This window comes from Rhineura floridana, chromosome 7 (genome assembly GCF_030035675.1).
Source record: "Rhineura floridana isolate rRhiFlo1 chromosome 7, rRhiFlo1.hap2, whole genome shotgun sequence".
In the NCBI taxonomy this organism is placed as follows: Eukaryota; Metazoa; Chordata; class Lepidosauria; order Squamata; family Rhineuridae; genus Rhineura; species Rhineura floridana.
This window is the reverse complement of record NC_084486.1, coordinates 104,391,344-104,679,701: the sequence shown is the minus strand read 5'-3', so window position 1 is coordinate 104,679,701 and position 288,358 is coordinate 104,391,344. Positions and strand designations below refer to the sequence as shown.

Here is a 288,358-nt window from a genome sequence, read left to right as displayed (position 1 = left end):
ATAAAAATTATTGAAAAAAAAAAAAAAAAAAAGGATTATCAATACCTTGACACAGTCATTAACCAAAATGGAGACAACAGTTAAGAAATCAGAAGAAGGCTAGGACTGGGGAGGGCAGCTATGAGAGAACTAGAAAAGGTCCTCAAATGCAAAGATGTATCACTAAACACTAAAGTCAGGATCATTCAGACCATGATATTTCCGATCTCTATGTATGGAAGTGAAAGCTGGACAGTGAAAAAAGTGGGTAAGACAAAAATCAACTTATTTGAAATGTGGCGTTGGAGGAGAACTTTGCAGATACCATGGACTGCGAAAAAGATAAAAATTTGGGTGTTCGAACATATTAAACCAGATCTATCAGTAGAAGCTAAAATGATGAAACTGAGGTTATCATACTTTGGACACATATGAGAAGACATGATTCACTAGAAAAAATAATAGTGCTGGGGAAATAATGTTGGGAAGGGAGTAGAAAAAGAGGAAGGCCAAACAAGAGATGGATTGATTTCATAAAGGAAGCCACAGATCTGAACTTACAAGATCTGAACAGGGTGGTTCATGACAGATGCTATTTGAGGTCGCTGATTCATAGGGTCGCCATAAGTCATGATCGACTTGAAGGCACATTACAACAACAAGGCAAACACATACATAAGGTTAAATAATAAAGTTTCTTTCCAACTTTCTTTTTTAAAAAATGAGTTCTACCTCAGAGAAGAACAATAGACATAGATCCATAGATCATTAAATTTATCATTCCAGTAGTGAAGAGAGAGATGTTTCAACAGATAGTACCAAGTTAGCAAATTTTAATTATTGTGATATAATGGGAAACTGTTTTAATGTTCTAATGGAGGGGTGGGGTACCCCAGCCCCAGAGGCCAAATATGGCCCTCCAGACATCTCTGCCTGGCCCTCAGGCCTCTCCCCAGAGCATGTCTCCTTCCCAGCCCACTCTCCCACTAGTCCTGCTCTGTGTTCTCCTCAATGGCTTTGTCTGGCTGGAATGTGCTCTTGACTTTGGTAATGCTTCTTGCTTGCCTGATGGAATATGAAGAGATGGGGGAGGAGTGTGTATAGAAATGTCTGGCTTTGGCATGGCTAGAAAGTCACCTACTATGCAAAGACAAGAGTCACATTTGTTGCTCTACCCATTTTTACCCTCTGGCCCTGCCCATCACTGGTATATGGCCTGAGAAATGGAATGTGGTCCTTGGGCTGAAAAAGTAGCACCACTCCTGCTCTAAAAACACTACAAAAATACTAAATATTAATAATTTGCTACAACAATTATATATGCTATTTAAAGAAAAAAGAAAAATGTTAACATGTAATGATAGAAAAGCGATAAAACCAATTGTCCATGTCATGACCGGAATCCTAGATGACAAATAGGAGACGCTCTAGAGCAGCCTTTCCCAACCTTTGGCTCCCACATGTTGCTGGAATACAGTTCCCATAATTCCTGACCATTGGCCAGACTGGCTGGGGCTGATGGGACTTGTAGTTCAGCAACATCTGGGGACCCAAAGGCTGCTCTAGAGCGTCTCCTATTTGTCATCTAGGATTCCGGTCATGACATGGACAATTAGTTTTATCTGTGGATTCTGTGACCACTGGTTTACAGTGAATGCATGAGGGAGGGGAGTTGATGAATAGTGGCAGACCCTGCCTTTCACCTATGCACATCCAGCTGAGTGCATGAAACATACTATGCATGTACAAACAAATGTTATGAGCATGCGTCTGAGCCATGCGGGACCACCAACAGAGACTCCCCCAGAGATTTCAGTGATCAGGCCAGGATATAAGGGATCACACTGTCCTTAAGATATCCTGGACCCAAATAGTTAAGGACCTTGTAAATTAATACAAGAACCTTGAACCTGGCCTGGTAACAGCTTTTATGCACCAGAGTTATGAGTTGGTGGTAGTCATCCCTTCCCCATCAGCAGTCTAGCTGCAGGATTTTGCACCAGCTGCATTGGACACCTTGACTGGACTTGCAAAAATGGCTGAGCTAATTTCTCCTCAAAGTGTCATGCAAACTGCTGGACAGCACATCAAGGATGTATATGTATACGCTCTGGCCAACTGGATAGATGGGTGGTACCAGAAGATCAGTGTTCTAAATCATGCAATAAGTTTACATGGAAAGGCTGCCTGTTTTGGAAGTTATCTCTAAACACAGAAGGGGGCTAGGAGAAATGGTGCATCCTCAGGGACGAGACTCAACGTGCAACTCTGTAGCTAGGGATGGGTGAATATGTCTATTTGGGTATCTCTCAGTTTTTCATGTCTCCAATTTTAAATTCAGTTCTCCACATTTCCACATCAGTGTGTGTGTGTGTGTGTGTGTGTGTTTTAAGTCCTCATGAAAAATCCATCAGCATTTTTAGTGCAAATTTCTCCTAAAATAAACATTTTTGTATGCAATTTCCCCTAATATAAACATATTTGCAAGTACGTTTCTCTAATTTAATGCATGCTTGTACATTATTTTTACTAATATTTGTATTTTATGCACACTTTACCCCAGTATATGTATTTTGGACACATTGCTTGGCTGGAGTATTGCACTGCAAAATTTGGAGAAGTGCAATTTTGAAGGATGACTGTGTTCCAGTTCGCATATTGTTTTGATCAAGTAAGATCACATTTAAATCCCCCCCATCTCTACCTGCAACTCCTTTCTGTGTTGTCCCTTCATGTGAGTAACACATGAAGAGAATTGTGAAATTAGCAAAAAAAAAAGGGGGAGTAGGATTTCTGAAAGCTGTTTCTCTGCATAATTTGCAGTCAGGTTCCTTTTTAAAAAATTCCTATTGTTGAATGAGTGACAGTAGTATACCACTGTATAATGTACAGTTTGTTCAGTGAAGAGAGGAGTTTTATCTTATGATGGAGAGAAATGCTTAGAGAAACAAAACTGACAGGCCTTCTTCATTAAACTGCATTCTATGGAAGGATAACGCCTCCCCCCCAAGTTCAGGGAGTTGATCCTTTTCTCAATGTGCATTAACGTTTCATAAATATTCATTCATGAGCTTTGCATGCTCAGGGATAGCCGCCTTATACCAGGACAAAACACTGGAAACAATTTGACACTTTCCCCCCATTTTCCCATTTGGTGATTGCCTGTAGACCAATTCCAGTGTTTTTACTAATTAGCTAATGTTTAGAAAGCAGGGAATTAGTAAATATATATATAAGCTCCTCGGGATTTAATTGTTTTCAATCCATATACTTTGTACTCCAACCATGAAACTGGTCACTTTAAACTGCCATTCCTTTCTTTTCATGCTAATGGGGCAACCCTGAAGTGCCCAAATAGTCCTTTTGTACATCACCACAGAAGGACCCAGATGAACATATATTTGCAATACTTTGCTTTCTGCTTACAGCAGAAGCAGACAGCCAACAGTATTTCTGTCTCTTTTTGTCGAAAACCAACCACTGTGTTGTACGTCTGTGTAACCCTCTGTGCAATAACATTTACAAAGATAAACTATATGCAGGTCCAGCTACAGAAAAGGCTTGGGGGGAAACTGCTGGGTTGGATATTTCCCCTAGAAGTGGTCAAGAAACTCTAGGTCTCTTCTAGGTTGGCCAAGTGTTCTCTTTTACGCCAGACAGGCATCTGTTGTTATGTGCCTTCAGGTCGACTACGACTTATGGCGACCCTATGAATCAGAGACCTCCAAGAGCATCTGTCATGAACCAGCCTGTTCAGATCTTGTAGGTTCAGGTCTGTGGCTTCCTTTATGGAATCAATCCATCTCTTGTCTGGTATTCCTCTTTTTCTACTCCCTTCTGTTTTCCCCAGCATTATTGTCTTTTCTAGTGAATCATGTCTTCTCATTATGTGTCCAAAATATGATAACCTCAGTTTCATCATTTTAGATTCTAGTGACAGTTCTGGCTTTATTTGTTCTAACACCCAATTATTTGTCTTTTTCGCAGTCCATGGTATCCGCAAAGCTCTCCTCCAACACCACATTTCAAATGAGTTGATTTTTCTCTTATTCGCTTTTTTCAGTGTCCAACTTTCACATCCATACATAGAAATTAGAAATACTATGGTCTGAATGATCCTGAGTTTAGTGTTCAGTGATACATCTTGGCATTTGAACATTCTAGTTCTCTCACAGATGCCCTCCCCAGTCCTAGCCCTCTTCTGATTTCTTGACTATTCTCTTCATTTCAGTTAATGACTGTGTCAAGGTATTGATAATCCTTGACAAGTTCAATGTCCTCATTGTGAACTGTAAAGTTACATAAATCTTCTGTTGTCATTACTTTAGTCTTTTTGACGTTCAGCTGTAGTCCTGCTTTTGTGCTTTCCTCTTTAACTTTCATCAGCATTCATTTCAAATCATTACTGGTTTCTGCTAGTAGTATGGTATTGTCTGCACATGTTAAATTATTGATATTTCTCCCTCCAATTTTCACACTTCCTTCATCTTGGTCCAATTCCACTTTTTGTATGATATGTTCTACGTATAGATTAAACAAATAGGGTGATAAAATGCATCCCTGTCTCACACCCTTTCCAATTGAGAACCACACAGTTTCTCCATATTCTGTCCTTAGCCTTTTGTCCAGAGTATAGGCTGTACATCAGGACAATCAGATGCTGTGGCACCCCCATTTCTTTTAAAGCATTCCATAGTTTTTCGTGATCTACACAGTCAAAGGCTTTGCTGTCATCTATAAAGCACAGGGTGATTTTCTTCTGAAATTCCTTGGTCCGTTCCATTATCCAACGTATATTTGCAATATGATCTCTGGTGCCTCTTCCCTTTCTAAATCCAGCTTGGACGTCTGGCATTTCTTGCTCCATATATGGTAACAGCCTTTGTTGTAGAATCTTGAGCATTACTTTACTTGCATGGGATATTAAGGCAATACTCCGATAATTACAGGCATCTACTTTATCTATTTATTTTATTTATTTAGAAAGATGTATAACCCACATAAACACAAAGCTATTTAAACATGGTACATAATAAAACTGTGAACAAGACAACACTATAATTCACAAAACAAACAACAAATATGGTAGTAAAACACAAATAAAATCAGTACAGCTTTTGAAAGAAATTAAACGTTTAACTTCTTTCCAATGTTCAATCCCGTTTCTGCAACTCACTTGATTCAATCCAGTTCATTCATGAACCAGATGAAATCCAGAGTCCCCTTCAGAATCCACAGCTTTAAGCACCTTGCACAGCTTCTTGACCGTTTGGACTAAAACCAGGAGCGGATTCACTGCCCTACTGACATCAGAGCCACCAGTCTCCACTGGACTTATTCCTCTCCCAGAGCAGAAAGGGACAGACCACACATTAATGGCTACATCTATCCCTCAGCATAACTGACTGCAGTTTCCTCCTGGAGCTGAAGCGCAGGAAGCAAAGCGGAGGGGGCAAAGCAGGCAGACATAGCTTGGCCAGGAGTCTTCTTTGAAACTGGATGGTCCTTTTTAAAAAAAATTGTGTCCACTTTAACATCTGGTGTCATAATTGTCCATTAAAAACCTGGGATTCCAGAAGTTGTGAATTGCAAGGCTGTGAAGTTATGTTTTTGTTTTTACTCTCTGCCAAGCTACTGCAGTGGCTTACAACTAGCTTTCTTATTAGCTATAGGTAGGGCCATAGTTGGGCTCATTGTGAAGGACGGGCAGTATATAAGTTGAATAAATAATGATAATAATAGCTCAGTGGTAGAGCATCTACTTTGCAGGTAGCAGGTCCCAGATTCAATCCCTGGCATCTCCAGGTAAGACAATGTCCATTGTAAGAAACCCTGGATAGTCACTGCTAGTCAGTGCAGAGAATACTGAGCTAGATACACCAATGGTTGGCTCAGTATAAGGCAGCTTCCTATGTTTTTTACCTAGCAGCAGAAGCTATGCACACCATCAGGACTGAAGGGGTAGAGTGGACAGAGGAGGAATGGAAAAAGAGTAAGGAAGCACCTCGCTCAGCATGGCCAGTCAGCAGCAAAGGAGTATAAGTTAGTGCTGCTGGTTAGCCAGTCTTTCTTCTGTCTGGCCTGCACAGTCCAGAAGTCTTCCTTGCATTCCTATTTGTGTGTGTGTGTGTGTTTAAAACAACACCAATAACTCAGATGGTGATGTGATTGGTCATCTCTGGGTGAAAGAAAAAAGTGTGTTCTTTGCTCTGTGGGAAATCCTCCTTTGGTGTTAATGGAGGATTTCAACCCAATGTAAATGCTGGCTTCAGAAAAGGAATTTTCTCAGGACCACAGCAGGGGAGGAAAGAATTAAATTACCCTGCTACACTTGCCATTAAATATCATGGCACACACACCCTCCGGCTGATGCAATTTGCATTTTCAAAGACCTGCGTGTTAGATGCAAAGATGCATTTGTGTTTAGTTTGGCTCTATGTTTTCTGCCTTTTCCATTCCCGTGTGCATAGTTAGTTGTTTGTAGTTTAGTCTTTAGTTCTATTTATTATTAATTTAGAAATTAGGCTCTTTTATGGCTAAACGTTTTGGCAGATCGAATCCCTTTGAGGCCTAGGAGAAGGCTTGAAATCTCATGCCAACTAGATAGAAAACACAGAATTTATAGGCAGCAGACCACCTAGGTCTCCTATTGAAGACAAAGAACAATGTGAAAGAAATGAGATAATATTTTAAATGAACGAGATGTTAATGAATGAATAACTAAATGAATGAGATATTAAATAACAAAAAATGAATGGATTATCCTCCCCCACAAAATATTGCACATTCCTATCAACCATATATGACCATGCACTGAGTATTAAAAAAGTACCAATTAAGTTCTCTCTGACCACATTTCCTTTACACATATTGTCCATTCTAGATTCCATTATGCAGGTAGGTGTGGCTTCAAGTATCTTCAACAATGTCTGTTTTAAGATAAAGACTGCGTGATTGCCCATTTGTGCCAGATTTTAGAGTCTGAAAGGCTCAGTGCTTGGATTTAAGCCCCTTCCCTTTCCTCCTCAGTTAGAGTAGTGACTGTTCGCCAGTGTTGATGTGGCCCTCTTCATGTGTGACAACAGGGACAATTTATTCCATAACCGGCACCTCAAAAGGGCCTCATCAGTGGTCATTAAGAAAACAGTCAACTAGCAGGCTAGACAAGAACCTAAAAAAAGAGAGGACTATTTTTTTTACTTGGCATAACAGAATAGCATGGTACATGACAATCAAGTTTACAAAATCCTCAGTAGGCCAATGAATATCATACAGTATATCACCTTTTTTAAAAGACTGATTTTTCCCACTCCAATCGGTATATTGTTTAAACTTTAATTTGATACACTTTTTAAAGAAAATCAAAGCCAGAAGTATAATATTGCCAGTCATCTGTAAAACAATATTTTTATAAGGAACATTTTTAGAACAATTGCAAGGCAAACTGGATCACAAAGATATCAGTGGCTAATTAAATAAAATGAAAATTTTACTTTAACTTAATTGAATGCCATTTAGCATTTCAGAAGCATTTTCTTTTATACCAACCTCCACAACCTGTTTTTTATTTATTTAATTGGTCATGAACCATCAAAACATGACCAAGAGATTTTTCACTTGGCATCTCCATGCCATCATTACAGACTCACTGTTCTTTATTGACCTTGGCATGAACAAAGCTGCATAGAAGGGAAGGAAGCCTTTATATTTTATTACTTCCACCCAAGTACATTATCCTAAATTATAGCAAGCTACTCTCAGTAAAAGATGAACAGCAGAAGACAGAAATATCAGTTGACACTTTAGTCCATTTAATACACCTTTCTCCCAAATTAAATTATTTCCACTGAGAATGTTACTGGCTTATTTCAAGGGGCTTTAATATCTGTCCTGGGCATGATATTACTCAGAGCATTCTGTTAAGTCACTAACATTTACACATTCATCTTCTGTTATGCTAGTTCCCCAATGGTGGACTGCACTATTTATAACAGGAAGAGAAAGGTGTCGTGGACATGCTGAGATGAGGCAGCCAGTATGGCAAATAATTGTGTTTTTTTTTAACTATTTTAAAGCATTGGAACCAATTTTAAAGAGAGAGAATTTCAGTGCGATGCTACACTCCATTATTTTCTTGTTATGTCTACGTCCACAAAATCAGTAAAAGGTATTTGCAGAGTTCAGGCATGTGGCATCACATTGCATGTGAGAATGCCCATCACTGCCTTCAAACCACCACTCCTTCTCCTCTTAAGATGCGGTGCCAGTTCTGCCTCTTCTATCTGTAGCTCAGTGGAAAGCATCTGCTTTGCGTGCAGAAGGTCCCAGGTTTGATTCCTGGCATATCCAGGTCAGGCTTGGAGAGAGACGTCTGCCTGAAACCCTAGAGAGCCTCTGCTAGAAAACGTAGACGAGGGCTGTTGAACCTCAGGCCCAGGGATGAAATGCAGCCCTTCAGTGTTCTCTGTCTGGTCCTTGGGACTCACCCCAGGCCACACATCCCTCCCCAGACACATCCGCCTTGAGTATTTTGGCCTGGCTGGAATGTGTCCTTGATAGGGTTGTCAGGTCTCCGGTTTTTGCCCAGAGGCTCTGGATTTTTGGGATTCTCTCCCAGTGTCCAGGTGAGTCACCCCAATCTCCGGTCTCTCAGCTTTCATATTTAAAATTCTAGATGGTCTGCTTCAGGAGATATCAGAGCTTGGAGAAGTTACTTTTTTTGAACTACAACTCCCATCAGCCCCAGCCAGCATGGCCACTGGATTGGGCTGATGGGAGTTGTAGTTCAAAAAAGTAACTTTTCCAAGCTCTGGGAGATATACACCAAAATGTCAGCTGCCCCACCACAACGTCTGTTAAATGAGCTCGTAGCTGGCTGCTCTAACTCCACCCTTTCAGGTTTGTAGCCAATAAGTGAAGTCAGGGTTGTGATTGATAAGGGGTATGTTGACCTCTAGGCAATAGGTAGAAACAAAAGGGAACAAGTACCAAACTGAAGACAGGAAGGAGAGACAGGCTCTGGTGCTGGGTAAAATTTATGGTAAGCTCGACGCGTTTCGGAAATTATCCTTCTTCAGGAGCTAAAAACATTAAAACAAACTCAAATCCAGAGCTTGGAAGTAACTCGTTATTTTTAACGAGTTACTTTTAATTCGTTACAATTTTAAATAACGAGTGGGTAATTCCATTACATTTGGCAAGTAATGGAACGAATAGTAATTTCCCTACTTTTCAGCTTCAACTTTAACGTTTCCACGTTAGGTTGGACGTTACTTGGGGGCAGGAACAAGGGGAAGTCAGCTCCTGGCTGTGATTGGTTAACACAAGACATGTGCCTCACACTGATTGGACCTCTGCGCAGACTGTCTCTTCCCTCGTGATCTGTGTTAGGAGGCACAAGGGAAGAGATGAATAGGCAGGGGGAGCCTGCTAGCGTCTGACTCTGAGAGGAAAAAATGGACGCTGGAGGAAAAAGCCAGGGCAAGGACAACAACGGAGGAGAAGGCTGCAGCAGAATGGCGAAGAGCTGTGGAGGTGAGTGACGATGATTTGTGTGTGTGTGTGCCCCGGTGTGTGTGTTTTTGGCTGGAGTCTCTGGTTTTTTGGGGCGGCTCTGGCTCTCTCGCTACCACCCCTTACTCTCTGGACTCTCCGCTTCAATTTAAAAAAAAAATTAAGTTTCTAGGTGGTCTAATTCCCGAGATATACACCAAAACGTAAACGCCCCCTGCACAACTTTTTTTTAAACAGATCATGCTCTAGCTACAACTCCCATCAGCCCAATCCAGTGGCCATGCTGGCTGGGGCTGATGGGAGTTGTAGTTTAAAGTAACTTTTCAAAGCTCTGGCTGCAACCCCGCCCTTTCATGATTGTGAGTAAAGTGCAGACTTGTGTTTGTGTTGTAAATCTCTCTCCCTCCAACCCTATTTTTAAAGAAATTAGGCAGGGTTTATCACAGTTTTTATTATGTAGGAAACTAATACTCATTTTTTTAAAAAATGAATGAAGTTTATTTATTTATTTTTATTATTTTATTTATATCCCACCCTTCCTCCCAGTAGGAGCCCAGGGCAGCAAACAAAAGCACTAAAAACACTTTAAAAATCATAAAAACAGACTTTAAAATATATTAAAACAAAACATCTTTAAAAACATTTTTAAAAGCTTTAAAAACATTTTTTTAAGAAAAAGTTTAAAAACATATTAAAAAGCAATTTCAACACAGACGCAGACTGGGATAAGCTCTCAACTTAAAGGACTTGTTAAAAGAACAAGTTCCTTATCACTTGAGGCTGCAGTTTTCCCTGGTTGAGTAAGCCCCATTGAATACATTGGGACTTGCTTCTGAGTAAACAAACATAGAATTGCACTATAAATATCTTTACAGGTTATATAAATAAACATATTTGATAGTCATGCTTATATAAATATTTTCATAGAATCATAGAATAGTAGAGTTGGAAGGGGCCTATAAGGCCATCAAGTCCAACCCCCTGCTCAATGCAGGAATCCAAATCAAAGCATTCCCGACAGATGGCTGTCCAGCTGCCTCTTGAATGCCTCCAGTGTCGGAGATCCCACTACCTCTCTAGTAATTAGTTCCATTGTTGTATGGCTCTAACAGTTAGGAAGCTTTTCCTGATGTCCAGTTGAAATCTGGCTTCTTGCAACTTGAGCCCATTATTCTGTGTCCTGCACTCTGGGATCATTGAGAAGAGATCCCGGCCCTCCTCTGTGTGGCAACCTTTCAAGTACTTGAAGAGTGCTATCATATCTCCCCTCAGTCTTCTCTTCTCCAGGTTAAATATGCCCAGTTCCTTCAGTCTGTCCTCATAGGGCGTTGTTTCCAGTCCCCTGATCATCCTTGTTGCCCTCTTTTGAACCTGTTCCAGTTTGTCTGCATCCTTCTTGAAGTGCAGAGACCAGAACTGGACACAGCACTCAAGATGAGGCCTAACCAGTGCTGAATAGAGGGGAACTAATACTTCACATGATTTGGAAACTATACTTCTATTAATGCAGCCTGATATAGCATTTGCCTTTTTTGCAGCCACATCACACTGTTGGCTCATATTCAGCTTGTGATCAACAACAATTCCAAGATCCTTCTTGCATGTCGTACTGCTGAGCCAAGTATCCCCCATCTTATAACTGTGCATTTGGTTTCTTTTTCCTAAGGGTAGAACTTTTACTTATTTATTTATTTATTTTATTTATTTATTATTTATTAAATTTATATACCGCCCGACTAGCAATAGCTCTCTTCCAAAACTTCCACCCAGTTTTGTCATGCTGTGTCCCTATAAGTATCCAATTGCATACTATGGTTGTACAATACTTCCTTTACATTTTAAGTATGCCTTGGGGTAGTCATGGTTCTCCATTGTTTTCATCCTGAGGGGCAGATAGGCTGAGAAATGTTGAGTAGCCCATGGTCACCCACTACACTTTATAGCTTATTTTCATTTTGAAAAATTAATTAGAACAATTTACATGCAGGCAAAATTTATTAAGCGGATTCACACAATATGTGTAAAGCACATCCAACTCGCATTTAAAGCGCATGACTTCCCCTAAAGAATTCTGGGAAGTGTCATTTCCCCCTCACAGTTATAGTTCTCACCACTCTTAACAAACTGCAGTTCCCATGATTCTGTGGTGGGATTCATGTGCTTCAAATGGGTGTTGAATGTGCTTTAAAGGAATGGTGTGGATCCGCCCTAGGTATGATGTTCATTCAAGAGTGAATTGAAAAGAACAATTTTAAAAGATACTTCTTACTCTTACTCATTTTTCAGACCTCTTTCTGAAGTAAAGGGTCAAATCTGTAAAAACATTTGGAGCAGCCACATTAAAAGATAAGGGCAGGGTATTCCAGGCAGGGGGTTGCCAACCCTGCTTGGATATGGATGTCTTTGCAGAAGAACCCTAGTCAAGGTTTACCAACAGCACAGTCCAAACTATATCTACTTAGAAGTCAGTCCTGTTGAGTTCTATGGGGCTTAATCCCTTAGTAAGTGTGTTTAGAATTGCAGCCTTCAGGAGCCTCCATCTTTACTCCCCAAAGCTCCCATCTAACATCTCCACAACACTAGGCTCCTTTGTCTCTGCTGTGGCCTTCTGGTGACTGCCCTAGCCTGAAGGCACTTAACCCTTCTTGCTGAAAGCAAGTAGGCTAGATTAAATGTTCCCTACCCAGGCTCATATATATAAAATATAAACGGCATTTTGTCAAAAGTATTTTTGTCTACATTTTATACCTCATCCTTGGTTTTCCAAGCTTGGCATGGAATGCTTCTCATACAGAATTAATTTGAAATGCTGCATATTTATTATCATAATCATCATATTCAAAATAAAAAATATATGTACCGCCTTCAAGTTGATTCCAACTTATGGTGACCCTATGAATAGGGTTTTCATGAGGCTGAGAGGCAGTGACTGGCCCAAGGTCACTCAGTGAGCTTCATGGCTATGTGGGGATTTGAACCCTAGTCTCATTTTGTTCTCACAACAACCCTGTGAGATAGTAGGTTAGACTGGCCCAGGCAGGGTTATTTAGTGAGCAAAAATGATGCAAATAGGATCTCTTTTAATTGTGCTATCGACCTGCTTACTTCCACTCTGACTGGGGCATCTTGCAGCATGGGGAAGAGATGGGGGCACATCACAGCTGAAGTTCACCCATATAGGAGCATTATCTCTTGTTTATTACAGAGATGCCTGTTGCAGGTTTTGCTGCTGAGAGCAGCAGTCAGTTAGTGCGGCCACTTGCGTCACAGCTTGTTGATCCTGAGGAGGCAAAACTAGAAAGTGAGGTTCAGAAAGGAGGCCCTGTGCACGAGGAGGAGGAGGGCATGAAGCAGTGCCAGTTGCCGACAACCACATCTGTAGAACAGCAAGTACCATGGTTTGGCTTTGAGAAAGCTTGTACATTTGTGAGCCAGAGTGGGAAAAATGTTGTTGTACGATGCAATTACTGCCTTCCAAGGATCAAAAATCTGAGATCAGCTGTTTCCTCCTCATCCAATGTGAAGAAACATTTTGAGGTAAGCCTTTGTCATGCTGGTCCTCCAAGAGTGTCCATTGTCTATTGATGTTTAAATTGTGAAGTTCCTCTTCCATTTTTTCTTGGATTCATGCTTTGTTCTTCTTCCTCAGAGGGCACACCCTGAGAAGCTGAGAGCAATTGAAGAAGCAATAAAGGCAAGGAGACGTGGCCTTCCTGAACCAATGCATGACACCCCTCCTCCCAAAATGCTGAAGCAGCAGCAGACAACCCTTGAGAGGTGGGGATCTGGCAGGGATCTGCTTCTTCTGGCAGCCTGCGTACACCCTCACTTCAAACTAGATCGGCTGGAATCGTGTCAGGCCACCACCCATACCAACAAGTAAGAACATTAGGGAAGCCCTTTGGGTGGATTACTCCAAGGGAAATGTTGTCTCAAGGGAGGCATCAGAGGGCTTACGGTGGTAGGCAGGGGCTGGCCCTTTTCTTCCTGGGGCTCCTCATCACAACCTTGGGTTGCTGCAGGTAATCCTTAAGGGTCTGCTGTGCTGCCCCATGAGTGTGGTGACTTGGTCACCTTCCTACCTTCCATGTCATCATCCACAGGCTCAGGCTGGACCCTGAACCAGGGGACATGACAAGCATCAGGAAATGAAGAGCAGATGATGGTTTCCTAACATATATGTGTTAACATATCCTCTCTCTTTCTTAGATACACAATGGAAGCCTTGTTGAAAGCTGAAATAAAGATGGGTGTACTTAATGAGGACAGTGATCAGTCTTCAGATAAAGACCAGAAAGGAGATGACTTAGAAGATGACTTCTTTAACTTTCTGCCCCAGGGCAAGAAGTCAGCAGTGGACACTGCTGAGGAGGAACTGGTGAGGTACCTGAGGTCTCCCAGCAGGGAAGTGTCATCACTCCATGGCTTTCCACATGTGCTGCGGTGTTTTTTGCAGCACAACACAGGCATGCCTTCAAGCGCCGCAGTAGAACACCTGTTTAGTACTGGTGGCAACGTAATGACTGTAAAAAGACATTCCTTGTCTGACATGCTCTTTGAGCATCTTGTTCTTTTGAGACATAACAGAAACATATTATAAAAGCATTTCAAGTGTAAAATCTGATTTCAAGAGTTGGGGTATCTTCATTGCTTGGGGGGATGTGAGATTCTGCTATGCCATTATGTTAATCTTAAGGATAATTTTTTTTATTCTACTACCCCCTGTGTGTGTGTGTTTATTTTTAATATTGTTTTAGGCTTCTTAGATGTGCAGCAGCCAAGGCCAGCACCTTGTAGGAGTTTTTTTGAAAAAAGTAACTGAAATGTAATTGTAGTGATTACTCTTGAGAAAAAGTAAAGTAATCAGTTACTTTCAGAGCAATTGTAATTGTAACGGTAATTACTACTTTTTTGGGCCAAGTAATTGTAACTGTAATTTATTACTTTTTAAAAGTAATCTTCCAAGCTCTGCTCAAATCAGTGTCATGGAGACAACACCATGGTCTTAAACATTAACAAAATACTTTTAAAGACCACACTCCATATAACTCACTTTTCACACATTTTAAAATGTTGTCATTATGTTGTATCCCTGTACATTAACACTGAACTAACATCTTATAAAACTATACTGTGTGGCTCAAATTAGACAGAATCTTGTACTGGCTATGACAAAACAGCTTCAACATAAAACTCTGTCACCCTCCCCAGAAAAACACAAAGACCCTGAACTGACCAGTGGAGATGTTTCATTTACTCTGTCCAGGCAATGCACATTCTTTGTCCAGCCCCACACTAAACACAAACCAAACTCAAATGCTGCTGGTATCCATGGTGAGTATATAAATCAGCTCAGCTGTACAATCACTGCATTTGCAAATTTTACTGATCCAGCCGGTACATACAGTGACTGACTAACATGTACCGTAGTTACAGAAAGTAAGCCAAGTTTCATTTAGAACCCTTGTTTTTTATTTTATTTAAACTCAGAAAAATTCAAATCCTCATTTAACCCTAGAGGTCTCAGACTTTTCAAAGACATAATCCAGAATAACTCTCTCCTGCTGAGTAGTCTGTCATTACCCACAACTTTTTCGATGGCCCAAAATGTTATAACATTTGCCTTGTGTTGTTTCTCAACAAAATGTCTAACCAATGGAGCACCCATTCTTTGATGTCTTAAATTGCAAAGATGTTCCCCAATTCTAAGTTTTAATGGTTTTGATGTCTTCCCAACATAAATCCGATTGCAGGGACAGGAAATGAGGTAAATGACTCCTGCAGAATTACAGGTAAAAAAATCTTGGATTTGAATATGCTTTCCAGTGTTGGGATTGACAAAAAAAATTTCTTTTGAGTAAATTTGCAGTATGAACAGTGGCCACATGGATGGTGTCCTGTTGGATTAGATCTGTGAAAGATCGTTGACTGACACTTGTTATCACCGCTCCATGCATACTCTGTATGGATCAACCAGTCCTTGAGATTTCTTGTTCTTTTAAATGCTACCATGGGCCGTGTTGTCAGGCCTGGCAGATCCTGGACCAAATGCCAATTGGAGTGAATGTATGTTTGAAGTCTCTTAGTGATCAGATTGAACAGAAGGATGCATGCTGTGCGGTTCTGCACTGTTCTTTTTTGAGGACATAACAAAATGTCACGTTTACAGGCATTAGCTCTGTTCGTAGCTGTTTTCAGCACCTTTACAGGATATCCTCTATCATAGAAACGTTGTGCTAAAGATTGGGATTCCTGGAGGTAATCTAGGTTTCTTGAACAGTTACGCTTTATTCTTAGGAATTGGCTGTATGGTAGATTATTTTTAAGATGAGCAGGATAATAACTATCATACTTGAGAAAAGTGTTTCTATCAGTAGGTTTGTGATAAATGGTGGTAATTAGACTGTTTATGGATTTTTTGACTATAATGTCCAAACATTTGACCTGTTCATTGCTGCAAGTTGTCTCAAAACTGAGATTGGGATCTTGAACATCAATCCATTGAAAAAAATCCCTTGAACAATTGTTGTTCAAAATGTTGCATATATAGATTGGCAACCTCTGGAGCTATGGGGCATCCCATGGCCACCCCCTTGGTCTGCCAAAAAACTTTTTGTTGAATGAAAAATATTTTTTCCGTAAAGCTATGTCGGCTAAGGAGGTAAAAAAATGAGTTGGTGGATTCTGTACTTCACGTTTCTGTAAAACATCAAAAATTATATCCAGTGCCTGATCTTGTGGAATACTTGTATATAAAGATTTGACATCCATGGTGACCAGGATGTCTTCTGACTGGATCTTAATTGGGCCTACTTTTTGTAGAAAATGTGTGGAATCCCACACATATGATCTCATGGAAGGAATGAAAGGTTTTAAAAACTGATCAACGAACTGAGACAATGGTTCCAGTATAGAATCATTGCCTGAAACTATGGGACGACCAGGGGGAGGATTGACGCCCTTATGGATCTTTGGCAGCACATAAAATAAGGGGACCCTTGGATTTTTCTTGGCCAAAAATTCAAACTCAGAAGTGCTGATCCACCCCATGATAAGGCCCTCCTCCAGAATATCTTTAATGTGTGCACTTATTTCTTTAGTAGGGTCAAATGGAATTGGTGCATATGAGATCTGGTCTTGTAGTTGATGAAGGACCTCAGCCGCATAGTCCTTACAGTTTTGGATTACAATTGCACCCCCCTTGTCTGCTTCCTTGATGACTATATCAGCATTCTTTGACAGATTTTGCAATGCATCCATTTCTATTTTGGTCATGTTATACTATGGTGTATGTTCAGTTGCTTCCAGGGTCTCAAGTTGTTGCAGAATTCGTCATTCATATATCTGGATGGCTGGATCTGTTGGTCCAGGTGGCATGAATGTGGAGGGAGTTCTAATTTCGATTGTGCATCCTGGCATGCAGTACCTTGTTTTTGAAAATAATATTTCAATTTCATGTTTTGAAAAAATCTGAATAGATCAAAGTGTGTCTGTACTAAATCATGTTTTGGCGTGGGAACGAATGACAAACCTTTTTCCAGAACTCTCATTTCTGTTTCTGATCATTCTTTGTCCGATAAATTGATCACTATGGTTTCCTTCTCCTTAGCTGTCTGGGAGAATGTATCTCCAAGTATCTTTTTTGATCCCTTCGTCGTGTATCTGTACGTTCTGTTCTCCTGGGGGGATCCTGAAAAGAATGGTGCCGTACCGAACTAGTAGAGATGTCACTATTTTCTCCCATTGATGACTCCCAATCTGAGAATGAGTCATGTTGCCGTGCGAGGGTAACTCTCATTTTAGACCTCTGTAGCCACAAATATACATGATCATTGTCATAGTCCTCTTTGTAGGGAGATGTAGAACAAAAAATCACAGCAGGATCTTGGTAGGCAATTGTTTCAGTTATGATTATAATAAAGTGTACATGCAGGGCTTTTTGAATTACTTGCAAAAATAACATACTATACATTTTACCTTTCAAATAATTTTTAAACAGAAATTTAAAAGAAGTGTACATGGAGTATATGATGCCATTACAATGTCTTATATGTTTCTCATTAGGAGGAGTCAAAGAAGTTTACATTTTCCCGGGCTATTGAAGAGGGCAGTTTATTTGTCTAATTCATAGCCTGTTTTGAAAAACTTCTCAATATGAAGCTCTAATCCTATACTCGCTTTTCTGGAAGTAAAGCTGCAATGCTAATCCCACACACAAGGAGTAAACCCCACTGAATTCAATAGGACTTACTTTTGAGTAGACATGGTTAAGATTGTGCTGTAAATCAATGGGACTTTTGAGTGAACATAGCAAAGGATTGTATTTGTGTTGTAAATTTTTCTCTCCTCCTCCAATCCTATTTTTAAAGCAATTAGACAGGACTTATTTAGGTGTAAAAGGTAAAGGTAAAGGTGTCCCCGCACTTGTAGTGTGAGTCGTTTCCGACTCTTAGGGTGATGTCTTGCAACGTTTACTAGGCAGACCATATATATGGAGTGGGATTGCCAGTTCCTTCCCCGGCCTTTCTTTAACCCCCAGCATATGCCGGGTACTCATTTTACCAACCACAGATGGATGAAAGGCTGAGTGGACCTCGGCCCCTTTTACCGGAGATTCGACTTCCTCCTTCCGTTTAGGTGTAAATGCTTTTATTTGGAAGGCAATTAATGCTGATTTTATTTTTAAAAAACAATGTTCTGCAATGACCAACTGGTTTTGACAATAAACTAAACTATTATATGGGGTGTATGTATTTTTACATCTCCAGTGTGTGTATATATGGAGTCTTTCCAACAACTCTGTGAGGTAGAGTTGCCAGTTGGAAAGCAAGGCAGCTCACAACAAGAAATAAATCACTTTAAAATCCAATAACCATAAAACAAGTATAAAACAGTTGCAAAACAGCTTAAAGTAGCATGACCCTGAATTTTGGTTTGAGTGAGTGAAGTTCCTTATCACTTGAGGTTGCAATCCTGTGCACGCTTCCCTGTTTGAGTAAGCCCAACTGAATACATTGGGAGTTGCTTCTGAGTAAACATGCATAGGATTGCACTATAAATATATTTACATGTTGTGTAAATAATAAACATCATTGACAGTCATGCTTATATAAATATTTCTTCGTACCATATCTGATAAGTATCTGATTTCACACTATGGTTGTACATTATTTGTATGTTATTGTTTCCTCTGCTGTTCTTCCTTCAGGTGGTCAGGGTCCCTCTCTGTTATTTTCACTCTGAGGGGCAGATTAGGCTAGAGATTGTGAGTAGCCCATGGTCACCCAGTAAACTTTGTAGCTGATTTCCATTTTAAAAAATTAATTAAAACGGTTTACATGCAGGCAACATTTATGAAGTAGATCCACCCAGTACATTTAAATCACATCCAACTCACATTTAAAGTGAGTTCACCCAAAGAATCCTGGGTAGTTTCCTCCTCATAGTTATAGTTCCCACCACCCTTAACAAACTACAGTTCCCATGATTCTGTGATGGGATTCATGTGCGTCAAATATGTGTGGAGTCTTTTTTAAACTAATGCTGTGGATCTCCCTTAGGTATGCTGTGCATTCATTAGGGAATTGAAAAAAAATGTTAGAAGATACATTTTTAAACAGGGGAAGGTCTGTAGCTCAGTGGTGCATGCAAAGGTCCAAACTTCAATATCTGGAAAACACTATTGCCTGGAATCCTGGAGAGCCAATGCTAGTCCATGTCATCAGTACTGAGCTAGATAGTACTAAATGGCAGGTGCCAAAAAGAATGCAATGAAGGCACTTGTATAATGTCAATAGGCAGGGAGTTCCAAAGCATAGGTGCTGCCACACTAAAGGATCGACCTCTTACAAGAGCAGAACAAGTACTATGTGGCACCCATAACATGGAAAGCACACCTTGAATTTGGCCTGGTAGCAGATCGGCAACCACTATAGATTTCAGAGCAAAGGTATTATGTGATGATAGGGGCTCACTCATGTCAGCAATTGTGCCACAGCATTCTGCACTAACTGCGGCACCAAGGTGAGGTTGTGCTGCATAGGGATTTCTGTGACCTTGGCTGACTGGCTGCCAGGATTTTTTAAGTTTTGGTTAAGAACCCTGAGTGGTTGTGGGATGCTGAGTTTTCTGTCTTACTCATAGGAATCGTGTTGTGGTTGGTATGGTATTGCATTTAGGAAATTATCACTGTCTTTTGTTTTTCTTTTTCTATTTTCATTTCATTTACCTCTGACACTCCCTTACATCCATAGAAGCAACAACAGTGGTTCCATGTGCTCAACTCAACCCCCTTAAACCCACTGATGATGCACCTTGTTGCTTGCATAACAGTTTGTTTCTTGCCCAGTAATGGTAAAAGAGAATTCACATACTGGGAAGTGTGCCCAAGCTACTGCCTGTGAAGGTAGACCAAACCCTGTGTGTTTTCTCCCTGTCAGTTATTACTTACTGGAATTGGGTTGGCTGTCAAAGTGAGTTTATAGCAGCCCAAAGGGTAGGCAGGAAATGGTAGAGAATCTTCTGAACTCTTACTCATTTTTCAAACCTCTCTCTGCAGTGAAGAGTCAAATCTGTAAAGAAGTTTGGAGCAGCCACGTTAAAGGGCAGATGGGGTTGCCAATCTTGCTTTGATGCCGATATCTTTGAAGAGGATCCTTAGTTAAGCCTTATCAACAAGACAATCCTAGCCATATCTCATCAGAAGTAAGTCCAGTTGAGTTCTATGGGGCTTAGTCCCTTAGTATGTTCAGAATTGCAGTCTTCAGGGTTATCCATCTTTAGTCCTGAGTGCTCCCACCTAGCATCTCCACAGCACTAAGCTCCCTTCTTCCTACAATGGCCTCCTGGTGACTGGCCTGGCCTGAAGGCACTTAAACCTTTCTTTGCAGAAGCCAGTAGGCTAGATTAAATGTTCCCTACCCAGGCTTCCTGAGCACGTGAGAAGGAATGATCCTGTCACTTCAGCTTGGCCTGGAAACACCCTCATTTAGCTAAGATTTCTGTCTTAATTTCCAATCAGAGACATTTTTTGTTTGTATGGTATGTTCCAAGCAACTTTGGTTGATGCTTAATTTACCATGTTTAATGACATCACTAGGGGCCCGCCCCATTGCATCACCAGGTCCCACACCTGTTACATCGCCAGATCCCACCCTGTGACATCACCGGGCCTGACCCTGAAGTCTCAGGGTTTGGGATGCTTCTGACCTGGCAACCCTAGTCCTTGAACTCTTGCTTGCCTGGAGGGAGGATGGAGAGGGGTGCAGGAGTGTGTGTAGAAACTAGCCTACTGTATAAACATAAAATGTATATTCATTGCTCCCTCTGCTTTTCCCTCTGGCCATGCTTGCCACTGGCATGTGGCCTCCAGAAGGTTGCTCAGAAGGGAACTGAGCACTTGAGATGAAAAAAGGTTTCTCACCCCTGGTGTAATGATCTTGATGGTTTATCTTAGTTAGGGGTGTGCTAGAATTCCACCCAATTCAGATTTGCTACAGAATTTTCCATTAATCCATATTTATCATTGCAGATTAGATTTTTATGTAGCAATTTTCCGTGGCTATCATTTATTGATATTTCCCTTCAAAATATTATAGGCTAGACAGCTATCTGCGGGAGATGCTCTAGCTGTGGATTTCCTGCTGTGAGCAGGGGGTTGGACTCAATGGCCTACAAGGTCCCTTCCAACTCTATGATTCTATGATTATTTCCAAAATATCAATATTTCCTTTAAAAATATCAATATTAGTATCAATATTTTTTGTGAAGGGAAAAAACAGATTGATAAGAGCAGCAGCTAGTGGACAAAGAATGAACCTGAATCAATACCAGCCTGTTAGGTTGATGGAATGCTTTCGAACTGGCAATGACCAACAGATCCCGTGCTTAACCTCAGTATAAGGCAGGTTCTTATGCTCTAATCTGTGGCCAGGGCTGGTTCCAAAGGGTGGCCAGGTGGGGCACTGGCCGAGGGCCCCTGGGGCTAAAGGGGCCCCTGAGAAGGCCTTCTGCTCCCCTTCCATGTGTGTGGCAGGATTGCTGTTGCGGATTGCACAGCAAGAGCTTTGGAGCTCCGCCATTCCCTTGCTTAGCCTACCTTGTTCTACGGTTACATATGCAGCGCTGCCCTTCACAAAGATGGCGGCTGAGATTTCCCTAAGGGGCTGAAGCCTCTGCTGCCATCTTGGCTGATGGCACGCATGCGTGCTGCATGCGTGCATCCCTGCCATGAGCCAAGATGGCAGCAGAGGCTTCAGCCCCTTAGGGAAACCTCGGCCACCATCTTTGTTAAGGGCAGCACTATGTGTGCAACTGCAGAACAGCTGAGAAGGGTAGGTTAAGCAAGAGAATGGTGGGGCATGTGATCCACGGCAGCGATCCTGCCACAAATCATGGAAGGGGAGCACCAGGACCTGTCTGTGGCATTGTCATGGCTGCCACTTCCTCTCCCCATTCCTTCTTGTCTGTTGTGTGTAAGAGGGCGCCTCAACTGTCTGTCTGCTGATAGCAGATTTATGGAGGAGGGAAGGAAGGATAAAGGGAACTGGAGCTACCTACCACCATTTCATGGCTGAAAGGGACCCTTTTAGTCAGAGCTTCTGCTATGATAAAAGTCTATGTTTTGCATGCAGAAGGTTCCCAGGTTCATCCCATGGCACCTCCAGTTAAACAGATCTGGTAGCAAGTGATGTGAAAGCCCTCTTCCTGAGATCTAGAGAGTCACTGTCAATCAAAGTAGTGAACACTAGGTTAGATGAACAGCTCACCTATCCTGGTATCCCACAACTTCCTCTGTCTTTTAGCAGGAGAGATGCCTGTATCCCTTTCTAAAATTGTAGGCTTCTGGATTTCCTTGAGTAAATGTCTTTGTCAATTTAGATCTTACAAAAATCTCTAAAGATATATGCAAGAGGCCATCTAGGCTTCCAATTCAAGACCAGGATAATGGTGTTTCTTCTTGGTTATTTTATTGGGAACAGTTGCTAAAGGGCAAATATATAATCTAAAATCCCCTTTGTCCATAATTACTCGTGATCCTATCCTTCAATAGGCAGCCTGAGCTGGGCCAATAAGATAGTACCTATGCAAGTGGCCCAGTGGTGCTGATAGAAGGCTGCCACAACCCCCACTCTTATTAAAGTAAGTGCCTCAGGGTTGATGGTGAGGTTGTATCTCCATGTGTTAGATTGTTACTGAATCTTCTACTGGAGCTGTTCATGACCACCAGGCAGAGCCAGCCCTACTGTTGAGCAAGGTGAACTGGCCAGGCTATGGCTTATTTGGGGGTGGGGGTACCAATAAATATAATAAGGTGGCAACTTTAACCCCACTAATGTGGGAGTAAGATCCACTGGATTCAACAGGACATACTTCTGAGTAAACATGGTTAGACCTGCACTGTAAGAGGCAATTTTTGCATATTCTTCCTCCAACTAAAAAATGTCTTGGTAGCCTCTGGCACCAGAGTGGCTTCTACTGCCTGTGCAGATCCTTCAGCAGTTTATTTATTATTTACTTCTTTATTACATTTATACCCCATCCTTCTTTTCATGATAGAAACCTACGGCAGCTTACATATGGTTCCAAGGTGGTCTTCCATCCAGGCACTGACCAGACCTGACCAGGTGCTAGCCTCATGTGCCTTCAGACCATAGCCTGGGACTGGTTTGTTCATCCCTTGTTTAAAAGTCTTGGCTTTTCTGCTTCTCCAGGACATATTGCCCATCAATATGTAGCATCAGGCAAAGGCATATAGCTTGGTGGATAGCTTTGCATTTTGTATTTTGCATTTTGTATGCAAAAAGTCCCAGGTTCAGTCCCCAGTATCTTCAGGTAGCGCTAGGAGAGAACCCTGTCTGAAATCCTAGAAAGTCACTGCCACTCAGTGTAGACAATAGTGGTGTAGTCATCCAGGGTCTCAGGGGGTCTTAGACCCTTTGCTTTTGTGGGAGCAGGATCCCTATGTCTCCAGCATCCAATGAGCTAATCAATATGAAAGGCAAGTGTGTTAGCCACTGAGAAGAGTTTTCTAACATGTTTCCTTGTCCTTTCCTGCTGATTAGAGCCAATCAGAATGAAAGGAGGCGAGTCAGCCAATGAGAAAACCCTTTTCAGTAGCTAACACTCTCCTCCTTCATGCTTATGGGCTCCTAGGGATGCCTGTTGTTGTGGGAGAAGGCATTAACAAGGATCTCATTCTCAACCCAGCAGCCAAAAAAGAGTGAGGGGAGTGGCTGTGACTAACATGAAGGGACCCTCCACTTCTGAATTTGCCACTGCACTGCTGGTAGACAATACTGAGCCAGATGGACCAATGGTATGACTTGGCATAAGGCAGCTTCCTATGATTTTATATTTTGTTAGACACTTGTCTTCTAACTTTCCCAGCATCCTTTTTGTTGACCACAAATGCAGTGCTTATCCCTTTTCCAGGTACCCTCTATCCACGACTCTCTCATCTGATTGCTGCTTCTGTGCTTTCTCATCCTCTCACTTCCTCTTCCAGTGTGGCAGTCAGGGAAGAAAAATATATATTCGAAAGTGTCAGGTCTCAGCACAGTTCAGGCCTCAAGCAGTCAGTTTTTAAAACCTGGAGGAGCTAGTTGCCAATCCAAATGGGCCAGAAATCAGGTGCATTGTCCAAAGCAGACATGGGTCCAGCTCCAGAGCAACAAGCAAGAATCAGAGGCAGGTACTGAGCCCGAACCAGGCAATAGTTAAGATTCAAGGCAGTAATCAGGCACCAACACAAGCAGAGTCCTCACGTGAGAGACGAGTTTGTTATGGAGACAAGCAAGCTCTGAGGCTAAGGCTTCACACACCATGCATTTACAGCATATTACTTCCCTCACAGAATCCTGGGAATTGTAGTTTGTAAAGGGTGCTAGGATTTGCTTTAATTGTATGGTGTGTTCTAGACCAATTGACCAATGGTCTGACTCAGTATAAAGCAGCTTCCTATGTTCCTATGTCTGCGAGATACGGTATTTATATGTGGCTGCCACCTATTGGCCAAAAGGTAAAAGTGTTTCTTTAAAAAAGTTGGAAGTGATCATGCTCTCAGCCTGTGTTTTTGGGAGTGATTCCAAGATGGATGCCAGACAGAGTACTGTGTAAAAAAGGAAAGTATGAAATAAAACCAGTTATTGTTTCATCTTACTGGTGTCATTTGCGATCACTCGTGGCCGAGTAAGATTGTCTTCCAAAATAAGGCCTTTAACAGTGGGACCATAAGTGACTGTGGAGGCCAATTCTGGATCCACACAGACTCCCACAGTGAGGATATAGGTTTCCAGATGGAAGATGGTCGTGGTGAGGATTTGTTTGACATGCCTCCCGCTTAGTTCGTTTGTCCCGTTCACCCTGTATTCATGCTCCTTCAAAGTCCATAGCACCTTTGATAATAGCCATCCTCCATTTGGGACGTTCATATGCCAAGACTTCCCAGTTCTCGATGCTCATGTTACATTTTTTTAGATTTGCTTTAAGAACATCTTTAAACCTCTTTTGCTATCCATCAATAGTTTGAAGATCTTTCCCTGAATGTGCAGAGACTACATTATCATCAGCATATGGAAGTTCTACAACAGAGGTTGACATTACCTTACTTTTTGCTTTCAGCCTACTGAGATTAAAAAGATTTCCATCTGTTCGATAGATGATTTCCCCACCAGTAGGAAGTTTCCCCTCAATAAGGTGTAGAATCATAGCAATCAAGATAGAAAATAAGGTAGGAGTAATGACACATCCCTGTTTTACGCCTGATCCAACTCTGAATGGATCTCTCTGAAAACCATTGTTATCCAAAATTGTCGCTGTCATGTTGTCATGAAGGAGTCACAAAATATTCACACATTTATCAGGGCATCCAGTTTTCAGAAGGATGATCCAGAGAGTGGTTCGATTCACAGTATCAAAGGCTTTTAGATCAATAAAAGCCATATATAAAGGTCGATTCTGCTCCTGGCATTTTTCTTGAAGTTGTCGTGCAGTGAAGATCATGTCCACTGTCCCCTGGCAGGGCAGAAACCATTTTGAGATTCCGGGAGGACATCCTCTGAGATCAGTAGGAGGTGATTTGCACAGACCCTTGCAAGGATTTTACCTGTGGTAGCAAGAAGAGAAATACCTCGGTAGTTCCCACAATCTGTTCTATCACCCTTCTTAAAAAGAGTGATAATTATGGCGTCCCTAAAGTCTTCCAGGATCTCCTCCTTCATCCAATTTTTTTCGATGAGCTTATGAAGTTGTTGTGTAAATTCAGGCCCACCTTCTTTAAAGACTTTAAAGAATCCCATCAGGTCCACTAGCTTTGTTGTTCTTCATTTGATTGATGGCTTTACTGTGTTTTGGGGAGTGATTCCAAGATGAATGCCAGACAGCACTGTGTAAAAAAGGAAAGTATGAAATAAAACCAGTTATTGTTTCATCCTACTGGCGTAGCTTACATACAATACAGTGAGATCACTGGGGCAACTCCCAACATTCCCATCACAAATAGAAGCAGTATCCTCTGTGTGCTCATTCGTTTCTTTTGTGACTGCCTGGCCTGAGCTCCAAACCACTGCATCTTCAGGGGTGCCAATAGCCTTCTTTTCTACACCAGATTTATGTCTCTAACTTATTAGAATGAGAACTATAGTAAGTAGGTGTTGGGCATGTGCTCAGGAAATTTGCCACTTTTGTTACGCTTTGGTCCCCAAAGTCTTAAGAAATAACTTCTATTTTCACAATTCTTTTGGCGGCGCCACAGCACTGTAAATTAATGTGGCTCCTCTGAGAAGTCTGTAACAGGTTTCAACTGGCTAAGACATTGGCCCTTTATCTAGCTCTCCTCAGCAGAACCATATTTGTGTTTCCCTTTAATCTGGCAGCAATGATGCCAAAATGCTAATGAGATGAGAGGTGAGTCATTCCCACCGAATCATTTTCTCTCCCTCCTCCAAGTAATTAGCTGGAATATCAAAGCCTCACTCCACAGGCATCTTCAGATTGGGCTACCTGCGGATTTTTCCAGGTCCTGATATGAAATTTTCAGCTCTTGCCCAGCTGTAATTATTTCCTTAAGTTTTCATACTGTTTTGAAGAATCACAACAGCTCCTTTAAAAAAAAAACGGTACTGTGAAAAACTGAGTTGTTATTTTTCCAGGTAATTATTTCATCATATTTATTACCTAAACTGACTCGAGAGAACAAGGACTAAAAAGCTTCATTTCACCAGTTACTTGCCTGACAGTTTGAAGAAAGCTATTGTGAGGGGACTTTTTTTCTTTTAATATCACAGCTCTGACAACCACAAAGGCTGCTTGACAATCTTGATAGCTCTATTTATGATGCTACGTTATCCTGCAACAGTCAAGAATGCAACTTCTGCTAAGCAGAAGTATGAAATGAACAAAGCAATGAGAGAGGCTCTTGGTCTCTTTCTTGTTCCCCTCCGCCTATAAAGAACAGACTAGGGCCAGGTCCATCTAGCTCAGTATTGTCTACACTACATTGACGGGCAGCAGAACTCCAAGGTTTCAGAGCGGGGGTATTCTTAGTCCTGCCTGAAGATGCCACGGATTGAACCTAGGACCTGCATACAAAGCAGATGCTTACCACTGAGCTAAACGCTTTTGAGGTAACAAAATGGAAGACCTTGAATGAATATGGTTTCACAACTATAGGAGTCATCATGATGCATTATCAGGCCTTGTTTTATAAATCAATGAGAAGACATTGCTTAAACTTGAATGAAATCTGAGGGTTCAGTTCAATTATAAACTGAGGCTGCATTATTGCCATTTAGTTACTATATATAAATTCCACACAGTGAATAAGTGGCAACTTCTATAATTCAGGAGCAAACATTCTGATGAAACTATGCTGGGGATCAGTCTCTGCCCTGCTCTTGTTCAGCTCACCCACTGTGCTAAATCTGCTGATATGGCTGTATACAGAAGTCATGATGAGCTCAATCCAACCCACTGACTGAAAGTATTATCTGTTGTTGTTTTTATAAAATGATTAACTGGAGTATAAAGTTCATCAAAATTGTCCCACATCATGCTTCACTATTGCCTTTCTCTCTCAGTGTTGCTCATTTCACTGGTTTCAGAAAGCTGTGCTGATTAGTTCTGGATTCTGCCCTTGAGCCACTACACCCTCACCCAAGCTATCACTTAGTGGGAACAATAAGCCATATTTCAGGATAGGGACACATTCAAGTTTCTTAAAGAACAGTCAGGTTTATGCAGCCAATCTCTGATCCGCCCCAATGCTTTGCAAAACATTGGCAGCAGGCTAGAAGGAACCAAAGATATTGCATGTCCTTCATGGGCATCTGCAGGGGGCAGTCTCCCTAGATTAACCATAATTCCCAGATTCCCAGCTTTTCATTTAAAGAAAGATTAGGTTTCTAGCATTTGTAGAACCTAAGAGATGAGGCAAAATATACAAACACTATTCCTCTTGTGGCTTTTTGTGTATAGGAAACTAGCCTACTTCCCCTTTCAGTGTATGAACTTTGCCCTCCCCTGGAAAAATTCCTGTAGGCATCCATTATACCCTTCAAGGAGGGAAAGAGGGTTACCATTAATTGCCACCAAACAATCATCACCAAATCTCAATGAGCTTGAGCAGTGGCGAGCATGGACAGAAAGTAGATGGGGATCTACTGTTAGATCTCTGGGTGATTTGCAGAAAATCAACATGGATTTCCCATGCCTGCATGATTGCCAGTAGTAATAACAAAAGACTTCTCCCCACCAAAAAAAATAGGCTAGTCTAAAAAAAAAAGCTTGGAAAGAAATCAGGAGTGAATTTATGCATGGAATGACTGTCACTGAAAATAAATTTCTGGGCTGATCATGTGCTCAGAAGCATCCTGTCTCTTAATTCAAAGGGTATGGCTGCCCACTTGAGACATTACTGTGCACCTGGCTCAAAGTGGTGGATTTTGGAGTTCTAGTAGAGAGAAAAGGCACAAGAAAATAGATCCTGGAAGCCTGAAGATTGCCTACTCTCAGAGCTTGCCAATGGGTTGGAGGTCATGCATTCTGAGGGAGTTTGGGGCAAAAGGAAAAGAGGAGTGAGACCTCCACATGAAAATATATAGGAGATTCATGAAAGTTATACATATTATCCTGGTCTTGTGTTAGACTGGCAGGAGAGGTCCACCCCTGAGTGAAGTATGGGATGTGGCGGTGTGGAATATTGTGGCACCCATCTCTAGAATGACCTCTCTGAGGTGCATCTGACACTAAAGCTGTTCACCTTTCAGTGATGACTGAAGACATACTTCTTTGCCTAGGCCTTTAGTAGAGTTAATATGCCAGTCACTTCATTTTCTATCACTTGCTGTTTATTTGCATTTTGTTAAGTTTTAGCTGCTCTTTCATATCCTTTACATAATACTAAAGTTGTATGTGCTGTCTGCACCTCTTCAAGTTAAGCTGTTGTTTTTATACTCAGAACTGAACATTTTTATTGTGGTGTGCATAACCCACCCTGGGGCCATTTGGAGAAGCGAGGAATTATAAATTAATTACATTAATTAATTAATCAGATGTCCATTAATTGGTCTTGTCAAGACCTAATTACACATTACATTAAAACATTATTAACAATCATGTCATGCAATGTTTAAAACCAGATACTGCACAAGGGGGTGGTGGGAATTGCCAATGAGAGGGGTTCCCCTCCCCATGCCACACAGGGGAGGGTGATTTTTACCAAGATTGTGGCTGGAGAGGGAAGTCTTTAACCTCCCCTCCACATGCCCTGTGGTGCTAATGCCTATTGCCCCCATGACTGGCATTTATTTTTCAAAAAAACCCTCTGACATGTTTGCAGATTGCAGTTTTAATGTAACATATAGTTAGGTCCTAAGAAGATCTTTCGGTATCAGTGGTCTTGAATTTCTTATGTTTTGATGTGACTTAGGCAATCATTAACAAAACATGTAGTTAGGCTCTTAGGCTGCAATCATAACCCCATTGAGCTGGGAGAAAGCCCCTTGGATTCAATAGGATTCACTTCTGAGTTGACATGGTTAGGATTGAGCTGCAAATGCTCTATTTTATTTATTAATTTCAACATTTAGATACTGCACTTTCATAAGAAATATAACAAGGCAGTGTACAGCACAAAAGCGTGATACATCAATAACAATGTCAGTAAAAATGTCAATAGCATGTCAATAAAAAACTGGTTGATAATAATCCTTTATTAAAGATGACACAGAACTAAATGTAGGCGACTGGTGGCCTTTCCTAATGCCTAGTTTTTCTAATTATCTTGCTCCCTCAACTCCCACTGAATTCATTAAAAAGTATGACTCAGCACCTGGCAGAATGAGTTCAGCAATCTGTACATGTGAGAGAAAATATAATTATTAGCTTTGGAAGATGAACATTTTTTCCAAGTGGTTGAGATTTGCCTAGACTTCCCCTCCCCAGCCTTGTTGAATATATTTCCTTTCAGGTTCTCTGTACAGTGTCTAAGGTCTTAGTCTGGGATGAATCCAAAACAAATAATGACTGAATCACAGAAAAAATAGCTATTTAAATGCAAATGTATGTTGCATCCTCCTTTTGCCCATGTAAATTGTGTAGCGGTGTTAAGAGTATTAATGAAAAAGAATATGAGAGAACATTATTCCACAATTACGTTATAAAAAGAGCTAATTTAGAAACTATTAATTCATTCCCCTTTGGTTTCTGTATTGTTCACTGACAAACTAATCAATCCAAAACTATAAAAACACTGCACTTTAATATTCCAAGGAGATTGTAGTGGCTTGTGCCAAACCATCACACTGGAGCACAGGCAGCTGCCTTACACTGAGTCATACCACTGGTCCATCCAGCTTGGTATTGTCTATACCGAATAGGGTTGCCAAGTTCAGGGCCTGAGACCGATCCTATATCTTTAGGAGAAGAGAAAGTCAGCCAAGTGCAGGTGTTCTTGCAACACTGAAATGAGAAAAACCACAAGGTGGAATTCTCCCATCCCCCGGCACAACTTTTAAAAATACAGAAGACCTCTTGGAGGCCAGGCCTGGCAACCCTAATACCAAGTGGCTTTCAAGGATTACAGTCAGGGGTCTCTCTCCCAGCCCCATCTGGAGATGGAGAGGAGTGAACCTGGGATCTTCTGCAGACAAAGCAGATACTGTACGACTGAGCCACAGCCCTTTCCCAATGGTCAGAGATGAACTCATTCCCAAGTTGAACTGGTGTGCCCAGGCCTTCAGCATTAATTCAGTTCAAATATCAAGAGCTGGAACTGGAGTTGCCCAACCATACTGCAGGCTGAAGTAGGGTTGATTAGATTGCAGCTGGGCATGTCACATGATTGTCTCACCTCATATGCACAGATTGCTAGTCAGTTAAAGAAATGAGTGATTTTGCTTAAACTCAGCGTTTGATTATATATTCAGCTATCCTGCTACCTGCCTGACTTCCCCTTCATTTTTTGTCCAAGCTGTGTTGGGAGTACAGGAACAGTGGTATTGGAATATCTATGGCAGATAAGGTGAGTAGGGTAAGATAGGGATTGGTTTAAATCCAGAGCTTGGAAAAGTAACTTTTTTGAACTACAACTCCCATCAGCCCAATCCAGTGGCCATGATGGCTGGGGCTAATGGGAGTTGTAATTTAAAAAAGTAACTTTTCCAAGCTCTGTTTAAATCAGTACTGGGACCTAAAGCCTAGTCCATTAAAGCTGCTTTGCCAAGACGGGGTCTCCTTAAGTTGAGCCACTGCTAGTGATTGTAAGTTATTAATCAGGGAATATAGCAGGTGCTAATTTTTTACTTTAAGAAGGCAGAATCCCACTGTAACATCTATGCATGCACTTTGATTAAATTTAGTCTGCACTCCTATACACACTTAAGTGGATGTCAGTGGGATTTACTTCTGAGTAGAAATGCATAGGATTGCACTATGAAGCCAGTGCAACAGTCAACTTCGGCCAGGGATGTCTGGGTTCAAATCCATTGAGCCAATTATTATAGGAGCATAGGAAGCTGCCTTATACTAAGCCAGATCATTGTTCCTCCTAATTTAGCACTGTCTGACTAGCCATGGCTCTCCAGGGTTTCAGTCAGACAGGAGTCTTTCCCACTCCAACATGGAGATAGTGGCAGTTATACCTGGGACCTTCTGAACATGAGACATGTGGTCTACCAATGAGTCTTCCCCTTCCCTCTTTCACCCCAATGTCAGAGAGTTAATGGGGGTAGGGGTAGGCTTTCACAAAGGCTTTAAGGCAGCCCTTGATCTCCCATTTGAGCAAACAGGAGGACAGGAGGTGTATTAAAGACTTAGCAAAAGTGTCTTTGAAGTAGCTGTTGTGCCTGAGCTGCTTCAAAGGATGCTTTTGAACAGGGCATTCATCTCCACTTAGTTGATGAGTGGCAATTAAATCCTGCTGCTTTTGCTGTGCAATCTTGTTCCCTGTTGGGAACAGGATCATGCAGCCAAGGCAGGATTAAACCCTGTCCTCCCATCCATCAGCTAACATCACTAGTGACATCAACTGGTGGACAGATGGGCATGATTTGGGGAAAATGGAGGCCAAATGGAACCTCTCTGAAGGGCTATGATTGGCCCGGAGGCTGGAGGTTCCCCACTCTGGTCTATAGAGACATTCTTAGGATAACTCTGTCTATGCCACTCTGATCTGCTTGTGGAAAAGGAAGGGTTAGGATTAGACTATAGAAAGATGATAGATGATATTAAAACCCTTAATACTTGATGCACCTATACCATTTTAATGAGTTCAAATTTAAAAATTGCTGCCATGGGCTCCTGCTGGGAGAAAGGGCAGGATATAAATCAGATAATAAAAATAAATAAATAAATAAAAATAGAAAATTATTTATTTAACTTTCCATTGAGAGTTTGGGTCAAATGTACCTCAGTGATGTTGGGAAAAAATCACAAAACCTTTATCTTAGTCATCCACAGCTCCATATACCAAGTAGTTCTCAACCATGATGAGGATTGAATTGCCATGTGTATTCCAATATCCCCCCCTTCCAAATCTAGTGAAAACTGATGTGTCTACCTAGCAGCATTTAGGGTTATTAAAATGACTGAGTGAGAAAACTGAAAACACACACATAAGGTGTTATGGGTCAAAATGACATTGCAGAATACAATTTAATTCAAGACATGATCTTGGATGAGTGTGCAGACCTGGCATGTATTACGGAGACTTGGCTGGATGAGGCCTCTGCACCCATTCTCGAGGCCATGTGTCCGCTGGGTTTCCGCTGCGCACAGCAGCCGAGGGTGGGTAGGCGGGGAGGGGGTGTGGCAGTTATTTACCGGGAGTCCTTAGTTTTTGCCAGATCTCCTCTACATAGGACCAAGTTTGTTGACTGCATGTACTGGAGGTTGGGCCCGAAGGGCAGTTTAGGGATCCTGCTGGTGTACCGCCCACCCCGCTGCACAGCAGACTCCCTGGCCGAGGTGCTGGATGTGGTCTCGGCTGTACGGGCGTTGTCCCCAGAATTGTTAGTGCTGGGTGACTTCAACGTGCATGCCGGGACCACTCTCACTGGAGCCCCTCGGGATTTCCTGGAAACCATGGCTTCCTGGGAACTGCACCTCAGTACTACTGGGCCCACCCATGTAGCCGGTCATGCTCTCGACCTTGTGTTTGTCCTGGGAGAGGAGAAAAGTGCTCTGAAGTTGGGAGTGGTTCTTTCCACTCCTGTGTCATGGTCAGATCACCATCTGGTAAACATGGACTTCACGTTGCCACACCCTCTCCGCAGGGGTGATGGACCTATTAGAATGGTCCGCCCCAGGCGCCTGATGGATCCTGATGGATTCCTGACTGCACTAGGGGAACTGGAACCTGCTGAAGGTTGCCCGGTTGAAACCCTGGTGATGGAGTGGAATGGAAGGATCCCCGGGGCGTTAGACCGGGTGGCTCCGAAACGTCCTCTCCCCCTGAATAGAACTCAGTTAGCACCGTGGTATACACCACGGTTGCGTACTCTGAGACAGGAGGTGAGACGACTAGAACGCCGGTGGCGGAAATCCCGCTCCGAAGGCAGAGCTTGGAAAAGTTACTTTTTTGAACTACAACTCCCAACAGCCCCAGCCAGCATGGCCACTGGATTGGGCTGATGGGAGTTGTAGTTCAAAAAAGTAACTTTTCCAAGCTCTGTCCGAAGGTGTCCGGACACAAGTTAGAGCAGCAGTAACTGCCTACCAAGTGGCAATAAAGACAGAAAAGAAGGCCTTCTTTACTGCCTCTATTGCGTCTGCAGAGTGCTATCCCAGGAGGTTGTTCCAAGTGGTCCGAAGCCTGGTCGGTCCAGTTGCTCAGGAACCCTTGGAGCAGTCAAAAGCCTCCTGTAACACTTTGGCTAAGCACTTTGCTGATAAAATCGAACACATTCGGAGTTCGATCCCGTGTGCCGTGGATACAGTGAATGAATCGGAGTTGACCGGTTGCACGCCGGTATGCTGGGATCGTTTTCAGCCTCTCTCTTCTGAGGATGTGGACAAGGTGCTCTCGACTGTAAGGTCTACCACCTGTCTAACTGACCCTTGCCCATCGTGGCTCATTATGAGTTGAAGAGAGAAGCTGGGTGAGTGGATCAAGGCGGTGGTAAACGCATCCTTGAAAGAGGGTGTGATGCCATCAGCCCTCAAGTAGGCAATTGTAAAGCCCATCTTAAAGAAGCCCTCCTTGGATCCCCAAGTTTTTAATAATTTCGAATTTACCATTCTTGGGCAAGGTCATTGAGTGAGTGGTAGCCAATCAGTTGTCGACACACTTGGATGAAACGGATTACTTAGATCCATACCAATCGGGCTTCAGGACTGGTCACGGAACTGAAACAGCCTTGGTCGCTCTGGTAGATGATATGAGGAGGGCATTAGATAGGGGAGAATTTACCTTCCTTGTCCTCCTCGATCTCTCAGCGGCTTTTGATACTGTCGACCACAGTATCCTTTTATATCGCCTAAAGGGATTGGGAATAGGAGGAACTGTATTACGGTGGTTCCGCTCCTTTCTCTCTGATAGGTACCAACAGGTGGCATTGGGGGAGGAGGTTTCAGACCCTTGGCCTCTCAATTGTGGTGTGCCACAGGGTTCTATCCTCTCTCCCATGCTATTTAACATCTATATGAAGCCGCTGGGGGCAATCATCAGGAGATTTGGGCTGCAGTGTCACCAATATGCAGATGACACTCAGCTCTATCTCTCGTTTAAATCTTCACCAGAGTTGGCTGTGGAGACCTTGTCCAAGTGCCTGGAGTCCGTGAGTGGATGGATGGGAAGGAATAGGCTGAAACTGAACCCCGACAAGACCGAGGTACTGCTCGTGGGGGACAAGAGAAGGTTGGGAACCGTTGACCTGAAGTTCAATGGGGTGAGTTTACCCCTAAAGGACCAGGTCCGCAGCCTCGGGGTTGTACTTGATTCCAAGCTGTCCATGGAGGCTCAGATTTCGGCTGTGAGCCGGGCAGCTTGGTACCAACTACACCTTATACGTAGGCTGCAACCCTACCTTCCTGTTCATCAGCTCCCGCTAGTAGTACATACTCTGGTCACCTCTCAATTGGATTACTGTAATGCGCTCTACGTGGGGTTACCCTTGAAAACGGTCCGGAAACTACAACTTATTCAAAATGCGGCAGCTCAATTACTCACAAACAGTCGTCGCCGGGACCACATCACGCCAGTGTTGTTCGATCTGCACTGGCTTCCAGTTGTTTTCCGGGCCCAATTCAAGGCGTTGGTATTAACCTTTAAATCCCTATACGGTTTCGGCCCAGTTTATCTAAAGGAGCGCCTACAACGCCACCAATCATGCCGCCTGACAAGATCGGCCACACAAGGCCTTCTCTCAGTCCCACCAACCAAAGCAGCTAGGTTGGCGGGCACTAGAGGGAGGGCCTTTTCAGTGGCGGCCCCCACCCTCTGGAACTCCCTCCCACAAGATCTTCAGCACATCTCTTCCCTGAATATGTTCCGCAAGGCCTTAAAGACCTGGCTTTTTCAGCAGGCTTTTGGGACTTCTGGGGAGGCTTAATATTCTCCTGTTTTAAATGCCTCCTATTAAGTATGTTATGTATTATATTATTTCATTGTATTTTGTATTCTATTCTGCCATATTTATTGTATGTACGTCGCCTAGAGTGGCCATCGGCCAGATAGGCGACACATAAATTAAATTTATTATTATTTATTTATTATTACTCTTCATGACAACAGATGCTTACCCCAGAACGTGTTCTTTCCATTTCTTGTGAAAAAGGAATATAGAAGGTGAGAGTTGCAGCTTATGTAACTGCTATATTTATGGCATGTGCACAGTCATGGCACAATATGTTGGTTTATGTTTAACAAACTGTGGGGTCAACTAGATCCCACATGACATTTTTACAGGTTAGGATGATTTACATGTGGGATAATGACTTCTTTGCAACAGTGTTGTTTTACTGGGAAAACAAAAGTTCTCAATAAAGTTTTTTTAAAAATGGGAATAGTGTCATGCTTAATACCTTCCGCTAAGGATTTTATTTGTATGGCTTCCATTTGATCCGAACATCAAATTGATAAAGTAGGGGTTTTTTCCTATTGGCAGAGGTTTAATTTTGGAAAGAAAAATGTCACAATGGAACCTCAAACTTTCTAATACTTAGGGAATGGAGGGTAAACTCTAATATTTGTAAGCCTAGACTTTCCTCTTCTGAATTCTTTGTCTCCCTTTTCCATCTACTTCCCATGTAATTGCAGTAAACTAACCCCAAACTCCTGTCAACTCTCATCCCCCTGAATTTCCTCCCACTAGCCTATAATCTCCTGGCCACTCATCCATTGGTCCTCTTCTGCAAACATCCAAGAATGACCAGCTGAACCCCAAATAGCAGCTCATTAAAAGACAAAGGGAAGGGGATGATCAGCTGACAAGCCAGATCATAGCCTGAGTTTTGATATTCTACCACAGATATGTTTAAATGGTGAATGATACAGCTCTTGTCTTCCCCTTCAGTGAATGTTTTATAGTGTGGATGTTGTGATATTTTCCCTCAAGGCAAATCGAACAGAAACCTTTTCTAAGAGGATTGAAAAGTCATATTAGCCTGCACCAAAATAACAATTTATTAATTATTTATTTATTGTACTTATATACCGCCCCATAGCCGAAGCTCTCTGGGCAGTTTACAGTAACTAAGATATCATACAGGAAACAATTTTGCATTTTCCAATGCCTTGAAATAGAGATCAGTTTCACAATGCGATAGATTCCACAATGCTTGTCTTCAATAAGATGAGATATGATCATAACAACAGTGTAATCTGCAATTACTTCCCTCACCCTCTTTGCTTCATCTTAATGCTACAAATGTACTGAACTATTAGAATTTCAGATAATTTCAAAGGGAAAGGTTCTTATGAAACTTTGGCAACAACCTAAGAAAATGACAAGTGAGTTGGGGCACAGGAGGTATGAGATATTTGAGTTCTGCCTAGAGAAAGGGCCCATTTTTGCTTCACTGTAGTCTCTATCAATTGCTTTTTATCCTTTTCCTGTTAATGATATGGTAGCTTCAGGGTCCAGATTTGTAAATGCATCTAAATGCATTTGAAGGGAGGGTAAGGGAGGAAACACTTCAGCGTACAGTTTTTCACCTTCTACTCTTTTTTCAGACTAATAAGGTTAATTCCAGAGAAGTCTGTGGTTCTTTTCTTTTTTCACAGGAATGCACATTTCTCAGCTCTGTTCTTGGCTCAGATGATGATCTCATTCTGCCATCTACTGTTCTGCAAAAGAACACAATTCTTAAATTAATGTCCAAATTGATTGTAACAATAACCAATGATAAAGCTAGTCTTAAGCACGCCTGCCTGCTAAAGTGCTACTGAAATAAGCTGCACTTCTGAAGAAATATGCACAGATCAGAGTGCATTTATTAATATATATATAATGTATTTATTTATTAAGTCTACAAATAAAGGGCCATGTTTAGTATGCTCTTTTCTCCTCTATATACCTGTCACTGTAAGTTGTCTTGTGCATTTCTTAGTCATATCAAAGCACCCTCATTCAGCAAAAAAACAGTCAAACAGACTTTCATCATGAAATAGCAGGTGTTGATTACATTGCTCTTATGCAGAGGCAAAAGAAAAGAAAACCTGAGGCCCAGTCAAACTTGGAAAGGAGAACTAAATCAGGCCCAGTACTAAGATCAGGATCCATTGAAGCCAACAATCTTGGAGGAGCTAATGGATAGGACCATTCTACACATACTGTTGAGCTTTATCAACACGCTATTGAAAAAGCAAGTTATCATTCCTCATGAGACGCTCCACAGCCATGGCTGTCATTGCTTCATCCCTATCACATTTGATTTGTGTACCTTGCTGAAGCAACCGTTCTCTGCCCATGGGCTTGACCTGGATTCAGTGTGATCCTGTCTCATCTGTTCCCAAGCCACCATGCTAAGAGATACATAACACTTTCCTAGGAGCAGGATATTCTTCAATGGCTGTGGCCTCAACAGGCAGTTCAGGTGCTCCCAACTAGGGTTGCCAGGCTAAGGGCCTGAGACTGATCCTGTATCTTTAGGAGAAGAGAAAGTCAGCCAACTCCAGGTGTTCTTGCAACACTGTAATGGGAAAAACCACAAGGTGGAATTGTCCCTCCCCCCTCCCCAACTTTTAAAGATACAGAAGACTTCTTGGTTGCCAGGCCCGGCCTCCAAGAGGCCTGTATCTTTAAAAGTTGTGCCACCTTGTGGTTTTTCCCATTATAGAGTTGCAGGAACACCTGCACTTGGCTGACTTTCTCTTCTCCTAAAGATACAGGATCAGACTCAGGCCCTGAACCTGGCAACCCTACTCCTAACTGCTCCTTGACAACAGGACTTGCTGTTGAAATTCAGTGCCAAATGTAAGCCCTGTTGCTTTCGGCAGGAATTGGATCCACTCAGAAGCTCCAATTGGGAGCTGGAACTCATCCCTGCCAAAAGCAGCAGCTTTAAGCAACATCAAATACAAGCTCGCTTGTGAAAGGACAATTTGGAGTCCACAGCGTCGAATGCATTCTCATTCTTTCCTTTGCAGTAAGGCTTGTATCCACCGCTGTTTAAATTTGGTGCAAAATGCAAGCCTCACTGCAAAGAAAAGATTGGGGCTGTTCCTTGGCAGCCACAGGTTTACCTGTACCACTTAGGATATCAGGTGAGTAACAGGTAGGTGTGGCCAAACAAAAATAGTTGTACAGGCCAAACAGGTAGGCCAGGCAGGCCTAAGGTAGCCTGTGGGCTAGAGATTCTTCACGCTTGGCCTAAACTATACATAATTATCGTGTTTTGTAACACAGATTCAAGTCAACCTGATAGGTCTTAGTTATCCACCTTGATTGCGCTGCAAGATTCCAATATAAAAACAAGATTTATTTATTTATTTATTATTTGATTTATATCCCACGCTTCCTCCCAGTAGGAGCCCAGGGCGGCAAACAAAAGCACTAAAAACATTTTAAAACATCATAAAAACAGACTCTAAAATATATTAAAACAAAACATCTTTAAAAAAATTTTTTTTTAAGCTTAAAAAAATCTTTTAAAAAAAGGTTTAATAACAAATATTTCTTTAAAAAGAAGGTTTATAAATGTAAATGTACTTCCTTCAAGTCGATTCCGACTTATGGCGACCCTATGAATAGGGTTTTCATGAGGCTGAGAGGCAATGACTGGCCCAAGGTAACCCAGTGAGCTTCATGGCTATGTGGGGATTCAAACCCTGGTCTTCCAGGTTGTAGTCCAACACCTTAACCATTACACCACACTGGCTCTCAAAGAAGGTTTAAAAACATATTAAAAAGCAATTCTAACAGACACAGACTGGGATAAGGTTTCTATTTAAAAGGCTTGTTGAAAGAGGACAGGCTTCAGTAGGCACTGAAAAGATAACAGATGGTGCCTGTCTAATATTCAAGGGGAGGAAGTTCCAAAGGGTAGGTGCCACTACACTAAAAGTCTACATCCAGTCTTGTGCAGATAGACCTCCTGATAAGATGGCATCTGCAGGAGGCCCTCACCTGCAGAGCACAGTGATCGACTGGGTATATAAGGTCTTTCAGGTATCCTGGTCCCAATCTGTATAGAGCTTTGCATACCAAAACTAGAACCTTGAACTTAGTCTGGTAGCTAATAGGTAGCTTGTGCAATTCTTTCAGCAGCAGGGTGACATGTTGAACATACCCTGCCCCAGTGAACAGTCTCGCCGCCACATTTTGCGCCAGCTGCAGCTTCTGGACCAAACTCAAGGGTAACCCCACATAGAACGCATTACAGTAATCCAGCCTGGAGATTTTCTGTGCATGGACAATAATGGTCAGGCTATCCCGGTCCAGAAATGGCCACAGCTGTCTTACCAGCCAAAGCTCGTAAAAGGTACTCCTAGCCACAGAGGTCACCTGGGCCTCTGGCAACAAAGATGGATCCAGGAGCATCCCCCAGACTACAGACCTGCTCTTTCAGAGGGAGTACGACCCCATCCAAAGCAGGCAACTGACCAATTATCTGAACTCTGGAACCACCAACCCACAGTGTCTCCATCTTGCTAGGATTCAGACTCAGTTTATTGGTCGTCCAGCCCACCAGTGAGTCCAGGCAGTGGTCAAGGCTTGCACAGCCTCTCCTGATTCAGATGTTACAGAGAAATAGACCTGGCTATCGTCAGTGTACTGCTGATACCTCATCCCAAATCTCCTGATGACTACTTCCAAGGGCTTCATATAGATGTTAAACAGCATGGGGGACAATATGGTACCCTGCAGCACGCCACAGCACAACTGCCAGGGGGCCGAAAGACAATCACCCAATGCTATTCTCTGAAAACGACCCTGGAGAAAGGATAGGAACCACTCTAAAACAGTTCCTCCAATACCCATCTCACCAAGTCAGCCCAGAAAGATACCATGGTGAATGGTATCAAAAGTCACTGAGAGATCAAGTAAGAGTAACAAGATCGCACTCCCCCTGTTCTTCTCCCGATAAAGGTAATCCATCAGGGCAACCAAGGCTGATTCAGTCCCATAACCAGGTCTGAACCCAGACTGGAATGGGTCAAGGTAATCTCTTTCATCCAGGGGTACTTGCAATTGCTGCGCCACAACTCTTTCAATCACCTTCCCTAAGAAGGGGGTATTTGTGACTGGTCGGAAATTGTCACAAACCAATGGGTGGGCTTTTTCAGGAGCGGTCGGATCACTGCCTCTTTCAGGGCGGCTGGAACTACTCCCTCTGGCAATGACATATTGACCCTCTGCACACTTTAATAAGTCAAGAAGGGCAAGGGATGAGAGGACATGTTGCTGGCCACATCATCTCAAGCACCTTGTCCACGTTGTCAGGCTGCATCAATTGAAACCATTCCCAAGAAGTTGCAGCAGACATTGCACTAGACACCTCACTGGGGACCAGAGCTTGGAAAAGTTACTTTTTTGAACTACAACTCCCATCAGCCCCAGCCAGCATGGCCACTGGATAGGGCTGATGGGAGTTGTAGTTCAAAAAAGTAACTTTTCCAAGCTCTGCTGGGGACTACAGTAGATGTGGATGGGACATCAAGATTGCTGTGGAGGTGAAGAACTTTACCCTCAAAGTGCCTTGCAAACAATTCACAGTGGGCCTCTGAAGGGTCTAAAAATCAATTTCCTGGAGTTGATGTCAACAGACACTTGACAATATGGGAAAGCTCCACTGGACGGTTACTTGAGGATGCGATGGTGGCAGAGAAGTGGGCCTTCTTTGCCACCCTTACCACCACACAGTAGGCATGATTATGATGTTTTACTCAGGCCCATCAGCCTCACAGCACATCTTTTGCCACTTGTGCTCTAGCCACCGTACAACCTGTTTCACTGTCGTTAGCTCATTGGTGTACCTAGGTGCAAACCGGGTTCCACAGTGCCAGAGAGGGCGCTCAGAGGCAACCGTGTCAAGAGCCTGATGTGCCTTGCTGTTCCACAGCGTGACAATGGATTCAACAGGATCACCTGCTGTATCTCCTGGGAACTCCCCCAGGGCATTCAGAAATCCTGTGGATTCCATTAGTCTCCGGGGGCAAACCATCTTTATGCCCCCTGATCCAGCCAGGAGTTGATGCAAGAGGCTGCAAGATTAACTGCAACCTCTCTCTGGAGCCAGGGCCAGGCAGGGGGTCCCAATCCTTTCAGCACTTACCAGGGACCAAGACACAGCAACCCAGAGGAGCAAGCAAGCAAGCACGCACCCAGATACTCAGGTACTCACTCCCAGGGCAGGTCTTCTCCAGTCCCCCAGTGTGTCTACCTTCAGCAGGAATAAAGAAGGGATAATTTGCCTGTTTTCTCCTTTCCCAAGACACACACCTATGCCCGGTATTCCTGCTTATTAACCCTCATGTGGCCCCTGCTCAAGGTTAAGTTTCTAACCCATGCCTTCTCTCTCCTAATTGGCTATCTACATGAGTGTCTTCAGTCTGCTGGCTTTAAAGATGAACCACCATAAATGTAGTGTTGATTTTGATGGGTTTTTTTGGTATATATCATTGTTCCTGTTGATGGTCATATAGCTGCAGCTTCCAGTCTGCTACAGTATAGGACAAAACCCTGTGAATCATAATCCAGCACAAAGTTAGGCATAAACCAAGTCCCTGAAATCAATGGTTTTCAGTGCCTCTAGCTCTGCATTAGATTGTGTGGTTTAGATTAGAGGGTGGGGCTGGTAGTGTGTGTGTGTGTTAGTGAAAGGAGATGCAGTTGGGACCCTGACTGAAGGCTGTGTTTTTTCCTTCTCTCCAGGTACCTTTTTAAGCTTGTGCCTGGCAAGGGCACAAGCTGAAGAGCGAGAGCAAAAGGGTTGTGGCTCTCAGCTGGAGGTGAGCAGCCGAGCACAGGATTCTAGCCTATAAGGCATTAATGGAGTGTGCCAGCTTACTGGTAAGGAAAAATGGTATAGTTGCTAGATGGTTTCAACATGATGCATCTTCAAATCCCCGTCCATGGATATACGACTTGTGCTACTGCAGATCACTTTGTGCATTATCCCCAAGAATGGTGCTACCCTCTGTTGTTATGAGTGTTGTGTGGGGGTGGAATGATTGAGGGTGCTCCCTGGTGAGAGGAGGGAGCTCCAGGGGTGGAGAGTGTGTAGTGCAGCCTTTCCCAACTAGTGGGCCACCAGATATTGTTGGACCGCAATTCCCATCTTTCCTGACCATTGGCAATGCTGGCTAAGGCTGATGGGAGTTGTGGCCCAACAACATCTGGTGGCCCACTAGTTGGGAAAGGCTGGAGTGTTACCCCACCTTTTGGTGAGAGTGTAAGTTGGGGTGGTAGCAGCAGAAGTGGGAGTGATGCTGCTACCTGTACACATACACGTGTGTTTGGTGGGTGGGGTTGTTTTGTCTTCCTGGTATAATTTGCGTTTTAATCTGTTGGTAGGGATTATGATTTGTTATAACTAACAAACTTTTAGGTTATATTAATGTTTAAGAATTTTTTGTTCCCAGGAGGATCCCTATGCCTGTGCAGCCTCTGAGACGAGCTCCGACTTGGATGAAACTTATCCAGTTTTAAATTCAGTCAGAAGGGTCTTTTCTGACTGGGGATAATTTCTTCCGGATAAGGAAGAAACGTGAGATCTACCACATAGTTTTGTTTTGATTGTTGGAGTCTGGAATTCGTCAGAATTGTCTGTCTTCCAGCAGTTCAGACAGAGCGAGGATTTTTATGCTAGCTCAGCTGGATAAGTGACCCGTTTTTTTTAACGGACTAACAGGCAAACATCCATCCTCCTGTCTACATTTATCATTTTCTTATCTATACAGCTAAAGAGATTTGTCAAAGTAACAGCAATTAAGATAACCTAGGTGAGGTAAGACTTTCCTTTTTTATTTACGGAACTAAGGGGGAAGAAAATATAAATAGCTTATCTTTTTTTATTGCAAAAAGCTGACATGGAAAATTGCATTTTAAAGATTACAACGGATGAGAGATTTCTGATTGGAAGAGATAAGAAATCTTTTTGATTTATAAGACTTTTGTGTAATATATGTAAGGGACTATTTTTCCTGATCTACTTTTTTTTTGACGAATCTGCTCATTCTCTCTGCTACTAGTTGTTTGGACGCTGTGAACTAGAGCTGTTTTTGCACTTCTGGGCATTTAAGAGATAAGGCTGTCTAGCGCGTGACGTTAGTTGGTTGGAAAGATTAACTCCTTTGTAACTGGATAAAGAAATAAACTGCTCTTTGCTTGGGACATTGAAAATTGAAGGAGTTTTGTTCTTTTGGCTTTAAGAATGACAATTAAGAAGATCATGGATGTACAAGAAGGGACTTTATTTCTAGACATGTTTCAGAAAATAATGAATGGGATTAACTCGATAAAACAAGAACTGAGAAATAATAGACAAGCGTGGAGAATTGAATTTCACGAAATGAGACAGGAGCTGAAAGAAACTCAGGATTCTATGAGAAAGGAGAATAAAAATAGATCTGGAAAACAAAAAAAGGATGAAAGAGAAATTAAAGGCAAGGTTCAATCTATGGAGATTGGCTTAAATATGGACATGAAAAAAGATTTGGATTTCCTGGCTGTGACGGATCCTGGAGATAAATATTACAGTTTGGAATGCAGCGCTGTCCCTGAAGGAATTGAAGAGATTGGAGATAAAGATATTATCGGTTCAAAAAAATTCCTGGACTGGAAGGATTTGATGGAACTCGAAATGGAGAAAGTTAACAGAATTAATCCCTGTTTTGTGTCAATGGAAAAACCTTCAAGAGATGTACTAGTGTATCATGTGGAAAAGAGGAGCAGAGATGCGGCTTTGCAACAATACTTCAGTGTTACGTTTGGATTTGATGGTAAGAAAATATCTGTGATGGAGGAAATTCCTATCAGACTTTTATTATATGACTATGACAGCAAGATTTTTGGGTGCGTAAAGATGGAAGATGGACCCAATATGGATAATGACAGAAGAGCGATTTGAAATTACTGGACTTAGTAGATTTAATGAGTTGGATTAATTGACATGTTTATTTAGAAAAAAAAATTGATTGACATATATCTCAAGGATTGGAAACTTCTCTTTGACTTTTTGTGGAAGATTAAAATGATATGATGTTAATGAGATTTGAAACCAACTAAGATAACTGCTGGAGGAAGGTGATTTTATAATCTATTAAGAGATAGGTCTGTTATATATTATAGATTTATAGTTGAATTATAGTGTTTTGAAATTACTGGATTTAGTAGATTTGATGAGTTGGATTAATTGGCATGTTTATTTAGAAAAAAAATTGATTGACATATATCTCAAGGATTGGAAACTTCTCTTTGACTTTTTGTGGAATATTAAAATGATATGATGTTAATGAGATTTGAAACCAACTAAGATAACCGCTGGAGGAAGGTGATTTTATAATCTATTAAGAGATAGGTTTGTTATATATTATAGATTTATAGCTGAACTATGACAAATCGGAAGTCAATATTTTTATATATATGTATTTTTTTTGTATTGTATTAGTTATTGATTTCTGTTGTTTTCTTTTTGTATTATTTTGGTTTTGAAAATTAGAATAAAAATTAATTGGAAAAAAAAAGAATTTAAAAAAAAAATATTTTGTACTGTCTTAAATGTGTAATTTAGTTCTTATGTTTATTGTTAATGTTAAGATGTTAATGTTTAAGATGGTTTATTTTAAACATTTTGTGTTGTTTCAAATGTGTGATTTGGTTTGATTCTTTTTCCAACTCTGTAAGCCGCTTAGAGGCTTTTTTCAAGTATTCAATAAATAATAAATAAATAATAAATTGTGACCCATGTCCATCCCTGATACCCTTTTAATGAATCAAGTATCATTTTATTATGTGGACAGGCATGATTAATCCTCAAATGGAACTCAACTAATTAAAGGCACAACAGACTAGTCATGCGTTGACCCAGTGCTTTGAAAATGTGGCTCACGTAACTACAGAGGCATCTGCACGTTGTCTCCAGCCAAGAAAACAACCAGGGAGGCTGACTGGTTCACTAGATAATACATGTGTAAATGGTTTAATAACTGAAGGAGGATATAGAGAAAAGCTATTTTTTTGTCAGTTGTAGGCAGAGCTTGGAATAGTTCCTTTTTTGAACTACAACTTCCATCAGCCCAATCCAGTGGCCATGCTGGCTGGGGCTGATGGGAGTTGTAGTTCAAAAAAGGAACTTTTCCAAGCTCTGGTTGTAGGATGGAGTAATATAGCCCTACCTTTGGGCTGCAACCCCCCCCCAACCACCACCTTGGCTGCTACATTTTGAACCAGCTAAAATGTCTGGTCCGACTAAACAACCCGGTGCAGGGAACACTGCAATTATCCAGCCTGGAAATAGTTAAAAGATGGATAGTGGAAGCCAGCCCCACCTTCTACAGAAAAGATTGCTGTTGGTGAACTAGCTGAAGCTTATAATGGACACTCCATACCATTGGTGACATTTGGAAATTGTAATCTGCCTTGTGACAAAGTTTTCTAAAGATGAGGTATACATCAATGGCTCTTATCTATGATAGCTAATTGGAACCTCCATTTTCAGATGAAGACTGTCTTTGAGTACCAGTTGCTGGTGAACAAACTATGGGCTGTTGCCTACATGTCTTGCTTGGAATATCTTCCTGGAAGCATCTGTCTCTGACCTCTGTTAAAAACAGGACGCCAAACTAGATTAACCCTTGTTCTGGTTCTGCACGGCTCTTCTGATATCCTAATCATGTTTTCATTGATTCTGCCCACCATTTCCTTCACAAGAAAAATTGAGAGAGTCAAGATAAAGAAAATATATTCTTTATTATTACAGCTATCATTTGTGGTGATTTGTAAAGCCACAGCCTCCTCTGGGGGGTACATGCGTTATATAAGCATGATGTATTTCCTTCTAGGTAAAGATATTGGGTAAGGTGGCAAAATATTTTCCCAAGTCAGAGAGTTGCCTGAAGATACAGCAGAGTGATCTTGTGTCCTTATAGTGCTACAAATATGCAAGGCCTTTACATTTTGAGGAGGTTTAGGTTGGTGCACTTTTAAAGATACAGAAGTCCTCTTGGAGGCTGGGCTTGGCAACCAAGAGGTCTTCTGTATCTTTAAAAGTTGTGCAGGGGGAAGGGAGAATTCCACCTTGTGGTTTTTCCCATTACAGTGTTGCAAGCAGGGCTGGCTCCAGGAATGCCGGGGGCCTTGGGCATCAGCTTGCCCAGGCCCCCGGCGTGTGTGTGTGTGTGCGCGCGCACGCGGCACCCCCCCAACCCCCACCTACCTGTCTCCTGTCTTTTACCATTGCCCTTCACGAAGATGGCGGCCACGGTTTCCCTAAGGGTATGACGCCTCTGCCGCCATCTTTCTTGATGGCACGTGTGTGTGCTATGCGTGTGCATTTCTGCCATCAACTAAGATGGTGGCAGGGGCTTCAGTACCTTAGGGAAACTGCGGCCGCCATCTTCGTTAAGGGCAATGGTAAAAGAAAGCAGACAGGTAGGTGGGGGGGCATGGGGGCCCCGCAGATCACAGAAGGGCAGCTGAGGACCCCCCCTGTAGCTTCGGGGCTGTCGGGCCAATGCCCAACCTGGCCGCCCTTTAGAACCTGCCCTGGTTGCAAGAACACCTGCACTTGGCTGACTTTCTCTTCTCCTAAAGATACAGGATCAGTCTCAGGCCCTGAACCTGGCAACCCTAGGTGTAGTGATGCTAAAGCTCAATAGCAATAGCTAGAACTGGAACTGGGGTGGAAGCTGGAGCCAAATAAAGGTTCACAGGAGCGGGAAATAAGACTGCCCAAAGAAGATCTATACTGAACATAGGCCCAGTAGAAGCTAAGAGATTTGTACCTTATACCTTTACAGCCATCATCTCCTCTTCCTGGTTACCTGACCTGATCTATCTCTGGCTTCTCCCTCCTCTGGAGTAGAACTTTCCTCCTGGGTAGACCCCTAACAGTGAAGCCACCTCCATTTGCCATGTATTTCCCACTGAGTCTATCACTATCTCAGCTCCTAGGCCTTTGGGGTGAAAGGGGCTTAAGGCAGGGGACAGAGGGCAACAAGATGTCCCTGGCACTGGATAGCTTCACAATCCCCCATATCTGAGGACGGAAAAGTGGCCAATGTAACACCAGTCTTTAAAAAAGGATCGGGGGGGGAGGGAAAGGGGGTTCCTAGAAATTACAGGCCGGTTAACTTAATGTCTATACCAGGAAAACCAGTAGAAAGTATTGTAAAGATAAAATAACCAACCATATAGAAAAAACCACCCTTGCTGAAGCAGAACCAGTGTGGCTTCTGCAAGAGTAAGTCCTGTCTCACTAACCTATTAGAGTTCTTTGAGAGTGTATGTAGGTTGCCAGGCCCAGCCTCCAAGAGGTCTTCTCTATCTTTTAAAGTTGTGCAGGAGGAAGGGAGAATTCCACCTTGTGGTTTTTCCCATTACAGTGTTGCAATAACACCTGCAGTTGGCTGACTTTCTCTTCTCCTAAAGATACAGGATCGGTCTCAGGCCATGAACGTAGCAACCCTATTCTGAATACCAATTGCTGGAAACCTCAGGAGGGGAGAGTTCTCTTACATTCAGATCCTGCTTGCGGGCTCCCCATGGGCATCTGGCTGGCCACCATGACAACAGGATGCTGGACTAGATGGGCCATTTTTCTGATTCAGTAGGCTCTTCTTATGTTTATATGGTTGCCCATTACCAATTAGTACCTGGATAGCAGACTGAGCAGGCATGCAGGTCACCATGTAACAGTATTCCCCACTCTGGTAAGATATTTATTTTGATTTTTCTATCTATTTAAATTATAGTAATTATTTATAAATTTGCATGTATACACATAAATTAGTACATGCCAATTTTATGCAAATACGCATCCTGGTTTATCTTTTGTGTGTGATGCATTTTCTCTTTTTTGGTTATGCATATGTGGCCATCTTAAGATAGAGTGGTCCCGCAGAGAAATAAATGTTGCCCAGCTGTATTTCAAGTAGGAATGGGCGAGAAATTCAATTCAGTTCACATTTAAAGCCAAATGTATCAAATGCTGAAGGTCCAAAATACCATGAGAACCAAAACCCAGCCATCCTTCAAAATTCACACTTATCCAAATTTTGGATCCAGTTGTCCAACTAAGCAATGTTTGCAAAAAGGCCTATATTAGGGGAAACTGTGCATAAAAATGAATATATTAGTGAAAAAAACATATAAAATGCATTACATTAGAGGTTGCTTTTAAAAATGTGTACATTAGTCAAAACTGTCTGCAAAAATGTGTTTAGTGAGAGAAAATCTCACTAAAATGCTGGAGAACTTTCATGAGGATTTTTTTTAAAAAAATCACAAATTGTTGCAGAAATGAGAACTCAATTTAAGATTGGAAAAATCAGAATCTGAGAGAACCGAAACTGACAGATCCTTCCATTCCTATTTTTAAGTGATACATGGTTGATTGAAATCAAAGTTTATCCCATGTTGCATATTTACAGATAGCATTCTACACTGGCTGCCATTGATGTTGTCAAGATCCCCAATTGTTAATTAAAAAACTTAAGTCTTGCATTAAGTGTGACCTGATCTTTAGAGAAGTGATGTAGATCTTATCTTTTACTACCACTGCAATTGGATAGCAATGAAAATAATATGAGTGGGAGTAAACCTCGAGTATCTCTTATTTAGTATTTCCATTCTGACCTGAACCTTTCCATGCGTTAAATGGTCATTTTCTACAGAAAATGTGTCTGACTGACAGTGCCCGTGTGATAATGTCTCAGCACTTTGTCCCTTTGCCACCCCACTGCACCAGGACTTTGCTAGCCTATTGCCATGTATATACACTGTATGCGCACTCATGCATAGGCATATGGAAACTGTTCAGAAACAAAAATACAGGTACCTTTCACATGATTGAGGAGCAGCAATAGTGCCAGTGAACAACAGGTACCAGACTATAGGCAGCATTCACTCAGTGGGCCCAAATTAACTCAATTTGAGGGGGGCTCATTCAAAATTGCCTTGATTAGTCCCAGAAATCACAATAATGGAAGTACCTCACTAGTTATCAGGACAGTGCAGAATCTCTTACTGAACTGCTCCATGTACAGTGTTCACCCACATTTGAGCTCTGTGTTCTGTTCCAATAAGACAATAGGAAAGCAAACACATCTATTTTAAAGGTTCCTTGCCCCCCTCCCATTGGCAACTGAGCAAACTTGGCTTTTAAAATCTATTACAGGAGAGGTTTGGAAGACTTATCCATATGCATTTGGGTGGCATATCCAGGCACACAGATGGGATATTTTGACGTCTGAAGTGCTAACCTTTAAGCACTCCAAACTTCCGCTATCTTCCAAAAGACAAGAAAACTGAAATGGCAGGATATAGACTTCGGCATATGTTGAAATTGACTGATGCAACATGTAAGTTTCTCCAGAGCTGTAATCTATCAGGTGTGGACTGAGTTAGGGAGCAATCAGATGAATGATTTCCTGAAACTATGTTTGCATTTTAAATGTTTTTTTTTTAAGAAATCCAAAAAAAATGGCACACCTGAAACTACTACTTCTGTACAATATTTTCTGAAATGATATTCACAAGTATAAACTAGATGAAGGAGCAATTCAGTCAGCAATTTCCCAAAGACTAATATTCTATAAACACAGAGAACCCTGCAAACCTTCTTGATGGCAAAGAAACTGACGGAGTTTCACTCAGCTCAGCCAGCATATCAGATTTGCAATTTCTCCACTAAATGAAAAGGCTTTAGGAAAAGAATTGTAGCCATTGCCCCAGGGAAAGAAAAAGCAGATCTATATTCCACCAGCACCCATAGCACCCTTCTTGTTCTTATTCACTGTATCATTTCTGGAGATGATAAAGTTAAATTCATTGCAGGGGTAGCCAATATGGTCCCCTGTTGTTGGACTACAACTCCCATTACCCCTGACTGTTGGCCATGCTAGCTGGGGGTTGATGGGAGATGGAGTCCAACAATTTCTTGAAGATACCATGTTGGCTGCCCCTCCTATACAGCAATGTTTTTAACAATCTCACAACAATGCTAATGGCAAGGAGGATGAGGAATTCTAAATTTCCTCAATGTTCATATTTGGTTTTTTTTAAAAACAGCAACAACAACAACAAATAAATAGAGATACCAGCTCAGTGGGGAGGACAGCCTGGCTGGGAGTCCAGAGTCTGTGAGTTCAAATCCCCGCTTGTGTCTCCTGGGTGTCGAGGGCCAGCTAAAGATCACCCCCCCACACAGTGAGTGGCTCAGGGGTTACGTGCCCTGCCACTTGTGCAGCCATGGGCAAGCTGCATAGTCCCAAGGAGCCCAGTTGCCCCCAGCTGGCAGTTGCGGACAAGGAAGGGGCTGCCTTGTGCAGCTGTGGCAAGCTGAGCAGGCCCTAGCCAGCTAGGGAGGACTAGCCTCAGAGGGATGCAATGGTAACCCCCCTCTGAATACTGTGTACCATGAAATCCCTATCCATAGGGTCACCATAAGTCGGGATCGACTTGAAGGCAGTCCATTTCCATTTTTTTCCACCAGCTGATTAAAGAAAAAAATATTTTAAGAAAATAGGCCTAAAATCATGAGATACTTCTCCCCCCCCCTTTGCACATGTTGAGCAATAATGGAATGTCTTGGTGTTTCTAGTACTCCATTAATTTTACTTTCAGACCAGACTTAAACTAATTAATTGAAGCAAATACAATGTGATTACTCCAGTAGTGCAATTTGAATGCAAATGTTGCTTTGACCACAAATCTGGACATGATGGTGAAATCCATCCACTTATGATGGCTCCTATCATTTGGAAAATGCATCTTCCATACATGGAAGCTTGAGATTAAAAATAGACACCAGTGGTATACAGATCTTTTGACCTACTTTTGGTGTGATCTGGTAATGATTCACCCAAACAGATTTTAAATGGTTTTGAAATCATGCACAGAACTGTTTAATCCTTAGCATATTTACAGATGCTAAGGGAATATGAAGAGTCAGTAGTTTAGAAGATGCCACTGATCTGCTTCCTTTTACTTAAGGAAAAAGCAGATGCTCTGAACTAAGTTACGCTATTAGCAGAAGGAGAAGGAGGAATAGAAAGAAGACTATACAGATGATGTAGGAAAAGGTCCTCCTACTCTTTGCCAAGAATAGCAAAATGTTTTATAAGCTGCAATCTCCCTTAAATTGCTTTTGATTCCTCTGAGAAAATAACCATGGAATAAAAATTAATTTGATTTTTTACTTCCTTTGCTGCAAACTCCTGGAATGAATTTGAGGTTTTACCTATTGCCTGTTCTTTCTTTCTGTCTTTCTTTTTGGATGCTGTTTGCTATCACCTTTCAATGCACGGTCAGAATATGGAATGGCATTTGACCTGTTCCAACCTGTGCATCTAATTACACTGAGCATGCTATCTTTAACTACTAAGAAACATGTAAAAACATAGCCAAGATAGAGAGCAACCTAGAATGCTCCTACATATGCCCACTTTGCAACTTGCTTTTCTTCACGCAGCACTTCAAAAGCACATGTACTTCATTTGTGCTTCTTTGATGCAGTTTTCATTAGTCACTGGGGAGCAACAGCAGGAGAAGGTTATTGTGCTCATGTCCTGCTTGTGAGCTTCCCATGGACCTCTGTCTGGCAATTATGGGAAACCAACGCTGGACAACTACACAGGCCATGGGTTTGATCCAGAAAGGAACCTCAGCAGTAGAGTACATGGTCCCCTGTTTGATCCCCTGGCATTTTTTCATTTAAATTGACTGGTAACAAGAGTCCTTGGAGAGTCATTGGTGATCAGGACAAAAGTATTACTAGGCTAGATAGGCCAGTGATCTGACTTGCTATAAAGCACTTTGTAGGTTCAAAAACCACCTTCTATCCCCATGGTCTTCTAAAGAGAAATGGTGGTGACGGGAGGGAGGATAAAACACCACATAACAAACAGTACATATAGTTTGACTGATGCACATTCTTGGTGCTCTCTCATATCCTGTACATTTAAAGCACATTCCTGCAAAGAATCCTGGGAACTGTAATTTACCCCTCACAGAGCTACAGTTCCCAGCAGCCTTAACAAACTACAGCTCCCAGGATTCTTGGGGGGAATTCATGTGCTTCAAATGTGCTTTACATGGATATCATGTACACAGCCTGGTCGTTCATCCTCTTCTCCTCCCCTCTATATACACACAAGCCTTGCCTTTCCAACTCTTAAATATTTGGGTTTCATTTGCTTGAAATAGTCTTGTATTTTTAACAGCTGCCAAAATTCTATATGCAAGGAAATGGAGATTGGCCATGATTCCAACGATTATAGAATGGTATAATAAAACATGGGATTATGTAATTATGTCAAATTTATGTTTTTATGTTAGAGATGGAGAGCAAAGTTTTGGTCAAGATCTTTTTATGTGAAAATGAAACAAATTTGCGAATTGCTATACAGTATAGGGTTTGTCCCCAAGTGCTGAACATGGATTTTCAGTATTTTGAATGAGATTGGTGGTTTTGATTTTGATGGTGTTCTCTTTGATTGTATTTAAATCAGTATATTTATGTTTCTGGAAAAATTGTTAATATAACAATAAATACTTTTTTTTAAAAGATAGTGTTGTATCAGCTGAGATTTCAAAATAAAAGCTTCTACAAAGATAAAGGGTGATCAAATTTCAGAGCATAAAACAGATTTCAGAGAGGGAACCATGTTAGTCTGCTGCAGCAAAAACAAGAGTCTTCTGACATCTTAAAATCTAACAAATGTATTACAGCCAAAGCTTTCATGGACAAGAGCCAGTTTCAACACATGCATGAAATCTTATCCTAAGTATTTACACATGGGTGTAGTATGCGTGTGTGTATGGTCAATGCAAGAAATGACATCAGAGAAAAATGAAATGCAAAAAATACAGGATGTGAAAATTATGTTAAAGCTTAAATGCATGTGAATTGAGTAGAGTGGCCATCCGTAAATCAGTATTGATGATAACATGGACATCCCAGCATTGGTTGGTTAGTTAATTAACATCTGTAGTGAGATAAAAGTAAACTCTCCTAATTCAGGTCAGTATATTGTGTTAATTAGCTTACCAGTGTCAGGGAGTTTGATGCCCTATTTAGGCATTTTCTTCTAGGTCAAATCAACATGCGGGGGGGCCGAACAGGGGGTTGCTAGCTCTGCCCCCTTACCATTCACATCATGCTCAATGAGTCGTATAGGCTCCCAGCACAATGTAGAATGGGATTCTACATCGTACAAGGGAGTCTTCATGAGTAGAACAGGCTTCCTGCTGCATGTGGTCAACCTCCAATTCATAGAGGAAATGGGGGTGCTGTGGGTGAAGGTAGTGCCCTCATCCCCATTTTTCCCATTCATATTGTGATTTAACCCAGAAGACAAACGCCTGAGTAGGGCTTGCTGTATCATCAGTACAATTCACTCATAATTAATTTGTTACTATACTTCAGCTTTCCTGCATTTCTGTTCTGTGCCAAAAAAGACTTGGTGCCCTGCTACTGCCCTTCCCCCCAGGGTTGGCCTATGACACTGTGGCACCTGAGACAGTGCAGCAAATGCAGTCCTGCCCATCCCCCAGTCATGGTGCAAAGTATCCACGGCTGGTCGGCTTACTATGATACCCAAGGCAGAAAATCCCATGTGCACTTCCCCTTGGAGGAATTTATTTATTTTTACATGAAACAGTAATAATGACTTAAATAACTAATAATTTGCTGCCCTTTCATGACACCCCCAAATCTGCTGCCTGAACCAATTTCCCCAAAGGCAGCATTGAAATAATCTGGCAGAAAGGAAGAAAATTCATTTCTGAGGCAAACTGTAATAGGAATGATCAAAAGCTACATTTTGGAGATACTTAAGACCAATGTAGGCTCCATTGTGACAGGATCCAATGTTTCAGATGCATCTTATCCAGTATGGTAATTTCAGCACTTGTAAATAGTGTCTCTGAGTATCCTATTTGTTCCTATTTTTAAAAGTCATATCACAAAATAAGGCTACATCTGAGTAGACATGTATAGGATTGCACAGTAAATCTACTGTATGAATTAAGAATTTACTGCTTTCCCATGAGATGAAACTAACTATTAACTTACAAAAGGAATACTAAACAAAATTGGCCGTGTGTTGTTTGGAAACCATGTCAATCAATGGGAACCCCATTTTAAGGATAGGGAAGAAATTCATTTTAGTTTGCATTTTAATATGAGGCTATCTGCACTTTCTGAAACAATACACAAACTGAAACTCAGCTGTCCTTCAAAATTCTCACAGCCAAGTCACTGGTACAAAAATCTGAATATCAGGAGAAAGTGTGTATATACTAGTGTGCATGTACTAGTGAAAATACAATACAAAATGCATTATATTAGGAAAAATAGCATGCAAAAATGTTTATATTAGGGGAAACACACACTAAAATGTTGACAAATCTCCATGAGGATTTTTTTAAAAAAATAAGATAAAATTCACAAATTGATACAGGAGTTTGGAGAACTGAATTTAGGAAAGATAAAAACTGAGAGAAACTGAAATTGATAGATTTGTCCATCCCTCCCCATATGGTACATTTCAGCTTGACACATCAGAATTGCCTTCTTTTATCAGGCAGCATTTTGCTCAAGGCCTTGAAGGGCTTCAGTACAGTTTTCATAAGAAATATGTCAAAATGTTCAGAATCTATGACTTTGAATAATGGATGAGTCGGAAAGGAAGAAGCTGATTGTTGCCTCACCTCTGCTTCTCCACACTTCCTACAGCTCTATGCACGTGTGTTTCTGCTACCTCTTTTGATCTATTGCACCAGTGGGGAACCTCTGGCCCACAGGATTAATTAGACTCACCATTGCAAGCATCCTCTGCCTTACTATCACATGGGATTTAAGCATGCTAATGGATATTATATTTTTTTTAAAAAAGATTTCATTTCTATTTTGCCTAGTTGAAAAGTTGAAGAAAAGTGAACAGTTTGGTTCAGTAGATTGGCACTCATTGTTATAAGTAAACAAGTTAATTGATTCATCCAATATGTTTACAATCTTCAGAGCATATTTAAGTATTGAGTATTAAACTTAATTTTTAAAATATTTAAATCATGTTAGACAGAGTAAGATGCAATAGTAGCAAATAGAATTTATTTTATGGTGGGGGAGGATCTTGAAAATTTTATGAGAAATGCCTTTTAGAGAAAAAAAAGATTTTTTACAGCATAGTTTCTTAGCAATCATTTGCTTAGCAATATCAATAGAATCATTTGAAAGACTTGTCTGCAAGAACATCAGTTTCATTTCCCTAACTTAAAATGTGAAAACTCAGGTCAATCTATTTATTTTTTGGTGGGGGAGGATCTTGAAAATTTTATGAGAAATGCCTTTTAGAGAAAAAAAAGATTTTTTACAGCATAGTTTCTTAGCAATCATTTGCTTAGCAATATCAATAGAATCATTTGAAAGACTTGTCTGCAAGAACATCAGTTTCATTTCCCTAACTTAAAATGTGAAAACTCAGGTCAATCTATTTATTTTTTGGTGGGGCAGGATCTTGAAAATTTTATGAGAAATGCCTTTTAGAGAAAAAAAAGATTTTTTACAGCATAGTTTCTTAGCAATCATTTGCTTAGCAATATCAATAGAATCATTTGAAAGACTTGTTTGCAAGAACATCAGTTTCATTTCCCTAACTTAAAATGTGAAAACTCAGGTCAGTCTATTTTCATGTCACCATGTAATGCTAATAGCAGTCCCAGCATCAATTCTTTCAGGACTATTATCAATCTTCTTGAACATAATATACACACACCAACAATTATTTAGTTGCTACAAATTATGGCTGTATATCATTATCTATGATAGCACAATCATGTATCTTTGAATGCCTGTAGTCCTTTAAATCTGTACTTAACCAGATGTAGTCCAGATGCCTCCTAAAAGGCACATGGCAGGAAATTCTTTGCAGTCTTTTCTGTTTCCCGTATATTATTGGTTTATAATTACTGCTATCCATCATAATTTTTTTAAGCTACTGACTGTTGCCCTTGAGTTTTTTTTGGGGGGGGGTTAACCAAAGAGTTTTGCAGGTGTGTAGATAAAGACCAGGTACAGCTAGCTGTGCAACTCACTCATCAGCATGAGCTCCAGCTTGTCATTATATGTAAATCTAGCAGTCACAAGAGAGTTTAACATCCCAAAACAACACCAGCAAGGACTAGAAAACTTTATTATTTATTATCAAATTATTACAGATTATATATACCAGCTTTCTGACAGTGCACTTTACACTGGACTTCAGCTAAGACATTGGTGGCATTTTCCAACAGCTTTTAACTAAGCCTTGCAAGGATTTTATATTCACTTCAACATTCTTCAGAAATTACCCTCTCCACATCCAGGGAAGGCACAGCGGAGGAGTGGATCCACACTTGCTGCGGCCCAGCCCACAGCAACAGAGAAAGCTGCTTTATACCAAGTCAGACCATTATTCCATCTACCTCAGTGCTGGCAGCCGCTCTCCAGGGTTTCAGACAGAAGTCTCTCCCTCCCTTGCCTGGTGGTGTCAGAGGTTGAACCTGGGGCTTTCTGCACGCCAGGTGTATGGTCTACCATTGACCTACAACCCCCAGAATCAACATGCCTCCCCACTTCACACTTTGACCTCTGTATGTTCAGAGCACACCTGAAGGTGTGTAAACAGCTGTTCACTCATAGCTTTTCCCTTTAGATATTTGCCACCATGTAGAGGTCAAGGGGCAGTGGGATCTATGCTTTAGCATAGGGAGTAGGGAGGCAGACATGGCCCCACTCTGCTCTCCATGTTCTCAATGAATGTGGAGGATAATTTCTGAAGGGGCTTTCACAAATGGCATGCAATCACTGTGGTTTCAAATGCAGGGGACACTTATTCCAGATGACATATTCTGGGCAGTGTGAGACAAACTGTGGAATTTCAAATTCTGAACAGTTTGGATTATTACTACCTGTTTGACTTCCTGTTAGCAACACTAGGTAGCTGTAGTTAGTTTCAGCTCTTACACTTTTACCGATTTGTCAGGTTTAAGTAAAACTAAATAGGGTTTTTCTCTCTCTATCTCTAGACACTTGAAGTTGGCTTGAAAGATGGAACTCTGCTTGCAGTATGCATACTCATCTCAGTTTTTAATATCTGGCAAGCAAGTTTTGTAGGATTTGTAATGCTTTCAACACTTTCAAAACTCAAATGGTAGGGGAATGCTGCTACAACAACAGAATCGCTTCATTTCATTGGTTTTTTTTTTTTTGCTTGTTTTTCAGTTCTTTCTTCATTTCAAGTTCATTGTAATGGTTTTCGTTCAATCCTGAAACTTGAGGGTGGAGAGAGCAGCACAAATTGTGACTCATTCAGGAGTTGTTATTGTTGCAGCATTCAGCACTTGACAAATGTCAACGAAAAAAGACCCCTTCATGTCATGTTCCCCTTTGTCCCAAAATGAAAGGACATCCCTAATTGTGGGATCAAAGAAGCATTTGTGTACAATGCATATACCAAAGGAAGTGATACTTCTCTCAAACCAACATCACTTTCCTAAACAAAACTATTGTCCATCTCCACCTTTATTTTATGATAAATGGAATATCAGTATGGTGTTCTAAGGCCACACCTGCACTTGCATTTAAAGCACCATTATACCACTCTAAACAGCCATGGCTTCCTCCAAAGAATCCCGGGAGCCGTAGTTCATTAAGGGTGCTGAGAGTTGTTAGGAGACCCTTATTCTCTATGAACAAAGGAAGAGCTTGTGGAGCAGGCAAGTGGCCCATCTAGTCCAGCATCCTGTTCCCACAGTGGCCAAGCAGATGTCCATGGGACGTTTTCACAGAGCTACAATTCCCAGAGCTCCCTGGGAAGAGGGAACGAGTGTTAAACCATTCTGGGAATCAGTGATTAGAGGAAAAGGATACACTGTGAAATTATCCCATTATAACTTGATACTCAAGTCCCCATCAGAGGTAGCTGCAGTGGTGTGGAACATGCTGCTGTATGGTGAGACAATACAGAAATATGAACTCTGACATGGTCCAATCACATGTGTTCTTTGCTTCTTTTTACATGGAATACCATTCTTTCCTTGGGCTTGAGGAGTTAAGACAGAATTTCAGATAGCTTGTGTTTTATGTTGAAATGCAGTTGGTAACCAGATTGTCAGGATGCAGGATTGGGACCCTGGCACTTCAGATGAGGAGGAGGAGATCATTTTCCCAGAGTTGTGTGAAGAGGGGGAGGGAGGCCTTGAAACTCCAGCAGACACAGATACAGACTCTGCTCAGGAATTTCCCACGCTCACCCCCCTTCACGAGCAAGAGCTGTTAGAACAAGAAGGAGGGGGACTTCAACTCCCTCATCAGCCAGAGAAAAGCCCGCCTGATGGGCATGACGTTCACCCCCCTCTTTCCCCAATACCAGAGGTAGAATCTTCAGAAGGGGAGGGGGCAGAACTTCCCCCTTCACCACGAACCCGGAGAAAACAAAAACGAGCAAAGGGGAGAGAGAGGTGGAGTGGGGAAGAGAGCACCCTAAGGCGGAGTGAGAGAATTCACGCCAGAAAGCCCCCTTTATAAGGAAAGGGGGGCTGGGATTCCTTGTTCTGTCAACTCTCTTGCATGTCGCTGGACACGTGTATTGTGTTCCTTCATGAGAAGCCGCAGCCTCTGTTTGGATATTACTCTAATAAAGACTGAACTGCTTCCACAACCTGGTCTGGTTTCTGAGTCCAGTCCCGGACACGACAGATTGACAGAACCACCTACTTCACCCTCAACGCTCCCGCCACTTGAACGTGACAAGGTGGAGAAGGGAGCAGGGGGAACAAATCCCACTTCTGAGATGGAAGAAGTGAGATGGCTGAGGACTAATGTGGCGGACCTACAGGCAGATGTTCAAACCTTGTTAGCAGCTGTCAGGACTCTGAAGACTGACAATCAGACCTTGAGAACCACGGTAGATCAGATGCGAGCAGCCCCTCCGGCCGCTGTGGTGAAGATTCCTATAGGATTACCACCAAAATATGCGGGACAGAGTGAGCAGCTCTCTACTTTCATGGCTCAGTGTGAATTGTATTTGGACATCAGAAATGCAGAGTTTCCTAGTGATGTGGCCGAGGTGGCCTTCGTGATCAGCCTCTTGGAAGGAGAAGCTGCCAAGTGGGTGACTCCGTACCTGGTCAGAAAGGATGGCCTTCTGGGAAGATATAGAGACTTTATGCGAGCCATGACTGAGATGTTCCAGGACCCTCAAAGGGCGGAGACGGTGGCCAGGCAGTTGGGGGCCTTGAAACAAGGGAAAGGAACGGTGTCAGAGTACACTAACGCTTTTAAAATTCTGTCCCAGGAAACTGGTTATAATGATGCAGCCTTGATGTTCATGGACTGAGTTCTGAAGTCCTGGATGACTTGGCTAGAACCTCCCCTCCAAATAATTTGCCTGGACTGATTCGGCTATGCCTACAGATGGATCATCGGTTGGAAGGAAGGCGCCTGGAAAAGAAACAGGAGATCCAGAGATACTCAGTTTCAGCATCTCGCAGCAAGACCCTTTCAACCCCAGGAACATCAGGCAACGCGACCGAAGGTCGGGGGGGGGGCTAGGCCGAAGCTGTCAGAAGAAGAAAAGGAGAGGCATTGTAAAGAACGTTTATGCTTCTATTGTTCAAAACCGGGCCACGTGGCTAGAGATTGTGGACTGAAGGGGGGAAAGACAGAGCCAGCGGGAAACTAGCGAACCCAGTCCATGTACAGGCCTGTGGACTGGGGGCTACGTTGGACAAAAGACCTCCGGTGGCAAAACCTCCTTCAAGAGGAGTCTTGGTACTACCAATTAGGATTATAACTTCCAAAGGGGTCATGTTTAACTCCCCAGCGTTAATTGATAGTGGAGCAACCACAAATTTCATTGATGCAGAGCTAGCAAAGCATTACGGAATTTCCCAATGGAAATTGGACACCCCCTTGTCGGTGGAGACCATAGATGGGAGGCCCCTGAAAGGAGGGTGGGTAACGCGAGCAACAGAGGAATTGAAACTGCAAATCCCGGGGCACGAAGAGTTCATTTCGCTGTATGTAACAGACCTTTCGACCTTTGATGTGATCCTAGGAATGCCCTGGTTAGTCAAGCACGACCCAAAGATAAAGTGGAAGGACACTGTGGTGTGGTTCACTTCTCAGTATTGCCAGGAGAACTGTCAGGCAGAAGAAAAACCCGACACGTTGGCTGGAGCAGTGCAAGAAACCAAGCAAGTGACCCTTCCCTCGAAGTATGGGGAATTTAGAGATGTGTTCGATGAAAAAGAGGCAGAGATGTTACCCCCCCACCGCCCTTATGACTGTGCGATTGAATTACTGCCAGGAGCCAGCATCCCATCGGGAAGAATTTACTCTCTCACAGAGAAAGAGAGAGAGGCCCTGAGGGAATTTTTGGAGAAAAACCTGAAGCGAGGATTCATACGTCCCTCGCAGTCCCCCGCTGGAGCGCCCCTGTTGTTCATGAAGAAGAAGGGGGGGAGCTCAGGCCTTGTAATGATTATCGTGCATTGAATCAAATCACCATCCCTAACAGCTATCCGCTGCCCCTGATCTCAGAGCTGTTAGACCGACTGCGTTCTGCAAAAATCTTCACGAAACTGGACTTAAGAGGAGCATACAATCTGATCAGAATGAAGGAGGGAGATGAATGGAAAACAGGGCTTTTGACCTCTTATGGACAGTTTGAATATCTGGTCATGCCATTCAGACTTTGTGGAAGTCCAGGAGTGTTTCAAAAGTTCATGAACGACGTGTTTAGAGACCTTTTGGATAAGTATGTAATCTGTTATTTAGATGATATCCTGGTGTTTTCAAAGAACCAAGAAGACCATGATCAGCATGTGAAAACTGTGTTGGGAAGACTGAGAGAGAACCATCTGTATGCTAAGTTAGAGAAATGTGGGTTTGACCTATCGTCTTTGGACTTTCTGGGATATAGCATCTCAGCAAAAGGAGTGGAAATGGATCCAGAAAAAGTGAGTTGTATACTGGATTGGGGGCAACCGACCACTAAAAAGGATGTACAACGTTTTTTGGGATTTGCCAACTACTACAGAAAGTTTATTCCAGGCTTTTCCAGGTTAACAGCCCCTCTCACTGACTGCTTAAGGGGGAAAAGCAAATTCCAATGGACAGAGCACGCTGCAAGAGCCTTCGAAGAGCTGAAGGGAAAGTTTTCCTCTGAGCCCATCTTGCGTTTTGCTGACCCTACCCGCCCTTTTGTTGTGGAAGCAGATGCTTCAGATTTTGCCATCAGGGGGGTTCTCTTACAGATGAATGGGGAAGGAACGGAGCTACACCCTTGCGCATACTTCTCCAGAAAACTACAGGATGCTGAGAGAAATTATACAGTGTGGGAAAAAGAGTTACTAGCTGTGATGTTCCTGTATTAGTGTAAATAGGGTAAGTGCTGTTTGTATAGGAGATACATGGTAAGTAGAATGAAAGAGGAAGGGGGAGTGAATGGGCAGTAGAATGTTGGATGATTGGCTGAATGTTTAAAATGGCTGACAGTATAAAAGGAAGAATGACAGTGGAATCTGGGTGGTGAATGTTAGTGGGTTGTTTTGGTGGGTTTTGAGAGGAGATTGTGTGGAGAGTTGGTGGATGTGAGGAGAGGGCGGAGTTCGGATTAATACTAAGACCAGTACCTCAGGAATAGATGTAACCATATGCTTAAGTGCCTTTTAAAGAAATCTTGTTATCTTTGTTATTCAATAAATACTTTTGGTTTACCAAAGGCCTGATCCTTGGCTGGGGTTTCACAGACCAGAAGGGAGGGTAAGGTAAATACCAAGGCTGAAGGATAACAAATGGTGGCAGCGGGGAAGGGAAGAATAACACCACAAGCAGTCTGAGTAAATCAAAGGGATTGGGACAGCTTAAGCACGCAGTCACAGAGGTAACCTAATTGAGGGAGACTCAGGCCGAGTCTCTGGGACTACTGGTTATAGGACGTGACTGGTGGTGCTGCCTAGCAGGGGGATCTGTTGAGATCTGTGGTAGAGCGGGGAGAGAAATCATAAAAAAGGACAGTCTGGACTGGTGGAGTCCCTGGTGGTGCCTAGAGACAGGCAGTAACCACGAGCAGGTAGGAACCTGACAGGGAGAGCCAGGGAAGGACGTCACACTAGCCATTAAGGATTCTTTTCAAAACTGGAGACAATACTTAGAGGGGGCTCAACATCAGATAGAAGTACGTTCAGACCACAAGAACCTGGAGAGCCTACAGACGGCCCGGAAGTTGAACCAGAGGCAGATACGTTGGTCGCAGTTTTTCACCAGGTTTAACTTCAAGATTACTTACCATGCCCATGCAAAAAATCAGACAGCAGATGCCCTGTCCAGGCAGCCACAATACAAAGGAGGTGAGATTGACAACCAACCCCAGTACGTAGTTCCGCCAGAGAAGCTGGTGTTGGGATCATGTCAACCTTCTTGGGAAGAAGAGCTCAGAAAGGCACAAAAGGAGGATCCATGCATGCAACAGTATATCCAGGAGATGGAACAGAGCCAGGGCCCAGAAGTAAACTTCCATTGGAAAGATGGGCTGTTGTGGCGTAAACCGCCAGATATGTGCCGAAGGGGGATCTAAGTCTCAGGATCCTGCATCAATGTCATGACTCCATCACAGCTGGGCACTTTGGCATCTTTAAGACCATACAGAATGTAGCCAAGGACTTTTGGTGGCCTCAAATGCGCAGAGACATTGAGAACTATGTAAAATCCTGTGCTGTCTGTATGCGAGCAAAAACAGACACGGGAAGACCTTCAGGATTGCTGGAGCCCCTCCCTACTCTGAACGAACCCTGGAAGGATCTATCCATGGATTTTATAACTGATTTGCCGAAGTCCCAAGGCATGACGGCCATATTAGTCATTGTGGATTCCCTGACAAAAATGGCACATTTCCTCCCTTGCCCTGGGGCTTTAGAGGCTAAAGAAACAGCCAAGCTGTTCATAAAGGAAATTTACCGATTACATGGGTTGCCAAACAGTTTAGTCTCAGATAGGGGAACCCAGTTCACAGCTAAGTTTTGGAGAGCAGTTTGGAAGCAGTTGCAGACGGAGCTAAAACTTTAATCTGCTCATCATCCCCAGACGGACGGGCAGACGGAGAGACTGAACGCCGTGTTAGAGAGGTATTTACGTTGTTATGTTTCTTATCAACAAAATGACTGGGTTTCCTATTTGCATTTCGCAGAGTTTGCTATAATAATTCCTTGCATACTAGCACTGGACAGACACCCTTCTTTGCTAATTATGGGTTCCATCCCAAAGCCTTCCCTAGTAGTGCAGCAAGTGTGCTGGTGCCTGCAGCAGGGGAATTTCTGCAGGAATTACAGGCCATGCAGCAGGTACTTAAACAGCAATTAAACGATGCCAAACTGGAGTATAAATGAATTGCTGATCAACATCGAAGAGAGGGGGCCTCCCTCCAACCAGGAGACCAGGTGTGGCTGTCCACTTGCTTCCTCCAGATGCCGGGCAAGTGTAGGAAGCTGCAGGATAAGAGACTGGGGCCTTTCGAAGTGGTGGCACAAATCAATCCCGTGGCTTCTAGACTGAAGTTGCCAGCTACTTTCAAAATACATCCTGTGTTTCATCGCTCCTTGCTAATGAAAGCAGCCCCTCCCAGCGATTTACGACCCGTGGAGGCCCCGGGGGCACCCATTTTAGTAGATGGACAACCAGAGTTCGAAGTGGAACAGATTCTTGATTCCAGAAGGAGGCGTAATCAATTGCAGTACTTAATTCATTGGAAGGGTTATGGGCCAGCTGACAGATCTTAGGAAAATGAGAGGGATGTGCATGCCCCAGAATTAGTGGAAGAATTCCATCAACGATTTCCCCATCGCCCTAAGCCGACAAGTGGGGGGGCACAGCATGGGAGAGGGGATGGTGTCAGGATGCAGGATTGGGACCCTGGCACTTCAGATGAGGAGGAGGAGATCATTTTCCCAGAGTGTGTGAAGAGGGGGAGGGAGGCCTTGAAACTCCAGCAGACACAGATACAGACTCTGCTCAGGAATTTCCCACGCTCACCCCCCTTCACGAGCAAGAGCTGTTAGAACAAGAAGGAGGGGGACTTCAACTCCCTCATCAGCCAGAGAAAAGCCCGCCTGATGGGCATGACGTTCACCCCCCTCTTTCCCCAATACCAGAGGTAGAATCTTCAGAAGGGGAGGGGGCAGAACTTCCCCCTTCACCACGAACCCGGAGAAAACAAAAACGAGCAAAGGGGAGAGAGAGGTGGGGCGGGGAAGAGAGCACCCTAAGGCGGAGTGAGAGAATTCATGCCAGAAAGCCCCCTTTATAAGGAAAGGGGGGCTGGGATTCCTTGTTCTGTCAACTCTCTTGCATGTCGCTGGACACGTGTATTGTGTTCCTTCATGAGAAGGTGCAGCCTCTGTTTGGATATTACTCTAATAAAGACTGAACTGCTTCCACAACCTGGTCTGGTTTCTGAGTCCAGTCCCGGACACGACACAGATGCAGGTTTCCTATGAAGGAAAATCCAACAAATTGGAAGAAATGCAGCTATCATACAGCTATCTCAGAAGGACGGCAGTTAAAATGGAAAGAGCTCTTCTCTATATATTCTACTTTAATGAAGAGGCTTTAAATACATACTAATGTTTACTGCTAAACTATTATTCCCAAGAAAAATTAGTTTAAAGTATGTACCTGGATTGTTGCACTCAGAGTCTTGCAATTATTTCTATGTGATCTGATTAATCACGAGATTTTAATATTCATACTCACTTGTGCTTATTGAAATCAATGGGATTTAAGTAAGCCATAACAGACTATAATCTAAGCATATCCAAGTTTGGATCCAACTCTTGATAACTAACTTTTTTTTACCTAATCCAATATTGTTATCAGAACATAAGAATTTAAGAAGCCCAACTAATCCAGCTTCCGATTCAGAGGCACATGTTACCAAATTCTTCCAAGTAGATTGGATTGTGAAAGACGAACCCAGATTGTATTTGCATTCTGACAAATTTGTAGGGCAGTACAATATCTCAGAGAGGAGGTTGGGCCTCCTGTTCCCCTGGTGCACTCACTATAGCTGCCCAATTTCCCTGCTTTTTAAAGTTTGATAGAAATATCTGCTGGCTACAGGTACATTCTTAAACCACAAGGATTTTTGCCTATTAGTGAAATTCTCTTCTTTTTAATCTGAAAAGTAAGAAATGGGATCCTGTGCAAGTTTGCTGAGAATGGATTGATCATTTGGATGCTTATTCAGTTCAGTGGGATTTCTCTCCTGCAATCATGTTTAGAATAGGTGAAACTGGCCATGGGAGATGGGGAGGGAGGAGGGGGATGGGAGGAGGCAGGAGGGGGAAGAGGAGGGCAGGTTTGATCATTTGCATGTTTATTGAGTTCAGTGGGATTTACTCCTGCGCAATCATGGCTAGGTTATGTAAAACTGACCATGGGGGAGGAGGAGGAGGAGCAGAGAGGGAAGGAAGAAGGTGGGGGAAGGGAGCAGATGGAGGGTGAGGGAGAAGGAGGGGATTTGAAGGGGAGGGGTGAAGGGAAGGGGCAAAAGAGAGGTGATGGGAGGGAGGAGGGGAGGGCAGGTTTGATCATTTGCATGCTTATTCAGTTCAATGGGATTTACTCCCATGCAATAATGATTGAAAATGAAATGTACTGTCTTCAAGTAGATTCCAACTTATGGTGAGCCTATGAATAGGGTTTTCATGGTAAGCAGTATTCAAAGGTGGTTTACCATTGCCTCCTCTGAGGCTGAGAGGCAGTGACTGGTCCAAGGTGACCCAGTGAGCTTCATGGCTGTGTGGGGATTTGAACCCTGGTCTTCCAGGTTGTAATCCTAGGATAGGTAAAAGTGACCATGGGGGGAGGAGGAGGAGGGGGAAAGAGGCGATTGGAAGAGGAGGGGAAGGGAGGGCTGAAGGAAGGGGGAGGGAAGGGGTAAGAGGGAGGTGATGGGAGGTAGGAGGAGGGGAGGGCAGGTTTGATCATTTGCATGCTTTTTAAGTTCAGTGGGATTTTCTCCTGTGCAATCATGCTTAAGATAGGTGAAACTCACCTAGGGCAGGAAAGGGAGGGGGAAGGAGGAAGGGGGAGGGGAGGAGATTGGGTGGGTGGGCACTGGGCAGAGGGGAAGCCCCTTTCCTTTCCAAAAGGAAAACTTGAACAGTATCATTCTTTTTCAGTGTTCCCCCCACCTTTTTATTCTACTGCAGGCACATGTAGCCTCCCACTTAATTTTCAACCAAAGCTGTCCCTGGCACATCCACACCAGACCTTTATTTCACTTTAGACAGCCATGGCTTCTCCCAAAGAATCCTGGGAAGTGTAGTTAGTGAAGGATGCTAAGAGTTGCTAGGAGATGCCCTGTTCCCCTCACAGAGCTTCAATCATAGCGGCTGACTGTTAAACCACTGTGGCCACTGGTGCTCTGTCAGAGGAATAGGAATCTCCTCTTAGCACCCTTCACAAACTACACTTCCCAGGATTCTTTGGGATAAGCCATGACTGAAGTGAAATCAAAGTCTGGTGTGGGTGTGGTCCCCTGATTATCCAAGCCCAGCAGCTGTGTCTGGCTTTTAGAACACTAAAAGTTGGTTCTTACTGAGCATGCCCGGCCATATGGTTGAGTTCAAGCCAACATTTCTTAAATTAATTAAACATCAGCCAGGCATTTTTTTAACTTTTAAACTGCAGAAGGTGAAGGTCAGGGTATGGGGCAAGGTCAGTAATAGGATTACAGGTACACTGTGAACATGACTGATTTTTAATGAATTTCAACAAATTATGAGAACTCTGACAGAAAAAAATCCAAAGGGTCTGAGTTTTTTCTTTCTCTTTTTACACCACTTTGAACTATCAATTCTCTCTGACTGCTTTGTGTATCACCATGAAAATTTAGAAGGTAGTTAAGCAAGCATTTCTGAGTTCAGGACTATACGTTTTGTAAGGTTTTGTTTTGAATTGAGCTTATGTGAAGCATCAGAATGGCATGGGGGATATTTTCAATTTAACATTGCGGAATGCAAAAAATCAATGCTGACTATAGTATACAGCCACTCTTGTGGCTGTATAATACATGTTATATATTACCTTTCCAAGAAATGTTCAAGACGGCAAGCAAAGGAAAACAATAACATCACAATGAAATTGCTAATAGTTCAGCAGTTAATTCAAATAGGAGTTTTCAATGATAGCAGTGGGAATGATAGAGCAATTTGGAAAATGGACTGCCTTCAAGTCAGTTCTGACTTATGGCGACCCTATGAATAGGGTTTTCATAGTAAGCAGTATTCAGAGGTGGTTTACCATTGCCTCCGTCTGAGGCTGAGAGGCAGCGACTGGCCCACGATCACTCTGTGAGCTTCATGACTGTGGGGATTCGAACCCTGCTCTCCCAGGTCGTAGTCCAACACCTTAACCACTACACCACACTGACTCTCAGAGCAATTTAAGCCATGTTATAAAATTACATCAATCTGTATAGGTATCCAAGGATGTTGCCTGGTGAGTGAATCAAGGATGTAACTTCCAGACAGGTAGCCTGTAGCTGCATGTATTAGATGTAGTGTGTTCTAGTCCACATTTCAAGAGAGTGTGTTCCATCGCAACCGTGTCATTACTGAGAAAGCCTTCCTTTTGATTATGTGCCAAATGGACCTTTCAAAGATAAGATCCTGAGCAAGGTCTCTGAAAAGACTATGGAAAACTTTTGTGTGAAAAGGCGAAGGAGGTTCATGAGTAAAAGATGCTCCTTAAGATATCCTGTGTCCAGATTCAGTATCCTAATAATTTAGCCACTGTGCTAAATATGCATCGGGCTTTGGGTTGCCTGGTCAGAAGCATCCCAAAACCTGAGGTTTCAGGGGTGGGCCCTAGTGATGTCAGGGGGGTGGGCCCAAGTAATATCACAGAGGCGGGCCCTAGTGAAGTCATGGCATGGGCTCTAGTGATGTCATGGGGCAGGCCCTAGTGATGTCGTTAAGAATGATACATTAAGTATCAATCACCGTTGCTTGGAGCATACAATTAAAAAAAATTCTCTGATTGGAAATTAAGGTAGAAATCTTAGATGAAAGATGGAGCTTGGGTAGGGAACATTTAATCTAGCCTACTTGCTTTTGGCAAGAAGAGTTTAAGTACCCTCAGGCCAAGCCAGTCACCAGAAGGCCATTGTAGGAAGAAAGGAGCCTAGTGTTGTGGAGATGTTAGATGGGAGCATTTGGGAGTAGAAATGGATGCTCCTGAAGGCTGCAATTCTAAATACATTTACTAAGGGACTAAGCCACACAGAACTCAACAGGACTTACTTCTGAGTAGATATAGTTTGGACTGTGCTGCTGGTAAAGCTTGACTAGGGATCCTCAAAAGTAAGCTATTGAATTCGTGGGGTTTACTCCTCATATGTGGGATTAGCATTGTACCTTTACACCCAGAAAAGCAAGTATTGGATTAAAGCTTTCATATTGGGAAGGCGTTCAAAGCACTGCCTCTTCAACAGCCCAGGGTTGACTCTTGCACAAAAGAAACCCCCCTCCCCCAGAAAGCTATATACTTACCCAGTTGATGAGATTTTCAGATAAACAGGTGAAAAACCACCATTTTCTGCCATTGCAATGAGGTCTAGGCACTGGCTGGAGGTCAAAAGATCACAACCCTGGTTTCACTTATTGGCTACAATCCTGAAATGGCGGGGTTAGTGTTATGAGCTGCTATAATAGATCTGTTAAACAGATTTAACAGTTGGGGTGGCTGATGTTTTGGTGTATATCTTGGGAACCAGACCACCTAGAAACTTAATTTTTTAAAAACATTGAACCCGAGAGTCCAGAGATTAAGGTGAATCACCCGGAGACCCAGAGAGGACCCCCAAAAGCTGGAGTATCCAGCTGAAAACCGGACATCTGGTAACCCTAATCAGGCTGTTGTTTCCATAATGATTAAATGACAATAACAACACCACTATCTTAGTATACCAGTTATTATTGTTATGTCAATGTACAATACAGTATGCACTCTGATGTACTCTGTTGACTATTCATATGAGGATATACCATAAGGCCTAAAAAAGTTTCAGCAAGACTGCTGATTTTGTCTTTGTGAAATTACTATCTTTCAACTTTGCATTTTGGGTCTTGTGATATCTTTTTTTACCATTTCACACTCAAGTTGAACTCAACAGTTAAGCCAAATTTACAGTAAGGATTGTGAGTTGTTCAGCTTTTTGGATTAAAAAGTGAACCTGGAAACTGGGAGTCTCACCAAATATATTAATGTCTTCATTTCCACTGGTTTTCCTTGTAATTATTAGTAGCATATAGATTTCTGCTTAGAAGGAAGGTAGTTCACAGCTTGTTTTTTCATCCGTTAGCAGTCATGGCTGATTGATATTGATAGTCTTCTCACTATTTCACAGACCTTTGCAAAAAAAAGAAGCAGCTCTAAATTGAATTTTAAAAAACCTTCCATTTTCTTTTAAATGAGTAGAACATCCATTAAACTAAAAATAGAATGCCTTCCCCTCTGAGGTTAGGTTGGTGCCAACACTTTTTGGTTTTGGCATCAACTTAAAATGTATTTATTTACTGAGGCATTGGGGGGATTGCTTAGTAAGTGTTCTGGAAAGAGTTGTCCTGCAGTTTTATAGACTCTTTTTAATAATGTCTGTTAATTACAGCATTTTATCTACTCCAGTTGTTTTCTGAATTGTATGTGCTGATTATTACTGACTTAGCCTGTAAATATTATTATACTATAACCCGCCCTGGGATCAGTCATGATAACAGGTGGTGTAGAAATGGTCTAAATAAATATATAAATGACAGAACCCTAAAGTGCTGTTCTCAGGAAGTGTGGAGGAAGGAGCTAGTGCCCATCCCCCAACATCCCCACCCCTGCTTTGTGTGTTGAGTGAGAAGGTCTGAAGGGAAATTTTGTATGTTTGACTGAACACACTAGACTCCTTTGTGCAGACATAAAGCCTGGTCTTGCATGGATCCCATACAGGCAAAGGCACCAAAATACCCCCTTCAGGCATTCTCACTCACCATGCAAAGGTCAAGGGTGGATACAGTAGGATAAGGGTGTTGGGGGCAGGACTGAAAATATGTGGAGGCAAACTCTTGAATAGGGCTCTTGGAATATATCCTTCCAATCAGCCTACCTATGTCATTTCATATTGGTACTGTGTAAGTTGTCCCCTAATAGCTGTATGATCGAGCATACAAGTTGCCAGTCACATGATGGCTCTGGAAAAAAAGGCATATAGTTTTTCCATAACAGACAAAAGTCTAAATTACTCCATCACAATATGTTGATAGGATGTACTGGATAATTTTAAGGCCTGTCCTTAAAAATCTAAGGCTCCAGACACAGTATCTGGTTCAAAAACAGCCAGACCATGTTCTCTGGCTTTGGTTTACAATGTGTTTAAAACATGTTTGCCCATGGCTAGACACATCTCCCTTCCCCACAGCTGATCTCAGACCTTTTACGACCTCCCACAGCAAAACGTTGGGCCAGTCACTGTTTCTGCCCAACCTACAGCAAAATGTTTTCTCACCATGGAGTGGCAAAGAACTGCTCTATCAAACAGTTTTGATCTCTGTGTGAAGCTGATTTCATGGAGAAATGCACTTGAGCTGTATTTCCCCAGGTTTTCAAGTAAAAAAGGGCAGAGTTTGACTAGCGCCATGTGTTTCCAGCTTCAGAAAACAGAGCTGGAGACACACTCGAGCCAACACAAGTGCAAGTGTGTCTCTACCCTAAGTGTTGGGTAATAAAGAGACGTTAGCAAGATGCTTTCCTTTGTATGCTTAACATCATTTGGCAGGAGAGGAACTGTGGCCTTTAGAAAATCCAGGCTGAATACACACCATACACCCTCCCAAAGAATCCTGAGAACTGTAGTTTGTTAAAGGTGCTGGGAATTGTAGCTCTGTAGGGGTAAACTAAACTTTTCAGGATTCTTGGGGGGGGGGAATGTGCTTTAAATGTGTTTTAAATGTATGGTGTGTACACACCCACAGTGTAACAAAATCATGTAACTGAAAATAAAGGTTATTGTTCCCTGTAGCAGAAAACAACCCTCCCACATTTTAGCCACTTTTTCTATGGATATTTGAGGATGTTTATTGTGTTTCTGTTTGCCACTGGGTTCCCTAAAAGATGGGTAATAGTCTCCTTATTTCTTCCAAAGCTCTTTACAGTTAGAGCATGAAAGGCTTTCATGTCCTTTCAACATGGAAAAAAGAGTGATGCTTCCTTGCCATTACTAACTTTTCCTTATAATACACATCATGGGGTTAGCACTACAACATGTAATATTTCTTTTATAATGACTGCCTCTCAAGTTAACGATTCTAGGATTTTCCTATAACTAGAAGCTAGTGGTGATAGCAGGGAAGAAATTTAGTGGCACCTTGACAGCCACCATTAAAGCAGTCATTACTGCTGCAATACCAACTGGAGAGCTTCTTTTGTGAAAGTCTGTCATTTGGAGCATCATGAGTTATCACTCAGAGGCTTCAGGGCCCTCATTTTTAATAATATTGATTGGTTATAGGCTTATAGCAAGCAAACAGGATGGCTTTGGGATTAGAAAATGATCATTTATCCTGACAAAATGCATCACACATAAACTGCCGAGCAACATAAATGTACACTGATCATCAATCTTATTTTCCTGCAGATTTATGATGTTGCTCATATAGAGTTCACTTCATGATGAGTTATAGTGGGTACTTCTGGCATGAATAATGAGAATGAGTAATAACTTGTGCCTATCATTTAACAAATGGCACAGAGGCTGGAAGAGCGGTCAATCACCAACAGCCATCAATCCATCCTTCTCTGTTTTTTGCCATGTTAAAACACATGGAACTTATTTTGAATCATGGAATATTCTGTTCTCCTTGTTGTGGAAATGGTGCATAGGATGTCATCTGAGCACAGGCAGGTCCATTTTCCCCAGACACTCCTGTGCTAGGCCAAAGACAAAGGTTACACAGATGATGCCAGGCCCTCTCGGTCATGTGGACCAGCAACAAAATAGTTCAAGGGCTGAAGCACCCCACATATCTGGACTGTAGGGATCAGAAGGACTTCAAAAGAGGCAGGCAGCACATCCAACCCCTGAAACATAGCAAGGCCAGAGCCTAGCCATAGTGACATTTTATCCATCCATCCTGCCTGCCTGCCTTTTCTCCCAGAAGGAGCCCAGGGCAGAATACAAAAACACTAAAAACACTGTAAAACATCTTAAAAACAAAAGACTTTAAAACATATTAAAATGAAACATCTTAAAAATATATTTTTAAAAAAACAGCTTTAAAAACAGCTTTAAAAGGAATGGAACTGCTGCTTGACTTCAGTGGGGAGCTAATCCTCTATTGTGTTGTTTGCTCGCTACTCTCACACTGGAGAAGGAGAAATTGGAGTTAGAGATTGTGGCAAAAGGACGAAGGCATATGCCTATTCCCAACTTCAAACCATGTTCATTGAAAGCATGGAGGAGGGAGCAGGGTCATCCCCATTGGTCCCACCCCTATTGACATTGGATACAGTAGAAGGTGTGAATGGAGCCCTATGCAGACACACAGCCTATGTTTGTCTGGCCAGGAAACCTGTAGAACAGCCTGTACACATACAGATACAGTTGGGTGTTTGTACAGCCCCATTTACACATGCAGGCTCCTCGGGCCAGTAGGCATAATCCTGCTACCGTCTCAATACATTTGGTGAACATGGTTTGGAGATGACTGTAAGGCTACATGAGTGTAATCCTAAGAACACCAAGAAGTCCTTCTGAGAAAGCCCCATGGCAAAGAATAGAGGGTTACTGTGCTCATGTTCTTTCCCAACATTAAAGTGGGGCTTGTGCAAGAAAACTTCCAGCTGGATTGTGATTTAAGATGTAAGTTGGTAACAAAGAAGGAACACAGATGCCTGATCTTGAAGACCCTCATAAAGGTCTTCAATAGTAGTTTGGCAAGAAGATACTAATTAACTCATTAGCCAGCGTATTCATCATATTTGGCCATATGTAAAAAAACATGCAGAGATAACCCTGTCATTCTGTTCTTGGCAAGAGAGAATTGCCCCTGCACCCCTATGTTAGATGAGGGAAGGAGTGGTTGCATCAAGTGTAATGATGCATGAAGAGGTCACAATTTTGGTAAACTGAAACAAGAAATGCATTACAAAGACAGTCTGTGGGTGCATGGGCTTTTAAAATGAGCTACATGTGGTGGCATTGGCTGTGTGTTTTTTCTTGTTTGCTTGAAAAGTTACCTAAGCATCCATATGCTATTGACCAAGTATTTCATTTCCATTAGCTTGAGAGTATGTCTGATAATTAATTCCTTTCAGGCTACTTATTAGAAAGAAATTGTTGTTGTTATATGCCTCCAAGTCGATTACGACTTATGATGACACTATAAATCAGCGACCTGCAAGAGCATCTGTTATAAACCACCCTGTTCAGATATTGTAAGTTCAGGTCTGTGGCTTCCTTTATGGAATCAATCCATCTCTTGTTTGGTCTTCTTCTTTTTCAACTCCCTTCTGTTTTTCCCAGCATTATTGTCTTTTCTAGTGAATCATGTCTTCTCATGATGTGTCCAAAGTATGATAGCCTCAATTTCATCATTTTAGCTTCTAGTGATAGTTCTGGCTTCATTTGTTCTAACACCCACTTATTTGTCTTTTTCGAAGTCCATGGTATCCGCAAAGCTCTTCTCCAACACCACATTTCAAATGAGTTGATTTTTCTCTTATCCACTTTTTTCACTGTCCAACTTTCACATCCATACATAGAGATCAGGAATACCATGGTATGAATGATCCTGACTTTAGTGTCCAGTGATACATCTTTGCATTTGAGGACCTTTTCTAGTTCTCTCATAACTACCCTACCCAGTCCTAGCCTTCTTCTGATTTCTTGACTATTGTCTCCATTTTGGTTAATGACTGTGCCAAGGTATTGATAAACCTTGACAAGTTCAGTGTCCTTGTTGTCAACTTTAACATTACAAAATTTTATGTTGTCATTACTTTAGTCTTCTTGACGTTTAGCTGTAGTCCTGCTTTTGTGCTTTCCTCTTTAACTTTCATTAGCATCCATTTCAAATCATTACTGGTTTTTGCTAAGAGTATGGTATCGTCTGCACATCTTAAATTATTGATATTTCTCCCTCCAATTTTCACACCTCCTTCATCTTGGTCCAATCCCGCTTTCCGCACGACAAGTTCTGCATATAGATTGAACAAATAGGGTGATAAAATACACCCCTGTCTCACACCCTTTCCAATTGGGAACCAATTGGTTTTTCCATATTCTGTCCTTACAGCAGCCTCTTGTCCAGAATATAGGTTATGCATCAGGACAGATGCTGTGGCACCCCCATTTCTTTTAAAGCATTCCATAGTTTTTCATGATCTACACAATCAAAGGCTTTGCTGTAATCTATAAAGCACAGGGTGATTTCCTTCTGAAATTCCTTGGTCCATTCCATTATCCAATGTATGTTTGCGATATGATCTCTGGTGCCTCTTCCTTTTCTAAATCCATCTTGGACATCTGGCATTTCTAGCTCCATATATGCTAAGAGCCTTTGCTGTAGAACCTTGAGCATTATTTTACTTGCATGAGATATCAAGGCAATAGTGGAATAATTACTGCATTCACTGGGATCCCCTTTCTTTGGAACTGGGATGTATATTGAAAGTTTTCAGTCTGTGGAGCATTGTTTAGTTTTCCAAATCTGTTGACACATTTTTGTCATTGTTTGGACTGATTCAGTCCCAGTAGCTTGTAGCATCTCTATTGGTATGCCATCTATTTCTGGTGATTTGTTTATTCCAAGTATTTTAAGAGCAGCTTTCACCTCACATTTTAAAATTTCTGGTTCTTCATCATACAGTTCCTCCATGAATGAATCTGTTATCCTTGCATCTCTTTTATAGAGTTCTTCAGTGTATTGCTTCCATCTTCCTTTTATTTCATCTCAGTCAGTCAGTGTGCTTCCCAGTTGATTATTCAACATCCCTACTCTTGATTTAAATTTCCCTTTCATTTCTCCAATCTTTTGGAATAGGGCTCTTGTTCTGCCCTTTCTGTTGTCCTCTTCTATTTCTATACAATAACTATTGTAATAGTTCTGTTTGTCCCTACATACTAGTCGCTGTATTGTTGCATTGAGGGTTCTAACCATGTTTCTAACTCCTTTTGCTGTTGCTTTCCTTCTCTCTTTAACTATTTTAAGAGTTTCTTCAGTCATCCATTGAGGTCTTTCTCTCTTTTTAACTAGAGGTGTTGTATTTTTGCATTCTTTGCTGATAGTGTCTCTGACTTCACTCCATAGTTCTTCTGGTTCTCTGTCAACTAAGTTTAAAACCTCAAATCTGTTCCTTATTTGATCTTTATATTCATCTGGGATGTTATTTAGATTGTGTTTTGGTATTATGATTGCTTTGTTGTTCTTTAGCTTTACTCTGATTTTCAGTATTACCAGTCCATGATCTGTACCACAGTCTGCTCCTGGTCTTGTTTTTGCAGAAAGTATGGAACTTCCCCATCTACTGCTACCAATTATATAATCAATTTGATTCCTATATTGACCATTTGGTGATGTCCAATTGTACAGTCATCTTTTCGGTTGCTCAGAAAATGTGTTTAGAAGAAACAGATTATTGGCTTCACAGAATTCAATACTTTTTTTCCTACTTCAGTTCTATCTCCTAAGCCCCATTTCCCCACAATTCCTAGTTCTTCTCTGTTCCCTACTTTTGCTTTCCAGTCCCCCATGATTATCAGCACATCTTGTGTTGGTGTGTGTGATCAATTTCTTCCTGTACTTCTTCATAAAATCTCTCCAATTCCTCTTCTGCATTTGCCATTGGAGCATAGACTTGGATGATGGTTATTTCAAGAGGTTTCCTGTTAAATCTCACTGATATAACTCATTCAGACCTTGTGTTATAGCTTCTAATTGCTTTTGCGACATCACTTTTCACTATTAAAGCAACCCCGTTTCTTCTAAATTTCTCATTTCCTGCATAAAATACTTTGTAGTTGCCTGGTTGAAAATGTCCCACTCCCATCCATTTTAATTCACTCACACCAAGTATTGTAATGTTGATACGTTCCATTTCTTGCTTGACCATTTCTAACTTTCCCTGGTTCATGCTTCTCATATAATATGTTCCTATTGTGTACGTTGTACAACTCCGGACTCTCCTTTTGCATCTGTGCGCATCAGCCTCTGGGCTTCCTTTCAGCTTTGACCCAGCTGCGTCATTAGACACAGCACTACTCGTACTCGTCCTTTGTTCTTCCCCAATAGCTTGGTGAGTGCCTTCTGACCTGGGGATCTCATCTTCCAGCACTATCTCGTGTTGCATTTGGAATACTCTGTTCATAGGGTTTTCATGGTAAGAGGTATTCAGGAGTGGTTTGCCATTGTCTTCCTCTGAGTTTGGATGCCTCCTAATCTGGTGTCTCAGCTTTGACCATTCCGCCTATGGTCCCCCTGCTCAGAGTCTAGCCTTTTGGTCTAGACTCCTGACGCCATTGCTCTCAGCTTCTTCGACACTCTCAAACCCCCTCACCATGTTAAGGTGTGCATCCTAGAGGGGGTTAGAAAGAAATAGGGGTACACAATTAAGCTAGGTGACATTATCATTAAGAGGGAAGGAAGTAGGAAAAGACAGCTATTATGTGTTGACAGAGTAGTGATTTCATTTGGGATAGCTCAAAATGGCTTTTCCACACCCAGATTTCAGAAGAACACTAGTGGAATGGCCATGGTGGGGGGTGGGGAGACATGCTTATTTATCATGAATATGATTTAGGCCTGTTCAAAGATATTAATTTTAAAGCACGTCTACATTTCTGATGAGTTATTATTTACTGAAGTACTAGAATAATGATAGTAACTATGGGAAGGCTATGAGGCCTGTTAAGAATGATCTAATTTGGAACTTCATAAGGAATATATATGCTGTGTAACATTATTTCAAAAAACCACAACAGCAGCTGCTATTTTATTCTATTGATTTATTATAATTATATAATGTCCCTCATCAGGACAGATTCAAAGGCAATATTTAAAATACAACATGTGAGTACAAATAAATCCACAGTGAAGTGGCAGATAAAAGTTAAAACAAAGGTATGTAAAATGCCTAAGTCAGGGGCCATCAACTTGTCACCAGCAGGCACCACTGTGTACCTCCTATGGTACCTGCAAAAGATCTCAGTAATTATGCCTTCAAAAACCCACGAGGCATGAGAAACTGTTTGCTCTTCCTGCTCTTGTTAGAATGGAAAATTTTGATTGATTTGTTCCATGTGAAAGAGATCTTTAGTAAAAGCCAATGTTAAGTTGTCTGACATGCAAGGGTTGAGGGATGAAGGTCTACACTGGAACAACAAGTGAGATTCACATACAATTGTATCATCTTGTGTGCTGTGCGTAACTATGCCAGGCCAAGACAAGACTCCCATGACTCCCACCTATGTGCTTTGTGCAATCTGCCTAGTGATAGAAGAATATATCTATGCTTGTGAGAACTGTAATTTTAGACCTCACTGGACTGGCAAGAGCTGTCTGTGGGTCTCCGTTTGCAAACGTAATAAACAGAGCTTTGGTTTGAAACCTCGAGTCTCACGTTGTTTGAGTATTGGGATCTCATCCAGCGGTACGAACCTCGGAATTGAGTGTAACACTCTCTTCCTGTTTGAACTGGCTTGGCCTCTTCTACATTGAACAGTGCCACATCCCCTTAAACACACCCATTCATCACTGGTTGCCAGGACTACCCTCCCTCCCTCATGTTCTGAACAGAGGAGAGATCTGTGAGTGAGTGCAGTAGTGGCTGATGTAGGTACCTTCTTTCCCACTTATGGGGGGCAGGGGCTGCCATGCCTGCACTTTCACCATTTCCCTTTCTGCAAAGTGGCAGCCATTTTATGTTATATCACTGCCATGGCAGCCATTTTGTGTTAGGCCATGCCACCACAGCAGCCTTTCGTGTTAGACCACACCTGCATGGCTGCCATTTTGTGACTGGTGCTCTCACACTTTCTCAAAATTCCAGATGTGTCTACAGGCCCAAGAGGTTGGTGACTCTTGATCTAAGTGAACAAAAAGGTTTTAGACTGGTGCCTACAAGCCTATTATGTTTGCAAGCCTCATTGGGGAGGGCATTCCACAGTTGGGACACCAGTCAAAAAGATTCCCTTCATACAGAAGAGGTATTCTGAAGAAAGTTCTCTACAGATGACCTTAAAGTGCCAGTAGATGATGCTGGAGTAGGCATCTCATTAGGTGCAACCATTCAATATAATCTTGATTCAAACATGTGAGTTAAGTCATATGCAACAGGGAAGGGCACAGCCAATCTTAAATGAGGAAAATTCAATTCTACTCCCAAAAATATTGGTTAGATCTGAATCATGAACAAATCACATTTGCCTGAGTTCATATATTTCAGTGGAACACAGATAATCCTTGTTTACAACAATGGCCACCCAGATGCTTATGGGAAGATCACAAGAAAAGCATCAAGGCCTTTCGCTTTTGTTTGCCCAGCATCTGTTATCTAGAGGTATACAGTGCTACAAGTGCAAAGCAGGAGCATGCCAGAACAGCTGAGCAATCATTCTTGATGTGGGGGGGGGAACCTGTGGCCGTCCAACTGTAGATGGACCCCAACTCCCATCAGCTGCACCCAGCATGACAAATGGTTACGGATGATTGTGAGTTATATTCCAGCAATATCTGGAGGGCCACAGGTTTTTTTGCCTCTCCTCTCTATGATTCAAGTAAGCCTGCCAAACAGTCCAGCCACACACTGGGCTTAAAAATCTTCACCTGCACAGGATCAATGGGGCTTGATGCTTTGCGTGCATAATCCTGGGTCTGTCGGGACTTACTGCTGAGTATAACTGGGTAACAATTCAACCTGTGAGACTTCACTTAGCTATAGCTTGTTGGCGTGTGCGTGTATAGATCATACAAGGATGGAATCCAAGAGTAGCATAGAACAGGAATAAGCCAGGCCAGGCAAGTTTCTTGTAAGAGTCTTTACTAGGCAAAGACATTAGAAACAGTTCTCTCCACAGACGACTTTTCCCCCACACTGAGTTTTTCCAAGCATCCCACCTTATCAGGCTTCCCAGCCAGCTACTGACCTTGGCACTCTGTTCTCACAGCTTAACCCTTCTGCTTCAGGTTTCACTCTCTCTGCAAAAAACCCTGTCTGTGAGTCTCACAGCCTGCTTCACTGACCAACAGCCCCCACCTGAGACTCACAGATTACAAAACTTCATTGTTCATTATTACATTTCTACAATATTAACTTTTCATTACAATACATATCAGTACATGGTTTGTTTCCTTACAGTTTCTATTTACATTTTCAGTTCAGTTCTTGTTTCTTTATTCCTTTATTCACACAGGTTTTACAGAGTCATTTATTTCACTTTTATTTGATAACACATTTGTATTTCATTCCTCAGCACAAAACTTCCACATGAGATCCATTGTTTCTTTATCTATTGGCCCTTCTTTTTCCCATTCTACAGGATATTCATCTGTCTCATTATTCTGTTGTGTAACATTAAATGTGAATCTCTGAGGTGGTTGACCTTTCGTTTTTCTTTCTGATCTCCTAACATTATCTATTTCCATTTCTTCCTCACTCTCTATTTTACTTGGACCTGCACCTGTTCCTGTACTTGTACTTGGCATTTCTGTATCTTGCATTGCCATGTCTTCACTTCTCAGCCTTTTTACAGTACGTTTGCCACCGTGTATTAGATCAGTCAATGCAGTTCTTAATGGAATTTGCTGCCCAAAAGGAACATCTGCTGCTTCCTGCTTGCTTGCACTATCAAGTATAACTGTTTGACTGTCTCTCCAAGGTTTATCTATCACCTTTATGCTTCTGCTTGTTGTTTCTCAGGCAACCAAACTCTATAATATGAATTCTGAAATCCCAAAATGCGTCCTGCCTGAGCTCTTGAGCCTAATTTACCATGCCTTTTCTGTTTTGCTACATGTACCCAGCATTTTGCCCCAAAACGTTCTATGTGTTTCACCCTGGGCTTTCTTCCAGTCAACTTCTCATAGGGAGACATGCCTATTGTTCTGTGCATGAGACGGTTCTGAATATAAACAGTGTACAGAATACATTCACCCCAATAAGTGTTATTCATATCAGCATCTGCTAGCATGGCTCTCATTGAATCCTGCAATGACCGGTTCCTCCTCTCTGCAGTTCCATTGGAGGATGGGCTGGAGCAGTGAGACTTTGTATTATTCCCTTCTTTTCCAAATATGTTTTAAATGAATTACTGGTAAATTCTCCACCTCGATCTGATCTGATATTTTTGATAACAACCCCATATTGTGTCTCTCTGTATATGTCCACGGGACCCACAAAAGTAACATATTTTATTCTCTTGCCTGCTTCTTTGATTTTGTTGTTGTTGTACAGCCACAGTCTCTTTTAACTCAGTTTTCTTATTCTTTTGTCTTCTATTCCACTCTTGTTGAAGTTTCTGTTCTACAAAGTCCAAATTCAGATGTCCGTCGGGTAAAGTTTCCAGACTCGATACCATGACATCCCATTTTTGATCAAATGAAGATAACAGTATATAGACCATCTGAATGTCACTATGATGCACTCCTCTATCTTGCAGCTCAGCATTTAATCTACGAAATTCAGCCAGATGCTCTGTCATAGTCACTTCATCTGTAAAACGCATCTGATAAAGTTTCCGTGCTAAACACAGCCTGCTCCCTGCAGTTTGCTGCACATGAGCGGCTCTTAGCTTCTCCCACATCTGATTAGCTGTCGGCTCATTACTCACCAGCAACAGTTGTGAATCAGACAGCCCCAGAGTAATAAAAGCCTTCGCTTTCTCGTCTTTCTTCAACCACGCTGCTGAAGGAGCTGCCGGAGGGGTTTTTTCCACGACATCATTCAAATCTTCTTTAATCAGAACTGCTCTCATTCTCCACTTCCAGCTGGAGTAGTTTACAGCACTCAGCCTCTCCATCGGCATCCCGGATAACAGGTTTACAGCCATGTTGCCCACTCTTACTTGCACTTTGTTTCTCTCTGCACCAACATCACGTCAACTGCTCTCGAACCCGCTACCTTGTATGATAAGCTGGGCCCATAACCCCTGTTGGCGTGTGCGTGTATAGATCATACAAGGATGGAATCCAAGAGTAGCATAGAACAGGAATAAGCCAGGCCAGGCAAGTTTCTTGTAAGAGTCTTTACTAGGCAAAGACATTAGACACAGTTCTCTCCACAGACGACTTTTCCCCCACACTGAGTTTTTCCAAGCATCCCACCTTATCAGGCTTCCCAGCCAGCTACTGACCTTGGCACTCTGTTCTCACAGCTTAACCCTTCTGCTTCAGGTTTCACTCTCTCTGCAAAAAACCCTGTCTGTGAGTCTCACAGCCTGCTTCACTGACCAACATAGCTAGCTGTGAAAGTTACATAATGGCCCATACTAGCCATCTGCACACTCACAAAGCAGGCAATGGGATGAGCCTTGGCCTCCTTACAAAAAATTGGGACACATACAAGTCCAACAGAAACTTCCCCAACAAACGCTACTCTTCTTACCACTGGGGGAACAGGGAGATCACAAAACAAAAGAGAATGGGCATGTGAATGGCAGGAAATAATCATACTTAGCATGCAGGAAGAGTGTGTGTCAGGTTTTTTATTTATCAACATTGTTGTGGATTCTCTGTATGCCACATTTTTTTTAGAAATGTTTTATTTTCCAGATTTGGGAACAACTCCATTGGCATTCCATGAGTTCAAGACACACCATCATAATCATTTGGATCTGGAACCCAACAGAGCATCAATATAGAGCAGCAGCAATAAATGCTGTATGCAGAAAAGCAAAATACAAATAAGGAAATTAAAACACAGAGAGAGAGACCTTTAAAATGAAAATAATAGCCGCAATTGTAGGGCAAACTGTAGCTCAAGAAAGAGCAACATTTCAGCTGCAACTTCCTGTAGCCAGATGATTGCAGCTCACTCTCTTGCTTGGTGGGGTATTACATTTTATAGTGATACTGCTTTTATTTTTAGACATTGAAAACCCTCTTTGAATACATGGACTTATGGCTTTCTTAATTTATTTTGTATATAATGTATTTTGAGAGTTTGTAATGAGCTAAACAGCCTTATATTGTGTTAGGCACTGGAGGTCGTCAGAAAAATGTTACTATTAAAAATCACCAGCATTCATAAATTCTTTTATTACCCTTTCAAGGTTGGTGGAGCGGCTGGAAGCTCGAGCCCCTAACTTGGCACAGTCATCACCATAATTTTGAACGTCAGTGAGCTTCCCAACACCACCTTGTTTTCAACATTTTAAATAGAGGGGGGAATCAAAGTATGCTCATCCCATAGAGTGAGTGTTATTAGTGTCATAAAGTGTGTGTGTAGAAAACAACAAAGCGATCACAAGGAATTTTTATATGGAAGAATCACTATTGTTGAAGGTCAATTGATGCCTCTGACAGAAACATTACTATACACCTCCACATAATACCACCTCTATGTCCAGAGACAGGAGACTGCACAAAGTAAGCACTAACACTTCTCCAGAAGAGACAGCGTTACTGCTGCTGTAATGAATTGAGTGATGAATTTTCTTCTGACCTGCCAACCACAGAAACAAAAATTATTCCAAGCACCAGAGCTTGTGATCCATATCCAAGGATTCAGTCAGGGCCAGCCAGAATGGACAGAATATACACTCTAACATTATAATTTATGAGCCTATTTTAACTGGAAATGAAGTTCTGAATCAATGTAATAGACAGGATTTCATAGCCATGCAGAAAAAATTGGTACTAAGCCCCATTACTGCAGCCCATTGAACTGAAGCCAGAAGTGGGTTTCCTTGATGTCAGATTTAAATGGGGTTAGAAAAGAGCCAAGTGTTTGATGACAATAGAAGGTGAGTATCTGTCTACTTAGCCAAATATCTCATTACACTTTAAAGACCTAGAATCATACCACAAACTGTACCCAATTCTTATGCTCTGTTTTTGGTACCCAGAGTGGATTATTTCTCCCAAACTATAGGAACATAGGAAGCTGCCTTATACTGAGGTAGAAGTTGGAGACAGGCCATTGAGCATCTACCTTTCATGCAAAAGGTCCCAGGTTCATTTCTTGGCATCTCCAGGTAGGGCTGTTTGAAACCCTCAAAAGCTGCTTCCATTCACTTTCAAAAATACTGAGCTAAATGGACCAATAGTCTGACTCAGTATAAGGCAGATTCTTATGTTCCTATATAGACCTTGGGTCCATCTTGCTCATCTTTTCTATACTGACTGGCAGCAGCTTTCCAGGGTTCTAGGTGAGAACCTCTCCCAGCTCTACATGAAGATGGCGGAGAGTTAACCCAGGACATTCTGGATGCAAAGTGACTGCTTTACCACTTAGCTACAGCCCTTCCCCAAATCTGCAGCTTTGATTGTAAAATACAAGCTGTGTGAGTTCCACAAGGAATCTCTCTCTCTCTCTCTCTCTCTCTCTCTCTCTCTCTCTCTCTCTCTCTCTCTCTCTGCAGAACCACAGCCATTCAGAATAGATAACCCTGGGCTCAATTAACAAGTAGTCTTACTTGGTGTAAGGCAGCTTCCTTTCCTCTTATCCCAGATGGTAGATGCCCACATACCCTGGAATGAAGACACAAAATAATAAATGGGCTGAACTATGGGCTACCATATGGTTGATTGACATGACAGTTCTGCATTATTTTTAACTAGCTAAAGCCACACACACCTCAACTCAGTACAAATATACTTGCTACCAAGGTGAGGGCCAGGAACTACCATTCCCGCAAGTCACCATGCCTGGATGACTGTATCTTGGCTCCAAGCATCTTTGCTCTTCGCTTCTCACATACCTTAAAGATGTACAGAGAAGGCCTTGTCATTACCATCTCTCCCTGAGCTGATAAACTTTAGGAATCCACGAGATAGCAGAGCCCAAGACAGGCCCCCTTTTCATGTCCCTTTCGGCCAGTAAGCTGTGAGCGGTTGTCTCAGGGTGCCGCTTTTCACCAATGTATGTCTCTCTATCCCTAGAACTCTGCCATTGTACCTGTGCTAAAAAGCATAATCCTACAAATCATTGATGTTAGCATTCCAACAACTTAGTATAAAAGGATGATTTGGCAACAACTGACAATAATGGACTACCGTAACTATTTCTCTAAGAAAACCATTAAAAAAAATAGGAATAAGTGGATTAGACCCAAGTTCATCTCTGTATAAAATCAACTATAAAAATTTGGGCAAGTCATCATCTACTTCCTAAAACTACCGTATACATCAAGGGATGGGTGGATCTTGTGCCTTCATCCTCATAAACAAAAGTTCCAGGTTTCACTTTGTATGATCTATATTCTTTCTTATGGAGCTGTAGCAACATTGGTAAGTGGATCTACACACATTACTAAAGAGTTTTAACCTATTTAACTGTTTACCACCAACACACACACACAGAGCACAAACATTTTCAGGTTTACATGGAACCAGTGGAGGCTGCTCCATTAGAGTGTATGGGGCCCTTAGAGTGTATGGGGCCCTACCAAACTTGGTCTGTCCTCACTTGGACAGACCCCACTTGCTGCCTTCTTACATAGAACCAATCTAAAGGTTAGCACAGCCTCTCACTTTCCTCCTCTTTAAGTCTCATTGTTGCCCTTGTGGAACTCATTGGAGAGGAAGAGGGGGCAAAACTAAAATAAGTTGATTCCGCCTGTTATTCACTCTGATTTCACCTACTGCCAGACTTTCTGCCTTCCATGTACATGTCACTCTGGGCACACCACTGCATGGAACAGTTATTCCACATGCATTTAAGACCACTGCTGTTTTGGGACAAATGTCTGAACAAACCAGTTTGGGTTTCCATTTAAGCACCTTTCAGAAAAGTTCCTTACACATTCACTGAATGCATTAGGGAGAATATGATCATTCTAGCTAGCAATAACCTAATCATCTTTGGTCATGGTCCCCAGATGCCCACATCTTCTGCTACAGGTACGCACATAGAGCTGCACACACATAGGGCCTTCCATGTGATCAGAAAGCCTGCATGATCCGCTTTTGTGCAAGAGGCCAAATGGCATCCAGATGAGAAGTCATTCCAGCATAGGCATTCATTCTCTACCCTTTCTAACGAAGTCAGAAAAAATGGTATTTGCCTGGGAAATATTTCTCTAACTCACACTATGACTTGTTTAGTCTGGCATGTAAATAAATACACGTAGGTTATTGCACAACAGCACAGCATAACAGGATGCCCAAATAGGCTACCAGGGCATTTAAGACAATACAAAAGTTATTAGCACACATAAGACACTGCATAATAGGATGATCTATGATATAAATGATCAGACTGAGATGTGTTTTCTGCAGTGAATTCGCATTTCATGTTGAATGCATCTGCCATCAACCTGTCATTTTACATTAGAAGTGAATTTTCTTGCAATTGATTCTTTCTCTGCCTCTGCTCTTTTTGTTTTCCATTTCCTCCAGGAATTTTGAAAGAGGCACAAGAAACAATCTGAATCATTGAATACATTACATATATATATATATTATATATATATATATATTATTTATTGCTTAGCCCGAAGGCCATTGCAAGGGAACACTGAATACAAAACATTAAAATATTTAAAACTTCCATGTAATATCAAAAATCACAATTAAAATTGGGTAAGAAAGTATATAACTGACCTTAGAATAAATAACACTTAACTTATAAAGTAAATAAACCTTACAATGGCAAAGAGTAGAGTGTCATAACATCTGATAACACAGCAGAGAGCATTTAATACACTCATATCTCCAAATCTCTATGACAATTAACAGAAATGGAGTCCAGGAACTTTTCCCCGCATCTAGCAGCCTTCATCGCAAATGCAGCAACCCTCCGGATCACATACTAATTTGTTGTTTGTAACAAGAAGCAGAGTTTCTCTTTCACACCACAAAATTTCATTTTCTTTAGGAAAGGCTCTAAATAACTTTCTCTAATGTCAGTATATAACTGACACTTGAGTGTGTAATGAGCCAAATCCTCCGGAACTGGATCTCCACAGACACACAACCTATCATGTATTGGCATACCATAAAATCTCCCCCATTTAATCATTGTGAAACGTGTGAAGGCTTTACACAATTCCATCTTCAAGGGGAATGGCAGGTATTTTTCATATTCTCACGTTTTACACTAGCTAACCATTTCACTGTTCCTGCGGATGAAAGGGCAGTTATGTCAGTTTATGCACCTACATCAGATACTCTTTTTTTAAAGATCTTATTAGTAACGTTCAGCCTTGGATTCAATGCCCAAACAAAGAAACAAAAATTTGGGAGAAGCTTTAAAAGTTTCTGCAACCAAAAGTTTCTTTGGGGGAATGTCCTCTGCTCCTCCAGGCAAATCTTAGGGAGCCTTTCTTCCGTTAGGTTATTTATTCTGCACCAGTAATTTACCATCCTGACATATATTAATCCTGAGATCTTATCCATGCCCAGTTCAGCTCTAGTTAAATAAGCTGGAGTAGATTTTGAAACCCCTAGAATTGTACGCAAAAACCGACTTTGGATATTTTCGATCTTAGAAAGATCTGCAAAGCCCCAAATTTCGGCGCCGAAAATTAGCGTTGGTATCACCTTTGCTTTAAAGATGTTTATAACAGGGCATAGTGAGCCTGGGTGTCTATAGTTTAGCAATCTGTTTAAGGATTGCAAACTACCGACAGATTTCATTTCAGTTTTCTTTATATGTGATGCCCAGGATCCTGAGGATGAGAAGGTAATACCAAGATAGCAGTAAGATTTTACCTGCTCTAACTCTTTGGAGTTAATAAACCATCTATGAGATTTCTTCTTTCTACCAAAGACTACTACTTTAGATTTATTGTTATTAATAACCAAGTTGTTTTCTGTGCAGTAGGAGCTAAACTGTCTTAGCAGTCTTCTCAGGCCGACTTGGGATGTTGAAAGAAGGATCATATCATCTGCATATAATAATATATTTACCGCTCTGTTTAAGATTTGGGGCATATGGTAATTCTGATTTTGGAGCAAAATGACAATATCATTAATATAAAAATTAAAAAGGAACGGTGCTAAAATACAACCTTGGCGTACACCTTTATGTGTGGCGGTCTTGTCTGTCAGGACCAAATTTGAACCTGTTTTAACCTTCAAGTAAGTTTCTGCATAAAGTGCTTTCATTAGGAATAAGAGTCTCCTGTCTATATTCGTGTTTGACAGCTTTTCCCAGAGATGACGTCTATTTATGGAGTCAAAAGCTGCACTTAAATCGATAAAAGCTGCAAAAAGCTGTCCACCCTTTGTGGAGTACTTAGTTATCAAATGGAGTAATATATAGCAGTTATCCAAGGTAGATCGGCCTTTCCTGAAACCAGCCTGTTCTTCAGCTAAAATAGAATTTTCTTCCGCCCAGTCCTCTACTTTGTGCAAGAGGTGCTTTGCATAAATTTTGGCTGGGATATTAATCAGACTAATTGATCTGTAGTTTCTAGGATCCTGCCGCTTACCTTTCTTAAATATTGGGACTACTATACTAAGATTCCAGCCTTTTGGGATGCAGCCTGTCTTGTTTATATGGGTAAATAGCCCTGCCTATAATGAAGCCCACCAGTAAGCATCGCTTTTAAACAGTTCTGGAGGCAGAAAGTCATCACCTGGGGCCTTATTGTTCTTCATTGTCTGTATAAGAGATTTAATCTCAAATGCAGTTACATGTGACCATAAAAGAAGGGAAGTGATGTCCAATGCCCACGGAGAACTACTAACTGTCCTTACATCATCATCTTCTTCTCTAAATAAGTTTGAATAGAACCTTTCCCAGATTGGGGCTGGAATAGGAATATCAAGTGTAAATTTTGTTTCTCTGAGTCTGCCAGAGACCAAATGCCAGAAGTAGGCAGAATTTGACCCTGTTGCTGCCAGTTCGAGGTCAGCCCAGAAAAGTTTCTGAAACTGTGATTTCTTAATTGAGATTAATTTTTTATAATCACTTCTAAGTTTTAACATGATATTCTGTATCTCAGGATCAAATGAGGCATGTGCTTTCCGTATCTGTCTTCTCAATTTCCTTCTCAATACTCTACACTCTGTGTCAAACCATAAAGACTTCATAGGCTTTAATTCATTTGGGCTTGTATCAGTTTTTAGAAAAGGTCTCAAATTATTACATATCTCCTGGTACGCTTCCAGTACCGCATTAATATTGGCATCAGGGGTTAAAATTATATTGCCAAGTACTCTGCCCATAATTGAGTTCTGGAAGTCTTTAAGTTTGCTCACATTTACCTCTTGCTATTTCAGTCTCCTTTTCCCCTGAACCTCCAGTTGCTGTGATAACCATGGATCTGACTAGGTCACCGTCCTCATATCAGATTCAACGGCTGTCTTCACTGTTATAGGTTGATGATCACTATCCTCCCTAGAATTTACTATTACACCTGAGAACAAGTGAACTTCCCCTCTGGAGACACAGATATAATCAAGCACACTGCCTGCACACACAGAGAAATGAGTAAAAGGGTATGGAATGTTAGGATTATTGCTGCCTACTATCCATAATCCAAACATATATGTTATCCTAAACAGATTTACACCAGCTTTGTTTATCTTCTTATCCCTGGATTTCCAGTAATTCAGATCTACTGAGTCTGTTAGATCATCTTCCAAAAGTCCACACTGCTCAGCCACCTTGATCAAAGATGGACCTATTCTGGCGTTAAAATCCCCCAATAGTATAAGCAGGGCATTTGGAAACCTAGTTTCCAATAGATGTTTCCTCAAATAGATGTTCGAGGTGCACCCAAACATCAGGCAAAGAATATTGAGAGGTAGTTGGGAGTATATAAACATTTACCAGGATAAGCACCATACCCTGAACCACGAATTTTACCACCAAAGAATTGGTAGTCAGGGCTGCTGTACCAACCAATTCTCTCCTCCATCCCAGCTCTTCCTTAACCAAAATGGCTAAACCGCCTATAGCTCTGCCTCTATTTTTTTTTTCTGTGCTGAGTTAACCCATGATGTAAATCCTGGTAACACTAACTCATCCTTTGCCGTGAGCCAAGTTTCTTGCAATGCTATCATTGGATACTTAGATAAATACTCGATAATATCATTGTCGTAGGCTCTGGCCTTACACCCAGCTATATTCCAAGACATGATACCTACGGACCTGTCAGCGTGATCATAGTTTCCTGTTTTTGACTTCTTTGAGGATCCAGCTGTTGATGCCACTATCAATGGGTCTGGCAAACCTGTGACCTGCTGTTTATGATGTCAGTTTGTACCCTCCAGAATTTTGCTCTGCTTCCCCCAATTTTCCAGATCCTGCTCCAGATACTCAATTTCATTGAATTATGGGCTTATCCTGCTGACATTAGAGATCACAGGGCACACAGATTTTACTGGATAGGGATTCTTATAGACTGATTTTTCTGTAGATCCCAGTTCCCTATCTTCCAGATATCTCATATCAAGCCACATAGAAGCCGTTAAAATCAAAGAGTTTGCGTCTAATGTTTTAGGGGCTATGCCGCTCCCAGAACAACTGGGCTCGATTTTGTTTACTAGGGGGTTTATCTCAGCTGTAACCAGGCAATTCCTCGTACTCCTTTACATGCCAGGGAGCTTCTGTGCATTTCCCACCCCTCCCTTCAGCCTGTTTCCCTGTTGAGCAGAACCGCAGTCTACTACTACCTGTTGTGTACCCTCCTTCTCAGTGAGTCCATCTCGCTCTGCCTGCATGTTAATCAAGTGATCTCTTAAGGACTCAAGTCTCAACACTATTTCATTCTGTGCCTCTAGAGACAGAGCACAAAATGACTCTAAAAGCACTTTTTCCTCATTATTATAAAAATCCTTTCCCTTAGATGACCTTTGCCATTTTTGAGCTTGGGCAGGTGCAGAACCAGCTAAGTCTGGAAAGCTCTTCCTCTCAGAGAAAAGATCATTTCCAAAACATTCCAGCACAGACAGATCTTCTTTGAGTTCGTTATATTTCCTTTCCCCTAATTTCCCTGAGTCCTTCCTGTCTTGGCAATCTTGGGATATATAGGTAACTTCTGAATCATTCAGGTCTATAAGATCTTTCTCACCTCTGGTCACTTTATATGCACATAGGCTTTCATACTGGTCATCCCATAATTTTCCCTTCACTAATGGCATGGCAGGGGCTATATTTTCAAACGTTCTAGAAACATAGAGTCCTGTTTTTAGAAACTCTTCCTTTTTACAGTATATTTCCCTGGCCATTTGCCATTCCTGAAAAGAGACTACAGCACGGGCATATTTATAATTGAAAAATAGGTATTCAATACAGATAATATCTGGAACAGAGATTTTTGCAGGGGCAATTGATTTTAAAATTTGTATTAAATGAAGTTTGCGTTGTATCTGGGTTAACACACCCTTTGGCTTAGGATAATTTGAAAAAACCAATTTGTGACGTACAAGTCTCAACTTCCAACTTTGTTCGTCTTTTGACACCATCCAATTACATGTCTCTTCTGACCCTTGACTCTGGTCATTTGCCCTAGTTTCAAGCCTCAGTCCCTGGTTATGAAGCACAAATTTTCATGGGTCATTCATTTCCCTCAGCCTACAGTTCCCATCAGTAGAGAGAGGAAGTCCAACTGATGTTTTAGTTGACTGACCACATAATGGTTTCTCTTCAACTTTCTGAGTTCTGCTCATTTTCCCTTTAGACAGCTTTCCCCTTTTAGATGATACATTGTCCTTTACTTTCTTAGGGATCTTATCTACCAATTTAAATAATTTCTTAAAATTCATTTTCCTATCCAAATGTGTAACCTTTGGGGCCCTCTTTCTTTTTTTATATACTTTATATTTTTATTCTTTTTTCCATTGCTATTTCCTCTTTTAATTACCTTCAGACTATGCTTAGGGCACGGTCCAATAGGCCTATTAGCATTAGCGGCACTCTGGGAAAACCCAGGCTTATTTTACCTTTGTATGGAGCTAATATTTCCTCTTCTACAAAGTTCTACCATTGTAGTTAGTAACCCATTACACTCTGCCAGGAATGATTTGATTAAACCTAGGTCCTTGAGCATGTCATTTGTCCGTTTTTCAATTTCAAACAGCTGCTCAATTGTTAGCCTCATATTTTAGGTTAATCGATTCTTGGATGTTAGAGTTCCCGTTTTGGGGTGGGAGCAGGGGCATCACTAGGGTGGTGCAGCGGGTGTGGGCTGCACCGGGTGACACCACGTGACAGGGGTGACACCACGAGCTGCCCCCCCGCCCTAGGCACCGCCACTGGGAAGTGGCAGGCGCAGCCAAGGAGGAGAGAGAGAGAGAGATCAGGAGCAAGCATGGCGACTGCCCTCTTCCCTCAGCGCCTGCCCTGCTGCCTCACAGGCTGGCTCCTTCACACTCCCTCAAGCTAGATTTGCTCTCAAATTGAGTGACGAATGTGAGAGCGAGCGGTTCCTCCGGTGGCAGAAAAGGTCAATGGAACTCTAATGGTTAATGGGCCAAAGGGGTAGGGTGGTCCTTAGACTCCAAAACACTTGCGGTTCCCAAACGAGAGCAGCAATGTGGAAGGGTGCTGGTCCAAAGAAACACAAGGAGGGGGGATGAAAGAGGTATGATGGCAATGAAACCAGTTCCAGCCTCCGAATGAGGACCGGAAGGCTGCATGTCTTCCACCACTTTTCTGAGTCTCTGGTCGTTGCACCTCCCTGTTCCGGCCTGGTCAGTTTTCTCTGAAAAGAAGGTGAGGAAAGCAGGGACGGAGGAGGGGGGGAATAAACTCCCAGGCTCCACCCCTTTTAAGAACCTGAGGGCTTCTCTGTGCAATCAACTCCAATCCAATGTCATGCAAAACAGAGCCCAAACTCCATTCCTTTCATTGCCTGGTTTTCTTGCAACCTCCAGATTTTTTTGGGGGGGCTGTCCTGGTGCAGAGTAAGCCGCCTTGTATGGGGCGGGTGGGAACAGTGGCTGCACTTTGGGATGCCAAAGAGGGTTGGACTTGATGGCCTTATAGGCCCCTTCCAACTCTACTATTCTATGATTCTATGCCCGCCAACTTGGATGGCTTTCAAAGCGGGTTGCACACGTTTCTAGAGGCTCAATGGCTGCTGACCACGATGGCTCTGTTGCTCCCTCCGCTGTCGGAGGCAGGAAATGTCTCTGAATACCAGTTGCTGGGAATGTCATTTGGGGGTGAGTGTTGCTGTTGCCCTCGAGGCCTGCTTTCAGGCTTCCCAGTGGGGCCTCTGGTTGGCCACTGAGGGCACGATGCTGGGCTCTTGGCCTGACCCAGCAGCCAGGCTCCTCTGATATTATGAGAGGGGTTGGTCTAGGGCTGGCACCAGACCTTTGGGGGGCTGTGAGCCCAGGGCCAGTAATGGCCCCCATGAACACCTGCCTCCAACAAGGCCAAGGCCCGCCCTTGGGCACCTTTCCATTTTATCTATCTGTTTGACCATTAACTCATCTAAAGCAGATTGTGCCTCTTGTTCTCCCACCCGAGAGGTACTCTCAGCGAGAGCCAACTCAAATGCTAGGTCCCTAGTCCCATCCGGTACTACATCCCCGAACACAGCACATCTAGGGTCAATCGACCAGTCTAGTACAGAGTTTGACAAGGAATTGTTTACAACTTCATCCTCTATTTTTGGAGTGAAGAATTGTGACATTTTTGCTTGACGTTTCTGTTTCTGCATCTGCCTCTCAGATGGCACTTCATAAGAACATAAGAAGAGCCTGCTGGATCAGGCCAGTGGCCCATCTAGTCCAGCATCCTGTTCTCACAGTGGCTAACCAGGTGCCTGGGGGAAGCCTGCAAGCAGGACCCGAGTGCAAGAACACTCTACCCTCCTGAGGCTTCCAGCAACTGGTTTTCAGAAGCATGCTGCCTCTGACTAGGGTGGCAGAGCACAGCCATCATGGCTAGTAGCCATTGATAGCCCTGTCCTCCATGAATTTGTCTAATCTTCTTTTAAAGCTGTCCAAGCTGGTGGCCATTACTGCATCTTGTGGGAGCAAATTCCATAGTTTAACTATGCGCTGAGTAAAGAAGTACTTCCTTTTGTCTGTCCTGAATCTTCCAACATTCAGCTTCTTTGAATGTCCACGAGTTCTAGTCTTATGAGAGAGGGAGAAGAACTTTTCTCTATCCACTTTCTCAATGCCATGCATAATTTTATACACTTCTATCATGTCTCCTCTGACCCACCTTTTCTCTAAACTAAAAAGCCCCAAATGCTGCAACCTTTCCTCGTAAGGGAGTCGCTCCATCCCCTTGATCATTCTGGTTGCCCTCTTCTGAACCTTTTCCAACTCTATAATATCCTTTTTGAGATGAGGCAACCAGAACTGTACACAGTATTCCAAATGCGGCTGCACCATAGATTTATACAACGGCATTATGATATCGGCTGTTTTATTTTCAATACCTTTCCTAATTATCGCTAGCATGGAATTTGCCTTTTTCACAGCTGCCGCACACTGGGTCAACATTTTCATCGTGCTGTCCACTACAACCCCGAGGTCTCTCTCCTGGTCGGTCACCGCCAGTTCAGACCCCATGAGCATATATGTGAAATTAAGATTTTTTGCTCCAATATGCATAATTTTACACTTGTTTATATTGAATTGCATTTGCCATTTTTCCGCCCATTCACTCAGTTTGGAGAGGTCTTTTTTGAGCTCTTCGCAATCCCTTTTTGTTTTAACAACCCTGAACAATTTAGTGTCGTCAGCAAACTTGGCCACTTCACTGCTCACTCCTAATTCTAGGTCATTAATGAACAAGTTGAAAAGTACAGGTCCCAATACCGATCCTTGAGGGACTCCACTTTCTACAGCCCTCCATTGGGAGAATTGTCCGTTGATTCCTACTCTCTGCTTTCTGCTTCTTAACCAATTCCTTATCCACAAGAGGACCTCTCCTCTTATTCCATGACTGCTAAGCTTCCTCAGAAGCCTTTGGTGAGGTACCTTGTCAAACGCTTTTTGAAAGTCTAAGTACACTATGTCCACTGGATCACCTCTATCTATATGCTTGTTGACACTCTCAAAGAATTCTAATAGGTTACTGAGACAGGACTTTCCCTTGCAGAAGCCATGCTGGCTCTGCTTCAGCAAGGCTTGTTCTTCTATGTGCTTAGTTAATCTAGCTTGAATAATACTTTCTACCAGTTTTCCAGGGACAGAAGTTAAGCTAACTGGCCTGTAATTTCCGGGATCCCCTCTGGATCCCTTTTTGAAGATTGGCGTTACATTTGCCACTTTCCAGTCCTCAGGCATGGAGGAGGACCCGAGGGACAAGTTACATATTTTAGTTAGCAGATCAGCAATTTCACATCTGAGTTCTTTGAGAACTCTCGGGCGGATGCCATCCGGGCCCGGTGATTTGTCAGTTTTTATATTGTCCATTAAGCTTAGAACTTCCTCTCTCGTTACCACTATTTGTCTCAGTTCCTCAGAATCCCTTCCTGCAAATGTTAGGTCAGGTTCAGGGATCTGCCCTATATCTTCCACTGTGAAGACAGATGCAAAGAATTCATTTAGCGTCTCTGCAATCTCCTTATCGTTCTTTAGTACACCTTTGACTCCCTTATCATCCAAGGGTCCAATCGTCTCCCTAGATGGTCTCCTGCTTTGAATGTATTTATAGAATTTTTTGTTGTTGGTTTTTATGTTCTTAGCAATGTGCTCCTCAAATTCTTTTTTAGCATCCCTTATTGTCTTCTTGCATTTCTTTTGCCAGAGTTTGTGTTCTTTTTTATTTTCTTCATTCGGACAAGACTTCCATTTTCTGAAGGAAGACTTTTTGTCTCTAAGACTTCGATTGCGACTCCCAGATTTTTATATTTATACCTTGCCTAGTATAAACCATTTCCTCGGCATGTTCCTCACCTCCACTCCAACTATGGTTACTGCCACTCTCTCTCTGCTCTCTTCTCAGTTTCAGGGCGCTCCCAGAGGAAGTGAAGAGGTACCACAAATATGATTGAGAGAGCTGTTCAATGTTGGAAGAGCCTCCTAGTGTATTCTTCCTCCTCAGCTGTAATCAGCAGTTATGGGGTGGTGACCCAGAGACCCAAAGGCCCGCTTCCACTTGCTGTGTCTGCTGCCACTCTCTCTCCTTTTATCCTGGAGCTGCTCCCAAAGGGAGTCAAGGCTACCATTTCCCAGAAACAGAGTAAACCAAACTGTCAGTGTTGGTGGGTCCTCCCAGCACTTACTCCCTCCTCAGCGTGCGCATTTCTTCCTTGAGATGATGTTAACACTGTGACTTCTGACACTCTGAATCTTACACAAGGATGGCAGCCAGTATGTCTATGGATATCAGGGTGAAGGCAGTAGTAACCAGGGTCCCAGTACTACTCCGAGCTGACTATCCTGTGTCTTCCACCTAATGGCTTTATATCAGTAGGCTTTTCCTCAGTCAACACAAACAAATGAACAGACAAAAAGACCCAAAGACAAATCTTGGCAAAAATTTGCAGAAGGCTGTGGCAAAAAAGTTCATATGAAGTCTGCTGCTCGTATGCAAGAAGCCCGTCAGAGATGTTCAAAACTTATTTTAAACACTGAAAGCTGTAGCAGGCAATAGCAGTGTCTCCCACACAGCTGATATCGGCTTGGGAAAATTAAGCCTTAAAATGCTTTGAAGTCACAAACAGGAAAGCAGAGAGCACATAAATCATCCATCTCGCAATACACACAAAGGAGAATTAAGACGTTAAAACAGTTTAACCATTAAAAGATTAAAACTTAAAAACAAACCACGGAGCCTGAAAGAGACTAGTACTCAGGATGCCATCTTGCCCCCGACTCCCCTTGAATACATTACATTTGGCATGGTGCTCCTCCCAGTTGTACTTTTCAAGATGCAATTTGTAATGATTCCATGCAAATTTCCTATAATCCTGCAATGTATTTTAGATGATGGATCTGTGCCTGGAAGAAAGGGAAGGAGCTTTTCCCTCCCCAAATGAAATGAAATTGAATTGAAATGGAACTAAAGAAAATCAGGACAACTGATAAGCAAAAAATTAAAAATTAAAGGTCTATACCAAATGGAGAAGTTCTAATCTAGAATTATAGGTTTGGGTGCTCATACAATTAAATCACCAGCACAAATTAACCCTATGCAGACTTTTGCCTTCTGGGTTAAATCAAAATGTGAGGTGGGAGAGTTGAAATGAGCATACTAGCTCTGCACTCCTACACCATCCTTATCGCCCTCCACCAATTGGAGGGTCCCTGTGCAATGTGGAGCCTTGATTTTCTAGGGGTCTACATTGGGTAGGGACACTACACATATAGAGGATGGTGGGGCACAGCTAGCATGGTCATTTCCACTTTCTCCTTTGTATGCTGATATAATCCAAAATATGAACACCTGAGTAGGAATAGAGTTCTCTCATCCTTAATATCCCCAGCAACATATATGCAGTGAAATTATGCACATGACATTCAGAAGCAAATCCCATTGTGTTCAGTAGAGTTACTAGGTAAGTGTGACTGGGACTGTGTGACATAATTTGTGTCCTTTTTGCTTCTGTTAAATTATTCACAAAACGCAGTTGTGTTTCATTGGCAATTACATTTTCATAGCTCCAAGATCCAGAAAAGTAACTGCAACAGAGCTGGTAAATGTGTGCTTAATATGAGCCTCTTTATGAAGAAAGAGTTACAATTCTCAAAGTGGTTTAAGAATAAACCAGGGAACTCTGAAAATTGTCACTCTGTGAGGGAAATGGGGGGGTCTCCTCACAACTCTCAGCATCTTTCACAAACTACATTTCCCAGGATTCTTTGGGGGAAGCCATTTAAAGGAGTATAATACTACTTTACATTTATAGTTCAGATGAGGCTTTACAAGCCCACTTCAGACCTTGCTGCTAAAAACAAGCAAGGGCAGGGTGCACAGGCCCGCATCTTCTGCACACTTCCCATTTAATAACATCTGAAGAGGGCTACAGTTGGTGCCAGTTTAATAGAGAGATGTTGCCAGGACTATGTTCATATAAGAGTTCCTGTCCCTGGTTTTCTTCCCCAGATGTATCAGAAAATGAAGTCTTTGTTCATTGTGTGTGTGTGTTTTAAGGGCATCCTCTTGTGGCAATTTTTAATAATGAGCTACACTTGCAATGTTGTGCCATCTGTGCAAATTCATCAAGCTGTAGCTGGGGGAAGGGGTGCGTTAATGGGTTATAATTTCTGTATTTCTTCATATTTGCAAGAAGCAGGGCTTTTATCCAATTAAAGAAATTTTAGCTGATGAATAGTATGAATTTTAATCAATTAATAGATTGATTAATTGATTAACTCACCATAAATTTGCACATGAAGTTTGTGTGTAGGAGTTTCCTTTATTTTTAGATAATGCCCGTATATGTGCAAAGGCAGACAGACTCTTCTAAAATGGCACCATATCCATTTGTCTTACACGTGGGGAGAGAGAGTTCTCCATTTTAGTTAACACAACTGCATGCCTTGCAACAACATGGGGACAGCATACTTTTAGACAGTGGTGGCTGGTGCCCATTGGGACTGACAGGGCAAAAGACAGGGAAGCCAACAACACAACCTACCCTGCACTGCCTAGCCTGGCCTATAGATCTCAAGTATGATGTAGGATGCTCTCCTGTCACCAAGGTTGGAAAAAGATTCAACTCCCAATATGGTTAGCTTTCTGTGTCCAGGAATTATGTGTATGACCTGTCCTGTGAAGGGTTGCACTCCCCCTGAAAGGAACAGGTTTGAGGTCTGGGACTACACCAGGATTCCTACTTGTCACTAGAGTCTCAAGTGGCATCTGTGGCTATGAGTGATTATGCCCATCTTAGGCTCATTCACCAACGATGGTAATTGCTGGATTGGGATAGCCTGGCCTCAGTTGTCCATCCTTCCCACCTGAACTACTGAAATGCACTGTATGTGAGGCTGCCCTTGAAGATGGCCCAGAGGCTGCAGCTAGTGTAGAATGTGGCTGCTAGGTTGGAAAGCGAGGAAGCCTAATGAGACCATGTGTCACTGGTGCTGAGAGCACTGCACTGGCTGCCAGTGAGCTACCAGGCCCAATTCAAGGTATTACCAGCATAAAAAGCCCTAAATGGCTTGGGACACAGGAGTGCCTCCCCAGTATCAACCATCTTGGACTCTACGGTCAGCAGATGAAACCTTGGTGGTGGTGCCCAGTTGGTTTGTCTCAGTGACAGGGTCTTTTCAGTGGCAGTTCCCCATTTGTGGAATGTCCTTCCCTAAGTGATGTGTCTGTCTCCCTCATTACTGACTTTCAGGAGGAAATTAAAAATTTACCCAGAACATTTGATGGCTGAAGGAGACAGTTCTTTGCAATCTTGTTGAAATCACTCATTGAGAGAATGGGATGTATTCAGCTAAGTCCTACTTAAAACAGACCCACTGAAACTAATGAAAAAAATAAAAAAAATAAAAAATATATAAAAAAAACCCTGCATAGTTGCCTGGGGGTCGTATTTGCTTCCAACAAGCACAGCCTTGTGCCTTTTAGAGTCCAATTGACAGGGGGGATTTAATTTTGGGATTCAGTGCTTGTTATCTAAGAATGCATGCATAGATGGATCTATTATTGCATAACTGTTGCATGCATCCATTGCCAAAGGGTGTATCTGCAATGCAACAAAGTTGATATTTCACACACTATTTGAACAAAAACCCCAAACCCACTTTGAGTATTATTTTAACAGAAGATTATAAATATTTTATGATCTCATCTAATCTAATGCATTTTCTTACAAAAATAAGTAGTGTGTGAAGAACTCAGGGGCCCTTCTATCATACCATCTTATGACAGGATCTGAGTGGCAATGCAGGTGAAAGTCGGGCCGACTCTATCATTAGGTGGAGGCAACAACCATAGCCAGGAGATGCTGAGCAATGGCAAGGTGTTGGTGGACAGAGCTCTGTATGTGGTCTGCCCTTTCTCCCAAGGTAGGTGATGGTTTTCAGGTGCACTAGAAGATACTATCCCATCTTCCAACATTCCAGTGTTGAAATAAGATTCATGTGCAAATCTGGTCAATTTCTGTACATGGAATGACAGATGTCATTTTGTACTTCTCAGGCAGCAAAATGTCTTGAACGAGCCCTGGGAGGAAGGTAGGCCAGGGTAGCTATTTGCCTCCCTGCTGCAGATTTGGATTTTGTCTTATTATGCTATTTTTATTTACAGTAGGAACCCACTCATACGGCAGGTTCCGTTCCGGACCGCCACCGTAAAGCAAAATCCGCCGTAAAGCGGAACGCATTGACTAACATTGTCTAAAATGGCACCCGACGCGCAAAAAACGCCGTAAAAGTGGAACAAGCACCATAGGAGTGGGGCCTTTCTGCAATTGACAACCGCCGTATCGATCCAATGCTGCAAAGCGGAGCACCGCAAACCAGGGCCCTACTGTATTTATTTTATTTATAATTTTATGCAACTTAATATAATAAGTTACTTATTATACTGTAAGGACAGAATATGGAGAAACCGATCGGAAAGGATGTGAGACAGGGGTGTACTTTATCACCCTATTTGTTTTATCCATATGCAGAACATATCATAAGGAAAGCGGGATTGGACCAAGATGGAGGTATGAAAATTGGAGGGAGAAATAGCAATAACTGAAGATATGCAGACGATACCATACTCCTAGCAGAAACCAGTAATGACTCGAAACGAATGCTGATGAAAGTTGAACAGGAAAGCACAAAAGCAGGACTACACCTGAACGTCAAGAAGACTAAAGTAATGACAACAGAAGATTTATGTAACTTTAAAGTTGACAATGAAGACATTGAACTTGTCAAGGATTATCAATACCTTGGCATAGACATTAACCAAAATGGAAACAATAGTCAAGAAATCAGAAGAAGGCTAGGACTGGGGAGGGCAGCTATGAGAGAACTAGAAAAGGTCCTCAAATGCAAAGATATATCACTGAACACTAAAGTCAGGATTATTCAGACCATGGTATTCCCAATCTCTATGCATGCATGTGAAAGTTGGACAATGAAAAAAATGAATAAGAGAAAAATCAATTCATTGTGGTGTTGGAGGAGAGCTTTGCGCATACCACGGACTTTGAAAAAGACAAATAATTGTGTGCTAGAACAAATGAAGCCAGAACTATCACTAGAAGCTAAAATGATGAAACTGAGGTTATCTTACTTTGGATGCATAATGAGAAGACATGATTCACTAGAAAAGACAATAATGTTGGGGAAAACAGAAGGGAGCAGAAAAAGAGGAAGACCAAACAAGAGATGGACTGATTCCATGAAGGAAGCCACAGACCTGAACTTACAAGATCTGAACAGGGTGGTTCATGACAGATGCTCTTGAAGGTTGCTGATTCATAGCATCGCCATAAGTCATAATCGACTTGAAGGCACATAACAACAACAAATATAATAAAGTGGTTTACATAAAAACAAGAAAAATACAAACAACATTCATATAAACAAATTTTTCTAAAACCTAGATGAAAACAAAACATAACTATATATCACAAATAAAACTGAGCAGAGTACAAAACAAAACTGACGAACCGGAGTCCAGAACAGCTTGGGTAAACATGTAAATGTTTAGGAGGCGTTTAAAGGTCATTATACTGTGTCTGCCTGACAGAAGGCATTCCATTTTTTATTTTTATCAACTTCAGGTTTTCCAACATACCACTTATCTGTATAGCTTCAGGAATCTTTACGGTAACAAGAAGTTAAAGTCATCTTTTATTTTCATTTGATTGGCCTTGAGCTTGGAGATAGCTACCTTCTCTTTAAACTTGGTGATACCTACTGGCATGGGCCCCATGGATAATGTTTGGCAGCATTGGGAGGGTGGAGATATTTGCTTATGTTGATGAAGGGAATGAAGAACTCATGGCGGAAATGCTTCCAGCAGCCTCTGGGCCTGCTAATGGAATTGCTGAGAATTGCCCTGAAACCCCTCCCCCATGCATGTATTGGTCGGTGAAGAGTCTTCACTGGCATCCATCCCAGACTTAATCGTTGAGCAAGCAGACTGTAATGGACCAGGCCGGAGTGGTAAGACAGATTCTCTCTCAGGAGAGCTGACAATCTTTCCAAGGTCACATAGAAAAGATTTTTTTCTTTTGTTAGATAAATTCTCCTCTGCTCCTAAAAGGAGCCCCTGCCTTGCTGCAAAGGCTAGAAAGTGCTAGAGTTAGTTTGGGCAAGAAAAGCGGCCACCCATCTCTCTTTCATTTAGATTGTCTGGGCATGATGAGGTTGTTACAACAACTCTCAATTGCAGCTTCCATGTCTAGTTTGTACCTGTTCCATATCCTGATATGCCTGGCATGTTTTGATGCAGTGTTCCTTTACAGACTGCTGGAATAAAACTTCATGCAAAACCCAGTCTTCAAGTCCTGAGTCTGCTTTTCTGTTAGGAGTGAGGACAGCTACTTTCTCTTTAGAATTGTGCCCTGTTTATAGCAGCTGTATATACAGACAATTGGTTTTAGTTGGGGATGGAATTTTATTTGGCTCACATTTAAAGCCAAATTTATCCAACGCAAGCTTCTGAAACAATAGGAGAACCAGAACACGGCCATCCTTTAGAATTTGCACTTATCTGAATTTTCTAATGTAGTTCTCCAACCAATGTTGACAAAAATGTCTATATTAGGAGAAATGTGCATAAAAATGAATATATTTGTGAAAATAACATAAAAATATATTAGGAGAAATTGCCTGAAAAAATGTGTACATTAGTCAAAACTGCACACAAACGTGGTTATTAGGAGAAATTCACACTAGAATGCTAAAGAATTTTCATGAGGATTTAAAAAAAAAATTGCTGCAGAAACGTGGGCCATAGCTCATTGTGAAGGGCCATAGCTTGCATACAAAAAGTCCCAGATTCAATCACTGTCACTTCCAGGCAGGGCTGGGAAAGTCTCCTGCCCTGGAGAGCCATTGCTGGTCAATACTGAACTAGACTATTGCTTTTTAGATAAGAAAAAGACAACGGGGTCTCCAGTTACATAAACCCCATACCATATTGAGGTTGACCCTGAAGTGGTTCAGTCAAAACCCATTTGTATAGTACAGGCCTCATTTGCTACCTAAACAGCCAGGGATGCTGTCTGTGAGTCAGTCTAGAAAAGAGAGCTCTGGTACAGAGTTAGATTTTCATTTCTCAGCTTAGAATAGTTTTCCTCCAATAAACACAATGTATACCTTTTGACCATAGAGTTTTCCATAATCTGAAGCCTTTGCATAGCTCCTGAACAGGACTATGTCCAGGAAGGTCTCTCAGGGAGGTGGTAACAATAACTTAAAGGAGAATTCAATTTAAGCTTGTTTCAGAATGTGAACAAGCACCTAAGGGCTGTTTTGAAGTTGGCCTCCTGGGTACAAATCCTTTCCCCCTCTTTCCTTTCCTTTAAAAATGAATAATCGTACTCCAGAATTGTGCTCAAAGAGTGCTTATCAATGGTTCCTTCTCAAACTGGGCGGAAGTAACGAGTGGGGTACCACAGGGCTCGGTCCTGGGCCCAGTGCTCTTCAACATTTTTATTAACGACTTGGATGAGGAGGTACAGAGCATGCTTATCAAATTTGCAGATGATAAAAAATTGAGGGGCACAGCTAATGCTGTGGAAGACAGAAACAAAATTCAAAGGGACCTTGATAGGCTGGAGCATTGGGCTAAAAACAACAGAATGAAATTCAACAGGGATAAATGTCCTAAGTTCTACACTTAGGAAAAAGAAACCAAATGCACAGTTATAAGATGGGGGATACTTGGCTCAGCAATACGAAATGTGAGAAGGATCTTGGAATTATCGTTGATCACAAGCTGAATATGAGCCAACAGTGTGATGTAGCTGCAAAAAAGGCAAATGATATATTAGGCTGCATTAACAGAAGTATAGTTTCCAAATCACGTGAAGAATTTGTTCCCCTCTATTCAGCACTGGTTAGGCCTCATCTTGAATACTGCATCCAGTTCTCGTCTCCGCACTTCAAGAACGATGCACACAAACTGGAACAGGTTCAGAGGAGGGCAACAAAGATGATCAGGGGACTGGAAACAAAGCCCTATGGGGAGAGACTGAAAGAACTGGGCATGTTTAGCCTGGAGAAGAGAAGACTGAGGGGAGATATGATAGCACTCTTCAAGTACATGAAAGGTTGTCACATAGAGGAGGGCTGGGATCCTTTTAAATTGTCCCAGAGTGCAGGACACGGAATAATGGGCTCAAGTTTCAGGAAGCCAGATTTCGACTGGACATCAGGAAAAACTTCCTAACTGTTAGAGCCATACGACAATTGAATCAATTACCTAGAGAGGTAGTGGGCTTTCCAATACTGGAGGCATTCAAGAGGCAGCTGGACAGCCATCTGTTGGGAATGCTTTGATTTGGATTCCTGCATTGAGCAGGGGGTTGGCCTTGATGGCCTTAAAGGCCTCTTCCAACTCTACTATTCTATGATTCTAAACAAATCACTACCCCTTAAGGTTCTCAATAGATCACTTCAGAAAAATGTGTGTTTCGATCAAACATGAATGTATCAAGAACAACTAAATTTCATGTCTGAATGGCACCTCTAGCATGCAATTTAACACACACAACCTGTCACCGGCTTAATAGGAAATCTCTCTCAACCTCTTTGGGAAAAGGAGAGAAAATAATGAAACATAGCAGGTTCAACCAGCCTCTATTTTTTCTCCCTAAAGAGATTTCTGGCAGGAACCCATGGAAGAAATGCTGCAATGCATCCTCCTGAGGATACTAAAGCTGGAGAGAAACCTCAAGGCTGCCAGATTCTGGGCCTTGCTTTTGACAGATGAAAAATTTGCATCGAGCTGGCCTCCATTTCAGAAATGCTGAAGAGTTTACACTCTTGTGAAAAACAAACACCTGCCTTGCTGGTAAACTGTCAAAGGCATCACAGCTTTTTGAGGCTACTCTATTTATTTGTTTATTTTTGCTAAACTGAGGAAAAATAGGCTGGTATTCAATACTAGGCCAAGTAAATAGAAATGACTAACATGTGTCTTAATTTAATTTAATGTGTCTTAATGTCTACTCTGAGGAGGACTTGGGTGAACTATGACCCTCAGACTGTATTTCAAAAATCTTGATTGTTAAGATACATATGGCTTTTACATACAGCTATTTCTGTGTATCTCAGTGTTGTTGAAAGCAACATTAAATGAAAAAAGAAACAGTTTATAGTTCAGCTTATTTAATATTTATATCATACTTTTCTATTAATATATTAATCAAGGCAGCTTACAATAAGAGATGTTACAACAAAAGGAAGCATTTATTAAAATAACAATAGATAATACAACAATAATAAATTTCTTTTTATTTTATTTATTTATTATCAATTCAGTTTATATCCTGCTTTCCTCCCAAAAGAGACCAGAGCAGCAAACATAATCAACAAACAATTTAACAACAAAAAAGGCATTCTAAAAGCAGTTAAAACCCTTAAAAACAATTACCGTTAAAAACATTTCATCCAGGGATCTCCAGGTTGCCAGGAACAGCTTCCTTCAGCCATCAAATCAAACTGGATCAAGTTATGTTTATTTGGTTTACATACCATAAACATCAAAGGCCGTGTAGAGTTATCAAGGGTTATGAAGGCAACCAGTTATCAACTACTGCCAGTAGTGGGGTGGAACCTCGTGGCATTGCAGTCATGTACCAGGAAGGGGAAGTGGAAGGGCCAGGTGCAGAGATGTCAGCCCTAGAATCATAGAATTATAGAATAGCCCTGTGTGAGCACACCTGGAGGAGCTCCTACACAGTGCCAGTCTTCCTACCGTCTCCCCCTCCCCCATAAGCAGCAGTGATACCGCTGCCATTAATTAAAACTACAGCTAACTTTGACTCAGAACTAATTTCCCCTTTTATAACCGTTACCTAGTTTTAATAGCTACAGCAAGGAAGTTGGCAATATTTTCTGCTATCTTAAGGTTGGAGTCTGACATTAAAACTGAGACACAGGCTACGTTCAGGCAGCAGTTTATTTCATTTTCCCCAATGTTTCCATGCCTAATTTCTGCATTTTATTTGATCTTTCACACGATGTCAAAGCCACTTCTGGAAATCTATCGGGTTATAGCGGAAGTTTAGCACTCATTTCCATGTTAATTGCTTTCAGGAAAAAATCCATTTGCAACTCCATTAACCCAGAAATTGCAGCAGTAAAGCAAAGACATTTGGGTGGTGTACTGGTATACAGTTCTTTCTTGCCATTTTCATGAGGGAACTGAAGTGTGCATGTGTGGAAAGGGTGGGGGAGTAGTAACATGTCCAATGACATTGATTGTTGTGGCACACCATGTCCACTGGTGTGAATGAAATTTAGTGCAATATAGTGGTATATCAGTCAAAAAGCCACAGTTCCATAATGCAACATTACTGCAGTGTAAAAACATTAGAAATCAGGACAGAAGTGCCACCATTATAATCAGGAAAACTAACACAATAAACCCCATGTCTGAATGCTGCCATAAAATTCATTTGAGTTCCACAACTGTAGAAATAATACTGGGAAGATGGGATCTTATATCCCTATCAACATTATAGTATAACAGAACATGGGCTACTGTTTCAACTGAGCCGCTTTGCAGGGCAAACTCTTAGGTGCCAAGACAGCCCAGTAAATTGGCCTTCTATAACTGCTTATGGCAAAACATTTAACAAAGCCGTTGAGAATGCTCTCCTTTTATCTAGGAATATTTCATGGTGCTAAATACCTAGCAGGCCAATAATCACTACCAGGTTGCAGACCAGGGAAAGGGAACCTGTGGCCCTCCTGGTATTTTTGGACTCCAATTCCCATTTGCTTCATTCAGCATGGGCAATTGTCAGGGATGATGAGAATTATAGTTCAACAGCAGCTGGAGGGCCACAGGTTCCCTGTCGTAGACTAATATACAATGGTGAGCAAACCCCATGTTCTTAAAGCATCTAGAGCAGTGGTTCCCAAACTGTGGTCTGCAGACCACCAGTGGTCTGTGAGCTTCATTCAGGTGGTCCGTGGTACGTCTGTAAAAATACAGTTAAAATCATACAGCTCCTATGACAGTGCATTACAATTGCTATAACAGGCAGAATAATCATTAAGAGGTCCTCCAAGACCCTCAGCAATATTCAGGTGGTCCATGGGGGCAAAACAAAGAACCACTGTTCTAGAGGGAGTGGCACTAAGACATCATAAAACAGATCTAATTTAAATAAGTCTGTAGGAAGACTGGGAGTGTGATGAGTATCCACTGGGAGAGGAGTTCCTCAATTGTGATGCTACTGCCAAGAGGGTCTCATCCAGTCATAATATCATGTATGGATGACATAGGAAGTAGAGTTCTAAGTCAGCCTCAAAGATTAGGTAGATTCATCTGGGAGCTGGTAGTTTCCGAGGTAACCTTGTCCAAAACCATTTAGAGCCTTAAAGGTCAATAACAGCACATTCCATTGAGCCCAGAAACAAATAGGCAGCCAGCACAGATAAAATATGATGGGAGATATTATGGTCCAATCATGAAAAGAGTCTGCCAGCAGCATTTTATTTATTTATTTATTGCATTGTATACCACCCCATAGCCGAAGCTCTCTGGGCAGTTTACAACAATTAAAAACATTAAAAACAAATATACATTTTTAAAAAGCAATTTAAAAACACATGCTAAAATGCCTGGGAGAAGAGGAAAGTCTTGACCTGGCGCCGAAAAGATAACAGTGTTGGTGCCAGGCGCACCTCGTCACATAGGTCATTCCATAATTTGGGGGCCACCACTGAGATTTCGCACTCATTAAATTCCTGACTGTTTTAAAAGTATTCCCACATGAGGGGAATAACAGAAATCTAGTCAGGATGTTACTAGGGCAGGGGTCCCCAACCTTACTGGGCCCAGGGGAAACATTTGGAAATCTAAGAAACTGTCATGGGCACCACATCATACCTATTTCACAGAAGAAAAACTGACAAAGTTCAGAACTGCCCCCATCCCAAAATACCTACACACATCCCAAGACAAATTTAACACAGACCAAAAAAAGCTGACATACCCCCCCAAAACCAAGCAACCATCAAAAGACACCCCAAGACTTCATTTTATTTTTTAAAGAAGTGGTGACCAAGGGGGTGTCTGCACTCTTGTGCAGCACTGGAAACAACTCCTTCCTTCTTTCTTTCTCCCCCACCCTCCCCAATTTTCTTGTATTGTCAAGTTGAAATGTTAGCTTCTTAAGAAATGATTGATTCTGGTGCATCTTACAGGAAACCATCAAATACATTTCAAAGATAAGGTAGAGATGGGAGAACTTCAGTAATGAGTGATGAAATGGACCACACACGATTTGAGAGAGGACGCAGGGCTGCACCCACCTGACTAGTTAAGGAGTGCTACGCATGTACATTGTACAGTGGCCATGTGTCCTCCTTTACAGAGGAGAGGTCCTCCTCTATTATTATTATTATTATATTATTTATTAATTGAATTTATATCTCACCCTTCCTTCCAGAAGAAGCCCAAAGTGGCAAACATAAACACTAAAAACATTCTAAAACATCTTAAAAACAAAAGACTTTAAAACGTATTAAAACAACATACCTTTTAAAACTTTCTTTAAAAAAAAAACAGCTTTAAATACATCTTAAAAAACAATTCCAACACAGATGCAGGCTCAGATAAGGTCTCTGCTTAAACGGCTTGTTGAAAGAGGAAAGTCTTCAGTAGGTGCCGAAAAGACAAGAGACAGTGCCTGTCTAATATTTAAGGGGAGAAAATTCCAAAGGGAGAAAATGAAATGGACGGCCTTCAAGTCGATCCTGACTTATGGCGACCCTATGAATAGGGTTTTCATGGTAAGTGGTATTCAGAGGGGGTTTACCATTGCCTCCCTCTGAGGCTAATCCTCCCCAGCTGGCTAGGGCCTGCTCAGCTTGCCACAGCTGCACAAGCCAGCCCCTTCCTTGTCTGCAACTGCCAGCTGGGGAACAACTGAGCTCCTTGGGACTATGCAGCTTGTCCATGGCTACACAGGTGGCAGGGCACATAACCCCTGAGCCACTCACTGTGGGGGTGATCTTTAGCTGGCCCCTTACACCCAGAAGACACAAGTGGGGATTTGAACTCACAGACTCTGGACTCCCATCCAATATTAAAGGTCCACTTCCTTTGTTGTGCGGAGCGGACCTCCTGATAAAATGGTTTCTGCAGGAGGCCCTCACCTGCAGAGCGTAGTCATCAACTAGGTATATAAGGAGTAAGACAATATTTTATCTTTCTATTTGAAGTTGAAGTTTCAGTGGTTCCCAACTACTCCCTCCCACCACCCCCAGAACTGCTTGAAAATTGTTGAGGATCTTGGCAGTCCACTTAACAATTTTTCTTACCTGTTGTAGCAATTGTGATGTGCTGTGCTAGATATAGAATTCAAATTGCAATACAATAAAATGCAATATAAGAAATAAAAGAAGCAATAAATATAATTAAAAATCAATATGAATACTTGATGCAATGGATGTGGTGTCTCCAATCACATATCTATGGGCATGCATCAGACTACGTGACTGAAGCTTGTGGACCACCTGAATGAAGCTTGTGGAACACTGGTGGTTCACAGCCCACAGTTTGGGAATCCCTGCTCTATTTGATGGCTGTAAAATCCAAGGCTGTAGGCGCACTAGGCATTTTGAAAGCAGCAAGAATGGTTTTTCTGGCTGCTTTTTGAAGCGACTGCGGCCTCTGCTGGCCACCCTTCCCTTCACTTCTGACTTCAGGCCTTTCAGGACCGCCCACAGCAAAGTGTTGGGCCAATCATTGTCTCTGTCTGAGCCTGCAGCAAAGTGTTTCCATTGCCCATACTTGGAAGATAAATGGGTTCATCTACCAATCACTTGCGAAATCTGCTTGAAGCTGAATTTTTAAGAATCCACTCAAGCTGATCTGAACAGGGTTTTAAAGTAAAAAGGGGTGCAGTTTGACTAGCATTGTGTGCCCGTTTTCATAAACGAGAGGTAGAGACACACTGAAACTCACAACATAAGTGTGTCTCTTCGCAAGTCTGGTTTAAAGAGAAGGAACTATAAAAGGGAAGATCAGGGGCCTTGAAGTTACCCATGAACAGCACCTGGCCAGCAGTCATAAGTCGCCTGGTGATGTATCATGATGTATTGTATTATACAGCCACAAGAGTGGCCGTATACTATAGTCAGCATGGATTTTTCACATTCTGCAATGTTAAATTGAAAATACCTCCATGCCATTCTGATGCTTCCCATAATCTCATTTCAAAACAAAACCTTACAAAACGTATAGTCCTGAACTCAGAAACGCTTGCTTTAACAACCCTCTAAATTTTCATGACGATACACAAAACAGAGAGAATCAAGAGTTCAAAATGTAAAAAGAGAAAGAAAAAAACCCAGACCTCTTTTGGACTTTTTTCTGTCAGTAGTCTCAAAATTTGTTGAAATTAATTAATAATCATCCATGTTCACAGAGTACCTTTAATCCTATTACTGACCTTGCACCATACTCTGACCTTTACCTTCTGCAGTTTAAAAGCTTTAAAAAATGCATGGCTCATTTTTAATTAATTTAAGAAATTTAGCATCGAACTCGATAAGACTCAGTAAGAACCAACTGTCGGTGTTCTAAAAGCCAGACTCACAGCTGCTTGGCTTGCCTAATCAGGGGGCCACACCCACACCAGACCTTTATTTCACTTTAGACAGTCATGACTTCCCCCAAAGAATCCTGGGAAGTGTAGTTTGTGAAAGGTGCTAAGAGGAGAGTCCTATTCCCCTGACAGAGCTCCAGTGGCCAGAGTGGTTTGACAGTCAGCTGCTCTGACTGAAGTTCTGTGAGGGGAACAGGGTATCTCCTAGCAAATCTCAGGACCCTTCACTAACTACACTTCCCAAGATCCTTTGGGAGAAGCCATGACTCTCTAAAGTGAAATAAATAGAGGCACATGTTACCAAATTCTTCCAAGCTACACAGCAAGTGGATTGGACTGTGAAAGACCAATCCAAATTCTGTTTGCATTCTGACAAATTTGTAGGGCAGTGCAATATTTCAGAGAGGAGGTCAGGTTTCCTGCTCCCCTGGTGCATTCACTATAGCTGCCCAATTTCCCTGCTTTTTAAAGTTTGATAGAAATATATGTTGGCTATAGGTACATTCTTAAACCACAAGGTTTTTTGCCTATTAGTGAATTTATATTTAAATCATAATAATTTCTAAATTTGCACATATACATATAAATTAGCACATGCAAATTGGTACCTTTTTGAGGGGGAGGAGGTGATGCAAATCCTCCCTTTTTTTAGCAATGCACAACTGACCTCCCCACTAAATTGGTGAGCTAGTGGGCACATCAGTCAGTGACAGGAATGATAGGTATAACCCCAACCTCTTTGCAGTGCATGAAATATGTTTGTACACTCCTAAAGAATAAACAGAAATGGCCTGCTTTAGGTCTATATAAGAACAGACAGTCCTGACTCTCCAGCAACACAAGAAAAAATAAAAGCCAGAGATGGAGACATGAGCGTTTGTTATCCATCTGTTGATGAAACTCTATGCTTAAAGCAACATGCTCTTCAGGCTGTGCATACACCATATATTTAAAACACATTTCTTTCCCAAAGAATCCTGGGAACTGTAGTTTATTCCCCACATAGCTACAATTCCCAGCACCCTTAGCAAACTACAGTTCCCAGGATTATTTGGGGCAGGCATGGGGAAATGTGGCCCTCCAGATGTTGCTGAACTATAACTCCCGTCATCCCTGGTCATTGGCCATGCTTCTTGGGGCTGATGGGAGTTATACTTCAGCAACATCTGGAGGGTGAAATGTTCCCTGCACCTGGTTTGGGGGAAGCCATGGCTTGGGGGCGACGTGAGAACCGCGGAGAGGCCCTGGAGAGCCGGCAGTGAGTGGCGGTGAGAGCGCCGTGAGAGCCAGCTCGGAAACGACCGTGGTGGAGAGAAGGCACCGGAGAAGATTGGCTGCTTTTGCTGTTCTGTGGGTGTTTTTAATTGTTTGTTTGTTTTGTTGTTGCGTGTATGAATGAGATTGTGTGGATGTGTTTGTATGTATTTATGTGTATTTTTATTTTATTTATTGTTGCGTGAATATATTGTTTGTGTTTAAGTGTTTTAAAAATGTGCCTGGGAGAGCATACTCTGCACTTAACGGGGGGGCTTTCGGGGGGCCCAATTAGTGTAGTGACGGGTAATGGGAGGTATGGCGTTAGGAGGAGAACGTGCCAGGTAAGGGGAACTCGCCCCAGACAAGTTGTGTCTGTGCCTTGTTCCGGTTCTCCTCATGGCCACAGAACTGCTGGTTGTTCTATCAGCCTGCCCTTAGATCTCCAGGTGCTGCTTTTGAATGCCAGGTCGGTATATAATAAAACCTCCCTTGTCCACGATTTAATTGTGGATGAGGGTGCCGACCTGGCATGTATAACTGAGACCTGGGTGGGTGAGCAGGGAGGAGTTGCCCTCTCTCAGCTTTGCCCACCTGGGTATTCGGTGCAGCACTATGGTAGATCTGAGGGCCGGGGAGGCGGGGTCGCTGTGGTCTATAGGAGTACCTTCTCGCTCACCAGGCATCCTGTCCAGACGGCGACTGGTCTAGAGTGCCTCCACCTTGTGCTGGGCCAGGGAGACAGACTGGGAATCCTGTTGGTGTACCGTCCACCTTGCTGCCCAACAGCTTCCCTAGCTGAGCTGACAGAGATGGTCTCGGAGGTGTTGTTGAGGTCCCCCAAACTTGTGGTGTTGGGGGACTTCAACGTTCATGCCGAGGCTATCTTATCTGGGGCGGCTCAGGACTTCATGGCCTCCATGACAACCATGGGGCTGTCTCAATTTGTTACTGGCCCAACGCATGTGTCGGGTCACACTCTTGATTTGATCTTCGCCACTGGTCATGGAGATGGTGATCTGGAGGTGGGGTGTTTTTCATCTACCCCATTGTCATGGACAGATCATCGCCTGTTGAGTTTTAGACTCACGACGACTCTTTCCCTCTGCAAGGGTGGAGGACCTATTAAGTTGGTCCGCTCCCGGAGACTCATGGATCCTATTGGTTTTCAGAGGGCTCTGGGAGCTTTTCCGGCTGATAGTACTGGAGCTCCTGTCGAGGCCTTGGTCGAACTGTGGAATACGGAGATGACCCGGGCTATTGACACGATCGCTCCCGCGCGCCCTCTTCGTTGCAGAGCTCATACAGCTCCGTGGTATACCCCGGAGCTGAGAGCGATGAAGCAAGAGAGAAGGAGGCTGGAGTGCAGATGGAGACGAACTCCAGACGGATGCAACTATGCTTTGGTAAGTGCCTCCACTAAGTCGTATATAAAAGCAGTAAGGGCGGCGAAGAAGTCTTACTTCGCTGCTTCTATTAGGACATCTCTTTGCCGCCCAGCAGAGCTTTTCAGGGTTGTAAGAGGACTTTTACATTCAGGTCCTCAAGATACCATTGAAACATCTGAAGCTCGCTGTAACGACATTGCAGGGCACTTCCAAAATAAAATCGCATGCATCCGTAGGGACCTAGACTCTGATGTTATGACAGATGAATCCACTGAAGTGTCCAGAACACGGTCTTGTCCTTCGTTATTGGATGAGTTTCAGTTGGTGCAGCTTGAGAAAGTGGACAAGGTGCTTGGAATGGTGCAGGCGACCACGTCTGTGCTAGATCCTTGTCCATCTTGGCTAGTGAAGGCTAGTAGGACTGGTACCACCGGCTGGGCTAAGGAAGTGATAAATGCCTCCTTGAGTGAGGGAGTAGTCCCTAGTAGCCTCAAGGAGGCAGTAGTAAGACCTCTTTTAAAGAAACCTTCCTTAGACCCAGATAACCTGAACTATAGACCGGTGGCGAATGTCCCCTTTTTGGGCAAGGTTCTGGAGCGGGTGGTTGCCGGTCAGCTCCAGGCGCTCTTGGATGAGACCGATTATCTGGATCCGTTTCAATCCGGTTTTAGGCCTGGTTTTGGCACTGAAACAGCCTTGGTCGCCCTGTACGATGACCTTTGTTGGGAGAGGGACAGAGGGAGTGTGACTCTGTTGATTCTCCTTGATCTCTCAGCGGCGTTTGATACCATCGACCATGGTATCCTTCTGGGGAGACTCGCGGAGTTGGGAGTTGGAGGCATTGCCTGGCAGTGGTTCCGCTCCTACTTGGCGGATCGTCGCCAGAAGGTAGTACTTGGGGAACATTGCTCAACACCTTGGACTCTCCATTGTGGAGTCCCTCAGGGGTCGGTTTTGTCCCCCATGCTTTTTAACATCTACATGCAGCCTCTGGGTGCCGTCATCAGGAGTTTTGGAGTGCGTTGCCACCAGTATGCTGATGACACGCAGCTCTATTTCTCCTTTTCATCCTCTACAGGTGAGTCTGTGGATGTGCTGAACCACTGCCTGACTGCGATAATGGACTGGATGAGAGCTAATAAACTGAGACTCAATCCAGACAAGACTGAGACACTGTTGGTGAGTGCCTTCCCTGTTCAGATGGTGGATGTTTACCCTGTTCTAGATGGGGTTACACTCCCCTTGAAGGAACAGGTTCGTAGTCTGGGGGTGCTTTTCGATCCTTCCCTGTCTCTTGAGGCGCAAGTGGCCTCGGTGGCAAGGAATGCGTTCTACCATCTTCGGTTGGTAGCCCAGCTACGCCCCTATCTTGACAGGGATGACCTCGCCTCAGTTGTTCATGCTCTGGTAACTTCTAGGCTGGATTACTGTAATGCGCTCTACGTAGGGCTGCCCTTGAAGACAGTTCGGAAACTTCAGCTAGTGCAAAATGCAGCAGCTAGACTGCTGACGAGGACCAGCCGGTCAGCACATATAACACCTGTTCTGGCTCATCTGCACTGGCTACCTATTTGTTTCCGAGCCAGATTCAAGGTGCTGGTTATGACCTATAAAGCCTTACACGGCGTGGGACCGCAATATCTTGTGGAACGCCTCTCCCACTATGAACCTACCCGGTCACTTCGCTCAGCAGCTAAGGCCCTCCTCCGGGTACCAACACATCAGGAAGCCTGGAGGACAGTTACTCGATCTAGGGCCTTTTCTGTAGTGGCCCCCGAATTGTGGAATAGCCTCCCTGAAGAAATACGCCTGGCGCCTACGCTTCTATCTTTTCGGCACCAGGTTAAGACCTGGCTATGCTCTCAGGCATTTTAATGTGTTTACTTTTATACTTCTGTTGTTCCTTGTTGTGTTTATTATTATTTGGTTGATTTTATTATGATATTTTGTATTTTAATCTTTTGTACACCGCCCAGAGAGCTATTCGCTATGGGCGGTTTAAAAATGAAACAAACAAATAAATAAAATAATAAAGATCCACGGACAGCCATTTCTGTAAATTACTCAGGTTTCTTAAGTATGTGCCTGTGTCATCATTTTAGATAAAAGAGAACTCTAACTTCTCCAAAAGTATTCTTTTTTCCATTCCTTTTATTATTCCTTAAAATACAAGGTATTTAAAGGACTGTTTCTATGTATTGTCCAAATTAGTTGTGTTTGATATGTATTTGACATGACTTATCCAAAGAAACTTGTGGAAATGCATAGGAATGACCTTACTGGTTTCTGGTGTAGGGTTTTCCATTCTGAAGATTTTACTCTCATGTTTCCTGTGGACATGACAGTTAAGACAGCATGTTTCCCTTGAAGTTAATCAAGGACAGATGCTATTCATTTCAATAGAGGGGATAGTTCTATGTACAGAGCTTCTGTATACATAAGATTTGTTATCCATATTGAAAGGTTTGCCACTTACACATCTGAGTGCACCTAGAAGCCTTTTAGTACTGGCCTATTTTTTTATTTCCATTGGTCTGGGGAATTGTTTATGTTAGGGTTTCTGCATAATAACTGGTCTTAGCACAGAACAATAAGAACATGTCAAGCCTTGTTTGCTTTATACCTTCAATTATTTCAACCCCCACCCCCAACACTGTTCCATGGGTGCAGCAGAGAAAAACAAATGATTCACACATTTTACATCAAGGACAGCTATTCAAAGTAGTCTGTTTATCAAATTAGTTTATTCACTTTTCATGTTTGCAAATTATCCTTAAGGAGACTTTTGACTTTAATACATTTGTTTAGTTGCAAACATTTAGTGTGACAGATGTTATAAGGCACGCAGCTCATTGTTCTTCGTTTTTTGGTACTTTTATGCCAACTAAATCTCATGGCAGAGCTAGCTTTGCATGCCATGTGACTCGATGCCCAAGGACCATTATTGACAATCACATGAATTTTCTTAAGAGGCCCGTTCCCCATATTGATTGATTGATTGATTGATTGATTGAATTTATATACCTCCCCGTAGCTGAAGCTCTCTGGGCGGTTTACAATAAATAATACAATACTATATGTGAATATACATTTCCTGCAATTCCTTAATAGCCATTTCACCTGTGACAAAGTAATTGTTCATCAACATTCTTTTGGCCTTTACAATCGTCGGGCAGAGGAAATTGAGAAATGCAACCGTTTACATTATACCCTTCCAAGCACAACTGATGCAACTGTTAAGCATTTGGCAGTTGCTCTGATCTGTGCCTTGAAATGCTGCAAGAAAATGCCCACCAGGCAAATGGCCTGGCTCAAGTGAAGCCAGCGTTTGTGTGAACCTGCACTTCCATGTGGTTCAGCTATATAGGAGTGCCCTGGTTCTCATGATGGTGATTAGTTGTTTGTCCTGCCCGTACTGCAGGAAACAATATGAACACAAACAGAAAAACCTGATAGCTCCATTGCCGAGTAACTTTCCAAGAACATAACATCTGTGCTGCAGGAACTGCAGCGGCAGTCTACATGCTACTCGGCTAGATTTATGGTTTTAGTACTAGTTTACAAAGCCTAAACAACTTGGAGCTTTATTCTTATTTTCAGATTAAAGAATGGGGATATCATAATTGTAAAAATCAAAATTTCAGTTTCATCTCTTATCTTTCAACACTTTGATTAAATCTGGTATTAGTGAACCTTTATTAATATTAGTTCCATTAAGTTATTAATTTCATTTGAGCCCATTCTATGGGTGTCACATCTATTTGTTTGAAATGGAGTGGGTGGTGAATCAAAAAGCGAGCGTTTTCTGTGGTGGCTTCTCATCTTTGGACAGCCCTGCCCAAGGGGGTCTCCAGAGACCTCCATGACTATCATTTATGCATCAAGCAAGCAAACAAATGTTTTCCCCACACTTTTAAAAACTGCTGATGTAAGCCCTTTTTAACTTAGAGTGGTTTGACTTTATTATCTAAACTGGCCATTGCTGGAATAGTTTGTATGCTGTTAGTATTTATTTATTTATTTATTTAAAACTGTACTTTTTGTTTCTTACTCCTCTTCTTAGTTGCCCTGTTTGAAGTTATGGATATAAGTTATAGAAATATATACATTTCTGTATTATCCTGTGTTATTACTGATCTCTTCTAATTTTTATACTAATTATATAAAACGTATGATGATCATTATCTGTATTTATACACACCCACACACAGAGCTGCGAGCCTGCTCTACTCATGTGCAATTCCGACATTATTTAGAACTCTGAAATATCAAGGTTCTGGATCACATGAGGAGTTTCCATAAGTAAAAAAGAACTCTCCAGAAGTTAATTTCCACCTCATCGAGGGTGACAGGGATGGCTAGGACTCCCAGGTCTCAGAGTGTCTGTTCTTTGTGCCTCTGAGTATTAGTAGCTCTTTCACATGCTTGCAAGGGAAGAAAAGTCTTCTGACCAGCGAGGAACTGGGGAGCTGTTCAGTCCTTCCAGTTGCGTATCCACTAATAGAGCACACAGGTTCCACCTATGGTACTCTTCCATCAAATTCCAGGACTGGAGTATGTAATGAAGAGTGGCATGCACAACTGAAAATTTTAGAGACAATCCTAGGACATGTGAATGCGAGTAAAGACTTCTGCTCAAAACAGGGCCACTACAGGGCAAAATCAGATCATATATTGCAGTGCTGCCCGTCTCACCACAACACCAACATGCATTAGTAGATTTAATATGCTTTTGACAGAAGTGAAGGAGAGCCAATATGCCCCCCAAAACAAGTTTCTGCTGAATAAGGCAAAGCTTTTGGAAACTGTACTGAAACTATTAGAAGCACCCAAGGCCTCTGGGACAGGCAAGGAGGTGCTGCAACTGCAAATCCTGCTACTCCACTGAAGATGGCAGCCTAAACTGGTACTTCAGGAGAGAAATAGAAAAGCCCACCTCTTTGCTTATCAGCTGATCCAGCTTAGAGACTCCCCCCCCAGCCATGCAACTCTTTCACAACAACTTGCCCCTAGTTTTGAGAGAAACCAAAACTGTCAGATTTCCTCATCCCTGTCTCTATCATACAAGATGTGTGGCAACAAGAGGACAAGCCTTTAGCCAGCAGTGGGGTTTATTGTTTCACTTACAGCACTCAGTGCTCCAAAAAGTTACTCTCTCTGTCTGCAGTTGCAGTGTCTGTGTTGTTGTTTTTTGGCAGGGGAGTGGGAGTTAGGAAATCTTACAACTTGGGGCAATGCACAACGGTCCAGAATCTGATCCAGTGAAATTGCCACAGTTACAGTGCCAATACTTGTTCTGCACTTGTAAGAAATCAATCTTACACATTAACACTTTGGAACTCCCTGTGTATTGGTATCAAGCAAGTGCCTTTGCTGTACTCTTTTCAGTACTTGCTTAAAACATTTTGTTTAGACAAGCCTATCCAGACACATACATGATGTGTTTTAATCTCTTTTTAGTCTGTTAATTTTAATTATCTTTCAAACATTTTTAATTACTTGTTTTAACTGTTTTATTGATATTTTAATATTTCTTGTAAACTGCTAAGAGGTTTTATTACAATCAAGTGGTATATAAGTTTAAATAAAATCTTTACAACAGTCTCCTACAGTTTTGAGGTCTCCTGCATTTATGCTTACATAATACTATGCATATAATAAACATATTTAAAGCCAGTGTGGTGTAGTGGTTAAGGTATTGGACCCCAACCTGGGAGACCAGGGTTCAAATCCCCACATAGCCATGAAGCTCACTGGGTGACCTTGGGCCGGTCACTGCCTCTCAGCCTCATGAAAACCCTATTCATAGGGTCACCATAAGTCGGAATCGACTTGAAGGCAGTACTTTTACATTTTTTTAATGCATGCATATGACATTTTAAGGGTTTTTGGGGGTAATATTGTTCTAAAGTGGACTTTCTAGTCAGAATATGGAGAATCTGCTTCTTTAGAAAAATCTGTAGATTGCTTGTTTTCTTTTAGGCACATGGCTTTTAACTACGATTACTTTCCAAATAATTGTTTTATTGTGTTTGGCCACTAGAGGGGAGTCTAAGCTTTTCCTTTGCAGTTTAGAAAAGCAAGGAAAAATGTCACTATTGCCAGGGCGTGGTGTTGCAGTTTAAAATCTTGCTGAGGATTGACATGTATTCTACAAAGTAGATCTGAAAAGTAAAAGTAGAAGTGAAGCAAAAGAGAACTAAAAGAAACTATTTAAGAAGGAAAGCACATATTTTCCCAGCTTTTGTCCCCATAGCCAGTATCTGTCTCTGAAAACATATGAAGGAAGAATGGAACTGTTGCCAACTAGTGACAATGTATCAGTGGACTATAACATGCCAATGTCATATGTGTATACTGTAATTCTTTCAGTCTCTCCCCCCCCCAACTATATATTTAAATATAGATGTAGGCATACAAATCATATATCCCCTAACTGGAATATATTCTTATATCTATCCATTGGTCGTTCAAAAATGCTGCCCAACAAGAACTTGAGGCCTCCTGGATCAGATGATGCCTACCTAGTCCAACATCCTGTTTTCCACAGTGGCCAACCAGATGCCTACGGAAAGCCTACAACCAGGTCATGAGAGCAATAGTCTTCTCCCATTGTTCTCCCCCAGCGGCTGATCTGCAGAAGCGTGCTGCCTCTGGTCCTAGAGGTGATGTACAGTATACAGTCATCATGACTAGTAGCCATTGACAGCCTCGGTATACTCATGTTGGTGTAAACTGTCCTGAAATCAAGTATCGTATTTTATTTATACATTTAAGACATTTACACTTCTTGTAACTTTCCATACTTTCAGACTTGATGGAAAAACACTCAGTGACAGTACGGTATAATGGTCAACAATATACCCCTAAATAATTAGCATTTCTAAGTAGTGTACATAAAAATCAAAGAAAATAAAAATTCATCATAAAACAGACTACCTTTAAAAGGACTGAAACAAGAAAGTCTTAGTCATGTGCATGAAATTCAGCAAGGTGGTTCCATAGACTTGGGCCTGTAACACTGAATGCATGGCTTGTAGTATGATAAGCAGTATATAACTTGGGGATGCCAAACTTCATAGGCATATCTGCATATCAGAGGAACAGTTTCAGGCACCATACACACCCAAGCATAGAGGTCTTTCTTGGTGCCCATAGGGGTTTCCCCTGCTGATATTAGGCTTGAGAGAGGCATTCTATTGATTTGTCAATAGGACAGGTTGCAGTTTGTGCTTGGTTGTGGGTGCATGAGATGGCCATAACAATTTCTTCAGTTTGCAGGTATGCCTCTGGGCCCCCAAAAGTTGAAAACCCCTGATCTAGGGGTTTAGCAGACAAACTAAACATGAGTCAGCAGTGCAGTGCAATACAAAAGCATAGTGTCCAGATCATAGGAAGCAATGGCATCATTTTCTGCTGCAGTCAGACATCACCTGGAGGACGACAAAGATGGTGAGGGGCCTGGAGACGAGACAATTAAAATATGATATGAAAAGTCATATGGAAATATTTGATGATGGAGCACATTTATTCTCTGCTGCTCCACAAGGTCAGATCACAACCACTAGGTCAAAATGCGAATGTAGATTTCAACTTAACAGTAGAAAGCACTTGATGGTTGCAGATGCTCAAATGTGTAACAGACCACCTCAGATGGTGCTAAACTCTCTTTCATTAAATGTTTTTAAAGCAGACACTGGTTTTCAGGGATGATGCAACAAAGTATTATTATTATTATTGTTATTATTATTTATTGAATTTCTTAGTCGCCCATCTGGCTGGCTATCCAGCCACTCAGGGCGACGTACAAAATAAACATACAATTACAATAAGCATTAAAAATCTGGAAACAAGAATAATAAAATCTTGCCCACGCCAAAAGCCTGCCTGAAGAGCCAGGTCTTCACAGCCCGGCGGAAACTCATTATAGAAGTATTTCCAGCAAACTGACAGCAAGATGTGATTAGAAACCTTTGAGGTCCCTTCTAACTCTATGATTCTATGGCTGCACGGGCTACATTGGAAACCTCTTTTAGACTGTCAGACCATTGTTCATCAGTATTGTCAACACGGACAAGCAGCAGCCCAAGCAGCTCTCCAAGGTTTGAGGCACGAGACTTCCCCAGCCCTACCTGGAAACACTAAGGATTAATTTGGGACCCTTTGCAAACAAAACATGTGCTCTACAACTGAACTACAGCCCCTCCCCAGACATTCTACATATACAGCCTAATCTCTTTCTGAATAAGTTTTCTTCCTACACTGTGGTTTATAAGAGGCAACAATATTTGTTTGTCTGAGTGGTAGTAATGTAGCATTGTACCTATGCAAAGTTAGTAATAAAATCTATCCTTCAAGGCCAGAGCATTAGGCTTTTGAAAAGCATGTACTCCATTTTATTATTGCACGTCAAAGTTATCACATTTTGCACGTGAGATATTGTTAGGCTTTGTCCCTACTTCTTATGATTTAGTCTTGAGTTATTCTTCTTCTTTCTTTGCATCTAGGTGCAAAACTCAGAGCCAAGGCACAGAATTCTCCCTGCTTTTGGGGGCTGCTTTTCTCATTTGTCCATGATTGATCCTGCTCTTAAAGTCTGACTAGTTTATTCCAGACATAACCATCTGAATGTGTACTGAATAAAACTTCGGGCTTTGCATGGGAACAATGAATAACCCTAATGCAAATACTATGGTAACCTAGATTTATATTTGGAGCTTGAAGATTTTGGGCAGCTACATATTTTCTGGAGTCCCCTAAGCCTCTTTCCACAAAGCAATCTCATTATAGTCCTGTAGAAATCTGTGGCTACTCTAAAACTTTCTTCAGTACAAACTGGTACACTGTAGACCTACTGTGATAAAATATCAAGCTTTTAATATTCTTGCAATGCACTCAGCATCTCTACTTAAAAATCAATTAAATTTCAATAATGATTGTGGCAACAAACATTTTACATAATCAGTTAAGCAAGTATCAATTTTACAAGCTCTATTTTGAACACCACCTATAGAAATATTGGCTTTTATGCACCACCACCAAAGAATACTTCAAAACTTTATTTACAGAAACATTCAAATGCATCGTTTTTAAAAGGGGGCTGAAATTACAGCTCCTTTTAATTGCTACTACCATTTCAATACAAAACACACTAAATTATGGTTTCAGGATGTGTTAAAAACTCTGACATTACAAAACGTAGCATTACAATAGTAACAAAATGCTTTTCCAAGGTGTCTAAAAATCCCATATAAGGAAAACATCTAAAAACTGAGTTAATATGCATTATTAGTTTATCCAGTAAAATTATTTATAGTAGATTTCTAAATCGATGTACTATGTTCAAAGGAAAAATGTTGGAAAACGGCTTTTGCCATCCCTTTATAAAGAAGGTAAAAAAACATTTAGTACACTATAGTACAATCACCGTACAATAAAAAAACAAGACTGGGCTTATAAAATGTCTTCCTAGCCTATAAAAGTACTAAATGGATTACAAAATTAAGCATTAAGTCAAGTTCTCTTTTGGCTACATGCAGCCATTACAACAAACTGCTAAACACATTGCTTCTTATCACAGTACAAATGGTTTGAACAATATAAATAGATCCTAAAGCAGTGTATTAGAAGTCTGATTTTAAGTTTTCATTTTCTGTACAACTCCCTCATATTTACTTAGGAATCCTTTTCTAGCATCTGACACAACTTGTACTTTGTGTTTGAAGTACACATAAAGTGCTAAACGTGCAAAGAACGGAACTTTTCTTTCCATATAGCTTAAGGGTTGCTTTGCATATGATATGGTAACATGGTTCCTAATAAAACAAAACAAAATGTCCACATGCTGGGGGCTCCACAAGGAGACTAATGTTTTTGTAAATGGTTTTCTATGTGGATTGCCTGTACCGATTATTTAAAAGGTATTTCTGACAATGTTAGTGCCTCCTAGGAAGTCATGCATGCAATGTAGCGATCAACCTGAGAAGCCATGTGAAACATTGCAGCTTCCACCATACAGTAGCAATCTTCACACCATCTACATTATGTATGAAGTATAGTAGCTAAAGGTGAAGTGTTCCAGAACCATGTGAATCCATGCACCCTTTTAAAAAAGTATGCTTATAATACACTTTTGCTCAAAAAAAAAGGATTCCTGCTATAGCTGAGTCATAAGAATGGATTTGTGTAACGAAGAATACTTTCTATTATGACAAGAATTGGAACTGTTCATGTTTACTTTACTGTGACAACCTTTACAGTGGAACAAGGAACCAGAATACACTCATTCAGTTCTTCAAGCAATATCCATTTTACAGCAGCTAAGAGTCAAATTAAGTTGGAGCACAAAGAACATAGTTCCTGCTCTGATTAGACTGACAGACATTATGCATTTATGGCATTTTAAATCAATCTAGAATGTGTTTTGGAAAAATTATATTCAAGTTATATTCATTTGCACTTAGGCACACTAGGATTTGACAATGTCAAGCTTCCTTAAAGACAGACTTTTTGACAATACAAAATGTAACATTTTATTCCTCCTTTGTTTAGAATGATTTCCTGTGACATGCATCATAGTAATTGGTGCTATTAAAAGGTGAAAACATGTCTTGTTTAACAAAACCAACAAATTTCTCTAAAGGGCACATCAGCTTACTATAAAGTTTGTTATAATCTCGGCAGAATGAAGTCTGGAATGTGACATCAACACCATTATAAAGAATGCGGATAAAGTGTTCTTTATATTTCTTTCCATCTTTCCATAGCTCAAAGACTAGTCTAGCTGCAAATCTTGGAAACCTGGCCTCATTAATGCCTAAGGCACTAAGAACGGGAGACAAGGTGACATCATGAGCAGAGTACAGGGCAAATAGTTCTTCTTTCTTGCCTTCAGCAATCCGCTGCATACGATTAACTGTCTGGTTAAGGATGGGATGAGTGGCCAGTAGTGCATACAAGTAGTAATATTTCTTCTCCTGTCTGTCTTTTTCATCTTCAAGTTGATGGGTCTTGATTACTTTAAATTGCTCGATGTTAATGCAACCATTCTTAGTACATGGAAAGCTGATATTATGGCAAAAATGGCACAGCATAGAATCTATAGGATTAGAGGCCCTTAACTGCCTTGTGGGTATGCCAACTATTTTTGCCATATCTGCATATGTTTTCTCCAAATGTATGTTTTTCACCCGTAGGCTATACTGACGACGTTGTTCCTCCTCTAGGTAATGGTTCCTTATTGGGCAATCACAATTTCCAGAACAAAAAATTGTGCTCCACTGGTGCCTAAAGTTAATTTTCTTCCAATCATATTCTGGCAGGAAGGAATATAGTAATGCCAGCCCACTCTGTAGTGTTCGACTCTTTCCAGTTGTCTCCAAATACAAATGTTTACTTGTCCAGTCACTTGGTATCAAGTTATGCTTCTTCATATAAATATCCCGCAGTAGTTGTCCATTTCTCAAGTGCTGTACAATTCCTTCAGAAAAGAAAGGAAGGTAAGTATTCTTCTACAATAGAACAGAGTTCAAGACAGTTAGATATTAAAAAAAATCAATTCTGGCTCAACTTTGTATAATGAAGGACAACACAGATAGGAACATATTGTCAAGCATATATTAAAAAACCCCAAATTAGAAGTTACTGTTGCATGCCGCTCTGTACAGTAGCAAAATGGAAAAACTGTTTCAATAATGGTTTATGATAAAAGCTTAGGCATGGATAATACTTGGAGGGTTGTTAAATGGCAAAGTCAATATAAGTTATGAAAAATAAAGTGACCATGTTTCTCCAAAGTTATCAGCTATCAGATATGACAGTTCAGTTTAGCTTCTATGAAGCAATCTTAGGGTGACATCCAATAATGCCCACCTGATTGCACAACAAATACTCACTTGCACAATGAGGCTTCCCCTTCCTATCTCCTCCCTGTAGCCTCCCACATGCACCCCTCCAAATCTGCTTCAGAAGGTCCCTCAACCCAAAGCAGCCTTTAGGGGTACACAGGGGCTGCAAGGCAGTGGAGAGAGAGAAGTCCACTCACATAACGATGGATATCACTCACAGTGATTGCAAATTAAAATTATAGATGGAAACCACATGTTCTGGCTACCAACTGAGCAAAAATAAGGGCCAAAACAGCATGTTACACAAGAGAGTCATACTGGATCTTTCAATGTTACTTTTTTTTAACTGTAAAATGTGCTGGGTGAGGCAAGATTAGTAACTGACAGTTCGTGCCATAAGACTCTTATTCATTTCAAAGGTCCTATCTTGAGAACACTATATTGTCAGAGAAATTGTTTTGCATTCAGTGGTTGCCTGGATGGAAGGCAGCTCATGCAACCAATCCTTCTCTTCCCTTCCTTCCCCTCTGAAACTCCCATTCAAAAATCATCTCCAGAGGATCAGGGTTTGCTGAACAGTTGTAGCTGTGCCACATGGGCTGTAGTGTAAGGGTGGAATCACCTGAAATTGAGCAGATTGATTTTGCTCCAGTGGCACAAGATCCCTCTGACAAGTTTCAGGAAATTCCTCCCTTTGACTGCAGCCCATGCAACACAGCTCCCAATGTTCAGTCCTGACTCTCTGGAAATGGTTTTATTTATTTTATTTTTATTTATTATTAAATGTATATGCCACCTTTCCACCCAAAGGTTTTTTGGGGTACATGTGGCTGAACAAGGAGGAAAAAAAAGAAAGATTGGCTGCAAAAACTCCCTTCTGCTCGTGGAATCATGGGATGCAATCTATTCATGGGAAAGGTATGGGGTGAAGAGATCATGATAAGAATATGAAAGCGTTAACCTTTTTTAAATGGCAGCTGCACAAGTCTTAAATGGTTATATAGGCAAAGGGGAAAATAATAAGAATTTTCTGTTTTAAAAAAAGTAATCGGGATATTGCTATACACCAATGTTATCCTTTAGAAAGCACCAACATTTCCCCTAGAAAAATCATTTTTAAACACTTAGGGCATTTACGGCAGGCTCAGTGGAGCTGGATAAGGCGGATCTCCAGCTGAGCTGGCTGGGTCCCACCTCAGCTGGGCTATGCCAGCATAAGTCCCTCAGCCTGGCTCAGCCGAGAGCAGTTTACGTGAAACCAGCCTAAGCCAGCGTAAGACCTGAAAAAGTGGTGTTCTGAGGTCATGACAGGGGAAGGGCCAAGTTGAGGGTACTTAGGCCACATCCAACTCACGTTCGGAGCACTCCCGCAGGTCCAATTCAGGCAAAAGTTGCACTAGGAAAAAGGTCGACCCAAGAAAATAAATACAATAGAAAATGGAAAGGGCTTACTTCCTGGTAAGGGTATTTAGGACAGCAGGCTTTTATTTTCTGGTTCCTGTATGCAGCTCCCAGCTGAGCCAGTGTTAAGCCAAACCAGAGGCTCCTGAACAGCAACTGGACGCGGCGGGCCTTTATGCCAGCTTCTCTTGCTCCAGCACCACTTACGCCAGCTTCCCGAGTTGGACTGCTCTGTTAGCAAGCACCTCAGAAGTTCCAATTAAGAGAGAACCAAGGAGCCCCTTGACATACTGATTTCTGTTGGACATGGAAATAAAACAGGTGTACATACTTACCAGTCTGTGTAAGCTCTCCCATTTCACACAGTGAATGGCTAGGGTAACGTGGCATGCTGCTCAGAGTGCCATCCATTGGGGTTTCTGATCCTTTAGACATATGGCTAATAAAAGCTTCAAGCTGAGGATGGGAAGGCTTTCTAAAAGGGATAAATCCAACACAAAAGCTCTAAGTGCATGAAAAAGCTGTAAAGATTAAAGTGCTCTAATTATGTCAGTTCACATAATTTTGTGATGAAGGCATACCTCCTGCTGGGGGAAAAATCTGCTCTTAAAGAAATGAAATATGCAGCCATGCAGATGGGCATTAATGCCTGAAAAACAGTATGTAAGTGGGGGAAGAGGAAACTAAAAATACACAAGAAAACCTCCAAAGAAGTTGTACTGTTATCATCCAGGTGGCACTCTTTCAGCTCAACGATTTTGCTATCAGGACACTGTCAATTACCTCAGGACAATTACCTCTGTAAAATAAACTTATTTTCCTCAGACAACAGAAAATCATCATACCGCCAGTGTGTGTGTTGGCAGTAGGAAATTTCCCAATTTCTTGTTAAAACAGAGGTGGGAAATAACTGCGATGAACAACAGTTTATATGGTGCCCTGCGTTCATCCCATGAAAAAGTCAGAAAAGGCATAAATACACAAGGTCTGAGAGAAAGGAGAGCAGGAGACCCATGCTTTGTCTACATCACTATTAAGATTGCTGTATGCAAGTCAGGCCCAATTTCCATATTCTTATTTAATATAATTATTTCATTTATAAATCGCTTCCCATGAGACATCCTGAAACGATTTACAAAATAAAAAGAAATATAAAACAGTTACATATCTAAATGCAGTTAAAACAATTGCTTACATAAAAGCAATTTATATATCTATCTAACTATGCAATATTTTTGTAAGTGTCATGCTGCAGTTTGCTTGGGCACCAAAAGAAGGAGGAGGCTGATGATGAAGCCATGACAGCTGCAAAGCAGCTGTTGAACCTGAGGCTGGAGAGGAGGAGGAGGAATTGGGGAGAGGAGCAGGTTGAAGTGGCAGAGATGGGGAGGGTAAAGGGGGCATTTGCAATGCTGGGGAGGCATTTGGAGAAATGAGGGAGGATATGGGATGGAGGAAGGAAGCTCTTGGGGAGGGGTTCTGTCTGTTGTAAATAATGAAGGGCTTAACGGAAGACCTTGGCTTGGGGGAAGATGGCTCTCTGTGTGTGACAGTTTTATGCCTCTGGTAATTGGAATGGGGGAAGAAAGCTAGAGAGAAGGAATTCGCTAGGCAGCAGGAGAATGTGGCAGAGCTTAAAGGAAGCATTTGCAGTGCTGGGGAGGAGAAAGAGGGGGCATATGGATAAATAAGGAGGATATGGGACAGGAGGGGGTGCAAAGGACTACAGAATAGAAGGAAGAAGAAACTTCATATAGGGGCTGGGAATATGAAAGGGGGGCTTAGTAGTTGCATGAGGTAAAAGGGGAAGGTCTAAGGGGTTACCATGGGAGGAATGGGGGTTGGTGAGGGGTGGGGGGAGTTTGGCAAAGAGTGGAGGTGGGTGGGGTTAGTGAGTGAAGCGAGCAGGGGCACAGCCCCTAGAACACACACACAAACACACACACAATTTAAAGCAGGAGCACATACATACAATCAATTCAAATCCAATACCCACAGACACACACTGGGATATTTGATGTTATAATATATACATTGTGCTTTGAACCTCAAGATAGTTACTAATAATAATATACATAAATCTGGATGTATCTGAACACCAGTTAAGTATGTAAGCCAAAACCTGGCACAGGATAGCCATTTAAATACACTGGCTACCCTTCAGAGCTCTACAAGAAAAAACAGAGTGAAACATAGTTGGGTATTTATTTTCATTTTCACACCAACAGCCCCCTGCTAAACTGCAAACTACATTTTAAACAGCCTGTTCATCAACAAATCACAGGAGAGCAGGTTGCTAGAGCGAAAATTAGAAAAATACACCAAGCGGTGCAAGCAGTTGGATCAGTTTTCATTAGTAGATTTCATGCTGCTTTCCCATCTAACAGACGTGTGTTCTTACCACTGAGGCCTGAACATCTTGATTAATATCATAAATGCTGCTTGTTGTTGTTATATGCCTTAAAGCTGATTACGACTCATGGCGACCCTATGAATCAGAGACCTCCAAGAGCATCTGTCATGAACCACCCTGTTCAGATCTTGTAAGTTCAGGTCTGTGGCTTCCTTTATGGAATCAATCCATCTCTTGTTTGGCCTTCCTCTTTCTCTACTCCCTTCTGTTTTTCCCAGTATTATTGTCTTTTCTAGTGAATCATGTCTTCTCATGATGTGTCCAAAGTATGATAACCTCAGTTTCATCATTTTAGCTTCTAGTGATAGTTCTGGTTTAATCCAACAAGAGAAGGATTGATTGCATAAAGGGAGCCACAGACCTGAACTTACAAGATCTGAACAGGGTGGTTCACGACAGATGCTCTTGGAGGTCGCTGATTCATAGAGTCGCCATAAGTCGTAGTTGACTTGAAGGCACATAACAACAACAAAAACAAAACCCAATTATTTGTCTTTTTCACGGTCCATGATATCTGCAAAGCTTCCTCTAACATCACATTTCAAATGAGTTGATTTTTCTCTTATTCACTTTTTTCATTGTCCAACTTTCACATCAATACATAGAGATCGTCTCACACCCTTTCTGATGGGGAACCAATCGGTTTCTCCATATTCTGTCCTTACAGTAGCCTCTTGTCCAGAATATAGGTGACACATCAGGACAATCAGATGCTGTGGCACCCCCATTTCTTTTAAAGCATTCCATAGTTTATCAAACTATTCAAACAAAGGTTTTGCTGTAATCTATAAAGCACAGGGTGTTTTCCTTCTGAAATCCCTTGGTCCATTCCATTATTCAACATATGTTTACAATAAGATATCTGGTACCTCTTCCTTTTCTAAATGCAGCTTGGACGTCTGGCATTTCTTGCTCCATATATGGTAACAGCCTTTGTTGTAGAATCTTGAGAATTATTTTACTTGCATGAGATATTAAGGCAATAGTTCAATAATTACTGCATTCCCCGGGATCTCCTTTCTTTGGAATTGGGATATATATTGAACACTTCCAGTCATAGGCCATTGTTTAGTTTTCCATATTTGCTGACAAATGTTTGTCAAAATTTGGACAGGTTCAGTCTCAGTAGCTTGTAGCAACTCTATTGGTATGCCATCTGTTCCTGGTGATTTGTTTCTTCCCAGTATTTTAAGAGCAGCTTTTGCCTCACATTCTAAAATTTCTGGTTCTACATCATGTGGTTCTTCATCATATGGTTCCTTGGTCTAAACTCTTGATGGCATTGCTCTCAGTTTCTTCAACACTCTCAAACCCCCTCACCACATTAAGATGTGCATCCTAGAGAAGGATCATAAATGCACATGGCACTTTATGAAGCTGAATAGTCATCTACTCCCTGCTAAAAAGATTACATGTAGTCACAGTGCAAATCAGTTACCAGAATCTGGACTGATCTCAATCTTTCTGACATGACTTTCAGATATAAGGGGAAAGACACCAACAATTTCATTGGATTACTTGGAAGAAGGATGGAGTTTGGGGGTGTATATTTTAAAACAGTTACGTTTACTGGTTTGCACCATAAGATCCCACTTCAAGAGTGGAATGCTCTTCTGCTCATGTACAAGGTGGGCAACAATTCCTATGTCCATCTGCAGTCTCCTGTACTCCCTTTAACCTGGTGCCAGGGAATCATCCAGAGCAGGTTTGGGGAGCAAAGGACTGCAGATGGAAGAGCTGGTATCTTCTTCCACTCCCTACCTGTGCAAGCAGAAGTATTTTCTGCTCATGGGATCTTTGAATTCAAGCCATAGTTATAAATTTATGTAACAGTCTAGGTCAGCCTTTCCCAACCAGTGTGCCTCCAGATGTTGTTGGACCATAACTCCCATCAGCCTCAGCCAGCATTGCCAATGGTCAGGAAAGATGGGAGTTGTGGTCCAACAACATCTGGAGGCATACTGGTTGGGAAAGGCTGGTCTAGGTTGTTTTTACTGTCTATCCATTTACTTATTTCCAATGTTTCACAACTTTCCAAACTCTGATTGACAATTATACTACCACAATCAACAGTTCTTACATCCAAATAACTGTGAAATCTAATTAAATTATACAGTTATACGTCTATGGGCAACCAATCTTTCAGCATTTCCTTTCTTGGCCAGAGCCATGTTACCTCTTCAATTACTAACTCCCAGAATGAAACTTTTTCTTACAAGAGTATACCAATTATATTAAGAGTCAAACTGAATGGTGTAGCTTCAACTTATTGAGCTCTAAAGAAAAACAAGTTTAATTTTAATCAAAGAGATCTACTAGTAGAAGAAATGGCATTATGCTGCATCTGCACATACTATTCTTGGTCAAGATGAATTATACAAATCTAGGACCAATGCAAATAAGTGCCTGTATCTGCCGACATACCACATAAGAACATAAGAAGAGCCTGCTGGATCAGGCCAGTGGCCCATCTAGTCCAGCATCCTGTTCTCACAGTGGCCTACCAGGTGCCTGGGGGAAGCCCGCAAGCAGGACCCGAGTGCAAGAACACTCTCCCCTCCTGAGGCTTCCGGCAACTGGTTTTCAGAAGCATACTGCCTCTGACTAGGGTGGCAGAGCACAGACATCATGGCTAGTAGCCATTGATAGCCCTGTCCTCCATGAATTTGTCTAATCTTCTTTTAAAGCCATCCAAGCTGGTGGCCATTACTGCATCTTGTGGGAGCAAATTCCATAGTTTAACTATGCGCTGAGTAAAGAAGTACTTCCTTTTGTCTGTCCTGAATCTTCCAACATTCAGCTTCTTTGAATGTCCACGAGTTCTAGTCTTATGAGAGAGGGAGAAGAACTTTTCTCTATCCACTTTCTCAATGCCATGCATAATTTTATACACTTCTATCATGTCTCCTCTGACCCGCCTTTTCTCTAAACTAAAAAGCCCCAAATGCTGCAACCTTTCCTCGTAAGGGAGGAAGACAGCAGCTCTGTTTGGCAAGTTGCAAACATCTGATTCAACCCATACAAATTTGCAATGTTTATATTTCATGGTGCAGAGTAATTGCATTTCTTTTCCTTGTCAACATAATATAAACTTTGTTTTGACTGGACTTTCCTACTAATAATTTTTTAAATTACAATAGTGATCTATTACATTTTCCTTAACAACCTAATGTGGAAGTACCTATTAATTCATTAGCACAATTGTAGGTTTCTTTTTTTTTAAGGCATTTTAATAAAAAACAATCTTTATCAGAGAGCCAGTGTGGTGTAGTGGTTAAAGTGTTTGACTATGACCTGGGAGACCAGGGTTTGAATCCCCACACAGCCATGCAGCTCACTGGGTGACCCTGGGCCAGTCACTGCCTCTCAGACTCAGAGGAAGGCAAAGGTAAACCACCTCTGAATACCGCTTACCATGCAAACCCTATTCACAGGGTCGCCATAAGTCGGAAGCTACTTGAAGGCAGTCCATTTCCATTTTAATCTTTATCACGTTTTAAAATAAAATATGTTTTTATTTGGGCATTAGACAATACAGTTTTGTAAAAAACAAAAATTAACGTAAGTTCTGTTCTTTATCTTCCATAAATAAATTTTGCATCAGTCAAACAAAGAATATCATGGCTCCGAAATGGCTATAATTTTTGTCTGCAGTCATTCTGAAATTTGAAAACTTGAACAAGCACTCCAAAGAAGCTGGCCAATTAAAAGCCAACTACATTGTTCTGGACTTTTAAAAGTAACTTAAACCACAAGGGGGTGCCATACTGCCACTTCAATAAAAACATATTACACTTCAGAATGATCACCTCTATAAGAGCATTCAATTCCTTAAATGCAAGGGAACAATTTTTAGGAGAATTCACAAAGCAAAAAGTACAGAGTATATAGAAACAAAAGTTTTAGAGGCCTATTAGATCTTGGTAGGAAAACAGAAGAGCAACAGTGGACTTCAGTGAGAATTGTTGAAAAATCATTCATCCTTTCAAACTATAAGAACTTGGACCACATGTCCCAGCAATATTTATACATTTAACAACTTGCTATAAGAAGTTTATAACAGTTTATGGTTACTATATTGGTTCCAGTGACAGAAGATGTACTGACAGCTTTAAACTGACCAAATTTCCAGATAGGGTTGGATTAGTATGTAGAATTCCATTTCAGGAAGGAAAAGAAAGAGGGAAGCTGAAATAGCCACGAAAATACAAGACAATTGAGATATCTGGCACCTAGATCGTCTAAAAAAAGCAATGCAACATAGGCCAGTCTTACGTGTACTCAAATTAAGGACCACCGAGCTGAATGGAGCTTACTCAAAAGGAAGAATTTATATGATTGACGCCTTATACATTTAACTGCACCCTAATTCCACTGATATCCAAGGGAGGAGTCAAAATCATTTTTTTTGCTGAGCTGTACCTCAAAGTCTACTTTTTAGAATAACCCTAGTATAGAGAGCTCACTTCCAGCCTTCATATGCAAAGCCACGACATTAATACCTTTCTAGTATACCAGAAACCTGGATGTACATTTACAATGCAGAACTATGCATGTTTACTTAGAAATGTCCTGGTATGTTAAATGGAGCTTACTCCCAAAAAAACGTTCACAGAATTGCAATGCTGGGACTTAACAGAGAGCTATATTATTGTAATTTAATCAACAAAAAGCATCCTTCATTTTAACACATTACTTCTCTTCTTTCCAAACCCAATAGCTAAAGTGATTCTGGGGAACATGTGCAAGTACAGGTTAATTTCTTATTGTGTCATCACATTGTTTGTTGATGGTTATTATCCTATTAAATCATTAGCTAGGCCAAAACAAAGCCATATCACTCTGGCTCCAAAGCAGAGGGCACATACAGAGGGCACACACATACAGTTGTGTTTATATATGTGCGCATAACTAACAAATTCATATATAGTAAGCGGTAATTCTGTCAAGCTTCATGTTCATTAACCACAAAGCAAATACTACATTTACTATCAAACAAGAAAAAAGGAAATATTAATTGTTACCAGAAGTAATGCTAATTATTATCAGAAGTGGTAACTGCCAATAAGATCTAAGGTACGAGGAAAAGATTTGGCTCTTAATGAAATGATTCATAAAATTCAGCCAAAACTTGCAAAAACCAAGGAAGTTCATCTGCACTATCCTCATTGTCTCTCTAGAACACTAAGAGGCAGAAGATTCAGGAAAATTAATGCATATTGTAACCCTACACTAAATAGCTTCAGAATTTATTGCTAAGAAAAAAACCTCTCTAACAAACATTTTCATAACTAATTAGTAATGTTAATGGCAGAATAAGTGATCATGATAGAAGTGAAGTTATCCCTCTAAAATATGTGAATGCTAGGGGGGCTCTGCCTCAATGCTTGCTTCACTTGCCAAACCCCCACCCCCAAATCACCACACCCCAAACACTCCCTGCACATGCAAACACAGAGGTGCATGCACACACAAAGATCAGCAAATGTACTCCCCTTGCCAACCTCCCCTCGCAATTCCCCCCAGTGCCTCCAGGCACTGGTGCAAGCCAGCTGCCATAGGCCCGCTAATGCTCCTCACCTGTTCCTGCACTGCATTGCTGCCCCGGCTGCTGTTCCACACTGCTGATTCCCCCTCAACAAGCAGTGCCAATGCATAGCGTGCCTAGGTCACCTCCCCAGCTAGGGCATTCACCAGGCAGGTGTGCTTGTTCCATACCTGCCCGCTCACCTCGCTCGCTCACCCCACAGCTGCCCACTCAACTCACTTGCCCAACACCCAGCCCCCTGCTCGCTCAGTTCTCCACCCCCCGACAGCCGTTTTTGCTTCCCTCATGCCACTGCTTAGTTTGCTGCTCTGCAGCAGTGCCCATCCCCACATGAAGCTGCATGATGGCTTAGGAAAATATTGTAGTTAGAACAAAGCATGTGCAGGTTTTTCAAAAACAGAGTTAGTATACGTATAAGTTTAGATACAAAATTAACAAAATCGGACAATATGGCCTGACTTGCCCATTCAGAAGAACAATCAAAGCCATCTTTAGATGATGTCAGGAATATTAGTTTAATATTTGCACTGAGTATTTACACCCACATGTTCTTGAGATCCTCATTCATAGGTTTCTTTGTACATATGTGTGGCAAGACAGTATGCAGACATTGACTGAAGGATTTCATTTGGATGAAAGAGCATCCATTAGGATGAATGAGAACATAAGTTTGAGCATGTAGTTGTAGTGCTGCCAGTGAACTGGAAGACGACCCAACACTACTTGTTCTCCATCAAGAATCTCGGAAGAAAGGCATCAACTGAGTTATGCCACTTTGGTCACTCATACTTCCCCCCCCAAAGTGTCTATCTTTGTCTCGCTTTCAGTTTCCCTTTTATCTTTCCTTTTAAATGGGACAAAGAATCTTAAGCATGATACAATTATTTAAACTCTAATTTCCTTTGTTTGAAAAAAAATATCCTCATGCTGGCAGGACTGGAACTTGGATGCAATCCATTACTACTCACAAACATTCGCAAGGATGACAGAAACCATTTTACTTCTGTTCTAGGAAATGTTCTAGATGTCAAAGAACCAGGAAATAGGTCTATAGTGCATTGTTAATAGTGTTTGAATGAAAATACCACAGCAGTGTTCAAGCTATTGTGAATGCAGAATCCAGGCTGTAATTTTGAATGGAGAAGTAATTTTGATTAGGGGTAAATCTTTACCTACTCATAAATACTGAATCTGATTTTACTTACAAAAAAAGTCTATAGGGTGTGTGTCAGAGTGTGTGTGCTGGATCAGGCCAAAGGCCCATCTAGTTCACCATCTGTTCTCACAGTGGCCAACCCGATGCCTATGGGAAGCCAGCAAGCAGGACCTGAGTGCAAGAGCTCTCCCCCCACTTGCAGTTTTCAGCAACTGGTATTCAGAAGCATACTGCCTCTGACTATGGAGGCAGAGCACAGCCATCATGGCTAGCAGCCAGTGATAGCCATTTCTTACATGAATTTGTCTAATCCTCTTTTAAAGCTATATAAGCTGGAGGCCATCATTACTTCTTGGGGTGCAAATTCCATAGTTCAACCATGCATTGTGTGAAGAATGCATTCTTTGGTCTGCCCTAAAACTTCCGACATTCAGCTTCATTGGATGTCCACAAATTCTAGTGTTGTAAGAGAAGGAGAAAAACTTTTCACTATCCACATTCTCCACACCATATATATTTTATATACTTTTATCATGTCACCCTCTCACTCGCCTTTTCCCTAAACAAAACTCCCCCAAATGCTGCAACATTTCCTCACAGGGGAGTTGCTCCTTCGGAGACTCCACCTTTTACATCCCTCCATTAGAACTGTCCATTTATTCCTAATATCTGCTTCCTGTTTATTAACCATTTACTAATTCACAAGAGGACCTCTTTGATTCCTTGACTGCTAAGGTGACTCAGAAGTCTTTGGTGAGGTGCTTTTTAAAAAGCTTTGTCAAACGCTACTACACACAACAAATATGCATGTACTCATATCACTAACTCAAATGGGGGGGGTGTATCTATGATTGTATGCAACACTACAATACTGCCAGTCAAATAATGCAGAGTCAAAAATGCAAGCACAGAGACAAATTTATCCCCAAAAACCTATCCTCTAGAACAGCCTTTCCCAACCAGTGTGCCTCCAGATGTTGCTGGACCACAACTCCCATCAGCCTCAGCCAGCATTGCCAATGGTCAGGAAAGATGGGAGTTGTGGTCCAACAACATCTGGAGGCACACTGGTTGGGAAAGGCTGCTCTAGAAGCATTATGTTTGTACCTTTCAGGAAAGCCCCCGTGTACAAGTATGCTGCTAGTTGCACTGTGCATTACTATTTACAAGAGAAGGGATCGAAGGTGAAGGGTGGGAGAGAGACATAACAAGGTAGCTGAAAGGCCAATTACTTTTCCCATGTTTTTGATTTTAAACAAAATTCGGATTAGCAGTCTTGCTGTTCAATTGGCCAATTTACAGATGCCGCATGAGATGGAGTATCCAGGCAACACTGTGAAGATTGCTGGGGTTGAGCAGTACAAAAGAAATCACTCTGTGTGGTTTGAAAGATTAAGCCTCCAGAGAGATTTTTAAAAATTAACTTTCCATAAAATCATGGGAAGAATAAAAATGGAAGAACTTAGTTATGCAACTTGGCCCTTTTTTTCATAACACTGTGACTTGTTGATGTGACAAGGGTTAACTTAATGAGTTCACAGTTCAACATAAAATGTAACAATCGAAGAACAAACTGTTAGCATGTTAAAGTATGTTGCTGAAAAGGCTGTAACTGTAACCTTTGTAAGATGATAGGACATGACCAGAATCCCATTTGTGCCCTTGCACACATAGAAGGACTTTTGATCTAGCAGAGAATCAAAGGGCACACATGGGAGGGCTTTTGATCCAGCCCACTAATGGAAGAGGAAGGGAAGCAATTTTTGCCAATTCCCCTTCCACCACAGTCCTTGACGCCACCTTCTAGCCTGTTCTGGAGCATCCCCCAAGTCTCTGGAGCTGCTTTTTCTGGGGCCACAAGGCAAAAAACTAGTTGGCAAATATATTGTCTCCCCCTTTTCTGTTAAGCAGACTGCTCAAGTGGCTCAAAGGTTCTTCCATGAGTGCTAGGACACCAGCTGGACTCTACCCCATATTTTTACTAATTGTTTTTCATTTAGAGAATTCTAGTGTTAGAAATTGATACAAAACAGCAGAAGAACCTCCAACAGGATGTTCCACCAGTCACAGCATATTCTGAAATGTCTATTCAGTACAAAAGGTATACCTCCCATGTTAATCGCCCCTGACACAAAAGCTGATGATCAACAGATTAATGGGGAAACATATACATGCCAAGGGTAGTTTCTGCCTTATGGATCTCAAACTGTTCTCAAGGTGGGGGATGGTGGAAACACTGTAGACAAAAAGAAAAAAGAAGATGCTAGAACAATGTGCATACTCTATGTGAGCACCTCTGAATCACACTCATGGAATTAAAACTTATAGTAACAGATGTCCTAGCTGACCAAGTTTCAAAACAAAAATGTGATTGGCTGTGGTAGTTGTGGTTATTATTATTTTGCCACATAAAGTACCAGATGAAAGGATTTGTGTTTGCCTCTTTTAACTGGTATAACTTCTTTTCTTTTTGCCCATTTCAATACTATCTCTTATATAACTAGATTATGGCATTCTGGACAGATTTTAATCAGCATCTTATATGTCATGTTTGAAACTGACACAAAGCCAAAGTATTATATACCTAAATTCTAAACACACACAGACACACACAAAGAATGCAACAGAGAGTTGATTATTCTGGTGAACAATTACAAAAACAAGTTTTCTCTATGGAAATCTACCTTGATTTGAAAATGTTAATTGAAATTTGACAGGCAAAATCTTTAGGGACTTCTGTCTATTTTCTTACATTCATTCTACACTATTCATATGCACACTTCTTTAATTCACAAAGCCTAGGCAGGACCCCCTAAGCTATCCTGCATACCCATTAGAAGTCCACAGGGCTGTAGCTTAATCTGCATAATTAATGAACTCCATCTGAGGAATACTAAATGAAACAGAGAATGGGACTGAATACAAATGGGATACTTATCATAAGACAAAGTCCAAACAGCTTTAACAAATACAAATTCTAATGAGAAAATAATTAAACCTAAAAAGCTGCCAGTAGTGGCTGTTCTATTGTTTTAATTCTCACTACTAACAAATGTACTTTCCTAGAAGTCACTATGTCATTATTAACAACTGTCTTTGCTGCACTGCAACTGCAACTCCAACTAAAGAGCTCCTAAAATAGTCCTGCAATTATTTAGGGATATATCTTACTGGATTTTCCTGCACAGCTGCTGATCCCCTCATCCCCTTTCCAAGATGTCACACATTTCATCTCTCTCTCTCCTCTAGGCTTAGATAAGCCCTTTTAAGGGAAAAGGAAGAAAACTATGCATGCAGCCATTATACACAGACAGTGCTGAACTATCGAACTGGGATGCACGGCTTGCCAAAGAGGACGTCCTATGTGTGGCAGGAGCAATTTGCAACCTGGATGCTTACCCAGTAACTTCCAGAGAAATACCTGTGCTAGTCTGCTGCAGCAAAAAACAACAAAAAGGTTTGTAACATCTTAAAGACTAACCAGTTTATTATGACATAAGCTTTTATGGACTAGAGTCCATTTCATCAGATGAAATGAAGTGGTATCTTATGTTGGCAGGTATATTACTATTTTACATATTTATAGAAAATAAAAAGATTATGCCTCAGTGGAATTCAATTCAGAAGACAGGATGCAGACAAACTGAAGCTGATTAAAATTCCATATGTTATTAATCCAAGCTGCTGCCACCTTAAACGAATCAGTGGTGTGGTCACTACTGAAAAAGCCAGCCCTGAACCCAATAGATTGTAACAATCATTAGGCAGTTACAAATACTCCCTTTCTGAAGTAGGTAATTGAAAAGGTTGTGACAGAACAACTGTAGATAATCCAGACTGTTTATCTGGATCCATGCCAGTCAGGGTTCAGGCCTGGATTTGGGGCTCAATCAGCCTTGGTTGCCCTAAGAGACTACCTTTATAGAGAAAAGGACAGGGGGAGTGCAACCCTACTCCTTCTGCCTGATCTCTCAACAGCTTTCTATACCACTGACAATGGTACCCTTCCAGACCAACTATGTGGGATGGGTACCAGTGGCACTGGGTTGTGGTGGCTCCCTTGATCATAACTGGAGAGTGCTTTTTGATCCCCTGTGTTTATGTTATGGGGTGCTGCAGGGCACTGTTCTGTCCCCAATGCTATTCAACACTTATATGAAGCTGCTGGGAGTAGCAATTAGGAGTTTTGGACCAAGGTATCATCAGTACACTGACAATACCCAACTCTATTTCTCCATTACATCTGAGTCAGGAGAGGCTGTGCATGCCCTGGGCCAGGGTCTGGATGCAATGGTGGACTGGATGAGGGTCAATAAACTAAGCCTGAATGCTGGAATTACGGGCAATGCTAGATTACTGGCAACATGTCATCTACTGCTTAGAGAGCTGCGCTGGTCGCTGATTTGCTACCGGACCAGGTTCAAGGTAAATCCCTAAACACCTTAGGCCCAAAGTACCTTAAGGACTCTCTGATTACTTATGCTCCACCTCGACCCCTGAGATCCTCTGATGGAGCACTTCTGGTTGTTCCCCACACCCCTGAGGTTCAGTTGGCCTTCACCAGGGACCAAGCCTTTAAGTGTGACAGGCCCTCCTGTGGAATTCCCTACCAGTAGAGGTTCAGCAAGAACTCTCTTGTTTCAGACATGTTTTGAAAAGTATATTGTTTAGACACGCCTTTGCAATTTGAATTTTCTGTTTTGAACCAGTCTGTATTTATTGGCATTTTTATGGTTGTTTTTGCTGATTTTCTTTTATTTGTTGTATACTACCTTGATATATTCTTATGAAAGTGCAGATTAGAAATATTTAAATAAATGAATGGGTCCACTGTGTACAGAGTTGCTGGTTTTTAGGGTTTGTAAAAAAGGTTATGTAGGGTTTTAAAAAAGAAAACTTTTTCAGGCTCTTGGATAAGAACATGAAATTCCACCACACTTCTCTATTCACTGGGAAGAGACAACAACACTGAAGTAAATGGACTGTCCCTTGCATAAAAACTTCAAAGGTCCCCTCATTCATGTACAAGGTACTTCTGGAATGAATGAAAGTTTAACATACCAGGAGTTACACATATCACAACATTCTCTTTTTTAAAATGCCATGGTTGATTATCAATTGATTGGAGATATCAACAAAATAAGGAGATCTGAACTAATTTTTGCTTAGTTTCCCTGAACATATAAAAAATTGACCTTCCGAATGCAATGTAGGGATTTTCTACAGTGTGAGTTACTGTTTTTTCCCTTACACACAGTTTTTTAGACTTTATAAGGTTGTTTTTTTTTTAAAAAAAAAGTTAATACCACCACCACCAGCAGATGTATTTGCCAACTGTAAAATACCAGACATTTTAGAGCTTAAATTTGTAAGCCCTGTAAGATTTCCAAATGGCTTTGAATTATCTCTCCTCAATTAATGTTTCATTCCCTAGAGTAAGTTCATTAAAAATGCTATCACTGCAATTAGCAAATTACTTATTGCTTATTCTATTGTAGAATTTAATTGCTTACTGTAGTCAGCACAATTTGGTAACACTGAGTAGGTTCAGCCTAGAAGCATTTAATATACATGCCCTGCCTCAGCATTCTAACATTTTGTTTGTGAAACACTATATTTACCACAATATGCTGTCGGCTGTCCTGTTTCTCCCCTCCTCCTCCAGCTGTAATCATATACAGATAATGGATGCTTGCATGACTGGATCATGTCTAATATCTGACCTTTACATAATTACATACATTCACCACAGGAAGTTTAAACTAGGTTTGGTCTTAAGTATCATCTTTACAGAATTTCACTTTCCCTCCTTTAACAATTCTAGTTAATCTTTAAGCCCTTGTTCTGAGCCATTTAGTTCTGTCCCTTTTTGCAGCTTCAAAAATGAACTTCTGTTTTCCAGCTGGCTATCTTGACACAACTGTATGAGTTAGGAAACTTGGCTGCATACACACCATATGTTTAAAGCACATCCCCCTGCAAAGAATCCTAAGAACTGTAGTTTGTTATGGGTGCTGGGAACTATAGCTCTATGAGAGGTAAACTAAAGTTCCCAGGATTCGGAGGGGGGGTTAAATGTATGGTGTGTTGACTCCAACTGTGACACCGATAGAAGTTTATAACAAAAATGTGTCATTTATTTTAACACCTCTGTGTTATTAAGCAGCACTAACTGCTACCATCCAATACTCAATCCACACTCAATGTTGCATTTCAGATGGCTCTCACTATTGTTGAAGGAGCACACAAACTGAGTATTCAAAAACTGGGGGAAATACTGCTGTCTTCAAATTGAGACAGCCACTATGGGTAACATTACAGGAAGACAACTGACAAACTGAATATACCAAACTATCTGAATCAAAAAAGTGTATGATGGGATGAATAAGGAAGCGGGGAGATGCTGTGGTTCTCCTCGACACAAAATACTCTGGTGTCTTGCTTATTTTACCACATTTACCACATGTTGTTGTACCCACTATATAGGAATGGAAGTGACTCTACAAGAACAGGGATGGGAATGACTGGAGAGCAGGCAGGGGGTTCTATTTTTCTTGTGAGCAGTGGTTTCCAGAATATGGGGGGCAGAATAAAGCTGGTACAGCTGGTGCTCCTGTCAAAACCCTAGTTGCTCCCTGACAGCTGACACAAGTGCACCCTTCCACTCAGTGGAGCCCATGTAGCTCCCTGGTCTGCACCTGAGCTGATGGCAATGAAGTAAGCTAGAAGACGGACTATCTGGTTCAGTCTTGTTAGATGACTTTCAGTTATTGGAACCTGAGAATACAGATATGGTGCTTGGTTAAATCCAGCTTACCACTTGTGTGGCCGTTCATGACTTATTAAATTTAACAGGGAAGGAAATGTTTGACGCAGTCCAGGAGGTTGTATGTGCCTTCTTGAGAGACGGAGCAGTCTCGTCTTCTTTGAAAGAAGGGTATCTTGCCACTCCTGAAGAAACCTAACCTGGATCCAGAAGATGTCATGATGAGACTGGTGCCCAAAATTCCCTTCCTGGATAAGGTGCTTGAGAGAAGAGTGGACAGCCGGCTCCAGTCACTCAGGGATGAAACTGATCTTCTGGATCCACTTCAATCAAACTTAAAGTATCGGGGACTTAAAGTATGGGAGACACTGCCTGGTAATGATTCTGCACCTACTTGGAGGTTCAGTTCCACAAAGTGCTGTTAGAGGACCATTGCTCGACCCCTTGACAGTTGTCCCACAGGATTTTTTTCGTTCTCCTATGCTGTTTTAACATCTACATGACACTGCTGGGAGAAATAATCTCAATGTTTGGACTAACGTGTCACCAGTACATGAATGACACCCAGCTATCTTTTTTGTTTCCATCAAGTGCAGGAGGGCTGTGGATGACCAGTGCTTGTGTGCTGTAATCATCTGGATTAGGGTGAATAAACTGAGACTCAATAGAGAAGACAGAGATACTCTTGATATATGGTTTGTCCACCCAGATGAGTGTTGTTCAACCTGTTCTGAAAGGAGTTGCATTCATCCTGAAGGATAAGGTTCACAGTCTGGAGATACTTACTGATCCAGCATTATCATTAAAGGTCCATGTGGCCTCTGTGGCTCAAAATATCTTTTTATCAGCTCCAACTGATAAACCAATTGTAACTACACTTGAATAGAGATAACTTGGGTCACTGTTACCCATGCTTTGGTAATCTCCGTTTAGCCTATTGCAATGTGTTGCACTTAGGCTGCCTTTAACAAAGGTCCAAAACAACTGGTCCAAAAAAGTTTGCAAGATAAATTGGGACTGAGTGTTTCTATCATATTATGGGTGCTTTATCAGCTGTACTGTCTTGTAGCCTGTTTCTGTGTCCAATTTAAAGTGCCGATTTTAACCTTTAAAAACACCTCATTGCTTTGGACCAGGTTAACTAACAGATCCTCATCTTCCGAATATACCTACTGGAACTTTAAAATAATCTTCAGAGGCCTTGTTCCATGTGTCCGCATGAAGCAAACTGAGGCCAATGGCTACTAGGGACAGAACCTTCTCAGGGGTGGCACTCTGGCTGTGGAACAGTTTCCAGAGAAGCTCACCTGATGCCTTCTTTTTGAAGACTTTTTATTCACCCAGGCCTTCTAAACAGTTTGCATTTTAAAACAAACATACAACAAAGCAAGCTGTGTGGGCTCTTAGTATTTGAGCTGCCCTTATTTTATAATCTGAGCTGCTAATTGGTTTTATTTTTCCTTTGGTTGAGAAAGGAAAGCTTTTAATACTGCTTTTTTCATCTTTGTTATATTTTAATAGTTATATTTTAATATAACATACTATTCTTTGTGCAGTTGATGAGCAGCTACACAAATTCAGTAAATAAAATAACACTCTATTGTTTATCTGTGCCTTGACCGCTCCTGGAAATTCTAGCAATCACTATACAACAGATGGAAAGAGGAGCAAGCAGAAAATAATTGGCATTTTGTGTGAAGTTTAAAAGACTCCTTTTAATGAATGTACATATGTCTATACTTCAGCATATAGAAATCCAATACAGAATGCCCATGAACTATATTTGGGCATTCACATTCCATAGAACAAATAATGTCTGGAAAGAAATGGCAAAATCCAAAAACTTTACCTGTTAGGCACTAACGTACAGTCAATGTCCGGCCTTTTTGTTTTGGGAATGGCATAAAGAGGATATCGGTCTCCATGGCGAATTAACACATGAACAGAAATCAGTTTAAAATAGTGAGGTGCATGACCTATAAAAGAAAAATTTAAACTGATTTATAATAATTAGTTTTAGCACTCTAAAATTCACCCTAAGAAGTTTACAGTGCAACTAGACATACAGTCACATACAATACAGGCAATAAAGGACCCTATCAACTCTGATTTTATTAATGCTGGATTACACACTTTGCTCTGACATGTATGCCAGTTTTACTCTACATGGATTGACAGACCCAAACAATCAATTAATGTTAACAGGTATCACATGGTTTAAGTGCACTGGATTGGGTTCTTTGCCACAAATAAATATTGATGTAGTTTAAAACTTCCTTCACTTCCCTGTCCTGTTTTCTTAAGAGTATGACAAAGACAAATTGAGCATCTAAAACATGAGGTTTTATTATTTGCCATTCCACAAAGCTGCAAGCATATTCTAAAAGGGAATGTTTAACAAACATCTCTCAAATCAGGACAGAGAAAATAGGATACTGATGATGAGAGTAATAGGCGATTGTTTTAGAGGCCAGTAAAATTGTCTTATTGAAATTTCTGCAGCATTCTGCACTGAAAATGAATGTGATACTAAGTAGATTCTCACAAAATTCCTGAGCCTCCAAACCATTGTGCCTTGGGCTCAGTGATGTGGTTCGCAAATGTGGGTTGGACAGCAAGAGCAAATCACAGTTTACCAGTTCAGACAGATGTAGTGGTAAACTACAGCTTGTGCAACATAAGAAGTCCATCTAGTCCAGCATTCTATTCCCCCCCCCCCGGCCAGCAGGGCAGGAAGACAATAGCCTCACACTCCCCTCCCCAGCAACTGGAACTCAATAACTGATATTCATATTGCCTCTGAACCTGGAAGTTCAATAGTAGCCATGGGCAGACCTATACTCTTAAGACTTTGACCAATCCACTTTTAAATCATCTAAGCTTAGACCCCCATTACCACACCTTCCTTTTTGTCTGTCATGAATCTCCTGTTAATCAATTTCATTGATGAGAAAAGTAAAAAAAAGATGAGAGCCCTCTTTATGCACCTTCTCTTCACCATAACTTTATAAACATCTATCATGTTTTCTGTAATTGCCTTTTTTCCTTTTTTTAAAAAAAATATTTATAATATTAGGGGGAAATGTATAAACAGATTTTTAATTGACAAGCCAAAAAAATAAACTGAACACAAACACAGAAAAACCAAACATCCAATAGCAACAAAGATGTTTTATTCTAATATGCTATAAACTGTGAATAGAAAGAAGAAAAGAACAAGAAAAAAAATCATACAATGGGAAAGGGGTTATCAGTTATAACATTCTATTTAGAATTCTAAACCAGTCTTAAAAGGCTCTCATCCTTCAAATTCCTTCTCACTCCATCTTTCTTGTCTCAAATACATACACAAGCTAGTTCTATTGAATTTTGCAAGATGCCAGAGTTTAATGTCCCATTCCCTTAAATGAGAATTTTATTTCTTTCCCAATATTTTTGTGCAAATTACAGTGCAATCCTGTACATGCATACTCAAAACTAAATGCCACTGAGTTTAATGGAGCGTCCTCTTAGATAGATGGGTATATGATTGCAGCCTTAATCTTGCAGCTAATATCTTTATGAAACAGGAATCTCTATCTTTTGGTACCACACCTTTAAATAATGTTACTTAAGTATATTACTTAAGTACCTTCCTCTTTCAACAAGCCTTTTCAGTTGAGACCTTATCCCAGTCTGCTTCTGTGTTGGAATTGCTTTTTAATATGCTTTTAAACCTTTTTTTTAAACAATATGTTTTTTAACCTTTTTTTAAAAAAAAAAGTCTTCAAAGCTTTAAAAAAATGTTTTTAAAGTTGTTTTGTTTTAATGTATTTTAATGTCTGCTTTTATGATGTTTTAACATGTTTTTAGTGCTTTTGTTTGCTGCCCTGGGCTCCTACTGGGAGGAAGGGCAGGATATAAATCAAATAATAAATAAATAAATAAAATATTCTGGTATCTAAAGATAGACAATTATTCAAAAATCTCTCAGCAGCTTTTGATATCATTTACCATAGCATCATCCTGGACTGTCTCTGTGGGTTGTAGGCACTGTGCTGTAGCTTCACTCCTACCTACACAGTTGGTTTCAAAGAGTAGCCTTGGGTGACTGGACCTCCTTCCCTGATAATTGTGGTATGGGGTTCCACAGAGTTCCATCTTGTCCCCAATGCTACTTAATTCTATATGAAGCCATTGGGAGTAGTCATTAGGAGATTTAGAGTGTGATGTCATCAGTATGCAAATAAAACCGAGCTCTATTTCTTTGTTATATCTGAATCAAGTGTGGTCACTAAGACCTTGGACTGATGCCTGGACATACTGGTGGACTTGATGAGAGCCAAAAAGCTGAATTCTGAGACGATGGAGGCAGTATGGGTGAATAGTTCTTTGGTCAAGAACTCAGGTAGTTTACCTGCTCTGGGTGGGATTGCACTCCCTCTTAAGAAGCAGAAACATAGTTGGGGGGGGTGCTCCTTGATCCATCATTGTCACTGCAGGCACAAGTATGGCTGCACCTCAGGGCTGTATGTCGACATCATGATCAGTTTTATTTTCCATTCCTTTCCAGAAATCCTAAATCTATCTTTGTCACTTCTGACACAAGTGAGAGTTTGTCAGCATATCACAACTCTGCTCAAAGTTCTGCACTGGCTGCCAGTTTGTTACTGGGCCAAGTTCAAGGTGTTAGTACTGGTACACAAATCCCTTAACATCTTGGTGCCAGTTTACTTAAGACAGGGGTTGCCAGCCTCTCTGGGCCAGTAGGATCATTTGGAATTTTGAGAGCACACCATGGGTACCAGTCACAAAATGGATACCATGGGGATGTGGCATATCAGAAAAAGGACCCTGTGGGGCATGCCATAACACAAAATGGCTGGTGTGGGGGCATCACAAAACACAAAATGGATATTTACTGAGATCTTGTGTGGGCACCATAGGAAGTACTGGACACTGGCAGCCACATGCACACATTGATAACCCATGAATTAAGGGATCTCCTTATCCCATACACGCCTATTTGATCACTTCCATCTGCAGAGGTTGCACTTCTACAAGTGCCACATAATATTTGTTCTGCATCTGTGAGAAGTCATTCCTTTAGTGTGTTTTGGACCTGTGTTTTGGAACTCCCTGCCTATTGACATTAGGCAAGCAGATTCACTACCCTATTTTAAGACAACTGCTGAAAACTTTCCTGTTTCAGCAAGCCTATCCAGATACATGATTTAGTTACATTTGTTTTAAAAGTTGTACTGATTTTATCTTTGTTTTTAATTTAAACTTTGTTTTCATTTATTTTTGACTGGATTGTACATTTTAGTCATGTTTTATATATAATTGGACTTGTATAGCTTTTGGATAATTTTTTTGAGCAAGCAGTTTATAAATTTTCTAAATAAACAATTTTTTTCTTTCCATCTCATCTAATACTAGAAGTCAGTGTCACCCAATCAAATGGTACGTCCAGGACAAATAAAAGGAAGTACTTCACATAATACATAAACAATGTTTCAAATATATTGCCATAAGATACAGTGATGACTATTAGCTGAGATTACTTTAACTAGACAGCTATTTAGGTCTGCTGTGCATTTCTTGTTTCGAACTACTTCAGCTGTATATAAAAAGGAATCCTTAATTCCAGTTTCTAATTCAGGGAACATAGCTGATGATCGATCTATGATCCATTATAGCTAACTAGAACCTTTAATGTAGCCTTCTCCAACCAGTTGCCTCCAAACATTTTTGACTACAACTTCCATCAGCCCTATCCAGCATCGCCAACAGTCAGGGAAAATGAGAGTTCTGGTCCAGCAACATCTGGAGGGCACCAGGTTGAGGAAGGTTCCTCTCAAGTGTAGATTCAGAGGCAGTACAGCTTTCATTGTTGGTTTGCAGGGCACATTGCATTTATGTTCTGCTTCTGGGTTTCCCAAAACATCTGGGCAGACACTGTTGGAAACACAATGCATGATTAGATATACCCTTGGTCTGATCCAGTAGGACTGACTGTATTTGAGGAAGTTGTTAGTAGCTAAGAGTAACTAGGCTGTGAGGTTTTTTGAGCTTGTATTTTGATTTTAATTACTACAGCAGCTTGCTTCTCCCTGGTAGTTTTCTAACAGTACTCTGTATTGTGAAAGCTTGAATTTAAAATTAAAACACTGCTAATTACATAGACATACAACAGTAGACACTATGGTAAGTTTACCTTCCATGCTGCGTTCAGGTACACTGGGAATGTTACAATAAAACTGGGCTTCAAAAATGGGATCTATGGCAGGTGTCTCTGTCAGTGGATCAGGCATTATTCTCTTTCGATTCTTGGAGCCAAGATCTTCTTTAACCGGGTTAACAGGGATCAAGTGTACTAAAAAAATACAAAAAAGCAATATTTATGGCATTCTGATACTGCTGTATTATGTTAATGCTATATAATTTGACCCAAAATATAAAAATTAATGAACTACAGAACAGATCCCAGATGAAGATCTATTTAATTGTTTTTATGTATATTCAAGCAATAATTTCTAGTAATTTTAAATTAAATTTCTGATTTAATTTTTAAAATGTTTATTGTATTGGATTGTTGATTGTATTTTAGTATTATTTTGTTATTCATTGTATTTTTATGCTATTTTATGTTCACCGCCCAGAGAGCTATTGCTAGTCGGGTGGTATATAAATTTAATAAATAATAATAATAATATAATTTCTCAATATTTTTAATCAGAGTGCCATGCTGAACAGAGCAAGTCTTAAGAAAGGGTCTCTACTTATATTAAAACCATAAGATTAATTAAGTACACAATAAATAAGTGACATTAAATTTGCTAGGTTTTGTACAGTGATTGTTTCAAAATATTTTAGCCCTACATAAAAAAGAAGTGCAGTTCTCCTTAATTCCAGCTTCTATTTGCTCAGAATCCCCCCCATAAGCTCAAACAGAAAAGAGTTCATTTCAGGCGGAAAAAACCATGTCTTTTCCAGAATGTCTCTACTCCACTAAGCATTCCCTAAGTGTGTTATACAACAAGGGTTAGGAACTAGCAAAAAAGAGGAGACACTAGCTATATCCCATCTCAGAAACATTTTACTCACCATTATAGACTAATTAAGGCAGCCGCTTTCTGTGATGCAAGTCCAATTTATCATATATCTTAAAACTTATCTGGCATCTCTGCCTATCTGGTATCTTTCCCCACCCTACACCATAGTCTTACAACAGTAATTAACACAGTAATTAAAAAGGTGCTACCAATACACCGAATGTTCTAGAAAGTTATACAAAAATTCAAATGCTTTTAATAGTAAAATGTTCATATGTTAATAGACAGAATATACATATATATTCTACAGTGATTAGAATAATATCCTCATGCAATAAACCAAATCAATATTAGAAACTGTTGCATTTAAATATCACATATATTTTCAATGGGCTGCAAAATATTAAGATATTTTTTTTTGTTTGAAGCATAGTAACCAGAATAGCAAATACAAGCATTACCAAAAAAGCACAGAAAAAGGGGCTGTAGCAAAATCATTAATTTTAAACCATTTACCTAAAATCAGAATAAAAGAAAGGAAATCCATTTCCCATTTTCTTTTTCCTTTAGAACCCCAAACAGGACAAAAAGTGTATGCAATGAACATGGTCATTTTAGCTTGGAATTATTTCTGAATGGAAGTCTTAAATACAGATGGTTCTTTCAGTTCCATGCAACCAAACTATTTAAACTTTTTCACTGATGTGGGAAGTAGGTCACAGAGCAAATATTTTTTCAAGTTGCGTGGCAATTTTTCATCATCTTGAAAGAGAAAAATGCATAATAAGAAGTACTCATATAGTTCATTATCCCTCCCCCCTAAAGAAGGGATTTTATGGTCTCCAAAATCTGGAAGGTAGTTGTCATTAGCATACACACAGGGACCCAAAAAACAAAATAGAACATAAGTAAGAGACTGATTAGCACAGAAGCACATATATATGCTAAATAAGGAGAGGAGAAAAGGAATGGTTAATTAAGAAAACCCACTGGCAGATATACAAAACCACAGTCTGGAAGAGACAGATAAGGTTCATATGGATGAGAGAGCTGAATGTGTATAATGCCAATAGCGCCAATTCAAACACAAGGCAGATCTGAGAAAGTACTACAGAAAATATAACCGTACGCTATGCCAATTTAAGGACTGCTATCATCTTGAACATCTTTTATGTTGATTGTATGAGAATAATCAATATATCATACAACTTCAAGGCTGGCAACTAAGGCTGCAATCCTAAAACTTACCTTGGAGTAAGACCCACTGAATTTAATGGGACTTACTGTTGGGCTGGTGACCAGTAGGCATTACTGTCTCTAGTAGTTTTCCATGAAGCCTGCAAGTATGAAGACGTAACTGTGGTTAAGGGGGAGTTATGTCTATGCCCTGTCTGGGAACGGACGGCCAGGGCCGTTGCTATGGTAGCCATCTGATAGCGACTGGGAAAGTTCTAACAGAGTCTGTGTGTTGTCGTCTTCTGAATTATGCCTCTGAGCTGAGAGGCTGTCTTTTGTGTTTTATCTATGGAGAGTGATGTACCAGAAGGGGGGTGACTGAAGAATCTCTACATGTATTTACTCTTAAGCCTCTGGCCTTAATGTCTTTCAATAAAGACTCTTAACATGCTCTGAAGAAGTTTCTTGCTCAACTTAACTCCAACGTAATGTATGCTGTTTCACACAACAACGCACACACGCCAACAGTGGTAGCAGAGGATGGTTACGCTCCACAGCGCATTACACCGGAGTAAGTTGCTGGTCTGAACGGCAGACGGAGTTCCAGAGAGGGCAGCTTGATTGATTGAACCAGACGGAGGTGAGCAACATGGCTGTAAACCTGTCTGGGGGAGGCTTGCCAATGGAACGACTTAATGAAAAGAATTATGGCAGCTGGAAGCCGAGGATGCGGGCTTTGCTGATAAAAGAGGATTTATGGGACACAATAGATGGACCCACTCCGGCGGTACTGACCACGGCCTGGAAGCGTCGAGACCAGAGGGCGCAGGCGTTTATAATCTTGGCTCTATCGGATTCTCAACTGATGTGTGTGAGAGATGAGCCGTCGGCTAAACAGATGTGGGACGGGTTGCAGGATTTGTCCCAGGAATGGCAGCGGAGGCAGGAGGCGCAGAGAGCCCAGCCGGTGGAGGCTGTCAGAAGCAAGGAGGAGAAATGTGCCGAACCGGAGCAGGCTGCCGAAAGCAGACAGGAAAACAAGCAGGAGCAGCAGCGGCTGAAGTCTTGTTTTGCCTGTGGGGCCCGTGGGCATCTCCGTAAAGATTGTGCAATCAAGCGAAACTCCAGGGACGGAGGCTTGAAGCAGGGCAGTGTGAACTTTGTTTGTAAACAGAAGTCTAAAGACTTGGAACAAATTAACTCTATTGTCGACAGCGGAGCAAGCCATATATTAATTAAAGACAGACGTTTGTTTTACGTTTCAGAAGAAGTGAAAGACTTTGTTTTACTTGCTGATGGATCACGGAAATCCGTAAAAGCTAAAGGTCTGGTGAAATTTGACAAGCTTGGCATAATGTCAGACTGTTTGTTTGTTCCGGAATTGGCTCATAATATTTTATCAGTTAGCAAACTGGTGAGTTGTAATTATTCAATTTTGTTCCACAAAGACCAATGTTTTATAATGAGGGGAGATGAAGTGTGCATGCAGGGAAGCCTTAATGATTCACAGTTTGTAATAAAGAGCAGTCAAGCAGGGTGTGCTGTGTTAAACGCTGAGGCACAGGTACATCAGGACTGCATCCATGAATGGCATCAAAGGCTGGGGCATGCAAACCTTGACACGATAAGAAAAACCCATTTGCACAGTGAAGACATGCGTTTAAAAGATTGTGGACAGTTAATGGATTGTGATTCTTGTAATCAAGCTAAAATGACTATTGCACCAATAAACCGGGAGGCTGAGAGAACCACAACTAGTACATGTTGATTTAGCAGGGCCAATAAATGCTTCACGAGGAGGTGCGAAATTCTTCATGGTACTGGTAGATGATTTTTCAAGATTTTGTCATGTTTTTCTGTTAAAGCATAAAAGTGAAGCTGAGCAGAAGCTGAAACTGTTCATTAAGAGAATCGAAACTCAACATGACGTCACTGTGAAAGCGATTCACTCAGATCAAGGTGGGGAATTTACGAGTAAAGCATTGAGTGACTTTCTGGAGAGTAAGGGAATAAACCAGAATGTCACTGCTCCACACAGCCCGTTTTCCAATGGAACTGCTGAGAGAAAAAATAGGGTGCTTGGGGAAGCAATGAGAGCCATGCTGATGGATTGCAGTTTAGGGAATTCTTTCTGGGCAGAAGCAATTCTTTATGCGAATTACATTCACAACAGGGTGTTACACAGTGCTATTGGAATGTCTCCTTATGAGAAACTTACTGGCAGAAAGCCTAGAATACAACACATTCAAAAATTCGGGGCAAGGTGCTGGATCCACATTCCACAGGGAAAAAGGAGGGGCAAGCTTGCACCCAGAGCACAGCAAGGTTTTGTTTTGGGATTTCAGAATGCATATTACAGAGTTTGGTGTCCAGAAACACAGCAGTTAATTCTGAGCAGAAGCATTAAAGTCTCAGAAAAGCCTTGGGATCAAAGGGAGACAGTCCTTCTTACAGGAACAAATGACACACAAACACAAACACGAACACAATCACAGAAATTTAAGCCAGATGTTGACGTTAAAGTGGAAGGTACACAAATACCTCTCAGAGATGCTTTGAATGAGCTCATTTCTGGAAAACGCAGATCAAAGAAACGAAAAGCTGAGGAAATGGAAGCTCCTGCGCAGGTTGTGCCAAGCACAAGCACAAATGGGGGGGCAGAGAGAGCCGAGGCTCTGGTTCCTTTAAGACGCTCCACGAGAGCGAATTTAGGCAAACTGCCTGACAGATTTACTGTGGGATTAATAACAAGTCCTGGAATGAATAAAGTTGTAGACATGGATCCTGAGACACTTTATTTGACATGTGTTGAACCAAAGTTTGAGTGAATAAAGTTTTGAACTGTACTGAGATGTAAGTTTGAACTGTACTGAACTGAAAATGCAATGTACTGAAATGTATTGCAAGAGGTATTGTAGAAATGTATGACTGTATGACTATGTATTATGGAGATGTATTTCCTGTGTATTTTGCAGTCTTAATGGAAAAAAGGGAGGCTTTTGGGCTGGTGACCAGTAGGCATTACTGTCTCTAGTAGTTTTCCATGAAGCCTGCAAGTGTGAAGACGTAACTGTGGTTAAGGGGGAGTTATGTCTATGCCCTGTCTGGGAACGGACGGCCAGGGCCGTTGCTATGGTAGCCATCTGATAGCGACTGGGAAAGTTCTAACAGAGTCTGTGTGTTGTCGTCTTCTGAATTATGCCTCTGAGCTGAGAGGCTGTCTTTTGTGTTTTATCTATGGAGAGTGATGTACCAGAAGGGGGGTGACTGAAGAATCTCTACATGTATTTACTCTTAAGCCTCTGGCCTTAATGTCTTTCAATAAAGACTCTTAACATGCTCTGAAGAAGTTTCTTGCTCAACTTAACTCCAACGTAATGTATGCTGTTTCACACAGCAACGCACACACGCCAACACTTACTTCTGAGTAGACATAGCTGGGACTGCAGCATAATTCTAGTTATAGGCTGCGGTGAGTTCTGAACACAAACAGGTGCTCTGAAGGAATGTGAGTTTTCTTATAGCACAATCCTAACCATTTGTCTACTTGGAAGCAAGTCCTACTGAATTCAGAGGGGATTCTTCCTAGGTAAATGAGGCTAAGATTATATGGACTATTGATAGATGTTTTCCTTCCCATCCCTACATTGTTTCAAAAGTTGTATAAAGTCTAAATTCTATTAAATGCTATCATTACAAAGATTAAAAGAAAAAAACCTTATTTGAATACTTCAGCAATATAAACACATTAGAATAGTGAAAAACAGAAGTGTCCATCAGCTACATAGTTGCTCTTTATGCTATCAAAACACAAAGTATATACATTCAGAAGTCATACAAGATCTTATAAAAGTTTAACACAAAATTAGCAAATACTATTTAATATTATGTTTCAAAATCCCACTGATATTAACCTAAAAATAAAGAAATCCCTAACGAAAGCATCAGAAGCTTCAAAAATACATTACATTGCACCAAATACATTACACTCAATATAATAAATTGTTTTTTTTATCCTGTACTTAGTTGTTTCAACAGCAAATATAGACCATATCAATCATTTTCATTAATGCTTCTAATCCCTCCTCTACCTTTTCTAGTTCTAATGATATTTGTGAGTTTGAGAATATTAAAATTGCTTTTTAATGTTTTTTTTTTTTTAAATGTTTTTAACCCTTTTTTAAAGGATGTTTTAAAAGCTTTTTTAAAAAATGTTTTTAAAGTTGTTTTGTTTTGGGGTATTTTAAGGTCTGTTTTCATGATGTTTTGCTGTGTTTTTAGCACTTATGTTTGCTGCCCTGGGCTCCTGCTGGAAGGAAAGGTGGGATATAAACAAAATAATAAATAAATAAATATACACTAGATCTCAAACCCTTGTCAACCACTCCCTCCATGATGGAGAGTCATTCTGTTTCCATTTATGTGTGAAAAGTACTTTGTCCTGAATCTTCCAATATTCATCTTCCTTGGGTGTCCATGAGTTCTAGTGTTATGAGAGAGGGAGAAAATAAATTCCACATTCTCCATGCCATGCATAATTTTATTGGCTTCTATCATGTCACCTCTGACTCTCCTTTTCTGTAAACTAAAAAACCCCAAATGCTGCAACCTTTTCTCATAGGGGAGTCACTCCATCACCTTGATCATTTTGGTTGCCATTTTTGAATCTTTTCCAGCTCTATAATATCCTTTTTGAGGCAAGGCAACCAGAACTATACATAGTATTCCAAATGCAGCCACACCATAGATTTATATAATGGCATTGTGATATTGGCTGTTTTATTTTCAATACCTTTCCTAATTATCCCTAACATGGATTTTGCCTTTTTCACAGCTGCCACACATAGGGTTAACATCTTCATCAAGTTATCCACCATAACCCCAAGGTCTCATTCCTGGTCAGTCGGTTCAGTCCTCATGAGCATATATATGAAATTAAGATTTTTCTGCTCTAATACACATGACTTTACATTTGTTTACATTGAATTACATTTGTTATTTTACTTCCCATTTACTCAGTTTGGGGAGGTTGTTATAGAGCTCTTCACAACCCCTTTTTGTTTTAAGAATCCTGAACAATTTAGTATCATCAACAATCTTGGCCACATCACTGCTCACCTCTAACTCTAGCTTGTTTATGAACAAGTTAAAAAGCACAGGTCCCAATACTAACACTTGGAGCCTCCACTTTCTACACCCCTCCATTGAGAGAACTATCCATTTATTCTTATTCTCTGTTTTCTAGCCAGTTCCTGATTCACAAAAAGACACCTCCTTTTATTCCATGATTACTAAGCTTACTCAGGAGTCTTTGATAAGGTACCTTGTCATAAGCATTTTGAAAGTCCAAGTACACCCGTCAATATACTTGTTGACACTCTCAAAGAACTCTAATAGGTTAGTGACACAGGACTTACCCTTGCAGAAGCTATGCTGGTTCTCCTTCAGCAAGGCGCACTCTTCTATATGCTTGGTTATTTTATCTTTAACAACACTTTCTACCTATTCCCAGGACAGACATTAAGCTGACCAGCCTGTACTTTCCAGGATTCCCCTGGATCCCTTTCTAATGATTGGTGTTACACTGGCCACCTTCCAGTCCTCAGTTATGGAGGCAGACCTGAGGGATAAGTTACATATCTTTATTACAACACCAGCAATCTCACATTTGAGAACTACTCGGTGGATGCCATCCAGACCCGGTGATTTGTAAGCTTTTACTTTTGCATATTAAGCCTAGAACTTCATCTCTCGTTACCACTATTAGCCTCAGTTTCTCAGACTCCCTTCCTGCAAAAGTTAGTTTAGGTACAGGGATCTGCCCTGTATCTTCCACTGTGAAGACAGATACAAAGAATTCATGTAGCTTCTCTGCAATCTCCTTCTCCTGCTTTAGCATACCTTTGACTCCCTTGTCATCCAAGGATCCAACTGCCTCCCTAGACGGTCTCCTGCTTTGAATGTATTTAAAGAGTGTTGTGTTGTTGGTTTATGTTTTTATCAATGTTCTTCTCAAATTCTTCTTTTAGCATCCCTTATTTCTTCTTACATTTCCTTTGCCAGAATTTCTGTTCCGTTTTATTCTCTTCATTCAGACAAGACTTCTACATTTTGAAGGAAGCCTTCTTGCCTCTAATTTCCCTATCTTCTTGAAATACTTGTTTTCTTATTGCCAAAGAAACAAGATAACCACCAGATCCGCTGGAAGTAGACCTGTAGTGTTTCATCTTGCTTCCCTTTTCAATTTTTTTAAAATCTACATTTAGCTTACTAAACTATCAAGGTTATCCTTACTCAAATGAGTGAGAAAATGGAACTACTAAATCCCTAACTTACCTGGGATCCATTATATCCCAGCAACTGCTCAAATCAGGAGAGGGAAAATATTTAAGTACTCTGCCTTTATTATAAGATATATATTTTTATGGTTATATTGATTCATTTATTTTGTATATAGCCAAAGGTTATACCACTTCAAGAGCACTGGAATATTTTTTCTGTTTTTACTACTTTCCCCCTGTACATTCCTCTATGTGCAATACAAACACACACACAAACACACTTCATTTTTTTTTTTCAATAATTTTTATTCAGATTTTCATAAAACATACAAGACGAAATCATAAAACATTCAAAGACAAAAAACAAAATCAAAAATAGTTAAACAAAAAGAAAAAAAGAAAAAAAAACAAAAATAAAAAATAAAGAGTAAAATATTGACTTCCCATTTGTCAAAGATCAAATCAGTTATAAGTCTATAATATATAACAATCCTGTCTCTTAAGTCATATTATAAAATCACTTTCCTCCAGTAGTTATCTTACTTAATCATCAAATCTCATAAACATTACTTTATTCTTTCCACAAAAAGTCAAAGAGAGGTTTCAATTCTTTAAGAAATATATCTATCAATTTTTTTTTCCAGATAAGCATATCGATTAATCCATCTCATTACTAATTATGATAATCTTATTGTCATAACCATAGTCAAAATAAACATTTCAATTAATCCATCACATCAGAATCTGTTAGGTTCAGTAATTTCAGTAGCCATTGTTCTATTATCCCTATTAGTTCCATTTTCCATCTTCCATCTTCAGTAGTCTTGTTAAGTCCAGTAATTTCAGTATCCAATCTTCCATTATCAGTATTCCATAATAATCTTGCTGTCAAAGCCATAGTCATATAGTAAGAGTCTGATGGGAATTACCTCTATCCCAAATATTTTCTTGCCATCCATTCTGAATAGGTTGCTGAAATACTGCTGTAAAATCATATCTCTGTTCTTTTTTTCAAAATACACTGGGTCATCTCTTGAAAGTTTTTCCATTGTCACATGGCTGCAGTTAATTCCATAGATTTTCTCTATATTGGGCTCCATCACATCATTCCAGTCCAGAAGATTATCCATGCCATTGATAACTTTATCTCTAGAATCTTCATTAATTTCTTCAGAGATAACATTGAGTTCCAAACAATAGATTTTATTTCTAAAGTCCATAGACTCCAAATCTTGTTCCTGTTCCACGTTTGTTCCAATCTCCGGGATCTCCTCTCTCACAGGGACCCCTGTTCCAGTCTCCAGGGTCTCCTCTCTCACAGGGACCCCTGTTCCAGTCTCCAGGGTCTCCTCTCTCACAAGGACCCCTATGTCTTTAATCTCCTGTGTCTCCAAACAATAGATTTTGTTTCTAAAGTCCATAGACTCCAAATCTTTTTCCTGTTCCACGTTTGTTCCAATCTCCGGGGTCTCCTCTCTCACAGGGACCCCTTCCAGGGTCACCTCTCTCACAGGGACCCCTATATCTTTAATCTCCTGCTTCATTTTACTCAATTCAATTTTCAGCTCCTTACAACCCTGTCGCAGGTTTTGTTTCGTTATCTCAATCTCATCCATTATTTTCTGAAACATAGTTATTTCCAGATTCTCAGCCACTTTCTTAATTGCCATTTTAAAAGAAAAATATAGGAAAACCACTTCTTATTTCAGCAACAATTGGGTTAATACTCCAAACTTGGTGACATCACAGTATAAACAGAGCAGACAGCCTTATCTCTCCATGCTTAAGTAAACAAAATGCAGTTCCCAGGATCGAAACAATTAATGGCGGTCGTCAGGAAACAGATTCGTCAAAATAAAATAGACCAAAAAGAGAGTAGTCTCAGACAATATAATATTCTTCAAAATAAAAATCTGGAATAGAAATCCCTCTTCTGTGTATATCTTTAGAATGCAAATCCAGGACAGCTTTTTGCAACAAAAACAGAGATAAGCTATTAATTAGTGAGTAGCAGAGAGAAGTTATGGCTCCCCAGTGAGATGTCAAAAACCGATCAATCTGGCAAATCTCTTTTAAACAGCAACAATTTAAGTCAAGTAAAAGAAAAATATAGAAAGAAGGGTGCTTGCCTGTTAGTGCGTTCTCTCTTAGAAGATAAGATGAACGTTCGCTTTATCAGATAGAGCTTGTTGTTGAAAATCCGTCCCACCTTCGTCGGCTGGACCTCGTCCCATAAATTAATGAGATCTGGTCGTCCCAACAAAAATAGGCTTTGAGGTTAATCTCTTCGTTTCTCCCTACCCGGGAGAAGTTTAATCAGTCAAAAAAAAAAAAAAACTGACTGATATATCTGAATAAGCTTCTTTTGAGGCAGGAGCCCGTCTCAAAAGCAGGCACAGGCTAAGTCACCCTTCCCGGAAGTCCACACAAACACACTTCAAAGCACTGCAGGGGTTTGTTGGGCTCTGGGAATAAATTTTATTACCGGGAGTTAATTCTGCTCCAAGTTGCCTTTATCACAACACAGGAGTTAACACTCTCATAGTGGAAACTGGTTAACATTGATTCTTGTTTATGATATACTTCTGAAGAAAAAAACCCTGTTATTGTACCTTTGACTCCTTCCCTCATTTCCTTTCAACCTAGTGTTCTACCTAGACATGTTGGTTTTCTCAGCTGTTATAAGTTCAGTATAGACCTCACACATCTTTTCTATTTTCTACTTCAGAGATTCCTGACAGCCTAAAGAGGCATTTAGGTTAACATTGTGGGGCCAAATGTACCAACAACTTTTGAGTTAGGCTGTCTTTTTAGAATGTGATACCACTAAAATGTATGCTAGAAGAACTGCACTAACTTCCAATTAGCTACCAAGCTAGGTTTACGGTGCTGGTATTGGTGTAAAAAGACTTATACAGGTTTGGACTTAAAATATTGCCTCATCCTCTACCTACCCAACAGATCACTGTGTTCTGCAAGAGAAAGCATCCTGAAAATATCATCTTATCAAGAGGTCCATTCCACACAACGTCAGAATCTGGTCTTTAACATAGTGACATCTACCCTTTGGAACACCTTCCCATTGCGTATCAGACAGGTGCCTTCTCTATTGTCTTTTCAGCACCTGCTAAAGACCTTTCCCTTTCAACAAGTCTTCTAAAAGCTTTATCCCAGTTGGCATCTATGTTGGATTTGAACTGATTTTATATCTTATGCTGTTGTTTTAAAATGTTTTTATAATTATAATTTTTGTTTTTGTTTTATACATGCAATTGTTTTTTTAATATATGTAATTATTTTATATATGTTGTATTGTAAATCACTTCAGGATGCTTCATGGAAGTAATTCAATAATAATAATAATAAATGTAAAACTGGATTAATTTTGAAATCAGTTATATTTCCAAGCTAGGACTTCAAAAGGATCTGTTAAGACCACTATCGCAGATTGATACTGTCAACAACAAGAAAATGGTGTGTAAGGGTTAAGAGATTAATTTATGCAAAGTTCCTCTCTGGAGACATTTCTGTTTAGTCTGTATTCAGATGAAATCTCAGTTTTTCTGTATATTCCGACAAGTTCGCCATAAATGGTTTCCGGGAGATTACGTTTGATCTCTTGCTCTCTGCCATGAAGGTATGGGAAATATTTACAATTACAAAAAAAGAACAGCAAACACTGCTGAATTGTAAAAGTTTTCAGAACGGTAGACCAATTTGTTGTCTGTGCTGCAACAGAACACAAACTCAACAGTAAAAACAGCAGAGTTTTGTTGTGCCTTAAAGTCTAGCAATTTTATTATGGCATAAGCGTTTGTGGACTAGAGTTTACTTCGTCAGCTGCATGCAGTGTTATCCTAAGTTCGCAGACATATATACACATCGCTGTAGAGGCAAGATGGAATGTAAGCAGACAGGCAAAGGGGAAAAAATGGAAAAAGTACAGACACTGACAATTATGGTTTAGCTTAAATTACTGTAAATTGGTTATAGCACTGATTATTCCTAATGTCAGAATGTTCTTTATGAATATACTACTTTGTGAATGGCCACTATAACAATTTTACACATATATAAGCTTTAACATAATTGTAACAGTCTGTACTTTTTCCATGTTATTTTCCTCTGACATCACTGCTTACATGTGTATATAAACCTGCCAACTTAGGATAACACCTCATGCAGCAGATGACACAAACTCTTATGCTATAATAAATTTGTCATTCTTTAAGGAGTACAAAGACTTTCTGTTATTTTTATGGTTGAGTTAGTATCCTATCCCTGTTAAATAAATTTAATATTGATATAAAAGGCACATGGTGGTAGAACGCAAGACCGACTGTTGATACGCATATACCAGCAGGGGTGGCGAACCTCTAGCCCACGGACTAAATGCAGCCTGCCAGGCCTCCCAATTCAGCCCATGAAGCCATTTTTGGGAAGCCATCCCCACCCATCCTACACATGATGTCATACAAGAGATCAAGTGTTTCAGCCGATGAAATTTTACAAACTTCCTGCTGCTTAAGGAGAAAGAAGAGAGCAGATAATATCAAAGTGGAATTTTTATCCAGGTGCAACTGAATAGACATCAGCATTTTACAACACATCCCCCCCCCCAAAAAAAAAATGGAAGTAGAAATTATATTCTTATCCTTCGTATTAAGATCTGTTAAGGAAAACACAGACAGAAAGAAGTCACAGTCTTCATCCCACAAACATGTCTTATGCTCTTTTACTAGAACAGGGCGTGCTTCCAACTGCCCATCACCTGATGGGCAGAACGAGTGTGCCTTGCTCAAGGAGGGCAAAGCTGTTTCCATTCAATGGAAAACATTTCTCCCTCTCAGTGCGCTTATCCCAGCATCAGCAGAGGCAAAGGGTGGTGGGATGAAAGGGAGAATAATTCTCAGCTTCCTTCCTCTGCTATCACTGATGCTGCTGGGGTAAGTGAGAGAGGAAAGGCTGAAATTTAAAATCTAGGCCTTCCCTTGCTTCCCACAGCAGCAGCAAGGTGCATGAAGTGGAGAATGCAGATAATTCTTTCTCCCATTTCTTTCTCCTATTTGTTCCCCCCCTCCCCCACTGCTGCCAGGAAGCTAGAGAAGAAAGCCTACATTTTAAACTGCAGACTTCTTTCTCGAGATTTCTTCAGCAGCACTCCCACAAGCGACTTTAGCAAGTGTGCAGGACAACCTGCTTGTCAAATATGTAGCATTATAATGACATCATGTGATTGACAAATGAAAGGCCATGTCCATCAGTCACATTTGTCCCATTATAAGAGGTAGGGATAAAGGATAGAAGGATCCGTCCTGGGGATCTGTCAAAAAGGTTCCCCACCTGCGGCATATGCAAAAGGGAACTATGAGAGAATTCAGAACTATTGGAATGAAATGGCAGAGACTTTTAAAAAGTGTTACCCATACTCCTCAAAAATGTTTTAGCTTAGGTATTCAAAAGATCCAGAACATCAGTAGCAAGAATTTAACCAGCCAGGAAATAGAATAATTTACTTGATGACAATCCTTGATCAGTATACTAAATCTGTATATGCACACACAATACAGAACAAAACCCCACTGTTGAATCATGTGCTGTAGTGTAACACATTTCTGGAAAATCTTCTTTTCCGTTTGGCTTTATATCCTGCCATATTCATAGGAATTACAATATATAAGGAGGAGAAAGAAGTGCATTTTTGTGACCAAAGAACTCACAGTCTGAATGATCCCCTATACAAGGGTGGGGAACCTCCAGTCCCTGGGTCAGCTGTAGCCCTTGCAGATTTCCCATCTGTCACGTAGGGTCTCTTCTCCTCCTTGGCCCTGTTCCCTCCTCCTGTGCTGGCTCTTTAGGGAGTAGGAAGGCAGGAAATTACAGGCCTGAGGGGGCCAGTACAGATCCTTTGTTGGCAATGCAAATGCAAGCACAGAGGCCCTACTCCAGATTGGGGCCATAGTGGAGAGCAAAGGTTTAGTGACATAATGCTACTCTGCCACAATGTCAGGGTTAATGCCAGCACCTGCAACTTACATTACCAAAAAAGGGATCTATTCATGTCAATGGATCCTTGTTTGGCAATACAAATTGAAGATGCAGGGGACCCAATCCAAATCAGGAACATAGTAGGGAGCAAATGGTTAAATCCCCTCTTAACCCCACATGCCAAATTGCACTTCCATGCTGTGGTGGGCAAAGGCCACTCCCACTCTAAATACAACTCTCCTGGAGAAAAGGGTTTTCTTCCACTTCACTATATGAAGAAAGGGACTGAATGTTAGCAGACGTGTAAAAACTTGTGAGCTATCCCAGTCATACTCCTTAACCTACATTTCCCATCTCCTTTCCTAATTCTTCCCAACTCTATATTCCTAGATTTGCTCTATTTTTAATATGCTACATTGTCTAGCACAGTGGTTCCCAACCTGGGGGCCAGGACCCCAGGGGGCCTGCGAAGTAATCCAGAGGGGCTGTGAACAGTAAAGAAATGAATTATTTATTATTATTTTTTAAAGAAGTCTTCACTCCCTCGACACTGTCTGCTTCCCACTGGCGCTGCAGATGACACCTCCCCCTTGCTCCAAACGAGAGGGGAGGCCTTTTGCTGAAGCGCCAGAGTGTCTTTCAGGCGCACTAAGGGCAGGCATCTGCCCACAAAATACATGGCAAATGCCAAAAGAGGCTGAGGGTGGAGCTACCAGGAAGAAGAGAGGTCTACTATCACTGATTCCCGTCTCCTTGCACTGCCGCTACTGGCAACAGCCTTACTTAGAATGAGAGGAGAGGGCTTCTTGTGAAGCAAAAAGAGGCAAGCCTGCACAGAAAGGCTGCTTTCCCCCTTCCTTCCTGGCAGCCAGCCTGCCTCCCTGGGGGGAGGGGGTCATGAATTTTTTTCAGCTTATAAAGGGGGTCCCGTGCTCATAAAGGTTGGGAACCACTGGTCTAGCATATCCCTTTCCTATCAGGTAACATAAAACGAGGATAAACCAGAAACTGAATATTCAAGAATTTTCAAACAAAAATTGTTTGAAAATCGGTTAAAAAGTCATTTAAAAATGTGTCATATGCTCCAAATGATTGGTCTCTATTATGTATTTTGTGCTCAATATAACCTTGCATGGATAACATAAATGGAACCCCATGCGCATACAGAGACATGCTTACTAGTTAGATCCTCCAACTCTCCTTGCAGAACGTGGAAATAAAAGGATTTACAGAAACAAATGAAACTAGAAATAATGCAACTTTGCACAAATATACAAAGCAAACTGAGAATGAGATTGTTTATTGTGTTTACATTTTTAAGAAGCTATGAGATAAAGATTTCAAAGTAAAGACACTACTAAACAAATGCCTATACTTACACACTCAACAGCAGACTGAACAAGCATTTTCACCAAGCCAATGCTTTCAGACAACAAATTTGCTCCAAGAGCTTTAAATAGAGGCCTTTCAGTTTACAGCATTAGTTACAATTATCACTATATTGTGACAATGTAAGAGCCAATGTGGTGTACAGTAGGGCCCCGCTTTACAGCACTTCGCTTTAAGGCGCTTTGCTAATAAGGCGGTCTCAATTAGACGCAATTAGACTAAAGCCCCACTCATACGGCGCTTGTTCCGCTTTTACGGTGGTTTTTGGGCATCGCAGACCATTCTATTGAATGAGTTCCGCTTTACAGTGGTTTTCGCTTTACAGAGGGGGTCCGGAACGTAACCCACCGTATGAGTGGGGCCCTACTGTAGTGGTTAAGGTGCTGGACTATGACCTGGGAGACCAGGGTTCGAATCCCCATGAAACTCACTGGGTGACCTTGGGCCAGTCACTGCCTCTCAGTCTCAGAGGGAGGCAATGATAAACCCCCTCTGAATGCTGCTTATCATGAAAACCCTATTCATAGAGTCGCCATAAGTCGCGATCGACTTGAAGGCAGTCCAACAAGAGCTGTGCAGTAGTAAAGTCAACATATTCCCATATGTTGGGAAAACATGGAAACACAGTTATATTAAAAATGAAATCATCAACAACTTTTGAAGTTTGAAAGCAAGCTTTACAATCCAAGCTTTAAGTAACTCATACTTCAATTGTTGACAGACTATTATTAATACAATGCTAATACTAAAGTATTCTTAGTTCAAGACAGTTTTAGAAAGCTCTCTGTATTTTAGTTGAAATCATTCAACTTCTCATGATTTATTCTGGCTGGCAGATGCTCTCCAAAACCTTAGGCAAGAATCTTTCCGAGCCATGCAGTCAGAGATCCTTTTAAAACAGGAGTGAGGAACCTTCAGTCTATAGGCCTAATTAGGACTAGCATAAGAACATAAGAACATAAGAAGAGCCTGCTGGATCAGGCCAGTGGCCCATCTAGTCCAGCATCCTGTTCTCACAGTGGCCAACCAGGTGCCTGGGGGAAGCCCGCAAGCAGGACCCAAGTGCAAGAACACTCTCCCCTCCTGAGGCTTCCGGCAACTGGTTTTCAGAAGCATGCTGCCTCTGACTAGGGTGGCACAGCACAGCCATCATGGCTAGTAGCCATTGATAGCCCTGTCCTCCATGAATTTGTCTAATCTTCTTTTAAAGCCATCCAAGCTGGTGGCCATTACTGCATCTTGTGGGAGCAAATTCCATAGTTTAACTATGCGCTGAGTAAAGAAGTACTTCCTTTTGTCTGTCCTGAATCTTCCAACATTCAGCTTCTTTGAATGTCCACGAGTTCGAGTCTTATGAGAGAGGGAGAAGAACTTTTCTCTATCCACTTTCTCAATGCCATGCATAATTTTATACACTTCTATCATGTCTCCTCTGACCCGCCTTTTCTCTAAACTAAAAAGCCTCAAATGCTGTAACCTTTCCTCGTAAGGGAGTCGCTCCATCCCCTTGATCATTCTGGTTGCCCTCTTCTGAACCTTTTCCAACTCTATAATATTCTTTTTGAGATGAGGCGACCAGAACTGTACACAGTATTCCAAATGCAGCCTCACCATAGATTTATACAACGGCATTATGATATCGGCTGTTTTATTTTCAATACCTTTCCTAATTATTGCTAGCATGGAATTTGCCTTCTTCACAGCTGCCGCACACTGGGTCGACATTTTCATCGTGCTGTCCACTACAACCCCGAGGTCTCTCTCCTGGTCGGTCACCGCCAGTTCAGACCCCATGAGCGTATATGTGAAATTCAGATTTTTTGCTCCAATATGCATAATTTTACACTTGTTTATATTGAATTGCATTTGCCATTTTTCCGCCCATTCACTCAGTTTGGAGAGATCTTTTTGGAGCTCTTCACAATTCCTTTTTGTTTTAACAACCCTGAACAATTTAGTGTCATCAGATAACTTGGCCACTTCACTGCTCACTCCTAATTCTAGGTCTAATTCTAGGTCATTAATGAACAAGTTGAAAAGTACAGGTCCCAATACCGATCCTTGAGGGACTCCACTTTCTACAGCCCTCCATTGGGAGAACTGTCCATTTATTCCTACTCTCTGCTTTCTGCTTCTTAACCAATTCCTTATCCACAAGAGGACCTCTCCTCTTATTCCATGACTGCTAAGCTTCCTCAGAAGTCTTTGGTGAGGTACCTTGTCAAACGCTTTTTGAAAGTCTAAGTACACTATATCCACTGGATCACCTCTATCTATATGCTTGTTGACACTCTCAAAGAATTCTAATAGGTTACTGAGACAGGACTTTCCCTTGCAGAAGCCATGCTGGCTCTGCTTCAGCAAGGCTTGTTCTTCTATGTGCTTAGTTAATCTAGCTTGAATCATACTTTCTACCAGTTTTCCAGGGACAGAAGTTAAGCTAACTGGCCTGTAATTTCCGGGATCCCCTCTGGATCCCTTTTTGAAGATTGGTGTTACATTTGCCACTTTCCAGTCCTCAGGCACGGAGGAGGACCCGAGGGACAAGTTACATATTTTAGTTAGCAGATCAGCAATTTCACATTTGAGTTCTTTGAGAACTCTCGGGTGGATGCCATCCGGGCCCGGTGATTTGTCAGTTTTTATATTGTCCATTAAGCCTAGAACTTCCTCTCTCGTTACCACTATTTGTCTCAGTACCTCAGAATCCCTTCCTGCAAATGTTAGTTCAGGTTCAGGGATCTGCCCTATATCTTCCACTGTGAAGACAGATGCAAAGAATTCATTTAGCTTCTCTGCAATCTCCTTATCGTTCTTTAGTACACCTTTGACTCCCTTATCATCCAAGGGTCCAATCGCCTCTCTAGATGGTCTCCTGCTTTGAATGTATTTATAGAATTTTTTGTTGTTGGTTTTTATGTTCTTAGCAATGTGCTCCTCAAATTCTTTTTCAGCATCCCTTATTGTCTTCTTGCATTTCTTTTGCCAGAGTTTGTGTTCTTTTTTATTTTCTTCATTCGGACAAGACTTCCATTTTCTGAAGGAAGACTTTTTGCCTCTAAAAGCTTCCTTGACTTTGCTCATTAACCATGCTCGCATCTTCTTGGCCCTGGCGGTACCTTTTCTGATCTGCGGTATGCACTCCAGTTGAGCTTCTAATATAGTGTTTTTAAACAACTTCCAAGCATTTTCGAGTGATGTGACCCTCTGGACTTTGTTTTTCAGCTTTCTTTTTACCAATCCCCTCATTTTTGTGAAGTTTCCTCTTTTGAAGTCAAATGTGAACATGTTGGATTTTCTTGGCAATTGGCCATTTACATGTATGTTTAATAGCACTGTGGTCACTGCTCCCAATCGGTTCAACAACACATCTCGCACCAGGTCCCGGTCCCCACTGAGGATTAAGTCCAGGGTTGCCGTCCCTCTGGTCGGTTCCATGACCAACTGGTCTAGGGAATAGTCATTTAGAATATCTAGAAACTTTGCTTCTTTGTCATGACTGGAACACATATGCGGCCAGTCTATGTCCGGGTAGTTGAAGTCACCCATTACTACCACATTTCCTAGCATGAGTCCCAATATGGCCTGTGAGGCAGTTTCCCCAAATCCATACCCACCTGCCCCACACCTGACATCATATGTGACACCAGGTGTGGGGCAGGTAGACTTGGCTGTTCCTCTGTGCTCCTGATTGCTCCTTGGCAACAGTGCTTTGCTGTCACTACCGATCACCTGATCAGCACTGACTTCAAGCCCATTGGGATTAGCTGTGGTACAGAGTTCCTGATGGGCAACTCCATAGCGCAGCTGACTCCTGCCTAAACCAGGGCTTGAAGTCAGCACCAATCAGGTCATGTGATCAGATCTTCCTTCGCAGTGTGCCGTGAACTCAAGCCAGGCTACAAAGGAAAAATAGCTCACCTGGTGTCATGGTGACATCAGATGATTGACATGTGACAGCCCCACCCACTTGTCAAAGTGGCCCACTGGAGATGAGGTGAATTCAGGACCTGGCCCACTAACTGGAAAAAGTTCCCCAGCCCTGTTTAAATGGAGATGCCAGGAACTGAACCTGGGACCTGCTGCATACAAAGCATACACTGCATATACTGAGCTATGCCTCCACCTTCTGCTAGGCATGGGAATAGCCTAAACTGTGTAGGGCTCTTAAGCTCCATGCCCTGGATGATGGAAATACACATACCACACAGAGAGAGGAGGGGAGAGATGGCATGCTGAGAAAAATCTTTGGCCACAGCTCTTGGCTTATTTAGAGCAGTGGTTCTCAATTTTTTTGGTTCGAGGCGCACTGCAAAACATAAAAATTTTCTGGCACACTTCGTGTACATAATTAAAAACATATTAATATATTTTAAACTATGAATAGAAATAAACTATAGAAAACTATTGCTTACCCTATACAAATGGGTTTCTTCTCATATTTAAAATATACTTTCATAATATTTGAGGCACACCTAGCCACCTCTTAGGGCGCACCAGTGTGCCTGGGCGCAACATTTGAGAATCACTGATTTAGAGCAAGATAAACCATGAGTCCTAGTTCACATGTAATGTTAAGCCAAACCATGGTTTAACTTTGGGTAATGTGACAGCAGTAAGACCAGGGGCATAGTGAAGCAGCTGCAGTTTTCTCTCTGCACCAGAATGCTCACACATCCACACTTAGCCAAGATTTGCTTAGGGTTATGTGCAAATGAGTCCTGTGTATGGGAGGGCTCATAAAATACTCCATATCAAATTATGTATTGTATTCAACTAAGTCCTACTCAGAATAGACCAATTTAAATGAATGAACCTAAGTTAGTCATGCCTATTACTTTAATGGGGCTACTCTAATACTAGTATTTAATACCCTATGTCTCTCCTCTATCACAACAGAAAAGGCACAGTAACTTGCTCAAATGTGGGGCATGTAAGTTGCTATCCTACATAACTGGCCAACAAGATATATAAAAATAAGTAATCAAAGTTTGAACGTGTTCTCCTGTCATTCTTAGAAATGTCATACTCAGAATGTGCAGCACGGACTTGGATGGAGGGCATTCGGTGGTTTCCTACCCTCACCTCATAAATTAGAACTGCCCTGGGTGGGCTAAATAACCTCCTTCCATCTTTCTCCTACCCTCCTTCCACACCTCACAAAATCATTTCTCATAGCATCCAGTCTCCCTCACTGTAAATCAAACCAGACATTACTCTATTTTTGTACTCGGCAATTATGGGTTTGTTTTGCGTTTTTAAAAAACCTAGGCTTAAGGACTCCCAATTTTCATCAGGACCACACTGCATGAGGAAGAAAGGTTGAACCCTTCCCTCCTCAGCTACAATCCCAATGAAAATCAGCCCCGGAACTGCAATTCACATGGGGGGGAAGGCTCCTGTTGGTGTCAATGGGAGCTTTTTTTCTTAAGGCCAATTGCAGCAATGTGCTCCTGATTTTTACTGCAATCATTGCTTGGGAGGGGAGAATTCATCCTCCCTGCATGCTATGGCCCCAGTAAAAATTAATCCTCACCTAGTTGTTTTTTAAAAAGCCATCCCTAGTCACTAGCTAAGCACACTGTATCATTTGGTCTTGAGAGAACTGAGCAGCAGAGATCAGTTGGGTAGATAGAAAAGCAAATAATGAGTGGATTGGCATTACCTTGAAAAGCAGAATTCTGGGGTGGCACTACATGCCTCTTTAGGCACCTGGCCATTTCTCTATGTCTCTTCCTCGTTAGCTTGGGGGGGGGGAGAATGCCATGATAGGATTAGTGGAAGCAAGGGAAGATGAACAATACAGTGGGGTGGACATAGCCCAATGACACAGGGCAAGGAGAAGAGGCTGGAACAAATGTGGGATGGAGGAAAAGTACTGGTAGCTTCCATACATCTCACCACAGCCTATGAAATTTTAGAAACTTCCTGCTGGTTAAGGAGACAGAAGAGAGAGAGAGCAAATAATACCAAAGTGGAATTTTTATCCCGGTGCAACTGTATACATCAGCATTTTACAACACATTCCCTCCCACACAAAAAAAATGGGAGTAGAAATTATATTCTTTATCTTTCATATTAATATATGTTAAGGAAAATATAGACAGAAAGGAATCACAATCTTCATCTCACAAATATGTCTTATGCTTAAGGTACAACACAGGAAGCACTGAGCCACTTTCCATCCATTTTCTTTAATTATCTCTATAAACATTTGCCCAGGGCTCTAAAGATAAGTTATCACTAGTCATAGCAAGATTCTATCATTTTAATTTTCTGTCTGAAAGGCATTAACAATATCCATGTGTACCAATAAGGCAGATTACACAGGGATAAGACAGAACAGTATAATTGATTTTCAACATACATTATTTTAATACGTAACACTGGAGCTATCATTACACATTTAGAGAACATGAGAGACAGATACACTGCAGCATACACCAACAATTTATGACTTCTGAAATCCTTTACTGTTTATTTAAAATGCAGTAACAGAAAACTGGATTTTAGTTACATTTTCTAAAATAAAAGCAAATACTGAAAAAGGATTCTTTGGGGTGAATGATAATCTTATTATGCAATAGCTGTTCTTCATTTATGGCTTCAATACAAATTCCAAATGAGTTTTGTTTTACTGGAAATGCTCTAGTGCAAACAGCAAAAATTTTATTTATTATTGCATTTATAGCCCACCTTTTCTCCAAGGAGCTCAAAGTGGTGCACATGGTTCTCCCCCTCCTCATTTAATCCCCACAACAAACCTGTGAGGTAGGTTAGGCTGAGAGACAGTGACTGGCCCAAGGTCACCACAATTTAACAGCTTCACTTGATGGTTATTCCCATTATGAGTCTAGCAAAGCAAAATGTCAAGGTATGACAGTAGTGAAATTGCAGCAAATCATTTTTGCTTACCCAGCATTGGAAGTTCAAATGCAAGTACAAAAGAAAATATATTGACTAAACAGCAAACTCTTCCCATGAGTTCTCTAACATCTCAGAAAGACCAGACAAAGGTCAAATCTCAGTGTCAGCTTGAGGGCTGGGGGCTGGGCAGTAACGAAGCAGCCGGCTGTTAGCTGGGCAATAAATCAGTCAAAGCCAGGCAGATAACGGAGGCCGGCTGGCAGAAGAAAGGCTTGACAAACTAACCAGTAGTAGTGTCCAAGAGCGTTGTCCAGGTAGGGAAGCAAAGTTCAGAAAGCCAGGGTCCAGTCCGAAGGTCTAGAGGCTAGCAACGGCGTTACACATGAGGGATCACAACCGACGTTGTAGTCAGCAGTCTTATGCAGCCATGAGCTGCCTTTTATAAGACTCCCTAAGCCAGGTGCCCGTGATTAGTCTCCCAGCTGCTCCGAGCTGCTTGTTCTTAAACGACACAATGGAGACTTCCAACTATGCTTGGGAGCCTACAATGCCACCAGGAATGCAAGGATAGACTGATTTTACTACCTCCTTGCATGAACAGATTAATTTTTTTTAGTAGGGATGGACTTTTATCCAAGACACTTTGCATGCAGGGTATCTGGACAATGTTTTCTCCAAATAGAGACTGTAACAAAGTGAACATACAGGCCTCAATAGATTCCAGGTGGTAAGGGTGCACATGACAAAACCCTCACTGGTCATTAACCCTTTGGTGGCTGCCTCTCAGGCAGTTAGATCTCTGGAGAAGAGGCATTTATCTAGTACAAGCCCTGGGCCCGGTTGCTGTTTTACCCTTTCAATAACCATTAGTAAAATAGAAACACAAAAGTAATAATACAGAGTTTAGTAAGTAGGTTTCCTTTTTGTGAAACTGCTAAATAAGGTTATCTACTGTTTTTCAACAATAGTTGCTTCCCCTTGATGGTATAAAGAAAACACAATGAGTGCCCAGAATACCTCTTTTTGTGGGGGTTTGCTCTTCAATAGGATTTCTCTCTAAAAACTCTCTCCCTCCTTTCAACCCTGCTTTTACAGTAAGGATTCTCCACGCTGAGGCTGCCTCTAGTGTTCCAGCTCGGGACTTCATGGCCTCCATAATGACCATGGGGCTGTCTCAAGTTGTCAGTGGCCTGATGCATAGGGCAAGGCATACCCTCAACTTCATTTTTGCTCCAGATGGAGTGGTCTGGAGATATGGGATGTGGATGTTACCCCGTTGTCATTGTCAGACCACTTCCTGATGAGGTTTAGACTTACGGCTCCAATCCTCCATTGCAGGGGTGGTGGACAGATTAAAATGATCCGCCCCCAGAGACTAATGGAATCCACAGGATTCTTAAATGCCCTGAGGGAGTTCCTAGTAGATACACCAGGTGACCTTGTTGAAGCCCTTGTCACGGTGTGGAATAGTGAGGTGTGTAGGGTTCTTGACATGGTAGCCTCTGAGGTCCCTCTCCAGCATTGTGGAGCCAGGTTTGCACCTTGGTACACCAGGGAGTTAAGGGCAATGAAACAGGCTGGATGACGGCTACAGCGCAAGTAGCAAAAGACGTGCTGTGAGGCTGATCGGACATGAGTCAAACATCATAACTGTGCCTGCTGTATGGTGGTGAGGGCGGCAAACAAGGCCCACTTCTCTGCCACCACTGCATCCTGAAGTAGCCGTCCAGTGGAGCTTTTCTGTATTGTTGGGGGTCTGTTGACATCAACTCCAGGAAATGGAGTTTTAGACCCTTTGCGAATTGTATGCAAGGCACTTTGAGGGTAAAGTTGCTCGCTTCCGTAGCAACCTTGATGTTCCATCCACATCTACTGTAGTCCCCAGTGAGGTGTTCAGTGTGAAGTCTGCTGCACCTTCTTAAGATCGGTTTCAGTTGATGCGGCCTGATGATGTAGACAAGGTGTTTGCGATGATGCAGCCAGCAACATGTCCTCTCAACCCTTGCCCTTCGTGGCTTATTAAAGCTTGCCAAGTGGGTTTGACCGAGTGGATCCAGGGTGTGGTCAATGCATTATTGCGTGAGGGAGTGGTTCCAGCCGCCCTGAAAGAGGCAGTGATCCAACCGCTCCTGAAAAAGCCCACCCTGGACCCATTGGTTTGTGACAACTACCACCCAGTCACAAATACCCCCTTTTTAGGGAAGGTGATTGAGAGGGTTGTGGTGCAGCAATTGCAAGTACTCTTGGGTGAAACAGATTATCTTGACCCATTCCCAGTCTGGGTTCAGGCCTGGTTATGGGACTGAATCAGCCTTCGTTGCCCTGATGGATGACCTCTATCAGGAGAAGGACAGGGGGAATGCAACCCTGTTATTCTTACCTGATCTCTTGGCGGCTTTTGATACCATTCACCGTGGTCTCCTTCTGGGCCGATATGGTGAGATGGATATTGGAGGTACTGTTTTACAGTGATCCCAAACCTATCTCCAGGGTCATTTTCAGAGAATAGCATTGGGTAATTGTCTTTTGGGCCACTGGCAGTTGAGCTGTTGGGTGCTGCTAGGTACCATCTTGTCCCCTATGCTGTTTAACATCTATATGAAGCCCTTGGGAGGGGTCATCAGTAGATTTGGGGCAAAGTGTCAGCAGTACACTGACAATATCCAGCTCTATTTTTCTGTAACATATGAATTGGGAGAGGTCATACAAGCTCTGGACCACTGCCTAGACTAGGTGGTGGGCTGGATGAGGGCGAATAAACTGACTCTGAATCCTAGCAAGACAGAGATGCTGTGGTTGGTGGTTCCCAAGTTCAGATAATTGGTCAATTGCCTGCTTTGGATGGGGTCGTACTCCCTCTGAAAGAGCAGGTCCGTAGTCTGGGGGTGCTCCTGGATCCATCTTTGTTGCTAGAGGCCCAGGTGATCTCAGTGGCTAGGAGTGCCTTTTACCAGCTTCAGCTGATAAGACAGCTGCAGCCGCTTCTGGACCAGGATAACCTGACCACTGTTTTCCACTGTTAACCTCCAGGCTGGATTACTGTAATGCGCTCTATGTGGGGCTGCCCTTGAGGTTGGTCTGGAAGCTGCAGCTGATGCAAAATGCAGCAGTGTGATTGCTCACTAGGACAGGGTTTCGCCAACATGTCACTCTGCTGCAGAATGAATTGCACTGGCTACCCATTAGCTATCAGGTTAAGTTACCCCTTATATACCTAGCTGATCACTGCGCTCTTCAGGTGAGGGCCATCTTATCAGGAGGTCCATTCTGCACAACACTGGAAATGGACTTTTAGTGTAGTGGAGCCTACCCTTTGAAATTTCTTCACCTTGAATATTAGACAGTTGCCATCTCTGTTACCTTTTTGGCGCCTACTGTAGACCTTCCTCTTTCAACAGCCTTTTAAGTAGAGACTTTATCCCAGTCTGCATCTGTGTTGGAATTGCTTTTTAATATGTTTTAAAGCTTTTTTTTAAATAAAAGATGTTTATAAAGCTTTTTTATAAAAGATGTTTATAAAGCTTTTTTTTAAAAAAAGTTGTTTGTAATGATGTTTTGTTTTAGTATGCTTTTAAGGATGTTTCGTTTTAATATATTTTAAAGGCTGTGTTTATGATGTTTTAGAGTGTTTTTAGTGCTTTTGTTTGCTGCCCTAGGTTCCTTCTGGGGGAAGGGTAGTATATAAATCTAATGACTAAATAAATAAATAAATAATCATGCAATGCATTAAGAGAAGTCAATTAAAAGAATTACTAGTTATCACCTCATACCACTCTTGAATGGGACCCACATTATATTCTTCAAAACCCCTTCCCTTTTTCATCCAACCTCATATGCTTACATCCTTAATAGCCCTATAACATACCGTATATTCCGGCGTATAAGATGACTTTTTAACCCTGGAAAATCTTCTCCAAAGTCGGGGGTCGTCTTATACGCCGGGTGTCATCTTATTAGGGTTGCCATATTGCCCGGATAGCCGGGTTTACCTGGATTCTAAGCATGCCACCCGGCGCCCGGCTAGCCCCTTAGGTGGCCCGGATTCTCAGCTTTCATTTAAAAAACAAATTAAGTTTCTAGGTGGTGCGGTTCTCGAGATATATATAAAAACGTCAGGCACCCCCCCCCGGTTAAATCTTTTTTTAAACTACTGTATAGCACTTCGTAGCTTTAACCCCGCCCGTTCAGGATTTCAGCCAATCAGTGAAGTGTTTGTTTGGTGGCAGTGTCTGCAAAACCTCATTGCGAGGCCAGAAAATGGTGGTTTCCCCTCCTGTTTATCTGAAAATCTCATAAATTTGGGTAGGTATATACATTTCAGTTTTTCCCCCTGTTGTGTGTAGGAGTCAGATCCTGGGCAGTGTTCTGAAAACCTTCCCAATAGTTGCTTTTGGGGGTAAAAACAGTGCTAATCCCATATGTCCAGAGTAAATCCTATTGAATTCAGTAGGAATTACTTTTGAGTAGACATGATTATGAATGTGCTGAAAATCAATGGGACTTTGGAGTGAATGTAAAAAAGAATTGTGTTTGTGTTCTCTTTCTGCCCCCCCCCAGTCCTATTTTAAAGCAAGTAGGCAGGGCTTACTTAGGTATTGCAGTTTTTATTCTGTAGGAAACTAATACTGATTTTTAAAAAAACTAATACTGATTTTTCTGCAATGACCAATTGGTTTGACAATAAACTATTATATGGGCTGTATGTATTTATACATCTGCAGTGTGTGCGTGTGTGTATGGAGTCTTTCCAACACCCCTGTGAGGTAGGGTTGGAAACCAAGGCAGCTCACAACAAGAAATAAAGCCATTTAAAATCCAATAACCATAAAAACAAGTATAAACAGTTGCAAAACAGTGTAAAGTGGCATGATTCGGAATTTTGGGTTGTGTGAATGAAGTTGCTTATCACTTGAGGTTGCATTTCTGTCCCTGTTTGAGTAAGCCCCATTGAATACGCTGGGACTTGCTTCTGAATAAATAAATTTAGGATTGCACTATAAATATCTTTACAGTTTGTGTAAATAATAATATATTTGATAGTTATGCTTATATAAATATTTCTTCATTTATCATATTTTTGGTTTTTGGTTAGGAATCCTGACTGGTTGTGAGATGCTTAGTTTTTTGCCTTATAGGAATCTTGTTGTGGTTGGTATGGTATTACATTTAGGAAAGTGTTATTGCCTTCTGTATTTTTTTTCCTATTTGCATTTCACTTATCTTTAACCTCACTCCGTTACAGCCATAGAAGCAACAGCAGCATATGCAAGATAATTAACTCCCATTAGTGATAAGAACAAGAATTTATAATTATTATTTCAATTAAAACAAGAGGCTTATCAATACTTTGAAGAGGACCAGATATTTATTTTCTTTCTGAGCCCAGGACTGGGTCTTTCATGATGTGTGGGGGGGGGGGGAGCAGGAGAGTAGTCGATAAGACAGACATCCTGGCATTGATAATCAAATTAGCAAGGTATGTGTGGGGTTGTTGTACACTTCCAGGCTCAGTTTCATTTTGAGTATGGAGGTGGAACCTGTGTAGATGTGGTTATCAAAGGGAGAAGAAATTTTGAGTTAAGCAAAGCTCTGCTTTTATAAAACCTAAGAAACATACAGTACCTTGAATGTGTGAGTGCCTGCACCAGTGGAATACTGGAGGAACTTGTAAAACTTGCTGCAACAGTATTTAGAACTGAGCATGTGGTGTGAAAGACTCCTTTTCCTAACATTTTGGCTTGTTTTTCTCTGATTGTGTATTTTTATTGTTTTTACTATATTTGTAAGCTGTGCTGAGCTCTGTTTTTAACAGCAAAAGGGCAGGATATAAATTCTCTTAATCAATCAATAAATACTCCATAGTGTTGGAAACTAGAGTCTAGGCATTTAATGTTGCTTTTAAAAAAAAGATTTCTCACATCTTTCCCCAGTTTTTGGTGGTAATTCCTAGGCACAAAAACAAAACAACTGGACAATCCAAATATTAATATTTATAAGTTTATAAGTGACAGTTTTCCTGCTAAGTACCTGCATGTCATAAGCAGGGGTAGTCTTATACGGCGAGTATATCCCAAACTCTATATTTTAACTGGAAAAGTTGGGGGTCGTCTTATACACCCAGTCGTCTTATACGCCGGAATATACGGTACTATGCAAATACATCACCCTCCTCCCCAACTCAGAAGTATAGACACTTGTAGTGTCAGTACTAGGTGAGTGCACACATTATCCACTTAGCAGGATGTTCTACTCACTACCAGGGTCATCTGTGGTCTAGGACCTAATACATATGAGCTCCACACTTCACTCTGGCAAAACGTATTGGGGTGCCTTCTTTTCTCTACAAGGCAGCTACTTCTAAGTGACACAATGAGGTGCTGCAGTTTTATTATTCCTAATCTAGATGAAATACAGTCAATTAAAAACTACTGCCATATTTTTTAAAAGAAAAATACTTGCTTTAGATTGCCAAATTCTTCATGAGGTCACGCCAACGTTTACTTCTGGTGAAAATAAAATCCAAATCTTCCAATTCTAACTGCAGTGGTCTTTCAGTGATAGTCCTTATCACTAATCCCTCCAAGTGTCTTCCTAACGGTGCTGCATGCAGAATACGCTTCCTCCTTCCTGTCTGGCCATGGTTGTTTGCTTGGTTAATGGAAGGTATTTCTCAAGCTGTCTGGTGTAGTGGTTAAGGTGTTGGACTAGGACCTGGGAGACCAGGGTTCGAATCCCCACACAGCCATGAAGCTCACTGGGTGACCTTGGGCCAGTCACTGCCTCTCAGCCTCAGAGGAATGCAATGGTAAACCCCCTCTGAATACCACTTACCATGAAAACCCTATTCATAGGGTCGCCATAAGTCGGAATCGACTTGAAGGCAGTACATTTCATACATTTCAATGTTGCCTGTGGATTTAACTCATAGATGTCAGTTCCTGCCTCCCACATACTGATTTGCATTGGGTTTGCACCAGGAAAGGCACTGCCATATCTTCCTCCTGCTCCCATATGTTGTATGTATGGAGAGGGATTGGGTAGGATGATTTCATCTTAACACTGGTATCATCTTCCGGCCTTGTTAATGCCTCCCTTGTTTGGCTAGTGTGAGGATGCCATAGCAAAAAAAACCCCTTTTAATAAGTAGTAGCAGAGTCACTGTTCATGTTGGTATGTCAGCGCTAATACCTACAGCAATTCTGCATGAGTGTTACAGTGCGTGTACATGACTGCAACTACATTACACACATCAGTGTTAGAGCTTGTGTAGCAGATGCTGGGAGAGTGCAACTATAGGACTGGCTGCTGTGACAAATAGGCTCCAGCACAACCTCACCTTGTAAGGTAGGCTAGGCTTCCAAAGGCCTGGGTACATCTTTGTCCAGAGAGGTGTTATGGAAGGCAGGGGGAAAGGTTGGTTTTTTGTCATAGCCTAGTAGTTAAAATAAAAAAAACATTAAGACTAGGAAGGAATCTGATAGCTAAAACATGAAAGGAAAAACAAAACAAAATTTACTGTGTGTAGGACAGTCTTTGTATAATGGAAAATGAATAGATAAAACAAATATGCAAAATATGATTACTACAGATACTATTTCCATCTTGCATGTAGAAGCTATTGAAAAGTATGTGCCTATGCAAGCATGTGTGCATAACTACACACCCAAGAGTATGTCTGTGAATGGTATATCTTAGGGGATGTGTAAATAAAAGCTAGAAACGACTTGAAGTGAAATGAATGAACATTAAATTATAAGCCCCTATAAGACCTGATAGTCCTTAATATTAAAAAAACCCTGATGATTTAGTAAAATTAAAAAAGTAACACAAACAAATGAAAGCATGTATTATGAAATCAACAGAGGATGGAATAATTTACTTCAAACTACATAGCACTTAATTGGGAAAATGTCTGCAGAAAACCCCCTGCACAGTCTAGATATTTTCATCACACAAGCATGAACACACACACACACACGGGGGGGGGGGACACCATATCTTCTATTCACCCTTGAAAGGGCTATACTGACAAAGCATTCAAAACATGCTTTTGAGAAATAGTTTTGGGGCAAATTATGGTTAGCACCAAACACACTTTGTTAAATTCACATGTCACAGCAAACCGTTACACAAACAAGAGACAGATGAGGGAAGATGGAAAGAGCATGCAAGCCCATCATTGTACATTCCTAGTCCTCTAAGCCATGGCTCTGGTAACTGTTAATGTCTGAATTAAGCTTATATTTATTTTCAACAAGTTCAAACAGAAACAAAGTATCTTTAACCAGCAAATGTGATGTAGATGTTTTCTCAAACTATTTTTTTCTGCATGAATGCCTCTCACCATATGTAATTTTTCAGTACTGCAAGATGCTTCCTGAAAGAGCATTCAAATCAAGCATGTGAGCTTTTGTGGCAGGACAGATAGGTCTTGTCTTTACCAGACATGATTACAAGTCCCTTTTTGGGCAAATACACAATTTTAGCCTAAACTGTTGCATTATATATAGTAAAGGCTACTGCATAAAAAAGACTAACTTTTCATTATGAAGTGTAGAGCCTCAGCAATTTTCTTTTCTCCTGTCTTTCATTTAACGAAGTTTCTGAATAGCCTTCTTACATTCCTAAACTGAGAGTTCATGGAAACCTTTGAGATCTACAGTACTTCAATAGCTGTTACAATATACTTCCAACAATCCAAGTATCTGTGAATATTCTGAGGCATATAAACAGAGCTCCCAGGAAGCATACGCTTCCTAACTCTCTACAGCAGAGGTTCCCAAACTGTGGTCCACAGACCACCAGTGGTCTGCAAGCTTCATTTAGGTGGTCCATGGCATGTTTGCATTAAATATTCTTATTGATTTTAATTGTATTTTAAATTGCTTCTTTTATTTCTTATATTGTATTTAACTCAAACACAAAAAACAAAAAAGGAACCAAGATGATGCTCATTTCTAGAGCCAGTTCTGCCACACAAAAGCTGCCTTAGACTGTTTATTCTATGGAATGCAAATTGTAATACTGCACAATAAAATACAATATAATAAAAGAAGCAATAAAAATACAATAAAAATCATACAGCATCTAGCACAGTGCATTACGATTGCTACAACAGACAGAAAAATCATTAAGTGGCCTGCCAAGACAATTAGCAATTTTCAAGTGCTCCATGTGGGGGCAGGGGAGTTTGGAAGCCACTACTCTGAAGCATTGGGACATTTTTAGTATACATGTCTGCACATTGGAGCTCCTACATTTATTAGTAACTTGACCAAGACAGATGTGTCATAGTTCAGAATTAAAAATAAACTTTCCTTTTTATTGAGGAGTCAAAATCTGAACTTGTGAAATTAAAAAAAACCTATTCACTCATAGGCAAAAAAACCTTGCAGTTTAAGAATGTAACTATAGCCAACAGATATTTCTATCAAACTTTAAAAAGCAGGGAAATTGGGCAACTATAGTGATTGCTATAGAACCCTCCGTGGCACAGAGTGGTAAGCGGCAGTAATGCAGCCGAAGCTCTGCTCACAGCAGGAGTTCGATTCCAACGGAAGGAGGAAGTCAAATCTCCGGTAAAAGGGGTCGAGGTCCACTCAGCCTTCCATCCATCCGTGGTCGGTAAAATGAGTATCCGGCATATGCTGGAGGGGGGGGGGTAAAGAAAGGCCGGGGAAGGAACTGGCAATCCCCCATATATACGGCCTGCCCAGTAAACGTCGCAAGATGTCACCCTAAGAGTCAGAAACTGCCCTACAAAAATGCAAACACAATTTGGGTTGGTCTTTCACAGTCCAATCCACTTCCTGAGCAGCTTGGAAGAATTTAGTAACATGTGACTCTGGGCAGGGGAGGAGGAAGAGGGGAAGGGAGAAAGAAGGAAGGGAGATGAGATGGGAAGGAGGGGAGGGGAAGGTAGGTCTGATCATTTGCATGCTTTTTGAATTCAATGGGATTTATTCCCATACAATCATGCTTAGAATAGGTAAAACTGATCATGGAGGAGGGGGAGGGGTGAAGGGAAGGGGGAGGGAAAGGGCAAAAGGGAGGGGATAGGAGAGAGCAGGAGGGGATAGGAGAGAGCAGAAGGGGAGGGCAGATTTGATCATTTGCATGCTTTTCAAATTCAGTGGGATTTACTCCTGTACAATCATGCTTAGGATGGGTGAAACTGACTTGGAGAATGGGCAGGGAGGGGGGGAAGGGGAGGAGATTGGGTGGGCAGGCAGTGGGGAGAGGGAAACCCCTTTCCTTTCCAAAAGGAAAACATTGTGAACAATATTGTTTTTCAGGGTTTCTCCCACCTTTTTATTCTACAGTAGACACATGTAGTCTCCACCCAAATTTAAACCAAAGCTGTCCCTGACCACATTCAAACCAGACTTTTATTTTACTTTCTACAGCCATGGCTTCCCCCAAAGAATCATGGGAAGTGTAGTTTGTGAAGGGTGCTGAAAGTTGCTAGGATAGGCCCTATTCCCCTCACAGAGCTACAATCCCCAGAAGAGGGACTGACTGTTAAACCACTCTGGCCACTGGAGCTCTGTCAGTTGAATAGGAGTCTCCTAACTACTCTCAGAACCCTTCACAGACTACACTTCCCAGGATTCTTTGGGGGAAGCCATGACTTTCTAAAGTGAGATAACGGTCTGGCGTGGGTGTGGCCACCTGATTAGGCATGCCAAGCAGCTGTGAGTCTGCCTTTTAGAACAGACAGTTGGCTCTTACTGAGCATGCCTGACATTATAAGAGAGTTCAATGTTAAATTTCTTAAATTAATTGAATATCAGCCAGGCATTTTTTAAACTTTTAAATTGCAGAAGATCAAGGTCAGAGTATGGGGCAGGTCAGTAATAGGATTACAGGTACTCTGTGAACATGGCTGATTTTTAATTAATTTCAACAAATTTTGAGACCACTGACAGAGTCCAACAGGATGTCTGGATTTTTTTTCTCGTTTTACACTTTGAACGCTCAATTCTCTCTGACTATTTTGTGAATCTCCATGGTTGTTAAGAGGGTTGTTAAGCAAGCGTTTCTGAGTTCAGGACTATAGGTTTTGTAATGTTTTGTTTTGAAATGTGCTTGTGGGAAGCAGCGGAATGGCATGGGGGGTATTTTCAATTTAACATTGCTGAATGCGAAAAATCCATGCTGGCTATAATATACAGCCACTCTTGTGGCTGTATAATTATTTTCAAAGCACAAATATCATCATCTACAATTGAAAAGGTTTATAAGATGACCTGTTGCTAACTCCAGCACTTGATAGTAATACAAACCAACATGACAGACAACAAACTGATAACAGACAAGCAAAAGGAAAACAGAGTAGGAACTGGAGGAGGGAAAGTTAATAAAGACGAATACAGAAAAAGTATATATGGACCCAAATCACTGCAACAAATTAAGAGTTTGTGTGCTTAGCATCAGGCAGATTAGCATAGGAGTCAAGAGAATAAATAAAAGCTGCTCTACGAATGTAAGCACATCCGGTTACCACAGGGCTGGAGGAAAAGCATGACAAGATCTGATAAAAGTTTATCAAAGAACAAAACAGTTTATAAAAGAACAAAACAGTCTTGTGATAAAAATGACAGCCACCATGCTGGGGCATCCATGAAGCACTGCTCTAAAACACAAAACAAAAACAAAAACAAACACAAAACAAAAACAAACACAAAACAAAAACATGCCACTATGTTTTTAAGATGGCCTTCTGATTCTATGCCTGTTTTGTGACAGAACTGTACATTACATTTCAAATACAGAAAACCCAGTCTTCTCTTTCCTCCTAATATTAATGAAGAGCAGACATCAGCTGGAGAAAATTATTAGGTAGGAAGAGAGTGCTTAACCTAGCCTTTGCCAGCTACCAACCTGGTGCCCCTACAGATGTTTTGGAAGGGCACAAAGTTGCCAAAGATAGACTTAACATATAAGAAATATGCATTTGCTGAGGCAATGCGTATTTCTGCACTCAGAGAAATAATTTATACAGTAATAGTACCTTCAGCCATCAACAAACCCTTAGATATTGATGTGTACTGCCAAAAATAAAAATGTTTAATTTTTTTTTAAAAAATCTCCCATTTCCCCCTCCCCATTACCTTAAAGCAGTTCTGACATAATATGTGCATCTATAAATCCTGGAGCACATATATTTCAATTATAAATGGCGATCCAAGGCACATTCAGCTGAAAATATTGAGCTACAATGTTAATCAATACAATTTGCTTGCAGACTATCTCATGAGCTGAATTCATAGACAGCTGCAGCTCAGAGGTCATCTTTGAGCACGGTCTGTGAATGATTCATTTTGAACTGCTTTCATATGTCTACTTACTGGAAATCTTTGCAAGAACCCAACCATGGTCACAAATTGTTAAAGTGGAGCTGTAATTTGTAGCATTTGCAATACATCATTTAAATAACTTCACCACAGCTTCAACCCTCAGACCCTTTGTTTTCTCTCATGTATGTTCAATAGTATGGGAAAATAAATACCTGTCATACCAAAGGACACTAAACTAGTTAAAGAACAGGTAGCTCTGTCAAGAGATCCTGAAAACAGAGTTAACCGGAAACAAGATCTTCAGCAACTCTTAGCTCCAAGCAAAATATGAAATATGAATAAAAATATGCAAGAAGAATGAATTCAGACCCTCCCAAATGAACTTCGCCACCACAAGTGTAGGACTGAAGTGGACAAGCAAAACAAACAGAAGTCAGCAGCTGAGGGATGGTGCTGAAGGAATTCAATATGCAGTATCAAGGTGCATGCTAAACATAAAGCAACAGGCCTTCTGCCAATGCAAACATCAAACAGTCAAAAAGCACTGTTGTTGTTATGTGCCTCCAAGTCGACTGTGACTTATGGCGACCCTATGAATCAGAGACCTCCAAGAGCATCTGTCATGAACCACCCTGTTCAGATCTTCTAAGTTCAGGTCTGTGGCTTCCTTTATGGAATCAATCCATCTCTTCTTTGGCCTTCCTCTTTTTCTATCTACTCCCTTCTGTTTTTCCCAGCATTATTGTCTTTTCTAGTGAATCATGTCTTCTCATGATGTGTCCAAAGTATGATAACCTCAGTTTCATCATTTTAGCTTCTAGTGATAGTTCTGCTTTAATTTGTTCTAACACCCAATTATTTGTCTTTTTTGCAGTCCATGGTATCCTCCAACACCACATTTCAAATGAGTTGATTTTTCTCTTATCTGCTTTTTTCACTGTCCAACTTTCACATCCATACACAGAGATTGGGAATACCATGGTCTGAATGATCCTGACTTTAGTGTTCAGTGATGTATCTTTGCATTTGAGGACCTTTTCTAGTTCTCTCACAGCTGCCCTCCCCAGTCCTAGTCTTCTTTTGATTTCTTGACTATTGTCTCCATTTTGGTTAATGACTGTGCCGAGGTATTGATAATCCTTGATAAGCACTAGTGGGGGGGAAATCCTGACATGCTGCAGTTAGCATGATACCTTTTGCCCATCACATAGAAAAAATAACTAAACTTCTTTCAATTTACTCATTGCTTTGCCTGCATTTTTATAATTTCAAGCAGACGATATGAAATACTGATTTTGGTGGACAAAATTTTGAAGTTCATTAGGGACAAAACATATGTGTCATGCTGATTCATAATATATCCATAAATATACGGATGATTTTGAACACAGAAAATTAGCTCTCCATCTCTCTATTCACAATAAAGAAAGTTTTTCAGAATTAATATATAATAGCATGGAACTATTACATAAAATGTAATGAGATGAATATGGGGCTGTGTGAACAGAAGGCCGCTTGAGCAAACAGGCTTGTTGCTCCATCTAATAGTCTGCTTTATTGACACAATAATCTGCTTTACCAACACACTTTTTCTTTTATTTACATTCTTACTTATGACTTAAGGACAACCCAATGGCTGCTTGAGACAACCCTTCCACTGAACTTCTGTTCAAATTGGTAGCCTATAATTATTATTATTATTATTATTATTATTATTATTATTATTATTATTATTAGTCAGCACACCTTTCCTCCAAGGAGCTCAAGGTGGCTTACACAGTTCTCCCCTTCTCAGATTTATCCTCACAACAACCATGTGAGGTAGGTTAGGCTGAGAGACTATGACTGGCTCAAGGTCACCCAGTAAGCTTCATGGTGCAGTGGGGGTTTGAATCCTGGTCTCCCAGGTCACAGTCCAACACTAACCACTTTGCTGAGGTAATAGATATTTCTACAAGTATATTTATACCAGCCTTTAAACTGTCCTTCCTGAAATCTGTTTTTCTGGCCCATTCAAGGAACTGGTTTGAGAAAAACTGATGTCACAAAGAGCTTGAAAATTTAAAGTAAATCCTTGAAGAATGCACAGATCTCCCTGCATACTTCTCTCACTGACTGCTAGAAACGAAATCCTTCATTATTTACATAGATGAGAAACACACAAATTGTGGCATCAAGAGGGATATATTTATATTGAAGATAGCATATCAATTCTTAAATACTAAGTAATAATTTAAAAGGTAAGTTTTAATCCAAACATCCCTTAAATAACCCACACATTCCTTTACACAAGATTATATGTTCTACTGCAGCATAAAAAAGAAATGGCAAGTTAGAACCCTTCCCCCAAAAAAGCTATTCTGTGTTTGTGAAATTATTTTTAGTTAGTATACCACTGACAAGCAGACACAAGTGAAGTGTGTACAAGGTCTCACATACAAGCATTTGTGCAGTACCTGTCACAGAGAGAGTTAAGTGTCACTGTGGCAAACTGACATAGAGAAAAAGTTATTCTTTCCAGCTTTAAACTCAGTTTTATCAAATATTTAGAAATATTTTATGGCTCAGTTGATTTCAGTTTATCAACATACACTTTGTCAGAAAGAATACATATGGCTCCAAATCCTTTCTTTAAAACATTAGACCTCGCAAATTTAGGAAGTAATTATTTTTGAGATGACGTAATTCAAATTACTCTGTAAGTTTTTTTATACTGTGAACTTATATAAATGTTTGTTATTGTAAAATCATTCTGTCCAATTCTCAATTGAGTTAAAGCCAAAATAATGAGATTTAGAATTCATTCCAATGGGGCAATTTCAGATTGAATGCAAGTATGATAAGCATGTATGATTGTAGTGGTACAGTTTGTGCAGTTGCTGTAAAGAGTCAACAGTGTTGCAGTTCTGACATTATGCTATCCAATTGCCGAGTTTGGCAAACTGGGGGTTCCACATGGGCTCATGCATTTTTTTCTATCCAGGTCTACATAGTGGACAAGTGAAATTGTCACATAGATATGCCTGTTCTAGATCAATTACAAAGAAACAATCCAGCCTAAAGATGACATTTTCCTATTGAGATGGATCTATTACCATTTTATGTCTCTGGAATTAATGGATTTAAAGAGCAGCATTAGAGGGATGAGGGCCTTTTCAATGGTGGCACTGCAACTGTGGGACACACTTCCCAAACAGGTAAGGAAAGCACCAATATTTATGTCTGTCTTTTAAAGAAAAGGTCAAGAAATTTCTTTTCACAGGTGCTTTCAGTTGTATTTATGGTTTCTACTGTTACCGTATATTCCGGCGCATAAGACGACTGGGCGTATAAGACGACCCCCAACTTTTGAGAAGATTTTCCTGGGTTAAAAAGTCATCTTATACGCCGGAATAACAGCCCCCCAACCACAGCCACAACTCTTCAACCCACTTGCCCCCACAGCAACCCGCCCCCAGCCGCAAGAAAGACCCTGATCCCCGTTTAAAAAGCCAGCGTCCCTCTCCCCTTTCTTCCCTGCGTGGCCAGCGCCCCCTCGCCCCATAGCCCGCACCGACCTTTGCCCACCAAGAAGTGGATGTCGCTGAGCACCTCGTTCTTGAAGAGGAAGGCGAAGCGCTCCTGCACCGTCAGCTTCGTCCCCTGCCAGTTGTAGGCCGGCTCCCGCGGCGCCAGCAGGCTGGAGGCGGCGGCGGCGGCAGAGGGCGCTGAGGAGGAGGCCGCAGGGGCAGCTGTCAGCAGCGGGTTCCCGCCTCCGCCACCTCCCGCTGCTGCTGCTGCTGCCGCCGCCCGGTGGTTGTGCGTTAGTGGAGGTGCCGGCGCGGCCTGCGGCAGCGAGAGCAGCGAAAGCAGCCCGCCGTTGGCCGCCCGAGGAGGAGCCGCCGCCGCCGCCGCAGCCCCGTCACTCGCCTGAGCAGCCGTGGGCGGAGGTGCAGCAGCAGCGGCGGCGCAGGTGAGGCCGCCACGGAGGAGAAGGACGCAGGGAGGCTGCTGCTGCTGCTGCCGCCGCCCGGTGGTTGTGTGTCAGCGGAGGTGCCGGCACGGCCTGCGGCAACGAGAGCAGCGAAAGCGGCCCGCCGTTGGCCGCCCGAGGAGGAGCAGCCGCCGCCGCCGCCGCCCCGTCGCTCGCCTGAGCAGCCGCGGGCGGAGGAGCAGCAGCAGCGGCGGGAGGCGGTGCAGGCGAGGCTGCCACAGAGGACGCGGGGAGGCTGCTGCTGCTGCTGCTCCCCACCCCGGCTGCCATTTTGTGGCGCAGGAGGCCGCGCAGGAGATGGCGGGGACGGAGGATCAATGGGGATTCCCCTCAGGGGAGGGGACACCGGGCCAGGCTGCAAGCAGGAGAAATACTATATTCCGGCGTATAAGATGACCCCCAACTTTTGTGAAGATTTTCCTGGGTTAAAAAGTCGTCTTATACGCCGGAATATACGGTAATTTTATTTTATCCAAGTTTTACTGATCTGCTCTGTCTAAGTTTTCCAAATCTTTTAGGTATCAGTTGTCCTTCTCATGCTGTTTTATTAATTATTGCTTTTATTGGCTGCAAACCATTTTTTATATTGTTTAATAGTAAAATGGCCTACAAATATTTCAAATTAAAAAAGTACAATGTCAATTCTATAGCAGGGAGCACCACATACTTGGGATAGAGAAATGTTAGTAAGAGTGAGGAAGACCACAATCCATGTTATTTATTTTTATTATTACATTTATATTCCACCTTTCCTCAAAGGAGCTCAAGGTGGCATACCTCACCTCACAATTTTACCCTCACAACAACCTGCAAGATAGGTTAGGCTGAGAGATAGTGACTGGCCTAAGGTCACCCAGTGAGCTTCATGGCCAAGCAGGGATTTCAACCCTGATCTCTCAGGTCCCAGTCAGACATTGGCTCTCCATGTGTTATCCTTGGGTTGAAGGTCTAAATGGAATAAAGTTGTATTCCAAGGTCAGTAAAAGGCAGCAACGGATGGGGATCTCTTAAGGATCAGCAGTGATCCTCACCCACTACTTTTTGAAGACTAAAAGATAAGAAGAGGCCACATCCTCAGCAGGAGAACCAGCCAATCTATTTTATTATTTATTTATTTATTTAATGGATTTATATTCCGCTCTAGTTCAAAAAATTTAGAATTCAGAGCGGAGAACAGTAAGGCATAGTCCAATACAAAATACTAAATAACGCAATTAAAAAATATGAAAGTATATCTACTAAAACAATTTTCTACAACATTTTCAATCAGACGTTAAAAGCTTGGTAAAATAAAAATGTTTTTATCCGGCGCCGGAAATTGATGATAGAAGTGGAAAGTCGTATCTCGGGCGGAAGCTGGTTCCATAAGGAGGGAGCGGCAACCGAGAAAGTCTTATTTCTGATAGCCGTATGTCGGATGGTAAATGTTGATGGAACAATCAGAGTAGATTCGGTGGTCGATCTGATAGGACGGGAAGACTGGAATTCAGAAAGACGATTAGTCAGATATATCGGTGCTAATCTGTGTCGGGCTTTAAATGTTTGAACCAGAATCTTGAACTGGTGCCGGAATTCGATGGGGAGCCAATGTAGATGATAAAGAAGGGGCGTAGTGTGGACCCACGGACTGGTTCTAGTGATCATTCTTGCTGCTGCTCTTTGAACTAATTTAAGAGGTCGGAGCGATTTTGCAGGTAGTCCGATGTATAGGGAATTACAATAGTCTAATCGCGAGGTCACTAGTGCTTGAGTAACTTTTCTTAAATCAGACGTTCCCAGAAACGGTCGAAGTTGACAAACGAGTTTTAATTTAGCAAAAGCCGTTCTAGAAACAGCCGTAATCTGGGGTTCTAAGGTCAGAGCTGAATCCAAAATTATGCCCAAGCTACGGACTTGAGTCTTTAGGGGAAGGAGAACTCCATCTAGTGAAGGTAAATTGCCTAATTCTTGTGGAGGACTTTTTCCGATGAGAATGACCTCTGTTTTTTCTGGATTGAACTTTAGTTTGTTCCTGTTCATCCAGTTTTGCACTGCCACAAGACATTGATTAAGGGGATAGACAGCATCTTTTGCATTCGGTGGAAAAGAGCAATACAGCTGAGTATCATCCGCATATTGGTGATAATGAATTCCAAATAAATTCCTGAATAATCTTACCTAAAGGTCTCAGATAAATGTTAAACATTGGGGACAGGACAGAGCCTTGTGGGACGCCAAACCGTAGAGGCCAGGGTGTGGAATGATAATCCCCAAGGGCAACTCTCTGAGTCCTGCCCTCTAAGAAGGAGCAGAGCCACTGTAAAACTATACTTCTAAATCCTATTTGATATAGGCGATCTAAAAGGATGTCATGATCGATAGTATCAAAAGCGGCAGATAGATCTAATAGAACTAGCAGGGATAAATTACCCTTATCTAGTTCTAGCCGAAGATCGTCCATTAGAGCAACTAAAGCTGTCTCAGTTCCGTGATTCGGCCTAAAGCCAGATTGAAAGGGATCGAAGCCACAGGTGGAGTCTAGAAATGTTTGTAATTGAGTGGCTACAGCTCTTTTGATGACTTTGCTCAAAAAAGGCAGATTGGATACTGGACGGAAATTATTTAACAGTGCGGAATCAAGAGAAGGTTTTTTTAATAATGGGGTAATAACAGCTACCTTCAGACATTCAGGTAAATAGCCTTGTTGGAGGGAGGAGTTGACAATTACACTGAGCCAGTTAGCTAATTCAGCTCTAGATATTTTTATGAGCCAGGAAGGGCATGGATCGAGTGGGCAAGTAGTGGGATTCATACCCTTCAGAGATTGGGAGATGTCTTCAGGGAAAACAAATTGAAAGGTAGAAAAAAGAGAGGAGTCATGAGCTTCAGATGTAGTATTATTTTCGTCTGTCGTGGTGGTATGATCTAAGATAGAACGAATCTGATCAATTTTAGCCTCAAAGAATGTTGCAAATTCTTGGCAGCGAGCCTGAGAATGAATTGTATGCGAAGCGGATTGTGGCAGATGCAGGAGATTATTCACTATGCGATAAAGTTCTTTTGGTTGATTATTCGCTAAAGCAATTTCCGTTGAGTAAAAGGATCTTTGGGCTGCATGTCTAGCTGAGGTATAAGTTTTAACGAATTTTTTGACAGCAACCCGATCAAGTGGATCCTTTGTCTTTTGACAACGATGCTCTAATTGCCGATAAACACGCTTCATTTTTAACAGTTCTATTGAGAACCAGGGAGCAGGTTTAGGTCTGGCCATTTTCAATGGACGGAGAGGGGCAATTGTATCTATTGTTTCAGACAACCTATTATTCCAGATGTTGGTAAGAATGTCAATTGGTTCTCCCAAATGGACATCGGGGTAGTCTTTGAGTCTGGATAAGAATACATCTTGGTCTAATAATCTTCTGGGGCGATATAATTTGATAGAAGGCGGCGCCTTAGCTGGAGAAGGCATAAATGATAACTTAAATTGGATCAGGTAGTGGTCAGACCAAAACAATGAGGAAGTGACAATATCATCAATTTGAAAGTTGTTCGTATCTGAAACTGGCTGAAAAATAAGGTCAAGGGTGTGGCCAGCTGTGTGAGTTGGGGTCCGTACTAATTGTTGGAACCCCAGAGTTGACATCGAAGTCATGAAGTCCTTTGTTGATCTTAAGGAGAAAGATTCTGCATGGATGTTGAAATCTCCTAACACTAGAAGATTCAGGGATTCCAGCATCAATCCTGAAATTAGGTCAAGTAGTTCAGATAGGGAGGTAGTTGAATAGTGAGGTGAACGATAAATTAATAGGATTACAGTGGGATTCTGGTGATTAAATTTTAAACCGAGAGATTCGAAACCAGGATGGTACTGAGATGATAGCCTAGATAGAGAGATAGCTTTGCGGTGAATAATGGCTACACCCCCTCCACGATTATCTAATCTAGATTGATGGAAGGTGGAATATCCTGGGGGGCAGAGGCAATTTAGATTAACACCCCCTGCATCTTCCAGCCAGGTTTCAGTTATGCATACGAGATCAGCATGTTCATCTTTAATAAGGTCATAGATAATGGCAGTCTTGTTGTTAACTGATCTCGCATTAAAAAATAAAACTGAGTAGTCTGAATGTGTTAGTTTATTTTCACAGTAGCATATTTCCTTTTTTAAATGCACTCGAGTTAGCGTGGCTAAGCAGCGAGATCGACGAGAGCTAATTTGAAGTCAAGAACTGTTTTGACGATTGTGTCTCCCTTTACCTAGCACAGTGGGTATAGATCTAATCACACTAGTGTTGGGCCGCGCCTTTTTGAGATCGGAGGATATTAGGGAGGATCCATTTGATTCATATGGTCCTGGCTCAGTGATTCAGCATGATGGATGTATAGAATTAGTACGTCTTTCTATTGTTAGTTCGAGGGTCAAGGGCGAGGAGTTAGGGGAAATTTTCAAGGGTATATCAGCAGTGTCGGTCTCAAAATGAGGCAAAGATTGTTTATTCTGTAAAGTTACCAAGAGGTTTTGAAGGTTGTCGATGATGTCGTTTTGAGCATTATCAGAGAAACTGGAGAATTTAGATGTTAAGCCATCAACTTTGTCTTCCAGAAAATTTGGAGATTGAAATTGGTAGTGGTCAGAATTTAGTGATGATCTTTCATTGGCCGTCTTTTTTTGTCTTGTAGCTGGGGGAATGTTCTGGGGATCTAAGATAGAAGCAGTATATCTGGGGGTGTCAGCTGGAATGATAGGTTTAGATGGCAATGCAGCTAAATGGTCTGTCAAGACTGGTTGTTGATTCATAGAAGTGCGTTTCAAAATTAAAGGGTGAGGGCTGGCAACATTAATGAAATGTCTATGCAGTCCAATGCCCAGATTGCTAAAGCGACGTCTATTGTTCAAAAGCGAGATCACAGTATTACTAGTTTTAAAAGTGAGTAGGATTGACATGCCAGGCTGCACTTTTGATAAAATTTCAGCTTTCATTATGTCATTTAAATTAAACAGATGTAAATTTTGAGTCTGCAAAAAATGATGAATATATGTCTTGATATTGAAGGGGTTGTGATTGTCATGTCGATTAGATGAAAGGTGATATGGTACTTGAGACAAGACTAAAGTCTTGGGGCTAAGTCGAAGTTTCCAGTGTGTATGAGCATCTAGCTTTTCCTCAATGAGAGGGTCAACTGAGGATCGATGAGAAGAAGAAAAAACATCAGGAACTGGAAGTGGAGCTTGGGAAGTTGCCTGCTGCACAGGGACTTGAGATGTTAAAATATGTGCTCCTGCTTCTTGGGACAGGTCAGTCCGATTTGAAATTCCTTTAGATCGTTCTAAAGCAAGTAATTCCTCGAGTAGTTTAAACAGTCTATGGAAATTCATCTTCCGATATTTAAGGCGCTTCACATTTTTTATATTTTTCGATTTAATTGTTTTTTGCGGTTTTTTAAAATACTTTTTCTTCGAGTTATGTTTGTGAGGCTTTTCTTCTTTTGATATTGTTGAGGTGGCTTTCGGAGGGAATTTGTCCTCAGTAAAAGTGGAGTTGGCCAGAAGAGGGGTTTTTAAAAATTCTTCTGTTAAAGTTCTTAACAGGCTGTTTGTCTCTGCGAGAAAGTTTTTTATCATCCCTAGTTGATCCGCAAATGATGTCAGGTGGAAAAGAAAAAAGGGAATTTCGGGGATTGTGGAAAACATTTCCAAGGGGTCGGTATCCTGGACAGGATTTGGGTCTTCAGGAAGATAATCTGTTAAGACTGAAGGCCTCTTCTTCAGAGTAGACGGGCTCACCGAAGTTAGTTTATTATCTTTGGTAAATAGCATATCAGCTTGTGCTAGCTCGATCGCTAAATTTGGGGTGGTAGATAGAGGAGGGTCCTGGAGCTGATGTAATACCTTAGAATCAAGTGACCAATCCGAGAAAGTATGAAAGGAAGTCCTAGGCTGAAATTTTGAGCAAACTGCGTCGGGGCTAGTTAAAGGCTGTGGGTCTTTTAAATTTTTTGAATCCGGAGTAGTCCAAAGGGGGGATGAGGCAGATGGGGGTTCCTGTATAGAGTTCTTATGAATGCAAAATTGGGTTATTTTAAGTTGTTTCAAAGTTTTCGTTTGTAAGCCTCGTATGTTTTGTTTACAAAACCCGTCTATCGACTGTGGGAGTTTCTCTGGAGATTTGAATTTATTTTCATTTTCTTGCGTGCTAACCCCATCCTTGTACATTTTTCTCGTGAGGACCATCCTTAGCAGCAGTAATTAAAAGATTTGATGGCATAGTTATAGTCAGGGTTAATTCCTATGATGTTTTTAAATTGCTTTTTATTGCTTCCTGTTACTCGCAATAATGGCCTCAGCTCTAAGCAGCTGCACTGGCTTGTTTTGCCTGGCCAACAGATAATACGCCACTCCCCGGCTGCTATCTGATCTTCAATGCCGCTCGACAGCGTTTTTCAATTTCCTCAAAACAGAGTATGATTGAGGTGAAAGTTCATAACTCACATTCTCTACGATAATGTTCCTCAGTCAGATGATTTATATCCACTAAGGAGTGGGATGGTATATAGCCAAAATGCCAAGAAATGATTTGAAATTGTAGGACCTCTCCAGTCACGTCCTTCTGCTGAGAATCACAATCACAAAAGGAAGAGTGAGAGTGGAATCATGGAAGGTACGGGCTGCACTTCACAGTAGGCTTCATCTAGCTGCTATTTCATAAATAACTTCATCATGCCTAGGTAACTGGAACTTGGCTGGAGATGACCTTAGTAAGTGTGTTTAGAATTGCAGCCTTCAGGAGCATCCATCTTTACTCCCCAAAGCTCCCATCTAACATCTCCACAACACTAGGCTCCTTTGTCCCTGCAGTGGCCTTCTGGTAACTCCCCTGGCCTGAAGGCACTTAGCCCTTCTTGCTGAAACAAGTAGGCTAGATTCTACCAATCTACCACAACCCCAACATATTTACTTACATTATATCCAGGTTCAAATAGATCAACTCCTAGTACAATGAGATATTTATTTTATAATCAGATACAAATATCAATTTGCGTAAGTATGCTTAGAAAGTATTTTTAAACTTGTGTATTTTTAAAACATGCTCGTTTCATCAAAGCACTTTAGCACTAGATTTATCTATGGAACCTGAAAAACTTAATCTTGACAGCATTTTCCTCCACACTGCACAGCTTAGAAAAGAAAATATTTGCTTCAAATTGACAAATGCATATCCAACAGGGTTAGCAAAGGGGGGGGGCAAGGGGAAGCTCAGTGAAACAGTCCTTGACATCTTCATGAAAGGCGGGAAAATACCCCCATATGAAACCCAGGAGAGCCTGGCAGAAAATATTGAACTAGAAGTATCAATGGCCGAACTCAGTATAAGGCTTCCCAAGTTCCTAAAACCTATCTTACCAGATGGTCAAACCACCAGATTCTGAAGTACAAAAGGCAAAGCCTGTACAGAAAATGATTGCAGCCAGTCAGCAGAAACTGCTATTTATTTAGCCAAATATGCCAAGTAAGGATCAGGTAAGAGTCCCTGACAAAAAGACATTGTGTCTGAACACGTGAAGGCTGGTTCACAGATTACACAGAAGAGGGTTTAAAAGTAAATCTCCTTTCCTCTACAGTTATTTACAGCAATCTAAAGAACAAGGGCATTTAACACTGAGCTAGAAACATTCACCACTGTTTCAATTAGTCATGGGTAAATTTTGAGATGAGTTGCTCCACAGCCACATATGCAGATATCTAGTAAGCCAAAACCAGCAAAGGAGCAACTCACTCTTGGAAACTATGTAATACAAATATCTGCAGTATGCCAAGCCGGTGAAAAGAGCCTATGTTGGATGTATTATCAGATGCCTTCAGAGTGAGAGTCTGTAACTGGCAGAAGGCTGGCCCTCCTTGGGTGTGAGATAGAGGGGGAGTAGATGTGCCCTGTGTGAAAAATATTGAGTGGGACTTGCTGTTCCTAATTCTGGCAGAGGCCTACTGGGATAATAGGGTCAGGTAGGTTTTGTTGGTGTGCTCTTGTTGGGTCCATATCAGATGTTTAGGAGAGTCTTAGTAAGAAGGGACATGGGTGATGCCACCCCAATTTCGGTGATCATGGGTAGAGGGAAGTATAGCTATGGGGAGGTGGTGAATTACCATAGAATACAAGGGCAAGGCTATCTATGCCTTGTTCCTTGCTGCCACTCCCCTCATGGATGGGCTCCTCATTGCTCATCTGCTGTGCCTACTGGCCTGTGTGTGTTGTTCTTTAACGCCAGATCGGTACACAATAAGACCATACTCATCCATGATTTGATCATGGATGAAGGTGCCAATTTGGTGTGCATTACCGAGACCTGGGTGGCTGAGCTGGGATGAGTTGATCTGACCCAGCTTTGCCCACCTGGATACTCGGTGCAACACTGGCACAGGCTGCAGGGACGGGGGGGGGAGGAGTTGCTGCCGTCTACAGAACTTACATCTCTGTCACCAGGAAACCACTCTGTCTTGGAGCTGGCTGTGAGGGCCTGCACCTGGTGTCGGGCCAAGGAGACAGTAAACTAGGGTTGCTGCTTGTGTACTGTCCACCCTGCTGCCTGGCAGCTTCTCTGACTGAGCTGACAGAGGCTGTGCTATTGGAGGAGCCCAGAACGATAGTGCTGGGTGATTTCAGTGTCCACACTGAGGCTGCCTCTAGTGTTCCGGCACAAGACTTCATGGCCTCCATGACGACCATGAGATTGTCTCAAGTTGTCACTGGCCGGACGCATAGGACAGGACACACCCTTGACTTGGTTTTTGCTCCAGATGGAGGAAGGGTGTGTGTGGAGATGGGGGGGTTAGATGTCACCCACTGTCATAGTCAGACCACATCCTAGTGAAGTTTAGACTTATGGCTCCAATCCTTCCCTGCAGGAGTGGTGGACAAATTAAGATGGTCCGTCCCCGGAGACTAACGGAATCCACTGGATTCCTGAATGCCCTGGGGGAGTTCCAAATAGATAGAGCATGTGACCCTGTTGAAGCCCTTGTCACACTGTAGAACAGCGAGGCGCATCGGGCTGCTGACACGGTTGCCCCCAAGGACCCTCTCCAGCATGGTGGAACCCCGTTTGTACGTGGTACACTAATGAGTTAAGGGCAATGAAAGAGGCTGGATGACGGCAAGAGCCCAAGTGGCGAAAGATGAGCTATGTGGCTGATCGGGTATGAGTAAAACATCGTAACCGTGCCTACAGCGTGGTGGTGAGGGCAGTGAAAAAGGCCCACTTCTTTGCCTCCATCACATTCCCAAGTAGCCGTCCAGTGGAGTTTTTCCGTATTGTCAGGGGTGTTTTGACATCAGCTTCAGGAAATGGAGTTTTAGACCCTTTGGAGTCCCACTGTGAACGGTTTGCAAGGCAGTTTGAGAGTAAAGTTGCTCAACTCTGTAGCAGTCTTGATGCCTCATCCATATCTACTGTAGTCCCCAATGAGTGCAACGTCTGCTGCAACTTCTTGGGAATGGTTTCAGTTGATGCAGCCTGATGACGTAGATAAAGTGCTTGCGATGATGTGGCTAGTAACGTGTCCTCTCGACCCTTGCCCTTCTTGGCTTATTAAAGCTTGCTGAGTGGATCCAGGGTGTGGTCAATGCATCATTGCATGAGGGAGTGGTTCCAGCCGCCCTGAAAGAGGTGGTGACCCAACTGCTCCTGAAAAAGCCCACCCTAGACCCATTGGTCTGCAACAATTACTGAATGGTTGCAAATACCCCCTTCTTAGGAAAGGTGATTGAGAGGACTGTGGTGCAGCAATTGCAAGTACTCTTGGATGAAACAGATTATTCTGACCCATTCCAGTCTGGGTTCAGCCCTGGTTATGGGACTGAATCAGCCTTGGTCGCCCTGATGGATGGCCTTTATCAGGAGAAGGACAGAGGGAGTAAAACCATTACTCTTACTTGATCTCTCAGCCCTATACAGCTTGGGGCCAGGATACCTGAAAGACAGTCTTATCCCTTATATACCCAGTCGATCACTACACTCTGCAGGTGAGGGCCTCCTGCAGATACCATCTTATCAGGAGGTCCCTTCCAGACAACATAGGAAACAGACCTTTAGTGTGGCAACACCTACCCTGTGGTATTCCCTCCCCTTAAATATTAGACAAGAGCCATCTCTGTTATCTTTTCGGCACCTATTGAAGACCTTCCTCTTTCAACAAGCCTTTTAAGTTGAGATCTTATCCCACTCTGCGTCTGTGTTGGAATTGGTTTTTAATATGTTTTTAAACCTTTTTTTTAAGATGTCTTGAAAGCTTTTTAAAAAATGTTTTTAAAGGTGTTTTATTTTAATGTATTTTAAAGTCTGTTTTTATGATGTTTTAAAGCGTTTTTAGTGCTTTTGGTTGCCACTCTGGGCTCCTGTTGGGAGGAAGGGTGGGAGATATATATATATATCCACATTTAGATTCCAATATAAGAAGAATATACATTTTCTACTTTGTCTCCAGCTTGTTACCAAGCTTTTGTATTTGAGAATCGTGACATTTTATGTTTCACTCAATTATTCAAGTCTTCTAAAGAGTCATATTTAATGCATTTCTATTTATAGAAAATCTAGTTTTAAAATATATTAAAATATTATTTAAGTGTTTGATAGCACATAGATATGGGTGAAGAAAGAAAGAAAGAAAGAAAGAAAGAAAGAAAGAAAGAAAGAAAGAAAGAAAGAAAGAAAGAAAGAAGGGGTGGTGGTCTAGGAACCACAGTTCCAATTTCACATTGTTACGCATGCAAACAAGCTGATCACTTTTCCCTTCAATTGGCCCAATTCACATGCACAAAATTAACTACAGTATAATACAAGGATGGGGAACCAATCATGACCTGCCAGGCTTCCCTATTTGGCCCACGAGGTCATTTTGGACAAGCCATGCCAACCTGCCCTACACCTCACATCATACAGGTAAGGGTGTGGCTTGGCCAAAGCGCTCTTGCACAGATTCCAAAGCACTCGACAATCAGTTGGTTGTCAGGAGCATTTCAAGTGCTGTGCAAAGCAGGAACCAAGACTAAGCTGGATTGCCCTTCCTGCACATTGGGGGGTGGTTCTGCTTGCTCTGGATGCACAACGGGGTCCCTACAGAGATCTGTCTTGCAACCTGAACCCAACGCTAAGCAGAATTGTCCTCCCCCCCATCAGCTGATGCGAAAGGAGGGTGATCCTGCTTGGTCCGGGTGCACAAGAGAGGTTCATGCAGCAAACTCTCTTGTGCACCCAAACTTGCTCAGCTTAGCAGTACTTTCAAAGCAAATAGCAGGCAACAAGGTGCTGCTAAAAGCAAGGGGCTTTTCCTTGCTTTTAGCAGTGCCTTGCTGCTTGCTACATGCTTTGAAGTCCCAACTTCGGGGATTCCACAGGAAAAAAGCCCTGATATCATTTGTAACGTCAAGTGATTGACAGGTAGGCAACCCCACCCACCTGTCAAATTTGGCCCGTGAAGCAGATCCTGATAATAGATCTGGTCTGTGCATCCAAAAAGGTTCCCCACCCGTGATTTAATACGAATGAACAACATACTGGTGCACACTTCTCAAAAGTTCCCTTCCTTGCTCCTGCCATTCCAGACAGAAAACAAATCAGCGGCTGGCTTTGTGTAAAATGCAAACTAGTGTTTGTGGTTTCTTTCCCCCAAATAAACCACAAGCAATAACAAAAGAAAAACCTTGGGTACTGCTTGTAGCTTGCTTTGAGATAAACAACCCAGGAGTGCTGGTTTGCACATTGGGAACTTTTGAGAAACGTGCACACCAAGTCATCTCATAGTCAGCACTACTTTGATTAGAATCTGTGCAGAACTTGTGGATGCAGCACATTCCAGAAGTGAAAAGGTGCTAGCATTCATTTCCCATGTCTTACACACACCTTGCCATCAACTTTCTATGTATGTATGTATTCCTATGAGCTAGAACCTAATACTTAGCCTACAAAGGAACATTGGGAGTAAACAGAAAGTAGGCCAAATTTAACAGAAGCCATAGTGATATCTGCAAGGCAACACAGTGGACTTTATATTTTTCACCTAATGTGAACAAGATATACTCACAGAATTGTAGGCTAAGGCTCAGAAAGGCTAATAAGGCTGCCAAGGCCAACAAGAACAGAAAACGATTTCGGAAAAACATTATTATTCTGTCTGCTGCTGCTTCATGATTTCACCTCCATAGTCAGATACTTTCTGTCAAGACAAATATAAAACATTCATTAGAGATAGCCTTCAATATATCACTCACTCTTCTGAGAAATATCAAAGCCCTAAGATTACAAAGAGGGACATGATTTTATTTTTTATTATTAGAGTCAGATTTCTGCAAAATGAAAACATTTAAAAAGTAACAATACAAATTTTGTAAATATACAAAGAATTGCCAATACAACTGTAATAAGCAAAACATTCACCAGAGCCTACCTTACTATCCTTTGCTACCTAATACTATTAATAATCACTTTATTACTACTTTTACTGATTACTGAATTAAGCTAATGCATTGTAATTATATTTCTATATGTTAAATTCCATTCTTAATAGATACCTTGGAATGATAAGAGGCTATGATTTGTTTGACGAAGCAATGAGTTCCCTTTGCAATATTTAATAAATGGTTTCCAATGTACCATAAAGTCATCCTGTTGTCTTCTTTTAACCTTCCTTCATTTTAAAAACAAAACAAAAAACATTAATTTTTCCACTGAAGCAAATTCCAAATGTGTTCAGCCATTCATATATTATTGCCTTTGTGTCCATCAGTCTTTAGAAGGACATGAGTTTAGAGAAAGTTGCCAAGCTACCATATTCCCCATAAGCTTATGGTTCCCCACACCATAAGCTGTCATAGGCCCTTTGGACCCTTGAGGAATATATATTTGGTTAGAATGTTAGACTAGGACCTGACTTCCCAGGAGGATCCCTCCGCCTGTGCTGCCTCTGAGACGGGCTCCCGTCTTGGATGAAACTTTTTCAGTTTTAAATCCCGTCAGAAGGGTTTTTTTTGACTGGGGATAATTTCTTCCGGATAAGGAAGAAACGTGAGATTTCCCACACAGCTTTGTTGTGTTTGTTGGAGACTGGAATTCATTAGAATTGTCTGTGAAAGAAGGTCTTCCAGCAGCTCGGACGGAGCTAGGATTTCTAGCTAGCTCAGCTGAATAAGTGAGCCATTTTTTTTTCTTCAAAGAAAAATGGACTAACAGGCAAGCATTCTCCTGTCTACGCTCATTATTTTGTTATCTATACAGCTAAAGAGATTTGTCAAAGAACCAGCAATTAAGAAAACCTGGGTGAGTCAAAACCTTCTCTTTTACTCACGGAACTAAGGGGGAAGAAAATAAAAATAGCCTATCTTTTTTTTTTTATTGCAAAAAGCTGGCATGGAAATCAGCATTATAAAAATTACAACGGATGAGGGGTTTCTGATTGGAAGAGACTTTTGTGTAATATATGTCTGGGACTATTTTTTCTGGTCTACTTTTTTTTTTTTGACAAATCTGCTCATTCTTTCTGCTACTAGTTATTTGGATGCTGTGAACTAAAGCTGTTTTTGCACTTCTGGGCATATAAGAGATAAGGAAATCTGTGCTGTCTAGAGTGTGACGTCAGTTGGTTTGAAAGATTAACTCCTTTGTAACTGGATAAAGAAATAAACTGCTCTTTGCTTGGGACATTGAAAATTGAAGGAGTTTTGTTCCTTTGGTTTTAAGAATGACAATTAAGAAGATCATGGATGTACAAGAAGGGACTTTATCTTTAGATATGTTTCAGAAAATAATGAATGGGATTAAGTCAATAAAACAAGAACTGAGAAATAATAGACAAGCGTTGAGAATTGAATTTGACGAAATGAGACAGGAGCTGAAAGAAATTCAGGATTCTATGAGAAAGAAGAATAAAGATAGATCTGGAAAACCAAAAAAGGATGAAAGAAAAATTAAAGGCAAGGTTCAAACTATGGAGATTGGATTAAATATGGACTTGGGAAAAGATTTGGATTTCCTGGCTGTGATGGATCCTGGAGACAAATATTACGGTTTGGAACTCAGCGCTGTCCCTGAAGGAATTGAGGAAGAGATTGGAGATAAAGATATTATCGGTTCGAAAAAATTCCTGGACTGGAAGGATTTGATGGAACTTGAAATGGAGAAAGTTAACAGAATTAATCCCTGTTTTGTGTCAATGGAAAAACCTTCAAGAGATGTGCTAGTGTATTCTGTAAAAAAGAGGAACAGAGATGCGGCTTTGCAACAATACTTCAGTGATACATTCGGAATTGATGGCAAGGAAATATCTGTGATAAAGGAAATTCCTATCAGACTCTTATTATATGATTATGACAGCAAGATTATTGGGTGCGTAAAGATGGAAGACGGAACCAACACGGATAATGGAAGAAGAGCGATTTGAAATTACTGGACTTAGTAGACTTGATGAGTTGGATTAATTGACATGTTTATCTAGAAAAAAATTGATGGACATGTATCTCAAGGATTGGAAACTTCTCTTTGACTTTTTGTGGAAGAATAAAATGATATGATGTTAATGAGATTTGATACCAACTAAGATAACCGCTGGAGGAAGGTGATTTTATAATCTATTAAGAGACAGGCTTGTTATATATTATAGACTTATAGCTGAACTACGACAAATCGGAAGTCAATATTTTTTTTCTTTTTTTATTGTATTAGTTATTGATTTGTGTTTTTTCTTTTTGTATTGTTTTGGTTTTGAAAATTTGAATAAAAATTAATTGAAAAAAATAAAGAATGTTAGACTAGGACCTGAGAGACCAGGGCTCAAATCCTCACTCAGTCATGAAGTTCAATGGGTGACCTTGGGCCAGTCACTGTCTCTCAGCCTAACCTACCTCAATAAGTTGTTGAGAGGATAAAATGAGGAGTGGGAAAAGAACCATGTACACCACCTTGAGCTCCTTTGAGGAAAGGTAGCATATAAATACAACAATAAAATATTAAAATCACCAAGTTCATTTCAGATTTTTTTTAAAAAAACCACTTTATATTTAATTGAGGACTAACATACTAAAAATTTCAAAAGCCATACAACAAATACAAGTATTTCCAAATCTTGTTTTTGTACGAGGTAGTTATAAAAACCCTGGGTGATATTCAACTATTCAGAGCAGTCATATTCAGAATAGATCCATTAAAATCAAGAGACTTAATAGATTAACAGACCATGTTGAAGATGAGGGTCTTGAACTGGGTCACAGTGTCCCTCTGCCCAGCTCTGCCAGCCTCTCTTCAGCTGTCACCAACAACATGATGGTGGTGCAGAGCTTCCCTTTTATATGTTGGTGGAAGTCCACTAGCAGAATCCTCCGAAACGAGGCATTCCAGAGATGGAAAGGGAAAGGTCAAATGAGCCTGCCCAGGATACTGAGCCAGCCCCACTACTGTTGTGTGATATCATCAGGCCCAATTAGGACCACATCAATGAACCAGCTCCAGTTTGGCCACAGCAACAGGAGATAATTGAATAATGATGGAGTGATAACTGCCATCAGCAGTGGTGGGCAGAATGATACCTCTACTTACTTGCTTACTTTATTTATTTATTGCCCACCCTTCACCAACAGGTCCCTGAATGGGTTACAAAATCTAAATTACAATATTAAAAAGAATTAAAACATATTTCAATCAGAAGAATAGGGTGGGTTCTAAAAACAAACATCTGAAGGCCAGGATAAAGAGGTGTGTTTTTAGCATTCACTGAAAACTGTATAGGACAGTGCCAGTGCCAGACACACCTCTGTAGGGAGGGAATTCCACAGGGGCTGCCAGAGAGAAAGTCCTCTCCCAGGCCACCATCCCCTAAACTTCAGAGTTGGCAGAACTACCACAAAGTCCCCCTCTGCTGATCATAACACCCAAGAGGATCTGTAGGGAAGGAGGCAGTCTGAGATATTTGGGGCCTAAGTCATTTGAATTGGGCCTGGAAATGAACTGGCAAACAATGCAACTGTTTTAGAATAGCAGTTATATATATGAGTTCTAAAAGGAACCCCAGCCAGTAACCTGGCCACTTCATTTTGGACCAGTTGAAGTTTCCGAGATGTCTTCCAACGCTCAATCCAACACCCCAGTCCAGCATGGTGGGGAGGGTTAGATTACTCTGTAATATCCCTATAACTAACATAATTTCACTAATTGTTTGAAGAAGAAGAAATTAATAAAATGTTTTGGTTTTGTTTTCTATTTCCACAACATTTCCAAGTTTTTTGTATTGGTCCTTCAGCTACATTCTATGGTTCTAAAACAAACATGAGAACTACAAAACAAAGTCATTTAATGAAACAAGCCCATACGTGCAAGACTCTGGCATAACAGAAATGCCAAAACATCTCCCAAAGCATTTCAAACTAAAAGCTCATACCCTGAATCTCCCTGTGACTTGCATTTATTTTAGTTAGCAAATTATTAACATTTTAACAAGGCTATGCTATCCTGAAGTTACATCTGCCCAACAGAGATAAATTACTACTAAGATTTGATCATGCAAGTACAACAAAATGGGAGAAAAAGGGTGGAGTTGTGGAGTCATTATGGGAGGAGAACAGAGAGTAAAGGTTGGTCTCACCTTTGAAGATAGTATAATAAGGTGACAGAGATGTTGTAAACAAAATACTACTATTGGGAGCAATAGAAAGCCTAACACACACCCTCCTCAAACCCTGTCATTGCCTTCTTACTGCAGCATTCTTTTTATAGTGAGCTTCCAAGTTGCCATTATACATGCCGCTTAATTAAAACAAATTCACTAATAGGCAAAAAACCTTGCAGTTTAAGAATGTACCTATAGCCAACATATATTTCTACCAAACTTTAAAAAGCAGGGAAATTGGGCAGCTATAGTGAATGCACCAGGGGAGCAGGAGACCTGAACTCCTCTCTGAGATATTGTACTGCCCTACAAAGTTGTCAAAATGCAAACACAATTTGGGTTGGTCTTTCACAGTCCAATCCACTTGCTGTGTAGCTTGGAAGAATTTGGTAACATGTGCCTCTGAGCATATGGTGAGTGGTGGCAACACCTGCCATCTCCAAAGATGGAGAATTATATTTTTGTATGTTGGTGTTCTTCTTACTTTGCTTCTTTCCTGTGTTACTAATGTTTCTACAGAGAATCTAAACTAGAAAATTTTATTTCCCTCATTATTCATCCTAGAAATCTGTGTCAAATTTATTTTTATTAATTTCAACGCCTTTTTATTGGTCAATGTCATATGATGGTGAAGATAGCCTTTTTTGCTTTTTAATCCGGGAGGTAAGAAATGGGATCCTGTGCAAGTTTGCTGAGAATGGATTGATCATTTGCATGCTTATCGAGTTAAGTGGGATTTACACACACACCAGGCAATCATGCTTAGGATAGGTGAAACTGACCACAGGGGATGAGGAAGGGAGGAGGGGGAGGTGGGAGGGATGGAAAGGCAGAGGGGAGGACTGGGATGGGAGCAGGCAGGAGGAGGAGGGTAGAAGAAGGACAGATGTGGTCATTTGCATGTTTATTGAGTTCAGTGGGATTTACTCCCGTGCAATCATGCTTAGGATAGGTAAAACTGACTGGAGGGGAGGGACGATGGGCTGGAGTGGGCAGGGAAGGTGGAAGAAGGAAGGAGAAAGGGAGAGGAAAGGGGAAGGAGTGAAAAGGCAGGTTTGATCATTTGTATGATTATTGAGTTGAATCGGATATACTCCTATGCAATCATGATTAGAATAGGTAAAACTGACCAGGCTGGGCCTGCCAACCAAGACGTCTTCCGTATCTTTCAAAGTTGTGCTGGGGGAAGGGAGAATTCTACCTTGTGGTTTTTCCCATTACAATGTTGCAAGAACACCTGCACTTGGCTGACTTTCTCTTCTCCTAAAGATACAGGATCAGTCTCAGGCCCTGAACCTGGCAACCCTACCTCCCACCCAAATTTAAAACAAAGCTGTCCCTGGCCACATCCACACCAGGCCTCTATTACACTTTGGACAATCATTATTTATTTATCTATTTATTTCGTGTATTTATATACCGCCCCATAGCCGAAGCTCTCTGGGCGGTTTACAATAACTAAAAACATTAAAAACAAATATACAAATTTAAAAACACATCTTTTAAAAACAATTTAAAACAATTTATCATGGCTTCTCTCAAAGCCAATCATGGCTTCTCTCAAAGAATCCTGGGAAGTGTATTATTTATTTATTTATTTAGTTGCATTTCTAAACCGCCCTATAGCTAGCAGCTCCCAGGGCGGTGTACAACATGATAAAACCACAATATTTAAAATACAGCAAGTGTGTATTGCGCAAACAATATAAAACATTATATAAACAAAGTAAAAGAAAACTAGAAATAAAATAAGTAAGATTAAAAGCATAAAATACATTAAAATGCCTGGGTGAAGAGGTGGGTTTTTACCTGGCGCCGGAAAGATGACAGGGAAGGCGCCAGGCGTATCTCATCTGGGAGGGCATTCCATAATTCGGGGGCCACCACCGAAAAGGCCCTAGATCTTGTTACTGTTCTCTCCGGGCCTCTGTATGGGTTGGGACCCGGAGAAGGGCCTTAGACGTCGAGCGGAGTGAACGGGTAGGAACATAGCGAGAGAGGCGTTCCATCAGATATTGCGGTCCAGTGCCGTTAAGGGCTTTATAGGTAAGGACCAACACTTTGAATCTGGCCCGGAAACATATTGGAAGCCAGTGCAGTTGGGCCAGAATAGGTGTTATGTGGTCGAATTTCTTCATCCCAGTAAGAACTCTGGCCGCAGCATTCTGCACTAGCTGAAGTTTCCGAATCGTTTTCAAAGGTAACCCTACGTAGAGAGCATTACAGTAATCCAATCTAGAGGTTACCAGAGCATGAATAACTGAGGCAAGGTTCTCCCTGTCCAGATAGGGTCGTAGTTGGGCTACCAGCCGAAGCTGGTAAAACGCATTAGGTGCCACCGAGGCTACCTGAGCCTCAAGTGACAGAAGCGGATCTAATAAGATCCCCAAACTAGGGACCTGTTCCTTTAGGGGGAGTGTAACCCCATCTAGGGCAGGTCTGACATCAACCATCTGAGCAGAGGGCCCTCCAACTAACAGCATCTCAGTCTTGTCAGGATTGAGTTTTAGTTTGTTCGCTCTCATCCAGTCCATTATCGCGGCCAGGCAGCGGTTAGTTAGTGAAGAGTGCTGAGAGTTGCTAGGAGACGCCCTGTTTCTCTCACAGACCTTTAATCAGAGTGGCTGACTGTTAAACCATTCTCTCAGGGGAATAGGAGTCTCCTCTCAGCACCCTTCACAAACTACACTTCCCAGGATTCTTTGAGGGAAGCCATGACTGTCTCAAGTGAAATCAAGTTTGGTGTGTGTGTGGCTCTCTGATTAGCCAAGTCCAGCAGCTGTGAGGCTTTTAGAACACTGACAGTTGGTCCTTACTGAGCATGCCCCGCGTTATAATAGGCTTCCAGCCAAAATTTCTTAAATTAATTAAAAATCAACCAGACATTTTTTAAACTTTTAAACTGCAGTAGATGAAGGTCAGAGTATGGGGCAAGGTCAGTATTAGGATTACAGGTACTCTGTGAACATGGCTGATGTTTAATGAATTTCAACAGATTATGGGAACTCGCAGGAAAAAGTCCAAAAGGGCTGAGTTTTTTTTCCTCTTTTTAGACTTTGAACTTTCGATTCTCTCTGACTGTTTTGTGCATCGCCATGAAAATTGACAGGGTTGTTAAGCAAGCGTTTCTTAGTTCAGAACTATAAGTTTTGTAAGGTTCTGTTTTGAAATGAGCTTATGGGAAGCTTCAGAATGGCATAGGGGGATATTTTCCATTTAACATTGCGGAATGTGAAAAATCCCCGCTGACTATAGTATACAGCGACTCTCGTGGCTGTATAATATGATGAAGCACCCTTGAGTTTACAGCCTAGGTTACATATTATGTTATTGTTGTTATGTGCCTTCAAGTCGATTATGACTTATGGCAACCCTATGAATCAGCGACTTCCAATAGCATCTGTCGTGAGCCACCCTGTTCAGATCTTGTAACTTCAGGTCTGTGGCTTCCTTTCTGGAATCAATCCATCTCTTGTTTGACATTCCTCTTTTTCTACATCCTTCTGTTTTCCCAAGCATTATTGTCTTTTCTAGTGAATCATGTCTTCTCATGATGTGTCCAAAGTATGATAACCTCAGTTTCATCATTTTAGCTTCCAGTGGTAGTTCTGGTAGTATTATAGACTACCAAAAATCTTTTCAGTAATGCAGTATTGCACATAGCAATGGCAATGTCAGAAAGCTGCTGGCCATGTAATTTGGCTTATCAAGGGGCACCATGCCAGTGCCCTCCTAGATTGTCTAACACAGAGATGCAGAGAGCCCCCAAGTAATTAGGGCAAACTACATGTTCAGCAGTTTTCACTTAAACCACTATACAAAAACAGTATTTGGCCACGTCCATGAGGGAATCAGGAGCAGCCCATTATTCTGCTACTTTAGAACAGCAGCCTCCTGTCTCACACAGAAAATAAACATTAATACACTGAATCACTGTGACGGCTTAAATGAATTGATTAAAATGGCTTGTCTCCATATTAATCAATAGCACTCTTCAAAGTCTGCCTCCATGAAATTACTGTGCTTATCTGGTATGAGAGATCAAAATGATGCAGACTGCCACAATATGAGTAAGTGGAACAGTAAATGAAAAGAATCACTACTGCAAGGAAGAAAATTAAATACGTGAATGGTGGACCAGATATACAATGTAACTAAATATGGTCCAATTACTGGAAAGGTAGAAGAACCATTTTCTTCCAGTGATGCAGTTTCCAAGACAGTACTGAGATAGCAAATTGCTCCTTCTCACATAGATATGCCCCAGTAAGGCTACAGCAATCTTGGAGCAAACAAGTCTCCACATCCTTTCAGGATTCACTGCATAAATCCTTTTCTGATGTCAAAACAGCTGAAAGAAAAAAATCCTATGGATGCTTCCCCAGATTTACCTGAAATGATACTCATAGCAATACAGCTATGAAACTTCTATGAATAAGCATACTGCACCATATTAACTACTTTTAAGATATATACAGCTATATTACAGAACGGAGTTGTGCTCATGCAACAGGACTTTCCCTTCCTCTCACACCCCCAAAAATCTGCTCTAGAGGGTCCTCCAACCCTCTAGATTTGCAGGGGAGGAAAAGAGCAGGAAGTTCTATTGTGACACAAAGTTGGAGTTAACAAGCAGACAAAGTAGTAGGATCAAGTGTCCTTGAGATTATTTTATACCAATCCAATTTTCATTGCAAAATATTAAGATAGTGTTCAGAAAAGCCAGCTGTTTGTGTTCCAAACACATCAAGGGGTGCAATCTGTAGCCCTATTCAGATGTTTTGCCCACCATGTGAACAACATGGAAAGATAGCAGGACTGGATACACTACTGTCCAGGTGTTGAGTAAAAGTCTAAAGCCTGCTGAATTCATATAGGCTGATCCTGTGAGTGGTTACTTTGTATAATCAGGCTTCACCCCCAGGTATGGACAGTGCAGGGGTGGAGTTGTCAAGGTACATAACATCAGAGTGGGACCAACACATGTGGACCTGGCCTCTTTCCACATGATGTTACTTTCATGGAAAGACCTGAATAAAGCTTCAGTGTCTCAAGGTTCTTGTCCACACCCCTCACCACAGGCCCATAGAACCAACATCCTTGTGAGGAACTACAAATGTACTCACTTAAGGCAACATCCCAATGCTCTTCCTTTATCCCTTAGCCAAAGAACCTAACTTATCCTCAAGTATGCACATGCCTTCTACCTCATACTTAGTGGCCAATTATTTTTCTTGCTGCAGCTCCCAGTCAAGTTCCAGCCAGTTTCACTGCCTAGTTTTCCTCCCAGTCTCTCTTTCCCACAGCCCAGTGCAAGTGTAAGATTTGCATACCTATCAAACAAAACTCATGTTTGTCATGTCAAATGAAAGCTTTTAAACCCTCTCAGAAGTTTACACTTGACTTGCCAAGGAAAACTTTTTATAATGTACCGGCCATGAAGGCAGGAATTTTCCATGTAACTTAAAACATTTAATGCGCGCATAATTAGGGCTCTTATACAATTGCATGTTGTTTTGAGGACATACTCCCTGCCCCCTTTTTCCTATCTCCACAATATGTTCACCCTACTTACTGGTGTTGTTGTTTTTAAAGTTAAATTAAAATAGCATATCACTGACAGTCATGGACTTCAGTTGGCAAGTGAAAATCTTTGACAAAGAAAGGCTATACTTCATAGTCTGTTCTGGCAAATAAAAGCAGCTCTAATCTCTGTACAGTAATGATCCAGAAAGTTCTACACAAATGAGTTTGGCTTAGCATTATGTGTGAACCGGCCATTATATTCTTCAACAGGCCTTGCAAGATACACACACTAGAACAGTTTATCTTTGACATAAAAACCAAATCTAGTTCTCTGCTGAAGTTTACACAGAATTACATAATTCACTGTAGATTACTGGAGTTCTACATAAATGTATTATATTTAGCTTGGAAAATGATTCTCAGTTATGCAATCAGTTATGAGCATCTCTCTAGAATCAATATTACACCAGTATTTTATGTTAATACAAAAAAAATCCTATTTACTGGAGACAGTTCAAATCAAAACATACAAGAAAAAATATACAGATGTGAAAGGACATAAAACTGCAATTTTTCTTTAAATGACTGAATAACAGCCATTTTTTAATAAAACGAAAAGGCAGCAGTGAGGATTATGTAATAGCTTGAAAGGATTATTTAGTAATTGGATTCTTGCAAATACAGAGCTTCTAATCTTCTCCTCTGCAAGCCCTTCTTGTCTTATTCATCATCCACCAAATATACTTGTCAGTCATGCCTATGATCATGGAATTATGCTCAACACAGCCTTTTACCCTACATTGTCACATCTAAGATTCTGAATCTTGCATTTTCTTGCACACAAGCTCAAAGAACAGCATTTGCTCTACATCAGCATAATTACAACTGACCCTTGCTGCTGTATTCTCTTATACCTCCTGAAAAGCTATTCCTGAACGTGGAATCTTCGTGTGGGCATGATGGGGGAGGAGAATGGGGTCAAATAGATGGCATATACCTTGTGCAAGTGTAAAGGACAATTTGTTTGCTTTTTACTATAAAGCCTTCATTTCAGTTCTCCTACCATCTCCGTTCACCTTCACTATATAAGCCATTGGGGGAAACTCATGATACTACTGTTTCATTATACCACTGAGAATTATTCCTCCCCCAAACTAAATAGATTTAGAGAGCCAATAATGCCAGTGGCCTTTGACTAAAAAAGTTCTCTATGACACTTCCAGTTTGTATCTAGGAAGCATTTAAAGGCTTTAGCTGTGTTTTAGACTGCTGGTATGCAGTTGTAACTTTCACACTATTTGTATAATTCAATGCCAAGACAGCTCAAAGCAACTGGAGACCTAAGGAAAATAGGTAAAAAAATAGCGTGGAAGTATGGGTTAGCCATAAGGGCCAGTGGCATGCAGTCTCCAGAGAGTAGGCCAAGGGTGAATGTGGTGCTTGGGCCAAAAAAAGTTAGTCACTCTTTGTCACACAAAGTCAGTGCAAAAATACTCTTTTTTATTTCACTTATGGAAAATAAGTTGTTGATGGAGCCCCAAACACTGGGGAAAGATGGGATAGAAATGTAATAAAGAAAAAAGACAGTTGATAGTTTGTATTAACTCTTTAATCATAACTTTCGCTTGATTTTGAACTACAAATTGCACTGTCGGAAGTGGGCAGCAAGCTGTCTCTGGGAAGTTTGCAATCAGAGGTTGAAAGCAACTTGATGCTTTGAGCCTTTTCTTTAATTTGCAGGAGCTGATTCATGATAAGTGAGCATTCTTGCATCAGGGTAAGTGCTGGTAACTATGGTAAGTGCTGTTTATATAGAAGACATATGGTAAGTGGAGTGAAAGAGGAGGGGGGAGTACATGAGCAGTAGAATGCCGGATGATTGGCTGAGCATTTGAATGGCTGGGAGTATAAATGGAAGAATGACAGTTGAATCGAGGTGGATGTTAGTAGGGTGGAGAAGAAGGTGTTTGGTGGTGGATGTTGGGAGTGTGAAGAAAGAGGGAGTTGGAGTTCTGATTAATAATAAGTCAAGTACAAAACAGGAATAGATAAAACCATACGCTTGTGAAACATTCTAAAACTAATCTTGTTATTTCTGATATTTAATAAATACTTATTTGGTTTACCAAAGGCCTGATCCTTGGCTGGGGGATATACATACCAGAAGGGAGGGCAAGGTAATTACCAAGGCTGAAGAGAAACAGTATCTAATGGTGGCAGCGGTGAAGGGAGGAATAATAACAATTCAAGTATCCAGAGCAACCCAGAGTTGTATGCATTATCTATAAAGATACAAGGGGGTTGGGAACAGCATAAGCACGCAGTCACAAAAGTAACCAGCTAGAGAGAGACTCAGGCAAAGTCTCTGGGAGTATTGGTTATAGGACGTGACTGGTGGTGCTGCCTAGCAGGGGGATCTAGTGAGATCTGTGCTAGAGCGGAGTGAGAAACCATATAAAGAACGGTCCGGACTGGTGGTATCCCTGGTGGTGCCTAGTGAAAGGCAGTAGCCACAAGCAGGTGGGAACCTGACAGGGAGAACCAGGGAAGGACGTCACAGTCCAACACACAGAAATTGCCCCCAAAGTCTCACAAGCTTCCCAGAGGATCCCAAAAATGGCAAACAGAAGGACGCGGGGGCAACAAAGTTCTTTGTGTATTATTTCTTCTTCCTTCTTCTGATTCAGATGTTATGGAGAAATAGAACTGAGTGTCATCTTACTGACAGCACCTTGCCCCAAATCTCCTAATCACACACCCAACAGTTCCATATAGATATTAAATAGCATTTGGTACAAATAGTGCCCTCTGGCACTTGACAGCTTAACTGTCAGGGGACCAAAAAACTCTCCAATATAGGTCATCAACTAATTAATGGCCTTTGGGAATAATTTAACACAAGCAATCACATATCAAGGTACTATGTAGGAGCATCGCAAATTATAGAGGCAGAGAAAATGATGAGGTGAAGGTGTTTATTTTTTAAAAAATCTTTAAAATACATGTTCTGGACACAGTGAAAAGGGAATGGGTGGCAAGCCTACATGACTTGACCTCAGAATACGTATTTCCTAGAAATTTGTTCTATTATGTTATTTCCTCCTCCTCCCAGTTTCAGCCTTAGCTTTCTATTGTGCTATTCTTTTGGGCACTGTAGGAATACCAGAAAAGTCACATACAGGTTGATAAAAGCTACAGCTTTCACTCACGGTAATAATATACAATTGTCCTTGCAATCAGTTGTCAAGGCAACTCCAGAAAGCATTTCCTAAACCAATATGTTTAGCAGGGAATGACATTCCCATCATACCTATTCCTCCAACTACTGCATGAGATATGATGCCACCAACCAAATGCTTTGCTACAGTTTAATATGAAAATTATTGCATAACTGCCCCAGGAAGGGAAGTATCAGTTAAGTAGCTATCAAAGAATCTGAATAGGTATAGACAGTAGGTATGAAACAATATTTACTTATAACAGTATAAAGAGCAAAGCTAGCCATGTTGGAAAACCTCTAAAAGCCCACGAGGCAATATCTTCATAAGGACAATCAAAAATTCACAAGAATGTTGTAAGCTTTTGCATTTTCTATAATTCTTCATCAGAAGAAATATTACACAAAATGGGATGCTGGGATTAGGAAGAAAAAAAAACCCAGAAAAATTAAGCTACTAATTGCATCCATTAGGTCAGCTTGTAGACTCAGTTCCAAGACAGAAATTGCAGGCTGAGTGTAGCACCTGGGAGGAATTTGGATACCATGTTATTTATTATTTAATTTGTATCCCGCCCTTCCTCCCAGCAGGAGCCCAGGGCAGCAAAGCACTAAAAACACTTTAAAACATCATAAAAACAGATTTTAAAATACATCAAAACAAAACAGCGTTAAAAACATTAAAAAAACAAATTTTTAAAAGGGTGAAAAACATTATTAGAAAACATATTAAGCAATTCTAACACAGACACAGACTGGGATAGGTCTCAACCTAAAAGACTTGTTGAAAGAGGAAAGTTACACACCTAGGATTCTAGGGTAAAGAAGCAATTATTGCTTTGCCGAAAATACCATCCAAAGTTAACTACTAGCTTTGCCATGATACCAACTGCCATACTTCTCTTTACATCTGCTCTCTGCCTGCCTGGGAACCTGCGTACTTGATTTAAGGTGTAGTTCAGATCTGGGTTACAAGCCAGGCTCTATATATAACAATGGGAAAAGCAGCCATTAATTCTTTATCCCAGAAATCTAGGAGTGTAGCCCAATTATCTGTAGCACCTTGGAGGAACGTACTCATCCTGCAATCTCCATCTTGGGACTGAGTCTACAAGCTGACCTCATGGTCCCTAGCTCCTTTTTTCCCAACAGTTTTTATTTTTCCTTCCTGCTACAGACAGACCTTGCTGCCTGAACATACAACACAATCATGAACAACAGTGCATATCCAAAGACCAATTCACTAATAGGCAAAAACCTTGCAGTTCAACAACATACCTATAGCTCACAGATATTTCCATCAAACTTTAAAAAGCAGGGAAATTGGGCGGCTATACTGAATGCACCGGGGGAGCAGGAGACCTGACCTCCTCTTTGAGATATTGGACTGCCCTACAAATTTGTCAAAATGCAAACACAATTTGGGTTGGTTTTCACAGTCCAATCCACTCTTCCCACCTGCAATTTCCAGCAGATGGCATTCAAGGGCTACTGCCTCCAACATTATGGTGTCCCAGCTGTGCAACTCTTTTCTACTGGAGACATTGAATGTCCCAACTCTAACGGGATACCTGTCCTCCAAGGCACTGGATGAATGAAAGTTAGGCTATTCAAGGTTTTAGGAGGTATTAAACTGCTGTTACTGTTGTTTATTATGGTTTTATAATGTGCTGTATGTGGGGCTGCCCCGGAAGATGGTCTGGAGGCTTGTGTAGAATATGTGTAGAATATGGCTGCTAGGCTGGTAAGTGGGGCAGCTCAATGGAATCATATGTCGACCGTCCTAAAAACACTGCGCTGGCTGCTAGTGAGCTACTGGGCTTAATTCAAAATGTTAGTATTAGCATACAAAGCCCTAAATGACTTGGGGCTCAAGTATCTGTAAGCGCGCCTCCCTTAGTATCAACCATTTTGGACCCTACAATCAGCAGGTGAGGCCTTGTTGGTGGGGCCACTACTGAGCACTGCCCCTACTGAGCGCTTCCCAGTTAGTGCTGGGCCTTCTCAGTGGTGGCTCCCCATCTGTGGAATGCCTTCCCCACTGAGGTGTGTCTGTCTCCATCAATTTTGACTTTCAGAAAGAATTAGAAAACATTCCTGTTTACCCAGGTATTTGATGGTTGAAGAGGACTGCTCCTGGCAACTCGAAGATCACTGGTGGAAGAATGGATGGGAAGAAACAGGCTGAAGCTCAATCCTGATAAGACTGAGGTGCTACTTGTGGGTGACAGGGGAAGGTTGAGTGTTGCTGACCTGAATCTTAATGGGGTAAAATTACCCCTGAAGGATCAGGTCCGCAGCCTCGGGGTTGTTCTTGATTCCAAGCTGTCCATGGAGGCTCAGATTTCAGCAGTGAGCCGGGCAGCTTGGTATCAACTATACCTCATACGGAGGTTGCAACCCTACCTTCCTATTCATCAGCTCCCACAGGTGGTACATGCCCTGGTCACCTCTCGATTAGACTACTGCAATGCACTCTACGTGGGGTTACCCTTGAAAACGGTCCGGAAACTACAACTGGTGCAGAATGCAGTGGCACGCCTGCTTACAAACAGCCGCCGCCGTGATCACATCACGCCGGTGTTATTTCATCTACATTGGCTTCCAGTTGTTTTCCGGGCCCAATTCAAGGTGTTGGTCTTAACCTTTAAATCCCTATACGGTCTCGGCCCAGTTTACCTGAAGGAGCACCTCCAGTACCACCAACTAAGCCGCCCGACCAGATCAGCCACACAGGGCCTTCTCTCCGTCCCACCAACGAAAACAGCTAGGTTGGTGGGGACTAGAGAGAGGGCATTCTCAGTGGCGGCCCCCACTCTCTGGAACTCCCTCCCGTTCGATCTTCGCCATGCCCCTTCCCTGGATACATTTCGCCGAGCCTTAAAAACATGGCTCTTTGGGACAGGCCTTTGGGGTCCCCGGGGTGGGCTAATTTCTTTATATTGTTTTAAAATTGTCTATTGATGGCCCTGTACTGCCGCTTTTTAAAATGGTTATTGTTGACTGCACTGTATTTTATTATGTATCTATATTGTATTGTTGAATTTTAATGTTGTACGTCGCCTAGAGTGGTTTCGGCCAGATAGGCGACACAAAAATTAAATTTATTATTATTATTATTATTGAGAATATTTTCAATTGTACATGCATTTAAAATGTTTTGTGATTTCAGAATGCTTTAAAATGCTTTTTCCTCCCCTTTGTTAAAGTTTGGTTTTTATGTTTGTCACCTTGGGCTTCTTTTGGGGAGGGAGGGGAGGTGGGATATAAATTCAATAAATAATATTAGATTCTTAATTGTAACTGTTTTCCATAATACCTATGACATTTTACAAACCTCTGTGACGCTTTTGTAATAAAGGGCTGTGTAAAGTTGCATTAATAAATACACAGCTGCAGCACTGGGGGCACTGGAGAAGACCTGCCCTGGGAGTGAGTACTTGAGCATCTGGATGCTTGCTTGCTCCTCTGGGTTGCTGTCTCAAGACAGCTGAGGTCCCTTGTAAGTGCTGTAAAGACTGGGACCTCCTGCCTGACCCTGAATCCAGAGAGAGGCTGCATGCAGTCTTTCAGCCTCCTGTATCAGCTCCTGGCTAGATCAGGGGGCATAAAAGCCTGGCCGACACTGGTCGGTGGGTCTGCAGCCAGCAGGGTTGCCACCAAAGGGGGGCGTTGGGGAGCTCCATAAGGAGTCCCAAGGGAGAGGGTACTATCTCCTTCCATTTTGTTTAAAAAAAACAGAATCCAGAGAAGACTGATAGTGTGGTGTAAGGCATATGTGTGGTTCCTGCACAGGGTGAGAGCCTGTGCAGTGAACTGTATGACAGGAGAAAGTCACCAGATACCTTCAGAGTAAGAATCTGCAACTGGCAGAAGGCTGGCGCTTCCTAGCTGTAGGAGTAGATGTGCGAAAGGTATCAGGTGGCTCTGGTTGTTCCCATTTCTCTCAGAGACATACTGGGTTAATTGGTTTGGGTAGGTTTTTTTGGTGGGCTCCTGTTGTCTATATCATGTGTTTAGGAGGAGTCTTGTAAAGGAGGGACATGCATGATGCCACCCCAATTTCAGTGATCATGCATAGAGGAATGTATAGCCATGTGGAGGCGATGAGCTACCATGGAAAATGAGAGCAAGGCTGTCAATCCCTTGGTCCTCTCTCCCACCCCTCCCATGGACGGTCTGCTGGCTGCTCATCTGCTGTGCCCACTGGCCTGTGTGTGCTGTTTAACATCAGATTGGTACACAATAAGACCACACTCATTCATTATTTGATCACGTATGAGGGTTCTGTTTGGTGTGTATTGCCAAGTGTATTCACTTGGATATTTGAAACACAAGCACAGGCTGTAGGGATGGGGGAGAGGGGTTCCTGTAGACCATAACATTTCCATCTCTGTCACCAAGAACCATTCTGTCTTGGAACTGGATGTGAGGGCCAGCACCTGGTGTCGGGCCAAGGAGACATTAAACTTGAGTTGCTGCTGGTGTGCCATCCACCCTGCTACCCATAAGTTTCTCGGACTGAGCTGGCGGTGGCCATCTCGTCTATGGTGTTGGAGAAGCCCAGAACAATAGTCCTGGGTGTTTTCAGTGTCCATGCACTGTTTTCCGTCACAAGACTTCATGGCCTCCATAACAACCATGGGGTCCGACACATAGGGCAGGGCACACCCTGGACTTGGTTTTTGCTCCAGATGGAGGAAGGAGTGGTCTGGAGATGGGGGGGTGATTGTCACCCCACTGTCATGGTCACACCTCTTCCTGGTGAGGTTTAGACTTACGGCTTTGATCCTCGCCTGCAGGAGTGGTGGACAGATTAAGATGGTCTGCCCCCAAAAACTAATGGAACAATGGATGGACTGCTAGCTGATCAAGAGTCACCTGATTTTCCTCCCCTCCACCCTCCCTTCACCTAAGCCACTGCGTGACCTTCTCCAGAGGAAGCAGATCTCTGTGAGGTACTGCTGCTGCCCAAGACACAGACACCTGTTAGGGCAGGTTCAGCTGCCCCCCCTTTTCCAACTAGGGGGAGTGTTTGCATTCCCTTCTGGGACACCTTCCTCACGTAAGTAGAAAGAGCCCTCCTGAACCTACTAAAGAGTTGTATGCGGGTGTGTCTAATGGCTGTGACAACATCTTAGCTTTGAGTAGTCATGCCTAGTATGCTGTGTAGATGCAGAATCTGTGTGACATATAAGCTGATCTGTGAAGTGCTCTAAACTAACTTTTTTCATTAAACATACTGGAGAAAAATTAACGAGTCTGATTCCAAAGGGCTTGGCCAGGACAGATAGACTAGGAGACCCTGTTGATGCCCTTGTCATGCTATGGAATAATAAGACACATCAGGCTCTTAACATGGATGCCCCTGAGCACCCTCTCCGGCATTATAGAGCCCCGTTTGCAGCTTGGTACACCAGTGAACTAAGGGCAAAGAAACAGGCTGGAACAGACAGCTAGAGTGCAAGTGGCAAAAGACATGCTGTGAGGCTGACTGGACACGAGTAAAACATCATAACCATGCATGCTGTGTGGCGGTGAGGGCAGCAAAGAAGGCCCACTTCTCTACCTCTGTTGCATCTTCAAATAGCCATCCAGTGGAGCTTTTTTATATTGTCAGGGGTTTGTTAACATCAACTCCAGGAAATGGAATTTTGGACCCTTCAGAAGCCCACTGTGAATTGTTTGCAAGGCACTTTGAGGGTAAAGTTGCTCACCTCCATAGCAATCTTGATGCTCCATCCACATATACAGTAGTCCCCAATGAGATGTCCATTGCAACGTCTGCTGTAACTTCCTGGGAACAATTTCAATTGATGCAGCCCGATGATGTTGTCCAAGGTGCTTGTGACAATGCAGTCAGCAATGTGTCCTCTTGACCCTTGCCTTTCTTGGCTTATTAAAGCTGGCCGAGGGAGTAGGACTGAATGGATCCAGGGTGGGGTCAATGCATCTTTGCATGAAGGAGTGTTCTCAGCCACCCTAAAAGAGGCAGTGATCCAACTACTCCTGAAAAAGCCCACCTTGGACCCATTTGTGGCAATGGGTTTGTGACAACTATCACCCTGTTGCAAATATCCCCTTTTGGGGAAGGTAATTGAGAGAGTTGCGGTGTAGCAACTGCAAGTTCTCTTGGGTCAATTGATCTTGACCCATTCCAATCTGGGTTCAGGCCTCATTATGGGACTGAATTGGTCTTGGGCGCCCATATGGATAACCTTTATTGGGAGAAGGACAAGGAGAGTGCAACCATGTTATTCTTACTTGATCTCTCAGAGGCTTTTGTTACCATTGATCATGGTATCCTTCTGAGATGACTTGGTGAGATGGATATTGGAGGCACTGTTTTATAGTGGTTCTGATCCTATCTTCAGGGTCATGTTCAGAGAATAGCATTGTATGATTGTCTTTTAGCCTCCTGGCAGTTGTGCTGGGGGATGTGCAGGGTACTATCTTGTCTCCAATGCTGTTTAATATCTATATGAAACCCTTGGGAGAGGTCATCAGGAGATTTGGGGCAAGGTGTCAGCAGTACGCTGATGATACCCAGCTCTATTTCTCTGTAACATCTAAATTGGGAGCCCTGGACCAGTGTCTGGACTTAGTAGTGGGCTGGATGAGGGCCAATAAACAGAGTCTAAATCCCAGCGAGACAGAGCTGCTGTGCAATGGTGGTTCCCGAGTTCAAATAATTGGTCAATTGCTTGCTCTCGATGGGGTCCTACTCCCTCTGGAAGAGCAGGTCCATAGTCTGGGGGTGATCCTTGATACATCTTTGTCACTAGAGGCCCAGGTGACTTCAGTGGCTAGGAGTGCCTTTTACCAGCTTCAGCTGATAGTTGCAGCAGTTTCAGGACCAGAACAGCCTGACCTCTGTTGTCCATGCACTGGTAACCTCCAGGCTGAATTACTGTAATGCACTCTATGTGGGGCTGCCCTTGAGGTTGGTCCAGAAGCTGCAGCTGGTACAAAATGCAGCAGTGAGACTGCTCACTGGGGCAGGGTATCACCAACATGGCACCCTGTTGCTGAATGAGTATTAGCTACCAGGCTAAGTTCAAGGTTCTGGTTTTAGTGTACAAAGCCCTATACAGCTTAGGACCAGGATACCTGAGAGACCATCTTACCTCTTATATACCCAGTCGATCACGGCGATCTGCAGGTTAGGGCCTGCTGCAGATACAATCTTATCAGGAGGTCCGTTCTGAACAACATAGGAAGCAGACCTTTAGTATAGTGGCACCTACCCTTTGGAATTCCTTCCCCTTGAATATTAGACAGTTGCCATCTCTATTATCATTTTGGCGCCTACTGCAAACCTTCCTCTTTCAGCAAGCCTTTCTCTGCTTTTCATCCATGAGGGGGAAAGAATGAAGTATCACAGAGGATATTGAGTAAGACCTGGCAGTGTTTGTTTACTGGCATAAGTTAAGGAGGACATTTTTATCATAGCTGTCCTCCAAGGTACTACACGGAGAAAGCTACTTTTATGCAAAGCCCATTAAAAACCTGTCCAAACAACTCCTTTTAAAAGATTCAAATGATTCTGTACATTTTTAGGTTATTACAATAAAGGCCAAGAAATTACATTATTGCAGAAGACATCAACCTATAGAAATGGTTGTATATTATAGAAGATCTCTTGAATTAAAGCTGTAAATCAGACTTTCCATGCTTTGCCATTTAAGTCAATATGACAATTTTAGGATATTTACGGTGAAGATACAGCATGGGCCTATTTTTCCATACTACAATTTCATATATTAAAACTCAAATAATTCAGTATAATCAAGTTACAAAGCTTTTAGGAGTCTTTGGATATATTTTTATGAAAAGTTATTTAATACAAACTAAAGTTCTCCTATCATACCTAATAAATGGCTAGAAGAGATAATATAAATTGACTTTCAAGTAATTATAATATGCTTCCCCAATAATTTGCACACTACATGCTGTAATGATCAGAGGATTTTCCACCCATAATGCAACTTCAGATCACTAGCAAGTTGTTTTTCTTGCTCATACATTGCCTAAGCAATGGTCTACCATTCAAGACAATGAGAACTGGAGGGCTTGGTTGTAGATGACGGCATTGATATAGTAAGCATAAATGAACCTGGTGAAAGGGGAGATAAGAGAATAGGGATAAGAGAATAGTGGATGATTCGATCATTAGGATCAAAGGGGGAAAACCAGTGGAACACTGTAATCCCACAATATAAACTACATTGGAAGGACAGGGAAGGATATACTGGAGGTGATGTTGCTCTACATGTGAAAGAGTGCACTGAATCCAGCAAGCTAGGAAACTCAAGAGGCAGACTCCTCCACAGAATTGTTGTGGGTGGTGGTACTGGGACCCAAGAGTAATTTAGTATTGTGGACGTTCTATCATACCCCTGATATGCTCAAGGAGATCTTGAGATGAAACATGAAATCAAGGAAGTCTTCAAACCAAGCAATGTTGTAGTAATGGGTGACTTCAACTACTCTGACATAGACTGGGTACATATGTGTTCCAGTCATGAGAAACAGATAACATTTGTAGATACCCTAAATGATTATGCCCTTGATTTCTATGTCTGAACCAACTTTTACAGGAAGGGAGTCTGACGAACTAAGACAAATAGTGATGACGAGAGATGAATTTCTAGGCTCAATAGACAAAATAAAAACTGACAAATCACCGGGTCCAGATGACATCCACCTGAGAATTCTCAAAGAACTCAAATGTGAGATTCAAACAAAAATATGTAACTTATCCTTCAGATCTGCCTCCATAACTAAGGACTGAAAAGTAGCCAATATAACACTAATCTATAAATTGGGATCCAGGGGGAATCCCGAAAATTACCAGCCGGTTAGAAAACTGGTAGAAAGTATTGTTAAAGATAAAATAACCAAGCATATAGAAGAGCGAGCCTTGCTGAAGCAGAGCTAGCATGGCTTCTACAAGGGTAAGTCCTGTCACACTAACCTATTAGTGTTCTTGGAGAGTGTCAACAAGCATATTGATAGAGGTGATCCAGTGGACATTGTGTACTTAGGCTTTCAAAAAGCTTTCAACAAGGTACCTCACCAAAGACTTCTGAGTAAGCTTAGCAGCAGTGGAATAAGAAGAGAGGCCCTCTGGTGGATCAGGAACTGGCTAGGAAACAGAAAACAGAGCATAGGAATAAAATAAACAGTTCTCTCAGAGGGATTTAGAAAGTGGAGTCCCCCAATGATCAGTATTGAGAACTGTGCTTTTTAGCTTGTTCATAAATGAGCTAGAGTTAGAGGTAAGCAGTGAGGTGGCCAGGTTTGCTGATGATTCTAAATTGTTCAGGGTTGTTAAAACAAAAAGGGATTGAAAAGGTCTAAACGGACCTCTCCAACCCAAGTGAATAGGTGGTAAATCGGCAAATGCAATTCAATGTAAACAAGTGTAAAATTATGCATATTGGGGCAAAATCATGTTAATTTCACATATACACTCATGGGGCCTGAACTGTCAGTGACTGAGCAGGAACGAGACATTTAGGTCATGGTGGATGGCTCAATGAAGATGTAGACCCAGTGTGCGGTGGCTGTGAAAAAAGCAAATTCTATGTTAGGGATCATTAGGAAAGGTACTGAAAATAAAATTGCTGATTACACATATCTATGGGTGGCTTCGTTTGGAATACTACGTACAGTTCTGGTTGTCTCACCTCAAAAAAGTTATTGTAGAGCTGGAAAATGTTCAGAAAAGGGCAAACAAAATGATCACGGGGATGGAGCAACTTCCCTATGAGGAAAGTTTTCAGCATTTGGGGCTTTTTGGTTTAGAGAAAAAGCGAGTAAGAGGAAATACCACAGAAGTACATAAAATTTTGCATGGCATGTAGAATGTGGAGAGGGAAAGTTTTTCTCCCTCTCTCATAACACTAGAACTTGTGGACATCCAATGAAACTGAATGTTAGAAAATTCAGGACAGACAAAAGAAAGTACTTTTCCACACAGTGCATAGTAGGAACTAAGGAATTTGTTCCCACAAGAGGCGGTGATAGCCACCAATGTGGATGGCTTTAATGAGGATTAGATAAATTCATGCGGGATAAGGCTATCAGTGTCTACTAGCCATGATGGCTATGCTCTGCCTCCATAGTCGGAGGCAGTATGCTTCCAAAAACCAGTTGCTAGAAACCACAGAAGGGGAGAGTGCTCTTGCACTCAGTTCCTGCTTGTGGGCTTTCCATGGACAACTGGTCGGCCACTATGAGAACAGAATGCCAGACTAGATGGGCTACTGGCTTGATCCAGCAGGCTCTTCTTAATTGTAACAGGACACACACTTACCTTCATATGTAAAAATCACTAATTTCATTGTTGGCCCACCGTGCTGATAAGGCACAAGCAGAAATCTTTCACAGACTACAATACATTACAAGAAATGTGACCTGGCAACATAGGCCATTATTACATATCAAGTTAAGCAAGTGATGCTACCATATTGCAACTATTGTTTTCAGAATTGGACAAATACTGACAATGCTCATGCAGGCACATCATATGCTTATACTAACTAATCAGATTTCATTCAGCTTGCAGAAACAAATATCTGAAAGAAATCCGATCTAAACTGCTCGAGATACAATTCTTCCCCCCCACTTCCCTCCAGCATTTGGGGCCAACCACCATATGATCACTTCTACTGCTCATTCAGGGAGCCACTATCTCGACCAATTTAAGCAATGCCATATTGGTAGTTATGGGGGCAGGATGGCAAAGTGCAGCCTTTTTTAAAAAAAAAATCCCATACTTTTCAAAACCTGCAGCTTCCAATTGTCATTAAGACAGTATTGCTCAAGTAAAGTCTTCCCTTCCTATGTCTCTCATTAATTGTCTACTGTATCCTAAAATCAGATTTCTGAATTTAGGACACAGTGCTCTTTCATATCTTTAAATTTTGCTATAAATGTAACAGCTCGGTGTCCCTCTCTTCAAATAAAAGCATATTTAAGCACATGCAAGTCACAAAAAATGACTTTGTCACTTTATTAAGAGAAGCCATTCTCTCCACATAACAAGACTGCAAGTGGTCAGTTGCTGCCATGTGGAGATCTCTCTAGCCCAGCCTTTCCCAACCAGTGTGCCTCCAGATGTTGTTGGACCACAACTGGCATCAGCCTCAGCCAGCATTGCCAATGGTCAGGAAAGATGGGAATTGTGGTCCAACAACATCTGGAGACACACTGGTTGGGAAAGGCTGCTCTAGCCAGTGATATATCCAGATATTTCATTAGTAACTTTTCTCCATACTTACTGGCAAAGTTTCCTTGGGAAGCAACTGGTTATTATTTATAGCATTTGTACCTTGCTCTTCATCCCAAAAGGCCCCCAGAGCAGTTTAAATACAGTCAATTACAGTAAGACAGACACTACCCACACTCCTATAATCTAGTCAGGTGTTTGCTAACTTCGTGGCTGCTGCTTTATAAAGCCTATCCAGCAGTTGCATTTTGGTCATCCAGAACTTGCTCCCAGATTAAAATGTTGTCCCAGCCAAGCGGTCTGGGAAAGTGCTTTTAGCTAGATATGTCCAGCTGTGTTCACTCATCAGCATCAGCCTAGGATCAGTGGCAGCAGCCTTTTAGTGATACAAAACAATTCAGTCTTCATCATCAAGTATCCTGTGAAACAGATGACCTGGCTTTAGCTCCAATACCACAATGAAATTCTACCAGCCACCCAACTGATAACAGTTTCCCTGTCCAAGTTATTATTGTTGATGTTGTTTATTGCTATATCACCATCAAAGCACATGGCACTGTACAGAAAAAATATATGAATTAAAAAATTCCCTACCATAAAGGCATACAATCTAACTAAAAATAAAAAGTGAACATAGGGGAAGGGAAGGAAAGGGACTAAAACCGGTAACAAACAAGACAGGCATCTAAGGTACAAGATGATGGATATGCAGAATTATAAAGGTAAAACCTAAATCAAGATTCCAAAGGTTTTGGGGAAAAAGGTTTTTAGCTGAGATTTAAGAACAGTATTGCAAGTGCTCTAAGAGACGGTTCCAGGACCGTCATTTTGTCCAGGACAAAACCAAGGTAGATAATAAAAAAACCTGGGACAGGTAAGAAACAATGTTTATTCATCAATTCAGTGTTTCCAGAGCTTGGAAAAGTTACTTTTTTGAACTACAACTCCCATCAGCCCCAGCCAGCATGGCCACTAGATTGGGCTCCCAAGCAGGACTATACTAAGAAATAACAGCTGAGAGGTAAGGGGGAGCCAGATCTTGTAAGGCCTTAAAAGTTAGAAGAAGCTTATACTGAATCCTAAAATAAATAGGGAGCCAATGGAATGGAGGGACATGATCGAAACAGGCCAAATAAATGACCTTAGCAGCAGAACGTTGAATAGAAACCAGCAGACAAATACAAGTTAGTGGCAGACCAGTCAAAAGGAGATTGCAATAGTTAAGGCGAGAAATGTCTCAAGCATGATCAAGAGTCTTTGCAGAAGAAATGGACAAGAAAGGTCTGATTCTGGCAGTATTATAAAGGAAAAAACATGACTTTTCTACAGTTCAATATGAGGAACAAAAGAGAGAGGTGTAAAAAGCTAAACCAAGACTGCATGCTTCCTCCATAGGATGGAGAGGGGCATTATTAACAGTAATAGAAAATGTATACTGGGACGAGGGCTTGGGAGGAAAGATAAGCAGCTCTGTCTTCGCCATATTAAGTTTCAGGCAACGATGAAGCATCCATCGAAGAAACATGCCCTAATACAATACTGGACATTGCAGGAAAGTTCTGAAGCTGAAAGATATCAGTGTATCATCGGCATATTGGTTGTTGGAGGTAGTCAAATATGTTAGTTCTGGCAAACTTAAACATGCACACCAAGACCTTCTTGTTGGGGGTGGTTCAGGACTTCATGACTGCCATGACAATCCTGGAGTTATCAATGTGTACTATGTACTACACATGGCATAACATGCACTGGATTTAGTGTTCTGTACAAAAAAGGTGAATGGTGCTCTGTGGGTGTAATAGTAACTACTATTACATACAGCTCATTTACATGTGACTGTGGACACTGTCACAGCTAGTTCCAATATGGGTGGTGGGCCTGTTAAGACAGTCCATATAGACTAAATAACCTTTATAACATACCAGACAGAACTGGGGGGGGGGAAAGAACCTATGACCCACTGAAAAAATGCACAGTCAGCACTTTGCAAAATAAATTTCTCACATTCTTCGACAGACTCTACTTTGAGTGCAGATTCAGTGCAAAAGATTCCAAATCCTATAGTTGTTATAAGCTTTCTGATTTAACTAATTACGTGATTTTTCTCAGGAGAGTGCACAATGAGAGTTGATTAAAGAATATGGATGGTTTGAGCACTTCTGGGAACTGCAAAGGTTTTTCCCCTAGATTTATTGCCTGGAACGTCTTTTTTGCAATATTTCTTAGCCACTGAGACCATGAACTACAAGATGGAATATAACTATGAAAAATAAATTCTAACTAGTTGTCATGGCGAGCACATTAATTTGCAAGTCAATCAGTCTTCCTATAAACTAAAGACAATCTAAAGCTGTTAGTAAAAGATCTCCACATGCCTTTTGAACTGTAGGATTATATCTGTTTAGAGATAAGAGATGCTTCCATTTGGCTTGCCACATGTACGGAAGGATATTAAGACTGAATCTTAAGAGAGGGGGCTTTTTCTGTGGCAGCTCCCAACTTATGGAATGTTCTTAGGTTAGCACCCATGTTGTCTTCTGGTTATGACTTCTGTTTTGCAAGGTCTTTTTAAGTATCTGAAGTATGTTTCGTGGTTTGTAGTTTATGTTTTTGATAAGTGTATTTCTGTGTTATATATTTTTTTATTCTGCTGGTTTTGTATTTGGGTTTTTATGCTGGTAGTCTCAAGATTATTATGGTTTATTGCAGTATAGTTTGATTGCTACATTTTATTCCTTATCTTGTAGAATGCCTACAGTTTATTCCATGAGGAGCCTTATACATTTAATTAAATTAAATAACTGAAGACTTAGTGTCCAGAACTTTCAAGGAGGGTCTGGGAGATCCTGGACAAAAAATAATTTCATAAAATGGAAAGTATCCATGTCATGTTGTTTGGCTGATAGAACCATGAATATTTTTAATTTGAAACTGATCATTTAAGAGCTTGCATAGTAAGCAGGCACAAAAGAGGAGTACAATATATCCAGATATGGGCATAGTGGATGATGCTGATGCAATCCTGAATGGTACCTCCTGAATCCTCAAACCTCTGGTAACCACTCTGAACTTGGATCCAGTAGTAATCCCACAACTGTAAATATACTACAATGTGGTTTAAAATGCTTAACCTCAGAAATCAAGATTATCCATATCCTGTACTTAAATTTTTTATTGCAAACTTTTTACATACTTTTAAGATTAAAAAATGCTTTTTTTAAAGTTATCATCTGACTTACTGGAGATATCAATCAGCTTATCTTACCAAGGAATATTTTGCAGTTTAAGAGCAACACACAACACATTGAATTTACAGTGTGGATAAGAGATACATATTATGATTCAAATGAGACAACCTAATTACACCACTGCAAGATATAAAAAGCATGATTTTTTTGTTTCTATAAGAATAACTGATGTAATTGGCCACAATGACTACTTGCACATCAACAATTATGAAGATCATACAGTTGTCCTACACAGGCATAACAGATCCCAAAGCCATTTACATCAAGTAGTATTAAAAAATTAGGGACCAATTTTCTTGCAGGATCACCTTGCCCCTTATGTGCTCACTTGACCACTTCAATCTGTGAAACTGGCGCTGCTATGGATGCCACATAATATTTGTTCCTCATTTGTAAGAAATCAATATTCTAGTGTGGCAGCACCTATGCTTTGGAACTCCCTGCCTACCAACATCAAGCAGGTGCCTTTGCTGTACTCTTTTCAGCACCTGCTTAAAACCTGCTTAAAACATTTTTGTTTAGGCAAGCCTATCTATATACATAGGTATTGATTTGTTTTAATCTTTTTTAGCTTACTGTTAATTTTAATAATCTTTTAAGTGTTTTAATTATGTTTTAATTTTATTGATAATTTTACTATTTTTGTAAACCACTTCAGAGGTTTTATTATTACAATCACGTGGTGTATGCATTTTGTTCAATAAAATAAAAAATATTAGTATCATCAAGGCAGCTGTCTGTGGGAAGTATCAGGCAGTGTTATTTACCCAGGTGCTTTTGTAATAAATAATAATAATAATAAACTTTATTTCTACCCCGCCCTTTTTCCAATAGGACTCAGAGCGGCTTACAGCTAAAAGATAACACACCATTAAAAAATAGAAATGTATACAATTAAAAATAGAATTAAACTATGAGAAAAATTAAAAACTATAAAACGTACGTTTAAGAACAGCAGATAATTTAAAATAATAAGATCATAATGTAGTCACCCATCCTATGACACTTAATCCTGGCCATTCTCTATCCCAAATGCCCGTTGAAATAAAACAGTCTTTACTTGTCGCCGGAAAGGGATTTCTACCCCCCACTGCCAAAACACAAAAAGACACAGCTACGGAACTCACTCTCTTCTGACATGCAGTTGGCATTGTCTTTAGCCATCTTTCAATGTTAACTAAGAACATTTTTATTCTCCCAAGCTTTTAGTGGAGACTGATGGGGCATACTGTTTGATGTATCTGCAATTGTAATGTTGCCGTGGAAGACTTTAGTTTAGTATTTGCTGCAGTAAATTTTATTGTGGAAGGTCTTGATAACTGCTGTTTTATTTTGTAGTTTTTTTGTAAATAGTTATATTTTAACCTGTTATACTTTTGCATTGTTGGTACTTTGGAATAACTAGAGTGATAAGGCGAGGGATATAAATCTAAGTAATAAAATAATTGTAGGCAGCCTTATTCAAACATGTCTGTAAAACACCTTATACTACACAAACATCTCCAACAGCTTTATGTTGAGAAGTTATAAATAAATGCAATTAAAAATAATAAAAAGTAGGACTAAGACAAACTGAAAATGAATGACTCGGGATTTAAAGTTTAAAATGGAGAGGAAAAGAAGGGTGCAGATGTTAAGTGTCTAGGAAGATTATTCTTATTTTAGTGGAATACTATACTATTTAAGATCACTCTCCCCTCCTGCGGTTTCCAGCAACTGGTATTTGGACTTAAGTATATACTTAAGTGTACTAAACAACTTGAAACTAAATCAATTTTTAAAAAGGACTTTAATCACGTAGAAACTAAAGACCAATCCTGTGAGAATAATCCGTTCAGAAAAAAATGATTATTGCCACCCTGGGCTCTCTTTGGGAGGGATGCATATAAATTTAATATATAAAAAATGGTATAGTAGTTCACACTAACATACACTTAAATTTAGAACATGTAACAAGATACCAAAAATTACTGGGACAAATACTTTCAGATTTTACAAAACAGCATAGTTAGAATAGATATTGTAACAACCACTATGCAATGTCATCCTAAATATCTTTACATAAAGCTGAGCCCATGGAGTTGAAGGGACACCCTAGTCACTATGTTTATGACTGCAGTTGAATTTCTACTTGCTGTTGCTCCAGTGCAATTATTTTTTCAACATAGTAAAACTGCCAGATCCTTTCACACACTGAATTAGTCTAGGATTCCAGAAACAAAGAATTTGGATAATGTCTGTATAATGCTCTGCATTAAAGAATTTTATCACAATATACATAATATAATCAGAAGACAGCATTAAACCACTTAGATGAAAAAAGACACATAGGAGCTGATGTTTCAGTCACCTGCTTTGAAATACGATTACATTTAAAAAGACTTTGCTGGACATCTTACCACAAATTCCATCTGCTCTAATCCACCTTTCATAAATGACAAAACAAGACATCAGTATTAGAACTTTTTATGTGTCTGGGTTTACACATGGAGCAGAATGATATGGGACCTTAGGTGGCAGAAATGATTGTACCAATTCTGACTGCAGATGGAATGATACCATCATGATTATGATTATGATTATTTATTTAATGTACTCATGGCTTACTACATAAAATGTCTAAAAGCAACTTACAATTATAAAAGCTTACATAATACAAAATTTAAAATACAAAAAAATAAGAACACTGACAAAAAGCACTCATCCTGCCATAATGTAAAAAAGACAAATCATTCCCTACCCTACTAAAACAGCAATACAGCCTAGAATATCAACAATTGCCCCAATTAAAAGCCAAATGCCTGGATGAACAGGAGCATCTGTGTCTAGTGCCTAAAAGTTAATAATGGTTAATGCTCTCTCATATTTTTTAAAAATACAATTTCATACAAACAAAATTAGCACATCAGGCAAAATGGTCCAAGCCTAGACCTTTCCATATTCTCCTGGTTTTCTATTTACACTGAACTTTTAAGTGCTGCAGTCCATTCAACTACCTCATTCTGCTATACTGTTGAACGCCACCCCGTATTAAGAACTCCCTGGACAAAGGAATATAACATATCATGGAAAGAAGCTTACCACAGTCGTCTCCCAGATGTGCTAGCTAGGGATGGGATCTGTTCCTTTTGGTTCTCTCAGTTCCTTATTTTTCTAATCTTAAATTTAGTTCTTCACATTTCTGCAGCAATTTGCAATTTTAAAAAATTCTCATGAAAATTTGTCAAATTTTTGTGCAAATTTCTAACATATTTATGTATGCAATTTTGCCTAATATGCACATTTCTGCAAAGCAGTTTCCCTAATATAATGCATATAATATATATTTTCACCAATATATGCATTGTATGCACTTTAGTATTTGCATTTCTGTACACATTAATTGGCTAGAGAACTGCATAGCAAAATTCAGAGAAGTGCAAATGTTTAAGGATAGCTGTGTTTCAGTGCATGAAAAGCACAAATTTGGTAGGTTCACCTTTAAATGCAAAATGAATTGAATTTCTCTCCCATCCTTAGGATTAGCTTACTATCCTATATGGGGTATATTCAAAATAGAACACATGCACCCTGTAATCTGAAGTGGCAGATTCTAGAACTCTGCCAGACTCGTCAGCATCACCATGTAGAATTGCGCTCAGAACTACTGCTTGGCAGAGTGTGTTAAATATTGTATTCTATTCATACTATCAGCACAATAATTTTTATCAATATTCCCCCCCTTTTTTTTGACAGTCCTTCATTGCTACATCTACTTAGCCCATCGATTTCTTGCACAGAAGGCTAATAAATATTTTGAAAGATGAAGCAAAGCTTTAGACTAAAGTAGGTCCCTGGCTCAATAAAAGCACATAGTCTCCATTTAGTCTCTTTTCTAAAAGAGATCAACAGAGCTGAACTACATAACTTTATTTCAAATGAACTGGAAGAACTTAACTTTAAAAAAAAAACACTTGCAGGAAATTTTGCAGGCCTACTTGGTACATCAGAGGTATAATTGGTAATGGATAGCATCATGACATAAGTGAATCTCGGGACTTAGATTTTAAAAAAGAATAGTGGAAGCTTTAATTGATGGATACAGCACCTCCTGGCAAAGAAAAATTATGCTAGATATAGCTGTGTGTGTTGATAAAGGATGTGGGAAAACTTCATTCTGTAGTTGCTGTGTTCCCAGGTAAGAGAAAAGTACATTAAATCACAAAATTGCCCCAATATTATTTTCAGCTATTATATCTCACATCAGACTAACAAAAGGGTATGGGCAACAGCAATCCTGATCAGCCTTCAAACTCTCCACTCGAAGTCGCCTTCCTCTTTTTACACAAAACATGTCCACCAGATGGTCAGAGGAACTGCTCATCGCACTGCTAGCTCAGGAGAACAAGGAACAAAACTCAGGTGTAAGAAGCAAATAGTCTGCGATGGTAAAAAAATAAAAACAAACATACTGCAGTGCTAAGCTGAGCTATGGAAGTAGTGTCTCTCTGTGGCTTATAGTTTGTCATTCAGATACTGGTCCCCAAGTTTGAAGCCCACCCTCAGCAAATCGATCATGATACCATTCCAAGAAACACATACAATCATCACTGTCATTGGAAAGGGCAACTGAACTGAAAATGAAAACATCTTCCAGAGCCAAATTATAGTAAACATCTCTAATTACATTACAGAAACGGCTGCCTAAAGTATTGACACCAGGGATAACTGAAGAGCTCAAAACTAGAAATGAGGAAGGGGGGAGAAGGAAAGCTGAGATTTTCACAACATGAAATCTTGTAATGTAGGTTAAGATGGATTAGGGCAAGACAGGGTAGATGGACTGCAGAAAAATAAGATGCTTTTCAAACCTGAGCTGCCCCTGGACCCTTACTGTAGGTGTCTGAGTGTGCAGAAAATACATAAAAATGGTATCTGAAGCGCAAGGGCAGAGAAGCGTTGCTATAGCTGTCTCTGCCCCCGCACCTGCCAAACCTGTAGAAAAAGATCCTAAAAGAGAGAAGAGGGAGAGATTTTAGAGGGAGAGGGAAACGGGGAATGTATGCTAAGAAGTGGATAAGAAATTGCGAAGAGAAAATTAGGAGCTCTTGCTTAGAAAGCGAGGGGATGGGATTATTTAAAACATACAGAGAGAGAGAGAGAGAGAGAGAGATCAATTTCGGAGCAATGAGCAGCCAGCGTCATGCAGGAACGGTGAGTGTGAAAGTGGCTTGGCCAGGTACGAGAGAAATGAGGAGGTTGTCTCCAGCAGCGTGGGAAAAAAAGAGAAGGCGCTCCCGCCACGCCACAGCCAACGCGGAGCGACAGTATGTATGTGTTGGAAGGAGGGAGGGTAGCGACAGAAGCGCTGTCCCGCCTCACTGCTGGAGCGGGGAAATGGTAGAAGGGAAAGGCCGGCGCGAAGGAAACCTCAGGAGAAATCTGGTGGAAAGGGGACGACCGGCGGGCAAACAGACCGCCGCCCTCCCTCTCTCCAGGGGCTTCAGAGAGAGACGGGGGGGATACCACGTATCAGTGGCTTCAGCTCCTACCTGCCCCGCCGTGGGTTCCTTCCCTGCCCAGGTAGCCAAGCTGGAAACTGGCCGCTACCAGCGCCGCCCAGCCAGCTCAACAGCCTCAGTCAGGCGCTCTTCCGTTCCGTCTCCACCTCACACTCTTTTTCTCTTCGCGTGTGCGCGCGAACCAACTTGAGCCATCTGTGGCTCTGACTCGCTTTCTCTCGGTCTAAGCTCCGCCGCCTCTTTTCTTCCATTGGTCGCCCGAAAGGGGCCCCGCGGCAGCGCCACCTGCTGCCCGTCCGCTCAACTCGCAAGGACGGCGCGCGCTTGCGGTCTGAGAATCCTTTCTCTCTCTCTACTCGTACGCTTACTGACGAGGAGAGGGTGTCACGCGCTGACGGCTCCGCACGGGCACACGGCTCCCAAACCTAAGGTTCCCGGCGTTTCACGCGTCACAGCAAGGGATGGCATTATCTTCCACCGCAGTACTTGGCGCGCTACAAGCTTTGACTAGGTTGTTCTTTACTAAGGAAGCAAAAAAAAGAGCGGAGTTGTGCTAAGGGAGAAGAAAAAAAGAAATAAGCGAAAAGGCTCATACTGACAAGGGTGTTACTTCCTATTCTTTCATCACCATGAAGTCTGTCTCTACTTTGCTCAAATTCAAATAACCTACACTGAAAAACGGGGCTATCTGACATAAGAAGATCCCTGCTGGATCAGACCTAAGGCCCATCTAGTCCAGTCTTACAGTAACCTACCAGATGCCTTTGAAAAGCCACAAGCAGGACCTGAGCAACAGCACTCTGCCATGTTCTGATCCCCAGTGACTGACATTCTGATTATGGATACAGAACATAGCCGTCATATCATAGTAGGTAGCCATGGATAGCCTCTGTGAATTTGTCTAAACCTCTTTTAAAGCTATGCAAGTTGGTCGCCATCACTACATCTCAAGGGAGCAAATTCTACAGTACCTCTGCCTGGTGGGGTGGAGCTGTAACAGTAGAGCCCTGACAGCAGGATCACTGCCACTTACTGGGAGAGGAAGGGGTCAGATGGTAGTTGCACAGGCACACTGGCAGCCTTCTCCTCGCCCCTCCTAATAAGTGGCAGCAACATTGCTGCCTGGAGGCTGTCGCAGCTTGGTCTGTCCCTCAGGAGGAGCCACTCCTAGAATGCCTTAGTGTAATTATATACTGTGTGAAGAAGTACTTCCGTTTTGTCTGAATCAAATGGGGGGGGACTCCCTATCCACTTTCTCTATACAATGAATAATGTTGTTATACACCACTATAATGTCTGCCCTTATTCGCCATTTTTTAAAACTTTGTTGTTGTTATATGCCTTCAAGTCGATTACAACTTACGGCTACCCTATGAATCAGTGACCTCCAAGAGCATCTGTCATGAATCACCCTGTTCAGATCTTGTAAGTTCAGGTCTGTGGCTTCAATTCAATTCATTTATTATCACAGTCGTAGACCAGCATAAAAAGTGTACAAGATAAAAACAGAGATAATTCAGTACAACACAGCACACTTAGCATAAGATCTCATTAAAATCGGATCCTCGTCATCAAATTAGCTATTGGTTTAACAAAGTTCTTCTGCAATGCATAGCAGCTGCACAGAAACTGGCAACCTTTGCTGATATCTGTGGGGTTTGGTCAGATAGGAGATCAACATAAAAAGATTAGTTTCTGCCTGGAATGTTTTTTAAGATTGGAACAATTAACACAGTTCAAAGCTCCCGATAGAATGAGCAATATAGCAGTACATGACCCACCGATTCTATTGCCCCCTCATCACATGGGCATAACCTCTTACCATAGGGATTTTTTTTAAATCTGCCCTCTAAGAGAGCCAAAGGAATATTAAGCTTGGCCAGCATAAAAGCTATTCTGAATTTGGGAATGGTCAACGATGTTAAATAATGGGCAAGAATAAAGGTCTGTGGCTTCCTTTATGGAATCAATCCATCTCTTGTTTGGCCTTCCTCTTTTTCTACTCCCAGCTGTTTTCCCCAGCATTATTGTCTTTTCTAGTGAATCATGTCATCTCATTATGTGTCCAAATATGATAACCTCAGTTTCATCATTTTAGCTTCTAGTGACAGTTCTGGTTTAATTTGTTCTAACACCCAATTAGTTGTCTTTTCCTCAGTCCATGGTTTGCGCAAAGCTCTCCTCCAACACCACATTTCAAATGAGTTTATTTTTCCCTTACCTGCTTTTTTCACTGTCCAACTTTCACATCCATCCATACACAGGGATCGGGAATACCATGGTTTGAATGATCTTTAGTGTTCATCTTTGCATTTAAGGACCTTTTCTAGTTCTCTCATAACTGCCCTCCCCAGTCCTAGCCTTCTTCTGATTTCTTGACTATTGTCTCCATTTTGGTTAATGACTATGCCAAGTTATTGATAATCCTTGACAAGTTCAATGTCCTCATTGCCAACTTTAAAGTTACATAAACCTTCTGTTATCATTACTTTAGGCTTTTTGACGTTCAGCTGAAGTCCTGCTTTTGTGCTTTCCTCTTTAACTTTCATCAGCATTCGTTTCAAATCATTACTCTTTTCTGCTAGTCATTCATTGGCGATCACTCGTGGCCAGGTAAGATTGTCTTCCAAGATAAGGTCTTTAACAGTGGGTCCGTAAGTGACTGTGGAGGCCAATTCCGGATCCACACAGCCTCCCACAGTGAGGACATAGGTTTCCAGATGGAAGATGGTCGTGATGAGGATTTGTTTGACGTGCCTTCTGCTTAGCTCATTTGTCCCATTCACCCTGTATTCATGCTTCTTCAGAGTCCACAGCACCTTTGATAATAGCTGTCCTCCATTTGGGACGTTCATGGGCCAAGACTTCCCAGTTGTCGATGTTCATGTTACATTTTTTTAGATTTGCTTTAAGAACATCTTTAAACCACTTTTACTGTCCACCGATGTTCCGTTTTCCATCCTTAAGTTGGGAGGAAAGTAGCTGCTTTAGAAGATGATGATTAGGCATTCAAACAACATGGCCAGTCCAGCGAAGTTGATGTTGAAGGATCATTGTTTCAACACTGGTAGTCTTTGCTTCTTCTAAAACGCTAACATTAGTCTGTCTGTCTTCCCAAGTAATTTGCAGAATTTTCTGGAGGCAGCGTTGGTGGAATCTTTCAAGAAGTTGGGAGTGGTGTTTATAAATGGTGCATGTTTCACAGGCATACAGTAAGGTCGATAGTACAATGGCTTTCTAAATAAGAATTTTGGTCTCCCTGCGAATATCCCAATCCTCAAACACTCTACGCTTCATTCAGGAGAATGCAGCACTGGCAGAGCTCAGATGATGTTGAATTTCAACATCGATGTCAGCTTTTACAGCTGCCAAGTTAGGGGAAGTGATCAATGTTCTCCAACGTCACACCATTAAGCTGGATCGATGGTGCTACAGAGGGACTAGTTCACACTTGTTGATGAAGCACTTTGGTTTTTTTTAATATTAAGTGAGAGCCCAAGCTTTCGATATGCTTCTGCAAGGACATTTAAGATAGTTTGAAGATCTTCCTCTGAATGTGCGGAGACTACATTATCATCGGCATATTGAAGTTCTATGAAATTGGTTGAGATTACCTTACTTTTTGCTTTCAGCCTACTAAGTTTAAAAAGCTTTCCATCTGTTCGATAGATGATTTCCCCACCAGCAGGAAGTTTCCCCTCAATAAGGTGTAGAATCATAGCAATGAAGATAGAAAATAAGGTAGGAACAATGATGCATCCCTGTTTTACGCCTGATCCAACTCTGAATGGATCGCTGTGAAAGCCATTGTTGTCCAAAATTGTTGCTGTCATGTTGTCATGAAGGAGTCACAAAATATTCACAAATTTATCAGGGCATCCAGTTTTCAGAAGGATGATCCAGAGAGCGGTTCGATTCACAGTGTCAAAGGCCTTAGTCAGATCAATAAACGCCATATATAAACGTTGATTCTGCTTCCGGCATTTTTCTTGAAGCTGTCATGCAGTGAAGATCATGTCCACTGTCCCCTGGAAGGGCGGAAACCATTTTGAGATTCGGGGAGGACATCCTCTGAGATCGGCAGGAGGCGATTTGCAAGGATCCTTGCAAGGATTTTACCTGCAGTAGCAAGAAGACAAATACCTCGATAGTTCCCACAATCTGTTCTATCACCCTTCTTAAAAAGGGTGATAATTATGGTGTCCCTAAAGTCTTCTGGGATCTCCTCCCTCGTCCAGATTTTTTCAATGAGCTTATGAAATTGTTGTGTAAATTCAGGCCCACCTTCTTTAAAGACTTCAGCAGGAATCCCATCAGGTCCACTAGCTTTGTTGTTCTTCATTTGATTGATGGCTTTACTGACTTCATCCAAATTAGGGGATACCGCAAGCTCGGCTCTAGTTTGTTGTTGTGGAATTTGAAAGAAGACCTCATTAGCCACGATAGAGTTACGATTGAGGAGGTCGTGGTAATGCTCTTTCCAACGCAGTGCAATAGACTCTTTATCCTTAAGAAGTTTGCTACCATCTATTGAATGTAAGGGATTTGTACCGTAATTTGTTGGTCCATAGATGGCCTTTGTGGCATTAAAAAAGCCCCGTGCATCGTGAGCATCTGCAAAGTGCTGGATTTCTTGAGCTTTCTTTATCCACCAGGCATTCTTAAGTTCTCTAGTTCTTCTTTGGGCCTCAGCCTTTGCACTGGCATACATGTTTTTCTTAGCAGCACAGCTAATGTCTTTCTGCCATATCTGGAAGGCTTTCCTTTTCTTGTCGATGATATGTTCAATCTCACTATCATTCTCATCAAACCAATCCTGATGTTTCTTAGTTTGGTATCCAATAGTTTGTTCACATGATGCAATAATGGATGTCTTCAGTTTAATCCAGTGTTCCTCGACATTTTCAGGGAGTTCCGTCGGTAGATGTTTCTTGAGAGTTGTTTGAAAGCAGGCTCACTTAATAGGATCTTGAAGGGCATGGATGTTCATTTTATGCCTTGGTTTTCTTCCTAGGAGCCTACGTTGAGGAACAATATTAATTGCCATAGTGGATTGAATTAATCAGTGATCTGTCCAGCAGTCATCAGCACTCATCATGGCCCTAGTGAGGAGTACATCACAACGATCTCTGGCAAGGACAATTATATAATCCAGGAGATGCCAGTGCTTCAACCGAGGGTGCTTCCATGATGTTTTAAAACATCTCAACTCCCTCGCGATGATGGCAGTCCTGCATTCAGGACGTTCACTATCTGTATTGTCCAGCAATGTCCGTATATTCCATGTTCCAAAATTGAATTGTCTTTTGCGACTTAGCAAAGTGGTGACCCACTGGACAAGGTGATCCAGTCAGGTAGACAGATGAGGCAGACTATGTTTAGAGCACCTTTTCTAGCCCCCTCTCCATACAATGAGCAGAGTGGATCCTGAATAGGACTGCTCAGTCGATACAGCTGCCGAACTACTCAACTGCCTCGGTCCTTGAGCCAGGATGACTGAGTCTGTATCCACTGCCCATGTGCCGGTCCATGACTAGGGGCTTCCGGGTTTCACATTCCTGCCCCCGTCACCATTTGCTGATCGCCATGGGGCTTTTGTTTTGTTTTGGTTGGAAGACACCTGTGCATGAATTTGTTTTATGTGGGGAGATCGGTGCATGGCGATCAACACACAATATTGACAGAAAAAGGCTTTGATCCAATGGCATGGACACCACGACAATTGGAAGTCTTTTATCTGCTGCAGCATTCATCCACCTTCACAGCTGTTGTAACATATACATTGTTATCCTTCACCTGTTCTGCCGTTGAGGACATTCTTGGATCATTCTTTGTCTGGTTCCTCTCCCTTGACCTTACCCCCATGGGTGACCTGCTGGGAGTACATGACTCCCAATGGCATCGCTCATAGGGTTCATTGGAACACGCAAGACCACTCACCACTACAAGGTGATGATCTGCTAGTAGTATGGTATTGTAGGAAAATCTTAAATTATTGATATTTCTCCCTTCAATTTTCACACTTCCTTCATCTTGGTCCAATCCCGCTTTCTGTATGATATGTTCTGCGTATAGATTAAAAAACAGGGTGATAAAATACACCCTTTCCAATGGGTAACCAATCGGTTTCTCCATATTCTGTCCTTACAGTAGCCTATTTTCCAGAGTATAGGTTGCGCATCAGGACAATCAGATGCTGTGGCACCCCCATTTCTTTTAAAGCATTCCATAGTTTTTCATGATCCACAGTCAAAGGCTCTGCTGTAATGTATAAAGCACAGGGTGATTTTCTTCTGAAATTCCTTGGTCTGTTCCATTATCCAACATATGTTTGCGATATGATCTCTGGTACCTCTTCCCTTTCTAAATCCAGCTTGGACATTTGGCATTTCTCACTCCATATATGGTCAGAGCCTTTGTTGTAGAATCTTGAGCATTACTTTACTTGCATAGGATAGTCAGGCAATAATTAGATAATTAATGCATTCCCTGGGATCCCCTTTCTTTGGAATTGGGATATATATTGCACACTTCCAGTCTGTGAGCCATTGTTTAGTTTTCCATATTTCTTAACAAATTTTAGTCAAAATTTGGACAGATTCAGTCTCCGTAGCTTGTAGCAACTCTATTGGTATGCCATCTGTTTCTGGTGATTTGTTTCTTCCAAATATTTTAAGAGCAGCTTTCACCTCACATTCTAAAATTTCTGGTTCTTCACCATACAGTTCATGAATGAATCTGTCATCCTTGCATCTCTTTTATAGAGTTCTTCGGTGTATTGCTTCCATCTTCCTTTTAGTTCATCTCGGTCAGTCAGTGTGTTCCCCTGTTGATTGTTCAACATCCCTACTCTTGGTTTAAATTTCCCTTTCATTCCTCTAATATTTTGGAATAGGGCTCTTGTTCTACCCTTTTTGTTGTCTTCTTCTATTTCTATACAATTATTGTAATAGTTCTCTTTGTCGCTATGTACTAGTCACTGCATTGTTGCATTTAGGATTCTGATCGTGTTTCTATCTCATTTTGGTATAGCTTTCCTTCTTTCTTTAACCATTTTAAGAGTGTCATTAGTCATCCATTGAGGTCTTACTTTTTAACTAGAGGTATTGTCTTTGTGCATTTTTCCCTGATAATGTCTCTGACTTCACTCGATAGTTCTTCTGGTTCTCTGTCAACTATGTTTAAAGCCTCAAATCTGTTCCTTATTTGACCTTTATATTCTTCTGGGATGTTATTTAAATTGTATTTTGGCATTATGATTGCTTTGTTGGTCTTCTTTAGCTTTACTCTGATTTTCAATATTACCAGTTCATGATCTGTACCACAGGCTGTTCCTGGTCTTGCTTTTGCAGAAAGTATGGAACTTCTCCATTTTCTGCTACCAATTATATAATCAATTTGATCCCTATATTGACCATTTGGTGATGTCCTTGTGTACAGACATCTTTTGGTTGCTCAAAAAATGTGTTTGCCAGAAACAAATCATTGGCTTCACAGAATTTGATAAGTCTTTCTCCTGCTTAATTTCTATCTCCTAAGCCCCATTTCCCCACAATTACTAGTTCTTCTGTGTTCCCTACTTCTGCATTCCAGTCCCCCATAATTATCAGCACATGTTGCTTTGGTGTGTGATCAATTTCTTCCTGTACGTCTGCGTAAAATCTCTCCAATTCCTCTTCTTCTGTGTTTGCCTTTGGAGTGTAGACTTGGATGATGGTTATGTTAATAGGTTTCTCGTTAAATCTCATTGATATAACTCACTCAGCCCTTGCATTATAGCTCTTAATTGTTTTTGCTACATCACTTCTCACTATTAAAGCAACCCCATTTCTTCTTAATTTCTCATTTCCTGCATAAAATATTTTGTAGTTCCCTGACTGAAAATGCCCCATTCCCGTCCATTTTAATTCACTCATGACTAGTATTGTAATGTTGATATGTTCCATTTCTTGCTTGCCAATTTCTAACTTTCCCTGGTTCATGCTTCTCACATTCCATGTCCCTATTGTGTGTATAGCTCCGGACTCTCCTTTTGCATCTGTGTGCATCAGCCTCTGAGCTTCCTTTTGTTTTTGGCCCAGTGGTGTCATTAGTCACAGCTCTACTAGTACTTTGTTCTTCCCCAGTAGTTTGGTGAGTGCCTTCTGACCTGGGGGTCTCATCGTCCAGCACTGTCTCATGTTGCATTTTGGATACTATGTTCATAGTGTTTTCATGGTAAGAGGTATTCAGAGGTGGTTTACCATTGCCTTCCTCTGAGTTTGGATGCATCTTAGTCTGTTTTCTCAGCTTTGACCATTCCGCTTTGGGTGCCCCTGCTAGGAGTCTAGCCTCTTGGTCTAGACTCCTGATGGCATTGCTCTCAGCTTCTTCAACACTCTCAAACCCCCTCACCACATTAAGGTATGCAGGGAAGTATATTTCATATTTTCATTGTATAATGTATTATATTTCTTCAAAGGCTCCATTTAACTTTGGTATGATATGGTTACTAACAGGGAATGCTGATTAAGGAAGCAGATATCCTCAGCCATTTGGATGACCAGTCACATTTGTCTGCAGGGTCAAAAGAGGCTGTTAAACTGGTTTGCTCAGCAGGTGTATAGGAGAGAACAAAGAAACCTGAATCAAGAAGAAATTAGTCTGAATTAGGACAAAGGGGGAAGAGAAAGCAATTCTTAAGAGTCTGGTACTATCTTCTGGAAACTTGTTGGAATCCAGGTGCATTATTTATGTTTCAGAACAGCTGCCAGTTTGGGAGCTCGTAAGGCATAGTCCAGTGCAGCATTAAGGGGAATGTTCATCAGTGGAAGCATTTATTCTGCCACAATAGAAAGTTCTCCCCATGTCCTCCCCTCATGCCCCCAATCTGTTCTAGGGGTTATCTACAACAGATTTGGCAGGGTGTGGGACATGCATGAGGGAAGGAAAGGGATGGAAGTTCCATTGTGCAAAGAAAATCCTTGCACTGACAGGATGAATTAGTGAATACCACCCATACTGCTCATGTGCCAGCTTGCTAGTTGCTGATTCAGCGAGGTTCAACACAAAAGAGAAGACAGATTTTTGTGTGTGTGTAAAAGCCAAAACCAAGAAGCTTTGGGGGAAAATGGATATTTCCAAGGATCTCTCATAAGGAGATTCTTCTGATGTTTTATTATTATACAGCCACAAGAGTGGCTGTATACTATAGCCAGCATGGAATTTTTGCATTCCGCCATGTTAAATTGAAAATACCCCCCCATGCCATTCTGCTTCTTCCCACAAGCACATTTCAAAACAAAACCTTACAAAACGTATAGTCCTGAACTCAGAAACACTTGCTTAACAACCCTCTAAGTTTTCATGGTGATACAACAGTCAGAGAGAATCGAGAGTTCAAAGTGTAAAACGGGGGGGGGGGGATCCAGACCCCTTCTGGACTTTTTTCTGTCAGAGTTCTCATAATTTGTTGAAATTAATTAAAAATCAGCCATGTTCACAAAGTACCTGTAATCCTATTACTGACCTTGCCCCATATTCTGACCTTCATCTTCTGCAGTTTAAAAGTTTAAAAAATGCCTGGCTGATTTTTAATTAATTTAAGAAATTTAACATTGAAGTCAATTATAAGCATGGGCATGCTTAGTAAGAACCAACTGTCAGGGTTCTAAAAGCCAGACTCCCAGCTGTTTAGATTGGCTAATCGGGGCCACACCCATGCCAGACCTTTATTTCACTTCAGACAGTCATGGCTTCCCCAAAGAATCCTGGGAAGTGCAGTTTGTGGAGGGTGCTGAGAGTTGATAGGAGACTTCTATTCCCCTGGCAGAGTTCCAGTGGCAAGAGTGGTTTAATGGTTAGCCTCTCTTCTCAGGATTGTATCTCTGTGAGGGGAACAGGGCGTCTCCTAGCAACTCTCAGCAGCCTTCACATACTGCACTTCCCAGGATTCTTTGGAGAAGCCATGGCTGTCTAAAGTGAAATAAAGGTCTGGTGTGGATGCAGCCAGGGACAGCTTTGGTTTAAATTTGGGTAGGAGGCTACATATGCCTGCTGTAGAATAAAATGGTGGGGGAAACCCTGAGAAACAATGATAGTGTTCACATTGTTTTCCCTTTGGAAAGGAAAGGGACTTTCCCTCTGCCCAGTGCCCGGCCACCCAATCTCCTTCCCCTCCCTCTCCTCTCCTCTTTCCTTCCTACCTCTACTCTTACTTTCCTTCTCCCTTTCCCCTCCTCCCCCTTCCCTGCCCCTCCCTCAGATCTATTTATTTATTTACTAGATTTATATCTTGCCCTTCCTCCCAGTAGCAGCCCAGGGCAGCAGTTTTACCTGCCCTAAGCACCACTCACCATATGCTCGGAGGCACATGTTACCAAATTCTTCCAAGCTACACAGGAAGTGGATTGGACTGTGAAAACCAACCCAAATTGTGTTTGCATTTTTACAAATTTGTAGGGCAGTCAAATATCTCAGAGAGGAGGTCAGATCCCCTGCTCCCCTGGTGCATTCACTACATTTCCCTGCTTTTAAAAGTTTGATAGAAATAACTGTTGGCTATAGGTACATTCTGAAACCGCAAGGTTTTTTGCCTATTAGTGAATGTCCTACAAACACAAGGAAAAGTGGCAAGCACAAAGAAAGGAAAAGATTGCATTTCTATTGCAGCATAGAATATCCATGCACTCTATATGGGGCTTCACTTGAGAATGACTAGTAAACTTCAACTGGTCGAAAATGCAGCAGCCAGATTACTGACTCAGATTCCATTTAGATATCATCCAACCCCTGTTCTAAAACAGCTGCATTGGTTGCCAATTAATTTCCAGGCCCAATTCAAGGTGCTCATGTTAGTGTTTAAAACCCTATATTATTTAGATCCCGAATAACTTCCCTACAGACACTCTCAGGTTCTGAGATCAGTAAAAGGGGGCCTGCTGTCCTCAGAAGCTCAGAGGGGTGGCCCGGGAGAGAGCATTTTCTGTGGTGGCCCTAAGGTGTGGAACTTTCCACAGAAGTGTGTCTGGCAACTTCACTGTACAGTTTTTGGCAAATGCTGAAGACGCACCTCTTTATCCTGGGCTTTGACACTTGAGATGTATATTTTTAGGACCCATTTTGATTTTTGTGATGATGTGGTTTTAACTTGCTTTTCATTATGTATTTAAAACTGTTGCAACCTGCTCTGGAACCTCAGGGTGAAGGGCAGGTCAGTTATCATCACCATCCACTGTGGGTCTTCCTATTCTAAAACGTCGCTTTCCCTCAGGGTGCATTAGAATTGCACATCTCCTCGAGATCACTCTGCCATATGCTTTTTCTGAAGCATTAAGAAGAGAACTTTCACCCTCAGTATTTAGAATCCACGCAGTCTTCATTTTTAAACAGAAAACATCTATGTTAGCACCATGATAATTTTAGCCTCATGTATGTCATACTTGACCTCTTCTTTCCTCCAAAGTACAATAGACAGCCATGGAGATACAATAACAGGTCAGCGTTTCCACATTTAAGCACCTCAGCTGGAATCCTGCCTGGTCATGTGTTTACTCACCTGTCAAGAAGTGCATGACTTGACTAAGCTCTTGCACTGTAGGCTCATATATAGTTGTATCAACTCCCGTGTATGAGACATTTCTTTTACTAGACTATTACTTGAAGTAGCATTCCATACAGTATGGCATTTTGTTTGCTTTGCTCAGGTTAAGACTTGTTTTATTTTTTTTTATATACATGCAGATAATTATAGACTACATTTATGGGACTGACACTGCGAAACTCCCAGTCTGTTCTGCCTCATTAAGTCAGTTCGGTTTCATTAACAAAATTCCTTTGTTCTGGTAAATAATACTACTGCCTTTGTAACAAGCACAAACACATGCAAACACACTAATTTTCTTGAATTATTAAATTCATTGAGTATCACTATTCGAAGCATAAGAGATGTGTGAAAACTTTTCCCCCCACTGCAGCCTCATATCTTCCTAGGACATTTTGGTGATCCAGGGAAAACAGAAGTGCTGCCTACATGGTACTCTTTGGGAAATATACAGTACTTTCAGGTCGTTAACAGAACAATCCTATACACCAGGATTGGGGACCATTTTTCAGCCAGAGAGCCACGTTCCCATCTGAACAACCGTCTGGGAGCCACATGCCAGTGGTGGGCAGGGCCACAGACAAGTGAGATGAGCAACAAATGTAAATGTAAACTTTGTACAGTAGGCCAGTTTCCCAAGACACACACACATACACCCCTGTGTAGACACCATCCCAGCTATTAAGAGGCATTTTCAGAGTTTAAAGACACTTTCCAGCCAGGCAAAAACACTTGGGTAATATTAGGAAGGCGCCATCTCTGCTATCTTTTCTGCGCCTTTTGAAGACTTTCCTCTTTCAACAAGCCTTTTAGGTTGAGACCTATCCCAGTCTGCGTCTGTGTTAGAATTGCTTAATATGTTTTTTTAATAATGTTTTTAACCCTTTTTAAAGTTGTTTTTTTAATGTTTTTAACGCTGTTTTGTTTAAATGTGTTTTAAGATCTGTTTTTATGATGTTTTGAAGTGTTTTTAGCGCTTTGTTTGCCACCCTGGGCTCCTGCTGGGAGGAAGAGCGGGATACAAATTAAATAATAAATAAAATAAATAAATAAAGTATGCACACATTTAGAACAATGGGTGTTTTTGACTCCATGCAAAAAGTTTCACTACTTACGTAAGGGTATGTTGAGGTTCTCATGTGGGGTGGACACATATCAGTGTTCAGACGTACACATGTACTTGGGATGTCGCCAGGGTGGGGACAGCCATCAGATGGTTATAGAGTGACTTGAGGGAGGAGTGTGACCAACTGAACCATCCCATTGCCAGCTTCTCCTAATGACATCATAGACCCAGATAGACCTAGAACATGACTGGCAATAATAGGAGCAGGAAGCCATTAAGTGCTGTGGAGCCTGGAGGCCACAAAAGCTCCTCAAAGTGGTGGTCTGCAGCCCACACCTACAGCCCCCAAGGCAGAGACTTGGGAGAGGGTCCAGGCAAGGATGAAGGAACCTGAGCTCATCATGGGCTAGTTCTGATGTGATTGAAAGCATGAAAAATTGGGCTTCGATCAGGATTATAGGCACCAGGAGTATCCTAGCACTCCATATGCTGATCTGCCTGCCTGTTGTGTTCTGTAACTAACAGCATACAGACAAGAGCCAGGTGACAGGGAGGCATAGCATGGTAGAGGTGGGCCAACTGGAGTTGGCCCTATAGCTCTGTCATGGCTAGGGATGGGGGAGAATATCCACTAAATCTTAGTACTGGATTTTGACTGAATCTGACAGTCCACTGTCTTTTCGGACCAACGCTGATTTCTGGTGACGGGCCACAGTTGTAATCAGCACAGCTTTTTTCCCCTGAATTTCCCCCCCAATTTTACATAATTATCTTTGTAACTTCAATCACTATTAACGATTCACTTCCATGAATTTGCATAAGCATTTATGTTAAAACTAACATAATTTTTTTCACCACCAAAAAAATACACCAGCAGATTGAATCGGCAAGTGCAAAAGCATGCAGGAACAAAATAAAGGCGGATCAGGATTCAATGACGGACTATCAGAATACAATCAGATTGCAACTAGGCAGCAAACCCCATCCCGAGACATGGCTGAGCACCTGCTAATGTCATGTTCTTATCTGATGCTGAATACAACAGAGAAAGAGAGATGGCTGGAGAACCGTAGACGGCTCTGAGTGAGCAACTTGCTCCAACAAATATTGGGAGTAGCCTGAGCCCATTTGTACCTCTGTCTCCAGGCCACCTCCTCCAGGCTCCACCTCCTTGACAGCCTTAGAGGGCCATCCCCCTGGCCTGTTCACAGGCTCTCCATTCCATAGCCTCCCTCACGATGCACTCCCTGCACTGCTGACCTGGTGATGTGCAGTGGGAGGCATCTGGTTCTTCAGACTCAGGAGAAGGTGCCTATGAGGTCCAGGCTCTCACCCTATAGACCCTGGTGGTCTGGGAGTTCCTGTCCAACAGCCTCAGGTGCAATGCTATCCCTGTCTTCAGCAGTCAGCCTGCAGACTCCAACTTTCTGTCCAGATCACTGCAGGATACAGTGGTCATGACAGCTAATAGCCTTTTTCACCCTTCTTCCTATAGCTTCCACAATCCCTGAAGCTGGGCAATTCCATTAATATATATTTTGTGCTGGCGGCATATCTCACATTCTGCTGGCCTACTAGGGTTTCTACCAAATCCTGTGTTCCCCTCAACTAGCAGTATAGGATAGTTCTTTAAGTATTCATGTAATGGGAATTTTAAGATTACTTTCATATAAAAGTGTAAAATATCAAAGTCTGAATCCATACTTTCACTACATTTCATTTCATTTGCATAATGGTTGAGTAATCTAAGTTTAGAAGGTAATGCATAGAAGCAAAGCAAGCTCTCCTTGTGCATTCTGAACAAACTTTTTTGTATCACCAAAGGCAACAAGGAGGGGAACATATTGCAGTATTACTGCAGACAGTACAAGAGTTTGTTTTTGCAAATTTGCCAAGTGATTTGATGGAAAGCAAACAGCAATCCATTTAAAAAATTGGCAGATGAATTAGTGCAGTAATAATTAAAGAAAAGGGTTATTTGGAGTCTTGCTAAAATCTGTGTAAATCTTAAATTTGCCCATGCATTCTTGACAGACGGTAATCTCAATCCATCAGGGAAGATAGATCTGTATCAAGACATGGCTGGAGCAGAACCTGTCACATTTAACAAGAAGCTATGCATGCAGATTCTTCTGACTAGATGCCTTCATCCAATAATCAGTGTTCCACATGTAACTCATGCCCCTAGATCAGGGGTTGTCAACCTTTTGGGCCTCTGGGTACACTTGCAAACCAAAGAAACTGTTGTGGGCACCATGCACAGCCTGCATCCATGCACACATTGCAGCCCCATGCATGCATGGCATGGCATGCACACTCATTGGCCCTACAAACTGCCGGTAATAGGGCTTGTAAAAAGTGTTCACTTTTTTTTCAAGCCTAATGGTGTGTGTGATCTTTCTGGAGAGTGTAGCTAGGGGGACAAGAGGTAACCCTCTCTTCCCAGCTATAATCTCCAGAGAGATCATTAACACATCCCATCTAAACAGTTAAACTTGTGTTGGAAACAACAGGCTTTTTTCAAGCCTAATGGTAATGAGGAATGGGAGATGGATTCTTGTGGGTGCTGAGTTAATGACCCAAGACCTAGATGAAGAAGTGAGTGTACAGGAGAGGATATAGATGTGCTTTCACAGATACAGTCTACCAAATTTAATTCCCATCAGCACTGATGGTACGGATGGGAATGTACCGTCCTACCTACTTTGCAACGAGGGTGGGAACATACATGCTCTACTGTTATGTACAACCACTACACTGCTAATGTGCTGAACCAAAAACAAAACAAAGGAAAATGGAAATGCGAACAACCTTAAACTGACAATATAGGTTCTTCTCTAAAAGTAGTATTTTATAACTGCCAGATAAATAAGGTGTGAAAAATACGAGCTCATGCAAAACTGTTCAATACTCTGCACTTCTGAGATGCCATCCTATGTACTCCCAACCACCAAATACATTTCTTCTCTGTATTCCACAAATACTCCTAAAATCTGCTTTTGCCTCTTATATTCCCAGACGGTCACATAAAAACTGCTGTGTAACCTTTCTCATAAGAGCCAGTGTGGTGTAGTGGTTAAGGTGTTGGACTATGACCTGGGAGACCAGGGTTCAAATCCCCACACAGCCATGAAGAGCACTGGGTGACCTTGGGCCAGTCACTGGCTCTCAGCCTCATCACCATAAGTCTGAATCGACTTGAAGGCAATACACTTACATTTTAACCTTTCTCACACTGTCTTGCATCCCTGTTTGCTTCCTGCCTTGTTGCTGCCTTCAGATCTATTATCTCGTATCAGTGCTGACACTTGAACCTCCCAATCTGACATCAACTGTAACCTCTTTGGGTGTGATTTTGCAACCTGCATTGAACTTTTCAAGATTAGACATAAAGGCCAGGCAGGCCCCCAGTATCTCTAACAGTTATACAGAAGAAGTAATTTCAACAGAATTTCTTCCTGGATGGCAAGCTGCTGAAATTCCCTTCTCTACAGGGTCTTCTTTTTCCTTTGCATGAAATTTCTGCAGGCTTCTGGGTGTTTAAACAGGAGAACTATTTATTTATTTAAATTATTGATGACCCACCAAAGCATAAATAATGCATACCAAAATACAGATCAAACAATAAAGCAACTTAAAACAATAGAACCGATTAAACAATAATCCATGTGCAAGACTTAAAATGTCTGAGCAAATAAGTAAGTCTTAACCTGGTGCTGAAATGACAACAACATTGGTATTAAGTGTACCCATAAGATGAGGGCATTGCAAAGATGGAGTGCCACTGCAGAAGAAGCTGCATTTTAAATGTGCTACACTGATAATAACAGAGCTAGCTCAAGGCATTTTGCTGCCTAAGAAATGGTGCTGCCTGATCCAAATTGAGACATATGGTTCCCATCAGTAGCCAAATTAATGGACACCTGAGAAAGAAATTTCCACAAGTGCCTCTCCTTGAGAGTAAAAAACCCAAAAGTAATAAACTGAATAGCTATCAATTTCACAATACCCAAAATCAACTGCCCAAGGCAGTCAGTTCACTCTGCCTAATGGCAGGACCAGCCCTGGTAAGTATTAACATAGTACTGAGAGCCCAAACTGAATGTTCATAGTATTTCTTTCAGTATTTATTAGAATAATGCTGTAGCCAGTTAATGAGTACTAGTAACTCCATTACAAACGAGTGGATGAACAAGAGAAGATCCAAGGGCCCCTCTTTTGTTTCCAATAATGTCCAGCTTTCTTTTGGAAGCCTACAAGCAGGGAATGAAGGGCTCCATCATATGCTCCATCTCCAGCATCTGATACACACAGATATCCCAGTATGGCGATTCTATTTACTTGTTCACAGACTTATCTAAAATGAGGATATCTACTTTTAAAAAATTAAATTTTGTTATGAAATCATAGTTATCATTCTCCATTCTGAATCTACTGCCAAACAATTTCATTGAATGACACCAAATTTTAGTATTACAAGAGAATTAAAACAAAAATATTCTGTAATATCTTACTGTACAAATCTCAAGTATGTTCCATACCTTGTCATCCTTTTTCAGAAACTCAGAGGCCCCATACACTTTGGCTCTTACTCATAAAGAAGGTGTTCTAACCCCACATCATTGTGCAGCTCTATCCTAGCATGTTTTTCCCTGTCTCCAAATATTAGAACCTGGGGACATCCAATGAAGCTTAGTGTTGGAATATTCAGGACAGACAACAAGAGGCAACTCTTTTCACATCACATAGTTAAAGTACTGTATGGAATTCTCTCCCACAAGATGTAGTGATGGCCACTAAGTTAGGTGGCTTTAAAAGAGGACTAGACAAATGCATGGAGGATAAGACTATTGATAGGTACTGACCATAGCTATATAATACCTCCATTGTTGGAGGCAATATGCCTCTGAATGCCATTGCTGGGAATTGCAAGTGTGAGAATACTGTGGTGCTCAGGCCCTGCTTGTGGGCTTCCCATAGGCATCTGTTTGCCCACTGTGAGAATAGGATGTTGGTCTAGATGGCCTTTGGTCTGATTGAGCAGGGCTCTTATATTCTTATAGAAGTAAGAGTACATAGGATTGCACCCTTAGTTGCTGTTTTCTGTAACTACTTTGGTGTCAGTTTTTGAAAGTGGTGACCAAAGCTCCTCACATTATTCTAAGTGTAGCAATGCCATAGATTTATATAAAAGTATTGTGATACAGACAGTCTTATTTTAAATATCATTCCTAATCAGGTCTTTCTTTTTTGTAATGGTACTCACTGGCACCAGCCCCTCTTTTTTGCGGCTCATGTCAACCATTTTGTGCTGGTACCCAAGGCACTTTTATCAAGGTTTGGGTACTGGCACCACATATTTTTTTACCAAAGTAAGCACTGTTCCTAATAATTTTAACACTGAGTGTATATTTTCTCATTATTGCTATACGCTGATATTACAGTGAGTTGTCCACCATGACCCCAGTATCTCTTTCCTGGTTAGTTGCAGCCAATTCAGTCTCCTTAGTGTATAAGAAAGGCTGCTGGAGGTAGGCTGCGCTCAATGGGACTTCTGAGCAGGCATGAATAAGACTGCAATGTTAGGATTTTTTGCTGCAATCCCATTACACTTACGAACATTAAACTTCATTTGTCATTTTGTTGCCCATTCACACAGATTAGAGAGATCTCTCTGTTCTTCATAGTCCACTTTGGATTTCACCATTTGAATAACTCAGTGTCATCTGCAAACTTCCTCCCTGCTCACTTCACTCCAGATCATTTATGAATTTATCTGCCCAGTACAAATCTTTGTGAACTCCACTGCTTATTTCTCTCTGTTTTCATAGAACCCTCTGCTTCCTTTCTTTAACCAATTACTAATTCATAAGAGGACCTGTCCTCTTCTCACCCAGGGATGTTAAGTTTATTCAGAAGCCTTTGATGATAAACCATGTAAAATGTTTCTTTGAAATATATAGTCTACTGGATCACCTTTGTCTACACAGCACCAGCCATACCATGAGGCAGTTAGAAGACAGAGATGTTTACCATGCACCCTCTAAGCTAACATGCCCTCAGGGGCAGAGGAAGATATTGTCCTCTCACATGTTGATGCAAAATTCATCTGCCCGTCCCGTCAGCTTCTGTATGTAGAATAGGGCGGTACTGTCTCAGAACCTCATTGGATTCATTTTAAAACATTTTAAACATTTACAAACGTTTGTCTAGTAAGTGCTTTCTCTGGCCCATAGCAGTCAGAAAAGGGTCCCAATGTATTTCTCATGGTCCAGGAAGGTACATATGGGAAAAGACTATCCACTCTTTAGGAGTGTCTGGTGTGTATTAGCAATGAAGATACAACTGTTTCATGTCATACAAGGCCCTTGTGCCTTTAACATTTGTGGGTGTTGTTTTTTTCGGTGTGGCTTTTTACAGCCTAGTGATGCAATAATGGGGATGGTTGTCCTTGTTGTTTTACTTCTGCTTGTTGGGCTGGATCAAGCTGCCAATGTAGAAACTGGAATGTAGTTGTTCTGCTAAAATTGAAATATATGTAGAATGAATAACAAGTTGTTGCTATGTAAAATAGCAATTAAGGAGAGAGATTTAGCATGCCATTTTGAAAACTATCTCTTAAAACTAATAAAGAGCCTGTGGTGGGGTTATTTTGTCTTTGTTTTAGTTGTTGTTTTTGCATCATAATTTTTAGGTTTAAATTCTGCGTTTCAACCTTAGCATTTGATTGTGCTTCCCTGCAAATGTTTCAGACAGGTTTCCCAAATGCTTTGTAAAATCCTCAGTCCTCCTCTAGGAAGAGGTCACTACCTATTTCTGATAGTATCTCATTTCTAGCAAACCCTGCTCTAAGTTTGGTAATTACAGACTTGAATGCCTTGTCATTTTCTCTCTCTTTCAACATATCCAAGTACTTAAAGAACCAATCTACAATCAGACAAGAATATTGTCCTTTCATAATTAGGACAGGCTGCATCATTTTATGGCACAATGTGCATGGAATATAATATAGACATGGAACATTCCCCCTTGTTTCTTTTGTTTGTAGATACAAAGGTTCTGCATGTTATTATAGAATATCAAATGCCATGAAAGACATCTGGGCAAAGCATTACTGAGTTATTTCTGTCTGGCTTTGATTTCGTTTATCTGTAGCATACTCTTCCTACTAGAAGCTCAGGGTGGCCTTTTACAGTGGAATCCCTGAAGCATCACCATTGCCCGATACCATAAGAACAAGAACATTGCCAAGTTGGATAAGGCTAATGGCCCATCTAATCCAGCATCCTGTTCTCACAGTGGCCAACCAGATGTCTATGGGAAGCCTGCAAGCAGGAACTGAGTGCAATACCACTCTCTTCACTTGTAATTCCAAACAACTGGTACTCAAAGGTATACTGCCTTTGACAGTGGTGGTAGAACACAAGCCATTGTGGCTAGATAGCCTTATCCTCCATGAATTTGTCTAATCCTCTTTTAAAGCCATCAACGTTGGTGACCATCACTAGCTCTTGTGGGAGAGAATTCCATAGTTTAACTATGTGCTGTGTGAAGAAGTACTGTCTTTTGTCTGTCCTGAATCTTCCAACATTCAGCTTCACTGGATGTCCGTGAGTTCTAGTATTATGAGAGAGGGAGAAAAACGTCTCTCTGTTCACTTTTTCCACTCCATGCATAATCCTAAACTCATCTATCATGCCTGCCACTTACTCGACTTTTCTCTAAACTAAAAAGCCCCAAATGTGATAACCAATCATCATGAGGACGTTGCTCCATCTCCTTGATCATTTTGGTTGCCTTTAAAGCATTAAGGTAGAGGTGGGGAATCTGTGGCCCTCCAGGGGTTGCTAGATTCCAACTCCCATACTCCCTGACCATCGCAATTGGCTATGCTGGCTGAGGCTGGTGGGAGCTGGAGTCCAACTGCATCGTCAGGGCCACAGGTTTTCCATCCCTGCATTAAACCTTGCAAACAAGACAGGCAGAAAGCACTGTCCTGTCCCAGAATCTTCACTGACTGGGCATCAGAGAGAGCAGGATATGAGGGAATAATATTAATTAAGCTATTTTGCAGTTGCAATTATGATGTTGATTAATTGTTCTGGATGTTGTATGAAAAGAATTGTGCATGTGTGTGTAATATAAAAATGAAGCAGTCTTTTTTTAAAAAAAAAATGCAGGCCTCAAATAAAAAAGGGGGGTTGGAAATACCCCCCAGCACAGGTTATCCATGCAATTTGACAATTTGTGTGCATGTAGAGTTAATGCATCCAAGTCATAAGAGATTTTCTGTAAATTAAAAACCTTCACAAAAGGAGACATCTGCTCTCTTTTTTCTTTTCTTCTGCCTCCTCCTAGGGCATATATCTCCATCAGCCACCATGTCTGGTCCTCCAGCTCTCATTTTGTAATCCGTAAACAAAGACAGTCACTTATGCTCAACTTCATTTTTATTTGGCATTTTTAACCTTAATAGATTCATACCATCCCACAATGAATCCATAGGTTAGGTGTCAAATATTAAAAGCCCACACAAATGCTGTCATCCTAGCTGCTCGACTGAACCTACCTATATTTCCTATATTTTCATAGAGTACTTTTTCTTGCACATCACACAAGTACGTGCATGTAGCTGCTGTTACCTAATCTATCATAGTCAGAAGAAATTGCAATGCATCTTTTGTTTATACCATATGGTGTGGAAAGAAGGCAAACCCTCATCTACTTAAAATAATACATATGCCTTTTCATTTAAGTCCTGATAAGGAGTACCCACCTCTGCTTTGATGTTGTGCTTGGAAACTGTGCACGAGCGGTGTGATGTTCCTATATATTAGTGTATATATGGTAAGTGCTGGTTGTTTAGAGTATACATGGTAAGTAGTGAAAGAGGAGGGGGAGTGAATGGGCAATAGAATGCTTGAGGATTGGCTGAATGTTTAAAATGGCTGACAGTATAAATGAAAGGATGACAGGTAAATCTGGGGGAATGTGAGGTGGTGAATTGTGGAATCTGGGGGGAGAAGAGAAAGAGTGGATTGCTTGGTGGGGTTTAGAGAGTTGTTTACCAGGAGGGAGGTGGAGTTCGGATTAGTATTGAGTAAAACCATATGCTTATGTGCCTTAAGAAGAAATCTTGTTAATCTTGTTAGCTTTGTTATCTGTAATAAATACTTAATGTGGTTTACCAAAGGCCTGATCCTTGGCTGGGGTTTCACAGACCAGAAGGGAGGGTAAGGTAATGACCAAGGCTGAAGGGGAACTGTAACAAATGGTGGCAGCGGTGAGGAGAATAACAATACCAGTATTCAGAGTCTCTGGGAATACTAGTATTGGGACGTTACTGGTGGTTGCCTAGCAGGGGGATCTGTTGAGATCTGTGCTAGAGCGGGGAGAGAAATCATAAGAGAGAGCGGTCCGGACTGGTGGAGTCCCTGGTGGTGCCTAGAGACAGGCAGTAACCACGAGCAGGTAGGAACCTGACAGGGAGAGCCAGGGAAGGATGCATCACAAGCGGGACATTTATTTTGAAACAGGCTTCACTGCAACATTCTGTCCAAACCTAAGACACTGTAAGTCTCCACTTAGAGCATAAGCATGTCACACTGATTAATTTAAGTAGTGGAATGATGGATAGGACAGCTGGCTACTTCTCTGTTCCTCTTCCATCACATCTTTTTATGCATCCAACCTTGGCCTTTCATCAACATCCTGCAATAGTGCGACATCTGTACTGAAACTCTACATCATGTTTGTGCACTGTTTGCTGTTGCACTGTGAATTTTGGTGGCAGAAGGAGACTTGGTAATCGCTCTGACTCACCCGGATAACTTGTCACATCATTAAGTGTAAGTTCAATTTCCCTTATGCACATACATGTTTTAACACTAAGTTTATGCAGGTGCCCTCCTCCAGCCCATTGATACATATTCAAGTTGGATTGTGCCCAGTTTATCTGTTAGGTATGTAGCCAAAACAAAGTCTGCATACCTCCCAACGCTGCATCATCTTCCTTTGCCCATCAGCATTAACTTTCTCAAAATGCTATTATAAGATTAGCCTCATCAACATATGCAACAATCAAGGAATAAGATTTATTGTAATATACTCTCATAATACAATCATGTGTTCCATTATTTGTTTTGCAAACTATTTTAGTGGTTGTCTTACTTTAAGGACGCATGCACTGTTTCTCCTGTGAGTTGCTGACCATGCAAAACAGGTCCTCTTTCATGGAAAGCTGCTGATCTAACATCTTCAGCTGTACAATGATGAGGCTATTGGATGAGGCTGTTGCATGGTTTCATCTTTCTGGGACATGTGCCTTTTCTGTATGGTGTAGGAATATAAGGCATGGGCCTGCTCTTCCTGCAATGTTTTAGGACATCAGTACTTGAATTATGAGAGGACAGAAGGAGCCCGTACCCTTTACCTTTTGACTTGACCTGCTTAAACTACTCTTCTGAGAAGGCTGCAGAAGAGCATGGTTTGGCTAAAATTGGGGGTAGGGGAGTCAGGGGGTGAGAAACATAGAAATATAGCAACATAGCCTTATACTTAGTCAGAACATTGGTCAATCTATCTCAGTACCATTGACACTGACTGGTAGCGGCTTTCCAGCATTTGAGGCAGGTGCCCTTCCCAGCTCTACCCGGAGACATTGGTGACTGAACCCACAACCTTTTGTGTACAAATGATGTGCTCTACCACTGTGGTATGGCCTGTCCTTTTGCCATAGGATGTGGATTTCAGTAAGCATCAACAGATATGGGGCTGTCTTGTGAGAGCACTCCAGTCCTACATCTTGAAACCTATGCAAAAAAAGAGCACTCTGGCAGGCATATTCCTATGGAATGATAATGTGAATTAGGAATTGCTCCCTGTTAGAAACGGGTGAATCTAGTTTTCCCTGTTTTTCATTTTTCCAACCTCAAGTTCAGTTTTCCACATTTCCACATCAGTTTTTTTTCAAAAGTCCTAATGAACATTTACCAGCATTTTAGTTTGAATTTCTCCTAATATGCACGTTGTATGAATGCTTGCCTAATAGACCCATATTTGCAAAGCATTCCCCCTAAAAGAATGCATTTAAATGTTATTTTCACTAAAATATGCATTTTATGCCCACTTTAGTGTATGCATTTTTGTACACATTCCTGGGCTGGAGAAGTGCAAAACTGGGAGAAGTGTGAATTTCCAAGGGAGGCTGTGTTTTGGTTCTTGTATTGTATCAAACAGTGTGAATTAGGTAGGCTCAGCTTTAATGCAAACTGAATCAAGATTCTCCCCTATCCCTACTCCCTTTGTGCAAATCATACACACAATATTTCTGACACACAGAAGAGAATAAAAAAGCCCTAGCACTCACAGATCTTCACGTGCTTACCTAAGTTTTAAATCATGCCTCTCATGTGGGAAGTCATCCTTATTCCACTAGCCTATGGAGTCTGAAGAGCTCTTAATTCCTGACATCTTATTTATTTATTATTTATTTATTATTTGATTTATATCCTGCCCTTCCTCCCAGCAGGATCCCAGGGCGGCAAACCAAAGCACTAAAAACACTTTAAAACATCATAAAACAGACTTTAAAATACATTAAAACAAAACATGTTTAAAAACATTTTTTAAAAAAAGCTTTCAAGACATCTTTTAAAAAGGTTAAAAACATATTGTTTTTTTAAAAAAGGTTTAAAAACATATTAAAAAGCAATTCCAGCTCAGACGCAGACTGGAATAAGGTCTCAACTTAAAAGGCTTGTTGAAAAAGGAAAGTCTTCAATAGTGCTGAAAAGATAACAGAGATGGCACCTGTCTAATATTTAAGGGTATGGAATTCCACAAGGTAGGTGCCACCACACTAAAAGTCCATTTCCTATGTTGTTCAGAATGGACCTCCTGATAAGGTGGTATCTGCAGGAGGCCCTCACCTGCAGAGTGCAGTGATTAACTGGATATATAAGGGATAAGACAGTCTTTCAGGTATCCTGGTCCCAAGCTGTATAGGGCTTTGTACACCAAAACTAGACCTTCGACTTCGCCCGGTAGCAAATGGGCACCCAGTGCAATTCTTTTAGCAGCAGGGTGACATATTGGCGATACCCTGCCCCAGTGAGCAGTCTCACTGCCACATTTTGCACCAACTGCAGCTTCCGGACCAACCTCAAGGGCAGACCCAAATAGAGCACATTACAGTAATCCAGCCTGGAGGTTACCAGTGCATGAACAACACTGGTCAGGCTATCCCAGTCCAGAAACGGCTGCAGCTGTCTTACCAGCCGAAGCTGGTAAAAGGCACTCCTAGCCACTGAGGTCACCTGGGCCTCTAGTGACAAAGAGGGATCCAGGAGCACCCCCAGACTACGGACCTGCTCTTTCAGAGGGAGTAAAACCCCATCCAAAGCAGGTAACTGACCAATTATCTGAACTCGGGAACCACCAACCCAGACCGCCTCCGTCTTGCTAGGATTCAGAGTCAGTTTATTGGCCTTCATCCAGCCCACCACCAAGACCAGGCAGCTGTCCAGGGCTTGCATGGCCTCTCCTGATTCAGATGCTACAGAGAAATAGAGCTGGGTATCATCAGTGTGCTGCTGACATCTCACCCCAAATCTCCTGATGACAAGTCCCAAAGGCTTCATATAGATGTTAAACAGCATGGGGGACAAGATGGTACCGTGTAGCACCCCACAGCACAACTGCCAGGGGGCCAAAAGATAACCACCCAATGCTATTCTCTAAAAACAACCTTGGAGATAGGATCAGAACCACTGTAAAACAGTGCCTCCAATACCCATCCCACCATGTCGACTCAGAAGGATATCATGGTCAATGGTATCAAAAGCTGCTGAGAGATCAAGTAAGAGTAACAGGGTCGCACTCCCCCTGTCCTTCTCCCAATAAAGGTCATCCATCAGGGTGACCAAGGCCAATTCAGTCCCATAACCAGGCCTGAACACAGACTGGAATGGGTCAAGATAATCTGTTTCATCCAAGAGTACTTGCAATGGAGTATTTATAATCTTACAGCCAAGAATGTTGTCAGCTTTTACAAGATAAGTAAAAGCCTTTGTAAGAACACACAAGAGTGTTGTAAGATATGGAGGAATACAAATATTCTGTTTAGTTGGAAATGGTCCCATCCTTTAAGAAAGCATCTTACACATCTATTTTACTGAGAAAATGTCAGTGTTGAAACAGAAAAAAAACCAACCTTCCAGTACGTCTGCCTCTAAACCAGACTCAGTATATCCCACATAATACCGTTTGCTTGACCCCAGAGAAAGGAGAATTTGTTTCTTGATTGAATTTCCCATCGTCCTTTGTACTCACAAAACCATACTTACTATTCACTAGGAAGAAGCAAAGCACTATTCCCGGGGTTTCTTCTGACTTGAGTGGTGACTTAATAAAGTGCTGCTATTCACAGTTTTAATATAGAAGGATTTATGTGGCTATACTTACTATGTTCCATTTAATAACAGCAAAAAGAAATGATTCCATTGCTTCCCTCATCTTGTTTTGAACGCTGCCAGCTCTGTATACTGGGGATGAGTCAAGAGAGTAATAATTACACATGGCTGATTCAAATGCAGGTGGCTTAATATTTCAGTGCTATTCAGACCGTCGCCTTCCATTTTAAGTTTCATTGCTATTGCTTCCATGTCACTCGAAAAATCTGCATCTAAATAAATTATCTTTATCCAGCCTGACAGCCCCCTGTACACATTTAGCTTCAAGGGATTTGCAACAAGGCAAATCTACAGTTCTCCCTTCTGTTCATAACTAAATACAAAAAATAAGGAAAGAGAGATGAATGTCTTAATCTGGCAACGCTTGCCAATATTCTTTTCACCAACAAAGCTGCTCTCTACATATTATTATTCAATTTTTTCCAAGGTTATAACCTGGAGGTTGTAAAACTGCAGTATGCTCCAGAGAAATTGCCATGTGGTGTATAGTTATGGGAATTACATGAATTCCCTACCCTATCCCAAGCTATAATCAGAAATACTTAAAACAATAATATGCATTTTAATTGAAAACTCAGTATACAAATAACCAGTCGTGAGCAAAAAAATATTTGCAGAAGCAGGTGGGCAGGGGGGAGACCCCCTGTTGGCATCAGTGGAGTATTTCCTTCCAAAGCAAATAGCACCTTAAGAGCAGGTATTTTCCTCAGGGACACAGCAAGGAAGAAAATGATAAATACCTGTTTCAGCCCTATTAATTATCAGTTCCCCTTCTCCTGGGCCATTTTTAAAAATCTGCACATTAAAATACAAGACCCACTTAACAGTCTTGTCTGGTATGCCCTATATCCCCTCACCCAGATCCCTTAACAAGAAGAACCATTTTAACATGACCTTTGTAACAGCCCCCCCCCCAAAAATACAATTAAGTGCTTAAGGAGAAGTGCAGCATCTCGTTCAGCCTACGCAAAGTGAGGGAGACTTCTCCCCATACATCAAGTGATCTGGATTTGCCCTGGATTTCATGATTCCAAACACATGTGAATTGGGATTTATTTTACAATGACACTTACATATGGTATACATCCTTGCAAGTATTGAGCACGAAGGTCAGATGTGAATATCGCTGCTGCCATAAGATTTACTAATATATCACTAGAAGGTATACACAGAGGTTAACTAGGTAATATGGGATGATCACACACATCGTATTTTATAGAACATAGGTCACATCCACACCAGACATGTCAAGCATTATTATACCACTTGTACAGTCATGTCTTTCTCCAAACAATACTGGGAACTGTAGTTTGTTAAGGGTTTGTTGTTGTATGCATTCAAGTCGATTCCAACTTATGGCAACACCATGAATCCTTTTTTTGGTTGTATTCCTGGTTTCCTGGTAAGAGGTATTCAGAGGAGGTTTACCATTGCCTTCCTCTGAGGCTAGTCCTCTCCAGCTGGCTAGGGCCTGCTCAGCTTGCTGCAGCTGCACAAGCCAACCCCTTCCTTGTATTGCACCCCAGGCGCACCAGGAGTTTGCTCAGGGAGAGGGAGAGGAGTCAGATGAGGACGAGGTCCCTGGGAGAGTTGAAGGAAGAAAGAGCGCAGTCAGCCCGCAGACTCCATCGGCCACCCCCCCATCAAGGCAGTTCCTGCTCCGCCTGTGAGCCCCCTGCCGTTGGGAAGGGACCCCTCATGTGTGCCAACCACGCCCCCACAGGAATCCCTGCCTGGCACTTCAAATGCTTCCCAGCCAACCAGCTTCCTGCTTCCTGGATGAACAGGCACGCACCTCCCTGCCTGGCAGCCTCGCAGAGTTGATCCAGTTATGTCTGCAGACAGCCGGCTTGAAGGTCATCGCTTGGAGCACAAGGCAGAAGTCCTGCGTTCCCAGGCTCCCATGCCACTCTCCCATACCCATTTCACTCCTAGCATGGGAACTTCAACTTTGTCAGGGGTGGTGCCCATGCAAATTGGAGGGATGAGGCCATGCCTATCAGAGGAGGAGAAGCGCAGGAGGGAGGGGCTATGTTTGTACTGTGGGAGGGCAGGGCATCTAGCCTGGGGGTGCCCCTCCAAGGGAGAGCGAGCTCCCATGCAGGAAAACTCCAAATCCCACCTCTCATAGAAGCCAAAGAATTCAGAACGGAGCAAGAGCAGCAGCCTCACCATCAGCCCCTTTCGTCGAAGCCAGCCCTCCACCTGCCAATTCGGTTGGTCTGCCTTCAGGACAAAGTTTCTAGGTCCACGCCATTATTGATTCGGGAGCTTCCTCAAGTTTTATGGACTGGGACTTTGCTAAGGAGCATGAGTGCAAACCCAGACACTAGAGAAGCCCTTGTCCATCGAAACCATTGATGGGCGGTCCTTAAAGTCAGGAACTGTTACCAAGGCGATGGAGATGCTAAGAATGGAAATTCCAGGACACATGGAAAGCCTGTCATTCTACATGGCCATCCTGCCCCATTTTCCAGTGCTGTTGGGAATGCCCTGTTTGGTTCAGCACAGCCCCACTATTTCTTGGGATGAAGCAGTGGTAGTATTTACTTTGAATTATTTCCATCAGTACTGCCAGCCACAGAAAGAGGCTCCCTCCGCCGTCTTGGCTGGAACTGTGTTGGAGGAGGGAGTCATTCTATCTGAAAAATATGCAGAGTACCGGGATGTCTTTCACAAGAAAGAAGCTAATCAGTTGCCCCCCCACTGCCCCTATGACTTTGCCATAGACCTGATGCCAGGGGTGTGCATCACTTCAGGACTGATTTACTCCTTGTCTGAACTGGAGTTGGCGGCGCTAAGGGAGTTTCTGGAGACCAATTTAAAAGGGGTTTCATTGAACCGTCTCAGTCACCAGCCGGGGCACCTTTGCTATTTGTTACGAAGAAGAGTGGGGAGCTACGTCCGTGCAATGATTATCGAGAATTGAACAAGATCACCATCCCCAGCAGCTACCCCTTGCCGCTCATCAGAGAGATGCTGGAGCAACTGCAGTCGGGCAAGATCTATACAGAGTTGGATTTGAGGGGGGCTTTCAATCTTGTGTGAACCAAAGAGGGGGATGAATGAAAGACTGCATTCAACACTTGATATGGGCAGTTCAAGTACCTGGTCATGCCATTTGGGCTATCTAATAGTCCTGGAATCTTTCAGAGTTTTATGAATGATATATTTAGAGACTAGACCACTTCATGATCATGTATTTGGAAGATATCCTCATTTATTTGGACTCCCCAGCTCAACACAAGGAGCACATGCAGGCAGTGTTGCAATGCCTCAGACAACATCGCCTCTATGCCAAGCTGGAAAAGTGCATTTTTGACCTAACCATGTTGGATTTTTGGGGATAATGCATTTCTCCCACAGGAGCCAAGATGGACCTGGGCAAGGTCCACAGCATTCTCACATGGCAGCCTCCCAAAATGAAGAAGCATCTCCAGTGGTTCCTGGGGTTTTCTAACTACTACCATCGGTTCATCGCGTCTTACTCTGACAAAACTGCGCTGGTTAGTTAGCATAGTTTGGATCAGCAGTGAGTTAGAGTAGACAAGTGAATGAATCGCACCACTTTGGATGTAACTATAACTTTAATAAAAAGAGAGAAAGACAATACCTCATCTCGGTCTGGGTCCTTCAGCTCTGGGCAGGACAATGACTGTTTAAAGTGGAATCAATGTCTGGTGTCGGTGTGGCCCCCTAACTAGCCAAGCCAAACAGCTGTGAATCTGGCTTTCAGACCATTGAGAGTTGGTTCTTACTGAGCATGCCTGCACTATCATAGACTCCAATGTGAATTTTCTTAAATTAATTAAAAATCAGTGGGGCATTTTTTTGAACTTTTAAACTACAGAAGATGAAGGTCAGAGTATGGGGCAAGATCAGTAATAGGATTACAGGTATTCTGTGCACATGGCTGATTTTTAATTAATTTCAACAAATTATGAGACCATTGACAGAAAAAAGTCGATGTGGGTCTGGATTATTTTACTCATTTTAGACTTTGAACTCTGGATTCTCTCCGAGTGTTTTGTGTATCACTATGAAAACTTAGAGGGTTGCAAGCATTTCTGAGTTCAGGACTATAAGTTTTATAAGATTTTGTTTTGAAATGAGCTTAGCAGCAGATGGCATGGGGGTATTTTCAATTTAATATGGCAGAATGTGAAAAATCCATACTGGCTATTGCATACAACCACTCTTGTGGTTGTATAATTTATTCAAGGCAAAAGATGAGAATTACATGAGCAAATGCAAGCTAAATTATCCTGTCATTAGCTAGCACTACAGGGAGTTTCTCGGTACTTTGGAAGGATTCCAGGGTACAGAGATGAAACACTGTCACCTCATGGATTTTACTCACTGCCAGTTACAGCAGCATTAATGTTTCTGGGTGTTCTCATTTTTAATAGGATAATGTTTCTATTTTTAGTATAGTTTGGGTCCCAGAAATGGCAATCTAATTCTTTGATCTATGAAAAGCCTAAAAAAGTGTTTGTTCTCCCCAAATATGCATGAGCTGTGGCTTGCTTGGAGACAAGTAAGAATGCCCCAGGGCAGAGGAGCCATTCATACCTGTGCACATCTATTAATTGCCTATCTGGAATTAATCTGCACCCCTACAAGCCACAGGCTCTCATTGGTATCAGTGGCAGTTGGATATAGAGACAGGTTGGTTATTCAACTTTTTCAGACAGTATGTTATTTCTGGTTGATGTCATCTATCAGCATCTTGACACAATGACAAAGACTGACCACCTTTCCACTGGCTTCTTAGCAAAAACCAGTATTCTGCTTGATATTTTTGCTTGATCTGTATTTAACATTAAGTATTTTGACATACCAGAGCATGCAGGTAACATTTTGCCTTCTTTTGAAACTGCAGTTTTACAACCAAAGAACAAGTGTGGTATAGTTGTTAGTGTTGGACTAGAATCTGGGAGACTAGGTTTCAAATCCCCACTGAGCCATGGAAGCTAACTGGGTGACCTTGGACCAGCCACCCTCTCTCTCAGCCTAACCTCCCTCATAGAGATGTTGTGAAGGTAAAATGAGGAGAACTATGTATGCAACCTTCAGCTTTTTAATAATAAATGAAATAAATACATTATATTCATTCATTTGGTAGTCGTGACTACCTTGTAACGTGCTTCTGGTTAAGGTTGCTCAGGATCCTGCTGTTTTAATCCCAAATAGTTTGTGTGAATGTATATGTGTGTTTTACTCAAAATAAAATACATAAATAAAACAATAATTATGGCTTATTTACTTGGTGAAGCAGTGGTAAAACTGGTACCAAAGCCACTTGGCCTGAACCTGACCTAGAAAGGTGTGTTGATTTGGGTTACAAGATATATACAGTCCTTAGCTGTCTCTTACCTCAATAATGAAAGTATATGTATCCCTGTGACTCACTTTTGCTGCCTCCCATGACAGCATCAAATTACCTTGTCACTTTGCTCTTCAGCTTTAACAGCTACACAAGTTGAAGGCAAAGCAGGGATAGCAACTAAACAGTTAAGTCCAGGAGAATTGATAATCTCCAAAATTCCACATTCCTAACACTTTTTAGACCAATCTAACAGTACAGAACAGGCACCTTCGTGGCTTTTTCCTAGACTTCCTTGAGCACAACATCAATTTAAAATGACAATTTCAGACTTAATCCTTGTGATGTAGACTAAGAAGAAGTGGCCTGGATTACCAGTCATGTTTTTGGGGTGTTAAAGTATTCCAACTGCTAAAACTCCAACAGGGTGATTTGAGGAGTAGGGTGTGGGTTCCCCAGTAGCTAGTTTATTTACGCAGGAAGATATGTGGTGGATTGTATTTTAGTCTGAGTGAATATTAAGCTTTTGTTTTCATGGGTTTTTTCATGGTATTTTATATGCTTTTTTCAATTATTATTTGTCCTGAAGCTTGGGGAGGGGGAGGAGTTACACTAAAATAAATGAGCAGTTTAGAGCAGGTGTGGGGAACCTTTGGCCTTCCATATGTTGCTACACTACAACTCCCATCAGCCCCAGCAAACATGGGCAATGGCCTGGGATGACAGGAGTTGTAGTTCAGCAACTCTGGAGGGCCAAAGGTTCCCCACACCTGGTTTAGAGAGATGCCTTAGCTCCCTAATAAAGTGTGAGTGTTGCTTCTATAAAGTCCCAAATTCAATCCCTGACATCTCCAGTGAAATGGTTCTTTGATATCTTGGCTACAACAGCACTCTGCCTGAAATTCTGGGGAGTCACTGTCAGCAGCCAATACTAGCTAGACCAGAGCTTGGAAGACTACTTTTAAAAAGTAAAAAAATACAGTTACAATTACATGGCCCAAAAAAGTAGTGATTACCGTTGCAATTACAATTGCTCTGAAAGTAACTGATTCGTTTGCTTTTTCTCAAAAGTAATAATTACAATTACACTTCAGTTACTTTTTTTAAAAAACACCTACAAGGTGCTGGCCTTGGCTACTGCACATCTAAGTAGCCTAAAAAAACATTAACAATAATCATACACATAAAGAGGTAGTAGAATAATTCTTTTTATCCATAAGATGGCAATGGTGGTCTCTCTGCTGGTAAGGGAAGTAGGGAGGGAGGCAGAGGCCACTACTCAGATCTTTGCACGTCAAGCCGCCGCATTCAGCCAGCAAGCATAATCTCTCTCACTTAACCACCTCCCGGACCCTGCCCTGCCACCAACTAAGGGACACTCACCCAAGCAAACATTTCCCCGAGATACAAAAAAGTTAAAATACTGCAAATGCAGCACAGTAGCCAGAGAGGATGGTGGAGACCACTTTGTGCGCGCACGCACGCGCACGCACACACACACACGCACGCGCGTGCGCACACGCACACACACACATGTTGTCTTCTTTCACCTCCACAGTTATTTATCTCTATTCTGCTGCTGCTTCCTCCTCCTCCTTTATCCATGTTCTTGCCCTCTGGCTCCTTTTTCCCTCCTCTCCATTCACCACCACCATCCATTTTTTTAAACAATTGTTTTCTCCACTCCACCCCATCTCACTCTCCACCTCTTCCCTTGTGGCCTCCTACCCACCCACAGAGCTTGAGGGAAGAGCGAGACTGCACAGAAGTCCAGTTTGAGGCACATGATTTTCATCCACAAATCAGAGGAGCAGAAGACTTCCCCTGCTTCCCCCCCCTCAGTAATGCCCAAAGGTAATGCTGGAAACATTACAATTACTCCACAAAAATAATAAAATTACTCCTAGTTCTATTACAGTCAAAATGTAAAGGAATTACCCACTCGTTCCTCAAAAAGTAATTAATTACACGTAATTCGTTACTTCCAAGCTCTGGGCTGGACAAAAGCAATGATCTGATGCAATATAAGGCAGCTTCATACATTTAGCAGTTCACTAGAAACAAGTGTTACTTAGAGGTGCTTGATAAAGAAAAATCATTATCACCATGTAGAAATGGAATATATATATAAAACAGTGCATTCCCAGTAGTTCACAATCTAGAAGGACAAGACATACAGGAAGGATAAAAGGAATAATTTATTTTATTTATTAAAATTTATGATGCTTGATTGTAAAAAACCTCTAAGCAATTTACAAAATAAAGGAATATACCATAGATTGCTCCCCAGTGACAGGAATCCATCAAATTGGAGGCAATGCTCTGAGAAATTCCCTTTGCAGTAGAAATGCTCCTGATATCCTGATTCTCTGCAGGTGGGTTCACTAGCTTTGTGCAAGGCTCACAACCGCTAATGTGGCTTCCTCGCCCTTTTGCACTCTGGACCTTTGCAGGTCTGCACGGGGAGTTCCCTTTTGCACTGTCTCTTTCAAATATCCAAGGAGGACGCTTAAATTCTGTTGCAGTGTTCTTAATGCATCAGATTAGAGGCTGAAATGTGTTGGTCCTTGTGATGTTCTTGCTTATAGTGTAAATATGGTAAGTGCTGTTTATATAGAAGACATATGGTAAGTGGAGTGAAAGAGGAGGGGGGAGTACATGAGCAGTAGAATGCCGGATGATTGGCTGAGCGTTTGAATGGCTGGGAGTATAAATGGAAGAATGACAGTTGAATCGAGGTGGATGTTAGTAGGGTGGAGAAGAAGGTGTTTGAGGGTGGATGTTGGGAGTGTGGAGAAAGAGGTGTTTGAGGGTGGAGGTCAGGAGTGTGGAGAAAGAGGGAGTTGGAGTTCTGATTAATAATAAGTCAAGTACAAAACAGGAATAGATGAAACCATACACTTGTGAAACATTCTAAAACTAATCTTGTTATTTCTGATATTTAATAAATACTTATTTGGTTTACCAAAGGCCTGATCCTTGGCTGGGGGATATACATACCAGAAGGGAGGGCAAGGTAATTACCAAGGCTGAAGAGAAACAGTATCTAATGGTGGCAGCGGTGAAGGGAGGAATAATAACAATTCAAGTATCCAGAGCAACCCAGAGTTGTATGCATTATCTATAAAGATACAAGGGGGTTGGGAACAGCATAAGCACGCAGTCACAAAAGTAACCAGCTAGAGACTCAGGCAAAGTCTCTGGGAGTATTGGTTATAGGACGTGACTGGTGGTGCTGCCTAGCAGGGGGATCTAGTGAGATCTGTGCTAGAGCGGAGTGAGAACCATATAAAGAACGGTCCGGACTGGTAGTATCCCTGGTGGTGCCTAGTGAAAGGCAGTAGCCACAAGCAGGTGGGAACCTGACAGGGAGAACCAGGGAAGGACGTCACAGTCCTCAGCTAGGGATGGGAGAGAAATTTGCTTCAATTTGCATTTGAAGACAAGCTACCTAATTTGCCCTTTCCCAAACAATACACAAACAGAACAGCCATCCCTCAAATTTTTCACTTCTCCGATTTTTGCCATGCAGTTCTCCAGGCAAGTAATGTGTACAGAAGTATGCATAAATATATCTGTGAAAATAACATTAAAATGCATTATAGTAGGGGAAATTGCTTTGCAAGAATCTGTCTATTAGGCAAAAGTGCATACAAACATGTTTATATGAGGAGAAACTCACACTAAAATGCTGATGAATTTTCATGAGGACCTTTTTTTAAAAAAAATTGCAAACTCATGTGGATATGTGGAGAAATAAACCTAGGTTTGGAAAAAGAAGCTGAGAGAAACTCAAACTGATTTGTACATCCTTAATACTAACAGATATCTTGCATAATTCAATTTGTTGTAGGCTAAGCACCAGGGGATCACAGAGCAAATGATGTGGAGGCAGTGAAGGAGCAATTTCCAGCTCCCCTCCTGCAAGATTACTAAGAAGGACAGATATATTTTGAGAATGAAGGAAATGTTTATGAAATGCACCTCTCCATAAGCTCAGCTTTAGTTCCTAGTTGCTTAAAAGAGACAGGTTGTAAAGTGAATGCTGCAGCTTCATCTGACGCAGTGATTAAATGAGGAATTATCTCTCTGCATTAAATGTGATGCTGCAAAGTTCCATTTAATTGGTATGGGAATTGGATATACATTAGCCTGAAGAGGAATTAGCCTGTTTGCAGGGATCCATAGAAGGGTCTCCTTTCCTTCTGCACTGAAACACACATGGGAATTCTCCAGATTGCACAGAGTCTGCCGCCCCTGGTTTAGCAAACTGATGGAGAGTCAAAAGATGTTTACCCACCATTCCAAATGTTTTATTCACAAGTTCACAGGGCTGTCAAACACCTTCAAGTTAATTTGCAATCTCCCCCTGCACTTCTGTCCTGAGGAAAGATTAAATTTAGATCTGTATCCTAGCACCAAACATTACTACAGGTTGAAAGCAGCTGCCCCCAGTGTGAGGAAAATGGAGCTATTTGCCTCTGCTCATTGACATTCATTAAAGTGAGAAGACACAGCTCCAGGAAACCTTAAAGAGGTCTTTAAAAAATTGCTTCAACCATTTTATTCAACTCCTTTCCCTCTAGCCCCACAATTCCACATTTTATTTTCATGTTATCTTCAAAAGGTTGAAAATATACCAGTATGGCTGCCGTAGTTGTTTTGTCATGCATTAACTTTCTATTTTTTATGAATTAGCACTTTTTGTGAAGTGGCTTCTCAGTCTTTCATTTTTTCCCCATATTTCTTTAAAAGAATGGTATTCCATTCTTCAGCAAAGCTTCCAGGACAGGTCAGAAAAGGAAGATAAAAAACACAAATTAACAATAATTTGTTTAAAAAGAAAAGTACATGAACAGTACATCATAGAACTTGGAGCTTTAATACCAGCCATTAATAAGGTTACTGTTATGAAATAAGAATTAAGGTAAAATACTCAATTGCTTACAAACATGAAAATATTTTTTAATATTTCATAAGATAAAATATATATTGCATACAAATATTAAGAAATGCACACCTACATTTGGTTTATGGGCCAAATGCCAATTAAAAATGAGTGTTCTTTACATAATTTTGTAAAGCATGTTTCAATATAAAGTCTTCTTCAGTGGCTAGATTGGCACTCATGTGTTGTGGCAATTGTGGACACCCACACTATCAGGTGTCCCATTCACAAAGAGCCCTACTCACACTTTGGGCTTTCTTTACACACAACCACACATAACTCACAACAGTTGAAAGGCAGGATGCTGGGGTGGGGTTAAAAGAGCAGCCCCTATACACAAGCAATACAATAATAGGCACAGTAATGTCACAAAATCCTCTTTCAGATATAATAGGAACCTATGGCCACCATTAGTTGAACAAACACTCCTTTTTTCTTTTCTTTTTACTAATTCTGCTGTTTATTATTTACAGACCAAGTACTGTATGTCCAATTGGTCAAGAGATCAAGTTATATGCATTTGCAGGAAATGCATTTGAAAATCCCAGACTCATCTAATAATGGATGTAACTGCATTGTTATAAACTGTCACCAGGGCCAGCACCAGCCTGCCCTGGGCCCTCAGCACTGGAGTGCAATGCCTCCATGCAGGCCATGTTGGGCAGTTAAACTCCCCTGTGCATCCCAACTACCTCTATCAATCCTGTAAATGACGTGTGCACTATGCACTCATGCCTGACCATGCTCAACCAAGATGGCAGCGGGGGCATCAGCCCCTTAGGAAAGCCTCTGCCACCATCTTAGTTGATGGCAGGGGCGTCACAAGGGTGGTGCGGCACGTGCATGCTGCACCAGGTGACACCATGAGACAGGGGTGACACCCAGAGCCACCCCCCCCAGGCACCGCCGGGAAGCGGGGCAGGCAGGCGGAGATCTGCCCTGCCTGTGCTGACACGAGGAAGGCGATAGCTGCGGCCGCGGCACGCAAGGAAAGAGCAGGAAGCCCACGCAGCGATGGAAGGCGCGGGGCGGGGAAGAGCAGGAAGCTAACAGGCGGAGAGCTGCCCTGCTCCCGCCCCGCGCTAACACGTGGAAGGTGTGGTGCGGCGGCTCGCTCACCACGCTGTTGGCTCTCAGTCCCACGCACTGCAGAGTCCTGCGATGCCCACCGAGCCTTCCTTTCCTTTCTTCCTCGAGAGAGACTTGAGTAATTGCGGCTAGAAACCGGCGGCGCTTTCGCAATTTGGGTCGCCAGAGGGATCATCAAAGGACTCAGAGAAGGAAGCCTGCACAAGCTGCTGCTGCCGACGCCACTGCGCCTAGGTAAGTTAAAGCGCAGGCACTTCCGCGAGATGGAAAAGGGACATTGCGCTCGTTTGGCCCCCTCCTGCTGGCAAGGCCACATTCACCATTTACCACATCCCACATGATTTTTTTTTAAAGCCATAGTAGACTCTACTATGTCCAATTTGGGGAGTGGGGCAGCTCTGGCTCAACGCTTCTTTGGTCTCTGGTTCGTACACAGCATGCCTTTAAAGCGCATCCCCCCCATCGTTGGGGGGAAAAAAACCCAGGGACTGCAATTCGTTAAGGATGCTGGGAGCTGCAGGAACCCTCATCTCTCCCACGGCGCTCTCAATGCAGGATCCAAAGAAGAAACCTCCATTGCACACCTAGATGGGAGATTTGGCCTCTTGCTAAGACTTCCGACACTTCAGGTTCCCAAACGAACCTGACCATCCATGCAAAGGTGGGAGAGGAGTTCTGATCGACCTCCCCTCCTCCCAAATTCCCTCACTAGGAGGTTCGTGGAGATTCCTGCAATGGGGACTGCGGAGTCTGGATGCCCCCTTTGCATTGGACTGCATGAAGAAGCCCTCAGATGCTGAAAGGGACCTTCGGGAGATTTTCCTTCCCTGCCCCACAACACCACTTTTAACTCTTTGTTCTCTCCATCTTTTGCCCAAGGAAAACAGCACTATACTTCAGGTTTCCATTTGCATGCTGTGGTCTACTTAATTATTAAGCGGTATATAAATGTTCTAAATCAATCAATCAATAAATTGATTAATCAGGGGCACTTTTTCAGTCAATCAAAATGTTTTTAACAAATTTAATCCAGAGATTCTCAAACTATGGTCTGTGACCTTCTGGGAGGAACTGTGCTGACCATTGCCCTATGCGGTGATCTGTGTCACCGCAGCTTCTCAATGAAGAACCTTACAGACCAGCTCCACCTAGGCTGGCCATTGGCTCCTCTGGGCAGGATGCAGTATAATGGACCTTTAGTGTAGTGGCACCTCCCCTTTGGAATTCCCTCCCCTTACCTTAAATATTAGACAGGCACCATCTGTTATCTTTTCGGCGCCTACTGAAGACCCTCCACAAGCCTTTCAATTATTTCTGACAATTTGTGTGTCTGTGGCTTCATGTGAGAGGAGCTTTTCAAAGCTGAAACTTATAAAGAACTATTTGCGATCTACCATGGGACAGTCAAGGATTTCTGATCTTGCGATATTATCCATTAAAAGTGAGTTGGCGAAAGGCATTGATTTCAATGAAGTGATTCACAAGTTCGCAGCTTTGAAGGCCAGGAAAGGAAAGTTCTGATTTAGTCGAGATGTTCACTAAGTGCTGAAATGTTTGTGTATTTGTTCCTGTTTATTTTTTTGGTATTATTTCATTTATGCGGATATTTCCATATGCATTTGTCTACAACTTCTACATTATTTGGGCCGTTATTGATTATGCAAACCTAATCCATTAATGTATCTCATGTAACAGTAAAGTTTAATGTTAAGATGAACATAATTTTGATGTAGTTCTTAAATGTTTTTACTTCAAATTCTATTGTTTTCTTACCGAATTTTCACTTTAACCACATGAGACTATGTATAAATGTAAATACATTTAGGCTGTGCGTATGATATTGTAATTTAAAGGTGTAATTTTAATTTTGCTAGTTGTTTATGTCACTACTATTCAGTGATATTACGATTTACGAGTAACATTAGTACAAAAAACATTACTAAGGATTCTGTATGGTCTGGTATGGGAGGAGGTCCATGGAGGTGACACCATGAGTTACCGCACCGGGTGACACCAACCCTCGTGACGCCACTGGTTGATGGCAGGCATGTGTACACTGCGCAAGCACTCCTGCTATCAACCAAGATGGCAGTGGGGGCATCAGCCCCTTAGGGAAGTCTCTAACGCCATCTTGGTTGATGGCAGGCATGCCTGTGCAGCGCACATGTCATGTACAGGTGCAGTAGAGGTAGGTGAGGCATGTGTGGCCCACATTAACTATATTGGGGGGAAGGTGCCTGGGAGCTCCCACTCTGCAATCCGTGGCAGGGTTGGGAGCTTACGCTGCTGCAGATTGCAGAACAGGAGCACTACCATCCCACCCTAAGAGGGGCCCCCAGGGGCCCTCAGTCGGGGCCCAATCTGGCCTCCCCCTGGTGCTGGCCCTGACTGTCACACTCCAAGAGGTGCCTCAGGGGCTAGAGTCTCAGTCTCAGGAGACAAAGGACTTTAGCAAAAAAATCCAAGAAAGTGGGGTTCAGGGTGCAGGAAAGTCTCAAGAAGCCAAGGTCCAGCATGGGGAATCAATCTGGGTCCAAAATGTGATCCAGAAGCAAAGCCAGAAAACAGTCTAAGGTCAATATCACAGGGAGTTTAGCAAGGCAATGGCATTAGACTCAGGTACAAGGAGCCAGAAACCTATACTTTTTCCAGTAACTACAAACCTCAAGGAGACCTTGTATACTGTAGCCTCCTAGACCACATCCTAACCTCAGCTGCTGGTAGTATAGGAGTTTCAGGGACTGCCTACTCATGAATAGACCTCTTATAAATACCTGCTATATCATAATTGCTCTTCAGCCTTGACCCCAAGTAGGGCACTGGCTGAGGGCCCACAACCTAACAGGGGCCCACTGTTCTAAGCCGGCCCGACACTATACCGCCCCTGCTGCCACTGCCACTCTCCACCTCCCCATCAGTAAAAAAGCATCTCCTGCCTGCCCAACACACTGCTTGCTTTCTGGGCTTCTCAATTCTTTACCATCCTCCTTACTGTTCAAGGGAGCTGAGTCATTCCCACTGAATTGGGGCTTCACGGCAAACCACTTATTTCTCTGTTGTGTGCATGCCTTCTAATGCCTGCTAAAAACAGACAGTGTTCTCTCTGCATGGAGCTGAATTGGTTGCTCACTGCGGGCTACATATCTTCCCTTCCTTCCAGCCCTGCTCTGAAGGAAGCCCTTTGATCTTCAGCCTGGAGCAGGAGGCTTTGCACTTTCTTAGTAAGTATAATGTAGTAAGCATTATGCAAGTAAACAAACAACCCCACAAAACAAAGCATACTCTGCACAATGTTTCACTGTGACTTATTTTTTTGTTTTTACCTAAGTTTGTTTGCCATGTTGACACTTTAAAATAAATAAAAATATTTATAAGAAAACCCCAACAATTTTTGATGCTACTGCATCAAATTTGTGAGTGAGCTAATGATTGGATATGTGCTCTCTGCTTTTTGTCAAAGTTTTTTGAACCCAAGTCTGCAGAATGCTTTTGTTCATGCCCCCCCCTGCTCAAAAAAAGCTATACTAGAAATCCCAGATGTCCTTTTCAAAGTGTTTTCCGTATTCTTGAGTTCTGGCAGTGATATATTTCAAATGGGAAGGATATGAAACTGTCTTTTATCAAATCCAGCCATTGGCATACATAACCCAGTGCTGTCCACTCCCCAGTCTTGCTTTTAAATTTGTTCACAAATGACCTAGAGTTAGAAGTGATCACTGAGGTGGCCAAGTTTACTGCTGATGACACTCAGTTGTTCAGGGTGTTTAAAACTAAAAGGGGTCATGAAGAACTCTCTCAAAACTGCGTGAATTAGGATTAAAATGGCAAATCTGGTTCAATGTTAGCAAGTGTAAAGTGATGTACATTGGGACAAAAATCCTAATTTCACCTATACACTAATAGTGCTTGTCACCCACCCCGGTTTAGAAAATAAATAAATTTAAACCTCATCAGATCTGCCTGCTTGCAGTCAGTGGTGGCACCAGCTTTTACCCCAAGTCCTTTTTCCTGTCCCCTCCCTGAAGAGAGAACAAAGTCCAACTGGATCTTTTCTTCTTCCCTTATTCCTTACCCACCCCCCTCAAAAAGCTAATCTAGAAACTCCGTATTTTCCAAATTCTTGAATTTTGGTATTCCAAATGAGAAGGATTTGCAGAGGCCAGTCTAGCTCATTATTGTCTAGACTGAATGGCAGTAGCTTTCCAGAGTTTCAGACAGGAAATATTCTCAGCCCTACCTGGCGTTGCCAGGGATTGAACAAGGAATATTTTCCATGCTGATATGCACATTTGCTGTTTACATCTAAGTTAGGGCTCAAGTTCTATATCTGACAGTGCAGTCTTAGATACTTGTCTACTTGGATGGAAGTCCCTATGAATCTGATTATTTTATTTATTTATTCAGTTTATATCATACCCTTTCTCCCAAAGAAGCCCAGACTGGCAGGTAAATGTGCATAGGATTGCAGATTAAGTTATATCTCTACGTTATATGGTTGAAAAAACAATTAAAAAGACAACCAATGGGATACTAAAGTTTGGTTGTTTTTCGGATGTCCTCGACCTGTGGATTGTTTGTTTTGTCCTCTGACTGACCAAGCTGATATAGGTCCATAAACTAAAAGTCCTTCTGGCATTGTGCTTGGGGATGCAGTTCAATACTTACTATTATACTGCCCATACTCAAAGCCAGGGCCAGCGCCAAAGGGCAGCCAGGTCGGGCCCTGGCTGAGGGCCCCTCGATAGGGTGGGGGAGAAGTAGCGCTCCCCTTCCACGATCTGCAGATAGCTGCCATGGATTGTGTGACGTCTTTCACCTGGCAACACCTGTGACGCTCTCACTCATGGCTACCAGCAGTCAGGATTGTCGTGTTTATTTTTACCTCTCTCCGCTCTAGCACAGATCTCAAAAGATCCCCCTGCTAGGCCACACTACCCAACACTCTGTGTATCCAGTATAGCCTCTAGACTGTGCCTTAGTCTCTTCCTGGCTATTTTGATACCTTGTGTCTGTGTGTTTAGGTAATTCCCAACCCCCCTGAAGCCTCTTGCCTATGAAGCTCACAGATCTGTGGTACTGAATGTTGATACAATATCTCCTCCTTTATCGCTGCCACCATTAGATACAATTTCTTCTTCAGTCTTGGTTACCCTGCCTTCCCCCCCCCCGTCTGTACACTCCAGCTAAGGAATCAGGCTTTAAGTAAACCAAGAAAATATTTATTGCTAACACCAGGAATAACAAGATTACTTATAGATTTTGTTGACAAGCGCATGGTTTCATATATGATTCTCTTATGTTCTTAATTCTTAATATATGCCTCAGAACTCCTAATCCAATCTCTCAACAGCCACCTTCTCTCTACGACAACCTTCAACACCCACCACTTTCAACCAACCTACCTCCTCCACAACTTTCTCCCCTACTCAACTGTCATCCTCTCATTTATACCTTCAGCCATTCAAACACACAGCCAATCATCATCCAGCATTCTACAGCCCATGTACTCCCCCTTCTCACTCACTCCACTTACCATATTTCCTATAATAAACCTGCACTTACCATATTTACATTACATTCACATACAGGAACATCACAGATCGCAAGGAGGGCACTTGAAAGCCACCCGCCCATTCGCCAGCTCCACCTACCTGTCTTTCCTTCCTTTTGCGACTGCGCGTGCAGGGCTACCATTAACCAAGATGGTGGCTGAAGTTTCCCTAAGGTGTTGATGCCCGTGCCACCATCTTGGTTGAGTTCTGGCAGTGATATCTTTCAAATGGGAAGGATATGTAGCACCATGCGTGCCATCAACGAAGATGGCAGCAGAAGCTTCAGCCCCTTAGGGAAACCTCAGCTGCCATCTTGGTTAATGGCACCCCTGCGCGCACAGTGTGTGCAGCTGCAAAAGACAGGAGAGACTGTTAGGTGGTGCATGTGTGTACGTGTGTGTGCACCAGAGCATGCCTGGCGCTAGCCCTGCTCAAAGCATCCCACTAGGATGATGTGATCAACTATTCTTTTCATTGGCACCACACTGCAATAAGGATGGAAGGATCTGTCAATTTTGTTTCTCTCAGTTTCTCATTTTTCCAGTCTTAAATTTGGTTCTCCACCTTTCTGCAGCAATTTGAGATTAACAAAAAAAATCCTCATGAAAATTCTCCAGCATTTTAGTGAGAATTTCTCCTGTTATGCACATTTTGTATGCAGTTTTGACTAATGTACATATTGTTGCACGCCACCCCAGTCTTCGAGCGGTGAGATTTCCAGGGGTTCCTGTGCTTGCCCTGGGTTTGGTTTCCTTGGGAAGAAGGTCAGCTGAGACTGTGGTGGCTTTATGAAATATGATTTATTTATTTACACACATTCCAACCTAAGCTTAGGATGGAGGGGTCCAAGGCATCAGCAGTCCAATATCCAGCTTTTTCATCAGGGTTACAGGAGGCAGGGCGGGTGCTATCATTAGGCCAACTAGGCAGCCACCTAGGGCACAGACCTCAGAGGGGCGCAGTGTTGACCATTGAACCGCACTGTCACTGAGTCTGTTTTCCATCAAGTCTGAAAAACTGTAACTAGGGGGAGTTATGTCTTTGCCCAGTCTGGGAACGGACTGCCAAGGCCGTTGCTATGGTAATCATCGCGATAGACTGGGAAAAGTTCTAGCAGCTATCTGTGTTAAGCTGTGTCTTCTGTGTATTGCCTCTGAACGGAGAGGTTCTCTTCTGTGTTTACCTTTGGAGAGAGATGTACCAGAAGGGGGGTGACTGAAGAAACTCAACATGTATTTACTCTTAAGCCTTTGGCCATAATGTCTTAATAAAGACTCTTAACATGCTCTAATGCTCTGAAGAAGTTTCTTGCTCAACTTAACTCCAACGTAATGTATGCTGTTTCACGGAACAACGCACACACGTCAACACGCAGTACTGACCTTTGAGGGGCACAGTTTTATACAGATTAGTTTTTTTTAATCCTTGTAAAAATGGAACTGATAATTTATATTTTTTATTTTAAGATAAATACCACAACAGTGCTATGGAATATAATTAATTATAAAGTCTTATGAAAAATTTCTATTTTCTTTTTTTTATTTATCCTTTTTATACTCAAGTGAGTAACAGCGTTTGTGCAATTTTAGGAATACTGACCATTTAGAAAACTATCAGACCTGGAGAGAACTTGAATTGCGCTTATCTAAAGGAAAAACAATTGATGATATTAACCAGCAGAAAATTAGGCAAGAAGAATAATATTGGCGACAAATCTTGGAACGCTTGATTGCTTTGGTCATAGTTCTTGGCATACAAAACTTGGCATTTCATGCTACAACTGAAAAGTTGTACAGTGCTAGCAATGGAATTTTTTTGAAGTTTGTAGAATATCTAGCCCTTTTTGATCCTATCACGAATGAACGTTTGTGCAGAGTTAAAGATCAAGAAATAATGGTTCACTACCTAGGAAAAGATATCCAAAATGAATTTATACAGCTTCTAGCAGGTGCTATAAAGCAGAAAATTTTAGCACATGCAAACTCAGCCAAATACTGTTGGAGAATTCTTTCTCCATTGGGATCTTTTGTTGGGGGTCCTTAAAAATAATTTGAGGACACAGGCTTGAAGCAAAAGGTAGGCCTTTATTCTTTACAAGCGTATGCATATGCACATGTAGGGTCAGGCCCCCAGAAACATCCAGGAGACTGCACCGAGGCACTGTGTGCAAGCCCTTTTATAGAGTACAGTTACAGCATGTGACAATGATTTCACCAATCTCATGAGTTCATGCCCACCCAACATCACAGTTCCTCCTCTCTACAATCGTTCCAACCAATCAGAAATTATTAGCTAACTCCAGTGGTGATTCCAAGATTCTGTCCATATCATTAATGTCTCCATTGTCCTACTGTCTTTTCAAGACTAATGAATTTTGGTTCTAGTTGGAACAGTTACTATTGTGGATATGCTTTCAAGCATACTTGGTACATTCCATTGTTGCATTGTTTCTAATGGGTCAGGCTGACCAGGTAGACCTGCTTGGGTTTTACCTCAATTCAGGGTAACTGAAATCTCATGAGCATCACAGGATTTTAATAGCTATAGGGGTCTTATATGTTCTTATACTTTCTCAGAAATCCCATTTCTTTACTTATGAAATACACAACTCAGTGGATTTTGTTTAAACCCCTGAGCTACATTGTGAAACCACAAAGACAAAGGAAAACTGGGTGACTCTGGCTAACTAGTATCTTTCAGCCTCAGAAATATATAGAGGAGGCAGGCCACACCTTTTTCTTAATGAAACCACCACCTTTTTTCTAAATGAAAACACACTTATAAAGTTGTAAATACTGAGTTGTTTTAAAATCATTATAAAATCTCACTATTGCTTTTCATTAAACATTTAATAATTATTACAGATTTTTCCTCTAGGTGGCATTATAACTTTACCCAAGAATCAAATATTGGCACTTCCTACTTATTACATCAATCACAGCTTTTCTCACATTTAAACGCTCCTTGATTCCAAACAATAGGGTAATTAATATTCTGTCAGTCATGCATCAGCCGGGTCTTGGCAAAGAAACAGAACATCTCTGTGACAGCTGCCTGCTTCTTTATCCACAAGCCTGATTCTAGGGCCTCTGGATTTTTGCTTGGTTCCTTTTGATTTTAAAACATATTTTCTAATATCTATGTTTATAAATGTGGATATATAAAATTCCCCATTATACTACTCAATTATTCTGGACTGCACACCTGATGTTAGTCATATTGAACAAATGACAATGATTGTACATTATGTTGATGTAATCAAACCATCAGTTAATGAGATGTCTGAGCCTGAGGTTATCATAAGAGAACATTTCTTGGGATTTGTTCCACTAAAGGAGACTACAGGTGCCTTTATGACAGAAACTCTTCTTGGACAGCTTGAGCAAATGGGATTACCAATTGACAATCTGCATGGTCAAGGTTATGATAATGGGAATAACATGAAAGGCAAAGAAAATGGCGTACAAAAGAGAGTCCTGGACATAAACCCGTGTGCCTTTTTTTGTGCCCTGCAATGCACACTCTTTAAATTTGGTAGTCAATGATACTGCTAAGTGTTGTGTGGAAGCAACTAGTTTCTTCAGTTTGGTTCAACAGATCTATAATTATTTCTCTGCATTGACTCAGCGTTGACAAATTCTAACTAGCCATGTATTAGACTTAGGCATAACTGTTAAGCCATTGAGTGAAACAAGATGGGAGAGTCGGATCGATGCTTTGAAACCACTGAGATATCATCTTGGTAGTATATATGATGCTTTAATAGAGATCTTGGATGACACAAGCCTAAAAGGTTTATCTGGAAATACTTCTCGAATTGAAGCTAAGGCCCTTGCTGATGCAACTTGTAAGTTCAAGTTTGTGCCATCCCTTGGTACATGGTACAACATCCTTTTTGAAGTCAATCTTACAAGCAAGCTACTACAAAATAAGGAAGCTGATTTAAATTCAGCTACAAGCCAATTGCAAGTGACCAAGAATTACCTTGTGGGCTGCAGGTGTGATGAAGGTTTTCAACAAGTTTTGATAGATGCTACTGAGATTGCAAAGGAGCTAAAAATACTACCAAACCTTGAGATAGAACAGGTTAGAAAAAGGAGAAAGAAACAGCAGTTTGAGTATGAGGCCCAAGAAGAGGCACTGCAAGATCCAAAGCAGAAATTCAAAGTAGGTTTCTACTATGCTGTCTTAGACATGGCCATACAATCTGCTGAAGAGAGATTCCAACAGCTACAACAATATAATTCCCTATTTGGCTTCCTGTATGATATATGCAGTATCACCAAAACATCTACTGAAGATGTGCAAGAATTTGGAAAAATCATTGATGCACAATGGAAACAAAGATATTGATGCTGAAGATCTGTGCTGTGAACTTATAGCAATAGCTTGAAGACTTCCAAAGTCTATGCCACCACAAGGAGTACTTCTCTTCATACTACAACAAAAACTCCTGGATAATGTGCCTAATGTTTCTGTTGCTCTAATGATCCTTCTCACACTTCCAGTGTCAGTGGCAAGTGGTGAAGGCAGTTTCTCAAAGCTCAAACTTATAAAAACTTACATATGCTCAACAATGTTGCAAAAGAGACTAGTTGGCTTGGCAGCTATATCAATTGAACATGCCCAAGCATCAGTACTTGACCTGAAGGAATTGGTGACAAAATTTGCAAAGGAAAGGGCACACAAAGTTATATTTTGATGTGCCTGAAATTGAATCTTTTAAGAGACTTAAATTTTAACATTACAATTCACAAGATTATTCAAAATGATTTGTGTGCTAAAACATTTTCTTTTGTATTTGAGAAAGATAATCAAAGATTGTTGTATTACTTATTCTTGCAATTTAAAATAAATTTAGCAGTTTCAAGTTTTGTGCTTTTCATTTTTTGTACAAGACATATGTTTTTGAAAATTGAAGTTAGCAATTTTTTTGGGAGGTGCAGGTAGTTAGCCTTGCCTAGGGTGCAAAATAGCCTGGCACCGGCACTGACAGGAGGCATCCTAAAGCCGTGGTGCAGAGAGCAAATCTCTCTGCCTGCCTCCAGTTCCCAGCCTTTCTCAGACACAAATAAAAACACAAGCCTCTCCTAGGCCCCAGAAGGGGAGGGGAGGCTCCCCTAAAGAATGTCAATGACAAAAGGATTTCCCTGGCCCATTCACCAGTTGTTGGGCGCCTGATAGACCCATTACCCCACCTGGCCACTCTATTAGATTAACACAAGAAACTCATCTGACCAGCAGAGTGGGTTTCTTACCCCCAGGCTCAGGATTCCAAATCAGAGCCTGAAAGGGGACTAATAGATATCATCTATCTCAACCCCAAACCCCTAACAATATTTTGGCAAGCAGTTTCTCCTAATATAATGCATTTTTGTGTATTATTTTCACTGATATATTACTTTTTATGCACACTTTCTCCTAATACATGCATTTTGGCAAACATTGTTTAGTGGGAGAACTGCATCACAAAATTCAGATGTGTGAATTTCAATGGATGGCTGAGTTTCAGTTCTCATGTTGTTTTGGAAAGTGGAATTTTGATCAGTTTGGCTTTAAATGTGAACTGAATCCAATTTCCCCTCCATCCCTACCCTACAGATACTCTTGTGGTGACACCAAAACAACTGAGATTTTGCTGCACAGCTGACGTTGCCAAGTGCCTAAACCTTGGTGAAATGAAATGCATACTAGATAGTTCAAACCTAAGATCGAAATGTAAGCTGTCAGATCAATAGAAGCATCACTTTGTTCTTTAGATAAATATACGCCTATTATTGCCTGAAGATCTTTTATTCCCCCTATTTTCATAGTCTGTTAGCTCACATTCCCTCTTTCTATAGTATTCTCATTGATTCTTGAGCCTGATCAAAGTTTTTTAAAAAAGAAAAATCTACATATTCTCTAGTTTGCAAGAGTTCTATATCCTGTAGACTATCTCTCTTTCTGAATTTTGCCCGAGGATACACCATTGGCAAATATGTGGGCATAAATTGCACTTTGAGAGTGTTATGATGAAACAGAACATTGGCAAAATTTAAATTTAAAGAAACATCCAGTAGTAAAGCAACTGACAGTGCAATTACTCAGAAGTAAGTCTCACTGAGCTCAATGGAGCTTACTCCCAGGTAACTAGATACAGTATTGCCACCTGAGGAACTTAGTTTCCTTTTTGTCATCTGAGGTTTTAAAAAATCTGATACTGATCTGTTTTCAGACAATGCACCCATTTCTGCAACAGTAAAGGCAAGAGTGTTGTTGTTGTTTTTTTAAAAAATCCATTATGGAAGCCTTAGTATTTCAATTTATTGTTTATATCGGGAACAGAAAGAATAGTTTGATGGAAAGCCAAAAAACATGGCCAATACTGAACATTACAGCTATTTTATTGTATCTAAAAGAGCAATTATTTTCTAATGCCAACAAGAAAAAGTACCTAAGATCAAATGATATAGAACTGATTGATAACAAGGATTACTCTAGAATTCCCATAGAGTTTGTATTTAAAGTGAAGTGGAGCTTCACAGCTCAAACTATTTAATGTTTTTCCTTGCAAGATTTGCTCAGCTGCTAGCACTGCATAACTATTAGAACAAGAGCCATAGTAAGGTTTGCATTACCCATTTAGAACCATTGTAGAAAACCTACACCACAGAAAATCACAATTACATTTCTTGAACTGTCTCTTCATGATTGCAAAAAAACAAAACTGCTAAAATTGGGCACACGGCATAGCTCTTCTTATTCTAGCAGTCCATATGGCATACCAATTTATATGCTGTCATCGGATCCTATAGTCAATAACTATGCAGATGCAAAAGGCATTCATTACTTAACATCATAATGAGGTGGAGGTGGTTTAGGACTTAAAATAACCTTTTAAAAAACAATGAAGTCCAGCAGATTGATCTGTATGTCCAAGAGTTTACTCATCTGAAGAAAATCTATTCAGATTTGGGAGGGGTGTGTGATGTTTCTGTATTAGTGTATATATGGTAAGTGCTGTTTGAATAGAAGATACATGGTAAGTGGAGTGAAAGAGGAGGGGGAGTGAATGGGCAGTAGAATGCTGGATGATTGGCTGAATTTTTAAAATGGCTGACAGTATAAATGGAAGGATGTCAGGTAAATCTGGGTGGATGTGAGGTAGATGGTGAATGTTAGTGGGTTGTTTTGGTGGGTTTAAGAGAGGAGATTGTGTGGAGAGTTGGTGGATGTGAGGAGAGTGTGGAGTTTGGATTAATACTAAGACCAGTACCTCAGGGATAGATGAAACCATATGCTTAAGTGCCTTTATAAAGTAATCTTTGTTATCTTTGTTATTTAATAAATACTTTTGGTTTACCAAAGGCCTGATCCTTGGCTGGGGTTTCACAGACCAGAAGGGAGGGTAAGGTAAATACCAAGGCTGAAGAGTGACATATGGTGGCAGCGGGGAAGGGAAATATAACACCTGAAGTATTCAGAGCAAACCAGAATTATCAGCATTGATACAAAGGGATTGGGACAGCTTAAGCACGCAGTCACAGAGGTAACCTGATAGAGAGACTCAGGCAGAGTCTCTGGGAATACTGGTTATAGGACGTGACTGGTGGTGCTGCCTAGCAGGGGGATCTGTTGAGATCTGTGCTAGAGCGGGGAGAGAAACCATAAAAAAGGACAGTCCGGACTGGTGGAGTCCCTGGTGGTGCCTAGTGACAGGCAGTAACCACGAGCAGGTAGGAACCTGACAGGGAGAGCCAGGGAAGGGCGTCACATGTGGTGGCAGTAGCGGTGGGATACGAACCAAAGAGAGTCCCAAAGACACGTGGTGACAAAGGAGAATACATCACAGGTGTTGGCTGTAGCGGTGGTACGAATACTAGAGAATCCATAACAGTGGTGTGGCAAACAGAAATAACAAAACCAAATTACTTGTGAGAGTGACTGGCAAAGAGTGTGTGGCAAAGAGTGAGTGAACTCAAACACCATGGCTGAATATATAAAAATGAAAAGAGAGGAGCTGGTGGAGAAGTGCATAACATTCAATTTACCTCACGAGGGTAAAGGGGTAGATGAATTGAGGGTAGCACTTATAGGATTTGCAACTGCCCAGCAAAAACAACCTGTCAGAGAAGAGACCCCAGAAGGATACTCAAGCAATCCCGCTTATATAGAGTACTTGAGAGAGAAGTTAAGATGGGAGCATGAGTTGGAAACTGAGAGATTGAGGAGGGAGGCTGATGAGAAAGAAAAGCAGCGGGTCTTTGAGGCTGAGGAAAAAGATAAACAGCGAGAGATAGAAACTGAGAAGTTGAGGATGGAAACTGAGAGATTGAGGATGGAAGCTGATGGGAAAGATTAACAGCGAGAGTTAGAAGTTGAGGATGGAAGGTGCAGAGAAGGAAAAGCAGCGGGAGTTGGAATTTGAGAGAATGAGAGTGGATGCTGAATTACAGGTAGAAAAGTTAAAATTTGAAAGAGAGAAGTTTCATTCTGATGAAACAAGAAAGGACAGAAATGAAACAAAAATAAAAATTACTCCAAAGGACTTTGCTGTCTATGAGCCTGGTCAAGATCCTCAAATTTACCTCAGCACCTTTGAAAAGGCAGCTCAGTTGTGGGGGCTACCTGAAGATAAATACATGCAGTATTTATCAAACCTGATCAAAGGGGAATTGGCAGAGGTATACCAATATTTCCCCTCAGACAAGCCCGTCACCTATGCTGAGTTTAAAGAGGCAGTATACAAAAGGTTCAGACTGGGACCTGACTATTTTAGAAAGTTATTCCGAAACTGTCAGATCCAAGCAGGGAGGTCTTTTGTTGAACTGGGAGCAAAGTTGATGGATATATTTGGAAAGTGGATGAGTTGTGCCAAAGCTCAGTCAGTGGAAGAGGTGAAAAGCCTCATGATACTGGATCAATTATACCATCAGTTACCACCAGAAATAAGGCTCCTGGTCAAAGACCGTTCCCCTACATCGGTGCAGGAGGCCGCAGAGATGGCGGATCACTTTGCCTCCAATAGAACTGGCTGGGTGGGGAAAACATCAAGAGAGTTTAAACCCAGACCATATAATGGTGGCAGAAAGGATGTGGTGCCACAGCGAGTGAGCCCTCCAGTAAAATCTGAAGGGCACAGGACACCCCAGAGTGGATCTGTGTGCCCTAAAAGTGAGGAGAAATTATGCTACAAATGTGGTAGACCGGGGCACCTACGTTTTCAATGTGAGGTTGCCAACCCCATTAGTAATCCTGCTCAGACAAGGGCAGTAAAGATAGAATCAAAAGAACTAACCACAAAAAAGGTTCAGTTCTGCCAGATAAACTGGACAGAAGTAACAGACCTTGATTCAAGTCTGAGAGAGGAAGTGAGTGTACAAGGGGCAAATTATTGGGCATTGCTTGACACTGGTGCCGCTCAGACGTTACTGAGGCCAGATTTAATAAAATCTGAAGAAATATTACCTCAGGAAACGGTGAATATCCAAGGAGTGAGGGGTCAACCAGAAAGCTTGCCTGTGGCCCTGGTGAAAATGGCGTGGAGAGGCCGAGAGGGCAGATATAAAGTAGGCATTAATGCCCAACAACAAGAACCAGTGATACTGGGAAGAGATGTTATGGGGGCACAAGGGAAAATATATGTGGTGACCAGACAGCAACTTGGCAGAGAAACAGAAGCCATGTTAAGGGGGGCTGAAGGAAACAGGGTGGAATCTGTTTGCGAGCCTCAGGTCCCCATAGCAACCCTTGGCAGGCCTGCTGAAGGAGACAAACTGTATCAACTGGTCTCTGGGGAAGAGACAGAGCATTTCAGAGAAGAACTGAATAAGGATACCAGTTTGAATCAAATAAAGGAGCAAGCCTTGACCCAACAGATTCCTTTCACTGACAAACTGAGGAATCAAGTTGTGTGTGAGAATGGGATTTTATATAGACTGTGGATGCCCGCTGAGAGAAAGGATGAATGTGAACCAGTGAAGCAATTGATAGTACCTAGCAAATACAGAACCAGATTGCTAGAGGTAGCCCACAATGTCCCATGTGCAGGACATCTGGGAATAAAAAAGACCAAGAGGAGACTGGCTGCACACTATTATTGGTCAAACATCTCCAAAGATGTAAAACAACATGGTCTATCTTGTGGTATATGCCAAAAGGTGGGAAAAAGTGGAGTAAAGACTAAGGCACCCTTAAAGCCCCTTCCTATAATTGGACAACCCTTTTATAGAGTGGGAATAGATTTGGTGGGCCCTTTTTCCAAACCCACAAGGCATGGCAAGAAATATCTAGTGGTGGTGGTGGATTTTACCACCAGGTACCCAGACGCAGAAGCACTAAGATCTGTAAAAGCCCCTGTAGTGGCAGAGGCTTTGTTAAAAATCTTTATGAGGCTGGGTTTCCCTCATGAAGTGCTGACAGATCAAGGCAGTGTATTCATGGGAGAAGTGATGCAATGTATGTGGAAATGTTGTGGTCTAAAACATCTAAAGACCACTACTTACCATCCCGCCACTAATGGGCTAACTGAGAGATTCAATGGCGTTTTGAAGGGCATGATAAGAAGCTATGTTCAAGATCACCCACAAGACTGGGATGAACAGTTGGGAAGCTTCTTATTTGCATACAGAGAAGTCCCTCAGGAGTCAACAGGCTTCTCACCCTTTGAACTCATGTTCACTAGAAAAGTGAGGGGACCTTTGGAACTGTTAAAAAATTCATGGGAAGGAACTCTGGGAGAGTACAAAACATCTGTAGTAGATTTTGTATTGGAATTCCACAATAAATTAACATCAATGATGGAAGTAGTGAAAAAGAATTTGAGTCAAGCTCAGGAGAAGCAAAGTTACTGGTATGACAGAACAGCCAGGGAACGTGTGTATGATGTGGGAGATATGGTTATGGCGTTCATACCCAGGAAACATGACAAATTACAGGCTAACTGGGAAGGACCATATACCATCAGAGATAAGCTTGACACAGTGACGTATGTAATTACCACAGACCAATTAAACAAAAACAAAGTGGTTCATGTAAATATGTTAAAGCCTTACCATACCAGGGATGCAAAGGTGTTGCAAGTTACCTTATTCCCTGAGGGAAGTGGGCCTGAACTTCCGGATTTGGTACAGGAAAGCAAAGACAAAGGAGGGGTAGATCAAGTGGAATGGTCAGAGGAGGTGAAGGAGGAAGTAAAAGAAGAGATTCTGAGAGTTTTGAAAACCTATAGGAATCTCTTTAGCAACAAACCTGGCCGAACCAGTATAGTTATACATTCCATTGATACTGGAGATCATGCCCCAATCAGATCTATGCTATACCGTGTGAATGGGAAAGTTGTAAGTTATAAATGTTTACTTTCCTCCTCATAAAGCCAGGACTTTAACCTTAAATAATATTTGGGACCAATTATCTGAATTCCTTGTTCGTGTGGAATGCCAATATCCTGAACATGGAATGATTATCTGTGGGGATTTTAACGCTCGGATGGGCTCTGGTAGCATGAATGAATTCTTATTAAATCATGGCCCAGTCACGTCATACCCTTTAGAACTTAGGACTTCCCGAGACAGAACGTCAAACAAACAAGGGTTGAGGTTAATGGAATTAATCTCTGCCCATCAGCTAATATGTTTACATGGCTTTCAGATAGATAAATCTAACGGTGCTTTCACTTATTTTTCCGGCCGGGGAGCCAGCGTAGTAGATTATATGCTGGTGTCTGGTACATTACTCACGAGGGTGGATGGGTTTTTTGTATTGGATAGAATTGAAAGCGACCATTTCCCCCTGTTAACGATTTTAAATCTTTTGCATCCACTGATCTTACCGATACTACCAATCTCGGATGATCTTCAGATCGCAGACTGCAGAGTACGCTGGTCTATAAATTTACATTCCCTTATTTGTCAATTTTTTGAGTCATCTACCATTTCCGAAGTTAGGCAGGCAGTTTTGGAATCGAAAATAGATGTTGTCATAGCTTATGAACAAATTATATCTATACTTAAACCAATGCTAATTAAGAAAAATCGCCCTGGCACAACACAGTCCAGGGGCAAAAGCTGGTTTGATCAAGAGTGTAAAATAGCTAAGCGCCAATTAATTAAATTCACTCGTAATTTAATACGGGATCCTACTTCCTTTAAACATCACCAACTTAGCAAGCTGCGCTCTTCATACAAATCATTAATTAGGCATAAAAAAGAAATGTATGCTAGTTTACAGTGGCAGCGACTTTATCAAGCTTGGCTGGATGGCAACGATCGCCTTTTCTGGGAGCTGGTTGCTGCCGGATCTGGTGTCTACAGACATTTTGCATCTAATAATATTACCCCTTTAAAGTGGAAGGAACATTTTGGTAAGCTATATGCTGCCCCAGTCAAACCTAGTATTGCTTATCCAGTTTACTATGAGCCTGTTTCCACTAATTGGCCCCCGGTTACCCCAGCCCATGTTAGAACACTTATTTCTTCATTAAAAAAGGGTAAGGCGCCGGGGGAAGATATGGCCCCCTCTGAACTCTTTATAGAATTCCCAGATTGGTGGGCACCCATCCTGGCTAAACTTTTTACAAAGATCAACAACACAGGTATAATGCCAGATGGATGGAAACAGAGCATAGTTATACCTATTCACAAAAAAGGTAAGAAGGAGGATCCGAACAACTTTCGTCCTATTAGTTTACTAGACATAGGGGCAAAGTTATATAGTAAGTTCCTTCTACAAAAATTGGAAGAATGG

At 41.5% G+C, this 288,358-nt stretch overlaps 1 protein-coding gene and 1 long non-coding RNA gene across 8 annotated transcripts; one reads left to right on the top strand and one right to left on the bottom strand.

The window, feature by feature from the left end:
- Positions 1-120,929: 120,929 nt before the first annotated feature.
- PXYLP1 (2-phosphoxylose phosphatase 1) lies at positions 120,930-232,843 on the bottom strand. Of its 6 annotated transcripts, XM_061636773.1 has the most exons (7): positions 232,629-232,843; positions 199,789-199,904; positions 199,302-199,433; positions 148,436-148,594; positions 144,086-144,212; positions 126,689-126,828; positions 120,930-124,585 (listed from the first exon to the last, which is right to left on the bottom strand). In XM_061636773.1, the coding sequence occupies exons 3-7, from the start codon at positions 199,378-199,380 to the stop codon at positions 123,654-123,656; spliced, it is 1,437 nt and encodes a 478-aa protein (XP_061492757.1). In that variant the 5' UTR covers positions 199,381-199,433; positions 199,789-199,904; positions 232,629-232,843; the 3' UTR covers positions 120,930-123,653. The 6 variants fall into 6 exon arrangements, with proteins under 6 accessions (XP_061492757.1, XP_061492758.1, XP_061492763.1 ...); XM_061636774.1 differs by lacking the exon at positions 199,789-199,904; XM_061636779.1 differs by lacking the exons at positions 199,302-199,433; positions 199,789-199,904.
- Positions 183,348-215,821, top strand: LOC133389334 (uncharacterized). 2 transcript variants are annotated; one of them, XR_009764069.1, is made up of 5 exons: positions 183,348-183,928; positions 185,292-185,513; positions 186,257-186,470; positions 211,137-211,173; positions 214,723-215,821. It is a non-coding gene; the product is annotated as an uncharacterized LOC133389334 (long non-coding RNA). The 2 variants fall into 2 exon arrangements; XR_009764068.1 differs by lacking the exon at positions 185,292-185,513.
- Positions 232,844-288,358: the final 55,515 nt, after the last annotated feature.

Excerpts from the sequence above, each read along its gene's own strand:
- PXYLP1 (XM_061636773.1), bottom strand. The coding sequence starts at position 199,380 with ATGTTTTTCCGAAATCGTTTTCTGTTCTTGTTGGCCTTGGCAGCCTTA. Across the intron at positions 144,213-148,435 it reads ACCTGAACGCAGCATGGAAG|GTCATGCACCTCACTATTTT; the intron begins GTAAACTTACCA and ends TTTCTTTTATAG. Across the intron at positions 124,586-126,688 it reads GGGAGAGCTTACACAGACTG|GAATTGTACAGCACTTGAGA; the intron begins GTAAGTATGTAC and ends TCTTTTCTGAAG.